The sequence below is a fragment of the Lampris incognitus genome, chromosome 1 (assembly GCF_029633865.1).
Source record: "Lampris incognitus isolate fLamInc1 chromosome 1, fLamInc1.hap2, whole genome shotgun sequence".
Lineage (NCBI taxonomy): Eukaryota > Metazoa > Chordata > Actinopteri > Lampriformes > Lampridae > Lampris > Lampris incognitus.
In genome coordinates this window covers 130,006,679-130,261,880 of record NC_079211.1, presented here as the reverse complement: position 1 = coordinate 130,261,880, position 255,202 = coordinate 130,006,679, and the positions used below count along the sequence as shown (strand labels likewise).

Sequence of the window (255,202 nt, the reverse complement as noted above, 5' to 3'; positions counted from 1 at the left end):
CTAATAAACATCCAGTTTACATCCTTTCTTATGAAACTTTGAAAATATGATTTTGAGAGACTTTTAAAAAATTTATTCAAGAGGCAAAAATGAATTTTGATTATGACTGAGGATTATATTAGTTTAATCTTCGTCTTTTTGAGTTCCGTCGTTTTCTAATGCAGGTCACTCGGGCAGCAGCGACCCCCTGTGGACATTCCTGTACCTGCACCTAAAACACGTTTTGATATGAATAAAGGTGACGCACAAGAGATAAAATATACATATTTCTTCGAAACCTATGGTAGGAGAGCCCATAGATGCAGGTATAGGTATTTAAGTGATCAACAAATCAGTTTACATAAATTAATAATTAGGGTTTATGTACTTCGGTAGCCTATGGGATTAGGCTACCCAGGGTAATTTGTTTTTTTTTTAATTTCATTAGACAGAAAAAAACAAAAAACAAAAACAAAACACGAAACTGCGTTTGGCGCCACGTGTGTTAGAATTTCAAACTAGTCTTGAACTAACTGAACACGTGGAGCCATTTTCGATTAAGTCACACAAGCGTATTAGTAAATGGCACAAAAACCATCAAAAATATGAATTTTTCACAGTTAATAATGTCATCCCTGAACTCTATTTTCTTTCTTTGCTATTTCTTCGGACAGGACCTACGTTTCTCTTGCGTCATTTGCGGAAGGATTTTTTTTTAACTCACCTGAGCGACCTCATTTTGAAACAACGCCAACATCCAAGGCTGTGGGCATTGTCTCCAATTAAGGATGCGATTTCATCCCAGGTAAAGCGCGATCTATGAACAAGAACAACATGTAAAGAAACAAAACAAAAACGAAAAAAATTTAGCTTGGTGATTTTGAATAGACGCCGAAAGTTTCCTTGATATCGTTAAAAGAGGGATACAGGTGATGCTCTCCATCACCTGTTGGGGCGTGTTAACTGACGCTGCGCATCTTTAAGCTAATGCGTTTCTAACATGGACGGCGATGGGAGCATGCTGGATTGCGTTTGTTATGTTTTCAGGTCTGATTAATGTAATGGAAAGCGAACAACGGGATGCTAAGAAGGAGAAAGTGCCTCGACACTGGAAAAACTACAAATTGATTATAGACCCCTTGTTGACAAATGGACGCTACAAGTTGTATCGTTACGACGGGCAGCATTTCAATATACCCGTGAGTCGTATTAACAATTTACACGTTTCATTGTCAGGAGCAGCATGTCATTGTTTAAAACACAGTAGAGAAGGGCGCGTGTTTATGATCCCTCAGCCCTATTTCATCGAATTTACCTAAACTTAACCTAAGCTACCTTGACCTGATTTAACCTCGACCTAACCCTAACCTTACGCTATCTGTAACCGATAGCTAACTTATTGCGTAGCTAACCCACGGGGCTGAGGGAACATAGGGCTGACCCCTTAGAAAGACCATAGACCAGGCTACGTAGCCATATGTCGTCTAAAATATACAAAGGCAGCAATCTTTAATTATCTCCAAAGGTTCAGGATTTAGGAGTGTTTCCTGTGGACAAAGTCCAAGATCCCAGAATTTGTCGCCTGTGGAGCAAATCTAAAAGGATTGACCTTTCACTTCCTAAATTTAAGGTTAGATATTCAACCCCAACTGTTGTCTGGTAAGCAACTTAGGAAGCACTTAGTATCACATTCCAGTTTAATCAATAAACAACCTGCTATTGTTACCATTTTGTTTCAGATTGATGACTATTTTGTTGGCCCCATTCCTCCCAAAGAGCTGACAATCGCAAGGTTGAATGACAATGTCAAAGAGGGGTTCTTGACTGATATGTGCCAGAAGTTTGGACAAATTGACGAAATAGAAATATTTTACAACCCTAACAACAGGAAGCATTTAGGGATTGCTAAAGTCATTTTTGACACAGTCAAGGCTGCAAAGGACGCTGTTCAACACCTCCATGAAACTTCAGTGATGGGGAATAATATTCATGTGGAAATTGATCCAAAAGGTAAGGCTGATTTAACAAAGGGTCATTCTGACCCCTTTGACCTTTGTCATATTTTGGCTCATCAGCACACTCATACATACTTACACTTGGGTCATATTTATCCTATACACACACACACACACACACACATGATATGCTGCCAGCTTATGCTTTGGTAAATGCTTACCGCCTTTTACATTACTCGAGGGGAAAGTGTATTGAGTTGCATTTCACCATAAATGAAGCTGTATTGGTACTGGTCATCGCCCTGATTTATCAACCTGTCTTTTGTCTAACCATTACATAACATGCAACTCTCCTCAGGTCAAAACAGGATGCGATATATCCAGCTCCTTTTAAGTGGGCTTTATACCCCTTGGACACTGCCAGTGGGTAGCAATGAGGAAACTCTTCAAACTCTACTTGACAGTTTGCAGGTACACTTAACAATGCATTTACTTTTACAATACATAAAACGTTTATTAAAGCTGTGTGTTATGGTTTAAACACTGAAAAGGATCTTACCATCAGATTTATTAACAGACCAATTCTCTGGTGAGTATATTAGTTTGATTTTTCTTAAGTTAAATACTATTTCCTTTTATCTCATAGTAGCTACAATAAAAGGATAAATGGATTTGAACCATTTATTTACTTCCATCAGACATCTTTTGTCTCCTGCAGGACAGCAAATCAATAGAGAGACAGGCGAACATTTCCAGCCCCACCAGCATCGCTACACCTCTCTCTATGGACACAGCTTACTCGAGTATTTGGCAGGATACGCCTCGTAGTTTTGGGCTGACACCACTTTCTCAGGGAAGCCCTCGAACTCCTTGCCAGTCAGGAACTCCTCTCTCCCAAGACTCCTGCTACTCCAGTCGCCAAACCACTCCCATCCTCCAGGGGGAGCCATCCACCTGCAGTGTTCCCAAACCATGGAAACGTGAGGACTGCTGTCATAAATTGACGAGATATCATGGGAGATGCTGCAAAAACTCCAACTTCTGTTCCATTTTTAAGCGTCTTCAATCACAGCCTCTGCCTTCCCCCTTTACCCAGACACAAACTTCAAAAAGCAGGATGTGGCCTCCCTTGTTGGGCCAGAACATACAATCCTCTGCTTGTAATAACTCAAAGCCTCCATTTCACCTTCCTTCACCTGGTCACGAGTCCAGGGAGGTGGCCATTGTCACCTCCAAAACTTTACATCTGAGCTGTAAATCTCTTGGTGACTCGGGTGTCAATTCTGCAGCAGAGCGACAGGAAGTGGCATCCTCCTCATCTGACTACCGTACATGTGTAAATGTGTGCCCTCCACCTAGTGATGCATCTCCTGGAAGTTCCCATAGAGAGATGGAGAGCTTGGACTCCCGCATTGAAATTTTGCTGAGGAAAAGACAAAGCTCTGACACCTCCTATGCTGATAAGAGTCTGGACACTTCTTTCCACTCTCAGGATCATCCAGATTCACCTTGCCCACATAAATACTCACCTGCCTCAGATTCCTCTCTTTACTTTATTCCAGCAGTCAGTGGAGGCCCCACAAGCAGCCAGCAGATCTCCCACAATAGTCAAGTTGATGTCAGTCCTACTCCTCTCCCTGTAAACGAGGAGGACAAGACAGTCCAAGCTGTTGTTTTACTTCTGAGAAGCTCACAGTTTCCCGCCTCTCTTCACACGGCTATAGAAAAGGGGATTAATACAGAACAACCTTCCTCAGACAAGGATCTGAAAAGACCCTGTTTAACTGTTCCCAAGGTAGTACAAATCCAAACATAGCAGCTGTATATACACATACATACATAATGAATTAAATGTGTGATATATGTGGTAGTAGTATGCTTTAACTATTAAACAATATTTGAAGTTTGAAGTACGGATAAAGACTTCTACTTGGCACTGAGCCATAATAAGTAAGTCATGATTGCTCTCTACTCACAGGAACATCATGTATCAAATGAGGAGGAGAGCCCCAATAACAAACTGTCTGCACCTTTGACCACAGAGGAGATCTCCTCCTTGCCTCTGCCTTCGCCTTTTGCTGCTGTCAATGGCACTTCTCAACATCTTCCCTCCCAACCTCCCACTGCCACTGTGTCTGGACTCACTTGGCCTCCAAACACTCCTTTCACCTTCCCAATTCCTTCTGACATGCCTGCCATTCCACCTTTCCCAATTCGTCTGCCAAATGGCATTATTCCCTTTCCGCCTCCAGGCTGGATCATGTCTGCCAGCCATGTCCCCAGTACCCTCATCCCTCCTCCTCCGCCTTTTCCTCCTCTTCCCACATGTCCCGGACCCCCTCTGCCTCTGATAGCCCCGCCCACTGTTAGACACCTTGTGCACCCCTACCCTTCACATGTGCCACCTGCTGAGCATTTCCACAAGGAGAATTCCCCAAGCTTTGGCAGTGCATCCTTATTGGACAGTGGGCCACTGTTGCCCAGTTTACCTTTACCCCAGCTCAACCCTTTTGTGCCACCACCAGGGTACGTGCCCGTTGAGGAGAATCCTCAAAAGGTCACAGTGAAGAAGGTTTTAGAAGTCATCACAGAGGAGCTGAAGTCCATCATTAAGAGAGACATCACACGTCGATTGGTTGAAGGAGTTGCTTTCATGGCATTTGATGAGTGGTGTGACTGTCAGGAGCGTAAAACCAAAGTGAGTTCACCAAATCCTCCAAAGTAATTGTACTTCTGAAATGGTAAATAAAAAAATAATATGTGAATGTTAGGAAAGATAGATAAATTGTTCACTGCTCTTTGCCCTTTTTTGATCACAATGCATTTTTGAACCCAGTACTCAGTGATATTTGTGTCTTTTCTAAGATTTCAGTGGCTCCCTCAAAATCTGGGTTTGGAGGAGTTGGAGAAAAGGTCAAACAAATGAATCCTCTCAGCCAGATTATTAGCCAACACAAAAAGACTCCATTGGCATCCTTTAAGGTTGCACCACAACCATTTAGCCTCTCATGATAGACAACTGATTTTGACCCGTGAACTATACCACAAATTACTAATGTGTTGGCTGACCTTCTCATTCAGTTAAAAAGGAATGGAGTCCAAGAACCTGTTGCCTCAGATGATCCGGAGGTGGTGTTGTCTTCCCAAGAAAATAATAATAATCTTGAAAATTCCGGTCAGTAGTCTTTATGCTAATCAGGTAACATACACTTTTATTCGCTTCAGTGATCCTATGGATTGTAGTTTGTTCCAATATATATGCTCTCTCCCTGCAAGTTTCAGAACTGGATCAGGGAAGCGATAAAGTACAAGTTACGTGTGAGGAGGCTAAATCAGTTGAAGATACTCGTCCAGCTCTGAAACACAGATATGCAAGACCGCTTGAGTTTGACAGTGATGAGGAGGAGGAGGGGAGCACCCTTGAAGATCAAGAAATGACATCAGACAAAGAAGAGGATACCGAGGTGGGGAATTTTAACCAAATTAAGATTTGTAAATGCTTTGGAGCCCTAAATCATTATTGTAATGTGGTTCCAACAGCATATGTTCCCCCTGTGAACAGGGTATTTGTGTTTTCTTGAGTTGTTAAAATCGGAAACTGACATTACTTGTTGAGCTGAGAACTGACAGCTTCCAAGTCTCACATTTCTTTTCAGACATAATAGCCGACATACTTGAGGTTGACATATACAAGTCAAGTTCTTCAAGAAACTATGCAAATACACTTAATATTCTTATGGATAGATAATTCTGGATTAAATATATACATGAAAATAATAATGAATAAATAAATCAAATACTTCAGCTTATCATAACTGGTTATTTTGGTGCTTCCAGCTGTGTGATATAAATGATGGAAGAGAGAATGCACAAACTGAGGAGCAAATGGAGGATAAAGTCTTCACCATTTCCAGGACTACTGGCATGGGTCGGGTCTTGGATTGTGGTATGTTCAAAGTCATGTCATCATACCCTTATAACTAAACAAAGCACACAAAAAAAAGAAAGAAAAAAAAAGTCTGAACACTTAAATCAACACTGCATATCAATCTTTTTTTTTCTCTCCCCCAAATCAGAGATCCTTTCAGAGGCAGAGAAGAGCTCCTTGGGAGAAAGAGAAGACCTGCCAGACTTCGAAACTTCCGAATTCTACTCCACAGAGAGTACCGAGGACATCTCTTATGATGACCTCAGCTCAGAAGAGGACAAATGCTATTTAGTGATCTCGTCAGAGGAGGAGTTGATGGAGACAGAGGTGTCTGCGTATCCCCTGATCCCCCTCACCCCGGGCACACAGCTGGACCTGGACTCACAAGAGTGGGCTGTGGGGAACTTCTGGGAGGATTGGGACACAACCTTTCAACATGACCCTGGTGATCTGGACCCAGTCTTAGACCCCCTAACCAGCAGACACTGGGACCAACTCCAGCCTCCGTCACCCATGGGTCTTCCAGGTTACATGTCCAGCATCATACATGCCAGACTTGGGTCAATCAAATTTATGTTGTTGGTTTTAGAGCCAGATGAGTAGGTTTAACTGTATCAGATCCTTCCCAATAGTGTCAGGTTAACCTGTAAGTCACAGAGAAGTACATTTTCAGTTGACTTTAAAATACTTTAATTTCTGTCGTTGCCCAAACTCTTATTTGCTAATTGCCGTTTGCCACTCACATTGACCCAGGCCACCTATAGATTTTATAGTGAAACTATCAATTAACATATTTGAAAATACTCAGTATAATGTATCTAAATTATTAATGATATTACTAACAGCTAAGGTTAATAGCCATTAACCAACCTTAACCCTGATGGACCATATTGATCCAAGCAGAACACAAGGATCAAATTTCCAAAATCTAGTTTGGGGGGGGGAGAAATCATGAAAAATATTTGCAAATGCTTTTTGCCCCAATCTGTTGAGAACTTTAAGTGATATGGTATGTGATATGTGTGGGTCTATCTATCGGTCTGTCTGTGGCGGTGGTTGTAATCTTGTGAACATATTGCTGACCATAATTATTATTAATGTATAAAAAGATGCATTTTTAACACATGATTTATAAGGTTTTCTTGTGGTTTGTCACTATATTAGTGGAGCCTGGCTCTGACGTGGACATGGACAGCCTTGAGTGGCAAGTCGGATCCCTGGAGCACACAGAGAATTTAAGGCCCCTCACTCCTACTGGCTTGTTAGCGCACAGCTACTCTGACCTGGTGATAAGAAGCAGACCATCGCCCCCTGCTGCAGAAGAGGTGGAATGGCCACGCACGCAAAGCCAGGAAGGTGTGGCCCAACAGGAGAATGAGGACTATATGGACAAGCTCATGTGCCTCTCTCCAAAAAGCTGCGATTTTGTCCTGCCCTGTGATGAACCCCAAACTTCAGGTCCGGTGTACCAGGATGTGATCAGAGCACCTGCCAAAGAGGAGTCAATTGAATTGGCTCCAGACAGTTCTGTGAATGTTCTGACACCTGGCAGAGACATACTTCTGATAGAGGGATGTACAGCCGTGAGTTCCTCTCCCGCTTGCCCCGTCCCTTGTCCGTCCTGCAGTCTCTACATCAAGACCCCACAGATGCCAAGGAGAGATATTGTCCTCCCTCGGACAACTGGATTTTGTAGGAGGAAGGTACGAACGATGACCGGCTCACAGGGAAGGAACTCTGTCTTCACCCTGCTGTGTGACTGCTTCCTCGGAGGCTCTCCTGATGTTGTGGCCTCCCCCACCAGCCTCTCTGAGTCTTCAACAGAGACTGCGGATGGTAAGGCTGTGAGGGTCAGTACAGGCACAAGAACCAAGCCTTTGCCAGTACAAGAGAATGTCCTGGGTCTCCTGGATGAGGAGAATCAGGGATGGATGAAGAGGTCCTTGTTGAGAAGAGAACAGCGGCGATGGCAGAGAAGGAAGAGGAAGGGGGCACACCAGCGTTCTCAGCATCTGAGATCACCAAGAGGAGCCACTGCTTCCTCCTCTTCTCCTGGTCTTTACAGACATAGATCACCCTGTGAGGAGATGGAAGTCCTCCATTGCATTTGGAAGGAGGGCCTTGATGAGGAAGACGCAAGGCTCCTCCAGCAGGTTACCTCTGAAAGACTGCTACAGCAGGACCACTGTTCTGACTGGTTCAGTGACATCCCCTGGATTCCTCACCCTCATATCGTTTTATATTGACACAATACATTATAAGAGCCAAACACTTTGATTAACAGTATCAGTGAATTGGGTCAGTAATACCCGATGGAGAAGGTATGGCATTGCTACCTGACTGGCTATTTTGTTAGTTGTTTCTTGGTTTATACTTTACTTAATCTTAGAAAATATCATAATGGATATCTAATTTCTGAATGAAACTCTTTAAAATCCTAGCAAAAGCAATTTATTTCCCAGTTTTCATGCTATTTTTGGTCTTATATTAGTTTCTTTATGTTGGGAAACCTTATCAAACCTTATTAATAAATGGTAAAGCAATTGAGAGTTAAATCATGAATGGACTGGCTAAATCATCAGTCAGATTGTGTGTTGGCTTCCTTAACTCCTTATCACTGACCAAAGTCTTGCCAGAGACAAATGAGAGACTTGACACCTGGCAGCAGAGCCATAAGACTGGATCTGCCCGCACTGAGGGTTTCTACAGAATCAGCAGGTGGGATAAGACGCAATACCTCAGCGAATCACGACTGGCTGCAGAGCTTGCATCAACAAGCACTCAGGTATTAAAGGGCTGTGTGGGGATTTTTCTACCCGTTTCAGCATTTAATATGGGATCTTTGTTTCAGCAGGGAATGTGCATCCTAGCATCCCAGATGCTGACCTCTTATCGTGCTGGGTCTGACTTCAGGTCTGAACAGCGCCGCCTCCTGTCCTCATTTAGCTGTGATAGTGACATGGTCAAGTTGAACCAACTCAAGGTAAATTAGCATAGGATTCTTGTTGATGGTATGCACAACAATGTTCTTTATCAATAAGTATTAAGTGCTTTATTCTGAAACTATCTGTAGCAAACTAGGAAAAAATATACATTTGTTTTTATCACCTTAAAGGTAGTGGTGGGGTGACTGGGTTGATCAGTGTTCCAATGCTGAGGTTCATGGTTCAAACCTCGGTGTTGCCTCCGGCTTGTATCGGAGGAGACATGTTGTAGTCTGCAGCCCTCTCCTTGTCGGCAGAGGTGGTGGAACAGCGACCGGAACAGATCAGAAGAGTTGGATAATTGGCCAGATACAATTGGGGAGAAAAAGGGGGAAAATTCAAAACAAAACAAAGAATGCAGATTTTCAAAAAAAATTTTTTTTTGTTTAGTTATTGTTAAATAAGAGGAGTAGCCCATTTTTCCTATTGCCAAATGTTCGATTCTACAATTATGCTGTTCATTTATATTCATGCTTTAGTTTCGCAAGAAGAGGCTCCGATTCTGCCGTAGCCACATCCATGACTGGGGCCTGTTTGCCATGGAGCCAATTGCAGCCGATGAGATGGTGATTGAATATGTGGGCCAGACCATCAGACAGGTGACATGTGGACAAACTTGCACTGAATGACATGATCCTACATGGGCCAGGCAAAGCGAATGTAAATTACCCCACCCTCGCTTAACAAGGGCAAAGCATCTCCTAATTACTCCATTGGAGGTATTCAGTTGCCAACTGCACCAGGCACCTCTCAGATGTATTATCATGCGAATGTGTTGCGGGGTGCCATTGAAAAATGCGAACCACTTTAAAACTGGATAAACTTTTCCAGAAGTAATGTTCACTGCTTGCAGATATGCTTGACTGGATGAAAAAGAAGAAGAAGAAGAAATCGCTCGCAAGAATGCATCTGTCTTTTCTTTTCCACCCCAGGTCATCGCAGACATGCGGGAGAAGCGTTATGAGGATGAAGGCATTGGGAGCAGCTATTTGTTCCGGATCGATCAGGATATAATCATCGATGCTACCAAGTGTGGGAATTTAGCCAGATTTATCAACCACAGCTGCAGTGTAAGTTGGAAACCATTACAGACTGCTGTCTTCAACACCGTTCTCACTATAGACATTAGGTCATTGACAGATGAACTATATTGTAGTCTAGTCTAATCTTTAAGGTATTTCTTCTACTGTCCATTTGCTGTATGTTATTGGTTTACATTTTTAGTAAATGGAATGTATTATAGATTTAAGTTTTCATTATTTCTCAGGTAATGTCTTCAAGATAAATTATTGTACCTCTGGTTTATTTGGGTGGCACGGTGGTGCAGTGGTTAGCGCGCTTGCCTCACAGCAAGTGGGTCCTGGGTTCGAACCCCGGGGTTTTCCAACATTGGGGGTCATCCTGGGTCATCATGTGTGGAGTTTGCATGTTCTCCCTGTGTCTGCGTGGGTTTCCTCCGAGTGCTCCGGTTTCCTCCCACAGTCCAAAGACATGTAGGTCAGGTGAATGGGCCTTACTAAATTGTCCCTAGGTGTGAATATGTGTGTGTGTCGGCCCTATGATGGACTGGCAGCCTGTCCAGGGTGTCTCCCCACCTGCAGCTCAATGACTGCTGGGATAGGCTCCAGCATCCTGGGATCCGAATTCAGATGAGCGGCTTGATGGATGGTTTAATTGGAGACTGAAGCTGAAGGTTTCAGTTTTCCTCACGACAATTAAGTGAATGCGTTTGTTTTGTTTTTCAGCCTAATTGCTATGCAAAGATCATCACCGTGGAGTCCCAGAAAAAGATAGTGATCTACTCCCGGCAGCCAATAAGTGTCAATGAAGAAATCACATATGACTACAAGTTTCCTTTTGAAGATGAGAAGATCCCCTGTTTTTGCGGCGCAGACAGCTGCCGAGGCTCTCTGAACTGAACTCTGGGAAGTGCCATGTTCCGACAACCAGAAAACAAGATGAAGATGACAGTTGCCACAAATTATGAGACAGAAATTTAAAATGTGGTGTGAAGAGTGATTTGTTAATACTGTCTCATGAGCAGTAACTCACGGATGCTCTTTCATGTCAATTTGATGTCCTGGTTCATTAGTGGGATGATGATTTTCAATAAACCAGGTCTGTGATAAACTGTCCTACCAAATCACCTACTCTAGGGACTGGATCAAGCACTAGGAAACTCATCTTGATAACCAAAGGATGATGTATTGTAAATGAGAGCCAAAATGTTTTGCTTGTGTCAAGCTTTTTCCCCCCAGGACATAAATTATTTGCATTGTTAGAAAAAATAAATTGATTTTGAATATGACCGTGTGATGAATTTACTGGCTTTTTTTCACTCGCGCACACACACACACACACACACACACACACACACACACACACACACACACACACACACAGGGAAACATAATATTTAATCACATGCACTTGGATAAAATGCTAAACTGACGTAAGTTACAAAAAATGAAGCATAGAACTGTCAAATAATACAATACAAAAGCAATACCCTTTTTCTGTGGCATCATATCGATATTTTGTTCGTCATTAGTTTTTACTGCTCAAGACAAAAAAGCCTGAACATGACCTGAACTAGTTTTGACTTTGTGGTGTATGCTGCAACAGGTAACCACTCGGGCCTCTCATAAACAATGTCTTTCCAGAACAGAATAATGACTCGTCTGCAACAAAAACACCCGCAATGATCCCTGTTGAGGTGTCTGGAAGGGTCCAAGCTGACGTATCACAATGCTGGATTTACAAGATCTTTGACTCTCCGTTTGGTGTCAGGATAGTCAAATTCCCCCGGGCCTTCTGGTCAACTTCGATGGCTTCAAAAAGGGACTTGAAGTTTCCTGCACCGAAGCCCTGGAGAAAACAACACACTACTAACTACCGGAAACATTGACATACCAGCTTGTTTTTGTTTTCATTTGTTTAAAAAATTTCACATTAAGACATTAACAGTTTCAATATCGTATCTCTATGGCTTTTGTCACCTGGTGGTTGTGTCTCTGAATGATTTCCAAGAACACCGTGGGGCGATCCTGAACCGGCTTGGTGAAGATCTGGAGTAAATAGCCATTGTCATCAAAGTCAACCAAAATCTTCAGCTCCTGGATTTGAGTGGAACGCAGCATCAATAAGACAATATTCAGGTAAAATGATGAGTTCCTGCTGTAAACAATTATCAAGTGTTGCAAGACTTCATGTTTGTTGAATGGCTAAAACAGAATATTAATTCTGAATGCTCATTGTTAGGTTAGATGACATCATCAGTAGTGCAATGGAGCACAGGATTATTTTCAACCTTAATCTCGATGTCTTTATACATCCATGCCCTTTTTTTGGTACTGTAAAGACTGCTGTCCTCCTTTACACTGCCTTGTGATTCTTATTTCCACATCCCCCCTCCCCATTTTCTCCCCAATTTTACCCGGTCAAGTACCCCACTCTTCCGAGCTGTCCCGGTCGCTGCTCCACCCCCTCTGCCGATCCGGGGAGGGCTGCAGACTACCACATGCCTCCTCCAATACATGTGGAGGCGCCAGAGCTTCTTTTCACCTGACAGTGAGGAGTTTCGCCAGAGGGACGTAGCGCGTGGGAGGATCCCACTATTCCCCCAGTTCCCCTTCCCCCCTGAGCCAGGACACATACCCATCCAGCTTCCCACCCGCAGACACGGCCAATTGTGTCTGTAGGAACGCTCGACCAATCCGGAGTTAACACTGGATTTGAATAGGCGCCCCCCGTGTTGATAGGGGCAATGGACTAAACCGCCACGCTACCCGGACGACCTGTGAGTCTTGTTTTTATTCACCCCCCCCCCCCATATTTAGTCGTGATTTTTGTATTGTTGGGGCATTGTACTTGTCACTGTGTCACTTTTTGTCACTTTACTGAGCTGCTTTTAAGGACCAAGATTCCGTTATACGAGCTACAATAACAAGTATCCTATCATATGAATGTATATGATGTTTGTAATGTTCTTGTTTCGTGTTCTCATAGCTCAATAAACATCATCAACGACACAGTCACTGATCTACAGTTCTGTTATGTAACAGATCAAGCTGAAAAGTGTATTTAATCACGTCTTCTCACCTGCAGGACATCCAGGTCCTCCGTTATGTTGACCTTTGAGTGTTTCAGCTTCTCTCTCAGCTGCTCATAGTAGGTGTCTGGCACGCACATGAACTCCATCCCGCGCTCTTTTAGGTTCCGGATCTGCGACAGACGGCATGTCAGATCGGTGTCCGTTTGCTATGTTAACAATGTCTCACCATGAAACGGGAAACTCTGTGGACGTACTGCAGTGATGATATCGGATGTGTTCATGGCAATGTGCTGGACGCCTGGACCGCCGTAGTACTCCACATATTCCTGTTGGTAAAAGAAGTGAGGGCTTCAGGATACCTTTCCTAACATGAAGAAGGTTTGATTTGCCCCAAGCGTGAGTTCATTCAAATTATTCATTCAAATGTTTTGTATGCCTTTATGTAAAGCATTTAGAACTGCCTTTGTGTATGAAATGTGCTATTGTGGTGACCCACATCTATATAACTAGAGACATTCACCTAAGAGGACAGTGTACCTTTAAGGGAAGAGGCGAGGGGTCAGATAATGCACTTCCGCTTCCGGTACACAGAGTTCAGTGTCGTTGTCGAACGTATGACATGCAAAGTTGGAGCTAGTAAACTACCTCGACTACGTCTACTCTCACGTCTCCTGTCTCGTTGTTTTCGAACTCCACACTATATAAATAAACGTGCGTTCCCTTGCCCTGCTTATCCGTTCTCCGTTCATAACGAATGATGCCTTCCGGTGTGGGACTATGGCGGCGTGAACTCACGTTTGCAGCGGCCTCACCCAGTACCGACTATGCAGCGTCTTTGTCCACGTCTGCGTCTAAGTTTGTGTCATCGTGTGAAATTGTTATTTTGATCGCCAATTTTTTTCCATTCACTGGCTAGGAGAGCTGGCGTTGGCTCGGTTGAGGGAGCCTGGTCTGCTGCATCCGGCCCAAGGACCGCGGCCACTGCCCGGAGCTGCGTCCGAACAGGAAACACCGAGGGCTTTCTGACAGGACGCGGAAGCGGGGTAGGCTAAGCTAACTGCTAGCCCATGCAGACCGGCACTTCTGACAGCCATCCCGGCTGGCATTCGTTCTCTGGACGGTGGAGTTTTTGGACTGTGTTGCACTGAATGGACTGTGTTGTTAACTGTTTGTGTTTTTTTTAACTTTTTTTTTGTTGCTTTGTTCTCTCTGTTTTTGTACGTTTTGGTGGTGTCGTTTTAGGAAATTTTGGATATGTGTTTTTATCTTTCATGTTGCACTGCTGTAGGCTGGGAGAAATTAAATTTCGTTTCTTTTGTGTACGCAAGTACATGATTGAAATGACAATAAATTGTTCCTGATTCCTTATAATTCCCTAAATATTAACTGCATTGACAGCTTCTACTCAATATGCCTAGGTATGAACTATTTACAATAAGTACATTGTAAAAAGGCCTTTATTAATTCACAATGAAGCTCGTTGATGATATTGTAAGTAGCAGAGCTTGGCCTTGTTGAAAGTGAACACAAAAATGAACATACCTTGATCTGAGACTTGCGTTTCCCAATGGCCGGCTCATTGATGGGCATTTTCACCGTCTCCTCATAGTTTGCCACTACAATGGAGCGCAGGGCACTGAACTCAGTCTGCATCTGCTTGTCATCCACCGACCAGAAGCGATGGAAAAGAAGGTTCCTCTGGTACCTGTGATGTCAGGAACCAGAGGTCAACAGCTGGAATCGGAGTTAAGTCAAAAAACAAAAATTCTATAATTGTTACAAAAAACAAGGTCTAAATAACCTGTTGTAGTGTTAGCATGGATGTTGCATTTAAACTTTTCACTTAAATCTGGCTGGTTTCCAGGTTGGTTAAGTTCAGTTCAACTATGGTGTTGATTTGAACTTAACTTACTGATTCACTGAAATGCTGTTTAATTGTTTCCATGCCTGGAGATACCTTGACTGGAATCTCACAATTAAATTTGCTCAATTGTATGTCTTTCAAAATATGAGCTGATCTGAGCTACAACCCTCTCCCCTTGATCACCCAATGAACTGGCTCATTTGAGTTACGGCCTTGCTCCGCCTTTCTTGCCTGCCTATACCAGATCCAGATGTGCAAGGCCCTTGGAATCTCAATGGTAAAAATGCAAAGTCATTGGGGTACCTGACTCATGCCATAATGTCTGAGTTACACAACAGCCAAACACCCCCTAACCCTTCCCCCAAATAACCCACTCCCCACAAATTCGGTCTGTCTTGAGCAATGCGGTTACAGTGACGTGTCTGTTAACGCTTGTCAGTGAGGACATTGTTCAAGGAATGCTCATTTTTTTTTGGCCGGACTTTTATGTAGAAATGCAGAGGTGTGTTACCATTCGACCACAGGAACCATCTCATCATCTGATTGGTTCCCCACAATATGGTCAATAAAGTTTAGTTTTCCACTTGGCCTGCAAAGAAATTATAATGCAAAATCCTGAAAAGGCAAAACCCACTAGTGTAACATCTATAGCCATTGTAATGCTAGACATCAGCTTGGGTTGAAATAACAGGAATTTTTCATTGCCACCACAATTTGTATAACTGCACCAAAATAAATTTTCTACACTCACAGCTTGGCCAAGAAAGGGTCCCGGTAGAGGGGAGGATGGAAACCTGGGAGAAACAGCCCGTTGTATTCTGTCCTCTCTACAAATGTATGCGTGGTGTCCCCATACTGTGGCAAGCAGAATGAAAACATACATTAAAAAAAAAAAACTTTTCTGCTCAGACACTTGGTTGTACATTTCCAACATTAGCTCACTCTGAGCAGCATGAACATTCCCTGTGTAAGTAAAAGTATTTTGCAAACTTGGGATTCACATTCACATCCTACCGTTTGAAGAACAGCCAGTTTGAGGCGACCATATTTGTCCTCCATCGTGTATGGCTCCTTTATAATAACAGCACCTCTCTCAAGGGCTTTCTGCAGAGTGGATAAATGTGCATGAACTCTGGACATATACTGTTATAGTAAACAATCAATTTATGCCAACTAAGGAAAACCTAAAAGGTAATATGCACTTCAAAAAATATCTGACAACACCTTGGAATTAAGTCTGGTTGGTTACCTGCACTAGGAAATCACAGTCCTCCACTGTAAACGCAATGTCCTTCACCCCATCTCCATGTTTGATCAAATGTTCCCCCATTTCTGATGACAAGACATTATTGACTCATTATTGGAATCAATGATGAATAAATTCACTGCCTTGCCAAAAAAAAAGTAACCTTATATATTCCCGTTCCTGTGGCTGGAAATGTTTCATATGACAACTGTATTTCTCAGATTTTTCAGAGAAAAAAGGGGATATTGGCTGTTTTTTGTTTTTTGTTTTTTACAGTGGAAAAGAGTTTTGAAAGAAACCTCCAAGTCAGTGTCTATGGTGCCATACCTTTGTTTCCAGGATTCAGGGCAGATGAGAAAACATAAATTATCTGCAAAAGACAAAAGTTATTCACATTAATTTCATTGCAACTTACTATCATCATTATTATTGCAGCATTTCAACGTTAACTGAGATGTAATAGACTCACATTACATAGTATAGAGATGAACTAGTGGCCCCATATACCCGTTCTTTGACAGCCTCCTTTAAAGTTCCCCTTATAGTGACTGCTAAACACCAGTACAGAATTCTTTTATTCATGTTTAAATGCACCGAGAACTCACTGAAGTTTATTTACCTTCCCTTGTTTGACCGCATGAGACACGACGTCTCGACTACCTGTCTCCAAGCCTTGATACGCTAAAGGCTCGAACCCCAGCTTGTTACAGTAGTATGATGCAGCCTGTCCAGGTGAAAGACAGTGTGTTTTAGTGGGGATGTTAGAGCAACGTATCTCATCAGTCTACTGTACAACATGGCTTGTTACATCTTCACATTGCGATGAAAATAGTGAGAACAGCACAAGATGGGGTCGAGTTGTACGGTAGCTTTCCCTGCTGGTGATGAAATGTGAGAATGGGGTCGGATGGAGGTGAATTTAGATTTCCATAAGGAGGAGGGTGGTGTTGGTCTGGGGGTTTACATCATAATCAGAATCATGTTTATTGGCCATGTAGGTTTGCACTACATGAAATTTGACTCCGGTTTCATGGCTCTCTCTGTGTACATAACATAGAATAACAACACTACAACACAACAATCTTCAGATACATACACAAGGATTAACTATACACAGGCGAAATAAGAGGTGATAAAGTGCAATGGTGCAGAGAATATATCAGAGATGCTGAAAATAGATGTTAGCAGGTTACTTACATACATGCCTGAGGTAGATGTACATGATAGAGTGTACCAGTATACATACAATGTACAGTATATGCAAAATGGTTGGATTTATTTGACAATGTTAAGCATTTACATGCTAATTGGGGAACCAATAGCCACCCTGATGCAAAAATAGCTAACTCCTCCATCTAGAAGAATGTGCTGGACATATGCTCCAGTGTGCCCTGAATGGAGGACAGAGCATGGTTATCGATTATCATACCTGTTTAGCGTTTCCAACCCAGAAGGTGACGTGATCAAAGCAGATGAACCTGCCCTGCTCATGCTTAATACAGAAAAAAAAGAAAAAGGGGGAAAAAAGTTTGGGGTGCGTCAAACTCGGATGATTGATGGAATCTCAGGGCATTTCATCTGTGCAGTACTTGAATTCAGGACATGTTGGTGAAAAAGAAAACATTTAAACTGCGATCCATATAAAAGCTGTACTAGTTCAGACAATAGGACATGTCTTAGCATTGTGGTGTCCCCCCCCCCACTCAATATCCATCCCTTAACTAATTGCAATATCACTTGGAAACCACTTTCACATATTAAGTAGCACAAGCCTTACCTTTTCCCCCTTGTCAGTGTATGTTGTCTGGAAAAACAAAAAACAACAGAATAATTACATGACACATGCCGGTGTTACAGTTTTGCATATGCACCACAATAAGTAATGTGGGAAGTGTGACCGCCTCTGCAGGGTATTAGTAACTTGCAATGGAAAGTAATTTATTAATCAGTATTTACTCACCATCTTGCTCCTATTGACTGCTTGCTCCTGTTGACTGCTTGCTCCTGTTGACGCTGTTTGAATGGAGTCTGCAAGTCCAGAATTTAAACCATCAGGGTGAAAGTTTCAACTCCACGCCTACCGGTGTGGCCCTGATGGATGTGGAGTGGGTGGAACTTTGGGGGATACTTGTGTTACTTAAGGATTACTTACTATAAACATGTCAAAATAATATGACCACTTTGATCATGTTCCCTGTGAAGGGATCAGTTCAGTCTCATACATATGCTTTGTAGGGCATGTTGTCATGTCTTTATGATAATAGCAAACAATTGAGAGGAGAGAAAAACATCCTGCATTTTTTTTTTTAGAAAAATGCCATATGTTAGCATTTAGTCTCGAGAGGAGGCTCACTCATGCAAGATTCTCATTGGTTGATGGCCGTGGGCAAAGTCAACCCTGACTTACCTCCTCCCCTCAACCCAACAAATCCCCATGTTGTTCAAAATTGTTATAACTCATCGTTATTAATGCAATTATAGCCATTGCTATTTAAACATTTGCAGCAGCGCGTGTGTGTGTGGTGGTGGTGGGGGGGGGGTTGATATCATACAGTGCATCCAGAACGTATTCACACCCCTTCACTTTCCCCACATTTTGTTATGTTACAGCCTTATTCCAAAATGGATTAAATTCCTTTTTTTTCCTCATCAATCTTCACACAATACCCCATAATGACAAAGTGAAAAAGGTTTTGTAGAAATTTTTGCAAATTTATTAAAAATAAAAAACTGAAATATTGCATGTACATAAGTATTCACACCCTTTACTCAGTACTTGGTTGAGGCACCCTTGGCAGTGATTACATCCTCAAGTCTTCTCGGGTATGAAGCTATTAGCTTGGCACACCTATATTTGGGGTATTTCTCCCATTCTTCTCTGCAGATCCTCTCAAGCTCTGTAAGGTTAGATGGGGAGCGTCGCTGCACGGCTATTTTCAGGTCTTTCCAGAGATGTTCAATGGGGTTCAAGTCTGGGCTCTGGCTGGACCACTCAAGGACATTCACAGACTTGTCCCGAAGCCACTCCTTCGTTGTCTTGTCTGTGTGCGTAGGGTCGTTGTCGTGTTGAAAGGTAAACCTATGCCCCAGTCTGAGGTCCTGAGCGCTCTGGAGCAGGTTTTCATCAAGGATCTCTCTGTACTTTGCTCCATTCATCTTTCCCTCGATCCTGACTAGTCTCCCAGTTCCTGTCGCTGAAGAACATCCCCACAGCATGATGCTGTCACCACCATGCTTCACTGTGGGGATGGTATTAGCAAGGTGATGAGAGGTGCCTGGTTTCCTCCAGACGTGACGTTTGGCATTCAGGCCAAAGAGTTCAATCTTGGTTTCATCTGACCAGCGAATCTTGTTTCTCATGGTCTGAGAGTCCTTTAGGTGCTTTCTGGCAAACTCCAAGCGGACTGTCATGTGCCTTTTACTGAGCAGAGGCTTCTATCTGGCCACTCTACCATAAAGGTCTGATTGGTGGAGTGCTGCAGAGATGGTTGTCCTTCTTGAAGGTTCTCCCATCTCCACAGAGGAACGCTGGAGCTCTGTCAGAGTGACCATCGGGTTCTTGGTCACCTCCCTGACCAAGGCCCTCCTCCCCCGATTGCTCAGTTTGGCTGGGTGGCCAGCTCTAGGAAGAGTCCTGGTGGATCCAAACTTCTTCCATTTACGAATGATGGAAACCACCGTGCTCTTCGGGACCTTCAAAGCTGTAGACATTTTTTTGTACCCTTCCACAGATCTGTGCATCTATACAATCCTGTCTCGGAGGTCCACAGACAATTCCTTTGACTTCATGGCTTGGTTTCTGCTCTGACATGCACTGTCAACAGTGGGACCTTATATATACAGGTGTGTGCCTTTCCAAATCATGTCCAATCAATTGAATTTACTACAGGTGGACTCCAATCAAGATGTAGAAACATCTCAAGGATGATCAGTGGAAACAGGATGAACCTGAGCTCCATTTTGAGTGCCATAGCAAAGGGTGTGAATACTTATGTACATGCAATATTTCAGTTTTTTATTTTTAATAAATTCACAAAAATTTCTACAAAACCTTTTTCACTTTGTCATTATGGGGTATTGTGTGTAGACTGATGAGAAAAAAAAGGAATTTAATCCATTTTGGAATAAGGCTGTAACATAACAAAATGTGGGGAATGTGAAGGGGTGTGAATACTTTCCGGATGCACTGTATATTTGCAGACGGTTCTCAATTTATACAATAAATGTAATGAAGGCTGGAATGGGAGGATTGAGAAGGTGGTCGAATTTTTCAATATCATATTGTAAGTCTGTCAACGTATTAAAAGTTTAAGAAATGTTGGAAAAATTGTTTTCACTCAGGTTAAACAACAAGAAAATAATTTTGTAAATGCAGCCGACGTGCAGCATCTTCAAACATCCTCCGTTTTAAGAATACAGAGTTGATTTTATTTGTCATAGCTTCATTAAGGCTGCTCCCTATTGTGCATTTAGTTTCATGTCTGGAGAACACGAGCCTCAAAATTTCAAACTGAAAGCGCTGCTAACATCTCATGTAATGTCAAAGATGTTTTCTTTTTTTTAATCTTTCTATGGAAAGCGACCAATCACTTGTAGAGCATGGCACAGCTCTTGCTAGGTTTGGGTAAGGTTTTAACTGGGGCCACCAAAATTAAAATATGTGAACTCGTGGTACCATAAGGTTTTTGAAAAGAAAACCTTCACTCAGTGTTGGATGATGTAGAATATACAGTGGCTTGCAAAAGTATTCATGCCCCTTGAACTTTTCCACATTTTGTCACGTTACGACCACAAACATAATTATATTTTATTGGAATTTTATGTGAAAGACCAACACAAAGTGGCACACAATTGTGAAGTACAAAGAAAATTATACATGATTTTAAATTTTTTTACAAATAAAAAACTGAAAAGTGTGGTGTGTAAAAGTATTCAGCCCCCTTTTCTCTGAGTGCAACCAATTGCCTTCAGAAGTTGCCTGATGATTGCTGAATGATCGAATGTTGACCTACTGACTAAATAGAGTCAACCTGTGTGTAATCTAATCTCAGTACAAATACAGCTGTTCTGTGACGGCCTCAGAGGTTTGTTAAGAGAATTTTGGGGAGCAAACAGCATCATGAAGTCCAAGGAACACACCAGACAGGTCAGGGATAAAGTTGTGGAGAAGTTTAAAGCAGGGTTAGGCTATAAAAAGATTTCCCAAGCTTTGAACATCTCACAGAGCACTGTTCAATCCATCATCCGGAAATGGAAAGAGTATGGCACAACTGCAAACCTACCAAGACACGGCCATCCACCTAAACTTACAGGCTGAACAAGGAGAGCACTGATCAGAGATGCAGCCAAGAGGCCCATGGTGACTCTGGACGAACTGCAGAGATCCACAGCTTAGGTGGGGGAATCTGTCCACAGGACAACTATTGGTCGTGCACTGCACAAATCTGGCCTTTATGGAAGAGTGACAAGAAGAAAGCCATTGTTAAAAGAAAACCATAAGAAGTCCCGTTTGCAGTTTGCCAGAAGCCATGTGGGAGACACAGCCAACATGTGGAAGAAGGTGCTCTGGTCATATGAGACCAAAATTGAACTTTTTGGCCTAAATGCAAAACGCTATGTGTGGCGGAAAACTAACACTGCACATCACTCTGAACACACCATCCCCATTGTCAAACATGGTGGTGGCAGCATTATGCTCTGGGGATGCGTCTCTTCAGCAGGGACAGGGAAGATGGTCAGAGTTGATGGGAAGATAGATGGAGCCAAATACAGGGCAATCTTGGAAGAAAACCTGTTGGAGTCTGCAAAAGACTTGAGACTGGGGCGGAGGTTCACCTTCCAGCAGGACAATGACCCTAAACATAAAGCCAGGGCTACAATGGATTGGTTTAAAACAAAACATATTCATGTGTTAGAATGGCCCAGTCAAAGTCCAGACCTAAAACCAATTGAGAATCTGTGGCAAGATCTGAAAACTGCCGTTCACAAACGTTCTCCATCTAATCTGACTGAGCTTGAGCTGTTTTGCAAAGAAGAATGGGCAAACATTTCAGTCTCTAGATGTGCAAAGCTGGTAGAGACATACCCCAAAAGACTTGCAGCTGTAGTTGCAGCAAAAGGCAGTTCCACAAAGTATTGACTCAGGGGGGCTGAATACTTTTGCACACTGCACTTTTCAGTTTTTTATTTGTAAAAAAATTTTAAAATCATGTATAATTGTCTTTGTACTTCACAATTGTGTGCCACTTTGTGTTGGTCTTTCACATAAAATTCCAATAAAATATATTTATGTTTGTGGTCGAAACGTGACAAAATGTGGAAAAGTTCAAGGGGTATGAATACTTTTGCAAGCACTGTACCTGACAACAATTATCTGCATCAAACAGTGTTGTAGTCAAGTCACTAAACCTCGAGTCCGAGTCCCCAAAGAAGAGTCTGAGTCGAGTCCGAATCAAGTCCCCATTACCTGAGTCCGAGCCCGAGTCATCAAGGTTGAGTCTGAGCCGAGTTCCAAGATGGGCTCCAGTGCTCCATTCTGGCACCGTAAAAAAGCTGACATACAAATAATTATTATAATCAAAAATTAATATAGCTATCAACATCTTATGTCAAATTATTAGGGCCTATTAAAAAAAACTAACAAAGAAACAAAAAAGGTCTATCAATTAACAAGTCCGAGTCCTCATCTCCAACTTCCGAGTCCGAATGCAGTCAATGCTCGAGTCCAAGTCCAAGTCCGAGTCATCAGTGCTCAAGTCCAAGTCGAGTCACGAGTCCTGAAAATCAGGTCTTGAGTCGGACTCGAGTTCGAGTCCTGGACTCGAGTACTACAACACTGGCATCAAACAGATAGAAACGGAGCTTATTCCAAAATAAATTGACTTTAACAAAATTGAAAAATACAATCGTTATGTATGTACGCATGGGTGACATTTGGGTCCCAAAACTGGGGGCGCAAAGATTTTTTTTAATCACGTAATTTACGAATGTAAAAAGTACAACTAGTGTCTAATAAACAAAACGTGCGGTTTCAATGTAAACATTTTTATTTTAAATAAGTGACAAAACTTAAACATATTTAAGCTTTCAGAGCGCCCATGTCGTTCTCCTTGAATCGGTCTTTGATTTCACTTATTGTCTTGTCCAAGCCTTTGTTGTGCATTTCTTTGTAATGCACAACATGCCACAACTGCGGGGGGGGGGGGGGGAGTGGTCGTTGGGGTCTCATGGCCTGCACCGTTTCAGTCGTGGAAGACACCAGGTCCTTAACAGTTGCAGAGTTAAGGCTGGGTGACTGCAGTGCTTTGGACAGCACATTGCATGGCGTGCGAGCTCATCGCATCAGCAGGCAGGGGAACAGCAAGTGGAAGCTTGTGATTGCTGTCATCAGTGTGTTTGCTTGGCCACCCACGCGCACGTCATTCTCCGAAATGTCATTCAAAGTGTCCACAATTGCCTCAAAATGATCCCTCTGAGTGCTTCGGCACGGCAGCGCCATCTGGTGTCACTGAGAGATTTCTACATTTTAGCTTGGCCAAAAAAAAAGTCTGTCCCGCTGCATAGACTCAAAAATGGCATGACTTTTAGCTGACCCTTTGATAAAGGTTGTGGAGTGAAGACACGTTTGTCAACACGTGTCTGACTACCGGAACACTGCGACACACACCAACAACGCAGAGATGTAGGATATGCGCATGTCAGTGAATGGACATGGCAAGAGGGGGATCCTTCTGAATACGCAAGCCCCTCACATGTTTGCCGCACTGGGCCCTCAGATCGTCTAAATCGAGACCAAAGCTCTCCACTGTGTTTTTCAAGAGCAATGCCAATGTCTCACCGTGTGTTTTGTCTGTGTGGTAGAAACCGACAAACGATTCATGCACTGCAAAGTCACTGTCGACATGCCTCAGTACAACTGCCACCTGCTCATGTCGGCTGACGTCCTGTGTTTCATCCGCCATCACGGCAAAACTGCCCGCATCTCGCACACGTTGTGTGATGTCACTTTTGATCTGGTTAGACATTATGGAGATTAACCCACTCTGGTGTGTGCAATGCACATAATTGTAGGGCCTCTCCCGGTTTTTGAAAAAATGCTGGATGAGAGGACAGTCACTCGCTCTTAGTTCCATCAGCTCTAAAAAAGTCCCCCATTGGAGGAGCCCTCTGCTTCATCATGGCCACGGAGACCGATACCGGCGCGACAACAGAACAGCAAACACTCGCACACTTTTTTCAGGTACTGTCTTATTTTCATCCACTTGCTTGCTATGTTCTGTACTGATTTGGGAAGCAACGCTGCCAGTTTTTAATGAATTTATGTAAGCGGTCAGCTTCGTAGCTGCTGAAATGTGTGCATTGAATTTTTAATGGTCGCCGAATTTTTCCAACGCCTTCTTCCATTTCCAAATCCTACCGTTCGAGGCGTTTCTTCTATGTTGTGGCCAGCAGTGCTAAATGCGCGGCATGAGTAACAGGATGCCCGATCAGCGGCGGGGCTGTGCTCAAGCCACGGGTAGGTAATATACCATTCTTTTCGAAATCGTCTCCCTCCTGTTGCTGGGAATAACAGAATAGGTTGGTGGGGCCGTTCTCCATCATCGTCCTGACACGATTCTTCATTTTCGTTCTCTTCAGCCCTATTGATTTTTGTTCTCTTCGTAAAATAACTTAATAACGTGTTCACGCGTTTGGATATTTTCAATTACCCTCCCATAGCTAGCTAACATGGTTCGCTTCAGATCGTTACATTGCCCCCAGCGGCTCGTAGGAGTAATTACAGCAAATTGTATTTGTATATTTTTCAATAACGTTATGTGATATGTTATTTTAATTATTTTTTTGTGAGTTGCCCCCCGTAATGTCGCCCATGTATGTATGTATGTATGTATGTATGTATGTATGTATGTATGTATGTATGTATTGTTGCGAATTCGGGGGGGGGGGGGGACCACAGGAACTGCCGCAGCCGGGACGCGAACCCGTAGCGGTTAGCGTCGACTGGTTAGCCTATTCGCCCGCGGTGCGGGACCTACGGGTTCGCGTCCCGGCTGCGGTAGTTCCGGTGGTTGCCCCCCGATTTCTCTACTGTATGTATGTATGTATGTATGTATGCATGCATGCATGCATGCATGCATGCATGTATAATAATAATAAATCAAACTTATATAGCGCTTTTCTAACCCTCAAAGTCACTTTACAATAAACGGCGGTGGAAAAAAGACAACATATAAACATAACACAGACATACAGGGGTGGATAGGAAGGGGGGCTACGAGAAGTATGTGTGCGTGCGTGCGTCCGTGGGCGCATGTATATGTATGCGTGTGTGTGTGTGCATGTATGTGTACGTATATGTACATATTGTAACGTGCATGGATAAGAAGACACGCTGGCCGCTGGCTCGACGGTCTGACCCTTTAGTCTAGCGGTTAGCGATGTCTCCTGCGGTGCGGGCGATACGGATTCGCTTCCCGGCCGCGGCAGTTCCTGTGGTTGCGTTGTTCCCCGAATTCGCTACAGTTTGTTTGTATTTATACATGCATGTCTGCAGTCTTATGTCTCTTAGTCGTTTTCTGGCTTGGAGCATTTGACAGTATTAGGTCACACATATCTCTAAAGGCCTCATGGCACTTTTAAACTGTTATATCGACATAGTGGCAATCAAATAGATAATTTTTGTTCAGGTTTTATGTTTGATTTGTGGTTTTTCGTTCTAGTGTAACCTGTTTTCAGTGAAGGGTGGCAACACAGATTTAGAAGAAAGCTTATATCACCATTCACATTGCAGGGACAGGGTGATACCTCTAATGAGTATTTCACACCTGCCCCTCAATGCTCCCTTTGTGGCCATCCCAGAAGGTCTTTGTTGTTCTTACTGTTGCTATGAGGCTTTCTGTTGTCAGTAGCTGCAAAGTGCACCCGTATTCAGATGAAGCCACGCAGCAGGCTGACTAGATAACTGCAATGAACATAAAAGGAAAACAGTTAATAGGGTGGAACTGGTGGGCTTCATCTTTCAGTCATTTCATAACCCCATATCAGTCAATGGATATTATTTAGGTAAAGTGCTTTACCAACAGTACCAGTAAATAATACGCTTTTTCTTTATCTATACAGCACCTCTCATGCATGAAATGCATCTCTGGGCGCTTTTACATGAGAAAGCAGCAAATTAAAACAATCAGACAAATAAATATAACAAAGTCAGTTTAAATCTCAGCAAAGAATCAGCAATTCTTTCCTACTTTTGAACAGGAAAAATACCGCCTGCAAAAAAAAAATCAGATTTATGTTTCAACGGCTTTCAACAACTGGTTTGAGGTTTCAAGCGCTAGTTTGCATTGTTGTTATCATACCAGAATGTTTTTAAATGCCCCCCTTGTGAATCACCTGGGTAAGCTGAATCTCACCAAATACATTGCACAATACCCCTGTTAGCAAGCATCCTTGGAGAGGAACACCTCAGAGAACTGTGTCCCTCCCACACAACAGTCCCTCACATAATCACACAGGCTCAGTTCAAGGAAACAGGACCATAGCAAAGACGTGAGGGGAAAATGAGTAAATTGTCCTCTGACACGCAGACAGAAATAATGGTGAACGGTGTCAGGCAGGAAGGACCGGACGAGGGAACGGAGACCGCTGTCGAGACATCAGAATTATCCCAGTCAGCAGAAGAGCCGATCCCCTCCATCAGGCTTAATGACAACAGTACTGAGGACAGAAATCCTGCAGACAGTAGGACACAAGCAAAGATGCAGTCCATTTTTCAACAGGTTCGCAACCAGATCAGATCACAGGTGGACACGAATGCCCCGAAGAGCAGCATGCTGGACTTGGTGCAGAAGGTCGTCAAAGGCCGAGAATTGGAGGCAGCATCTGTAAGCAGTGAACCGGACGGCAGCTGCAGTGGCCATGAAGCGATGAAAGCAGCGGACTCGCTGATGACTGCGTGCAATGGTGAGACGGATCCGCGGAGGGAGGAAAAGGAGTTTGCGGCCAGGGAAAAGGCGTTAAGGGATGAGTTTAAAGAGCAAATTTCTCAACTGCGCAAAGAGATGCAGGCTTACACTGACCAGGCTCTGAGGGATATGGAATCTAGGATGCAGTCTCACAGCCTACGACAGGCACAACCCAGAGAGCACCTGCAGAGCAAAGGACCAGATAAGAAACAGAAGGCATCAGCTGCTCCCCCGCTGTCTTCCAGAAAAAACAGAACTCTGACCCAAACCATGACGACTATCATTCCAAAGAGGTGCACCCCGGTCATCATCAGCCCCCGGGCCAAATCAGAGACACTGAGCTCCTCAAAGGTCGGCAGCTCTCAACTTTTGCTAAAGGGACCAGATTTCTCCGTGTTCACCTCCTCGACAAACAAGCAGAGACGCACGTATCTCCCCCCAGCTTGCCCCCCACTCCATCACCACCAAAAGCTTGTCCGGACAAAGGCCCATTGAGGAGTCGATTTTTTTGGGGGGGGTCTCCCCCCCCTTTTTTCTCCCCAATTGTACCCGTCCAATTACCCCACTCTTCTGAGCCGTCCCGATTTCTGCTTTACCTACTCTGCCGATCCAGGGAGGGCTGCAGACTACTGTCGCCAGCAACTTCTTTTCACCTGACAGTGAGGAGCTTCGCCAGGGGGACGCAGCGCATGGGAGGATCACGCTATTTCCGCCAGTCCCCCCCGAACAGACGCCCCGACCGACCAGAGGGGGCGCTAGTGCAGCGACCAGGACACATACCCACATCCGGCTTCCCACCCGCAGACACGGCCAATTGTGTCTGTAGGGACGCCCGACCAAGCCAGCGGTAACACGGGGATTCAAACCTGCGATCTCTGTGTTGGTAGGCAACGGAATACACCGCTACGCTACCCGGACGCCCGAGGAGTTGAACTTTTGGACCTGGAAAACAACCCAGCGGGAAATGTCGGTAATTATTGACAAAGAGAAAAAACTGACGAAAAAAAAGAACAATTGACAAAAAACTGTTATCATTAACCTTCATTTAAATTTGCACGTGCATAATTTTGTATTTGCGGTGGAACAAGATGTCACTCTCGCTGGTAGTCCATGTATGCATGGAGCATAGTGTATAAAATAGTTCTCATTTCCTTGGCAAGTTAAAACAAAGCGAGAGCCTACTTGCTAACAGTTAAACAGTACACTCATCGTTAAAAGGTCTGTAACCAGAGAATAATCATCAAAACTTCATTAACCGGGGGACCTTTAGGGAAGTTTAAGAAAAAGGGAGAAAAGAGGTATTTACAAGATGAAGTCAGATGTGCTAAAAAAAAAGCACTGTTATGTTTGATACTTGGCACTGCAGCATCTCTCTCTCTCTCTCTCTCTCTCTCTCTCTCTCTCTCTCTCTCTCTCTCTCTCTCTCTCTCTCTCTCTCTCTCTCTCTCACACACACACACACACACACACACACACAATGAAGGGTGAATACAAGTCATTATTAGAATGTACTACTGCTAGCATTTTGAAGCATTTTTACACTATGATGATGCCATTGATCCTTGGTCCCAGTGAAAAAACGGTTTTTTGGGGGTAATTGTGCATACTGACCTCTAGATGGCAGCAGTTAGCTCACTGCTGCCATCTGCGAGTCCACAGCAAACCATTTTGTTATCAATCCATAAATGCTTTTAACCTCAACGTGAAATTATGTTTGCTCGGGATTTTACCATTTCACCGTGTAAGTAGAAAAACGTTATTCATGGATATGTGTTTAGCTGAGCTTTGTCATAAATAAATCACTATATTGACATTAGTTACCTCCATTTCATATCCTGTATGTGTGCAAATATGTGAAGCCATTATACATTTTATTAATGTTGCGGTTACAGTAAAGAATGCACCTCTCAAAAGTGTCTGAAATCTTTCTTTATTTTCTTTTTTTCAACACTGAAAAATCTGGGATAGGTGCCCTTTTTGACCCCCATGGAAAATGAAGTTTGTAAGCAAAATGCTACTCCACCATTTATTCATATTTTGTAAATTATGCATAAATTGTATGCAAAGAACCTTAAGTCCTCGTTTACACAGAGTTTTTTTTTATATTGTATGTTTGTGTACCAAGGTTAGATGATAATGTGTTGAGTAACAAAACCAAGGCAAAGGTGACATTCCAGTTACAATAATAATTAGTCAGTTATTGAGTAAAACAAATTTATTCGTTGTATTGTAGTGAGAAGACACAGGCAAAGTTAATGAGAGAATTCATGAAGTCGCCTTTTCATTGACCAGCTTGAACACAACCCTGCGTGCACACACACACACACACACACACACACACACACACACACACACACACACACACACACACACACACACACACACACACACACACACACACACACATATACACCCACACACACACACAGAATAGTTGGATAAAAGTGTGGTGACTGTGGCTTGGTTCCCTTATCTCAGTATCAGTACACATACCTTGGTTTACAAACACATGTTTGTTGCCTCCTTCTAAACTGAGGGAAAAAAATTCCACACCCACAGAAAAGATATTCAAATTATCCAGAGAGCATGAGACTGACTGAAAGAACAATACCTCCATGTTTCGGTAGTCTGATGTTAGAGAAGCATGTTTGACCTGGGAGGTCAACGGTTCAAATCCCCATACCAGCTGGGCAAGTGTGTGTGTGTGTTTGTGTGTGTGTGTAGTTAACCTGACTCTCTCCCTATTCCCAAAAACTACGTAGCAATGCCCATGAGAGAGTTACTGAACTCCCATTTGCTCCAGCAGAGCTGCTTGGTGGCGTACTGTAGAGGATCTGAGATCCTTCAGTGCAGCTAGCTCCCACCTGTGAGTGTGTGTAACTGTATGAGCACGAATCAGGGCAGTGATGAAAGAGGACATGCGTCTGCAAAGTGCCTCCATGGTTAAAACATGTGTCAGACATACATGCGTTCAATGACATTTCACAGACCCTTAACACCAGAAATCTCTCCAAGGATTCAAGATTTAAATTGTAAAACTTTATTGCCCTTTTACGTGAGTAAACTCCAATTACTTAGCCATTGTGCTAACACGGTGCAGCCCCAAACAGACTTACCTACCGGATCTCGTGATGGTGTCACAGCAAACATTTACAGATTTGGACATTTTCAGAGAGACTTATAATCAGAGGCTTATAGACAGCAGTGTTTGAAAAAATGTCCTCCTACTATACCCCCCCCCTCAAACTTGCAGAGCTTTTCAGGTTTATGACATTGTTTAGGTTATATATTAGTTTGCATGTGCATGCATTGGTTTGGGTTTTTCTTATTTGCTAAGTTAATATAGCTCTCTGATTTTTATCTGTCAAGATGGCAGCACCTGAGTGTATTCAGCAGCTGAATTGGCACGGGGAACAGGCAGTGACAGGAGATGCATTTAGTTCTGTGGCAGGCGTAGTAGCCCTGCGCCGAGAAGCAACCCTTTCACGATAGATGGGATGGAGCAGGTCCTGAAGAGGATCTTTGTGTCTTGGGGTTGATGAGCCCTGAGCGCACATATCCGGATGGGACACGAGGCCAGGGCATTCAGGTCTGGCCAAGCCACGCTGTCATCGGAAGCAACTTCTCTCGCCTAACGAAATCCACCAACAGCGCTGCTAATTGCTATGCAGCAGGTCCCCAGTCTTCCCTTATACTGGGAGGTTGAGAGATGATACAGTGTCGTGCTCCCGCAATGTTCTTCACTATGTCAGTGTTTCTTCTGTGCATGGCTCTCCACGGTGAACAAATGAAGGCTTGAGGAGTCTTTAGGTGGGGTTTTCTGCGATGAAGTCCTAAATAACAGGTTCTGCAGTCAAAACGCTTTTAGATGGCAACCAAAAAAAAAGAGAAGGACATCTGCCTGCCCCACCTCACTGCCATGTACTTGTCACCTGAAAGAAAGAAAGAAAGAAAGAAAGAAAGAAAGAAAGAAAGAAAGAAAGAAAGAAAGAAAGAAAGAAAGAAAGAAAGAAACCGTGCAAGGAGCTTAATTCTAGTATGTTATATATCTTTAAGGACATTTGGCCTGTTAGCTAAAATGCTAAAATGCTGTCATTTGTTCCAGAACATCTAATTTGTGCTTAAATGGCTCGAGTGAGATGTGGCCAGGACAATGAATAACGATAACAAAGGGGGAAGAAGAGTACACTTGGGCATTTAGAGGCCAATTTGCAGTCCTAAACACTTGTTAAAATAACATCACCCACCATCAAACTGCTGCGCTCGTGTAAACACTTTTCTTCTGAGCTGCTATCTTCTGTGCTTCCCTTTGGACAATTCCGGTAAGAGGCCACTTCCAGGTTAAGCCCAAGAGCTGATGTACGACAAGCCCAGCAGAGTCGATGTGGTTGTTGTGTCGCTGCGGCGTCCATCTAAAAAGGCATAATTAGGGGGAAAATGGGCTTTCGTGGCCTGCTAGACACTGGCATCATAATTATGTATTGTACAGGTTTGCGCTGTGAAATGAATACACTTGAGGAAGACACCGAAGCAAAACGCATTATACCCTCAGGTGGGAAAATATAAAAATGAATTCATGATGTGCAAATTCCCTCACCTAGTGCATAATGAACCCAGAGCTGGTACTGGTAGTTTGCTTAAATGAACAGTCCCATGTATTACTTTATTATAGAACTTGTTGTTAATTTACTTGCTATTATCTCAGTGTACTGCAGGGAAAAACCAGTATTTAAAGTATCTATGAAGATCATACTTGGGGGGGGGGTGCATCAGTGGGGGAAAATACACACATATGAAGAAAAGCTGTAAATTAAAGGCGTGCATGCTGTAAACCTTGGCATTATAGGATGGGAGGGGGCTGAATAAGCAAAGGGGTGAAGTGCTGCTACTTTCAAAGTTTCTGTTTCAGTTGTTATGGTGGGTTGGTGGGGGGGGCGCTTGTTTTGATGGTTCAGGAGCTCTACTGTCTAGACTGGTGAGGGGCTCATGCACAGACACATTATGTTACCAACAGCCCGATGTGGACCTTAATCCTCCAGCCAGATAAAAATGTCCTTCACTGCATCCTCAGCCCATGGACAGGGTCAGAAGAAGTTCACCTTTATCATCCCTTTGTGTTTGGCATCCGACTCAATAACGGCTATTCTGTTGCATCAGTTTCAGATGCAGGAGTAACCCCCCCTCCCCAATATCTCCACATCCATGCACAAAATGTCTTGACTCACTTGACTGCACTCAGTTGAGACTGACGAAGTCACTGGTGAGTGGTGAAACGTTTCTCCCACTAAACAGTTTGTCCAAGATGAACTGATTCAACTTTCTGTGATATACTAACTATTGTACCTCCACACACATCACACATCAGCAAACTTTTTTTTAGAGGTAAAAGAATCTCACATACACACACACACACACACACACACACACACACACAAGCTCACAAATAGGAACAACCTGACCACACCGACAGTGCAAGCACTTCTTGTTGATATCCTGGGCTGCAGCAGCTCCTTTGTACTGCAGCAGCTTCCCAGGTAAGAAAGGCTCCAATAAGCAGGATGACACCTAAGGCCTCTTTGATCTTGCAGAGGAAGAGAAGGAGAAGTAATCCCGTCAGCCTGTCCTCACAGCCCACTGCTGCTGGGGGTTGTGTAAACCTGACAAATGGGTGGATAGTATGTATGGGTAGATACCGGCCCTCACTTGGTCTTTTGTGTTACCTGCTCACCAGCTAATATTGTTCTGTGAGTAGTTATAGGAATGAAGAATGCACCATGTGTGTGTGTGTGGGGGGGGGTGCATATGTGTGTGTGTGGGGGGGGGGGGTTGCATATGTGTGTGTGTGTGTTGTATTGCTGCGACAGGTGGATGAAAGTTGGGGAGAATGTGGCGTTAGTGTTGACAGGCTGTGGAATTTGTCAGATCTCTGTTTACATCTGTGCATGAGCACGTAAACACACACACACACACACACACACACACACACACACACACCACACACACACACACACACACACACACACACACACACACACACACACACACACACACACACACACACACACACAGTGTCGTGCATTTGTTGCTACTTGGGTGGGACTGAACAGCAGGGAGATCTGAGGAGAGGTGCAGGGTAGAGGCTAGCTGTTGGGTTTTAGTTCAGCTGTGGTGTTCAGATGTCCCATTTGGGTGAGGCAGCTCACACTCATGACAACGCTCCAAAATAAGCACCTGTATGTCTTGGGTTAATGTTTCTCATTTGGAAAAGTGGCTTGAGTGTAGATGTGAATCGGAGCGAGGGTAGTGATAGCACAAAGGCGAAGATGTAAGGATGAACTTGGAGAACTTGGTCGGTGATGACAGTATGACCCTGTTGAAGCACTATCAGACCATGTCCATCATACATTATCCTTTTGGGTTGGAAACAGTTTCTGAAACTGATTTTTTTTTGGACATCTGCGATCTATGTAAACAGCAGGGGAATGAAGAACAGTGTTTCAACAGGGTCATTGTGAGTTATGCTATGATCGATTAAGGAAATCAAAATACGCCTCTTCTTCCATCTACAATTTTGGAGTTCTCGGCATCTTGTGGGAATGCATGAGAGACTTCCATGATTAGATAACTTCCAGACTGTGATTTTAAAGTTCAGACGGTAACCTTCTGCGGGGTGTTTTCGGCCTTGACAAGAGGTGGCAGCTGTGGGGCATTTGATGACAGTTCCCAGTGATCAAAACCAAAGCTGGAAACCCACACAGGGACATTAACGGTCTATTCCTAAAAATGATTTTAAGGGGCCGAGGGATTAACTTGCATGATTTCCCTGTAAGAATACATGAGGACTGTTGCAACCTTCCATCACACACACACACACACACACACACACACACACACACACACACACACACACACACACACACACACACACACACACACACACGGCTCTCATATACGCCCAGTGCATTGTTTAGCTGAGACTCTGGGTGAGTCCTCCTGAACTGGCCTTACTGGCTAACATCATCAGACAAGCTGTCAGCCCAGCTCATCTCAATAGAAAATACAAGTCTGGCCGGTCCGCCATGCATTGTTTGTGCCACTTTATTCTTATCTCTCTTTTTATTGATCTGCTGTCTGTTGTTTTGCATTAGTATCCTAGTAGCCTGGGTAGTTCCACGGTGCCAAATTGTCGGTCATACAGAGAAACGTGAAGCTTGCAGACAGTGTCAGAGGTTTACTTTTCTAAATACAAATATCAACCACGTCAGAATGACGTTTTGCTCCTGTATAGCTCACTGGGTGGTGCATGATGCTAATGCTGTTTGTGTTATAGGGATGTGAATCCATCTGTAATGCTCCATATTACACAAGTATTATCCGGTCATATTGTAAGGAGCTTTGACTGAAATAGGTAAATATCATATAACTGCAGCATTTTAGAAATGATCTCAATCATAACAATAAAGAAGTCTGTTATTTTTCTTGCGTTGGTGTAACAAGAGTTTCCACTCTGATGTGATTTATTTCAAAACCCGCTGCCGTCAGATCTGCTCCATCTTGCATGATTGCCAATGAGTAACACACGATCTCTCATACGTAGAGAAGAAGGTGAACCTCGCAGCCTCACATTTTTGCTGTCCCATGTGTGCTGTTAGTTTTGGATCTGCCTCGGGACAATCTTGCAGAGCTGCGATGGACTCCAGTCTCCTTCCATCTCATCACCTCGTGCTCTGCTGTCTGTTTCCCCTTTTGCCTCCGACGCCGACGTCCGCGGGCAAAAGCTGTCCACTCTATCATCAGTGTTTTTGAGCATCTGCAGACTGTCTCCCCCCCGCTCCCTGCCCACACCCCCCCCCCTCACCCCACAGCCGCTCTAACTGCAATCTCTTGTCAGCAGGGACAAATATTGACTTGTTCAGTAGCTCAACTTCTGCCAGGATTAGAGCCTCCCCTCCCCACCTCCCACCCACGCCACCCCCCCATCACTGCCACCTCAAAACAGTGATTATGTCCAACAGAGCTCATTACTGTCAAATCAAAGGATCCCTCAGAAGAGTCACTCATTGGTAATGACCCCATTATTCATTGAACATGCAGGGAGGGGCGGGGTGGGGAGGTGCATCCAACTCGCCTCCTGTGGATAGAAAGAGCAGTGAAGAAGAAATGGTCGGGCAACGCGCTCGGATGCCGTTGTTGACACAGGACTTGACGGTAATACACACATTGTTGTTCATGAGCACAAGCCATACTCCCCCCCCCATAAATTTGAATTGGACATGGCTTTGGCAAAGCACCCTGAGACAACTCAGCTGTTTGAAGGCGTACGGGAAGAAATCGTTCAAGTGTCTCACCTGCAGCTCAAGTCAGCTCTGATTATATCAGTCTCACATTTCGTTGTGTGTTTGTGTTTTGTTTTTTGTTTTTTGTTTTTTTGTCAAGCAAGGGCCTTGTTTTGGGTATAGTTAAAGCCGCTGATTCATATTCAGAACAGCATTGGTCATAACCCCTGAGTGATCATCGTCAAATTGACCCCTCAGAATATTAAGATACACTCTTTGTCGGTTAGTTTTTGCATAATCCACACACAGTCTGGGTACTGGCTGTGACTGAATCTAGATTAGAGATCCGCTAGTCTGAAGGTGTGAGCCAAATTACAGGGCATTCATACTGAAGCTGCAGGCCTCTGGGTGTGCTTATCATAGAAACAGCAGGATGGCGCAACGCATCCTGTCCAGTGAAACTAATGTGAAACTTCAGGCTTTGAATAGGTAGGGTGACACATTGTGACTTCTCTTGATGGTCCAAAAGCTTCTGATCTAGAATTAGAAGTGAATTAATCTACATAACATTCCAGTATAATTCTGTTATCCTCTTTCAATGTTGTATTCTGTAAATTGTGTAAACACAGCATCCTTTGCATGTAGTCCGTCTTGGGAGAGAGGTCCCTCCTCTGTTGCTCTCCCTGAGGTCTCTTCCTAATTTTTCTCCGATAAAGAGTTTTTTTTAGGGAGTTGTTCCATATCTGATGCGAGGGTCTAAGGACAGGATCTTGTGTTGCTGTAAAGCCCCTTGAGGCAAATTTGTAATTTGTGATATTGGGCTATACAAATAAAATTGACTTGACTTGACTTAACTTTTGTTTTTTGTTTTTTTAACCAACGGCACTTTACCTTTTTCACTCCATACTGGTGAAAAGTCTGTTTTTAGCAGGATACCTAACATGAAAAAAATCAATTATTAAAGTTATAGTGCTTTGATTCGCTCATACACACACACAGACACCCATGCACGCACAACTGTATGGGCCCAAGAACTGTAAGAGACGTGGTTTCATAGAGCACATCTTTAATACAGTAGTTAGTTACAAGGAGGTCAAAAAAATAAAGCATATACATGAGAATGAAACTTTTTTCTTTGAAATTCGCCCCCCCCTTCAGCGCCGAAGCCACATTACGACCACCCACCCCCACCCCCACCACCACCACTCCTCCTCCACCCCGTTCCTGTTCCCGACAACATTTGTCAACTGCCATCTGCCTGTCTGCCCTCGTCTCCTCCACAAACTATATAATTAAACTGCAACACCTTTTCTCCTCTTACACCAACCTACCCCCCCATCCACCCCCCCCCAGACTTCTACCTTCACAAACAATAAGCTTAAGAGGGCTCCGCTGTTTCATAATTTCCCTGCACACAGACAACAGTTGTTTTTTTTTACACTGCTGATTTTCAACAAGTGCTTCTAAAACAAAACATCAATACATCTAGAAAAAAATGGCTACAGTATGAAAATACTATACATCTTTATGATTTACCCAGTGTAAACAGATGTAATAGAGAAACCAGCATGTCAACTCACACTGCTATATATGTGAGTGTGCATTGTTAAAGTCGTATTTCTAGTCTCTCATAGTACAAAGGAGAGCTTTTGCAGAGCAACAGAGACAAAAAATATATATTTGTTTTGATGGAAAAAGCAGCTAAGGAGCTCAGCCAGCTGGCTCCGACTCTGGAGTCCAGGGGTTCGTCCAAAGTCACAGAGCATCTAGCCCTCTCATAGTAGCATCAGCAAAGAGGAAAAACAGACAGAAATTCATGACTGCGGGCAGTGACAATTCAAAGTTCACCATCTTATCCACATCTTACCAGCTTTGAAACAATGGACACGTATAGTCTGTAATCTTGCAAGTGTTCCAGCAGTTGGAGCGAGGACCAGCCAGCAGCCCTCACTCCAACAGCTCCTCTCCTCTCTACACCTTGGTGGCCAGAGACTGGACCTCTGACTTCTGAGTCTGGGCACTGAGTGTAGAGGACATGGAGCTGATCTGGCCATGCATGGCCTTCTTCAGGTTGAGAAGGCACAGACATTGGGAACGAAAGCGCAAGTCAAAGAAGGCATAAAGGAACGGGTTGAGGCAGCTGTTGACGTAGGCCAGGCAGGTGGCGTAGGGATGGGCCAGCAGGAGGACACGCACGAACCCGCAGGAGCTCGGAGCCAGGTTGAGGTAGGTGAGAGCATCCATGCTCTTCAACACGTGGAAAGGCGTCCAACAGATGGCGAACACCACCACCAGTGTGGTGATAATTTTCAGCAGCCTCTTCTTCCTCTGGTCCTCCTTGCGCAGGTTATTGAAGTGGCGTGTGACGGTGCAGCCGATGAAGCAGTAGAAGATGGTCATCGCCAGGAAGGGCAACAGGAAGCCCAGGGCAGATGAAGAGAGACTGAGCCCAGCAATCCATAGAGACTCATGCCTCCGGCTTAGTGTCACCAGGCTGAAGTCCATGGCACATGTGGTGCGGTTGCTGTTGAAGTCATTCAAGGTGGTGCGAAAAAGGAGTGTGGGCACAGCCAGCAGGCAAGAGAGGAGCCAAATTGCACCCAGGGAGACTAGCATGGTTCCCCTTGAACGCAGCCTGCTGCTAGACAGAGAATGCACAATAGCCAGGTAGCGGTCAAAACTCAGGCAGGTGAGGCAGAAAACACTGGCATACATGTTGACAAGTACGACATAGCTGCTGATCTTGCAGAGAGCCACACCAAAGGGCCAGTGGTAGCCCAGTGCCGTGTACACGGCCCAGAGAGGTAGAGTGATGACAAAGGTGAGGTCTGCCAGGGCCAGGTTTCCTATGTAGACATCTGCCGCACGGCGCTTGGATTTTGATCTCCAGACGGTGAAGATGACCACCCCATTGCCCGACAGGCCGAGGATGAAGATGAGCATGTAGAGGACAGGGATGAGGGAGTAGGAGGGTTCCCACTCCGAGAAATCGCAAGTCACAGTCTCATTGTCATCATAATAATCATAGCCATCTCCATATTCCGGAGTGGTGGCCTCCATGATCTGCGTCTGTTGTGGTACAAAAATGAAGAATCCTTGGTTAAAAAAAAGAGAGCGAGAGAGAGAGAGAGAGAGAGAGAGAGAGAGAGAGAGAGAGAGAGAGAGAGAGAGAGAGAGAGAGAGAGAGAGAGAGAGAGAGAGAGAGAGAGAGAGTCCTGTCTGTAAAGTTCCTTGTCTTCAGGGTTGTAGCTGAGCAAATCAAGGCAAATATCAAGGACAGCAGAGCCTACAGAGATGCAGAAGCTGTGGGTTTTTCAGAGATGAGGGTGGGAGTTGGAAAAGAGGGCAGACTACATGTGAGAGTGAGGGCCGGCGTTGTCTGCCTTTTTAAACTAGACCCTCCACACCCCTGGTTCCCTCCCAGGACGAACCCCCTCCCCCATTAAAACACTTGGTCTCACACCCCCCCCCCCTCCTTCCCCCTCCTCCTCCTCCTCCTCTCACCTCCTGTAACGCAGACCATCTCTCTGCTGGGATGCATTATTGCCTCGCAAATAAAACGGCTCCCTATGTGAACTGTCAGCTTTTTCCTTTTTCCTGCGTTCAGCTATAAGACGCTGACTCTGCTGGTGCGGGATGCTGTGTTGACTAACTAAACTGCACTCAAGACTCCCATTCGCCATTTCTTTACTTCTTTTTTCATAAATTTTGATGTCATGTAAATATATTGGCTGAATTTGACTTTTGAACGGCTCTCTCAGCAGAGAAGGTTAGGTCTGGATTTGTTCGTAACAGGCTTGGACAGGCATGCTTCTGTCGTGCTGCATTACAGTCACCGAGTGAAAGCCTGTGAAAGGTGCGCGCCGCCCGGATCCATCGCGTTTTGCCTGCTGTTGTTGTCGCCGATGGAATTTTGAACACAGTCAACACGTGACTAACTCACGAGCTGAGGCTTGTATCGGACGCGGTGCGCCGAGCTGCGGCTCGAGAGCGGGACGTCCCTAATTAGATCGGCCGCGAGCTGTTTGATGACGAGCTGTAATGTAAACGGCCATGTGTGAATTCAATTCTCAAGTCTGGAGATTGATTTGCATGATAAAGGGGCAGGTAAACAAACTGGTAGAAAGAAAAACAAATGGAGATTTGGCGTTGGTGCTATCTGCACCAGAGACGCATTCTTCGGTAGGAAAAAAAGAAGCGTATTCGTAGTAAAAGCACAGGACCCATCAGTAGCTGTAGGTAGACTGACAGGAGGTTTTTCCCCATACAAGAGATTGAGTCGTTTATTTAACTTTACGACAGATATTTTACACGGAGAAATGGATGAATGCACGTGCTTGGCAGTCAACCCGTTTGCTGCCCACATCGTATAATTTCGTTTTTTAGTTGCGTTTCTAGCACTTGCTGTTTCTTGGTCCAGGACTTTTTTAGTACCTGCACGTCTTTGCTATAACAACACAGAGTATATTTGGTATTATGTATAATGACACTGAGGGAAAGTGGTTGGAAATAATTACATGTATACACATTTTTGACACCACTGGGTCAGATGACAAAACGAAAAAAAAAAGTAGTCTATTTTTACTGCGATGCCAGCGACAACCTTATTTACTCCCCTGACGCTCGTTATATTCACGGAGACGTCGTGGGGCCAGGTCTGAATATGCAGAGTCAATGGTAATCCAAGTCTACATTCATCAACGGTCCCATTTGAATATGAACGAACCAGCATTGCCTTCTGTGAGTCACGCCTCCTAGTGGTGATAATAGAGAGGTGCTAAAATGATTTCCTGCAGTGACTTGCTGATAACAGACCAGTCAACATGGACCATAAAAAATAATATACTAGTTTCTGGGTGCTGTGCTGTACTGGGATTTTACTGTGCATCTCAGAATATGATAAGTATTCAAAATTCAGGTTACGTTCACAAGTAACAGACACATTGTTATTGCATACTTGAGAAAGAGAAAAAAAATAGGAAGAGAAAAAGAGAGGGAGAGAGAAGGGTAGCTGGAGCCAGTCAGGGGACTCTAACAAGGCAAACAGTGCTTCATCCTTCTGTCAACACCAAGGAGAAGTTGGTAGCCATTCTCAACCGTGGAGACATAATTATCACTCAGCATCAGTGGGTCATTGTGTAGGTGACATTATTGAAAGTCTAAAAGTGGTGTTGCACACAAGTGACCCTTTCCTGTATATTGTTACCAGAGCCAGCTTTCTCTTAAATGTGTGACAAAATAAATTATAAATGTGCTTACTGACCCTACTTACGAGATGCAAGACTAACACACACACACACACACACACACACACACACACACACACACACACACACACACACACACACACACACACACACACACACACACACACACACACACAGCGGACTCTTGTCCACTGAGTTGTTAGAGTAAAGGGATTCTACTACTTGACCCTTCTCTCAACAACTAGAAGTCAGCACCCATCTTCAACCGTGGAGACATAATTATCACTCAGCAGCAGTGTATGTGCATTGTGCATGCAGCATTACTGAAGTTTAAAAGTGTTGTTGCATACAACTGACCTTGCCTACATTTGTGTTAAAAACATGTAACATACACATGTGTAATGCATACACACACACACACACACACACACACACACACACACACACACACACACACACACACACACACACACACACACACACACACACACACACACACCAGGTGGGTCATACCTCTATCTCATTGCCCTGGGAAGAGGACTGGATGCCTGCTGCTTGCAGGCCCAGTATCCGTAAGACAAATAAATTCAAAAATTTGAAAAATAAAAGGGAGAAGATTAGAAACAGATGGTCAGATTAGAGAATTGTCCGGGATATCTTTCACACTCCCTCCCCACTCTCTGAACTATCATCTTTACAGTTGCTAAGCTAAAATACAGCTACAGAGGTCCAAAGTGAGTTGGGTTCAAATCGGGTTGATTGGGTCAAATTGGTCCAAGTTGGGTTGATTCTTGCTGAAATTCACCAATGTAACAGAGGGTTTATTTTAATTATTTGATACCTGAATGGGAGAAAATGGTGAAATGTTTGGATTTGATTGATAGGACTTACAGGGGCTGGCTTTATTAGCTGTGTGGATACAGTAAAGGAACAGTTAAAGGAGGTCATTGGTCACAGGGTTTTGTTTTGCTATTTCAGGCTCGGCCCTGGTGGGTCAGTAGTGTGGGGGTGTATTGAGGTTTAGGTGTCCCTGACACAGCTGTGACTACTTTTGATCTGGTGTTGAAATGACCCTGTTGTTCTAATGGGACTGCCACTGTCTCGCTTGGACCCTGGGACTGGCACTTCAGACAGACTCGTCACGCAATGACATCAAAGAATATGCAATGTTTAGTTCTTCTGATAATGTCAACTATTTGATGGATATCATCATGAAGGCTACATCTGTGAGTGGGCCCTCCAATAAAAGAATCTGAAATGCAATTGCACTGGTGTTAAAAGTATATCCTATGAATGCTTATAGGCTTTACTAAAACAGCGCCCTTTCATTCGATGGCATCTCTTTCACACATTGTGCACAACTCCAGTTTTTCAAATGCAGCGGGGACCAGTTTGAACTTGTTGGGTGACTGCGTATCACGGAGTTCACTGGAGTCAATGAAAGGTGACGGGGGTGGGGGGAGGGGGACATTTGTAATGGACACACGGCAGCCCGTCTGGCCAGGACTGACTGGAGGAGGCGAGATAAGTGATTGAGGGTGTAATATGGAATCCGAGGCTTGTTTGAAGTGTAAAACTGTCGGCTGCGCGCAGATTTCACCTCTTGATTTGTGGCTCGACACAGCAGACCCCAGGACCCACAAATCACGCCCTGGCGTCCAGGTTCCAGGGCCTCGGGGGGCCGAGGTCACAGCCTGGTGTCACCTGAGTCAGCCTTGAGGATGAGGTTAGCAACCCCAGGTACAGCCTGTCTGCTGTTGTTTTGCGAGCCTTGGAGCCCTACCCTCCATTTTGAAGATGTAAGACTCTCTTCTTGACTAAAAAAAGGTGTTAATGTTGTGTAGAATAACAATGTCAGTGGTTACTACCAGCTCTATATTGTATATCTATACATGCTGATGACATGTGTGTTTGTGTGTGTATGTGTCACCTTTGTCCTTGCAGCCATGAGCCTCAGCCTCTGACCTCCCACATCAGCCTGCTAAGGACTGACACTGCTGGGTCAGACGATGTCACACCCCTGTGCCACATGAGCGATGCCCCCCCCCCAAAAAAATCTGCCATTGAGATTGTGAATTGGCAGAGCATCTTTACCCACTTTAAACTGAGTGTATCTAAGCATCATTCATTCTCGTGTATCTGCCTCTCATGCATGTCTGCCTTTGCTCCTTTGCAGATATAAACATGAACAACTGAAGTGTGAGAGTTGGAAAAACAGAAATCTAGCATAAACTCTCGTGTACACAGATGCCTCTTTACACAGACACTTACCAACATAAGACATAAAATGATGTGTTACACATCTGTCTCTCTTTGACCCAAAGCTTTCCTGTCTCGATATCAGCAAAGGAGTGAATGGGTAACACCGCCCAGTGATAACAAATGTCCAGGCTGACGAAGTTAAGAGTTTGTCTCATTTTTCAGTCTTTAGCACTTCACTGTTTACAAGCAATTGACCTGTTATTCACCTTCATTTAAAAACATGTCCACATCTCCGAGACAATGGATGCACACACATTTTCAGCTTACAGGAAGAATTGAGAATGTTATGTAGCATTGCTGACTAAAACATTTTTTTTGTCAGTGAAGTATTTATTCACAAGAGAATACAAACAGTACTTAAAAGCCACATCCCCTTACCTTTCACATCATTCTACTGAGAAAAGGCAGCCAATCGAGACATTTGCATTATGATAATTTGTAATGACTAAGTGAGATGCAAGACCTTTCTCATTTCTCTTTGCTCAGTTGTTGTACAACTGACCCTCTGATATGGTCCCAGACCTGATTAAATCTTCCTTCAAGATTATTCAGAGTATTCAGAAATAGTTATTTTTCATCATAGTCATTTTTCATCATAAATATGATCCATTCTGTATTTTCTGGCTCGTTTGGGCCTGTTCACCTGTGTAGAATTGGTCTTACTGCTGTGATTGAGCCTACCAGCGCTGCTTCTTCATGTGGAGTTGAGGCAGAATGCATTATAGCGGGTGGGCTGAAGACGTTCTGCACCATGTTCTCCTCATTTTAATCTCCAGCTGAGTTCAAAAACTGTTTCCATACTGCTCCTGAAGCTGTCTTTACAGAAATCCTCCTCCCCGTTGAGATTAAGCTGATCTACTGATTCTTGAAATCACCTGAATGTCATGGCACAATAAAGATCGCTGTAACCTGTTCATTCTGTTGCTCTGCCAGTGGGAACGCAGTTCATCCCTATGCAAGCTGAAGTGTTATTATATAGTAAAGAGCAACTCCGCTTATACTGAGACACACTGAACAGCTCATGCAGCTTCTGATGTAACGGGAGTGAAGTATTGTAGAGTTCCTCAGCCTGTCCCTAGACGTCAAGTCTTCATCTCTATGGGTATGAATGGGGTGGTAATTGAATCCTCTGTTCTTACACAGCCTTGAGGAGACCCATATCTTGTCCAGTGCCTATCTAATTTGGCCGTTTCAAATGCTAAAGTAAATAGTTTCTTATGTAGGAGTGCCGACCCCTGCCTTTTCTTTAGGGGCATGAATATTTTTTTTTAGTTTGGTCCTTGGCTTTTTCCCCTTTCATTATCTATTACTGTTTGATTGCGCTGTTTAAATATCCTGTCTGGTATATTCGGCAGTAACGTCAGTGCTGGGCCGAGATGTTTATTTTGAACTCAATGTTAGGCCAAAGAAGGAGGATATCAACCAGTTTAAGCAAGACTGTATGATCTAGAGGTTTTTTTTGGATTAAGCATCCTCTTATTTGCTATTTTGGGGCTAACAAAAAAATATTTTTTTTCAACATATTAACCATATTTGCATGTCCAAAACAAAACTTTTAAACTTTATCTGGGCTTGTGAGTGCCTCAAAGTAAAGTTGACATCGGATGAGTACAGATGGAAGGGTCCATTTATCTCCTGCAGAAGGCCCACCGTCTGTCTGTGTCTGGCAGGACACGGTAGCTAACCACCATGTCAAAACCCAAACAAGACACAGCCACACCAAAACAAGTTTATTTTTGCTGTTGCCATGGGAAACAAAATTCCGGTGGCTTATTTATCACTCGTCTACCTTCCTTGCTGCATCACTGCCAAGAATGAAGACCCACACAATGGACAGAGGAGCAGAAAGTTGGCTCCCACTGGTTTCAGGGGGCCATTCGGTTCATTTGATTGTATTTCTGCTCAGACCGGTTCTACAGCATTTTGGAGGATGTTGCACATATGCTTCCTTTATATATATATATATATAAAAAACATGTTTCCATATTGGGATGGACAATATATTGCTTCAGAATAGATATTTCGATATATGCACGTGCATTAGCCACACTGCACAGGATGCAATATAAGGCAAATGGATCCATTAGCCATGCTAGGTAAAAATGTGCAATGCTTGATAGATAACAAAATCTCTTGAAAAATATTCTACCACGTTTGACAAATATCAATCAATCAACTTTATTTCACACAAATATGAAAAAATACAATTTATACATACATTTTATCACCAGATTTAAAGACTGAAACAATTCTAGCAATCTTTGCCATATTAGGCACAACCCCACAAAGTAATGAGTGGTTAATAGAGTAGACAAGTGGCTCCACAATTTCGCTCACAATGGCTTTCAGAATTTTGCTAGAGATTTCGTCTGCGCCAGCTGTATGTGAACTTTTCATAATCATGATGATTTTAGAAACTTAATTTTTGTTACTTGGCTTCAAGTAAAATGAATTTAAATGATTTTTTTTGTAGATATTTGCTGAAATTGGCACCCTGCGGTTGGCTAATTTTGTTGGAAAGATTTTCACCTATGGAGATAGAATGATTGTTAAAAGTTATTAGCAAGATCAATATTGCTAATATCAGCATAACCGGTGCTACTGGCCGGTGCTATTGGCATTTTGTATAATCTAGGTGTCAGGAAGCACAGTGTTTTTGCAACTCCGGCTTAGGACTTTGTTTAAAACTTTCCAAGATTTCTGTGAATCCCCCTGTGATGCTATGATGAGTTCTGTGTAATAATTTCTCTTACTAGTTCGTATATGTGTAAGTTTATTTCTGTATTTGGTATACTGTTCCTTATTAGTATCACTAGGGGTTTTAATGTAGCGTTTATAAAGTTTGCTCTTATGTTTGATTGATTTTAGGATTCCCTTTGTAAGCCAGAAATTGTGAGTCGGGTGATAATCTTCAATGATAATATCATCGCAGACATTCACTGAGTGTCCAGAATTCACATACAGACATACTCCACCACCTGTTCTGCCAGTTCTATTTTTATTACATAATTTATAACCATCTAGGTTTAAGATATCTACATAAGACCTATCATTGAGTCAAGTTTCACTGCAGCCAGTTACATCAAAACTATGGCCTGTACCGGACAGAAAATAGACTAATTCGTCATGATGTTATTTAGAACTACTATTTAGGGGTAGTGAATAGTTATTGTTGGTGCGCTTTAGTTGGTCAATTGAATAACGCTTGCAATTTAGCCTCTCTTAAATTTTAGCACTGCTGTTCGTAGCTTTCATTAATGTCATCAAAAAAACCCATACAAAGTCAGGTGGTGGTGTAGTATCAAAATGACCAATGTAGGAATTGGGGGGCAGGAAAACAACAATATTAACAAATAAGAACAAAAATAAATAAATAAAACACAAAACAAACCTTCAGCGAATACTCGAGCACAGGCATCTCCCCAATGGAGATGCGTGCAAAGACTCCTATAGACACAATAAAGATTATCTTCAAGATTGCCTTCAAACAGTGTAAGTATAAGAACATGTACTCACTACTCAACAAACTCACCTCAAACAAACGTGTCACTACTGACAGAGTAAAAATAGTCCTCATGAAAACCAATGGTTCCTTGTGTCTGGGAGGAAACGACACGCGTTGTGAGCGCAAGCAAATTAGCAAATGTAGCCGACGTGTCATTCACTCGCTCCCGGCCCAAACCTTCCGAACATAAAGTCATTATAAGAACGTTCATCTTGAGAAGGCAAATTATCGACTCCCGTATTTTCATAATGTGTGTCTGGTGTGTGTCTGTGTGGGAGTCTATAAACGGCCAAACTAAAGCACTTGGGGCCTTGATTCTTTTTGTAGGTTATTGGGGATGATCAGGGATGATCAGGGGCACCTATAAAAAATAGCAGAACATTAAAATTAGGCATAATATGCGGAATATGCATGAAATATGTGGAATCCATAGTCGAGCGCACTTCCGCGTCGTAGTTTCCTGTAAAACTGTCCGTGAAACACTACATTACCCGCAATGCTTGCGTATTGTTTACACTCTTCTGTCATGGCGTCCGACACTGACGACGAGGAAGAGATGCTCTTGCCTGCTGGCTCTACAAGAAAATAAACTGAAGAGACGGTGGTATGTATCCTCTCTGTGACGTGTCGTACAGGTGTGGGTACTTTCGCAGCTTCTACTCATATATTTTCGGAATGTGTGTGTGTGTGTGTGGTGTTAGTGTGTGTGTGTGTTAGTGTAGATAGCGGGACCGAAAACTAAAGCATTTATGATCCTAATTTCTTTTGGAGGTGGTAGGTATTGTTCCAGAGAGGAGCAGAAAAATAGCAGAAAATTAAAATATAATTGTAATAATTATGCATAATTTTGCAAAATATGCATTTTCTAAAAATGGCCAAAAACCACTTTTCTCGGCATTTCAAGTGATTCTGAGCATTTGGGGGGAGGGAGTTGGAGTGGGGGGGGGGGTTAGGGGCAGGGGGAAGGCGGTTAGCTGGCAGGATGAAGAGGAGGGAGATTTAGACGGGTGGATAGCTAATACACGTCATGATCACCGCAACTTGGTTGCGGGTCACTTACTAGACCTCTATACTTTTATAAACTTAATCCAGCCTTTTCAGCATACACCCACTCTTTCCAGTTAACTATCTGCTAACAGTTTATTTACTCACGGGATCGCGTCCAATGCCTCCACGATGGGCGTAGCTGTGTGTCAAACGAAAAACGCTTGTAAAGCGGGGAGTCGCCGGGTACTGCACCCTGAACCTGGTGTTTCTGGTAACCAGTTTCTGACGTACCGCACTGAAGTTCCTCCGCTGCTGTAGGACATTTTGTCGGATGGTGATCTTAGCTCCTTTGTATTCAAGCTTCTGTTTCCCAGTGAGTGCCACTATTTTGTTTTGTCTGCCAGGTACTAAAGCTTCAAAATGACGGCGCGGGGCACACCTGGTTCAGGGCGGCCGAGACCTCTGTGGCACCTGTCTAGATGAATCCTGCCTTTTTTGCTTTACATTTTAAGAATCATAGGCAGCCAAGTTTCGAAAAAGGACAGCATATTCTTCCCTTCGATTCATTTGTTGAAACCAGATATCCGAATATTATCCCTGCGGGACTGCGCCTCGCCCCCTGATCATCCAGCCGGTTAATGGAGGTAGCTAGCTTGGTTTCTGTATCCGTTAGCCTTGTCTCTAAGTCGGCTATGGTGTCCTCAGCATTGGAGATGCGATTTCCAGCTTTCTCCAAACGCCGTGAATTGCTTGGAGAACATGGACGTCTTCTCTTCCATGATGGTTGTATCTCCGTTACTAAAGTAGGTACATCCACTGGAAAGCTAGGATTAGCCTCCAATGTGTCGCCATCTTTGTTAGCCTCGTTGTTCGCATTGCTTTGGCGGACGTTTCTGTGGGATCTTTGCTTTTCTGTGTCGTTAGTCAACATTTCTTTGCTGGATATGTTCACCCACCACTCTCTGCGTTGTGTATCAAACTTAATTACAGATCTAGCTCTTAAATCATAAGTTTGGGGAAGTTTGGTCGGGAGCTTTCTGGTCTCAAGCCTTTCAGTATGACGTCATCACCAGACCTAATGTACTTTAGTCAGATTTAAGTAGTTCTTGGACAACTGCCTTATTTCTCCCTCTAAAATCACAAATCACCATCACCATAGTGACAAATTCTTTGCACACATGAAGCTTTTAAAGCTAGAAGCTGCATGCATATATATCTGGTGAAATTAAATAATTCCTCTTTATTCATTAATATTGCAAAATTGATCCCATTTTCATGCACAATATAACCGGGACAGCTCCTTTCTGTACATTGCTCTGAATGAATGACATCTTGGTGGAGGACCCTTGTAAGCCCACCAGGGTTTCTCTTCTCTCCCATGCAATTATTTAGCTTTTTATGTAATTGGCACTCTTCTGTTTTTCTGTTTGCATTGTGCGAACAAATCTAAATCTAAATCTAAAATAGTGCCTCTCATACCCAACTAGATAGTTTTATGTGAAGGTTGTCCAGAGTAGGTAAGGACAGTATGTTAGCACCAAATGAGTGGCGTGCTTTCCCATTCTTGTTGTTTCCTCACCTTCAGTAGCGGTGTCAGGACCAGGGGGGTCACAAGGTGTTTCCCCTCTCTGGACCACCCCCCACACTCATCCTCGCACCACCACACTCTCTGTCAATGGACAAAACAGCAGGCAACACAGGATGTGCTATAAAAAGACAGTTTGTCCTCTCCAGCTGAGATGCTTCTGTTAAACTTTGTTTTTTTTTATAGTTTCATAATGTAAGCTATTCATTTGAAAGATATGGCGATTGACTGATAATATAAATACTTTTTCTTCTCACACGACAACATCAATTCCTGGTCAGTTGTTTTAGCCGGGTTGTGAAAGTAGGTCAGAGATGTGTGTATGTGATAAAATATGACATAAAAGCTTTTGCCATTATTTCGTCTTTGCAAATGAAAAACGCATGGAAATAGCTGCAGGTAGACTCGGCGGAGAGAAGATCAGGAAGAAGACGTGAAACGAGAAAGTAGGAGGAAAACCAGAGAAGGCCAATCAAAGAAAACAGTGTTAAATTTGTCCCATAGAAAAGAAAGAAGGAGACAAAGGAAGGGACTGATGAGAGGGTCGAGGATGGCAGCCCAGTCTTCCCAGTATAACGGGGTTAATGACAGGGATTAGTAGCTGGAGACCGCTGGGATAAAGGAGCACTGCCAGACACTCGGCCCTCCCATCCCATGAGACCTGTGGGAATCTGACTCCATTTGGTTCAAAATCTCCCGACAATACAAACCATGTGACTCAATTAGAGGAAAATGAGTCTGTCCTGCCACACACACACACACACACACACACACACATCTCCGCTGATTGTGCTTGTGACCAACAGGTGTGCTCCAGGCTTGGCGTACCTCTGAGAGGAACGCTGTGGGTGTTCACGGTGGTCAGGTATCAGATGACTGGCAGTGTAGATCCGTAAAGAGTAGCTCCAGATCTGTGCCCACAACACGCCATGTTGAAATTCAGAAATGATTTCAAATGGGAAAATCCTCAAAACAAGCAAAAATAATCTTACTGCCAGTGCAGCAAGATATCTCACTTAGGTAAATTTCTTGAAACGAGATAAAATTACCCGACTGAAGACTCGGAAATCTTGAAACAAGTTAAATTCAAGGTAAAATAATCTATCTAGTCTTGAAGATTAACTTGTTCTGTTTAATCATGCACTGAATCCCACTTGAAGCAGTTCTCTGCAAAAAAACAAAACGGAAACCTTTGCGTCTCAAAATTCTGTTGTTAACATGAAATAATTATAAGTCAAGACAATTAAACGCTCTTAAACCATGATGAACTAATCTTATGTAGTCGGTTGTTGATGAGTAAATGATTCTTGAATCATGAGATCGTGGTGTGGATAAGGAATGTGAAGAGACGTCCGGGTAGCGTAGCGGTCTATTCCGTTGCCTGCCAACACGGGGATTGCCGGTTCGAGTCCCCGTGTTACCTCCAGCGTGGTCGGGCCGACCAAGACACAGTTGGCCGTGTCTGCGGCTGTGAAGCCGGATGTGGGTGTGTCCTGGTCGCTGCACTAGCGCCTCCTCTGGTCAGTGGGGGCACCTGTTAAGGGGGGAGGGGGGACTGGGGGAAAAAGCGTGAGCCTCCCATGCGATATGTCCCCCTGGCGAAACTCCTCACTGTCAGGTGAAAAGAAGCGGCTGGTGACTCCATATGTATCGGAGGAGGCATGTGGTAGTCCGGTCTGCAGCCCTCCCCGGATCGGCAGAGGGGGTGGAGCAGCGACCGGGACAGCTCGGAAGAAAGGGGTAATTGGCCAAGCACAGTTGGGAGAAAAGGGGGGGGTGAAGAGAAAACGAGCCGTTACAGGAGGAAAATACTGTCGAGATCAGCAGACGAGTTAATTCTTATAGTGACTTGTGATGTACTAGTTCCGTGTATAGCTGTCACAGTGATTAGAGGGTTGAAAAACGACCCTCCCCCCTTAGCATAAGTAGTCAAACTGTTAAGAAAAAAGTAAAGACTTATTCTTAACATTTGGACCGGCACCACACAGTATGAGGTGACAGGAAATGTCTGCAGATCCCATTATATGTGTGTTATGCCCTTTAAGATGGGCCCAAGTGTGACCCTCTCTTTTTTTCTTTCCCACTGAAGACATTGAGACCCACAGGGTGTTCCCCATTATAAGGAGTCCAACTGCAAAAACCAAACAGTTGCCCATGTAAAAAAAAAAAAAACAGGCGCTCGTCAGACTTTCTGCTCATAGCCAGCATCCGACTGGAACCTCTGTCTGTCACATGATACTTTACTTTTTAATGGGAATGAAAAGCCCGTCCGAGACTTGTATGGCTCTGAGAAAGAACAGTGGGGTATTCAAAAAATTTTAAACCAAACCAAACGAATCTGAGACAACCTGCTGACTACGTTTCAATTAGGGCACGAAATGTTATTACGTTGTTACAAACGATTTGTGGAAACTTGAGAAATTCGACGAGGGCCGAGTAACAGCATAAGCGAATTTATGGCGCTTGCACAACTGCAAGTCCAATGCAAAAACTGGAGCATTGCCAGTGAAAATCTAAAAGACCCCCTTTTACCAAATCTGCCAAAGTGAGTAGTGTCCCACACTATAAGCATGCCACAAATACCATAGGCTATTTATGTCTTTGCAGACTTCTTTTTCAAAATGCCATCCACTGCTACTGTTTCTGTAAGGCGGCGGGGCTGCATAACATTCCGATTTTATTTTAGTGCAATGAGCGACAATGTTTTTAAAAGCGATAAAAAAGCCCTTTCACACTCGAGCAACCAATGTTTATTCACCCTCTGGTCAGTTTATGTCCCAACTGCTCCTGAATGCAGTTAAATTTAGAGGAGATCTGCACAGAGCTCTAACTGGTGGATGATATTCTAGCTATTTGGATGACAGGTGGTTTGGTGGTTAACACAGGTACACTACTGTGCTGTTTGCATTCTACTATTAGAAATTTATTGTTGCTGTTAACCATCCCACCAATCTCAAGGAGCGACCCTTAGCATTCCAGCTAGCAGCAAGATGTCCCACAGTACTGACGCCACAGTCAAGGATGTATGGTTAGCTCCATCTGTCAGCTGTTTGACAGACAGCAAACTGTAAATCATTCAGTTCTGAGACAGGGCCAGCCCTCTTTCAGCTTAGAGCAAACAAACCACAGGGAGTGTGTATTCTCCATCGTAGTGCATCACTCCATCTCCATTTGTTATGTCATTTGGTGCTGACGGTACATCACCGTCAGGTTGCTCTTGTCAAGTCCAGTTACGGTGAGAAATACTTCTGACAAAATAAGTCAATGACAAAGAGGTTGAAAGAATACCAAAGAGATAAATACAGATAAAGATAGTAATTTATGAGGTTAAACCTTGAGAGAGAGACAGAGAATCTGCACACATCTGTATGTAGGTACCCTGAAGGTCTGCACGTCAGTGCCCAGAGTACAACGCCACCTTAAACCAACCGTAACACCAGTGGCTGGTCATATTCTGGAGCTGTCTGGGTTCTCACCTTAGTCTGCAGCCAGGGGCCATTCAATAAATGAGAACTGCTTTAAAGAGTCAAACAATAAAATCAATTACAGGCACTTTTACACTCAGTCGTCAACTTTGATGTGAAATCACAAGGTAAGTTGTGTGTGTGGTGGGGGTGGGCGTGGGCGTCGGGGGGGGGGGTGAAAACAACCCCAGACGTGCTCTAATTGTTTCTGCATCTGTTTTGCTGCTGCCTTTGCCCAGAAACTTGAAAAACAGAACAAGGACTAACTATTGTGTACTCCCATGTAAGGCACTCTCACAACATCAACACACACACATATACACAGAGTACCCACCTGGTCCGTTTCCTCTAATCAAGCGGCCTGCTCAGTGACTGATTGCAAGACAACATCTTGGCCTCCTCCCACCAGGTCTCTCCAATGTGTCTCTGTATTTTTTGTACATCACAGTCAGCACTGCAAGCCTCTCATCTCAGGAACACTATTTCTTTTCCTCCTCATCATGCAACTGGTAAGCATATTAACCTCATAACAACTTCTGATTATTATCGTTGAACTTGGCTGAGCCCTCTCAGCCAGACTCCTTCTGGAAGAAGAAAGAAAACATACTTACATGCTAGAGCCGGGCCTGTTGGGAGAGGCCCTTGTGTTTTAGTAAGAGTTCCTGGCCAGAGTGTCAGTGAAAATGAGACCAACTGGCTGTGGAACGTGGCCTTCCCATTAAGCGTGTACTTTAGGGTTTCTAAAGAGGAAGCGGGACACTGTTAAAACACAAATGACCCAGATGTGGGGCCCCTTGAAACACATCCCTCTGCCTGTCTCCTGCTGAATGCTGACAAATTAGCCTTTGGCAGTGCTAAAACAGGCTGAAAGTCAATGTCAAAGCCATGTGCCACTCTTCGCAGCCCTGTTTGGGAAGATCAGCGGCCTCCAATAAGGAGCAGGGACTCTGAGAAAATATTTGGACAAAGCGCTACACTCTTTCAGATTTCCAAATGGGCTCCCCTGCATACTTTGCCCTCACCACGTGTTGTAGCACTTCATCCATTCAGAACAATTCAGAGCAAAACCCTGTGATGGTGCTCCTCATTGCAGCAATTCTCAAAAAGCATCAAGTCCCTTTAGAAGATGGAGAGACAAAGGAAAATGTTATGAAAGGACACATTTCACCCATGCATTCCCCAATGCCATGCCTAGGAGCTCTCCTCCAGCAAGTCAAAATATCCCACCGTATTCAAAATAACATTCAAAACAGATCACAGGGTTGTAAAATTGCCCTGGTCACCATAATGCATTAATGCACTCTATGGAATATAATATAGTTTCTGGTAGACCTGAGTGTGAAGAAATCACTACACACATTTCAGGGCTCATTGTCTTGACTTTCTAGACAAAGTGAGTGCTATTCTGTCAGTGTTTGGCTTGCTGCACTGGAAGTAAGTAAAAAAAAAAAACCCACAGCAATGATATATTGTATGGCGAATATGAATTTGGCAAATGTATTTGGGAATTTGGTCTTTTCAAAGCATTTGTTAACAATAAAAAAAAACATAAAATTACATCAGCGTTACACTTTACGACAAAATTCCTTGTTTGGATCCAAACTCGTGATGTAGCATGCACTTTACCCACTGAGCTACCTGGACTTCCCATGGCAGGCCCTCTCAAAGAGACGGCGCTTTCCTTTCAAGGGGACCATGAATCATAGATAATGGCTGGCCAGGCCAATGCAGTATCCTACCACCATCCACTTATGATTTAGTTGATCCAGACAGCTGCAGAACATACTCTGCCCGCCCCGAGACCATCTTTACTTTTTTGATCTACCTCCCACAAGAACATTCCCTTGTCATTTCCCTGCGTCATTATCCAGGGAAGGCAGTAATATATATAGCGTTTTTTTCTGAAACCGTCAATGGCGTTATAAGTGCTCAACTAATGAGCAGTGGAATATCAACACAGATACAGGAAAAAAAGTTCTATGCATTGCAGTACAGGCCTGTTTCATGCGTTGTGCATGAGAGTAGGATAAGTGGTTTGGATAATGGATATATATATATATATGCACTATGCGGTAATGTATATGAGGTGATGATTTGCTCTGTGTAGTACTATATGGGCTGAGGGTTGTGCTTGGAGCCTGGCTATTGGCTGGATTCTCCTCGTTTTGAAAACAGACCCCTTTCCTCCTCAAATATCTTTGTGGCTGAATCACTTTGCATGACTTCCATATGTCTATGAGCAATATGGAAGAGCCATCACGAAATAGGATCTCATCTGTCCAACTGTGACAGCAAGCCACTATTGTGAAACAGATGAAGCGCAAGACCTGGTTTAATGCTCTGTCTTGAGTTTCATTTGCCTCTATCAAGATCTGATCACAAATGCTTAAAACATTATTTGTGGCACGGCGGTTAAAACCACTTCCACTTGCATCCAGGATCAAGTCACACTAAACTAAAACCAGCCTTCAATGTCTGTACTATGTCTCCAGCCTCCTCCTCCCATTTGCTGTCTCCATACATTCAGAACAGGACTCCATGCACCCAAACCAAAAGGTAGTCTGCCTCAAAAGCAGACCAGTTTCCAATTTGATTTATTTTTTTACCACAAATGAAGAGAGCACGTAACTGAATATCCACCCTGCCGTCTGCTCTTTGCATGTGATTTCCTTTATCTCATTGCAATTTCATGGTGTCTGATTTTGTCCCATGTGAAGAGGAACACAACGAGGCTAAGCTCTGAAGCTTTATTGTGTCTTTATCTTGGGTGATTTTAATGTGTGTAATGGCTGTGGTGCAGTGTTATGTGCATTTAAATCACCAAACAAATTCATTCATTCATTCACTGTAAGAAAGGCACTTACCATGTTATTTGATGTTGCTTTAAGCCTCATAATGCTTATTTCAAGATATTGCTAGTACAACTTTCTCAGCCCACTGGCAGATATTATTGCTTGTTTCAAGAAAGAGTACTTGTTTCATGATTACTAAGACTTGTTATGAGAATCTTTCACCAAACACGAAAAGGAATCGCAAAACAAGCAACTGGATTATGAGATAATCTTTCTTCTTTTGGAGCAAATGTCTTGAAATGTCTTGTTATAATCATGAAACAACTGCACTTTCTTGAGATGAGCAATGCATTCTGCCAGTGGGGTAATAAAATTTTATTTGCAATATCTAGAAATAAGCATCATGAGACTTAAACAAGATAAAATACCTTGATAAGCTTGTCTTTTTTTTCCTTTTTTTTTTACATTCAAAATAGCAAAATAACTCTTGCTCTCACTATACGCACATACACATATATAATATTGTGGAAATTGCAGGAAAGTAGAGACGGACAATTTCTCTCATTGACTACACGAACGCATGTGTCATTTTTATTCTTCCGTACAAAAACCACAATCCCAGCAATATGGCGCTGCTCCCACAATCCTCCTAGGTTTTTTTTAACATATTTTATTTATTCATCTTTTATCATGTACAACTGTTTTTTTACATTGCAACAATAGTGTCAGAGTTTCAGTATAGGAGAGCATCAAAACATAAAAAGTAATAATTATAGTCTAAATATAATACAATGCAAAAAAGAGAAAATAATAGAAATAAAATAAAATACATAAACAATGAAAGGTTGACACAAAAATAAACTTAGGAGGTCGATGATCACATGATGATAGTAAGAGCCACTATTAGCAGTCTTTCATAAAAAAACAAGACAAAAAAAAACAATGTAAATCTAAGCTATTCATTTATCTAATGTGTTCAATATTTTTTCCAAGATGAGAGATTTTTTCATTGCCTTTTTGTTAGAGGTTATTTTGGTAAGGGACTTGAAAAAGAATATCAGATCAATGTAAAATAAACGAATATTGGGCTTGGAACTCATCACCTTGAATTTGTGAATGTGAAATTTACCAAACAAAAATAATTTTGAGAGCATTATCTACAGGAGATGAGCCAGTATTGCAATCAAGGAACAAGACCATGCCTTCTTTTATACTAGGTAGTTTGTTAAATGTATGAAAAATGATTAATGCAATATCTGTCCATAGCTTAAAGGAATAAGGACAATTAAAGAATAAATAGTTTCTTCTCCTGTGTTACTGAATGAACATTTCTCTGAGATTTCTGCTTTAAATTTGCATAAAACTGTTGCATGGGTAATATTTATTTAGTATCGTCAAGTGAATTTCTTTGACTTTATTGAGTATGAAGACCTTGTTAGACTCAGACCATATAATTTCGCTGACAGACATTAGGAAAGATAGCTTCCAAATATATAACACTTTAGGAACACAGCTCTCGTCTGACCTAAGTGTTCTCCTGATGTGCATATTATTACATTTGCAATCAAGCAGGTTTATGCCTGCTATTTTAATTTTGGGGAGTTCTCCAGAAAAAGGGCCATAAAGTAAAGGAGCCTTTACAAGATGCATCAGTCCTGTAGATATACCCGACAATTTTTCCATATTCCTTCTTAAAAAGGTCTGCACCAGCTTTTTGGATAACATCCTCATAACTGTAAAGTTCACGCTGGGAATTTATCAAATCCAATACAAATATTATATCATTGTCCATCCAGTTCTTAGAAAATGTAGTCTTGTTTCTAAATAGCACATACTGGTAGTTCCAAATAGTACAGGTATGGGGGGGGAGAAATGATGTTTGAATGCTAATTTCTAGGCTTCAAGAGCTTGTTTGTGGAAGTTTGCTAGTTTAATGGGCAATTTACTGCATTTATAATTACAGGACAGTAAAAATTTTAATTCACCACATTTCTCAAACCCTGTTAACCCAAAACCCTTTCTTAAAGGGCCGTTGGTCTACCTAACCCAGAACGTCAACCGATTATGGTGAATTCTGCCCATATAGTCCGCTACAGTATATACAATGTTTGAATATTCGCATCAGAGACCTGACGCAAGTGTGCTATTTTCATTTCATTATTCCGTTCATGGTAATGCACAGCTCCAGAGAGAAACAAGCAATTCATGATCAAACACAACTTAATTTACACATTCCATGATTGAAAAGGAGCAGGGAGAAGAAAATCTTATTTTGCTGCCCCTTACTCAAACCTAAATAAACAACAGAATAGATGGTCTGTCAGTCAGTTACTCAACAACTAATACTTACAGCAACATGATAAATGAAAAAAAAATCAAAAAGCCATACACAATAATTCACCATCAACTGAAAACCCGTTACCTGACAACTCCATATTGTCTAATTATTCTTTCCTTCTACGTTTTCTTAAACTGAAAGATATTTATACAACCCTTTAGGTCGTTCTCTAAAGAATTCCATAGTTTGACGCCACATACCAAAATACACATATGCTTTAAAGTAGTACGTGCATACTGATGTTTAAAATTAAATTTCCTTCTATGGTCCTCATCCTGTGAACTAAAAACAAATAATTTTTGTAAATCTTCTGGTAATACTCTGCTTTTTGCCCTGTACATAACTAACAATGTCTGTAACACAACAAAATCTTTAAGTTTAATTAATCCTGACTTAATAAACAGCCCATTGGTGTGTTCTCTTGGATCCACTTTATGACTAATTCTTACTGCTCTTTTCTGTAATATAACCAATGGCTTTATGTTGCTCATGTATGTGTTGCCCCACACTTCCACACAGTAACTAAAATATGGCAAAATAAGTGAACAGTACAGAATTCGCATTACCTTGTAATCTAACATGTAATTTGCTTTGTTCAAAACAGAAATATTCTTAGACACCTTTGTTTTTTCATATGCTATATGAGATTTCCAAGTCAGTTTGTCATCCATTATTACACCCAAAAGTTAAACCCAGATACTCATTCCATATCAACTCCATCTATACACAGTAAAACATTTTCATTCTTTTTCTGTTTAGCAAAAACCATAAACTTAGTTTTGTTCAAATTTAATGATAACTTATTTTCATCAAATCATCTTTTTAGTTTGACCATTTCATTTACAATGCTTTCTGCTAAACTTTTTAAGTCATCTCCTGAACTAAAAACATTAGTGTCATCTGCAAACAAAACAAACTGCAATATTTTTGACACATTTATATATCAATGACATATGTCATTGATATATAAAATGAAACGTTTCAGCCCCAACACCGAGCCTTGTGGGACTCCACATTCAATCTTCATGCACTCAGATGTATTGCCAGCAAACTGTACAGTTTTTTTCTGGTACCTAAATAACTGCTTAACCAATTTAAAACTACTCCTCTCATACCATATGTATGTAATTTAGCAATTAATATGTTATGATCTATTGTACTGCATGCTTTTTTTAAATCAATAAATACACATATTGTGTATTTCTTAAATTATATTGCTGTTGTAATCTCTTCCATTATTTTCATTAATGCTAAAGATGTTGATCGATTTGTCCGAAAGCGATACTGACTCTCACTCAGGAATTTGCTATTTTCAAGAAAAGCATCTAATTTTTGCACAAACCGTTTTTCAGGCACTTTGGAGAATTTTGAAAGCAAAAACACCGGTCTATAGTTAGTAAAGCTGTGTTTATCTCCCGTTTTAAAAAGTGGAATAAACCTTTGCTGTTTTCATTCTCTCTGGAAAAATACATGTGCGAAAAGAAAGATTGAAAATATATAGCTTAGAGGTTTGATTATGCAGTCAATAGTCTTTTTCCTATAATCATGTCAATCTCTTCACTGTCAGTTGATTTCTTGTTTTTGGATTTTGCTACAATGGATCTAATTTCATTTTCACTCTCCTCTCCTGGAAACATACACTGTACAACTTTACTTCCCCCATTCCAGCCACCTTCTACTTGCCCATCATTATATTTGTTTAATGGAATTTGCAAGATTAGGCCAGACATTAACAAAAAAGGAATTAAATTCATTTACCGCTTCATTCATGTTTTTTATAACTTTATTTAACAGTAGACATTTAATAGTAGACCCCCTAGTGGGTCGTCCTTTGCTGTCTGCGAGGGATCCTCTGATAGACAATGTTAAAACAGGGGAAACAATCTCCAGGGCCCACGGATGTGTCCCACCAACACACCATGCTTGCAATGGCCATGGGCGTGTGGGTCAGAGTGTAGTTTAGGGTTCAGCTGCTCAGCCCTTCCTGCCTTTGTTGGTCATTGTTTAGGGTGGTATGCCCTCGTCAACAAGTGCATGACCCTCACTCCACAGGTTCCTCCTGACAGATATGACAACACATCAGGCTATATGGTCAGTTGCTGTTGCGGGTATTTCATTTGTAAATGAAGCTAGAGCCGACATACCTACCAGTTTTAAGGTAGCATAGAAACTAAGTGTTTTATCTTCAAGTTGAAGGTGTATACATCCTGGGGGCATGCAGGATGATGAGTGAGAGGGCAAGCTGAAACCTGCTCCCCCTCCTGCTTCTCACATTTATGAGCCACTTAAAGACCATTATTTTTACCACACATGACCAGAAGAAATATCTTTTTAAAACTCGCACATACCTTCAGAGTTACTTATGTTGCAATATAAGTAAAATATTACTGAGTAAACCACTGTTTTATGAAAAGTCCATGCTGACTTTACATATTGGCAGGGTCAAATTACCGGGGACCCAATTGGGGTGGGGGATGGGGGGCTCCTCATGGAAAGACAGGAGCTCCCCTGATATCATGATCCAAGAAATTTTAATTTTGTTACAATTACGCTAAGCCCATTTGTACATTTTTTTCTATAGCATTAAATTAAGTTGTTTAAGCATTCTTGAATTAAAAAACTTGCAGGCAGGCATAATGGGGGTGATTCATCATGCGTTATAAAAAATGCAACTTGATTGATTGATTGATGCATTCACTATGACGATCCAGCTGTGCAATCGCCATCCAAATGCGGTGACGCAATAGTAAACTGATGAATTTCGTTATTGGTATGTAACTTTGGCGTTTGAGCTTTCCATTTCTTATTCACCTAGAAATTATTGTGCTCTATTCTATTTGGCTCGATGGTGATGATTTGTATCCAGAGATGGGCAAGGATGTCTAGATATACTGAATGAAAATTGTATAGAATATATTGAATGCATGAATTGTCGTGTATGAAACACTAATATTGTTCTAAACTGTTTAAGTAGATAACTGGAAAGTGCACACGGCAGACTTATGACAGTAACGTAGTATATTTATTATTACGCTGTAACAACCTAGCTATCCCGAGTAGAGCGGAGTACCAAGAGAGCACCCTGGTGGCGATTCTGCCTTATATACTCTTCAGGAACAACCAATAGCTGACCTCCACCTCATTCAGCACCAATCACATTGGTCTGTGCACATTCAAAACCAACCAACCCACACTGGTTAATATTCTGTGTTGGGAACACCACAGCTCCTCCCCTGTAAATTCAAACTTCATTTTTTTTCCAGGATTCTAACATATCCTTTTTTGTCTTAAGCTCATAACCATGTACAGTATTTCTTCAACAGTAACCATACATTACATTACAGATTTCCTTTTTTTTTTCAATAACCAATCTGCATGTCAGTCACAAGTTCAGTCTATCAGGAGGACGTCTGTCTCTCACAGGACGAGTGTTCCTTTCCACAACTGGCGGTGGTGGTTCTACAGGTCGTTCTTCCACAACCTGTGGTTCAGGATGTTCTGACACATCAGTGTCTGCATTGAAATCATCAATCTCCCAAGAAGCTCCATCACAAGAGTCCATTTGAGTCTGATCTGGATTTCCCTTGACACCCAACATCTGGTTCACATGTCTTTTCACACAATTTCCATTTACTTCAACACTGTATGTGACAGGACCCAACACTTCACTTATAACTCCATTCAACCATTTCTCCCCTCCCCTGTAATTTTTTACCAATACGTGTTGACCAACCTTAAAAGACCTAACACGGGGAAGATTTGGTTCAGACTCGGTCTGCATTCTCTGAGAGAACTTTGGTTTGATAAGACACAACCTGGTTCGCACCTGTCTTCTCAGAAATAGCTCAGCTGGGGTCTTTCCTGTCTTAGTATGGGGTGTGTTTCTGTACCCAATCAGAAAATTTGCTACACAGTGCTCAAGCGTCATACCACCAATGGCTCTATTCTTTGCAAGGGATTTCTTAAGATTTTGGACCAATCTTTCAGCTAAACCATTAATTGCAGGGTGGTATGCAGGTGACTTGATGTGTTTTACTCCATTTTTAGTCAAAAATGACTCAAAGTCTTGCGATACGAACTGATGTCCGTTATCAGTTACAACCTCTTTAGGCAACCCATAAGCTGCAAATAAATTTCTCATTGCTTCAATTGTCTTAGATGAAGTAGTAGTGGTCATGGGAACTATCTCTGGCCATCTAGCATAGGCATCCATCACTACTAAAAACATCTGCTTGTGGTCCTCAGCAAAATCAAGATGTACTCTTTCCCATGGACTCGAAGACCATTTCCATGTATGTATCGGTGTGGTAGCAGGCATACTACGCTGCTGCTGACAAATAGTACACTGATTCACTTCACGTTCAATACTGTCATCTAATGTAGGCCACCAGAATAAACTTCTGGCGAGGGACTTCATTTTAACTATTCCCCAGTGGTGCTCATGTAATTCCGACAATAGCCTGTCTCTTAGTTTATCAGGCACTACCACACGGTAACCCCATAATAAACAATCATCCTCAATGCTAAGCTCTAATTTTCTCTGAAAATAAGGCTTCAGTGACTCATCCTGTACATGTTTAGGCCATCCAGTTAACACCAACTGTTTAACCACTCTTAACACAGGATCTCTGTCTGTTTCTTTGGCTATTTCTCTAGCAGTAAGAGGTACGTCTTCCAGGTAAGACACTTGGTAAATTGGGTTTGACACCACATCTACATCAGGCTTCACAGGTAATCTTGATAAAGCATCAGCATTGCTATGCTGCTCTGACTTCTTGTACTGGATTTCATATGTATACGCTGCCAAAATTAGAGCCCACCTTTGTAATCTAGCGGCGGCCAGTGTTGGCACACCTGTTTTAGGCCCCAGAATTTTCAACAGTGGCTTGTGGTCTGTCAATAACAAGAATTTCCTTCCATAAAGATACTCATGGAATTTCATAACTCCAAAAACAAGACCCAGTGCCTCTTTTTCCAGTTGAGAGTAATTCTGTTCTGTTTTAGTTAACATTCTGGATGCAAATGCGATAGGTCTCTCACTTCCATCTTTCATTTTGTGGCTGATTACAGCACCAACTCCATAAGGAGAAGCATCACATGCTAGTATGATATGTAACTCTGCATCAAAATGTCCTAACAATTTATCTGACTGAAGAGACTTCTTTGCACTATCAAATGCACTTTGACATTTCTCTGACCATTCCCAGGTTGCATCTTTATGCAGCAATGCTGTCATTGGCTGAATCAGAGTAGATAGATTAGGGATAAACTTTCCATAGTAGTTTAACAGAGCTAAGAATGACCTGAGTTCAGTTACATTTTTCGGAACTGGAGCCCTCTGAATAGCATCTGTCTTTTCCTTCATTGGATGTATGCTCATGGCATCAATGACATGCCCTAAGTATGAAACGCTGTTCTGCATGAATGCACACTTCTCTCTTTTAACCCTGAGATTGTAAGTTTCAAGTCTGCTAAGCACCTCTTCCAAGTTAGTCTGGTGCCTTTCTGTATCTTTTCCAGTAATTAAGATGTCATCTAAATAACAGATGACCCCTTCCATGCCCTGAAGAACCTGATCCATAATCTTTTGAAAAATAGCAGGGGTGCTAGCAACACCGTAGGGTAACCTATTGTAGTGATACAACCCTCTGTGTGTGTTGATAGTTAGGTAATGTCTTGAATTGTCCTCTAACAGAACTTGCTGATAAGCCTGCGACAAGTCTAATTTGGTAAACTGCTGACCTCCTGCTAGTTTAGCAAATAAATCTTGGGTTTTGGGTAGTGGATACTGTTCCACATTCAACCATGGATTGATGGTGACCTTGTAGTCTCCACATATTCTCACACTGTCATCCTTTTTAGGCACACAAACTATTGGAGCTGCCCACTCACTGTAATTAATGGGTGAGATGACACCTTCAGCTTCCAATTTTGCCAGTTCTCTCTCTACGGCTTCTCTTAATGCATTAGGCACGTTTCTAGGCTTACAGAACTTGGGTACTGCATCTGGAACTACATGTAGTCTGGCTTCAATACCTTTTAACTTACCTAGCTCAGGTTTGAACACTGATGCATGTCTGGCACACACATCATCCACTGTATCAGGAGCCACTCTGTTGACTCTTGACCAGTTTAGCTTTAATTGACTTATCCAGTCTCTGCCCATTAATGCAGGACCTCTTCCTTTCACGACTAGTAGTTCTAGCTTTTCTGAGCATTCCTTGCATTTCACCTTTGCTGCGAATTTTCCTATCAACGGCAATGATTCCTCACTGTAGGTTTTCAGCACACAATTTGCAGGACTAAGTTTCACATCTTTAAACCTGCATTTAAGTAGAGTTTCAGATATCACTGACACGGCTGCACCAGTGTCTACCTCCATTTCCATCCTTGTACCATTTACACTGACATACACATAGTAGGGTTTCACAATGTCACCTTTACCCGTGTCCATTGCAAAAAGTTCAGCCCCTCCACTGTCCAATGTCTGACCAGTGTCAATGTTCTGTACAGCATCCACCATGCACCTTGTCGGCACACAGCAGTCGTCTCTGGCACTGCAGAGCTGAGGCTGGATAGGATCTCCATCTGCCCGAAGACTGTGAGCGTTGCTCTGGTCCACGTGCTTGAGAGCGTGGCAACATTCCAAATGCCTGGTCCCTTTTGATGCCTTGCCATAGCTTCCTTCTTTAGGTGAACGGCATGCTTTTGCGATGTGTCCCTTTTTCTTGCACTGGTGACACTCTGCGTCCTTGAACCTGCATTCATCCAGTCTGTGGCCTTTTCCATTGCAACGATAGCAGGGCTTTCCATTAGCTGTAGACTTTACCATAGCCTCTCTATGCTTTAGGTTAGCTTTCTTTTCTACCACATTAGCTTTATAGCCTTTCTGTGCAAACTGTTGCGCACTGTTGCCTTTTGTTACCCCAAAGAAAGCGCCATTTCAACTGCGAGCTGTAACGTTAAGTCGTTTGTGTGAGCAGCATTGAGTAACCGATCTCTTAGCTCACTGCTCTTAACAGACAAACCTATCACGCAGTGCTTCATCTAAAAATGTTCCAAATTTGCATGTGGCTGCTAACTTTCTCAAACTTGCAATGTACTCACTTATTGTTTCATTTTCCTTTTGGTTTCTTCCGTTTCTTCCGGCAATAAAGTTGGTTTTCGGGATGTAGTGCTTTTCTACCATTCCCACCAGTACTTCATATGTTTTACCCGATGGCTTATCTGGCGCGCACAAATCCATCAGCAAGCTATGCGCCCTTTTTCCTAACACCGTAAGAAATACCGCTTTGGTTTTCTCATCTCGAGTGTCCAATCCATTTGCTGCGAAGTACTGCTCTAACCGCTGGCGATAACTATCAAAACTTTCCTCACTTTCCTCGAAGTGGAAATCTTCTGGCTTACCGAATGCCATCTTCTGTTCGACGGTCCTTTCACTCACCGAACGTCTCCCTGGTTGTTCGTCGTTTACTTCTGCCTCGCTGGAGCTGCTTGACATGCTAACTCTGTGACTTCCAACTTAAACATCCCATCCTCGTCGCCGAACTGTCGTGTATGAAACACTAATATTGTTCTAAACTGTTTAAGTAGATAACTGGAAAGTGCACACGGCATACTTATGACAGTAACGTAGTATATTTATTATTACGCTGTAACAACCTAGCTATCCCGAGTAGAGCGGAGTACCAAGAGAGCGTCCTGGTGGCGATTCTGCCTTATATACTCTTCAGGAACAACCAATAGCTGACCTCCACCTCATTCAGCACCAATCACATTGGTCTGTGCACATTCAAAACCAACCAACCCACACTGGTTAATATTCTGTGTTGGGAACACCACATGAATAAATGACAGACGCGTGCCAAGCTCAGAATGAGTAATCTCGAGAAGCATGTAACAACCCTACTACCTCCAGGGTCATGTATGAAACAAAAAACATGTGCATTGCCAATGGCATCGATCTCACTAGACCCTGTAACATCCTCTTCCAAAGTAAACACCAACACATTAGAGCGTAGTGCAAGTACATAGTGCAACATGTCACAATATAACTTGTAAATAAAATAAATCTTTCCCTGTATCAGAACATTACAGCAGTCTCTGTTAACTACTTAACTACTTTTCTTTTTTAATGGCAACAGCCATACACAGTCCATTTTATAAGTTGAGTTTCTCAGGTGGTTTAGACAGCCGTCTGGCCCTCGTATATCTGTGTCCCTCTGAGGTTCCAGCTCCAACTGAACTGGGAGAGGTCCTTGGTGTGGGCCTGATGGGGCTTGGCTCAGCCACAATTGGGGGAGCCTCTGCAGCACTATTCTCTGGAACACGTGTAGGCTCTGGCTCATTCTCTTCACAGGCCCGAGTAGGAGTTGGCTCTGCAACTCAGGTCAACCCTGTTGCATCAATAGACTGAGCCGTCGACATCCACCAGGTAAGATCTCAGTGCAACCTTGCGGAGGCAGGTCCCAACCTTCCAGAGATCAGTGTTATCACCAGGCAGGGGTTTCATACGGACAGTTTCCCCAACCTCCAGCTCCGGCAGGTCCCGGGCAGACTGGTCATAGAAAAACTTGGCAAGCCACTTCCTGTGATGCAGTTTCTCAGTGACCCATACCACAATGACTGGTTCAAGGAGTTTGTCACTGGAATGGAGATTTACAGCCGATGAGACATTGCGCTGTGCTGGGCTGCTGTTCATGTTTTCGGTGGGAGTATCCCTCCGGTGTACTATGGCCTTCCAAGGGTCAGCACTGTCATGCATGGCCTTACGCAGTAGATTCTTTGCAATCTTGATGGTTGACACTGCCTCGCCATTTGCTTTCGGGTGCCTTGGAGAGGAGGTCACGTGCTCAAACTCCCATTCAGAGGCAAAATGTGCAAACTGTGAAGTAAATTGTGGGCCATTGTCTGTGATGATCTTGTCTGACTGGCCATATCATGCAAACTGTGCCTTACAATGCTTACTGACTGTCTCTGCGGATAAATCAGGGAGGAGCTCAACCTCCCAAAAATCTGAATAGTGGTCGACTATGATTAGATAGTCCTTCTGCCTGTGGCCAAACAGGTCCATGCTCACAATCTGCCATGGCCTGGTGGGCAGTTCATGTGAGAGCATGGTCTCTTTTTGTTGTTTGTGAGCATACTCATTGCAGGATGAGCTCACAAAGTCATTTATTTCTGCCTGCATGTTGGGCCAGCACACCGTCTCTCAAGCTTGCTGGTACCATGCATCTCCTCCTATGTATTCTCATGATGATACTTTACCCGATGACCTTCGACCCCTGTGGGAACTTTGGCTCCAAGACCTGCAAAACTTGGCTGGTGTGAAGATCAAGAGATGCTACATTCCATCAAGCTTCAAAGGCCAGTACTATGAGCTCCACCATTTCTCCGATGCCAGAGTGTCAGGCTATGGCGAGTCCTCGTACCTCAGAGCAGTCAGTGCATCTAATGAAGTCCACTACTCCTTAGTCATGGGAAAGTCAAGAGTCGCCCCTACTAAGGTTACAACCATACCAAGACTCGAGTTTTCAGCAGCAGTGGTAGCTGTCCGCACCAGTGACATGCTGAAGAAAGAACTGGAAGTGGATTGCCTACAGTAGTTCTTCTGGACTGATTCAAGGGTTGCCCTTGGATACATCAATAATGAAGTCAGAAGATTTCATGTGTTTGTTGCAAACCATGTGGAATGCATCACACAAAGCACAGAGTCTGCACAATGTGGCTTCTGAAGAGAATCCAGCATATCATGCCTCAAGAGGTCTCATAGCAGAGCAACTTGTAGCTTCTAACTGGTTCACAGGCCCAGACTTTCTTTGGCAGAAAGAGCTACCAAGTGGAGTAGTCAAGGTGGGAGAGATTGCAAGTAGTAACCCAGAGCTCAAGAAGGCCCATGTTCATGACACCCAGGCAACGGAAGTGAGGTCGCTGTTAGATCCCCTACACAAGTTCTCTGGCTGGTCAAGAATGGTGAAAGATATCGCCAAACTCAAGCACTGTGCAAGGGAAACCAAAGGCGTCAAGCCAAGGTCAGGTGAAGCCACCAGTTTAGAGGAAAGGAGGGAAGCATAGCTGACCATAATCAAGATGGTTCAACAAGCAACCGTCTCAAGAAATGCAGTGCCTCCAGCCTCATAAGATCTTATACGCTCTCTCTCTCTCTCTCTCTCTGCCAGTTCATCAGTTGGCCCCAAGTTATAGTTAGTATTTTTAAATTAATGTTTTTATAATGCAGTATGTTTGTCTTTCTAAGTTGTTTTATGAAATCAGTTGTGATTTGGTGGGAGTGTAACTTCCTCACATTGTCAGTTGGGTTTCTAATTTGACACCTTTTGGGCTATTTTTTTGGCTCCTACCTATAATATAGTAGTACTAGAGGCGGAGCTGATTTCTGCCGCTCCAGTGTTCCGCACGTAATTAATAAAACGAAATGTCTTTCAAGCAAAACGCCAAAACAAGCCAAAATTACACTAGCAAGACCTTAGACAAGAACAAGGATGAAGCAAGCAAGATTTACCCCCTCTTAAATAGTAAGCAGCCTACGGGTTCTCACGGATTGGTCCGATAGAGGAATAAAGCCCCGTTTTTTTAACCATGATCTCGTGCCTCATGTTTATTACTGGAAGGAGCTATAGTCACTTTACTGATCTGCTTTTAAGGACTGAGATTCCAATAAATGAGCTACAATAACAAGTATCCTATCTTATGAACGTGAATGTCCCTGGTGTTTGGTTGAATTTCCACCACTACAATGATTCGGAAAACACAGGATTTCGCCAGTAAGTGTTATTATATGAGGAAATCTGTTTTCAGGATACAATATTAAAGAATATCAGAAATAAGTCACCCCTGAGAATGGACACAAATATGCTAAGCATACTTAATAATTGTCTCTGACCATTCGATGGTAAATCGGATCCCGCCATTCTTGCAATCCGCTCGTCATGTGGCTGGGAGGTTCGTATCCCAGACTCACCGTAACCGGTCACGGCCAGAGCGTCCACGGGGTAAGGCATTCATTAGGCCACCCTTACCCGAGGGATAGTGGGTGTAGATCGGTGTAGTGTTCGGGGACTCGTTGTTCTCTAGCGACCCCTCTGGACCATCTGGGCGCCTGCGGCCAAGCAACCAAAAGCATTCTCCCTACGTCTCCTTCACGGCCTGAAGGTAATGCAATCCATGCGAGGATTCAGCGTGTAAATAGCGAGAGCAGCTGACACGAGTTTGAAGGAAGCTGGTGTTACGACTATCTCCTTCCTGTGGAAACGTGAGCCAGGGGAGTTATTCGACAAGAGTTCCGGCCATATGCTATTGGGTTAATCAGGTGGGATAAGGGGAAAAGGTAGAAATAAATTAAAAAATCGGATGAAGACAAAGTTAGTTGTGACCTGCAGCCAATGCAGGTCACAACTAGAACTACTGTCTTACTCACCTGCAGGACATCCTGGTCCTCTTTTATCTTGACCTTTGAGTGTTTCAGCTTCTCTGCTCAGCTGCTATAACACTAGTTATTGCAGTTCAGAACTTGATTACGGAAATGCTGTGAGTAGTTCATCCATTATCCAAGCTGCTTATCTCAGCTGGAGTCATGGAATGCTGGAGCCTATCCCAGCAGTCATTGGGCAGCAGAGGCGGGGAGACTCCCTGTACAGGCCCCCAGTTAATCACAGGGCCGAGACACACAGACACAGACACACAGACACAGACACACACACACACACACACACACACACACACATTCACACCTAGGGACTATTTAGTATGGCCGATTCACCTGACCTACATGTCTTTGGACTGTGGGGGGAAACCGGAGCACCTGGGGGAAAACCATTGTGAGTTGCATGGACTTACAAAATCACTGTGTGAGTGTATTGTTCTTCATTTTAAGATGTATTTTACATGATTTTTTTTATGAATCACAGAGGAAGTATTTTGAGTGTTTTGAAAATTACTTCACTTTAAAGTATCTTGTTACACATTACATTTGAAAATTTTCAGCCCTGTTAAATAACAATTGCAAAATTTTGAGCTTTTACCTTCAGGTCGTCGGTTGAGGATGCCCTGTATTAGAACTAAGAGATACAGGGCTTCCTTTGTCCCCACTGCCACCAATTGTTAAGAAGTAGATAGTATGCATCTGTTGTCTGCAGTTCGCTTGTCTCCTTGGTCTGTATATTTTATATTCGAACTACATTACATTACAGTCATTTAGCTGACGCTTTTATCCAAAGCGACTTACAATAAGTGCATTTAACGTAGGAAATCAGGAGAACTACTAGTCATCAGAGGTCATAAGAGCATCTAAACAAGCACCTAAGAGCAAAACCAGTGCTAAAGTAAAAGTGCAAGAAAGAGATTTTTTTTTAATGAGTGAATACAATAAGTGCTAAGAACAAGTAACAGGGTAGTAGTTCTTAAAGAGGTGAGTTTTCAACCTGTGCCGAAAGATGGGCAGCGACTCCGCTGTCCTGACATCAGTGGGGAGTTCATTCCACCACTGTGGGGCCAGGACAGAAAAGAGCCATGACTGGGTCGATCGGTAGCAAGGGCCCTCTGAGCGATGGGGCAACCAGGCGTCCCGAGGCAGCAGAACGAAGTGGTCGGGCGGAGGTGTAGGGCTTGACAATGGCCTGGAGATAGGAAGGTGCTGTTCCTTTCACTGCCCTGTAGGCTACCACCAGAGTCTTAAACTGGATGCGAGTAGCTACTGGGAGCCAGTGGAGGGACATGAGAAGGGGAGTTGTGTGGGAGAACTTAGGGCGGTTGAACACCAGACAAGCTGCAGCTTTCTGAACAAGCTCCAGAGGCCTGATGGCCAACACCGGGGCGCCAGCAAGGAGGAAGTTGCCGTTGTCCAGCCGGGAGATGACCAGAGCCTGGATGAGCACCTGTGCCATCTCGTCGGTGAGGAATGGGCGAATCCTCCTGATGTTATAGAGGAGAAATCTGCAGGAGCGAGCAACCGATGCAACGTTTTCAGCAAATGACAGTTGGTCGTCCAGGATCACACCCAGATTCCTCACAGTCCGATTTGGCGTCACCACGGTGTTGTCAAAGGTGATGGCCAGGTCTCGGTATGGGCAACCTTTCCCCGGGAGGAACATCAGCTCTGTCTTGTCCAGATTGAGCTTCAGGTGGTGTGTCGCCATCAACTCCGAGATGTCAGTCAAGCATGCAGCAATGAGTGTCTCTACTTGTTTGTCAGAGGGAGGAAAGGACAAGATCAGCTGGGTGTCATTGGCATAACAATGGTAAGAGAAGTCATGCGAGCAAATAACAGAACCCAGGGATGTTGTGTACAGGGAGAAAAGGAGAGGACCCAGAACCGAACCTTGTGGAACGCCATTTGTCAGTCTGCGAGGCTCCGACACAGATCCCCTCCATGTCACCTGGTAGGAGCAACCCGTCAGGTAGGTTGCAAACATTGAGAGTGCAGAGCCTGTGACACCCAGCCCCTCGAGGGTAGAGAGGATGAACTGGTGGTTCACTGTGTCGAACACAGCTGACAGGTCCAGGAGTATCAGGACAGAGGAGAGAGAGTTTGCTCTCGCAGAGTGCAGCGATTCTGTCACTGCAAGGAGGGCCGTCTCTGTCGAGTGACCCACCCTGAACCCAGACTGGTCAGGGTCCAGGAGGTTGTTCTGGTGGAGGTACAAAGAAAGTTGGTTAAAGACAGCACGTTCGAAAGTTTTGGATAGAAAGGGTAGAAGGGAAACTGGTCTGTAGTTTTTGACATCAGATGGGTTAAGTGATGGTTTCTTGAGAAGGGGGGTGAGTCTAGCAGTCTTGAAGGCAGATGGAAAGCATCCTGCCTGGAGGGAGGTGTTGGTGAGGTGGGTTAGATAGGGAAGGAGTTCAGGTGCTATAGACTGAAGAAGAGGGGAGGGGACCGGGTGAAGGGAGCATGTGGTGGGGCGACTGGATGTGATGAGGCTTAGAACCTCGTCGGGGGAGAGGGGAGCGAGCTGGGATAGGGTGGGACGTGGAGAGATGAAGGAGGGTGCAGAGGGTGGGATAGTGTAAGCAGCACTAACTGGGTGGTGACAAAAGGAGGATCTGATGTCATTTACCTTCTTGTCAAAGAAGTTAGCGAAGTCATCGGGGAGAAGGGAGGGAGTAGGAGGAGGAGGTGGGGGTTGAAGAAGTCTAGAGAAGGTTTCAAAGAATTTCTTAGGATTAGAGGCAGAGGATATGATTTTAGCGCGATAGAAGGCAGCCTTAGCAGCAGAAAGGGAGGAGGAGAAAGTGGACAGAAGAGACTGGAAGTTGCGAAGGTCCTCTGGGAGCTTGCCTTTTCTCCATTTGCGCTCTGCCACTCTCAGGCTCCGTCTGTCAGTACGTACTGAGTCGGTTAGCCAAGGGGCAGCTGGAGTTGGGCGTGCATGCCTGGAGGTGAGGGGACAGATATTGTCCAGAGAAGAGGAGAGGGTAGAGAGAAGAAGATCAGTAGCAGTGTCAGGGGGTAGGAGAGAGAAAGGTTCAGGTGTAGGGAGGATAGAGGTAACAGAGGAAGAAAGATCAGTGGCGGAGAGAGAGCGGAGGTGTCTAAGGGTGGAAACCATGTGGGTAAGGGAAGGGGCTGAGGGGGGTGAAGAGAGGAAGAGTAGGACATGAAATAGTGGTCAGAGAGCTGGAGGGGAGTAACAAAGAGATTGGAAATAGGACAGTGTCTAGTAAAGATAAGGTCCAGCTGGTTGCCGGCCTTGTGGGTAGGAGGAGAGGGTGAGAGGTGAAGGTCAAAGGAGGAGAGGAAAGAGAGAAGAGGATCTAGCTTATTAGTGTGGATGTTGAAGTCACCGAGATGGATAAGTGGAGAGTCATCAACAGGGAAGTGCGAGACAAGTGTGTCAAGCTCCTCCAGAAACTCACCAAGGGGGCCTGGTGGGCAGTACACAACCATGATGGTGAGTTTGACTGGATAAGAGACAGTAACAGCATGAAATTCAAAAGAGGGCAGAGAAAATTGTGGAATGGAAACAAGAAAGTATTTCCATTTCAGGGAGATCAGCAGGTCAGTACCACCACCCCGCCTCCCAGCTCTGGGAGTGTGAGAAAAAGAGTACACATCCGACAGAGCTGCGGGTGTGGTAGTGTTTTCTGGCATGATCCAGGTCTCAGTTAGAGCAAGAAAGTTGAGGGAGAGCAAGGATGCGTAGCCTGAGATAAACTCAGCTTTCGGCACCACAGACTGGCAATTCCAGAGCCCTCCCGTCACCACTTGCTCAACGTGAGTGGAGAGAGTGGGATAGATGAGATTGGTAGGGTCACAGCACCCAGGAGTGACCCAACGTCTATGCCAGCCCCGGGAAGAGGAAAGGACAGGAATGCGAAGGAAACACATAGTCTATACTAGGTCCACAAAATACAGATGACTGACCGGATCTAAAAAGAGCAGTCCATGCTTGACGAAGTCTTGGCTTAAAAAAGCCGCGCTTGCGTTTGTTTACTCTAGCCTTCGTGCAATCTAGGCTTGTTTGCCTGAGGCTTGGAAGTAGCAGCAGTGATTTAAAGAACACTGATTGCTAATTGTCTACCATGAGTGCAGGCCACACCCTGGCCACTTAACACCCAATTGGCCAAAGAGGTACACTGAAAAGAGGCCTATTGCCCAGAAACTGGTCACTTACGTAAAACTCTATCAAACCTCACAAAATACTATTAAAACTGCAAACAGCAAGTTACCAAGGAATATATTTATAAGCTAAAAGGATAACTAAGTCAAAACAGCTAGGCAACAAGACATATTTAAGGGCACACTGGGTGAAAAACAGCTACAGCTAGAATAAGTAAATAAGACAAGTAAGTAAATAGAATAAGACAGCTACAACTAGAATAAGATCCCACTAGGAACCAGCAGCAGATGTATAGACAAAAGGACTAATACTCAAGCAGCTGGAATAAGACTAGTAGCAACTTGTTAAGCAAGAAAGATGATACTTACTCTATTCTAGATGACCCAGCAATTCAGAATCACTCCAGAAATTAAAATGCACACTACTTTGGTTCTCCTTGCCCACTATGTCCTGTTGTCAATTTCACCTTGGTGTTTGTATGTTTTGTCTTTGTGTCAGAGTTTTTATACTGGCTGCAAACTAATTTCCCTGCAAGGGACAATGAAGATACTTTGACTTTGACTTTGAAATACTCAAAAGTAATTGAAATATGTATTTCAAATACAAGCAACAGAAATACTGTCCATCTCTGTATCATTGGTGTTTTGTTGGCATTTGTTTCTGCGGCAGATACATAGCAAATATTTATATGCTTGCATCATGGATGTTTCATCATGATACATTGTAAGTAAATCCTCTCTGAGCCACAACCCCCCCCCCCCCCAACACAAAATATCAGCTCCCCCCAAATGCCGCAGTATAATCCCACCCTGCATACGTGAAACCTGTCAACCATAGTTGTAATGAAACCTCCACGATCAGAGGACAAGAAGATTCTTCCCTCCACACCTGTGCAAGTGTGACACTGAGGGTTTTGGCAGAGGGCAGGAGGATGTGTGACTTCAGGATCAAGGTCAGAGAGTTTGAGAAGAGGAGAGAGACATGAGGAGGACACCCGGGCTCTTTTCAGGGATAATCTCTGTTACCACCATACAGAGGGACAAGCTTTTACGGGCCCAAAGTCAAACAGCTCTCTGCATTCCAACATGGCAGGCCGCGGGGGCAGACAGATTGGTCTATTCATGAGCAGAGAGAATGGCGGCGCGTTGCCTTCCTCATCACAACATGCCGATGGATTCCGCGAGGATTTGTCTCACAGCAGACAAGTCTCACCTGTCAGAGGTAGAAAAGCCCTTCGGCCAGGATACAAAGTGCAAAACACAATATGAAAGTGCAAAACATAACATGCTTCCTATGGATATACAAAGAGAGGCAGGGCCAAGTGGGGGTAAAAAATGCCAGCAGGCAAACATTCATCACTTATGCAAAGATTCCCAACCAAACCAGATCTCTATGATCATCTCCCTCAAATTCATTCATCCATACTTTTTTTTTTATCAGCCCTGTCATAATGGTAGCCTAGTAATCTTTTCCACTTATTGATTCTCCACTGTCAACATGTTTTAAAATGGTGAGACTTAATAATTTCACAATGACTGATAGAACTGCAAATAAGTCAACTGTAAGTGCAAAGGTCCACATGGCTTGTGTTTATCTGCAGCAAATGCCGTTTCAGTCTCGATCGCAGTGCCAAAATCATCCCTGCATATGTATAACACATGTTACTGTGACTTCTTCTTGATAGGAAAGCTTTTAAGTACGTGTCAGCGAGACTTAAGTATTACTTGGTGGAAACTATGTGGCTTTATCTCTGAATTATGTACCAGGGCTGTTGTGTAAATCATATTCTAGTTAATGAATTGTGGACAGTCTGCTGTCTTGTTTGTTGTTGAAATGAGGGAGAATCCAATTGTATTGCCCCCCGCCCCTTCTCCTGCCCATTGGGGCTATCAGTGGGTCTCTGGAGAAGTCTGTGTTTCCGTAGACGTGATGGGGATAAGCTTCCTGTGGCAGGTCTGTCTGCTGCTGATTACAGCCCATCCATCAGCCAGACCTCCACTGAGCGGACAGGAGGATAGTGGTGGAGGTGGTGGTGAGTGGTCAGAGCTCCCTCCTAGTCTGGTCCGGGCCATCCATAGACACAAGGGCGCAGTTGGTCTGCACACAGTGCCTCTCCAAGCTGGCCAGAAAAGATCAACAACAATCTTGATGAGTGCTTACGTGCAACAATATGATTCACTGATTCAAATTTGGATATGGGACTGAGTGCAGACAATTAACAATGTGGAAATCTCAGCCAACTTTTATTTTCAAACTTGACAAGTCATCATGTTATTTTTAAGTCTCACCTCTCATGTAGGTGTACGCTTTCAGTATTTAGCTCCAGTTAATCAAGGTTGTGCATGTGTGTCCACAAACTCCCTTCACACATGCATGGTTACATATGTCCATGTTTTGGGCACATGCATGCATGCATGCATGCATGCATATATATACACAGGCACATACAGGTACACACACACACGCACATACGCACACTCTGTGGGACATAAATGTCTCAGGTAACCACAGCTGTCTTGGATATTTTAAGTCATGTAATAAATTAACTTTTCTAAATAAATGAAAATAATAGCATTGAAAATGGGGAATACATTTGTCCTTTGACTAAAGCATCTGTGTATCTATGTATCTATCTGCTTAAAAAAAATTGCATTTGTCTTGTCAAAATATCAAAATGAATTTTGATAATGATTAAATGAACTTCCATTTTTCTTACAATTTATTATCTATTTATATTTTTCATATATATCTGATGATAGATGCATAAATCTAACATTTTGCTGAAAAAATATGCAAATTCATAATCAGAATCAGAATTTGTGTTATTTGCCATGAAAGTTGCTATGACTTTATATAAGGCTGTAAAAATGTTGTTTCTGAAAACCTTAAAAATCTTCAAGCCATTCAATTTTAGCCTCTCCGGTCAGTGAGTTGATTTGAAAAATGAATAAACATAATGTAGAAAAACTGCCTCCATTGTCACTGAGTACACTTGCCTTTGTTTCTCAGTGGAGACACCACCCACCATCAGCTCATGCTTGCAGAAACTAATATTCCCTGTAAAAGTAGTGGGGTTCTCCCACTGGGGACCTCTATGCCACCTCTGGGTGTAGCACTCACAATGACAGGAAGACCCCGGTCTTAAACCCCCCCCCCCCATGCATGCCCATTTTTACAGTCTTACTGCATTTTTCTCTCCAGTCCGTCTCACTTTCCTTGGCCTCCAGCGGCATTGTAAACAGGAGATAGTGAAGTATCCTCCCTGCCCGCGGAGAGGAAACCACACCGGGCCTGGAGGCTGAACTCTCCTGTGGTTAGCTGGTCAGCAGGTCACACAGAGAACTATTGAGTCTGAGACACCCTGTTATGGCTCCTGTCTATTGTGTGAGACGGTGTTTGTGCGAAGATGTCAGAGATGTTTGAACTCACATGCGCATAGAAAAGTGCTCCTTGTGTTGGCACTTGGCGAGTCGAGTTAAGTCAAATCTATTTGTATAGCCCTAAATTGGTGGTTGCCAAACCGTGGGTTGCAACCTACAAGTGGGGTCACAGCAGGGAGTCAGCTGGGTTGCGCGATGTCCATTATGAACACGTCTTGTTTTGGAGATTGAGGGGGAAAAAAACAAACATGCAGACTACAACGCATTTCCCATACATGTGACTTCATAATGAAAGTAGTTAGTGTCCGTGTAGCCTCATCTGTCTTAGTTTTCATTATATGTTTAAGCTTAAACTAAACAGTGTCTAGGGGAAACTAAAATAATGTCTTATCTTGACATGCCTTGTCTGTTTTATTTGATCATTAGGAGGTCATGACTAAAGACTGAAAAGGGGAATACTGCACTGATGACCAATATACAAGACAGCATTGTTAATTATCTCACTTTCTAAAGGGCAATGGGAATTTATTGCTCATTTTACTGCACAGACATTTTTTGCGTGTCACAGGGCAGAAAGTGTCTCCACAGGTGGGTCACGGCATGAAAACGTTTAGGAGCGCCTGCCCTAAATCACATTATATTCCCAGGGGGCTTTTACAATCACATTACTCTCTGTGTCATGTATGGCACCCTCGATCTTTAGACTCAAGACTCAGATGAGGAAAAACTCCATGGAAAAAAAAACCTTGCAATGAAAGAAGAATGGGAGAACCTTTGGATGAGCATCAGAGGAGAGATTCCTCTTACAGGAGGACAGATTCACATGTAATAGGTGTCGAGTGGGTGGCATAGACATACGGTAACAGATTTATAATAATCACTCAATGAGGCACTTAAGGATTACACAAGTACTGGAGGAACCTGCATGCTGGGCAGTTTAGGGCATCAAGCCACAAAATAAGAATAGCAGAAGGCAGCTTACACAGCAAAAAATAGACAGTTGAGTTTCCCACAGTGTAAAAAAGTGTATAGGTCAGTAAAAAAAGAAGGGCAGAAAGAAGATGAATAAGTGAAGCCAAGTATAGAAAAGGTTTCAGTCTATTAGCCTCTCATCAGCGCTGCACTCTCACTATGTGGGGGAGCTCCAAAACCCCCCATGGTGATAAAAACCAGAGAAATGCTGGGAAGAAATTCTCTTTGTGCGCCAAAAAAATCCGCATAAATTGCGTTTCTGTTTTCTTTTCTAGAGGTGTGGACTCGAGTCACATGACTTGGACTCAAGTCAGACTCAAGTCACAGATTTGATGACTTAAGACTTGACTTGACCAAAGTGAAAATGACCCGAAACTAGACTGACTTTAACACCAGTGACTCATGGCTTCACTTGGTCTTGAGCCTTTTGACTTACAAGACTTGATAACTTCTCCACGCCCAAAGATACAAAGATTTTAATTAGTGTGCAGCCAATCAACTTATCATTTCCATAATTACAAATCCACTTTGAATCAATTTGTAATGAATACAAATTCTAAATAGCATTTGCAATTTGCATACATTTTGTATATTAACTATTACTCTGTTGTTAAAATTTCGAACACATAATATTTATTTATTTTGTTTATTGAGACTATACTGTATATGAGTACCTGGTGCAACATTTAATGTAGCTTCTATTGTGTTTTTATGTAAATGTGTTTCCTGTCTAGGAGTGATATGATGTGCCCTTCTTAATAACAATTGTTTGTACATGCAAGCCAAAGACAAATGTCTGCCTTTTGCATGCAAAAAGTAGACAAAGTATTTTCTAACTTTTACTGTTCATTTTATTTTTTTTTCTTGTTTTGTTTTCTTGCATGTTCGAAACAAAATCTATTCAAATTCAAATTCAAAATTGAGAAATTGCATTAAGTTTGATGAAAAGTGCATGATGACTTGTCCCGTACTCGAAACTCAAAAGTTTAGGGCGTTGGGACTTGACCTGATTTGAATTCCTTGTGACTTGGAAAACAATGACTTGGTCCCACTTTTGCTCTTTTCTTTTGATACTTTCAACACTATCCACAGTTCATTGTCACAGGAGTGTTTAATCATTGGGTTTTACTGCTTTAATCTCTTTGAGGCCCGGAACCTAACTTGACTGAGAGAAAATTCTGGTCGAAAGCCACACCACCACCCTTGTCTCACTTTGTTTTCGGGATCCTTTCTTTGCAGTTTTATGCATATTGCATTCCTTAGAGAGTAGTAGGTGACTGAACACTACTGACCATGGTCACCTCAACCTGTCAGGCAAGTGAACCTAAGGTGGACTGAGACAATGCCTGGGTCAACTGGTCCACACTGCAAACACCACAGACAATGCACACCATTAGACAGAGTTAACTGTTGACCTCTTAGGGGTCTTTAGATTAGACCAATCATGGAGCTTTAGACAAGTTAAAAGAGCACTAATCTTTTCAGTGAAAACTGGAAAAAAAAAAGGAGTGAGGGTCTGTAGCATAATTTCCCTAACATTTTGTGAGAATTATTTCTGAGATGCTCTTTCACATATGGTGCACTCAGCTCTAATCTACCTTTGATCTGCTGGAAGACGATAAATCATCATCTCCTTATGCAGCACAGCTAAAATCGGACCATCTTCCATCAACCTCTTTATTAGCATTTACCCTCCAGCAGGAATCCAAGAAGAATATGGGACAGCTAAGAGCGCAGGGCAAGAGAGTGATCCCACACACTGAACAAACGTGGTCCATAAGTTATCGAGGAGCAGAGGAGGCGATGGGCATCAGAGAAAACATTTTGCCGGTCTGGCAAAGGAAGAAGGGAAGAGGAACAGAGACCTTCCCAGCTGCATTGAAAAGCCAACAGCGGGGGGAAATGAGAGGCGGCTTGGGAAAGATTTATGCCTCTCATGATACATTTTAGAGGAAGGATTACACCATAACAATGTAAGTGGGGATATGGTACAGGAACAAGCAGCACTTGGCCCAGCCAGGGACAATGCTGTTAATAGCCTGGCTACTGCTGCCAGTATTGTTTTTTGGGGGGGGACGCAACGCCAGACAGGCTCCTCTTTGGATCACGTACAGTAAGTCTCAGAGCCAGGAGCCGAGACTTCCCTCTGTCATCCAGCTGTTGTCTGTCCACCGTTATTAGTGGGAGCCTCTGAAGTCTCGGGCAGCTGCCCCTGCAGATCAACCCTTATATTCTCACTAATACGTTATGCAACACACAAAGGGCACAAAATGAGTGCAATTTATGAAACACCAGTGTATAGTCAAGGCCATGGGTCTGTTTCACTTTTCTTCATTTCTCACTTTGAAGCAGTGACTGTGGCTTTAGCTTGCAGGGCTCCTCCTCAGCCTCTCTCCATTTCACCCTAAGGAGAATTTCACAATGTCTCCCGTTACGGTTCCTGTCTGACCTGAAATGTCCATAGATCCGTCAAATTCCACAGCTAACAAGGACCATGGGGCTGCCAAGGAGGCGAGATGCACAGAGTTACTATAGAGAAAAGCCTTATCAGAGAAAGAACGACAGCAGGCCAGAGCCGAGCTTATCGGCCAAAGTCAGGTCAGTTCATCATCCAAATGCCAATGGGGTGTTATTAATTTACTGTGATAAAACATCACATACCCTAAGGGAACATTCGGTGACCCACCAATAACCCTGAGAGGCACAAGGGGTATTACTACAGTTCACCGCTTCAGATTCAAGAAATCATCTCATCTTCTCCAAAAAAGAAATCCTATGCTTAAAAAGGATCATTCAAAATAAAGTCTGAAAAGATCTGACTGAAATTTCTGCAGGGGCGCCATCGGTGGAGAATGGCCTAAGACTCGACCTTCCTCAATTCTTTTGTCACTTGGGCGTGGGTTGTCACATCACATGTATGCTGGCCGCTGCACATTGTGTGAGGGGAAGGGGCACCGAGTGCTCAGTGAAAGTGCTGGAAGCCGGTGGTGAGACCCGATGCTGGCCCCTGACTCACACCCAGTGGGAGTGAGGCTCAGCGGCAGGACACCCCGGTCAACATGACAGCTCCTGCTGGCAGGGAATGGCAGTGGACAGTTCACCTCCAATCCCCTGCAGACCCAGCTCCACCCGGCTAGTGCACCGCCCACCTGTTGTACTCACATTCCCGCACATTACAGCTCTACAGAAGCCCTTGCTAGGCAAGAGGAAGATCCCCACTGAGCCAGCTAGACAGGGAGAGTGAGAGTGATAGAGAGAGACTGAGAGAGTGGGTGTGACAAAAAGAAATATGCAAAGGACAGACGCGGGGGGTCATCAGTGTTGTCGTCTATCAAAGAATGCAAATGAATTTGAAATTGAAAATTCTTCTTTTATTTGACTGTGGTCAACATCTTCATGCAGACAATTTCCCCACACTTTGCACATGTACCAGTAATAATATAGTGATGTGTAAGAGCCAATGAAAACAAGAAAAATATAGTTTGCACATTTGCTTAAATGTTCCCAATCAGGTTTATTCTGTTGACGTTTCGACCGCTACATGTCTTGTTCACGTCTCGACAAAGACCTGTTGTGGTCGAATCGTCAACAGAATGAATTTGATTGGGAGCATTTAAGCAAGTGTGCAGACTCTATTTACCTTTTTTTATTGGCTGTTACACACAGCCATATCATTACTGTCATATGTGCAAAGTGTGAGGAAATTGTTTGCATGGTATTATTGGCCACGGTCAGAAATGTGTGCGGACTCGTTTTTTCTTGTTTTCATTGTCTTTTTCCGTGTTCAGTGCCTTACTGGAGATTTTTTTTTTGTGGATGCAGCCAATCAAACACTTTAAAATATTATGCATAAAAGCAAAAACATGCAGTGATTTGTCTTGGATGGTGCACAGCAGTGTGCAAGACTGGAGATGTTGCTTTTGGGGTTCAATGCCTAAGGTGCACAGTATGGCGCTCCGAGAAGGCGAAAAAATGTGAGTAAGCCATTCAGGGGTTCCCTGAAAGTAATTATCCTGGCATGGTACCACACACACACACACACACACACACACACACACACACACACACACACACACACACACACACACACACACACACACACACACACACACACACACACACACACACACACACAATGGTCAGTGAGTGGTGGAGAGCCTCACTCCTTGACTTCTAGTTCTGCAAACACACCCTCTTCCTGTTTTCATAAGGAGCACAAGGGAGAAGCAATGGAGAGGAAAGGAGCCGTGCTTTAGGGCTGAGGTGTCCAGACACACTGATAAAGAGCCAGACCGGTTCGGTGGTTGGCTCTGTTCATTACAGTTCTTCAGACATCCAAACACTTGGATACCTCAGCAATACCCCAGATCTTTCACTTTGCTTGTAAATACCACAAAGTTACAGATTCCCACTGTTCTGGTCTGTGTATATCGTCATCCTGCCAGTTTATTTTCTGCTTCTAGATTTTCCCTCCATTTTCTTTTTTCGAGAAAAGAAATTTTTCTGTGGAGTTGTTTTGCTATCCAAACCCGAGAGTATGGGCAGGGGGTGCTGTATGTGTCATTTATTCTTATTACCTCTTGTAAGAATGAGAAAGTAATGTGATTGTAAAGGACAAGGACACGTGGTAAAATACAGTTTGAAACATAGATTATGATGTGAAGTAACAGTTCATGTGAGTGGCTAAAAATAAAGCACCCATACAAGTGAGATATCCGTCTCCAAAATTCAGTTTTAAAGTATAATTCCCTCATCATGGACAAGTTCATGAATGCCACTATGGAAAGTATTTTAACCATTCTGAGAAGTCCCCTGTGTAAACACTTGTATAAATGCTCCGATGTTCTTATCAGCTCAGGACACAGCGAGTAAGATTTGACTCATTACGATCGCAGGCCATTACATCATACGTTTTTTTTATACCTTCCTGCGCTAAAAGACACTGATGGACCTTGGTCACAACAGAAATCGGCCTAAACACACTTAAATTAAGGAACCATCCTGCTTCACTGCTGACCGCAAGCCATTCTGCATATTTTCTGTGCTGAAATTTACATTTTGGCAGATGGCACTTGTATGAATTTTAATGATATGACACTGCTAAAATGAAAGGGCCCTCCATTTCTGACCTTGCAGAAATCAAAGCAGTTTTGCTATTGGTAGATGGCACAATGTGGGCGTCAGAGGTACCAAAGCTGAACTCTATGTGAATGCATCACAGGACTCTGCTACTGGAAATGAATCCACTGATGAAGAAACAAGAAAAGAGAAAAAAACCCACTTTATTTTGTCATTGTGCAGGTTACAATGAAATTTGTCTTCTGCATTTAACCCACCCTATTGTAGAGGAGCAGCGGCCAGCTGCAGCACCCGGGGACCAACTCCAGTTCTCCTCTCATTGCCTTGCTCAGGGGCACAGACAGGAGTATTAAACCCTAACATGCATGTCTTTTTGATGGGGGGAGGAAACCGGAGCACTCGGAGGAAACCTACACAGACACGGGGAGAACATGCAAACTCTACACAGAGAGGACCTGGGACGGCCTGAGGTTCGAACCCAGGACCCTCTTGCTGTGAGGCCACAGTGTTAACCACTGGGCCACTGTGCCAACCTGATCACAACGATTCCATTCAAATTAACTGAGCTCGGCGCAAAACATCTCTGACATGAATGCCCATGTGACCGGGGCCTTAGTTTAATTCATACTCACTTTCTTGCGGGTCACTTTCTGCCATCTTATCTAAGGATGCTGATTTCGATTTTTGTGTTTTGTGTCCTTCTGTATTTGAAGACGGACACCAGTGAGCTTCTCAGCATGGATCTCACGTGACAGCCTGCATGGTGCCAGTAGAAAAGCGAAATCACTCAACTTTTTCAGAAATGGTCAGACAAGTCACAAACTTTTTTATTTACTGGCTCTAAGTGCTCTAACTACCAACCCAAATATATAGTTATGTTACATTTCCTATCCTTATAAAGCCATCTGGGATGTCACTGTGATTTAGCACAATACAAATAAACGCAGCAGTTAATTTTTTCTTTGTGTAACATTAAGGTGATAGAAATGATGTGCATGCACACAGCACAGCGGCTGTCTTGTGATCCTCACCCATTAAAGACAAAGGATGACTTAGTGTGTTACTTTCCCACGTATAAGCCGCGAGACAAACACATCCCCAGGAGAGAAACTACCAACTCGTATTCTTCAGACTGAGCATCCAACAAAACATCAAAGCTTCTCCCAGGCAGGATAGGGGACCAGGCAGAAATGAGAGGCGGCACCTGCGCTAGAGGTTTCCGTAAGTCTATAAGTACATGTATGTGTTATGAGAGGGATGTGTATGTATGTGTGTGTGTGTGTGTGTGTGTGTGTGTGTGTGTGTGTGTGTGTGTGTGTGTGTGTGTGTGTGTGTGTGTGTGTCTCCATGTGGGAAATGAGACAAGAGAGCGTCAACGGACACGTCCGAAGACTTTCCTGTGAGACCCTTCTCTGTGTTGCATCTTCTCTGGGAAAAAAAAAAATCAAACACACAAACACACACACACACACACACACGCACACACACTTAGTCGAAGGTTATTAGTTACTCACCTCAGCACATAGGATTAGTCAGGCTGTGAATCAGAACATCGCGGTCGTTTCTGTGTGTATGTGTGTGTGTGTGTGTGTGTGTCTGTGTGCGTGCGTGCGCAAGTGTGTGTGTGCAACTGTGTGTATGTGTGTGTGTGTGTGTGTGTGTGTGTGTGTGTGTGTGTGTGTGTGTGTGCATGCGCACACGTGAGTGTGATAAATGCAAAGAACTGTTGTGTGACTTTGTTGTGAACAAGCTGATACAGGATCATTGTCTTAAATTGTAATTGGAAGTAGGCCTCTGTAGTATTGACTGCACATGTTCAACTAAGTGGCTAACGTTACGTATTATTTACACGGGTTCCAGATGGACACTGAACACTGAAGTTGTAAAAGAGATGTTTCTGCAGCAGTTATTAGCTTGTGTGAGTCATGTTTTTAGCTCACCAACAAACCAGAAAAAGCAAGCTGGTGCATTAGAAACGCTTAAAAACTTTTATCAAAAGATTGAGTTGTTACCTCCGGGTGGCATGGCGGTCTATTCCGTTGCCTACCAACATGGGGATCGCCGGTTCGAATCCCCGCATTACCCCCGGCTTGGTCGGGCATCCCTACAGACACAATTGGCCATGTCTGTGAGTGGGAAGCCGGATCTGGGTATGTGTCCCGGTCGCTGCACTAGCACCTCCTCTGGTCGGTCGGGGCGCCTGTTCGGGGGGGGGGGGACTGGGGGAAATAGCGTGATTCTCCTCTCACACTCTACGTTCCCCTGGCAAAACTCATCAGTATCAGGTGAAAAGAAGAGGCTGGCGACTCCATGTGTATTGGAGAAGACATGTGGTAGTCTGCAGCCCTCCCCTGATCAGCAGAGGGGGTGGAGCAGCGACCGGGATGACTCGGAAGAGTGGGGTAATTAATTGGCCAAGTACAATTGGGAGAAAAAGGGAGGGGGGGATTGAGTTGCTTGAGCATGTTAGAGTTTATAGAGCAGGTTTTAGTTGCATCTCTTTTGATGACGTTTCAGTGAAATCTACCATGAATGAAACAGCATGGCCAATACCAGCTGATAGAATATCAAGGAGAGGCTAAGAGGGAATAGTGGTGGGGGTGCAGAGAAAATAGATTTGGCTAATTTTCTTTACCAATGAGAATTTACTAACTAACTAACTAACTAACTAACTAACTAACTAACTAACTAACTAACTAACTAACTAACTAACTAACAACTAAATAAATAAAGCAAATTATTTAATGTCTTACAACAGCATGCACTCGCTAGAAAATGTTTTGGAGGGGTTGCAGAGGGGGTTTGGGGTGGGGGGCTGTCTGTACAACCAGCCATGTATACATGAACACACCCTCAAGCCTGAGAGCTCTGCTGCACGTATCAAAGCTCACCAAATGGATATAGCGTGATGCAATTCATGTGCAGACATTATGTCATCACATGTCTGTGAATGTTCTCATTCATCCAGTTCATGGTTATCCAAAGGAGTTGAATCAAACAAATGCAAATCAATAGCTCCGATAGCAACGGGCCTGGCTGGACATCGGAGCACAGGAGAGCCACGCATATCAATAGCTCTGACAACGACTCCTAGAGGATAAATTCTGAGTCTCATCACCAGCCAGTCAGACTAGCTTGGTCTAGTCAGAAAGGCACGAACTGAGGAAGCCTCTTGGATGAGAGGCGAAACGTCTTCACGGATATATACCAAGTCCAGTTGCACTTGATTCAACTCCTTTGGATATGTCATCACAGTTCATCTTTCATCAGGGAACAAGAAGAAATTCATTCATTTATTCATTATCCAAACCGCTTATCCTTACTCAGGGTCGCGGGGATGCTGGAGCCTATCCCAGCAGTCACTGGGCAGCAGGCGGGGAAACACCCTGGACAGGCCACCAGACCATCACAAGGTGACATGAATAACAATGTTGCTGAAGGTGGTACTGTGTTCTTGGGTTCCCTGACTCTCCCTCCGTTATGCCAGCACCCTAGGATTATCCTCTATCTCTGATGCTCTGTCCCTAGGTAAACAGTGAACCAAGGCTGGCGAAGCTAATCTAATATTGCGGGTAATGTAGTCTCCTATCGCTAGCGTGCATTGCTTTACTCTGTCGACAGGAGCGGGAGAAGCACGCTGGCCAGTAGGACTGCCAACAGGGCTGGTGAGTGGCAAAAACTGGTTTACAGTCGGGAGAGGTGACTGCAGACCAGGCCACACGACCAGTGGCTTGCTCTTGTGAGCCTTCCCACTCCGGTAAACAGAGACAAACTCCGCCGCATCTGCCAACGAGGCTGAGCTCGTGCTAACAATAGCAGGTCTGCTGTCAGGCCTGGGGCTAATGCTATGTATCTGGAGTGCCCATCACATCTAACGTAATCCTAGCTGAAAGAAGCTGCTTCAACTCACGGACACATCTCTCTAATAGAGACAACCTATCTGTAACTACGGAGCAGTAACCACAAACCATCGTTTTAACCGTCGTTTGTTGTAGAAGAAATTCAACAATCCTCAAAAGGATCACAATATGACATGATGAAGAGACGATTTTGCTCATCCACCCCGGATATCTGTATAAGCATGTTGTTATTCCATTGCAGTTGTCATTCTTCTGGGCCATCTATCTGCACCGGGAAAGTGGGAAAGGGTGATTGGTAAGTTTCCCTTTTATTGGACACACAGGAAGAAGAGGACAAGGACTCCCCTTTCTGCTGTTCTCATATATCTACATCTTTGGTGCTCTGGTGACGTCACCAAATGGCATTTTGAAACACTCCCTTTCTTATGAAACCTTTGACTTTTCGCCTCCGCTTGGAGGTGAGGAGGGCCTCCTGGTTCGACGGGAGGCTCCCATGACATCAGAGGGATAGCTGAGAGGGGCCAGTGGGGAGGAGCGGGGTGGAGTCCCAGCTGGACCACTTCCATCACACCATCTGCATCACCCAACACAGCACACGTGTGCAGCAGCCACCCCTGCATCCATCCGGCCAAGACTGGATTATTAACACTGGAATAAGCTACCGTATTCTATACAACCTGGCCTGAGTATGGCTGTGTAACAAGTGTCATTACTAACTGATGAACCGACGATTCAGTTTCACTAAAAAGGTCAGGGGTCATGTTGATGTAACTATAAGCGAGGTTTATAATGGTTAAAACCTACTTAACTGTGACTAATTTAGTTAATCCCAGCCAGTGTCGGATAACATCTTAGCTAAATATAATCATAGATGATTTTCCTTCCTCTGAACTGAGCCTGTTGTGTAAGGTAAGTTTCTTAGTAAGTTATACTTTATACAGGTCTGAAAATAAGACACGCAGGAAAACTATTCAAAATACCCGTCTTTTGTTGCTTACATTCATTATCGGTGCTGCGTAGTACACTATGATGGAGGTGTAATGACCATTTGCACCTTAACATTAGACAGCTTTTCTCTTAGCAGCAGCAGAGTGGGTCCTGGGTGGCAAATTCTCACAATTATATAATCATTTACAGCAGGCCAGGATTAGAGCCTATAAGATGTCTGTCACCTGTTGTTCACAAAACCCGAACATGCAGCCCAGGCCTCCTGCTCCCCCCACTCTTCCTGTGTGCTTATATCTTCCTCCTCCAACATCTTTGATCAATAATTTTGTGGTCAGCCAATATGTGCACCAGAAAGGGGCACATTGTTATCTAATTACAGGCCAGCTCTCTTTGATTCAGCCAGAGGCTGAGGGACTGTGATTAAGAGTCAGCTGGGCTCTGCTTTGGCTCCTATATGTTCTTTCAACTGGAACCAACAGCTTGCAAACCGGTGCACCAAACAAAGCTCTCTCTCCTGTACATCTTAGTCAGAGTACTTTCTCTGAAAATTTAAACGTTATTGGTCATGATGCCTTTGTTTGATGGGGTTTCAGAAAAACCCAAGGCAGCATGAGTGAGCATCTAATTGCTGATCAAATTGAGAGCACCTGTGACATCTGGAGAGACTGAGGCTGCGTGACTCCATCTTCGGAGGAGAGGAGCTATATGTCCGCACAATAGCGAACATTATCACAACACGGACACTATGACGATCTGAGTCAGTCAGGCCATGTGTTGTATGCCAACACCATTGTTTGATCTGACTGAAGTGAAGGATAGTACAAGACCACTACCCCCTTTTTTTCTCCCCAATTGTATCCGGCCAATTACCCCACTCTTCCAAACTGTCCCGGTCGCTGCTCCACCCCCTCTGCTGATCCGGGGAGGGCTGCAGACTATCACATGCTTCCTCCGATACATGTGGAGTTGCCAGCCGCTTCTTTTCACCTGACAGTGAGGAGTTTTGCCAGGGGGACATAGCGCATGGGAGGATCACGCTATTCCCCCCAGTTTCCCCCTCCCCCCGAACAGGCGCCCTGACCGACCAGAAGAGGCACTAGTGCAGCGACCAGGACACATACCTACATCTGGCTTCCCACCCGCAGACACGGCCAATTGTGTCTGTAGGGACACCCGACCAAGCCGGAGGTAACACAGGGATTCGAACTGGTGAGCCCCGCGTTGGTAGGCAACGGAACAGACCGCCACTGACCATAGATTGTTTATTCCCCAACCATAACAAAACTGTATAGTAACGACAAACCTGTTGTGCATACATGCTTGCCTCCAATGTCCTGTTGTTGTATCATGTATTTCTTCTGTTTTTTTCTTTTTTGTTTTTTTTTTTGTTTCCTTTTTTCGTTTTTGTGTGTGAGTGATGTCTGCAAGTGCTAGAAGCTGCTATGAACCGGAGTCAAATTCCTCGTGTGCACAGGCACACTTGGCCAATAAACTTGATTCTGAGTCTGATTTTTCTGATTTGCAACCCTAAACCAGTTTCAAGATGGCAGCCCAGCCTTGAGCCAGCATGGATGGAGGAGTGTCCTGTTGGGAGCACTTTCTATCTTTTCTGCTGTTATCACTGGCAGTGTCTGCTTGCTCTCTCCTCTTCTTACTAATCTTCTCGGCAGGCGCGGTCTGCACGCCATCACCAGCATAGCTTGGCTTGACACCTGCCTGCCCACCAAGGCAAGGTTCCTCATGTAACCTCACAACGTAAGTCTTGTGCACAGATACAGTTAGATGGCGGAAATGAGAAAACTTGATAACGTGCAGTCCCACGTAACCCTATTCAAATGTCCAGCTAATAAAAAGCTATTTATTCCATCCTATTGTTGACATCCCTTTTAATCAGGAATAAATGAAAGGTAAAGGTCAATAAGATACATTTCCTGATGGCTCCTCCATTTGTTCACATGTTTTCAGTTATTAAGGATGAGTGTATTCCTCTCATTTATAACAATCAGGGTCTTGTGTCTATCTGAGGCAAGGTCTGAAGGGAAACTGGGCCAGATGACAAACTGTGGTGGAGTTCGGGTGACAATTGCAATCATGGTTACACATGGGATAACGCAGAATTAATGATATGGCATAATGGATGAATCTGAATGCATGAACAACAACACCTCATCTAAAGCTCCAGATGTGCTTTTTTCCCTTTTTTTTTTTAATGCTGTGGCCTCACTGACCAATGACTCCAATTACAGTTGAGAGGTTCTGTCCTACAGAGCGGCCGATTTTTTTACGCTGTAGAAAAGTTCAAATTTCAAGGCATGTTAACATGCTTTTTTAAACCTTAGTCCTTTCTGAAATATCATCTCTACAGCTCTCTTTTTTGAGTTCTGGATCATAAAGAAAATTGTGCTGTTTTTACAATGAACATATAAACTTTGCATGCTAGACCCTTGCACATACATAGAATTATGATTCTAAGGAGTTGAGAAATGTCCGGCAGCTGAACCCTGTGCAAAGGCTAGATCCACATGGTAAAGCACAACCTGAATGAGTAGGCATAACTGAGCTAATCAAGAATCACAATTCTTGTGAGTGGTAATCCAACATAAACCACCAATGTTTTGTGATCATATCCAGCCTTCGGATGAGTGAAAACTGAAACCTTCGGCCATCGGTGTTCTGCATCACATGTGTTAAACAGTCCCACTGCTGTGCCCCAAACCTCCTCAATCAAGCCTCAGCCTGGAGATGGAGAGGCTTTGTCTGCAGAGCTCTGAAGACACAACACCCTCTGTGCTGACACATGAGCTGCCCTCGCATCCCATCAGCTCACTGTTAATAACAGGAGAGACAAACTCAGCCTCTTTCCATGGGAAACAACCTGGCTTTGTGTTCCTTCAGTCTGTGCATCCATCCTACTCAAGTCGCCGCGATTTCCTCACATTACTGTGCTCCAGGGTCAGCCCCTTAAGAGAGAGAGAGGGGGGGGGGGGAGTCCATCAATACTGCTGAGCATCAAAACTGCTGGTTAGTTTTATGGGTCCCGCGCTACAGAAGGAGCACCCTGCATTGCTCAAGTTTCCCCTCTTCTGGTTGCCATAACAACTGGCTGGAGGAGTGGTGAGGGGGTGTTCAGTATCTCCAGCTTCAGCTAAGGAATCTGATTTAGGAGGAGCCCCAGGCATGACACGCAAGACTCTGGAGAGACTTCCCCAACACGATAACTGAAATTATATGGACATTTTGCATTTTAAGCGTTTTCCTCCTGGGAGCTCGTAGAGTGAATGTGAACCTGTATGCTGGATTTTTCACATGCAGAATGGATTCACACGCAGAAGTGAGTGCATGCAAAATCTGCATTTTGTGGTGCGCAAGATGACACTTGTGAAGTTGGAATGACACATTCAAGAGGTGGTAGACACAGATTTGAGGTTTTGCTGGAAAAAAATGAATTGAGCAACAAAGAGAAATACGGGCAAACATTGTATTATAAAGTTCATATTCATTCTTACAAGTTCTCACTATTTTTTTTTCTGACTACAAACTTAAATTATGACATGTGAATCTATTCTGCAAGTGAAAGGTTCCAAGGTTATGAGTTCCAGGTTACAAGTTGACATTCATTTTACAAGCCCTCAGGTGTTTTGCAAAGCAATATAACTTAATATCTATAGAGGGTTTTAGACTGAGTGAGCAGGCAAAGGTTAATGTCTCACTGAAGGACCCTCTGCAAGGGCACATAGGTATTGGTTGAGGATTTGGCTGTCGCAGAGTGGAATAGATGATCTTTTTGAAACGTGGCAGTCTTAATAATTTCTCATCTTCATCTCATCATGCCGTAATCTGCCACCGAATGAGCAACAGTAATGTGCTGACTCTTAAACAGAATGCCTCAGCAAAACGATTTAATACTGCTTGCTACGACAAGAGCAAGTAGTGAGCACACACACACGTGTATGTACTTGGCTCTCTGTGAAAGTGTTACTGCAGTAGACTTGTAAGCAGCATTGCAGTGATCCGGCACAGTTGTAAAATTAATTTGTCTGACAGCTTCTCTGTCTGGACCATCTTGGAGCAGCCAGCCAAGATGGGTTTTATCACGCAGCTTAGCTGCAAGGATGGTAAATCATCCAAATGGGGTGCTGAAATCCATTCGTTTATGAAATCCTGCAAGAATCACAGAAGAAAAATGGTTTGGTATGGATTGAATTAGAGATGAGTGGCCCTCTATACCTCATTGGGTCAAATACTAACAACATCACAGGTTTGATTTCCACTGGGGACAACCTGGTACTGAAAGATGTTTTGGATAAGCATGTACACTTTATGTATGTTTTCAATTTAAAACCTCATCCTGCAGTTTACTGTTTAAATCTGAGGCAATGATGAGAGAGACCCATCAGTCCACGAGAGATGCTGACATCTGGAGTCATCGACACGATTCTACTGCAACTGCAAGTCACAAAAAAACCAAACAATGGCAGGAAAGGATCACCAGTCAGCAGGAGATGAGCCACAGACAAACATCTTCAAGCAGGATTCATTAGACTGGCGCTGAGGTTCTGGTGGGGGTGGGGTAGGTTGGGGGATGGTGGGGTGTTTCATTTCCTGTTTTTATCACCCAGCTAGGCAATGACCTGGGCCTGTGAGTGCCAATGCTAAAAATGACTCAAAATTTGTCTGGCATTACTTCACACAATCATTCAGTGCTCTATTATGCTAAAAAGGGAGTGATGCTGCACATCCATCTCTGAGTCTGAATTAGATTACTGGCAACAACATCATCTCATCGTCAGTGGTAACCAGAAATAATGTCAGTAACTGTGTGGCTCCAGCTTTGAACACAATGGTTTGTTAAGTGCCTCCGAACACAGAGGACATCCTCCCCATATGGTTGGGGGAGCCTGGCTCCAGTACTAATCTGTTCCCACTGTTTATAAAATAAACAGGCCCCGAACACCAACCCACTGGCTGCCCAACTGCCCCCCTCCTCTGCCCCTATAATGCATCTGGCTGACCTTTAACCTGGACTGTTTGAACTACACATCCTGTCCAGTGCAACGTGGGTATGAGATGAGAGCAAATTCTGCACGGTAAGCCATTTTCACGCAGAGGAAGAGGGGATTACAGACATATCCCCATTGAGGTGGCATGCGTGGCAGCAGGAAAACCCACCCCAAACAGCCAATGGTCCAAAACTTTGATTATGAAGCAAACAAACTCACAAGCATGGGCTTAAATGGTTGATAGACAAAACAAAAGAGGGGAGGTGGCACCGTGTTGATCTGAATGTGTGCTCTCGCCAACAGAGAGAAGTGCACATTCAGATAAGGCTGTATATAGAGGGGAAAGTCCCTTGTAATGGCAAAATCTGTGCCAATTAAATGCAAATGCCGTTACCTTTTCAAAAACAAAGGTTGTTTCACACAGACTTAGCTGCCGGCGCCCCTTCACCCCCGCCTCTTCTCTTTGGGAACCTCCAACCGATGGTGGAATGAGACGAGATAAGCCCTTGGTCAGCCTCCATCAACACATGAGGCTTGGCAAAGCGAATAGAGTTACAGACAGGGCCTCCTCTGAGGCTCAGTGGGAGTGGGAGTGGGCTGGGACCGGCCTATTCAGACATGGGAGGCTGCTAATCTGCCCCCGGCCTGCCTGATGATGCCCACCATCTGTGTCTGTAACTCATCACCCACTGACCAGGAGCCTCCACAGGCACACACACGAGTAAACAAACACCCAGGCAGAACCATTTAGCAGCTTATTCTGGCTCCTTTAATTACTGATTATCTGTGCCACCTTAAAGGCTGACTGACTGACTGCTGGAGCGAGGTAAGCCCTTGGAAGAAAGGGTGGTGAGAAGTCAGGCAATGAATATGAATGTGAATGACAGAGAACAACCCCCGAGATCGTCTCATGGGCCTCGCGATGGTAGGACAATATGCGAGAACAATTGGGTAGAGACCAGACGTGATTGGGTGAATGGATAAACTAATCTGATCAGTTTAATAACCACCTGCAGGGGATCGGGACACAGTCAAGTCAACCTTTCTTTGACAGACTTCACAAGTGTCGGGAGAATGAGGGTGTTGCTTATGGTTCATTTACTTGACGAGTCTTCACAGCCGTAATCGCGCATGCCTCTGGCATGGCTGGGAGAGGGGCCGTAGCAGGTTAGGAGGTCAGGAAGATGGGTGCGTATGGGGGAGGGGGGGGGCAACTATGTGAGATTACAAAAAATGCCTCCACACTCCTCCAGGAGGATGATGGCCTAGTCAGGGCCCACAGGTGTGCAGCACTTACCCGCACACAGACCCCACACACCCTTTTCCTTTTGCTAAGAAATATCCTGTGGGCTTAACGGCAAACAGGTGATTAGCAGACACGATTACTATGCCTCACCGCCCTCTTCGCTCTTCACCCACGTCGCTTCATGTAAAATAAGCCTGCAGAGTGGCAAGCGGAGCTGAGAATACACTTCAATAGTGGCACTTTTTAAAAAAAAAATGTTTTTTACATCTGGTAGTTTTGGCCTGGGAGTAACCGGAGGGAGAAATGTGATGACATTCAAATTACTTTGCTAAATGCACCCCTGAGAACTTTTGCTTGTTATTCCAAGTTAAATTTATCAGCTTAGTATTAACCATATAACTAGACCATGTATGGAAACAAAGTGACTCCATGGAAACATAGTATAGGAGCCAAGACTACTGCTCCAACTTCCACAACAGCCTCTGCGTTATATGGTAGAAAAACTCAGCCTTCAGGCGGATCTAAAAACATTAACAGGCATAATAATAACATCTTTAAACAGCAGTCTCTGTTTGGAGTGGTTAGGAAAAGCTTACATGAGCAAGACCTGGGGGAGTGTTTACAAGATCATGGGAGAGACGACGGCAAGACGAAGCTGACACGTTCACACACGAGGGAACTTGTATGCACAAAGAATAGATTGCATAATGTGCACATAATTATAATGTCCATTAAGTGTGCAGCATTAGCAGTTCGGGACATCTTAATTTAACTAAATCACATATTTAAATTCAAATCCAAGCAATGTGAAGATCACCAGTACAAAGAGTCATTACCCGAAAAGCAATGTTGTCCAAAATAACACCAAGCGAGATAAGAATCAAAGCAAGGGGATTACTTTTGACACATGAAGATGAGTGCTTGCTGAGGGAAAAGCAGAGGGCTGATTCAATTATCAATCCTGGTCATGACATAGGGATACCCCCCCCCCCACACTTCTGATGTGTCTTAAAACAAAGACGTATGTTTTCCTTCGGTGCAATAAATAAGCTTTTTATTCCCCCTGCCACGAGAGGCTCACCTGTGTGCACCATTACAAGGCCTGGCCCTCATATTCATTACTGCGGCCTTTTAATTTGACCTGAGCCAACCTGTCATGCTCCATCAAACGTGGGAATCGGATACCTCAGAAACACAGGCGCCTTTGCTTTGCATTATGCCAACCCCCACTCCCACCCCCACCCCCACCCCCCACCCCCATGCCTTAACACACTGAGCCTGGGAGCAGAGGGAAAGTCACCCGCATCACATGAATCAACCACTGTGACAGGACTCCGTTGGGTCGGGGATCACATGGAGGATCACAAGTCTCTCTTTTACTGCCCCCTTCTCCCATCTCTATTAGCTGGGGACGAGAAAGGCGGGACGGCGCTCTAAAGGCATGTATTTCCGTTGATGAAGAGATAAATCAGATCATTTCTGGAGTAAGGGAAGAGAGCACAGAGAGCGCCTTTCTGGTGCCCTCCTTTTGAGATGTAAATGGCACGATGGCACTGAAATAGGGCCAGGTGTCCACTGCAAAGAGGGAAAGCGTGACGGTGCATGCATTCCTCAGGGACCTAGACCGTTAACTGTTGCTGTGCCTCGTGTGGACAAACATCAACAGATAACATAGTCCACAAAGGACACAAAATTAAACTAATCCCTTTAACTCTGTACACACAGCTAAACCAACATAATTTTTTATCATATCTCCACTGGACCCAACTCCAGTTGTGATGCGTTCAATGTAAATGCAAACTGGTCATTGCATGCATCACATGCAAGTCAATGATGATTCCTCATGACAGTTAAACCTCAGCTGCAGAAACCAAATTGCTCTCTGCCCTTACCTGTGTTTTTCTCCCCTTCCAACCCCCCACCCCCACCCCAACCTCAGCAGCCGATGACCAGAGGCCAACAGTTGGAGCACACACCCTGCCAGGTAACTTCAAATGAAGGCGGCAATTTGCACTAAATGCATAAGCCCAAGGCAAGCTGTTGGTATCCACTTCAATTATCTCACACCTTCAGGTGAGGGAAAGGGGTATTAGGTAATTCAAAGAAATGAGAGAAAAAAAGACAACAAATCAATTTAAAGTTTAGATGGCATGATTGTGGATAGCCCTGGCTGGTTTGGCTCATGCTGAGCCCTGAGGTTAGAGGTGAAAAGGTGAGGTATCTGTCAGGAGTGACCGCTTCGCTGTCCAGATAATTAAGTGATGACTGGTGCGTCACCTGCTGTTCAAAATGAGTCATTGCACATAGACTGAGCCCATGAGAGTGGCAGGGTGGTTTCTCTGCATTCAACCTGTATCATACACAAATTGTGTTAATTTGATGTGTAGTGGCCGTTTTTGGTTTACAGTGTTTCCTCACGAAGGGTCTTGGGTTCAATTCCAGCACATCTGTAAGGAGTTTTCCCCCGGTACTTCAGTTTCCTCCCACAGTCGAAAGACACGCATGTTGGGTGAACTGGAGTCTCTAAAGTCCCCATAAATATGACTGTTGAGTATGTGATATGGGCCCGCTGATGGACTGGTGATCTATCCAGGGTGCCTCCCTGCCCTCCACCCAGTGCCTGCTGGGATACTCCGCGGGTATAAATCATGTATGGATGGATAACAGATTTGTATCCGTAAAAGGAAAAGACATTTAATGTTCAACAATATCAAAATTTTATTTTTAAGTCACACCAGTAATTAATACATTGTCTTTTTTCATATCTATTTTTTCTGTAACTGTTATCTGGAAATTGTTATTCGCACATAGCAAAAGAATACTAATCTTGACCCCAGAGTAAAAAATTTAACTGGCACGCAGTTACTACAAAGAACCCCTGTTATCTAGGAACAAAACACTTTTTCTAGTGTTAAAACTTTCCATGCTGGTCGGCAATGCAAATAATTAAGAATTGTTCCCTCTGTAGTATAGCTGCTGAACAAAATAGACCGCTTTTGACAGAAAAATACATTTCATTTGAAACAAAGTGTTATTTTATAAATGTCATATCTACACATTGAGCATTAAATTAGAGCATTGCCACAAATGAAGGTGTGTAACAAAGCAACTGGGGAAAAAAAACAACCCTAAGTCAAAGAGACCATCTGAAAATTGTTATCCATTCAAACATTATTGCTTTTCTGGTACATTAACCTGTACACTGATTTTGCAGCAGATAATATGGAATGAATGCACACAAACACATTTTACTTAATGTTTGTTTGTCAATAGGTCAAAAATCCCACCAATATACCGTTGTGACAAATTGCATAAAATAGCCTCCCAGAAGTCAGTTGTCCAATTAACACCGCATTGGGCTGTGATCAAAAAGATTGTCTGCCATGTTCTGAGGACAACAGCCTTGTAATCCCAACAGTTCTCCCAATTTTCCAGATGAATGTGCCATCTTTTCAAACCAGAAAAGCTACAGATCCCAAAAATGGTTTGACAAATAAAATTGGAAAAAATAAAATAAAACGGAGACAAAGAGTGTATGTAGGGTCACAGGTGTTGATCATTAATCACCACAATATGGCACTGAATTGAATTGCTTTGGGATTTCTAGCCAAAACAAAAATGAAAACAAAACCCTGCAGTAACATAGTACAAAGACTTGGCTTTGACTAGGTACTCGAGCAATAAAAGGAGTATGGTCAGTCCCAAAAATTATTCTCCTTGCATTCACTTTCCAAGATGTCAAATTACTCAACAAATGCATATATAATACAGATTTACATTTGGCAAAAGGCAGTTTTTAGATAGATTAGCTTAGAAAGAAGGCAGGAATGTGTCATACAGTGAGGAATGTCCAGTGTTCTCTTTTCCATTGCCAACCCAACGTGAGTTATCACTGCTCATAAGTGTCTGAAAGTGCCTTGCACTGGGAGGATTAGCATTTCTACGGACTTAAGACACATCCCAAAACAGAAAAGCCCCATGCGCCACGGCATCCTGATGATTTGTGCACAAAACGTGCAAGGCACGTAAAATCATCCAGGATGTCATATTCTGTATTTTGTTGGTAAATAATGTTGAAAAAAATGTGCAGAATTGTACAAATGCAGCACGACGAAGCACAAAACTTAAGACAGATTCTGGGTTAATTACATTTAAACTCAAAACAACACACTGTATTTGAATAAAGTGAATCCAAATCATTCTGAGTCATTTTTCATGCAAAGAATAACTGATAATTCAACTGCAAAATGAAAGGCCGCCCTCTAGTGGGTGAAAGGAGCTTTTTAAATCTAGTGAACAGACGCAAGACACAATGAACAGTACTGGTTAACAACAACAAAAAAAATCAACAGTCGAGGAGTTTGTAGCAGATGTTAACATTCACTGCAGCTTAGCACTATCTGACTGAATTCAACCGTGTGGAGTTTGCATGAAGACTTATAAGCTTGTGACACCTCAGTGTTCATCTATTCATCAACCTCTAAACCAAACAAATAAGATATTCAAATGATGATGGAGATTACTCCCAGTTATTCTGTAACATTTCTCCCTTGCATATAGATTTATTTTCTATAATAGTGATGGTCTAAATGAAGGATGAAGATGAGGTAACATCAGCAACATGTGGGGCAAAGTTGTAGGCATCAAAGCAGTTTCACATTTTGCAGCGAAGTTTAGTGTGTAGAGAAAAGCATCCTAGGGAAAATGGTGTCTAAAACAGCATGCAGAATAAGAGAGCTGACTCTTGCTCATAACTGAATGGTGATCCTGGCCATGAGAAAGCATGGCATAATTGGCTGGTTTTGGGTGAGCTGTGCTGTTGCGCCTTGCAAACATGCATTTCCACACTCTACCTGGTGAGGGTGCTACAGGTATGTATCCTGCTCTGTGCTGCTGATGCTTTGAGTAGATAGCTGGAGGGGAGACTCTTTGGCGAGAGGGAGGTCGATAGGCGGTTGCTCCTGCTGGTGAGCTGTGTCTGTCACAGTCTGTGACACTGTCTGGGGCATCTCACTGACGACTGGAGGCTGGTCTGGTGGATCTCTGGGCTGGTGCTGAGGGACGTTAGGAAGAGGGTAAGGATTAGGGATCTCCGCAACCGGCTGGGAGGATTTCTTTATGCTCTTTTTCTTTTTGCTCTTCTTCTGCTCCTTGCTCGTCTCTTCCTTCTTCAACTGAGGGTTGGATAACGGCGGGGGCATGGGGACTTCAGCTATGATGGTGGGTTTCTGTTGGAGGTCCTGGCGCCTGAGTGGCTCAGCCAACAAGATGACCCGTGCACCATGCATTCTGGGAGGCGACCTGAAATTCAGCTCCCCTCGATTTTTCTTCCAGCGCTTCAGCTGGGTGTGATGCTCCCTTTCGATGTCTCGTGCAGTCACTGGTACCTCCAGAATCTACCAAAATACAAACGACATGAGCACAAGCTTAGAAGCTACTTTGCTGACAGAGCCAACTGACATACAACTTGATTTAACAGGAAATGTGGGGTATATTGATCAGACCTTGCAAGAAAATAAGTTCCTGCTGCATCTGTCCATTCGGACCCACAATGAACTTTGTCAGTAAATGTCAAAGGGCCTGGGGCTACTGTGGAATTGTGGTCACCCACAGTAAAGATGGTATTACCAATAAGAGAGGCTATTGTCCGCCTGGAAAGACTCTCACACAAGGCCTGGCATAGGAACCAGACAGTGGCCAACCAGCACTCTGGTCAATTTGTCTCTGTATCATTTTAAGCACTCTCCTCTCCTCCCTCCTCTACATTTCTGAACAGCCATTGTCCTCTGTAAACGCCATGTCTTCCATGACTGATAAAGGGCACCATTACATCACTATATATGAGCCCATTAGAGGCCTTTCTACAACTAGCAAGAAGCTGATACCAGTTGAATTGGTGACAGTTAATTCGGTTCTTTGTGGACACTTTTCTGCAAATCATTTGTAATGGAAAATGTTTAGTCAGCAATTTTCTTGCTATTTGTGTTTCAAATTATTGCTCTGCCTATTACCTCTCGGACAAGGAATCCTTCTTGCATGTAGCGTGGCTCTATAGCCCTGAGAAGCTCCATGGTTTCGTACTGGCCCTGGCAGACCTTCAGCTTTTCACGGGTCCCCAGCATGCACTTGAGCAGCACCAGACCCACACGGAATATGATCTTTACTCCTGAGGGACAGAAAGGAGCCAGGTCAGTTTGCATGAATTTGTTAAGGTCTTTGATGAGAAAGAACCAAACAATGGGTTGTTTGTAAATCCAGATTTAATCCTTAAAAAAAGATAAGAACCATTTCAATAAATCTTTTGGCATCCACCAATTTTGTCATATTTTGGATTTATTTGTGGGCAAGTTAAAAATTCAAGAACACTACAGATTTGCTGTATGCGCAAATTCAAAATACCATTGCTCAACCATGTCTTTAAAACTGCGAAAGTTCACAAATCATTAGCCTAATGCATAGAAATATTGGTATTAAAGGTTAGGATATAAAAAATAAACTCACATAGGTGTAAATTAATAGAAACATAATGGACCTACTTACTGCAAAAAATACTTCATGACTATCCATCCATCCATTATCCAAGCCGCTTATTCTAAGTAGGGTCGCGGGATGCTGGAGCCTAACCCAGCAGTCATTGGGCGGCAGGCGGGGAGACACCCTGGACAGGCCGCCAGTCCATCACAGGGCCGACACATTCACACCTAGGGACTATTTAGTATGGCCGATTCACCTGACCTACATATCTTTGGACTGTGGGAGGAAACTGCAGCAGCCGGAGGAAACCCACGCAGAGGATGACCTGGGAATACCCCCAAGGTTGGATAACCCCAGGGTTCGAACCCAGCACCTTTTTGCTGTGAGGCGACCACGCTAACCACTGCGCCACCATGCTGCCCTGCATGACTATATTTGGGTTACTTTGATATAAGAAAAATAGAAAAGAAAAATATAAATTCTAAAAAACTGACACAAAAATGCAAATGATGGCTCAGATGAGACCAGACACCAATACGAACCGATTCTGGAAAAGTTCTTTTTTCTTAGGTCAGTACTGACAGCAGTACTTTCATTTTTAAATGTATAAAGTTCTTTTTCTTCTCGATCCTTTTGACAGTGGCATGTCCCAATGCAATGGTAGGACTTGATCAGCTGTTTAGGTTCCTCCTTATTGTTTTTTGTTTTTTTTTTGCACTGAGCTTGTCCTATGGTGTTTCTGAGTCATTAATTATTGCAGCAGAGTTTACTGATGCACATGTTCAATTTACATACAGGTGGCAAAAACATCCAAGGCCAAAATACATAAGGGCAAATTTGGGGGGTTTAAAATGTTTCATGAATCAGACATTGATTTCTCCTATGCACTTCTCTCAGAAACAAATTTAAGAGAAATTCTGGAGAATATTTTTGCATGAGGCTCAACATATCTGTCAGTGATATCCATCTACTTGGGTGATAGTGAATTGTTTTAGATTTATCCTCAAAAATCCTTATTTACAATACTCAGTACCAGTAAAATAGATATAAGAGTAAAGAACTAGGAATAATAAATGTATCTGTGTGTTTGTGTGTGTGTTTTACCATCACAGAGGAACATGTCCCAGACACGCAGCACAGAGGCCCAGGGCAGGGTTCTGGAGAAGGCACACATGAACCACTCAGTCATATAGAGGATGGGGTCTATTTTGTGTTTCTCCAAGTGACGGTAGGAGAGGGGAGAGACACGACGCAAAAGCGCAAACAGGATTTCTCCATCCAGCTGTATTGCCTCCTGCAAAACGCAAAAGTAGAAGGAAATTAACCATTATAGTATTTTAGGGCTGAAAACACTAATGCATTGAATATAAGAAACCCTAGTGAAAAGGGATTTATTTAAAATGGGAGAACTGTTTTATCACCCTTTAATTTTGTCATAGGTGAAACATCCTTAATATAGTTAACATGCATATACAAACTAGACCCTAGATTTTAAATGACCCTACTTGTTCACCATGATTTTTTTCTTAATGAAACAATATTTTATCAGACTTAGACATGATAGAAATTCCTATTCTATCGCACCCAAGCAAACATTTTCGAGGCTTGGTGCATTGTAATGGGTAATATGCAGAATAGGTTTTACCATTCAAGCCATCTCTGCAACTTGTTGCAAGGACTGCACGATCATGGCAAAAATGGTAACCAAAAGTATGTTGCTAAATATTATGATCACCTTTATCATTATTATCATCATGATTATAAGTCTTTGTTGAATGAAACAAGATAACTTTATTGTACATTTGCAACTGATAACATTGGGGCTGTCCGTAATTTTTCACTTTACTCTTCATCACCTTTTTAAAAAAACCCACTATTTTAGGCATATCTTTCTTTCTCTATGATTAACGCCCATTTCTTTTGTTTTGGTCACATAAGAGCACATTGTGCAATTAAAGAACGTGATTGGGCAGGTGTAATGGAAACGTTTCATTTAACACATTATGCACTGAAAATATCTTTCAGACTCTTTAGTTTTGCTAAATGACACCATTAGTACAGAGCCTTGCAAAAGTGTTCAACCCCCTTCAATCAATCAATCAAGCTGCATTTTATACAGCGCTTTTCTAGCTGCAACGGCCACTCAAAGCGCTTTACATTTCTGGTCAAATCTGAATTTCAGACACCTGTTATAATAGAACACAAGCTGTTTTCTCTACAATCGCTACCTATTTTGAATTCGTAAGGCCACCGAAATGTGATTTACAACGATTAACTTGTTCACACGTGTATTACAAAAAAGATTTGACATGGGCCGTTTGAGACAATTGACATTAAGCAGGCCAGTGACAGACCTTACTCGGTATGCAGATAATGGATTGTCGACAGCAGTGGAATGGTCACCAGAAACTACAAAGTTATTTTCCTGCACCTAACATTGCCATTTCCATTATTACGATGTGGGAATGAATCAGAGCCTCTGAAGCACACAGGCTTTGCATAGCAACACGGCCAAATGGGTCTCCATGTTAACTGTTCAAATAGATTTAATCATTTCAGCGTATGCCAGGCTAACCACATGCATAAAAATTGGTTATCATCACTATTTTCTGGATTATAAAAGATACTCGCACGTCTGTTCCTGAACAATATTATTTTTGTGAACCCATAAGCTCTAACAGCATGTTTCCAAAGCCAAAATAAGTTATGTTTCACTGACTTTTTATTAATAAATTAAAAACTAAACTATAGTGCTTGCATAAGTATTCAACCAACCCCTTGTGTTCTGAAAGCTTTAAATTTACACAAATGACAAATTAACCCTAAAACAAACTCAGGTAAACACAATTGGATATAAATAGCGGGCGCCTGTAAGATATTAAAGTAATGGTCTTATTTATGGGTATAAAAAGCACTCTGTGTAAACTTCATTGGCCGGACATGAACTCCATCAAAAAAATGAAGACAAAGGAGCATAATACTGAAGTAAGAGACGAAGTGATTAAAATGCAGAAGGCGGGAAAGGGACACAAAACAATATCAAAGTGTTTGGATGTCCCACGGAACACAGTTGGATCCATTGTCAGAAAGTGGAAGCTGTATCACACAACCCAGACACTTTGTAGGACAGGCCGTCCCTCAAAGCTAAGTGTCCAAGCAAGACGTGGGCTGGTGAGGAAAGTCACAGATGATCCTGCAATCACTTTGAAGGAGCTCCAGAGATCAGTGGCTGAAACTGGAGTAAATGTGCATGGGTCAGCCCTATCACGGGCTCTCCATAAATCTGGTCTGTATGGGAGGGTGGCAAGAAAGAAGCCGTTGCTCAAAACTATGCATATAAAAGCACACTTGGAGTCTGCTACCAAGCATGAGAGACAGTTAGGATGTGGGTAAAGGTTTTGTGGTCAGATGAGATGAAAGCTGAGCTTTCGGGCCAAAACTGAAAGCGTTATGTGTGGTACAAACCTAACACTGCTCATGCCCTAAAAAACACCCTCCCTACAGTGAAGCATGGTGGCGGCAGCATAATGCTATCGGGTTGCTTTTCATCTGCAGGCACTGGGAACCTTGTTCAAATTGAGGGAAGAATGGATGGAGCTAAATACAGGGAAATATTGGAAGAAAACCTACCGCAGTCTGCCATAAAACTTAAGCTTGGGAGAAGGTTCACCTTCCAGCAGGACACTGATCCTAAGCACAAGGCTAAAGCAACAAAGGCATGGCTCAGCAACAAAAAGGTGAACATTTTGGAGTGGCCAAGTCAAAGTCCGGACCTAGACCCCATTGAAAATCTGTGGCACAGACTGAAAATCGCAGTTCAGAGGTGCCATCCCACCAACCTGCAAGACCTGTACAAATTCTGCCGAGAAGAATGGGCAAAAATTACCCCAGAACAATGTGCAAAGCTTGTACATATGTACCCCAAGAGAATCATGGCTGTTATTGCAGCAAAAGGGTACTCTACAAAGTACTGATATGTGGGGATTGAATACTTATGCAAGCACTGTATTTTAGTCTTCAATTTATTCAACAAAAGTCAGCGAAACAAATTATTTTGGCTTTGGGAACATGCTGTTAGAGCTTATGTGTTCACAAAAATAATACTGTTCAGGAACAGATGTGCATCTTTTATAATCCAAGTGATGACTGTCAAGGGGGTTGAATAGTTTTGCAAGGCACTGTAATTGCAGGGCTCCAAGCAACAACAAAAAAAATCTAGGAGCCTGCTCCTAAACCCAAAATATTAAGGAGCCAAATCAAATTTTCAGGAGCCAAAATAAAGTGATGTCATATGCTACATTGTTAAAGGGCTGCATCACACTGCCTTTTCGTTCCCCTCTGTACTGTCTGCCTTTGTTTGCTCTGCCTTCCATAGTCTACACCAGTGTTTCCCAAACCTCTCTTGGAGGACCACTTGTCCTGCATGTTTTAGATCTCCCCCTGCTCCAACATGGCTGATTTAAATGATCAGTTTGTTATTAAGCAGCTTCAGGAGTTCATAACGAGTTGATCATTTGAATCAACTGTGTTGGAACAGGAGAGATCTAAAACATGTAGGACAAGTGGTCCTCCAGGAGAGGTTTGAGAAACACTGGTCTACACAATGTATTCTTTACATAAACAATATGTGCAATGTTGAACATACTGCAATCATAACCATAAATACTTAAAATGTCCACTCTTCTTTTTTTCACTTTTTATTCAACTGTGTACAGTTAGTCGTTTCCTGCTTATTCAAGCTACAAGTCCATATCTCCCACCACCACCGTGTCAGTGTCACTTGGCCAGCCAGTGTAGTCTAACCCTAAACTATAATAAGCCCCTAGCCCCCTGTTGCACCCATGTTAACGCTTGCACCATCTGCTCCAAAAGCACTCATTTTGTGTACCCACCAGTTTGGACTGGGTGGATCTGCATTTTCAAGCAGCGACTTGATAGTATTTAGGGTTCCTTCTGCATGACTGTGATCAAGTTCGGCCAACCCCACTAGACGGGTCACAGCTGTTCCATCAGATAAGTGCCTACAGTATACAATAACATTGTCTTTTCCTCAGGCATCTGTCCCACAATCAGTTATAACAGAGATGTAATTTGCCTTTAAAGCCCCCTCAAGCACACTGCTTTTCAATTCATCTGCAATGCAACCAACAAACTCTGTATATGCTGTATCATTATAAGTCTTTGACACACCTATGCCATTCTTCTTCATCAATAGAATCCGAGAGCTTACTTTGTGAATAGTATTTCTTTCACTGCAATCACGTAGGCTGCGCTGAATTATATTTTCAATTCCCTCATCTCTTTTTCTGCGACTTTATCACTAGCACATTGCACTGCTTTCACTATTGGGGTGGCGTGAGGGGCAGACTGAGCAGTGACACAATCTCTGGCATGCTTATGTTTTTTACTGTCACCATGCTTCTTCGTGGTTTCCTTTTTAAAATGACTTGAACCGGCAATGAACTCTGTTTTACCAGCAATCTCTTGTCCTACTTGAGCACAAAACGTGCAGTACATTTTCCCCTTGTCATAACGTAACCAGGCGAACTCTTATAGCCAAGCTGATTTAAACTGTCTTGTAGGGATGGGAGCCACGGGGATGGGAGAGGAAGACTCCACTTGTGGCACTTGGTTATCATCATCTGTAAAGGACTGCACACTGATTGAATCGGGCTGGGATGACTCAAATGTCACTTGAGAACCTTCCCCAGTCAAATTGGTCTCAACATTGTTGGCATCTGGTGTAGAGGAGGCTGGGTTTGGACAGCCAGGGAATTTGAGTCTGATAGTTTTCATTTGCGCATTTCGTTTTCTTGGTAGCTGGCTAACGTTAGCTAACTACGCAGTTGGCTACATCTAACTTCTAAATTCAAACTCCATCAAACTAAATTAAACACCGTTCATAAAGTTAACGCTTCACATTTTTAACCTGATAAATGTGATTTTAAACCATCTTCAACCACTGTTTCTGTTCATCTGTGCAGCCGACGCTTCAACCACCGTAAGACAGGAGTACAGACAAGTTCACATATTGGAAAACGTACAGGAGTTCATGCGATAGGTCAGGTAGACGCAGGCGCGAGAGGAGATGAGAGTTCAGTACACAAACAAAACGTATGGCCATTTCTTTTTCTTTTTTTGCTTGTGGGTAATGGTGGCCACTGGCAACTGGCAGGAAAAAAAAAGGTCGCAAAATTAAAGTTAGTCGCATTGGCGACCATTTTAGTCACCATCTGGAGCCCTGAATTGTGGAAACAAAATTCCAATATCTGATTATTTACAATTAATTGCACTAATAGTATCAACACAAAATTATGGTTTATCAAGACGAACAATCCATTTGTTAACTGTCCTACCAATACGAATCAGTTGAGAGCGAAGTAACTCTTGACTGCAGTAAAGGCCAATTCTATCCTATGCTTTTAATATCTTTCAATACCCAACATAAATGCTTTCAGAAGGAAACATATTCCAGTCTCACCAGGCCAGGACTATAGTATCCGGGAAGATACTTCTCACAAATTTGGACCAGCCCCCAGAAGGCATCCTGTGGAAAAAAATACAGATGAAGTCAGTAAACTAAATAGAACTATTCCTCTGAAGGGATGTTTCTCCTGTGTTAAGATGGAAATCACTAACATGCAAAATGTGGACATGGAAAACCTGACTTAAAAGTTGGGGGAAAAAATACAATATCACTCCCCCACGTTGAAGTATGTTTTATACACACTGAAGTAACTTTTTGGCACCAAATGTCACATTTTCATGCTAGGAAAAATCTAAGAGCAGACCTTTTGCACACCTGTAGATCGACAGGTGCATAGGACAAAATCATGGGTCAACAAAGGCAGAACAAAAAACTCCTGCACACTGTCCTTTATACTTGCAGTCAGAGATCTTTAATAATTGATAACACAACATTTCGGTACACAAGATCTCTGACTGCAAGTGTAGAGAACAGTGTACGGAAGTTTTTTGTTATGCAAGTGAAAATTAAATTTTATGAGAAATTTGTGGAAGGATGAAATGGGCACGCAGACACTATTCTTTGGAAATGTTTAGCTTCTTCTCCAGCATATTATTGAAGATTGAGATGTGTGCAATCAATTTTGTTTTTATTTTTCGAGATGAGACGCAAATATAAAGTCCTGGCCTTTTTTTCCTCGCAAGGCCTCTAAGGGTTCACTATCAAAACTTGATCATATATCAACAATTAGAATGAGAATAACTTTGCGGGCTGTGAATAACAAAATATAGAGATTTTGTCATTGTAGCAGGGACATATTGATAACTTACACAAGACCTATTGACACACAGGGTGAGAACACATTTCCGTAATGAGGGAAACAGCTCTCGAGCAGTAGGATTCACAAGGTCATTCTAGCAGACCAAAGCATACCTCAGCAGGCATGTGCATTAGCAACACAGCAGCAATGGGAGCCTGAGCCTGACAGTAGCCCTCCTCTGGCCTGTATAGAGTATAAGCCTTGAGAACACGGAACAGGTCCTGCTGCCTGTGGTGCAGACAGACACAGATGCACACACACACACACACACACACACACACACACACACACACACACACACACACACACACACACACACACACACATAAAAAGACACAGCAGTCATATCAAATGTCAAATACAACTGTCATTGATTATGTGTTGAGGTCAGAGCACAGCTTACCCATGTCCTCCCCGTGACACAAACATTTCATGGAAGGGAAACTGTCGATGAAGGTCCTTCTCAATCACATCCAGCCACTTTGGGTCCCCCGGCAGGCTGTCCAGCTCCTAAGAAAACCCACAGAGGACCATCAATTCCTATTCTAATACAGTACAATAGTTCGACTAAAGCCTCGAGTAAAAAAATAAAAACTGCTTCGGTGAATTTTCTTAAAATGAAATGATCCAATTCTTCCGGCTAACACATCCTCAGTGGAAGAGGCAGAGTCTGAAGACTTGGGGGAAACCCCACCCATATCCCTGGCAGAGGTCTCTGAGGTAGTTAAAAAGCTCCTCGGTGGCAAGGTGACGGGTATGGATGAGATTCGCTCTGAGATGCTGAAGGCTCTGGACATTGTTGGACTGTCTTGGCTGACATGCCGCTTCAGTATTGTGTGAAGGTCGGGGACAGTACCTGTGGAGTGACAGACTGGGGTGGTGGCTCCCATATTTAAAAAGGGGGACCGGAGGGTGTGCTACAATTATTGGGGCATCACATTACTCAGCCTACCTGGGAAAGTATACTCGTGCTGGAAAGGAGGCTCCGACCGACTGTCGAACCTCAGATCCAGGAGGAACAATGTGGATTCCGTCCTGGCCATGGAACAACGGACCAACTCTTTACCCTTGCAGAAGTGCTGAGGAGGCCATGGGAGTTTGACCAGCCTGTCTACATGTGTTTTGTGGACTTGGAGAATGCTTACAACCATGTACCCCGGGGCCCTCTGTGGGGGGTACTGCGGGAATATGGGGTACCGGGGCAATTGTTACAAGCCATCCGGTCCTTGTATAACCAAAGTGAGAGCTGTGTCTGCATTCTCGACACAACGTCAAACACATTTTTGGTGGGTGTCAGACTCTGCCAAGGTTGTCCCTTGTCTCCGATTCTGTTTGTGATATTCATGGACAGGATCTCAAGGCACAGCCAAGGTGAGGAGTGTGTCCATTTTGGGAACATCAGAACTCCATCTCTGCTCTTCACAGATGATGTAGTTTTGTTGGCTTCATCAGAATGCGACCTCCAGCGCACAGTGGGGTGGTTTGCAGCCGAATATGAAATGGCCGGGATGAGAGTCAGCACCTCCAAGTCTGAGGCCATGGTTCTCTACTGGAATATGGTGGATTGCGCCCTCCGGGTTGGGGATGAGTTGTTGTCTCAAGTCAAGGAGTTCAAGTACCTCGGGGTCTTGTTCATGAGTGAGGGTAGGGTGGAGCGGGAGATTGACAGGCAGATTGGTATAGCATCAGCAGTAATGCGGACGTTGTACCGGACTGTTGTGGTGAAGAGAGAGCTGAGCCGGAAGGCACAGCTCTCAATTTACCAGTCAATCTTCGTTCCAACCCTCACCTATGGTCATGAGCATTAGGTAGTGACCGAAAGGGTGAGATTGCGGATACAAGCAGCTGAAATGAGTTTTCTCCGTAGGGTGTCTGGGCTCAGCCTTTGAGATAGGGTGAGGAGCTCGCACATCCGGAGGGAGCTTGGAATAGAGCCACTGCTCCTTCGTGTCAAAAGGAGCAAGTTGAGGTTGTTCGAGCATCTGATTAGGATGCATCCTGGGTGCCTTCCTTTGGAGGCTTTCCGGGCACGGCCAACTGGGGGGAGACCCTGGGGTAGACCCAGAACTCGCTGGAGGGACTAAATGTCCAATCTGGCCTGAGAACACCTTGGGATCCCTCAGGATGAGCTAGAGGGTGTTGCTGGGAAGAGGGACATCTGGAGTGCCCTACTTAGCTTGCTGCCACCACGACCCAATCCCGGAGAAGCAGCTGAAGATGAACGAATGAATGAACAATTTATTTCGAAGGGTTGCATTTGTGTGGGAGGGACTTGAGTTGGAAGATTGGGGGTGGCCTGCTCATTTGTGCATGTGTTATCCATATGTTATAATTTCTACATTCACAATTACAGATATTTATTTAACTAAGGACTTCTAAAGCCTTCAACAACATTGAACATAATCCAAATATTACCAACAACCATCACTTTTAGAAAATAAAATATATATTTACAAAGAAAACAATGGACCTTATTTCACCATAAAAATGCTTAAACACCAGATGCCTTGAATGAACATGTATAGACTATTTACAATGTGATTGTTTTAATTCTGATTACCATCCATATTGGGAAAAATCATGGACGGTAATCTGTTTGTCTACAATCATTTGTTCCTTGCTTGTGTGGAAACCCCCCCCCCATACTAAACAACTACTTTCTCTGACTGAGCAGCAAATGCATTGTTGATTGGTTTTGGATGAAAAATTACAGACATTTAGACATCTGGGTAACCAGACTGTCTGATTGAAAACCAATGTCTCAGAAATATGTAGTGTTTGGCTGCCGAGCAGTAAATAAAGGTTTATGTTCCTTCATAAAGGAGGCTTGGATCTCCTTCGTTGCGGATGTACGGTGAGCATAAACAAACATACCCTTTTGAAGTCAAACAATTTCTGCAGAAAACTGAAAACTATAATTCAGTCATACAGTACTCATAGGCACCCACAGTTTCAATAATGTTTTCAGATGAAACAGAGATTTAAAAAAGGGGAAAAAAAAGCTGTGAGGTAGAAGTGAAAGAGGATGCTGCCAGACCTGAAACTTTCCTTGGTTCTGCTCCCTCTTCACCTTTCCACCTGACAGATAGAGCCATGCACGGCCTCGGAGGGCAGGAGGGATCCCTTTTTGGCACCGCAGTCGCACCTGGACCACAGATGCAGACACAAAGTCAAGAGTACACCCAACAAAACAGCAGAGAAATGGAAAATATTGTTAATGTGCTCCCAAATGGACAGAAATATTCTAGCCATTAGATACATCCAGTAACCACTGCTGCAAACGTTTTTCCTCAAACAAAAATAATGTTTTTCTAATATAGCTGCAACAGTCCGGGTAGCGTAGCAGTCTATTCCGTTGCCTACCAACACAGGGATCACAAGTTTGAATCCCTGTGTTACCTCCGGCTTGGTCAGGTGTTCCTACAGATAAAATTGGTCGTGTCTGTGGGTGGGAAGCTGGATGTGGGTATGTGTCCCGGTTGCTGCACTAGTGCCTCCTCTGGTCGGCCGGAGTGCCTGTTCAGGGGGGAGGGGAAACTGGGGGGAATAGCGTGATCCTCCCACGCGCTACATCCCCTGGTGAAACTCCTCACTGTCAGGTGAAAAGAATTGGCTGGTGACTCCACATGTATCAGAGGAGGCACGTGGTAGTCTGCAGCCCTCCCCAGATGAGCAGAGGGAGCGCAGCAGCGACCAGGACTTGGAAGAGTGGGGTAATTGGCCAAGTACAATTGGGAGAAGGGGGTCCAAAAAATAAAAGATAAAACATGGCTGCAACAGATGCTATTAATTTAACAGATCATACGTATAAAATAATGAAAATATATCAGATTTGGTCACAAACTCCTTACATACAAAAGCTGTGAAATCTGTGGCCAATCAAAGAACGCTACACTACTAATTTCTGCTTTAAGACTCGTATTAGCTTTCAGAGCAATCTCGCACAGCGAAATGAATCCCAGCAAAGTTCTTATGATGGGATGTGCCATCTCTTTGAGTACTTTGTTTAAGTCGCAGACAAAAGTGCAATCCTTATCTCATCAATGTCTGGAGCTAGCAAGGTAGGCAGAAAACATGAACTTCCCACTGCTATGTCTCAGGTTATGCATTATCCCTTTATAGCTGGCAATACATGAGCTCCACAAATGTTGTAAACTGCAGGACACATTCTGCTGAGGTGTACTATGATTAACAGCACTTGTTTTAGTCTTGAGGATCTGAACTCTGATGAATTACATAAATCAATATGCAAACTATGATACTAAAACATTTTGGACATGTGTGGTGAAAAAATCCCATATTCTAGCATACCAAGATGAATCTGTGTTGCATGCTAAAACCAGCACAGATCATCTGCTGTTCTTTCAAATCAGCAACAGTCTCTGCACCATATGCTGCAGTCTTTTAACAGGAGAAAACAAGCACAAAGGGAGCTTCACTGAAATGACAACTTGCCAAGACCTTTAGGGTTGTGACTTTTACCTCACCCATGACCAGACTTTATTGGATGAAAATCCACAGCAAAAATTGTTTAGAGAAAGTTATATATTTAAGTGGATAAATATGCATAAAGATTATTTCAACCAAAAAAAGTAGTTGATGAGCTGCTAATACTCTTCAAAAAAAAAAACTAAAAAAAAAAAGTTTATGAGTCATGCCAAAAGAAATATAGTTCAGAATGAGCTAATTTTTTCCATTTTAGATGGTTAAACAATGCATTTTTTTCTAATTGGGTCATTTTTCTGAGTGACTACTGAATATTAGGCTCCATAAAAATCCAGCTAATCTCATCAGATAAATATTTAGCATTCATACAATCAATTCATTTTGACTCTTCCATTGGAAGGCAATTATTTGGAGGGATTTTCAAGTATGCTTCATGTAACCACAGCTATGAACTCGTTCGTGTGTCCCACACTGGAAGCTAGACTACATCACTGAGCTGAAAATCAGATAAGGTGTTCTGTCACACAGGGGATTTGACCCTCTGCTTGACCGGGCATCTGAAGGCTGGATTTCAAGATTTTAGTGCTCTTGATGGGTCTTCTTTTATTGATCTTCCATATATAGGGAGTATGTAGCTAAATATGAATTTTGAATAATTAGGCATAATTCTTATGATTTTATAAACTTTCAAATTATTCTCAGCTGACATCAAAATGACACAACCCAACAGCTATCATCTCTTTTTTGGGGTTTGACAATGGGTGAAATTACAAGTCTAAACCTACTGCTGACACACTGACATTTAGTTTCACATCACACTTTCATACATTATCTCACAAGAGTTTGATTATGTTTGCCACTGTGCTTAATGGTCTATAGGACCAGGTCAAAATTAAACCGATCATATAACCTTGCACTCCCTAGAATGTGATTTCTAGAAATGCATGTTTGTTTTCTGATATAATGTTGGCACTCTTTCCCAAGGAGAGTGCAACACACTAGGGCCACACAATTAATCGAATAGTAATCGCGATCATGATTTTAGCTTCCCACAATTAAATGAACATGATCAACTGCGATATTGACATTTAAAACGTGTGCTCCGCTCATGGAATGCTCCGCTGCACATCAAATCAAGTGCTTCCTTAACTAACTGCCTGACCAATCACAGCTGTTCCCTTAAAGCACCAACCCTGCAGTGGCAGCCAGTGCAAAAATTTTCTGGTTGTTGTGGTTGCAGTCCAGAGTAGATGAGTAAGAGCAAAATAAATATTAAATGTCTGGAGCAGAAGGTGAAGAGCTAGCCCCGCAAAACAGATCATCATCCCTTGTTTGGAAATATTTTGGATTTAGGGCAAGTGATGTCAACCGGGGAAGAGGAAAAGAGGAAGGCCAAAGAGGAGGTTTATGGATGTGGTGAGGGAGGACATGCAGGTGGCTGGTGTGACAGAGGAAGATGCAGAGGACAGGAAGAAATGGAAATGGATGATCTGCTGTGGCAACCGCTAACGGGAACAGCCGAAAGTAGTAGTAGTACTAGATATCAACCAAGAACAAGTCATATGCAAAGAGTGCTGCCGTAGAATTGTGTGTGCACCACAAAGCAACACAACTAATCTTTTCAACCGCCTGAAAAAAAACACCACAAACTGCAGTACGATGAATGCATGAAGGCCAAGAAGAATAACGTTGCTAACGTTAGCTCACTGAATCCCTGTCCTTGTCCAGCATCAACTCAGACATCCATAACAGCAACACTGTACAGCTCACATCACCATATCCATCCAGCTCCCAAAGATAGACTGAAATAACCGATGCAGTTGCATTCCTTTTAGGTCAAAGTTATGTGTCCAATAAACACTGAGCAATGAAGGCTTCAGGAAAATGGTCAACACACCAGACAAAAGATATGTGAGCCCCTCACATACTTATTTTTCCAAAGTGGCATTACCTGCGCTGTATGCAAAACGTCAAGGGGAAATAAAGAGGGATGTCACAGCTGTCAAGTACTTTGCGACTACCACTGACCTATGGTCAAGCAGAACAATGGAGCCGTACTTGAGCCTGACAATTCATTACATCGACGGTGATTTTAAAATGAATAGTCGATGTTTGCACATCATTTTTCCCACAAGACCACACAGGAGAATCAATTGCCCAGGGACTGAGGGAAGCGATGGCCTCTTGGAGCTTGCAGGAGGAGACTTGTCTGCATTACAACAGACAATGACTCTACGTTGTGAAGGCAGCTTCTCTGAATAAATGGATGAGGCTCCAGTGCTTTGGCCACAGGCTCCACCTAGCAATAGGTGAATAGCAGGATATATTTGAAAAAAAGAAAAGAAAGAAAGAAAAAAGTGCATGTAATTAATTGAAATATGTTGTGTAATCCGTGAAGATTAATTGTATGTAATCTGTGCTGATTGTGTTAATATGTGAGTGAATACTTTGTTAATAACAATAGTAATATATCAATAATATGATGGGGATTGTTTATCAAATGTGTATCAAAGCAGGTAAAGTTTTATTTTGTGCTTTAATTTTATATATAAATCTCTTGTTCTTTTTAGAGAATGCAATGACAGCTCCTTGGATTGACCACGCAGTCGGTCTTTGCAAAAAGCTGGTGAGCAGTGTCTCCTAAAGCTGGAGGCGTAAAAAGGAGCTAGCAGAGGCACAAAGGCACCTGAAGCTTCCAGAGCATGCACTGAAGATGGAGTGCCCCACAAGGTGGGGATTCGAGGCAGGCCATGATACAAAGAATCCTGGAGGGCATCCAGGTAGTGTAGCGGTCTATTCCGTTGCCTACCAACACGGGGATCTCCGGATCGAATCCCTGTGTTACCTCCAGCTGGGTTGGGCGTCTCTACAGACACAATTGGCCATGTCTGCAGGAAGGGAAGCCGGATGTGGGTATGTGTCCTGGTCACTGTGCTAGCGCCTCCTCTGGTCGATCAGGACGTCTGTTCAGGGGGGAGGGGAACTGGGGGGAATAGCATAATCCTCCCACGTGCCACGTCCCCTTGGTGAAACTCCTCACTGACAGGTGAAAAGAAGCGGCTGGCAACTCCACATGTATCGAAGTAGACGTGGTAGGCTGCAGCCCTCCCCGGATCGGCAGAGGAGGTGGATCAGCAACCGGGACGGCTTGGAAGAGTGGGGTAATTGGCCGGATACAATTGGGGAGAAAATTGCCCCCCCCCCCAAAAAAAAGTCCTGGAGCAGCAAGCCATTGCTTATGTCTTGTCCACTGACAGAGACCTCATCCCCACACGACAGCACACTGATGTCCTGGAAGCCATCAACAAATCCCTCCAACCTCTGACTGAGTTTACAGATGCGCTTTCCAATGAAAAGTATGTCAATGTTTCCTTTATAAAGCTAGTCCTCCACCTTTTCAGCTCCTCTATCCTGAAAGTGAAGGATGATGATCCAGATCTAACATGCATCATCAAGACCAAAATCCTTAGCTACCTGGATGAAAAATACAAGTATCCTCTGACACAAGAGCTGCTTGGCCTCTGCTCTTGATCCACGGTTCAAGCTGCGATACATCAGTGAGGACAATGTTGCACTAATCCAAGCCAGACTGACTTCTGAGATGGCAAGGACTGCGCAGTGCCTGCAGGCATGATAGTAGTAATTATTGTGATTACATACAAATACAGAATTTATTATAAATGAAATGAAGTGGATTAAAATGTGCTATGAAATCAACTGCTGTAATGTGCTGTTATCTACTTTCTGGATATGGATGTTAAATATGTTTTATTAGATTGAATTGGGTATTCATTATTTTATTTACCATACTCTTTTCAAGGAGATGGGCCCAACTTATCCCCGCATTGCGACTGCTGAGGATGCACCCACTTCAAAGAAAAAGAAGACCTTGGGGGGCTTCTTCAAGACCACTGAGGGAACCACACCAAGACCCCACCAGTAACAACAAGCTATAGCCTCTGAACTACAGTCTTACTTACAATTAGGCAACCTTGACAGTGAGGAGGACTCGCTGGGATGGTGGAAGGAACACCAGAGACTCTACCCACTACTCTCAAAACTGGCAAAATAGTACTTGTGCATTCTGGCCACAAGTTCCCCTTCAGAGAGGGTTTTTAGCACTGGGGGAAATGTGACCTGCCTTCGCTCATCTCTCAAGCCAGAAAGTCATGTACCAACAGAACAGAATGAAGAAATAAAAATGACAACTTTCACTGTCTGACCTTTGAACCTACTGGCACAGCAGGCACAGTGAAATTATTTGGCATGCACTCTTGTGTCATGGTTTTCTGAGGGGGCTGTTGGCAAGCACAGTAAATGTTACTACAGTGAGAACAGGCTACCAACAACACCTCAGCCATTGTGTGTTTAGCCTATGACTTTGAATTACTTTATTACAGTGTTTGGTCATGTGCTGTCAGTGCAGCTCCACCCCAACTCTCAGACTGTTGTTTGTCACGTGGCACATTGGGTGACTTGAGATCTAGGGATGGGTCGTGTCCTGCCCTGCTGCTGATTCATGGAAATGAGGTTAAGCTGCAGCTCAGCATTTGCAAAACGAGGATATTTCACACGGGAAGAACCCGCTAGACTAGTGAAGATGAAACACAAAGTCCTTATGTAATAAAACAGTGAGACCTTGACTACTGCCATTGCCTTGCCTCTTGTTTTGTAGGCTTTACAAAAAGTACTTGTTACTATAAACCATTACTATAAACTACTTTGGATAGGGAAGCAGTTGCTCGGACACTCAAAAACAAATAGTACTAAAATACCAGTATACAGGTCCCTTCGGGCAGATCATTAAATACTGTGAAATATCAATAAATATTGTAAAATGCTTTTGGAATCTTTTCTAACTGTTTGTGAGTGGCAACCAAGTGGCAACTTGCAATTTCATGAGTTAAGGCTTTGGTCTGACCTTATTGTGTCTCTTGACCATCCACTTGTCCCAGTGGCTAAGCATGTCAAGCCATTTCACCTCCCTTTGCCTCAGCACTTCTGGAGGCACCTCCTGAGCCCTGGGGAGACAAGGGAGAGAGAGAGGAGTGAGAACAGCTGCCACTACTTTATCAATGTTTGATCACACCAGATAACTTATAACTTGACTTACACTTATTTCTTTGGTGAGAGAGCAGGGCCAGCTAAAAGAAACAATTCTCTAATTTGACCAGTTTGAGATCATACTTAGGCCTATATCCTAAGGCTATTAAAAAGAATCTGCAACATAAAATGGTAGACACTGGGGGACAGGTACAGATAGAGTAAATGAGCGTAGTTGCATCAGTCTCAATAAATGTGACACAACTAGCCTTACTTTGAGGAATACAGAGAGAAACGCCAATGCAGCCAACATATAGTTATGTCTGTTAAATGTCCACGACCTAAAGTCATGGTGGACCTGTCACATGATGTAGTCCTAATTTAAGTATGAAACATTCAGATCTAAGAAAAGGGCCAGAGCAATGAAGATTCTCAAACTGAAAAAGTAAAATACAGGCTAGCCTAACCTACATTATGATGGAGGGCTGATGCCTAACAAAGCCATGTAATTATCTGATCGGCCCAAGCCTGTAATTGGAGGGTATGAAAAATCTTCAAAAAGAGCTTTTTTCTTTTTTTTTTCTTTTTAAGCTTGAGACAGCCCTCTCCCTTTTAAAAGAAGGTAGTCTCTTTTATGGATCTGTCCAATACTCTTAAGACTCTGGCTTCATCTTCACAAGAACTTAAGCACCCTGAATTTTTGACTACCTATAAAAGTCTGTGCCAGATGAGGCCCTCTAGTAATAAGGAACCAGAGCTGTGGCCTGCCAAAACTCCAGAAAACAGGAAGGTCCCAGCCAGCCAGTGCTTGGCACAACATTCACTCATTCCTTCCACTCATTCAGTGTTTGTAGGCCTGAAGCCCTGAGTGCAAGAGAAGGAGGAAACCGTGTTCTTCATAATCTTAGTGTAGTCCGTTTCTATGTTGAATACAAAAATCTAAACAAAAATAATAATAATGTAACTTGGGTACCCAAACTCCGACAAATTTTGACTACTTTCGAAGAAAGTTATGATGTAATGTTTCGAGAACATGAGTCAGGTAAGAAGTCATCAGAATATGTAATTAATTTCAAAAGGAGGACAAAACAATGTAACATGTTTGAGTGCATTTTGGTTAAGTCAACGAAGACCCTGCTGACTTCAAAATGAGCCCACTGTCATCCACAAACATGCATTGAGGCAAGGTGTAAACACAAATGGATAAAAAATAGACACACACACACACACACACACACACACACACACACACACACACACACACACACACACACACACACACAGCTAAACCTTTCCAGGCTTTCGGATGTCTGGGGGGGGGGGGGACAATCATATGTAGAGAAACAAATAAAGATAACGCCTGTCATACAGCTATCCTTACACCCTGCAAGGGTTCAGTATTTTGTTATGGCTTACTTAGAAACAGGGCAAAGACGGGCATCAACAAGACGCTATGTGCCACGCAGCTCGTTGGGCAGGGAGAATAAATCTCTGTTGTGGAGAAGCAGAATTTATGCTAACTTTTGCAACTGGGACAGTAAATCAACTGCATCATAATCATATCTCGGCGCAAATATTCAAGTCTATCCCAGTAGAAATGGATTTTGATCGTTTGAGTAGTCAACAGAACGACTTGATCGCAGTTTAATGGAAACCAAGGCATAGCATAGTTTGCAAACAAACTCACGTCTCCTCCGAGTACTGCTGAGCCCCACCAATAAATCCATATTTATCGGTTTGTCTGTCACTGGTGAAGCCGTTGATCTCAGAGTCGGATCCCAAAGAACTCTCATCGTCGATATGACTGCTGCTAATTGTCCTGATACTTCTTGTGTCTAACTGACGGCCGTTTTCTATTTTGGCCATTGTAGCTTAGCTAGTTAGCAGGCTAGCTTGGCTAGCGTCAACGAGCTTGATGACAGCTAGCTTAAAAGTCGAAACTATTTTCTGGCAGCATCATCCAATGAACATCGATGCCATAGTTGTTTTCGGCACTAGTCAAGCTGCAGGCTAAATCGCTAAAAAATTAGTTGTCAAGGAAAATATAACCAATTTTCCTCCCAGTATAAAGTGAGGCCAGAACAAATGGAGACCTAATTTGGAACACACCAGATTGATTTGTTTCGCTAGCTCGCATTAACGTTCGACTAAACGGCGTTAGCTAATGTAACGTTAGCCAGATGTCAAGACAATCCTAGACTGATCGTCTTTACTTTCAGCTAACTAGCAACCGCTTCATAACATAACGTTTCCCCCAAAAAGGTTCAGTAAGCAGGCTAACGCAACATTTTCTTTTCTAGCGACGATCTACTTCGTTAGGTTAACGTAGTCCTGATTCCGTGTATATCACTCCCGAGTCTGCTTGGTCTCGTCTGTCCCGAGTCGTTCAACCGAGACTGTCACATTTTTGTGATGAGGCGTTAGCCCCCTTGCGCCCGATTTAAGGGATGCAACCCATTTCTCAAGCAGGACCGTCTTATCTACACTTGCAGGATCAGCATTTATATGCGAGTTATTCACATTGCCCAGTTTTGCAGCAAGATATGATTTAGAAACAAAACGACACAAAACTAGTTATATCCACTATTAATTTATTCAACTGATAAATGGTGCTATACATGCTCTTTACAGAATGACACAAGCACAGCATAGAACATTGCCAGGCTACAAATTATTTAATCCATGCACTTGAATTGATGTTAAGAAATAAAGTTTCAGATTTTTTTTTTTGCCCTGTTGCAGGACTTCTGACTAGAGGTTGTAGACATACAAATGAAAATTATGTAAAGACAGAAAGATAATATTGAGAAATAAGCTCAAACTTAAACATTGATTGGCAAAAAACCCAACAACATATGGAACTTCATTAAAAAAAGAAAAGAAAATGTCCTTCTTGTTGCATGGCTTATTTCTTTCTCCCACCTCTCTCTTTCAATGCCAAGTGAATGACTGAACCGTTAGTCATGTTGTAATATGCCAGTGAGTTGGAATCTTTGATAAAAATGCCCTAGAAATGGAGAAAAGTTCATAAAAGTCATTTTGCATCCATCTTGAATTCAAAGCAGAGAAGACACTTTATACTATTCACAAAAAGGTTAGGAGAAAAATATTTACCTCATACTGCAACTTCTGTTTCCCAGCTGGCATACCTGTGGCTTCGTGAATTTTGACTTTTATGACAGAAACCTGTAGAGAAATTACATAAACACATAAAAATCTGGTGCATTAACCTACACTGAGCAACAGCACATGAACAAAGGAAAAATCAGCTGAGTTTCATACCTGATCTGTAAGGGGGACAGTGAAATTGAGCACTTGTCCACTCAACTTCCATTCGGTCTTGTCCTGCATGTTGGGTACTTGTACTTTGACTGCAACAGGACCCTTGAAAGTAAAACAGACAGTTGAAGTGCAACCAGGGGACACCCTACAGCTACAGTATGGTATAATACCTTGGTTTCACATTTTCAAGATGGCTGAGTGGAAACACTAGCAAACCTTGTTTCTGCGTAGGAACTCTTCCTCTGGCATGAGGTTGTCCTCTGTTTTCATCTTCTTATTGACAGGCTCGTCCTCATGAGGTGGGGGTGGATGGGAAGGTGGAGCGGGGGTAGAGCTCGGGGGCTGTGGTACTGGAGGAGCAGGGACAAATGCTGGGAAAAAAAGGACAGGGTAAAAGCATTTAATGGAGAAATAAAGAGATGGATTTAAAGAACAGCTTAGCTACACAGCTGTTTACCACTGATCAAATGTTCTTTTATGAACATTGCACAATCACATCCATTTTAGAAGAATATTGCCTGTACTTCATGCCTATAAAACGTGTATCTTAAAGTCATACTGTTGTGACACAGAACCTCAATTATTTCATATGGCTTAAAATGCAGTTTTGTTTTGGGTTTTTTTGCCATTATATCATTTTGTAGAAATAGCCATCATTGTTTTAAATGGTTGACATATAATTTGAGAAAAAAAAAACCTGATTATTCATGTGTTTTGAAAAGGAATTCCAAGTTATATAGAAATAAAACTTACCAGCTGGGACCACCATGGGGGGTGGTCTAGGAGTCATGATGTGGGGTGCTGATGGTGGCATTGGCACCACATTAATGCGGGGAGCATGAATCATAGGAGGCATGGGTGTCAAAACTTGCCCAGGGGCAAGACGCACAACAGGGGCCATTGGCCTTGGGATCACAGGTACAGCAGATAGGAGAGTGGTGCGCACTGGAGGTGGCATCTGTTACCAGAGCATAAAGATAGATATTAGATTCAGTATGTGTACAGAAAACCTTTTTTAAAGACATTAACTTGTTTAATTGATTTACAGCTTTTACAGGGACTTACAGAGGGAGGTGGGCGAGGCACAGTTGTGATAGGAGGGTTAGGTTTAGGAAGATTGGGGGCAGAGGAGGGAATGGGAGGCTGGTGATGAATTTCACTGGGCTTGCTTGGGCCAATTTTCTCTTTAGTATCATCCTCCCCCACGAGCCCTTTGGCTTTGTGGATGGCCTCAATTTGCTCCTGCAAGGTTATGTTGGCCTGTGCAGCCTGCTGGGTACGTGCCATGCTTCCGGAGTGACCATCCCAAGTGACCTAAGGAGAGACGGGAGAAGCAAAATTGTTCGATAAACCACAATGTTGATGGAACCAAACAAGTTACTTGTAATTTATAAAAAAATGAAAATAAAAAAAAATGAACCATAATCCAATTTTGCACTCACCTTCTCCTCGGGCTTCTGGATTTCCTCTTCACCAATCTTCTTACCAATGGCTGTCTCCTCCACACCAAAGATATCAGTACGCCTCTCAGCCAGTTGTTTCAGACTGCTCTCAATATCCAGACCAGGGGCATAAACTTCATCCTCGATCTGTCTCTCTCTGATGCTGCGGTCTCTTTGCTCCAGCCAGCGGGGGTCCAGCAGACCGATACGCATGTGCTCTTGCATCTTACTTGCTGGGATCTTCTCACCAGTAATAGGCGAGATGAGGTATTCATCTGGAGTTGCAGCTGAAGGCTGGGGCTTGGAAGCTAAGGTGAACAGGTAATAATTAAGCCTACTGGCCTCAAGAATACAAGGTATTGTACATTCTACAAATGATAGTTGTTCTCAGCTTTCCCCCTTGGTGCCAACTATGTTTTACCTTTTGGGTCGTAGTCTTTGCGAATGATAACCTGGTCTGGAGTAGGAGGCAGTGGGGGTGGCATGGGGTTGTCTGGTGGCAAAGGTGCCTTCAGACCCTCATCCTCTTCATCAGAGCCCTAGGGAAAACAGAGAAGAAAGGACAACCTGATATCTTATGACACTACAATTGGAATAAATGGCTCATAAAGTGTTTCTGACAAACAACAGTGTTTTTCTTGGTCTACATACCTCGTCCATGTCCTGCACCTGTGTGTCTTGATCAGGTTGCGAAGGCTGGCCTTCATCCCGATCCTCATGCTCATCGTCTTCATCTTCGCTTTCAACTTCCATCTCTACTTCCTCGCTCTCGCCAAACTTCTCATAGCGCTCCTGGATCAGGATGCGAGCACCAAGTTCTTCCGGTGTGGTGGGTGGGGGGAAGTGGCCTGCAGATACATCAATCAAACAGAGATGATTTATTCTAAATTTGGTTTTGCCTTCTCATGGCTGTCATTTGTTAAAACCCAGTTTTAACATAAAAGATTAGATAAATATTATCATTGTGTATATACTTGTTTTCTTCTTATGTGCTTTTCTGTTACGCCATGCCTGGTGTTTGTTTTTTTTTAGAATTACAATTTCAATTTTTAAATAAATCTGTAGACCAAATTTTGCTCGTGTTAAGTTATGTTAATTTTACTACCTTGCTCATTGGGCTGGAAATCCACTGTCTCCACTACTACAAAGTCATGCCAGTCAATTTGGGCATATGCCACTCGTTCCTTCTCTTTTTCTTCTTCCTCCTTCTTCCTCTCACGCTCCTGGAACTTTGCCCACTCAACACGGTACCTCACCTGGTGGTTGTGCAGCAAGACATGTGATTAACATGAACAATTCAAAGAACTGCTACTATTAAGATTTTTGAATAAATTTCACAGATTAAAGGGATTACCTGGTCCATCACCTCTCTTGGATTCTCAGCTTCTCGCTTCAGCTTCAACAACAGACCTTTGGGTGGGATCAGAATCTATAATGTGGGCAGCAAGATCAAAAACCACAGGTTAGGATAAAAACAAAAATGGATTATGAAATTATATTGTTAAGGCAAATCACTTCAGTTTACCTTGGTATACTGTTCCACCAGTTTAGTGAAGTAGTTGAAAAGGCTGTGCTGTGGCCTCAGGAAGTCAAACTGGTAGTTCCTTTGTTCTTTTTGCATTAGCTGAGTGAGAAACTGGCGGCCGTTGCGAGCAACAAATTGGGCTGTCAGTTTCACAACATCAAGATCAAATGCAGAGATTGACGGGGGATCAGCAATGAACTCAAACTCAGGCGGCGGTTCTTTGGGAACCACTGTCTCATGGATCACTTGGGACTGCACCTATTGGTAGAAGGGACAGCTGCTATGAACCAACAACAAACTAAAAATCATTACAGAATGGAAATGGAAGTGTACAAAAATCCAGTTTCATTTGAGTAGCACCTTGGTATAGAGATTGGGGTGTGCAGTAGAATGGGAGGACACTAACACACAAATCCCCTGTATGAGCAAACATTTGCTTAACCCTTGCTTGAATTAGTAAGAAGAAAATTTGTGTACAAGAACCAATAAAGCGTCATAATACATTGATTAATTGATTTTACCTTTTGTGGAAGCTGCTGGGACTGTTGCATAGCCTGCTGCATAACCTTAGGTACTGCTGCAGACGGTTCCTGTGCTTTGCCCTCCTTGAATTCATTGACCTTATGACGGTAGTAGGCGTGATAAGGGTCATTTGGGTTGAGGAAATTAAATTTTGGATTATTAATTTCATTTTGACGGATTCTTGCTTCAAACTCAGGCCCATTCCTGTTGAAAGACAAGTGTATTAGTAGTTTCACATTCACATAAAAGTAGAACAGGCTCACGTTGCACAAAATCCAAAACAATTTGTTGAGATGAAGAAATCAACCTGGCAACAAAACTGGCTGTCTTGTCAACAATGTTTCGGACTTCAGGAGGTGGATAGATGATACCAACAATGGGCTTGATGGCTGGAGTTTCTTCTATTGGTTCATCAGCCTGATTGAAAAAAATATATATACATTATTGAAAATAGACTGAAACAGCTTCCAAGTGTTGATTTATACCTGAATGTCAACACAAACTGACCAGCGTCAGTCAATAATGTAGCTTCTGCTCATCGCAGAACATTATTGTAAATGTATATGTCAAAATGATTTAAATAACAAATTTGTCTCGCAACATGGATTTAGCTGTTATTCAATTAGATGATGAGAGGACGTTTAGAAATCCCAATCGAAAGGACGCCACAAATTTGCAAAACTTAAGTATCCGGTGTCTGTAACCCATGTCGCCGCGCGTCGACTCTGCTCATTCCAGCAGACAGCAATTCCAGTTAGCGTGCTAATTTGACAGTCTTTCCTCCCACTTATATAAATCTACCAATTTTCAATTTGTGCATTTTACGATATATTGTAAACTAGCGGTTAATTGTACTTTTAGATAGTGGGTGCAGTTACAAACGAATACATCCAACCAACAGAATTTCAATCGAGACAATGATGGCGAAAGTCTCGCCAGGCTGCTAGCCTTTTCCAAATCCTTAGCCAAGTCAACATTTCTTCATTTTGGTCCCTACATGATTAGGTCCACCGGGATTAAAATCCAATACATATATTCAATACTTGTCACTCCATAACAACAATACTGCGAAAAAATGAGATTGCAGGCGCTAGCTTGTTACCTTGCCGTTGGAGTCCGGCTGGACAATTTGAACAGGCCCAGGCGGCATGGTGGTTCTCTCTTTGAGTCTATCTAAAAATTACCCTTAATGACAAACGGTGATAAGAATCAGGGAACTTTATATGAATACCATATAGCGTTGTATTATCGGAAACTACAAAAGACAAATACCTAAATTTGTTAGGATTTCGTAAATTTTCCACGCAGCGCTTTCGCCGACCGGCCTTCTTCTATGGAGGTGTATTACTTCCGAAAACAAGCTGCAAAGCATTATGGAACTTGCTGTTCTTTCTTGGGGTTACCATGGAGATATAGCGTCAACTGCAACCCCCCATACATAAACACACACTGCTGGAAACAGATATAACGTTACGAATGACCAACCTTTTTTTTTCCTCTCGAAATGAGTCAGTTCTTAGGCCGTCAAGATTGTATTGAAAGTCTCCGAAGAGATATCATCGACCTGCAGGGCGTTGTTCTGGAGGTCTTCTCCAGAACCGGACCCGTCCGCTGTCACTCCTGGAAGTACCCGGACAAACTCTCCTGTAATCTCGATTTAGTGTCGCTTCTGGACCGATACGACTTTGTGGACGGGGAGGATGAATTCAATCAGCATTCCCACATTGTCCTGCTGGAGTTGGTGATAGACAGGTGAGGAATTAATCTTGCATCAAATTAAGAAATCGTTTTACAAAATCATAAAGTTTTTGGATTTTTTTACACCCCCCCCCCGATTTGAAATAGACTGCTGCTTCTTCTGCAAAGTTTCAACTTTCATGCCGAGCAATTCAGTGATAGACACAGGAGAGAAGACGCCCAGGGAAAAGGATGTGTCTCTCTTGGTCTTGTGGCCAGACACTATTGGAATAATCTAGTTCATTTTGGTAACCTAAAGGTATGCCTACGAGTTTCCGACAATTTGGATAATAAAGAAAACAACTAATATTAAAGTAAAACATCAGCACTTAGCCAAATGCCACTATGCACTTATTACCATGTTCTCTTTATTCTATCAGGGGACCTGCAAAAACATTCTAAAGGAGACAAAAACAAAATTCAACTGTGACGAGACAGCAACACTATCATCAACATTGTCCCTCACAAGCTCAGGGAGTAATCTTGGCACACAGTGCTCATCTGTATTATCCTCATCAAGCACTTTTAATTTTGTTCCGCAGGATCATGTCAGTTTTGTGTCAGACTGCCATAACCACAAATTCTCCTCTTGCGCCGCTATTACTTCCACTGATACTCATAATGTGAGTTGCCAAACAAAGGAGTCGTCCCTTATCCCCTGTGATGCTTGTGCTCAGGTACAGTCTGTTCTGAGACAGACAGGGGATGCTTTGGTAGAACTGTGTCGGAGTGAGGGACTCCCCTCTTCTCTGCAACACTTCCTAGTGGCTGTGGAAGAAAATCTGGAGCCAGGCCATCTGACTGCAAGTGATGTTACCCAGTGGGCCAAAGAACAGCACAAAGATACAAGCCGGCTGGGGAAATATCTTCAAGAGGTGCGGGCGACAGTGCAACCTCTAAGAGATAGACTAACCAAGGCAGAAACACAGTGTCAGAGATTCAGGTCTCAGCTGGAGGGAGCACAAGAGGAGTTGAAGCGGGAAATTGCTAAACACCAAACCAGCATACTACAGATGGAGCATTCACTGCAGGATTCACAACGATCCTCAAAAGAAATAGAGAGAGGGTTACAAGAGGAACAACAACAACTGAAGAAAGGTACAATGAACTTGCAAATAAATATGAAAGGAACTTTTGACTGTTTTTGGTATAAACTATTTTTATGATATACTCAGTGGCCACTTTATTGTTTTTGTTGCAGAAATATTGTCATTGGAGGACAACAACTCCAGACTGAAAGAAGAACTAGCCTTACAACTGAAAACATTAAATGCTTTTGGTAAGGAGATCGAGGATGGAGTTTACCATCCGTTCAACCTCTGTAAGACATGTAACACTTACACTACAGAGATTGCTTTGAATTGTATTCATTCATGTCCCTTAATTCATATAGTGTAGTATACAGGACAACAAAATACATGAGTGTACTGTTTGGTGTAGGAACATTGTTTTCTAGTAGATTCTGATCATTTCTGTTTTTTGGTAGTGTGTGAGAAAAATGAGCTTCAGGACAAAATAAGTACCTTGCAGGTAGCAGAAGAAACCCATCTTAAACTGGAAGAAAGGACACAACTATTAGAGCATCAAGTCTCTGAAACTCAACTCCTTCTTGACAAAGAAAGTGCCAAGTACAGCAGTGCTTGTCATCAACAAGAGGTCGGCGCCACAGCCACATTTCCAATTGTTTTGTTGTATTTAGTGGAATGCCTCGACAGTCAGACCCATGTATAGTTGCTCTGTTTGTGGAGTGTCTTGAAAAGGATCAATGGAAGTACTGTGATCACACTCTTTTTTTTTGCCCAGTCAATGCAGGCAAAGCAGAAATCTTTGTTAGAGAGAGTGGGTGCTCTCGACCAGGAGTGTGAAGAGTTACAGACACAGCTGGGAGAAAGCGAGGAGAGACAGACTGAGCTACAGGATCAACTGAAATGTGTGTCAGAGGAGAAGGAACAACTGCTGGCACAGTTCAACCAAAAACAGGTATATTTTAGTACCCAGTGACTAATACACATCTTGAGATGCTGAACAACTCACTTTCCAATGCTGTATTCCAACAGGCTTTGCATTCAGAACTTCAGCAGGAAAAGCAGAGACAAGAGGCTCATGTAGATGAGCTGAAACACAGTATAGCTCTGCTCAGGGAAGAAGTGGAGAATTTCACCCAAAGGGAGCGACTGCTTGTTGCTTTCCCAGAGCTCACCCTACTCCCGGAGGCACAACCACAGAGTAGGGACTTGTTAGCAGTGCAAACGATCCACCGATCTTACCCAAATCTATACAAATGAAGCATTAGTTTTCCATCACTATTTTTCCCACATGAATAGTGCATGATGTTCTCACTTTTTTGAGCTTGAAATAAGGCTTTTCACTAAGGTAAGTCTTTTTGGCCATAAATTTGCATGTTTTAGATTAACCTAATATATACTAAGCACTTTTGATTCATCCCCATTATTTGTAAAGCAGGTCTACTTTACATGTCTAACAATGTTTGCCTTAGTGTTGCTAGATAGATGGATGCTCAATAATCCAGGTAAGAAAATCAAAGAGGGTTGAATCAGTTCCCTCTGGATACAACGTTTATTGATAGATAAGTTTCATCATTCAACTAAGTGACATCTTCAGTCTAAACTGACTGCAGGTATTCCCACCCCTTATAAACAATACAGTACAGTGAATAGTACACAGGGCCTTTGACACTTTATTTACAATAATATTTAATACAGAATCAATAAAAACACACCACAGTCAAAATCATTAAAAGTATAGATACTACCAATATTTTAAACACATTCATACTGCATTGCTTCTGGTATCAGAAGCAATGCGACCTTTGAAACTCTAGTTAAAGGTCAAACCCATATTTGCATATGAAATTGGTCGATGGTTTCGGTCATTAGGCACTGTATTGTACTGTATTGTTTATAAGGGGTGAGGATACCTGCAGTCAGTTTAGACCGAAGATGTCACTTAGTTGAGTGATGAAACATATCTGTCAATAAACGTTGTATCCAGATGAACTGATTCAACCTTCTTTGAGATACTTATCGTTATTTTTTGTTATGTCTCACCAACGTTCTTTCCAAAGTTCTCAAAAGTGGATTAATCAGTTTAAAGTATATGCAAAACAATATGTTTGAAACATGTTTTTTGGATTTACTTTATATATTCATTCATTACCAAAACTGCTCATCCTTACTCAGGGTCGCGGGGATGCTGGAGCCTACCCCAGCAATCATAGGGCGGCAGGCGGGGAGACACCCTGGACAAGCCGCCAATTCATCACAGCCCCCCCCCCCCAACACACAAACACACCTATGGACAATTTTAGTACAGCCGATTCACCTGACCTACATGTCTTTGGACTGTGGGAGGAAACCGGAGCACCTGGAAAAAACCCAAACATGCCTTAATGCAGCAAAATTGAGATGAATATTCAATCCAACTTAATCTTACTGAATTGCTAATTCAGCAAGGGATTATGAGTACTTTGGAATCAAACTGATGTTGAGCACTGGTAATATGTGGAGGCAGTGCAGGCGAGCCAGATGGGTAGGGAACGGAGGCAAAATAAACATCAGTAATTAAGGGCAAAACTATTTATAAAATAATGTTGCCCTTAATTACTGATGTTTATTTAGACTGTGATAAACAGTTCCATCGAAAACCAAACTTCAACTGTAGTGACAGTACATGAGTTTGACGGGCGGATTTTAGAGTTTATATTCAAAGACAGCAGTGGCTGTGGCAGCGGTGTAAACCCGCACAGAACTTTACTTATTGTCGTATTTATTTCTACAAGGTACCGGGAATGTCCTGTTTGATATGGAGCAGCAATTACAGGCAAACAACGTTCGCATCAGGGTTCTGGAGCAAGAGAACGTTAACCTGCACAGCACTCTTTCCAAACTGAGGGAAAGAGCTCAACATAATGCTGCTAAGGTATGGTGGGTGATTACAATGAGTAGAATTTGGATCTCAATATGTTGTAAAAGTGTTATTACAAAGATGCATTTGCAGCACAATATGAATTAATGGATCAATTATAATGCCTGTGTATAATGCCTTTTGACTTAGTCATGGCCTGTCAGATATTGCGCAACTTGAACTTGTTCAAACTGAAAAGCAAGCCATATTTTTTCTTCAGGGAACCTCCACTGAACAAATATGTAACCAGCACCTGTCTAACATGTCAGCTGAGGAAAATGACGTGGCACCAATACGGAAGAGTCAACTGTAAGTCCAAAGACATTAATTTGACAAAAATATCACATTTCCATATGAAAATTCAACAGATGTGGGTTTTTTTGTTTTTGTTTTTTTGGAATGTTTAAGCGATACATTATATTTCTGCTATCTCTTTATTTTCTTTTTCATAAACCAGGGGGAGTAGTAGTGCAGAAGAGCTGCAATTTGGTATGCAGAGGAAGCGAGCAGATGGAGGAGAAAGTGGTCCGGGGGGTATTAGGCCAGAGGGTCATGTGCTCACTGCGGCCTCCGCTCCCTCGGCTGCCTCTTGCCCACCTTTTTTTGTCAGCCGAGGCAGGAGCGCTGCTAAAACCAACGGCAAAACACGGCGTGCTAACATTATCCGCGCTAACGGTATGAACCAAAGCAAGAAATTAATCTTGAAGACATGGTCAAGTTAGAAATCATTTTTGGAGTGTCCGGGTGGCATAGCGGTTCCTATTCCGTTGCCTACCAACACAGGGATTGTCGGTTCGAATCCCCGTGTTACCTCCGGTTTGGTCGGGCTGGATGTGAGCATGTGTCCTGGTCGCTGCACTAGTGCCTCCTCTGGTTGGTTGGGGCGCCTGTTCGGGAGGGAGGGGGGACTGGGGGGAATAGCGTGATCCTCTCATGCGCTCCGTCCCCCTGGTGAAACTCCTCAATGTCAGGTGAAAAGAAGCGGCTGACGACTCCACATGTATCGGAGGAGGCATGTGGTAGTCTGCAGCCCTCCCCGGATTGGCAGAGGGGGTTGAGCAGTGACCGGGACAGCTCGGAAGAGCGGGGTAATTGGCCAAGTACAATTGGGAGAAAAGGGGGGGTGCCAAAAAATTGGCCTCTAAAGATAAGTTTACCCTTTTAAGGCTCACATTATTATGTCAATTCATCATACATTCCTCGTATCCTCGTACTGAATGTTCAATTTTTTATTGCCTTTTTCCCACGCCATTAAGTTTAGTATTTCCATTATTCATCAAACCATTCTCAAGTGTGTCTTTAAATGTGCAGTTCCAATGAAGATGGACTATGCAAAGATTGTAAATTACCACTGTGGATGCACTGTCTACACATACTCCAAACCTCTTGTTGTATAAAGTTGCAATGTCCCAAACTGCTGTGTGTGATGGATGTAACGTGAACACATTATCAAGAAAGTAGATTAAATCCTCTTTTGTTTTCTGTTATTGAAAATGGGCCGCTATAAAATGGGCCATTATATTAATGTTTAATACTGGGATGCTGGAAAGGCAATAAGCACATCTCCATCATTTACGACATGAATAGGTATCATTCAGGGCAGGTGAGTCACACGGATCTGGCTGAGCAGGTGGTTAGCCCGACCTTCCTCTACCATGCAAACAATACCTCCGAACCCTGTAAGTTGTGTGTCTTCCAGATGAGGGAGGGTCCTGTGGCAACATCAGAACATTCATGCTCCGCGGATTATCTTCTCCCCTTTGTTTTTCATCAGATTGACAGAAATCTGCTTTTTCAACATTGTGTCAAGACCAAGACCGCATGGTTTGTTGTAGGTTATGCTTGTTTTTTTGCTATTTTTTGCTGTTTCTTAACACCAAACACTGCAGTTAATACTCTTCAGTGATCATGTGAGATGCCATGAGCCAGGTGGTGTAATCTGAATCCAACAGGGAGCCTGGCTCGCAAATTGTATAGAAACACCCTTTGACAAATGCACATTTTTATTCTTGTATATGTGCTTTAGTTTAACCATGAATTCAAATGATGCTAAATTCAGTGTATTTACCATACTATCTGCCAACAGCTGATCAACTGGGACGTAATAAATCTTCCCCCAATATTAAGTGACTGACCATCTGATTTATCAGGATGATTTCATCCAGTGAATGACAATTTGTGAGCTAAGGTTAATCCTTCAATTGCTTTCACTTTAACAAAGGGATTTATTTGCTTGGAATATTAAAATATGTACTTTATTCATGGTTATCGCATTGAAGACACCTTATTCAGAATGATTAATAATATATAACAATTAAGTGGGACTGAAATATGTTTAACTGTATCTGGTGAAAAGTGCTGTTTAATCAACAGAAAGATCACGTTTGTTATTTTGAGATCTTGTGGAGAGTGAAGCAGGTCTTATATCTTGTATCTTGTGTGTATATATTTTTTTCTTTCATTTTCCCTTTGACAGCATTATAGGTGCCATCGTAACTCAAGGGGGAATTAGTTAAAATGCATATACTACATATACATGTAGGTAGTTCAGAGCAAATAGCTGCAATCACTAAAACAGGACAGTATTAATAGTTATGTGCTTACCCATTCAGCTTATCTCAATTCGGTTTGATCATTTCTATAAAGTTTCACTTAGTTTCAGTGAGTTCTGCTTCAAAACATTTATTCTTAACTGACAACATAGGCATTTGCAGTTTATACAACAGAAAGACTGAAGTTTTTAATGTGCAGGTTCAGCATACAACACTATATAGAAGTAAGAAAACAGTCAGTGAACCTAAATAACTGTGCTTCCTGTCAAAAAAAGAAAGAGATGGTAATTCAAAGAAGTGAGATGATGCTTAGCTTCCTAAAAACACCCCCATGCCAAGACCCGTCGCCGGCTCCCATCTCAAAAACATTGCTGAGACACAAAATTATAGACACATATAAGAGTTATCAGTGTGCAAAGTTATATAAAAGTCCACTGGATCCTTTTTGCAATTACTATGTCCCCATTCCTCCTACATTCTGTTCTGAGTTTTTACAGCAATTTCATCTATTCTCTGTCATGGTATTTTATATAAACACTGAAATACATGAAAATTTGTGCTACACTAACTGAAAACCATCATACAAATCACAAAAGCTTTGGAAATCACTATGCATTGATTAAGGCCATTGGTTTCCAATGTATATCATACAAATACACACACTGTGAAATAAATACATATTGTAAAATACTGGCGTCCCCCCCCCCCAAGTTAAAGAAATGTAAGCCACAGAAAGTGAATGGCTGAATTGGAAATAAAAGAATTTGAGAGCCTCGTGTGCAGTTTTCACCATTTTGGCTGTGAGTGTAATCTTAAAAAGCGGTGACAGTACTCCAGTACAGTGAGTTAGAGTAGTGGTAAATGTGCTCATCTATAATCTGGGTCAAACTGCAGGGCCAGCAGCAATATCTGTTGGATTACATAGACCGCAGAGGGATGAGACATAATCCCTCCTGACAAACAACTGATCCTGGTCTGCCACCATCATACCCTGTACATATAGTATATGTTAAGTGTGTGTGTGTGTGTGTGTGTGTGTGTGTGTATGTGTGTGTGTATGTATGTATGTATATATATATATACGTGTATATATATACGTGTATATATATGTGTATATACATACGTGTATATACATATGTGTATATACATACGTGTATATACATACGTGTATATACGTGTATATATATACATACACACACATATATATATACACATATACATATATATACACACATATATATACATGTGTGTATATATATACGTGTATATATATATATGTGTGTGTATATATATATGCACGTATATATATACATATATATATACGTATATATACCTGTGTAGTAGATTTGTGCTTGCTTTATTTACCTATTCATCCGTTCACCCAGCAATCTAATTAGCTCTAGGGTTACCTTTGGAATGTAGACAAAATGACAAACAAGAGCTCATTAATCCATTCATTTCAATACCTAATCATATGCAAGAGAGGGAAACTGGAAAAGGGGCTGCTGTTTTGGAAGTGTGTGTGGGAAAACCCTGTGAAACTGAAGATCTGTGACAAAAAAAAAGAAAAAGAAAAAAAGAAGAGGTCATGGGATGCAAGTTAAGGGATTAAGTGAAGGACTGAAAGGTCTGCTCACCCATCTAATAGGCGATGCCGAACCAGTGATGACCAAGGCGGAGCCAGGGCCTACTGCCCATTCATATAACAGAGTTACTTAGGCACACATAGACAACAATGGTAGGCACTAAGACAAACCACACTAAGATGAGTAATGACAACATGTAAAAACAAAACACTGAACATTATAGAAAAATGAATAAATTATCTTGTTAGATTAAACAATTAGTCAGAAACCACTGTAGAAACGACAGCCTGTGGGAACCAAAAGAACAAGATGGTCTGAGAGTCTAAGAGCATCCACATGACTAGAGCCTGTAGTTTCTCCTGAGGCTTCGGGCTAAAGCAAGAGGTTGAGAAAAGGAGAGAAGGCAAAGAACTTGCATACATTTTGTACAGACTAAATCTATGCATTCCTGTGCTCGAAAAACATGCAACAGATGGAATGCTACTATACTTAGGGTGATTTTACCGCAATGAAGTGGGACATCCTCCCCATTGTTAACGTGAGAAAATAGTAAAATTTGCGGCAATTGTTGCTTTGTTTTCTGCCCATCTTCCTTGTAATATTTTTAAAAAATTATCCGCTGAGTATACTTGACTGAAAATACAGTTTGTCACAAAGAAAGCCCCTAGGGATCAGAGTTGGTTATATGTATAACTGGCAAGGATGCAAGAAAAGCGCTGGTTTCAAAGGATATGCCACTATTTTGCTGGGAGATAAAGGACAGTAATAAAGCTCTCTATGTTCCAATATTACAAGATATACAAATATACTTCACAACAAGACAGTGTGCATCCCACCTTGTGGTGTGCTTACATATGCAGAGCAAGAAATTGACTTGTGGCAGTAAACATAATGTCAGGCCAGTCACATGATGGAAGGAGTGAGATACATGGAGCAGTAATTTTACAGTATTTGAATGGGAGAAGACAAATAATACTGGCCCACTGTAAGTGACAATATGGCTGATTATACATCATCTCTTTTCCAGATGCTCCTCAGATGTCACGGCGGTAGTCGGGCTGATGTGGTGAGATGAGGTGTCAACTTGTCCATCTGGTTGGACAGACTGCACTGTCTCTACCAGACTGCCACTGGGTAACACCACATACCTGGCAGCCATGTCCTTGGGCTGAAGCTCTCGCAAGCCCTCCTTACTGTGCCAGATCCCATAGCCAAAATACACACACAGACCTAGGGAACATATGAAACAATCAGGGCAAAATCCCATGTCTCTTAATTGGAGCAGCTGTCAAACTGAAAAGACAATAAATTCCACACAAGAGGCTTTAGTATAAGACTTTTCACTCAGCTGTGATATCTCGGTTAGGCTTTCACTGGGGTCTCCAAGAGCTTGACCAAAGGCCCTCTCAAGTATAGTAATCCATAAGCATGCAGCTTGCTATATTAGACAGGTATATTTAAATGGTTTACTGGTGCAGAGGTGATGGAGGCAGGGAATAACGTTAACTGTACTTTACACAATGGTCCTCTTTACTTCCAAGGAATCAGCAATGTTTACATTGTCTGGGTCTGCTTGGAATACAGGCTTCTCTCTCTTTTCAGTGCACACAGCTTATATAAATTGATGATGTAAAAAAATTACACCTCATACATTTGATATTATGATCCCAGGCAAACACAAGTATTACATACTATTCGAACTTCTTCCAAAGAGTATGTTCATAACCTATTTCATGTATGCACTGTGAATTAGCTTATTTTTAACAAATATGCCGAGCAGTATGGAGCTACACAGAGAAAGTTGTCTGCTGTTTTGCTGAAAAAATAGAACCTTTTTTTTTAAAGCTAAACATATTTGAACTAATCACTTTTCTGTTGGCAAGACACAATTTTCCTAACTGTAGAGAAGAAGCATAAATTCTTTGTGGCTCCATATTCTGCATCAGTTCTGGTGCCTCCTTACCTATGGCAATCCATATGGCAAAACGGACCCAGGTGAGGGAACTAAGTTTCAGCATCAAGAACACATTAAGGAGGATACTTGTACCTGGAATCAATGGAACCAGGGGCACCTAGAAAAGAAAAACAAAAAACAGTCACACTGCTGACATATGTTGTTGCTGTCAACAACAGTGTTTTCCTTTAACTTAATTTGTGCCATAAGACAGCAATTGAGCATACATAAAGACACAGCACAAAATAGTTTGGCTTGGAGAGATATTGTGTGACTAATTATTACAGCCAGGGAACATAATATGGGTCATGCCTAAGCATCTGACTCTAATAGAAATCACTGTAACAGCTTTCATTTTCTCTGAAGCGCTGACCACATCTCTTCGGGAAAAAGGGAGACTCAGCTACCATTGTGCATACCCTTAAAATGTGGTAAACTAGACAAGGAGCTTACCTGGAAGGTTTTCTTTTTGGTTTGGGGCTCATGAATCCATATGAGTGCTAGACTGATGACAAAAGCGAGGCTAAAAATCACCAGTAGCATTGTGAAGCTCCAGACTGGCAGCTGAAGCTGGTTGTTCCCAAACTCCAGAACAGCACAGAGGGATACTGAGCTCACCATCAGAGCCAGCACACAGAAAGCCACCACCTCCCCTGGCTCAAAGTCCCCCAGCAGCCACCCCAGGTAGGGTTCCCAGTAGGCCCTCAGCTGCCCCACTCCACGGCGCTCCCTTTTCTTCTCTCGCTCCACCAACTGAAGCTTGTCAGAAAAGGACTCATACTCCTCCATTTCCCCACTGTTCTCAGTTATAGTTTGAGATTCAGTGGCTGCAGGGGAGGGCTCAGCATTAGTGTTGGGAGATGTGGTGGCAGTCTCCTTGGAGCAAGTTTTCTCAGGCTGGAAGCGCAGCACAATTATGCTGGCGGCTACAAAGGTGTAGGCCAGGAGAGTGCCAATGGATAGGAACTGGACCAGGGCTTCCAGGTCAAAGATGAGAGCCATGATGGCCATGAAAATACCAAACACCAGAATAGCATTGACAGGGACCTTGGTGACAGGATTGACTCTAGCAAAAAAGGAGAAGAACAGTCCATCTTCCGCCATGGCATAAACAATCCGGGGGAGTGAGAAGAGGTTGCAGAGCAGCACAGTGTTCATGGCTGGATATGGGGAACAGAGTGTCATTATTAGGATGTGTAAAGAAAAACACAGTACTCTGCAGACTGCAGTCAACACATACCTCATCAACTCTTTCAACTCTCTATACGTACCCAAATAGTCTTGTCCCTAAGAAAATAATGACAGGCCAGTGGTTTTAACCTCCAATGTTATGAAATCATTGGAGAGGCTCATAACAGAGGAACTATGTAGGGAGGTGGAACCAGCCCTAGATCAGTACCAATTTGCCTATATAAGAAATTGCAGCACAAATGATGCCATCTCCACAATACTGCACCTTGTCTTGAAACACTTAGAAAGTCCTGTTGCATATGCCAGACTGCTTTTTATTGATTTTAGTTCTGCCTTTTAACACTATTCATCCACACCCTGCTTAAAACATTTTTGCAGGCCTGGGTGATTGCTCATTGCAAGAGGTAGACAATAGATGTTAGGAGGAAGGAACTACAAATAACCATCATGCTTTGCTACTGACTGTCAGACAATTTGAGGGCTAAAAAATTCCATGGGTGTGTAAGAACAAATTTGCCCATAGTAATGATTGATACATGAGGCCCCAGAGCTCTGTTGCCATACATGGCCATGACATTAGACAGGTCACTTGTTATTAGTAGTTAGGGGTCCACATTGATAGTGAGCTTAACTGGCACACACATGTGGCAAGGGTCTGTGTGAGAATCCATCAGCGCTTCCATTTCCTTCAGAGACTCAGAGTTTTTGGTGTCTGCAAGAACTTTATGTTAATTTTTTTATAGAGCTACTATACAGTCCATCTTATGTTATGGTATTACCAACTGGTTTGGAAACCTAAAAATCAAGTCTAAAACTCAATTATTTAGTCTGGTTAAAACAGCAGGGGAGATTATGGGAAGGCCCACACCCCTCACTTCCCAAGACATTTTTGAGCAGTCCACTATTCGGCAGGCCAAAAAGATTTTATCTGACCTTTCCCATGTGCTGAACTCTGAGTATGTGTTAATGAACTCTGGAAGGAGGTGCAGGGTCACCTTGTGTGAGCACAACTGTTATAAACATTCATTTGTCCTTCTATCATCCATCCACCCATCATCAAACCGCTTATTCTATCAGTTAAACTTATTAATATGCAACTTCTGGAGCATAGAGAGAAGAGCAGCGAGGCTCTAAGATAACTGCAGGTTCCACCAATCACTTGTGCGCTTGTAAGCATGTAAAGAGAGGTGTGTTGTTACTTGTAATTTGTGTACTAAGATGTGAATGTTCTGAGAAGTATGCCTTTGAATCTTTGTGAGTTGTTTTTTTTGAAGGGGGGGGGTTTCTGCCCTTTTTCTCCTCGATTGTATCTGGTCAATTACTCCACTCTTCCGAGCTGTCCTAGTCACTGCTCCACTCCCTCTGCCAGGGAGGGCTGCAGACTACCACATGCCTCTTCCAATACATGTGGAGTCGCCAGCTGCTTCTTTTTACCTTACAGTGAGGAGTTTCACCAAAGAGACATAGTGCATGGGAGGCTCATGCTATTTCCCCGATGTCCCCCTCCCCCCTGAACAGGCGCCCCGACCGACCAGAGGAGGCGCTAGTGCAGCGACCAAGGCACATACCCACATCCGGCTTCCCACCTGCAGACACGACTGATAGACCCCTTTTCTGTTAGTAAACATAGTGACGTTTTTCTGTGGGCGGAGCTTAGCTGGAGGCAAAACATTCCCCTCTGAGACATTTAAGGGAAGCCGTTAGCTAGCTAGCTGCCGGCTAACAAGTTTTATCGGATTGTATATCTACGATGGACGAAGAAACGCGTATTTCTGCATATGTACAGTTGCTTTCTCCCCGGGACCGCAAGTCATAGTTGAAAAGGTTAACATTAACCAACGGGACCAGACTGGCCGACCCATACACGCTCACTCAATGGATGGACGATTTGACAGGATTACCTACCGTGGAGTGGCCAGACATTTACACCTACCCGATAGAGAAACCAAGCGTGTCTACTAGAGAGAAACTGAGGGCGTATAAATCTTTAGATGCCTGTTACTATGTCCTGAATGGTCATGTACAGGACTTGAAGTACAAAGATTTAACAAGTGAGTTTTGTGTTGTGCGATCTGAAGTTCTGCCCAGCCAGCGGCAAGGCCAGAAGACAACCATGTATCAGCCTTGGGTTACTGTAAATAGGACAAATGGCTACGTATAGGCGGCGAACTGCACATGCACGGCTGGGTAAGTAACCTACATCTCATATTTGAAAGTGTTTGCTATGTTATGAGATTAGCAAGTAAGTTAACATTACTACTAACTATACTAACTAGTGCTACTCCAATTGGGCCTAGGCTACTGCAACCACCTCTAATCAATCACTCATTTTCATTTTCCCATCTCACATTCCAGCCTAGGGTCTTGTTGCAGTCATGCAGCAGCAATACTGTTTAAGGTGGAGCTGTATGTTAGGATGGGGAGAACAGAGCAGCCACATCGGGGGAACGCCCCTGGAAACAAACCAGGAGAGAGGTCAAACCAGCAAGAGTTCGGGAGATCAACTTCCAGAGGCCTAAGCTTACAACAAGGTAGTTGACAGCAGTCCCAGCCAAAGTCAGCAGGTTCAGTAGCAGTGCTAAAGGCATGTATCAGTATAGAAAAGGTGTTGTTTCTTTGTCAAGAGAAACAAAGTGAGAGTTAAACTAGAGTTGAGTGAGTAAATAATGATTTAAGATGTCATTACTTCCAGGCTTAGGTTCACTGTCAAGTCAAGTAAAACTATATCTAAAGTGCATTATACCAAGTCTTATTATCATAAGTCTCAGCAGAATGATACAGAACGGGTATCACAACTCTTCTGACTAGTTCATTGGTCTACATCAAATAAAACCAATGGTTGCAATGTTCTTCGTCATATCGCGTTTAACCACACTTGTCGCCGATCTTTTTGACTGGGAGTGGCAGCTGGTATGCGATCAAACTTAAAAGTTTAGTTTACTTCTTTGATTCTGGCCCCCAAAAACACAGCATGAAGACATGTTCGCTAACGTTAGCTAGATGATGTACGCTTGCCTGAGGACGTGATTCGTATTTAACGTTACCGCTTCCGGCTTTGTTTTGCCTCCAGCTGACGCTCTGACGTAATCATTACGTAGGCTCTAAAAGGGTCCATTGTGTCTGTGGGGACGCCCGACCAAGCTGGAGGTAACACGGGGATTCGAACCGGCATTCTCTGTGTTGGTAGGCAACGGAATGGACCACCGCGCCAGCCAGACACCCCCAAGGGAATCTTTGTACATTTTAAAGGTGTGAATGTCTTTGTGACTAAGTTGCTCGGTTGTTTTATCTCAGGTTAATGTTTGCGCGTGTCCTTATTTAATGTGTTTTTATTGTAATGTTTTTATTGTTGATGCAGCAGTTCCCTCAATCCCCAAGACAATTTTCTCCCACCCATGGGTGACAATAAAGTAAGTTTAACCTTACCTCTGTTCACAGTCCTAGCATATCTACAGTAACATTCTAGTTGAGGGAAAGTGACACTCACCACAGATGGAACCGATTGCCACGACAATTCCAGCCCAACTGTAACCACGGCGGAAGAATGCATCTGCGAGTGCTGAGTTGGGGTCCAGTGTGTGCCAGGGTACCATTAGAGTGAGTACTGCAGAAACCAGAATATAGGCTGTTGTTGCCAGGGCCAGTGAGATGGCTGTAGCTATTGGAACCGCTTTCTGTGGGTTTTTTGCCTCCTCACTTGAGGAAGCAATAACATCAAAGCCCACAAATGCGTAGAAACAAGTGGCTGAGCCAGCCAATATTCCAGATAATCCAAAAGGGGCAAAACCTCCTTCTTTCTGGCTCCAATTGGCTGGTTCAGCCAGGACAAAGCCAAATACCAGGATGAAAGCTATGACACCCATGCTTATGGTGGAGAAGATGTGATTGAGGTAAGAAGATACTTGAACTCCAAAGGATATGAAAAAAGAGGCAACCACTAGAATCCCCGCAGCAAGCAGGTCAGGATAATGAGCAAGGAAGGGCACATTCCACTGCATGACGTGTGTCTCAGTGAAGTTCTGAATGGCGTGGTCAAAAATGGAGTCTAGGTAGCCACTCCATGCACGTGCAACAGCAGCACCACCAATCATGTTCTCCAAGACGACATTCCAGCCAATGAGAAAGGCCCAGATCTCTCCCACAGAGACATAGGTGAACATGTAGGCAGATCCTGTTTTGGGAATGCGTGCTCCAAACTCAGCATAACAAAAGGCAGCCAATAAGGAAGCAACACCTGCAAAAAGGAAGGATAAGATAACAGCAGGCCCCACCATGTCTCTGGCCACTGTGCCTGTCAGAACGTAAAGCCCGGAGCCCACCATGCCACCAACACCCATCAGAGTGAGGTCAAAGGTGGACAGGCAGCGCTTAAGCGATGTCGCCATGATGTCATTGTCTAGTGTCTTGAGCCGGTTTACCCTCTGACAAAAACGCACCGCTGGTGCACAGCCTGTCACACACGTTGCCATAGCTACAGAACAGGACACAGCAGCTGGGCAGGATGGTGTTGCAAAAGTCAGACAGGACCCATTCCACTTCTGTTCAGCTAACCTGCAGGACAGAGCACAGAGGCAAATAAGCATTCACATGAAAATAAGAAAACAAGTGAGGGTTTATGCAATCTGGGTCGCTTGACAGACTGGTCCCGCAATGACTGAAAGTATTCTTCTTTGTATTTCTATTTTGGCAATTAACTGAGCATATTACAGAGAATAACGTGTAAGGGCCCAGCCAGCATCTTCCTCGAGAACATTTGAGTGGAAGGCTGTTTGATGGACCATCACAGACCTTTTTGATCACACACACACACACACGCACACACACACACACTTCCCTTAACCTTTCCATCTATAGCGGTGAAATAGATGTTCCTGCGATCCTTACAACAGCAGAGATAAGAGGTTTGTAGGTTGAGATTGAGTTGCACAACGGTACATGTGCGACCACCAAGTAACGAAACGCTAAACTCGGTTAGCCTGTCGTTTTAAAACGCGGATCGGAGGTCTGTCGCGACTTGTACCTGATTCTGAAAGTATCAATGCAGAGCAAACATTTGGGCATTTGAGTCACGCCACGTCATACAGGTTGACAAAAACGTGAGAGAGAAAAAAAAGAGCCAGCCCGCCGCCCCGCGCTAAAGCAATACAACAATCAAAGATAATATTATTTCCTTTTTTTAAGTTGCTGTACATTGTATGCACAAGCTTTTTCATCAGGCAGCAAGCTACGAACATGAACACTCATCATCCTCAGGGACGCAACATCCGATGACTGCGCTCGGCGGGCATATGGCGACTACATGATGTAATTACGTAATGTTTAATTCCCCTTGAGAAATAAGCAGCCGCGGCAAACTAACGGAACATGCAGCCGATATGAATATATTTTAAACATTTCGCCGCATCTTATGATATCAATGTTGGTGTGGTGCAACGGGGAAAAAAAGATGGACGGTGAATTGGATATGAGCTGTTTTATGTTTTATTAATTATTTACACCAACATGGAAACGCAAGCCAACGCGGGGCATAATTCATTATCGTTATCCTGGAAGAGGCTCGATGTAACTGAGTTGTATTTCAGCTTTTAACTATTGAGTCAGGTGTTCTCTATTTTGCCGACTCAGCATGCAACCTTTCAATATATATATATTTTTAAATTATTATTAAAGGCATATGCAAAACGACTACATTGGTTGTACAAAAAAAATTGCTTTACCGTTGTGCTCAATTCACGCCTCCGTACAGCAGGTTGTGTGCTGGAGGACGGGATACACCATCTGATAACGCAGAAGGTGGGACTACACCTCAAACAACACCAACATAAGGGAACTGGTTCTTAAAGACACAGTAGCGCATTCATCCTTTTGATGAAAATCCGGTGTTCAGACGGGCAAGTATTTCGTTGGACATAACGTCTTTACCACTGAATATTTATTTTTAGTCTGCAAAAAATCATCCAATTGCCCTATTGGCAATTAAATGCAGATCACGAGCATCCACTTACATTACATACAACCACATCCTGTGCAGAAACTATTACAGGAATACAGCTGCTAGGTAAGAGTTACAAGAGTTACAGTTTTACAAAACACAAATATTGTGAGTTTAAAGTTAACTTTATTTTATGAAAATAGACATCGAGTAGACAAAGGTTCGCTCCCATTGATATTAAATCACAAATAAAATTATGTCCATACAATACTTGTCTTTATATATGCTCAATAATCCATGTAAGAAAATCAAATAAGGTTGAATCAGTTCATCTGGATACAACTTTTATTAGACATATGTTCATCACTCGTCTAAGTGACCTCTTCAGTCTAAACTGACTGCAGGTATCCCCACCCTTGTTTAAAAGAGGTCACTTAGATGAGCAATGAAACATATCTGTCAATAAACATTGTATCCAGATGAACCGATTAAACCTTCTTTGAGTCCGTACGATACTGTTATTCCTAGGTGGCTCAGTGGTCCAATAAGTTTGTCAATCCAATTAACACACTATTAAAGTACCTGATTGCTCCACAAGCACCCAGATGGCCTGCAGAAGAGCCCATTTCATAACTAGAAAATCACAGCGTTGATACCCCATACTTGCTCCGGGGATGCAGCTCCAGGCTGACCCAGTACTCTAGGTGCTCCGGCTGAAATGAGCTGCAGTCCACATCATGATACAGCTTGCTTTTATCTTATGAATTGAATAGATACCACATCTCCCTGGAAGGCTTTAGCAAGGTAAGGATTCTTTCTTTTTCTTTTTTGATGGAGGGCATTTGCTGAACATGGTGCTTTTCAAAGAACAGTAGAACAAGTGTAACCACACTATGGGTAGGAGAACCACGATTCTCTCAATTACTGGAATAGCCACATGGCATTATTATCTTTGATTTGGTATAATTAGTCCTCTTTCTCATTATTTTCCTGGCTGTGTCAACTTCTGTTGAAGCTTGAGGATCATCTCTAAGAGGTTCATCTGCATTGTCAGCTCCTGAAATGACACAGAGGAACCATAAGACCTGAGAGAAATTGCAGTTAGGGCATTCTTGCCATCTGCTGAACAAATGACAAATGTCGCAAGGTGCAGCTACTTCTATGTGGCGTTGGCATGCATTTAAGAGAAAGTTTAAGTGAGATGGATGTGGCAGTTGACCTGATGATTGGTGGTGATGTAGAACCCAGGGACCCCTGCCTTCTCCAGGGTGTTCTGCTGGTCTAACACCTTTTGGTCCATTTCAGTTACAATCTTCTTGTCCATCATTCTTTGCTCCTCTCGCACACGGATTTCCAGAGCCTGATAGCATGATACACAACCATCTGACGACCAGAGTACTTTGGTAGTAATACCCACAGCAATTCCAGTACAGATTAGTTTCAGTATTGTAGTGCTAGAACATGTAGTGTAAATGTGGCAAGAACATGGGATTTTTTTTAAATTCCCCCCCCCCCTTTCTTCCCAATTGTATCTGGCCAATTACCCCACTCTCCCGAGCCATCCTGGTCACTGCTTCACCCCCTCTGCCGATCCAGGGAGGGCTGCAGACTACCACATGCCTCCTCCGATACATGTGGAGTCACCAGCCGCTTCTTTTCACCTGACAGTGACAAGTTTCGCCAGGGGTACATAGCGCGTGGGAGGATCCCGCTATTCCCCCCAGTTTCCCCTCCCCCCTGAACAGGAACCCCAACCGACCAGAGGAGGCGCTAGTGCAGCGACCAGGACACATACCCACATCCGGCTTCCCACCCACAGACACAGCCAGTGGTGTGTGTAGGGGCGCCCAACCAAGCCGGAGGTAACACGGGGATTCGAACCAGCGATCCCTGTGTTGCCCGTGTTGGTAGGCAATGAAATAGACTGCTACGCTACTCGGATGCCCGAACATGGGATTTTTAACATGAAAAATTATTAGCTAGCGTCTTACTTCTAACTCCACTTGTTGACTAGATTTAAGAAGTGCAAGGTTGTGAGATTTGCAAGTCTGCAGGGCCTCCTTGTGCTTCCGAGTCAAATCCTGCTTGAGCACTAAGCATAAAGAAACAAGAAGAAAACATACAAATACAAAACAAACTGCACATTTGCACACTTTAAAACACATTTTTGACAGGCAAGATGACAAACCTTGGTGTTCAAAATGCAGCTTTTGTCTCTGATTATACAGGTTCCTCTCTGTCAGGTGTTGAATGTCAAGGAGTCCCTGCACTATTTCATACACTGTTCCATCGATGAGTGCCAGGGCCAGGTCACTTAGTGTGTTGTAAGTCAGGCGTTGTTGGGAGGAGCTAATCCAAGTTGCACAAAAAAAAAAAAACAAAAAAAAAACAAACAAACACTTTCAGACGTACAGCATCTTTGACTTGGTTTTTTTTAAATGCATGTTAAGCAGTGCAGCTAAAATGAATCACTCATGCCCAAATCATTTTAGTTAATACTTTCACGGAAACGTGTAGCGTAGACAAGCTACATTGACCAGATTCCAAAATGTCTTGTCACCTGGGCAAATCTTTGGCAAGGGACTGAAGTTCAGATAATAAATGGTATTGTCTCTCTTGTTGTTTGGTTGAATCGTTGTTGATTCCACGGTAAACATCCATTTTCTTCTCTCCTCTGTCTCTTGCTAACGGTAACGTCAACATAAAGTTCAACTGCAAATTCTGCTAGCGAGTTAGGAAACCAATAAAGATTCGGGTAACAATCCTTGACAAAAAAAACACATGGAAAAAAACCCAACTCAACTCGACAAATATTTCCTAGCGATTAATTTACAGACTTACTAAAGTAGCCTGAATGGCAGAAATAATCGCATAAGTAAACACAGAGCCATCTCTCAAGCGAGAAAATTCAATCGTGATTAAAAGACCCCATATCGGTGTCTCTTAAAGTGCCTGTCTGTAATTTTTTTTCCTCCATCCGTATGGGGTGCTTTGTTAATGTGACTCTCCTTTGATGCACTTTTACATCATGGCAAGTAGCTATCAATCTTTCAGCTGTTGTTCTTTTAATGCTGCATTTCTTGATAGTGATTTTTTGCCTGTGAGATTTTGCTAGGTACCAAAACGCAATTGAATCTCAGCGAGGTGCCCCTATAATGCAGTTGCTCAATATATTCGCCAGATGGCGCATACTGCCAAGTGACGCGATGTCCGCTCGCCAGAAACGCGGCGGATGCGACGTATAGCTCGAGTTATAAATCTAAAAAAAATAATAAAAAAAGGAAAATTAGAATAACTGAGCACAGGGAGAGAGAACTTGAGCTAAATAAACTCTTTCGTGCAAAATTAGAGAGGGAGCTTACGATCTACACTGATTCTGCAGATCGTATACCCGAGAGTGTTGTTTTCTCACAATGTAAATGTAGTAGGCTAAAGATCTATTCATTTGGGCCATTTGGAAGACAAGACTGCAATAAAACCAACTCAGCCATAAGTAGATGTCCTCTGAAACTCACTATCCCCCACTGGACCGGCGCCTGTAGTAATGCGCACGATTGGTGGGTTGTGCACCGTCACGCACTGAAGGTGCCATGAAGTGAAGAAAACTCAGTTGCGGAGGGGAAGAGCATTATTTTAAGGACTGTGGATGGAAGAATTGCATTAAAATCTTATCTGAATACAATGGCCAAAAATACATCGCTTTATTTTCGAATTGTCGAGGGCAGGAGCCTCCCAGCGAAAGACGTGTAAGTAATCTGTAATAATCGTCAATTTATCCGCTGAATTATTAGCTTTGACATGGTTTATACCGTCACCTTAAAGAAGTCCGAATTTATCCACCGCTGATCTAGTGAGATAACAACAAAGTTTAGCCCTTCAATTTAGACGTGCGATAGGGGCAAGTCAGGCATGCCAAATTTGTCCGAGCTTGTTAAAGAATATATAGAACGAGTATGTAGTAATGCGAAGTTAATTAATGTGCCGCAATAAGGTAACACGTCACGTGATGCCATCTCCCCCCTCTCCCAATCATTCAAGCTCCGGGACCAGTGATCCATACTGCATTGTAAAAATTGATAATGAAGTTGTGGCCAGGTGAGTTGTACCCCTGCATGAAATGTTAAATATGTCGTGTGTGTAAGGGCAGCTTTGGGTTAAATGTTGCTCACTATAATGTACTGTATTTCTACTGTTTGCAAACCCTAAAAAATCAGGATGCCTTAGTCTACAAGTCTGTTTATGTTCTCAAAGCTGCTTCGGTCATTAATCGGTCTCTAATCGGTTGTTAAAGTCACTCTTCCATAGGTTTGTGTTTTGGCTGTGCCCCCCACTGCTCTGCACATGTCAGGCTAAGGTAAACTGTATGTGATAAGGGTGGTGGTGGTGTTCACAGCGAGTCACCCAAACACAGAACTTGATACTTGGCTGGCCTCTAAGACACCCACAGGTAACCATGGAGAGGTTGCATCAATTATTGCAGGGATCTCCCATGATAAGCAGGGATGGAATTATATATATATACACACACACACACACACACGCACACACATACACATATATATGGCAGCTGATGATATATATATCATCAGCTGCCAAAGCTATTATTTTGCTCCTTACTTGTTGAGCACTTTCCCTACCGTTGAGGGTTTCTTTTAACAAAGTTATATATATATATATATATGGATAAGTAGACACGTTGGCCCTTGACTAACGGGTCGGACCATTTAGTCGACTGGTTAACGTTGTCGCTTGCGGAGTGGGAGACACGGGTTTGCGTCCTGGGCTGCCCCCTTAATTCGCTGCAATATATATATATATATGTATGTATATCTATATTCGGGGGGCCATCTGTGAGACCGTCGCCATAGCCGGGACGCAAACCCGTGTCTCTCACTCCGCAAGCTACAATGTTAACCAGTCGACTAAAGGGTCCGACCCGTTAGTCAGGGGCCAACGTGTCTACTTATCCATGCATGGATACGTTTGCCAGTTTGCCAGAGTTTGCATGTTATAGATGAAACTTAATCTTCGCATTATCCAATTGAAATTAATGTCATATATGAATACCACATGCTCTTTCATTTTGTGTGGACAAAAGCCATGTGGTGTGTGGGCTTGTGTATGTTAATGAACATGGAACTTAATTTTCACATAATGCCAGTGGTGCTCATATTCTGTCGTTCACAGTGACCTCTTAGTGATGGCATTTCCTAACTGGCCCTATTATTACTTCTACATGTGAAAATTAAGCATACATGTGAACTTTAAGGGCTTGTGCGTTAAATTATACTTTCAGAACTGCTACGGTATGGAAGAACCTTAATCCGTTCTGGGGCGAGGAGTACACCCTTCACCTCCCTATGGGATTCCACTCACTCTCCTTTTATGTCATGGATGAGGACACGATTGGGTAATACTGTTGTTTTGTGTCAGAGTTATTTTATCTCCTGATGCTACAGTCATCTCTTGTAAGTCCTCAATGTTCAGTTAAATTGGTGTGTGAATTGATGTATTTGAGTTGAAATGTCACATGCAGTTTGAATGTTTTGGAAAATCCACATCCAGATTGATTAAACAAACACCACTGGGCAGATGTCAGCCCTTTCTGAGTTATTATAGGTTGTTTCTGTTGCTTTTTCTCATGGACCAGCAGCAGTTTTATCAACCTGTCTTTAAACTCACCCCGTTAAAGTTTAGCAGAGACAAACAGCTTTGGTGATCTTCTGAATGACCTTTATCTGTAAAAGATAATTGCAGTCTTTTTCTTTATCTTTTTTCCTGTAGACATGATGACATCATAGGAAAGATATCTTTAAGCAAAGAAGCCATTGGATCTCAAGCAAAAGGTATGATAAATGAAAACTACATGGTCATGTGGGGCGGCATGACTCAGCAGTTAGAGTGGGTCGTCTAGTGATTGGAAGATCACTGGTTCGATCCCTGGCTCCTCCAGAGAGCGTGCCGAAGTGTCCTTGAGCAAGACACTGAACCCCTAACTGCTCTTGATTAGCAGGTTAGTGCCTTGCATGGCAACCCCCGCCATCAATGTGTGTGTGTGTGTGAATGTGAGGCATACATTGAAAAGCACTTTGAGTGGTCGGTAGACTAGAAAAGCACTATATAAATGCAGTCCATTTGCCATTTATGTACGTAATGAGATGGGGGCATGACTGGAGATCAGAGTTGAAATACAGATGGATTCCCATGACCAAGTAAACAGAGAGGTCTCTGTGATTTAGGAGGCATGGCCTTTTTAAGGTTGACTTTCTGGGAATGTTTCCTGGTGTACACTACCGTTCAAAAGTTTGGGATCACCCAAACAATTTCGTGTTTTCCATGAAAAGTCATACTTATTCACCACCATATGTTGTGAAATGAATAGAAAATAGAGTCAAGACATTGACAAGGTTAGAAATAATGATTTGTATTTGAAATAAGATTTTTTTTACATCAAACTTTGCTTTCGTCAAAGAATCCTCCATTTGCAGCAATTACAGCATTGCAGACCTTTGGCATTCTAGCTGTTAATTTGTTGAGGTAATCTGGAGAAATTGCACCCCACGCTTCCAGAAGCAGCTCCCACAAGTTGGATTGGTTGGATGGGCATTTCTTTGAGCAGATTGAGTTTCTGGAGCATCACATTTGTGGGGTCAATTAAACGCTCAAAATGGCCAGAAAAAGAGAACTTTCATCTGAAACTCGACAGTCTATTCTTGTTCTTAGAAATGAAGGCTATTCCATGCGAGAAATTGCTAAGAAATTGAAGATTTCCTACACCGGTGTGTACTACTCCCTTCAGAGGACAGCACAAACAGGCTCTAACAGGTACTATTTAATGAAGATGCCAGTTGGGGACCTGTGAGGCGTCTGTTTCTCAAACTAGAGACTCTAATGTACTTATCTTCTTGCTCAGTTGTGCAACGCGGCCTCCCACTTCTTTTTCTACTCTGGTTAGAGCCTGTTTGTGCTGTCCTCTGAAGGGAGTAGTACACACCGGTGTAGGAAATCTTCAATTTCTTAGCAATTTCTCGCATGGAATAGCCTTCATTTCTAAGAACAAGAATAGACTGTCGAGTTTCAGATGAAAGTTCTCTTTTTCTGGCCATTTTGAGCGTTTAATTGACCCCACAAATGTGATGCTCCAGAAACTCAATCTGCTCAAAGAAATGCCCATCCAACCAATCCAACTTGTGGGAGCTGCTTCTGGAAGCGTGGGGTGCAATTTCTCCAGATTACCTCAACAAATTAACCGCTAGAATGCCAAAGGTCTGCAATGCTGTAATTGCTGCAAATGGAGGATTCTTTGACGAAAGCAAAGTTTGATGTAAAAAAAATCTTATTTCAAATACAAATCATTATTTCTAACCTTGTCAATGTCTTGACTCTATTTTCTATTCATTTCACAACATATGGTGGTGAATAAGTGTGACTTTTCATGGAAAACACAAAATTGCTTGGGTGATCCCAAACTTTTGAACGGTAGTGTACTTTGATAGATTTAATGCCACAAATGATTTTTGGATTTGATGCTCTGATTTGTTGATGTATCTGCTTTGGAATCCAGCTCAGATTTTTTTTCTCACATTGAAAATGCAAGGGAATCAAACTAGCACATATATTGTGATATCGTGGTGTTACAACCTTTTTTTGAACCAAACAAGTTGTAAGTACTGTATCACATTATGTTTGTACATAATTGACAATTGTTGCACAGCCTTCAGAGTGGTGATTCATTTCAACGTGTTGCCTCTGAGTCAGTTAAGCCTTTGCTGGAATCTTCTCACAGCTCTTACTGATTACTCCTCACTTTCTCTTTTCATTTTGGACTTAACTGCAGTTTTGACAGCTAAAGTCTCGTTCTGCTCTCAAACCCACAAGTTTTCCTCTTGTAGTATGACAAGTAGCTGTGGCAGCAATGTGAGTTGGTCCAGAGGTGCGTACTTATTGCATACTCTGTGATTCCTTTCTACAAGAGAGGTATATATATTTTACTGATCTTATTTAACTCAGGTAAAGCTCTCCATTTGCCACTTCAGTGACAGATTGATTCATCTATTGTCCTCCTTTCTGAATAGCTGCAGCGTCATAGTTGACACTTTCGTCATTTTACCTACTTTATACATTTTTTGCTGTGTGTTGTGGCCAGGGCTGGATAGCTGGCTTAATCTGACGAGGGTGAACCCAGATGAGGAGGTCCAGGGGGAGATCCACTTGGGTCTGGAGCTGCTGAAGGATGTAGAGAGGAGCAGTCTGCGATGTCAGGCCATAGAAGCCAGGTAAAAGTGATCGGTGTTCAGGAGAATCTGAGAAACCTCTGCTGAATGAGGGAATACAGTAGGCTACAGTATGTAAATTGGTGTGTGTGTGTGTTTGTGTGTGTGTGTGTGTGTGTGTGTGTGTGGGTGGGGAGTGGTGGTGGGGGGTAAACATTATCTTAAACATTAAAGAAGTGGGCTTTCAACCAGACGGTCACCGGTTAGAATCTGCAGAAGAGCTGGAAAAAAATGTTGGGCGGAGAGAGTAAAGCTCCACGTTTGAGCAAACCACTTAAGTTAAAGAGAAATGTAATTTTAAAGTCAAATTTCTGAATCTCTTCCAGTGAAGGTGGACAGTGTCATCACTATTTCTGTGCTCGCTTTGTCACTGTCACACTGCAGGCCCCCATTCTCAGTGCTTTCTCAGTTCCTGAGTAATAATGCCACTATCACACCACTCACTGCCCCATCTGTGCAGCCCCGCCTGGACTCCCTGACAGTCTGCCTGCGGGCTAATGAGCTCGTCAATCTCGTCTCTGTGTTATTCAGTTATCCTTGAGTCAGAGAGGAGAGAAAAGTTTAAAATAAATTAGGTCAAGTGTGGTGTTGTAGTTTTATTTTCACTTCACTGCACCTAATTCCTTTAATTAATTCTGGTTTTCAGAGCAGGTAACCGAGGGTCGTCATGCTGTTGAGTATATTGATCAGTGTTGTTTTTTGGTTTCACGACACCACAGAGATTTGGCTCCAAGAGACATTTCTGGGACCTCCGACCCATTTGCCAGAATAATTTTCAACAACCACAGTGCAGAGACCTCGGTGAGCTTTTTGTGCATGCATACATCTATGCCTAATGTATACAGATAAGTGTTGTGTTATGGTGTTGATAATAGTAATAAACCTTATTTAATAGCACTTTTCATACGTGAAATAAAAATCAGTGTGCTTTACATCAGAGAGAAGTAAATTAAAACAATTACAAGCAGAAAAAGTACAATGAAGTCAGCTTCAAAGTGCTTTAGAATCAAAAACAGATCATGAAAATTTTAAAAGAATTAAAAGCATATTAGAGAAAAAAGTAAATAAAAAGAATATAACAACAAATAAATGAATATTTGAAAAATAATGATCAAGTAAAAGTTAGTGGTAATGCAAACATAAAAAGCAGTTTCAATTAGGAGCTAAGTTAAAAAGATATGTTTTATGTTGTTTTTCCCTCTTCTTCTTCAGAATCAGAATCAGAATCATGTTTATTGGCCATGTAGGTTTGCACATACACGGAATTTGACTCTGGTTGTGTGGGTCTGTCAGTGTACTTAACAACACAACAACACAACAAACTACAACTTCTTTTTTTTATTCTCCCTCTTCTTCATCTTGTTATTACTATTTATTTTGCCCAAATGTGAGATCAGTGAGAGCTTCTGGAAAGTTAAATGACAACATAATGTACCACCTCTCCTGTTGGTTTTCAGATTATTAAGAAGACACGTTTCCCTCACTGGGGAGAGATGCTGGACCTGGAGCTAGGCTCACAGGAGCTGACCGAGGAAGGAACGGTCACTGTGGAGGTCTGGGACTGGGATATGGTGGGAAAAAATGACTTCCTGGGAAAGGTGAAGACCACTATGATCCATTCTGTCTGACTTTACCAGCTAAACTATAGACTGTGAGAAATATGTGAGAATTCAGATGAGTGAAAGAACACGTACTGAGTTGAGTAGTCCAGTGATGCACAATGTCATTCGGAAGTACTGCTGTTCTACAGGTAGTGAACGGACCAGTTCAACAGATATGGTAAATGTGGAATGCTAATATTTACCTAGGATAACCATATTTTGGTTTTCAAAAAAAGAGGACACTAGTTAGTAGACACTAAATTGCTACTCACTATTGGTAGGCTGTTGTTCTTATCCTTCCGACTACCAGATGTGACAGATACACGGTATCTTATCCCTGAGGAATAAGTTCTAACTGGCTGAAATATGTCTTATTTGGCGGCTTGATATGACCATAGGGCCTACAGTGAATTTGCTCAGATTTCTTGACTGTTCTGCTTAGGCTATGTTCTAACATTAGCGTAATAGATGTGTCAGCAAGGGGATTTATAGTGATGTCATAACACAAAATAAAATCATGTTCATTCACACACACATAATGCAAAACGTCAGCCTGAGAGGAAATGTTTTTTTACTGAGGCCCAGGCCTCATAGCTGACTACAGGGGTGGCCAGGGAATAATCAATTTTTGGGTATTTTCCCTTGAAATATTGCTTCTAACTCATTGTTATAGTCTGATATTGTAGACTTGATTCTTATTTCCTGCCACAGGTGGAAATTCCTTTTGCCTGTTTGCACAAGACACCTCTGTTGCAGGGTTGGTTTCGTTTGCTACCCTTAGGAAACAATGAAGAGGATGCTGGGTGAGGATTATGTGTGTGTGTGTGTGTGTGTGTGTGTGTGTGTGTGTGTGTGTGTGTGTGTGTGTGTGTGTGTGTGTGTGTGTGTGTGTGTGTGTGTGTGTGTGTGTGTGTGTGTGTGTGTGTGTGAAGTGGGTGAAGTGTTTTACCCAGTGCTTTTTGAATCTTAAGATTTGCCAGAACATCTACATCAGCTTAGAAACATAATCAAGAGAAGAGTTATTGTTTTATCCTGTTTCCTTTCCTGTTTCTTTTTCTATCCATACGTAGATATGTAACAAGGTCTATGTTTCAACATCTTTTGTTTGAGATAATTTTAGAACAATGGAGATGAGATAACTGTGATCGCAATCGTGAACATGAAGCAAAGCTCAGAGGAATGACTCGAAGCTGTAGGGATGATTATTGAGAGTATCAGGAAAATAGGCCAACCAATAGAAATTTGGAGCAGGGGCAAGTGCCTTTGTCTTTAACCCATCACTTTCTTTAATTTCTCTGCAGAAAATATGACCATGACTGTTATATTGACACTGTTCCCCTGATTGAGGCTATGCCTGCTGATTTTGCATATTTTCATATTCCCAGGCCCTCTGGTTGAGGGGGTGGCCTAGCTGTTTTTTATAAGTTAGGTCTTAAGTGCCATCCTGTTACTTTCTGCAATTTTATCTCCTTTGAGGTTTTATCATTTTTAATCACTGACCCTCCCCCTATACTCTGCATCTTAATTTATAGGCCCCCTAATTCAGTTAGTTTTTTTTTCTGAGTTTTCTGACCTTCTATTTCTTGTCATGCCAAAATATGACAGGGTGCTTATTCTTGGCGATTTTAATATTCATGTGTGTTGTCCTTCCCATTCCCTGACTTCACATTTTTTGGATCGTACTGACTCTTTTAACCTCATTCAATCTGCTAAAGGGACCACACATTCCAAAGGTCACATTTTAGACCTTGTACCCTTATCTGGTTTCTCTCTCGAGTGTCTTAATCTGGTGGATATGCTTGTAACTGACCATAAAGATGTTGTTTTCAAAGGTTCACTACAACTCTCTATTCCTAGTTGCTATCCTAAAACATGCTCTCACATTCTCAACACTGGTTCCGCAGTTAAATTCTGTGATGCTTTTAATTCATCATCCTTTAATCCCTCTGTATCCCCTCTCAATCCAGATGCACTGTTAAATTTATTCAGTGATCAGTGCCTATCCATCATTGACCAAACTGTATCCTTTAAAACTAGCAAACAAAAATAAATAACCTCCCCTGGCTGAATGATCACACTCGTGCCCTTAGAAAACTCTGTAGAAAATCTGAATGACAATGGATGTTCAACAAGTCCGAATTAACACATAACACCCTTAAAACCAAGTGTTAATTTACCAGAAGGCAGATAAGGATGTGAGATCAGTGTACTTCTCCGAATTGATAACTAGAAATAGCCACAATCCTAAAGTTCTCTTTTGTGCAGGGGTGGTCAATCTGATCCAGAAAGGGCCGGTGTGGGTGCAGGTTTTTGTTCCAACCAAACAGTTACACACCTGATCCACTAATCAACCAGTAGAGTAATTGCTGAGGAACTTAATTAGGAGACACAGGTGTGTAATTGCTTGGTTGGAACAAAAACCTTCACCCACACCAGCCCTTTCTGGTTAAGATTGCCCACCCCTGCTTTAGGGTAATTGATTCTGTTATTAATGGTCCCTCCACCTTTCTTTTTTTTTAACCTGATGCTGAGCTGTCCAAAAAATGTCCCACTCATTTTATAAATAAGGTGGAGACTATCAGATACCAAATCCAGCCTGGCCCTTGCATTCTTTCCATTTCCCATGTTAATTCTGCCTTTTATCTAGTTTCAACCAATTACTATTTCCATTGTCAGTCTCCAATATGAACTCCTCCTCCTGTATCTTAGACATCATACCCACTAAGCTGCTCAAGGAGATGTTTTCAACTGTTAGCCCCGTTATTCGGCAAGTTCTCAATAATTCTCTGGCCTCTGGTTCTTTTCCAAGCATGCCATTGTTCACCCATTGCTGGAGAAACCTAATTTAGATCCCTTGTCCTTAAGTAACTACAGACCAATCTCCAAGTTTCTTTTTTATCTAAGGTTCTAGAGAGAGAAATTTCATCTCAATCGATTTCTTTTATGAACACTAATAGTGTTTTTAGCAGTTTCCAGTCTGGTTTTAGGGCACTTCATAGTACCGAGACAGCTCTAGTTAAGGTTATTAATGACCCACTGCTAACTGCAGACAGAGGTGACTGCTCGATTTTAATTCTTTTAGATTTAAGTGCTGCCTTTGACACAGTTGATCACAGTATCCTTTAACATCACTTAGAGACTTGGGTAGGTATCAGGGGCTCGGCTCTTAGTTTATTACGCTCTTACCTGACCAAAAGAACTTTTTCTGTTGTTCTGGGTAACTACGTCGTTGATGACTCAGCTGAGTTGTGGTGTCCCTCAAGGCTCAGTTCTTTACCCCCTTCTGTTTTCTATGTACATGCTGCCCTTTGGCCAGGTCATTCAAAATCATGATGTGTTTTACCATTTTTATGCTGATGACACTCAGTTATACATGCCACTAAAACCCACAGATCCTAGCAGCCTAGCAAATCTCACAACTTGCCTCTCTGACATTAAATCCTGGATGTCTGAAACTTTTCTTAAATTTAATGATGATAAGTCTGAGGTCTTTTCTGTTCGGTCCCCCAAAAATTCCATCAACCCTTTTGGTACTAATCTTGGTGGTCTGTCGGGTAGTCATAAGCAAGCTGCTAGGAATCTTGGGGTAAAATTCGATGCTAAATTCAGTTTGGATAATAAAATCAAACATGTTCAGTCATGCTTTCTCCAGCTCAAGATAATCCCTAAAATTAGGTCATTTTTATCAGTTGCCAATCTGCAAAATGTTGTACATGCTTTTATCGATTCTTGGCTTGATTATTGCAATGCAGTTTACTTGGGTATCAGCAAGGGCTCCCTCCATCACCTGCAGTTGGTACAAAATGCTGCTGCTCAGCTCATTACCAGGACAAAAAGGCATGGCCATATCACTCCTGTGCTTGCCTCCCTACATTGGCTCCCTGTTATATTTCGGATTGATTTTAAAATTTTATTGCCCACTTTTAAGGCCATAATGGTCTTGCTTCTGCTTACATTTCCAATTTATTGACCTGGTATATGCCCTCTTGACCATTATGATCCACAGATGGAGCCCTGCTGGTTATTCCTAGGTCTCGGTTTGTTACAAAGGGTGATTGGGCTTTTGCTGTTAGAGCCCCCACACTATGGAACTCTCTTGCTATTCAACTAAGAAAAACCAAGTCTCTAGTTTCTTTTAAATCTCATCTTAAAACTTTTCTTTTTATGAAAGCTTTTACAAATGTTTGATATTTGTTTTGATTTAGTTATACTTTTTTTAATTTTTACTCTTAATTACACATACTGGAGTATTTTTGCACATTCAGCTACCCATGGCTCCCATATAGACATTAATGAACAGACATCTGCCATACTAGCCTACATTAACTTTTGCCCTGAGAATGTCACAACAAAAAAATCAGTCCGCACTTTTCCAAACCAGAAACCCTGGATGACCAGTGAGGTCCAGCAGCTGCTGAAAGTCTGGGATGCAGCGTTCAAGTCAGGTAACTTTGAGGCCTACAGCGCAGCTAGATCCAACCTCAAAAAGGGCATCAGAACAGCCAAACATAAATATTCCCTACGAATAGAGGACCACTTTCACAATAATTCCGATCCACAGCGAATGTGGCCAGGCATTCAGTCTATCACAGACTACAAAAGCTCCAATCGCGGTCCCACTATCCATGATGCATCCCTGCCAGACAAGCTAAATCATTTCTATGCCCGCTTCGACAAGGATAATACTGACCCAGCCACAAAAATCCCCAGCCACCCAGAAAACCAGGTGCTCACTCTATCGATCACAGAGGTCAGGGAATCACTGTGCAGAGTGAACACACGGAAGGCCACCGGACCGGAGGCATACTGGGTCGGGTCCTCCGGGAATGTGCTGATCAGCTGGCTGAGGTCTTCACAACTATATTTAACCTGTCACTGTCCTAATCTATAGTCTCGGAGTGCTTTAAGACCACCTCTATCATTCCTGTCTCCAAGAAATCAACATCCACATGTCTGAATGACTGCCGACCCATAGCACTCACCCCCATTGCCATGAGGTGCTTTGAGAGACTGGTTCTGGCTCACATCAGCTCTGCAGCGGGTCATCAAGGCGGCCCCGCATATCACCAGTACCCAGCTCCCAGCCATAAAAGACATTTATCACAAACTCGGCCTTTGAAGGGGTCTTAGCATCAGCAGAGATCCCACCCACCCCAACCATGGACTTTTCTCCCCCCTGCACTCTGGGAGGCGCTACAGGAGCCTCAGAGCCCGCACTACCAGGCTCAAAAACAGCTTGTTTCCCCAAGCTGTTGCCCACCTGAACCTGGCTACCCACTGAATGTCTGTGGATATTTTTAAATATTTTGTACTCTTGCTCTTTTTTTAACTTGTTTTTATCTTTTGGTCTTCACATGTGTATATCTTATACTGTGCTTGCTGTGTTTGTCTATGTCTGTCTTGCACTGTTTGGTGAAGCTGCAGCCCTTATTTAATTTTTAACGTGGGCCTGCACATTGTTTTTAATGACAATAAATTGAATTGAATTGGATTGAATACTTGTTTTTGTAACGGTTTTGATTAACAAATTACTCTCTTCCCTTTTGCTCTTATTTTATGGTTTTATTTGTTAGTGCTTTTTTATTTTACTCTCTATTTTTTTTTGTATGTGTGTCATTTTTAACAATTTTATCCTGTTCTATGAGCACTTTGTAGTCTTGTTTAGAAAAGTGCTTTATAAATAAAGTTTATTATTATTATTATTAACATATTGAAAGGCAACAACAGAAAATCAAAGGCTTTTGTTTGCAGTTGACTTGGCAGTTGTCTTGGTTACTGCCATAATCGCCTTTTTCCATCTTTTTAATTTTTGTTCATAATGAAGTTAGACATAAATGTCACATGGTATATGAACTGATGCCATAACCCATTCTTGCCAATCTTCATCCTGTTTTTTTCTCTACACAGTGGCAAACTTGGAGCACTGCGTCTGAAAGTGCGTTTGGTGGAGGATTGCATCTTGCCCTCAATGTACTATCAGCCTCTCATTGACCTGCTGGTGGAGTCGGTCATCTCCCCTGCAGAGGTCGGCATCACATCATTTTTGTTTTTAATTTTGTCTTTACAACCTGTCACTTATTTAGGTTTTTATGAAATTCAATGTTTTAATCCTGTCAGAAAAGCACAGTAAGTACCTGCATTGTATCTTCTCAGTTTAAAAGAATTTTCCTTAACTCAATGTACAGGTCTCCTTTTTAACTGATGTTCATTTATTCCATTTTTGGTCTCCTCCAGAGGAAAGACAAATATTTTTGCACATGTCATCCGCTGACCAAAGTCTTCTTACCACCCTTCCAGGTAGAGGACAGCAGCCCTTTGACCATGCTGGAAGAGGTAACTACTGTTGAGAGCCGCCAGGATGTGGCCATGACGTTGGTGAAGATCTACCTGGGACAGGGCCTGGTCGTACCCTTCCTTGACTACCTTAATACCCGTGAAGTTAACCACACCTGTAAGGCTAAGCAAAGGAACATCTTATGTAGACAAACAGGAACCAATTCTATTAGGACACAATTCACCAGAACTATTATAGACCAGGGGTGTATTAGGAGAGTGAGATATTTAGAAATTCTATGAAATTCATTAGAAAAATAAGAATATGTGCTTGGTTTTAAAAACGTCATGCAGTCTAACTTGCAGTTGAGGTGTTTGTAATTACCCGGGTCAACAAAGAATCAAAAAGAAAGCACACATTCCCATCCAGATCCATTTTTTTACCCAGTTGTATGTAATGGGAGAACCGGTTAGAATAGAAGTCTTATTTTTAGACCAATTGAATTTTACTGCAATATTTGTTTCATCAATACCCAAGCATCCTACCTTAAAAGTCCTTACATGAGACAACAGCAATTACACAATGCACAATGCGTAAGATCTAAGTTTATCTGCATGAGTCACTATTAGTCAGCGTGGGGGAGACCCCATCTGTTTAATCTGCACATGTTTCTCAACACTCCAGAGACCCTCAAAGGTTGGCTCGTGTGTTACTATGAGATGGCATTTGTGATCTGTCAGTCCATGTGGGCAGGCCAAGCTTTACCATGACATTACATGCTATAGAATGCCCTATGCCAATTATTTATGTGGCTCAATCAGTCATTCCATGAGTTCTGTTTGTTTGTTAGTCACGTTTTTGCCTCCAAGCCAAACCCTGGGAATGATTCACATGGACTTATTGTAGGGTCTTTGGGTTTTGCCAGGGTAGTTTGAGATAATGCCTATGTTTCCATGGCAACTGCACATGATCCAAATGGGAGCTGGCTGATCATAAGATCAGAGAAGATGCTGGGAACAGCCAGATTATGAAGTAAAGCAGCACGGACACACACACACACACACACACACACACACACACACACACACACACACACACACACACACACACACACACACACACACACACACACACACACACACGCACACACACACAAAACTTGTGAATTGTGGGTTCTGGTATCCTTTAACATATAGATATCTTACGGGGTTGTCATGACTGCCCCTCCTTCCCCACGTATTCTCTGACCTTTACAGCCATAACCAAAAACGGTTTGCTTAGCAACTAGGTCCCATCACCATGGATATATCAACATCTCTGCCCAGAAGGATTAAGCTAACATGACAGCAAAGTTGGGTCATTGAAGGTCAGTTTACCTTCAGATGCAACACTGAGGTCTGATTTTCAAAAGAGGTGGAAAACCAATACATCTGTAGATTCGAAACCTACAGAATGTTAGCTGTTTGTTGTTGGATAGAAGTCACAATGCACCACATCATAAAGCTTTATTTTTTCTGTCTTTTCTCGATTCCACCTCTAACAGCTGACCCAAACACTCTATTCCGGTCCAACTCCCTTGCCTCAAAAGCCATGGAGCAGTTCATGAAGGTGCGTTGGTGAATCTAGCATTCCATTTTTATCAAGGCCTCATTGGTATTTCTTTCTTTACTGAGATTTAATTCACAATATGAAGTTATTGATTATTCATAGTTCATTATTTTGACCTGTTTGCTGAATCAGCACATCTCGCTCTCCCTTCTTCCATCCGTTAATGTGTGCAGAGGGATGAGTTAGCTGGTTCGGTTCATGTCCTTCTGTCCCTGCCCTTACTCTGTCCCCCATCCATCACTTTGTGACACAGCCCATGCTTTCAGGCTCCAGAGATGATTCTCCTGTGGGTGAATATTGATGTGATATGCAGATATAGAATTACGATCAAGTCATATGGTGTTGTGTTACCACCAGGCTGTTGGCATGCTTTATCTGCATGAGGTGCTGAAGCCGATCATCAACCGCATCTTTGAGGAGAAGAAGTACATTGAATTGGACCCATGTAAGATCGACCTGAATCGTTCTCGGTAAATTCTACTTATTAAACATGTATTTATTGATTTTCTTCATATTACAGTATTGATTCAGTATGTGTACTCAGAAACGTTCTGAACCTGGTTCAAACACATATATAAACCAATGCTAATAAAGTGCAGAAATAACAATAGAAAAAAAATCCGTCAGAGTTGCACAAACAAAATACAAAACACAATCCTCTCGATGGATCCTCATGATGCAACACATTTACAGTAAAGGAGCTGTGCAAAAGGTTACACAGCATCAGTTTACACAACCACAGCAGCTTCGCGACTCCGTTGCATCCTCCGTGTCACCACTCTTCAAAATATCCAAAACATCTCTCAAATATCATAAAACTCCCAACTTTTTTTCCCCCTCACAAAGCAAATAACCTTCTCAAAAGTCAAGGTAGATGTTAATTTTTACAATCAATGGCCAAGTGAGTGGCAGTCATAAATATGCAACAATTAAGTTCTTAGCCTGTAATAGACTGAGGTCAACCTTTTTTTTTCTTTTTACTGCATGAAAGAAAGAGTTCTGGATAAAGGCTTAACATACATGGTTTAGGACTTATTCGTATTGGAGAAGAGGTAATTTGAGAAATACAGTGTACCACCAAACTCCAAAATTTGTGAAACTCCTCAAATTCCCACAAGCAGTGATATAAAATACATGCAGTAGATGCAAAGTACACTTGCAGAACTGGTCAGGGATATTAGGATCAAATTTATTCAATTCAGTAGGGGAGATGTAAGGGTCTCATTATCCCTGTTGTATTAGTCTCATCTGGGTGTTAATGGTTTGAGTTTGTGCCTTTGAGCATACTTCACTCCGCTCATCCAGGTAAATTCGACTTAATTCTGACTCATAACAATGTTCTGCTGGACCTCTAATATTGTGATCACCATTTCCTCATCTAGAGAGCAGATTAACTGCAAATAACCAGGAGGAAATTAGGACAATCGATTATATAGCACTGTACATCCCCAGTGTACCTCCTATATAACACATGTTAAAATGGACTAAAGGAAAGCTGTCATAGGAGACTGCCCGTTTCCTCACACCTCTGTCTTCAGAGGAGGACGTCAATGTGAGGAAATGGAGAAGGAATGTATAAAGGGGGGAGGCAGTTGCTTGGCAACTGTCATGGGCCTCAGGAGATGCCAATCTCTGACACAGAGTGATATACAGAATTTAACATCCACCATTTCTATGAGGCATTCACCTGCCAAGACTTGATCTGTCGATTGCATGCTCCTTGTTTATGTGTCTTCCCGGACATCCCCACTTGACATTCAATTATTATCCGCATTAAAGGAGTTATTGCACCAGACTAACGCATTGAAAGAGAAAGTTCTTGTGAATTTTAAGCCCAGTGTGTTCTGAATATTATACATTGAAAGTGCCATACAGCATCTTGGAAGCCTCAACTTTTGTGCATTATATTACATTGTATACGGTATGGTTAGTATGGTTGGAAAGAGAAGACATGGTAATAGTATAGACTGTTATAATGGTAAATCTATATCTGGGTGATTTACATACAAACAAATGTTATTTCTGATACTTTTATTGTGGCACATTTTAGTTTGTTGCCGATTTGCAAGTATCGAAATCATGGACACTTTCGTAGTTGCTTATTTTAATGGTTGCTGTCGAGATGGACTTTCAGGAAAAATAATATGGTGCATAGCAGTTTATGTTCTCACCATAACAGTCAAATGCAGAAGCATAGAGCAGGTAGCTATGAGTCTGAAGAGGAAGTGAAGTTGTGAGTAACAAGTAATGATTGCGGAGTATACTCATAGAAGACCTTTACCGACAGATACTACAGCATAAATAGCTCCAACCCAGATTCAACTATGTTCCTTTGTTTAACTGGAGAGAAGGTGCTGACACAACAGCACAAGCAGCACTTTCATTTTGAATGGATCTCTGGGGTTTAGACTGGTCAGACACCATTGCAATTACCAGTATCACAGTAGGTGGTAGCAAGTTAAATAAAATTGAAGATCTCCAGCGTTGCCGCTTCAAGAATTTGTACATGTGTGCGAAGTGAAGTAATTTCAGACTTGGGAGCCTTTCACATTTCTTCTGTGTGTATGTGTGTGTGAAGGCGTATCTCTTTCAAAGGTGCAGTTTCAGAGGCTGAAGTACGGGACAGCAGTGTGGAGATGCTGCAGGGATACCTGTCCAGTATCATTGAGTCTATAGTGGGCTCAGTCGACCAGTGTCCTCCTGTCATGAGACTGGCCTTCAAGCAGCTGCACAAAAGAGTGGAGGAACAATTTGCTGAACCTGAATATGAGGTCAGTCCAGAGTGTAGTGAAAAGCCAAACTCCAGCAATAAGGAAAATGGAAGGTATTGTATTTCTATTTTTCTACATTTTTGGGAATGTAATGTAAACAGAGTCATTAGAAATTCATATGCACAGTTACGATATTTAGATTAAGCTTTTATTTTGTGAGTCTTCCTATGAATGCAAGGGTAAGAGAAAAGTGAAACTTGAAGGAAAACGTAGTTAATAAGCCAGAGTGTACAACAGCACGCGCGACTCAATAGAGCCAAGCCTGCCACTGTGCAGGCATGGTCAAGCATAGCTGTGTCCATAAGGGACTGCCTTAAAAGAAGGGATCTCCCCCCTTCCACACCCAGTAACATCAGACCTGGAGCAGGCCAGCTTTGGAAGTTAGTAGAAATGGATGGTTGTATATACAATGTATAGTTATATTTTATTGTTTTTTCCTTTCTTTTCAGTCCACTATTATTTGTTTTTCCCTTGGGAATGTCTGTCTCTTATGCTCAGCTACTGTGAATACGGGTTTTTTATTCTGTAAAATGTTTTCCCTTTATTTCGATCCTTAAACATTGTTACTAATGTGCTGCCCTGTTGTTGTTGTTTGTGTGTTTGTTGTGTCCTGTTTTTTTAAAAATTGTTGATCACAAAAAAAATAAAAAATAAGCAAGAGTGCAGAGATGAAGACTGCAGACATTACTGCCAACAATAATCCTGGATCCCCTGAATATCAGCAAATAACTGAGAGATACCAGGTGGAAGAATGAAAGATAGTCTGACATTTCTCTAATAAACGCACCATTTATTCACTATCCCATTGATTTCACCTGTTCCTAAAGGATGTGAAGTATCTGGCCATCAGTGGATTCTTTTTTCTGCGTTTCTTTGCTCCTGCAATTCTGACACCTAAACTGTTCAACCTGAGGGACCAGCATGCAGATACACGCACCAGCAGAACATTGTTACTTCTGGCCAAGGTACAGTGTGCAGCACACACACACACACACACACACACACACACACACACACACACACACACAGATATGGGTTCTATGAATGATTTATTCATGTTCACGCATCAAAAATCAACATTAATAAACAGCAAAAATGCAGCCACATGGGACTGGAAGGGTACACGGCCTGTGCCATCAGGCAGCAGTTTTAATTTGCCGTTGTAACACAAATGAATGTTTCAGCCACCAGCAGCAGAGCCTTTTGTGGCGTGACAGCCAGTAATAATAGTGCTGTTTTACAGGACAGACAGTACTAAGCAGTGCTTTGCTTGCTGCTTGTCCCTTCTCCCACAATGCTGTCTTCTGTGTAGGCCCTTCAAAAGTAACTTGTGTACACTGAAGAGGCTATTTTATGGAAAAAAATATATTCTTAGGGCGTGCAGTTTAGTTTTAATTTGATACCAAACTGTTGGGTAAGAGGGACATCTATCGGAGTCTAGTTAGAATTTGAGTCTGTTCACCCATCTGAAATCATTATGAGTGACATGAACAGCTGAGGTTTCAGTGACAGTATTTTATGTCACAGTCACAAATATTAATTAGAAGAAAAACTTAATTCCCATATATCAGTCCATACAGCTGTGCAACAGTGATACAATCACTGTCCTTGGTGCTGAAGTCCTTTTGCCATACGTCCTACATATATACTTTTTTCATTTTATTTTCATTTTTTTTTACAACTTTTGTGTGTTCTGTGGCCAGGCTGCAGTTCAAAGCAGTGCATCAGAGATGCATGAAGAGAGGGACTTCCTCCTCGCCTGAGGCCATGTGTGGGCTGGAAAAAAGGCCTCACAGCATGCCTGGTCTGAGGGGACTCTTTTTATCTGAGACTTTGAGATGCACAGAAGCAGGCAGTCAACTAGCACTCAGATACTGAGATCACACACACATAGCATAATTATTCTTTCATTTGCCATCAGGTTAGGAATTCTAACACCTTCCTCCGTGATGAAATACTTTTAATGCAATAAAAACGTGAGTGTTGTGGGAAAACGGTTGTGCCTTTGTGGTTGCCAGGCATTGCAGAGTGTGGGGAACCTGGGCCTGCAGCTGGGCCATGGAAAGGAGCAGTGGATGACACCGCTCCACCCCATCATCCTTTGCAGTGTGATGTCTGTCAAAGACTTCCTGGACAAATTGATTGACATAGATCATGACACCGGTAAGGGTGATACTGATGACGCCCCACTCAAGTGATAACCAACAAGAATGTTTTTCAATTCCCTGCTTTAGAGCCTAGCATGTGGCTCGCTGATTAGCTATTCGCAAGGCAGTAGCATAGCACGTTTCAGTTATTATTTGGATAAAGAGAAACAATTCCTTGTTTATGAAATATTCATTATTTGCTGAAAGCTTAGACAAGGGCAGACAAGAGTACAGAGCTGGCAGGGCGTTGTAGTGAGTCGCCACTGGCACTTGTACATGTCAAATTAGTTACCCAGCATGCCTTGGTTTCTTTCTTACTGTCTTGTGTCAGTGAGTCTGTTGTGTTGAAGTATATTACTTCTGACATATCATATTCCAGTCGCCTTGTACCATCACATCCACTGCTGTCTCTCTTAAAGGCCAGTTTGACATTTAATGCTCTTCAGGTAGATTTGTTGTTCAGGAGTAGACACTTGTTAAGTCTCTTTAAAGACGTCCTTGTCAGGATGTAGAATGAAGGTTGAGTTGCCGTCCTTCACACATTGCAAAAAAAATTGTTCAACCGCATGGCTGATCTCATAGCGGCACTGTTAGAGCTCCATCTTGTGTCTGCTTTGATAAACATGTCATTACACATGTTGGTGTTTTTAATGTGCACCCTCTGTAATGACACTATTTTCCCTTCCTTGTTTAGTGTCAGAGGCGCCCCAGAGGGTCATATTTTTGCCAAAAGTCACACTGAAGGAGGGTTACCTCCAAAAGCACAAGGCAGAGGGTTCCCAACTCCTGACCCGCTTTGCCTTCAAGAAACGTTACTTCTGGCTGACCAGCGAGACCCTGTCCTATGCCAAGACCGCTGACTGGCAGGTAGGGCCATTGACAAGGCAAGCTGTTACCACATTCCCTGCTGAATAGGATTGGAAATTAAAACCAGCTGATAGATGTTTTTCTGTGGCTAGTAAGTTTGTCTGCTCTAGCAGCCAGTTTGACAGGTGATGAGCCCTTGTGCAGAGGTACTTGCCCATTGGAAAAGACCTATTGTGCAGAGTAAATAGTGAAAGTGGGTAGCCTACTGTGAAGTCACCTACTTTGACTGCAGGATACAATGATACAGTTCCTGTCTACCAGGTAAACACCAATTTCGTCACTCTCTCTTGTGTAAAGCTGAATGAGGAAACTTTAAATTAACGTCGTGCAAAAGTAACTCATCGGTTATTGAACTGTGCTGTGCCACTAGATGACAAATTAGTTTCTGCGTGTACCCTACAAAGGGCATTTGATCATGTTGTCGCATAAAGATGGAGAATTTAATCATCTTGAGCTCATTCTAATGTGTTTGTTTCTCGTTCCTGGTGAGAATATCATTAGAGGAGACGTTATTACAATATAGTTCTCAACCTTGTGATAATGATCTCCTCTCATCTGCCAGCCAGAGACAGATACAGAGCAAGAGCAAGAGTGAGAGATAGAGAGAGAGATAGAGAGAGACAGACAGAGAGAGACAGACAGACAGAGTGAGCGAGAGAGAGAGAAAGAGAGAGAGGGAAAGGGGTTCATGCTCTAGCCCGCTAAAAGCTTCCTCTTTGTGCCAGCCCCTGCTTTGTGTGCCTGCAATAAAGGCTAGGTTAATTGAAGGCTGTGGATATCCATACTAACATTGCAAATCAGATTACAGACAATATCCCGGCCCCCTTCCTCCCTGTTCTAGTACCCCAGTCTCAGTGAAGCGAGTTCCCATTGGAGGTGGCTGATTTACACTTTAAAGTGGCCCTTTTCTGCCATGTTGCTCCTACCTCCACTTTCTCTCTCTCCTTTCCTCCAACCTGCCCTTTTACAAAAACATCATAGGCTGCTCCATTAATTAGCTGTGTGCGAACAGTATGATAAGAATAAAGCAGTGACTTCAGTTAAACCTCAGTCTAAATGGCCAATGGCGGTAGAATGATCTGCCGTTGCCAGTCAGCGTGCTTGTATTAATTGGTTCTGTGGTTTGTGGTTGAATTGTTGCAGGTGCGCTCCTCAATCCCTATTCAGTGTGTGTGCGCGGTGGAGAGGGTGGATGAGAATGCCTTTCAGCAGCAGAATGTAATGCAGGTCATCACGCAGGACAATGATGGCCAGCTGCACACCACGTACATCCAATGCAAGGTATTGGAACAGACACCAATCAGTCAGAAAATCTGCCACGTTTTTGGCACAAATATACACTTTTCAATTTGGTGTAGAAATACCCCGAGGTTTTTTCTGCTGACGGTATAGAGTTTTGCAAATGTGCAGTATTTTTGCATTGATAAATGCACTGATAAGAGTTTAAATGGGATTTTGAAAATTGATCAAAGGTTATGTGCTTATTAAGAATATTTACATTATTGTTGGTTTAATCCATGTTTTATCTGCACTAAGTTTGATCAGAAGTGTTCTCATTTAATAAGAATATTGATGTAAGGAAGACATAAGTGATTTTATTCAGTAGGTACTTTTTAACTATTGAGAATTAGCTTTGTTAGATTGAGGTGATTCAGTGACATTTTTTGTATAGTAATTTGTAATATCCAGGTTTCATGTATGAATTATAATATTCAAATAATAATTTATGGTGCTGACTTTTGGATGCGAACATTTTTTCTGTTTTGCTTTCAATCTACCTACCATTGTATCCCAGGCTGCCAGCCACTTTTCTAGTTAAGAGCACAATCTCTTTTTCATGGAGACTGCTTTGATGCCTGTGTCTATGTGTAGAATGTGAATGAACTGAACCAGTGGCTGTCGGCCATCAGGAAAGCCAGTATCTACAATGAGCGTATGCTGCCCTCTTTCCACCCCGGGGCTCATCGCAGTGGCAAGTGGACCTGCTGCCTGCAATCTGACCGCAATAGTAATACTGCATTTCCTATTTTTTATTCTGCACAAAACTTCCAAGACTGTTATGTTCCTAACAGTTGGGGAGTTCTCAGCTATGCACATTTAATGACCCAGTTTTATAACTATGACTGCCATGTTTTTATTGCGTCAGCAGAGTTGATTTTTTTTCCAAACCAGTTACATTTTGCTGTCAGTGAGTCCCTACCTCAAGATAAAAAGAAAAGAAAAGTTTTGTGTTGTGCACCTGTCAGTTTGATGCTATTCTGACCCACATTCTCATCATTTGCCTTTTAATGTCTATGAGAATCATTGAAGTTTGATCTAACTTGATGTAATATGACGTGACTGACCCTAACTTGCTTAACTGGTAACTGCGCTAACAGTACAACGGGTATGATTTGAGGCCGCTCATAAAATGTATGCACTTTTACTACTATAATTCACTTTATATAAATGCTTCTGTCAAACTGATTATTTGAAATTTGTGTTAGTCTTCATAAGTCCACATGTGATGCAGCGCTGTTCAGTAAAGCATTGGCACTCAGTTTCAGGCTGCAGTAAAACCCACTCGGCTGTAACTCTGGGGGACTGGAGTGACCCATTGGATCCTGATGTAGAGACTCAAACCATATACAAACAACTCCTCCAGGGCAGGGACAAACTCAGGTCAGTGGAGAGAAGAAATATGATGTTGAATTTAATTGTCCAATTAGGACGCAGTTCCCTTACTGGACACTAGAGGTCTATGTTGCAACATTGGCACGCTCTGCTGTTCCGCTGCAGATGCACTTGAGGTTGCTGAAGTAGCGCTATTTAAATGTAGTGTCATTGCCATCTTCTTGCAAATATGTTTTCAGAGGATTAAACAGGTTGCATAGAACATTTGATAATGTAGCTTACTGATACCACAGGAAAAAATACCTTGAGACACCAGAGAATGAGATGACTGTTGGAGAGGAAAAGAAAATCAGCCCTGCCGTTCATCCAGGTGAGGCCTCAGCTGCCGTAGCCACAGAGTAAAGCAATTAAATCATTTGGATGCTGAATGTGTACAAATTTTTACACTGGGATTTTTATTCTGATCCTGCCTATACATACATTCTATCAGTATATAAAAAAAAAGTCAGACATGATTGTGTGTAATTGCTCTACTGTGGTATTTGAGAGACACTTGACTAATGATAGGGCCTTGAAACGACCGATCAATCAATCAATCAATCAATCAATCAGTCCTCATGGGCTATGGTTCCAGTCTAACCATGTTTTACTCACACCGGTCAATAACAGCTCTCTTTCTCCCTTCCAGATGGTGCACAGTGCAGTGTGCAGCTGCTGAAGCCCAGTCAGGCGGTTGCTGCACGGCTGATAGGTGTGATCAGGGACCTGGAGAAGGCTCATGCCACCTTTCAACCCAGGGAAGAAGAGGAAGCCTCTGGTCTCATTCTGACCCCCAAGGTGTAGACGGGTTAGCACTGGGACGTAAATCAGGGCCTGAGTAGGGCCAGCCTTCCGTATCAACAAGAGTGACCTTGACGTGTTCATTCCCTCGATTGTGTTGAAAGTAAAAGTGGCCATAGGAAGCAACCTCTCCCATTCCCTTGGTGTGTTTCCTGTTGTGGCGTCTGAGGTGATCCTGCCGCTTTTCCGGCTTTTGGTGTTTCTTTTGGTGCCTCCATCCAATGGGACTTGAGCGATAATGGACCGAATGATTTCTGAAGCATCATCTGATTTGATCGATGTTGTTACATAGGCAACAAGCAATGTGTCACATGTCGTGCATCTACTTGTTGTAAAATGAGAAAAAAAGAAAAAAAAAGCTTTTATATTTGAGATACCAATCTTGGTCACAATTTTTTTATGCAAGCCGCTTATTGTAGTGTAATCTATAGCACTTGAGTATAAACTGTTTTGATATTGCTTTTATTGACGTTTTGTATTTCTACAGCAGTTTCGGGAAATTAAATCGACAGGGCAGCTACAATTTAGCAATGATTTTCTCGGTCATGCAGCTGTCATTAATAGCCTGAGTGATAACAGTACAATTTTTACAGCACCAGGGGACATATCCTGATAATTGTGCTTGTAAAGGAAGTTATGTTTTCTATAAGAATACTTGTTTAATTATTGCCATGGGCACTTAATATAAAGATTTGTGATGCTTTTGTTAGGTGCTGTTGGTGGGTCAAGTTGAAGTTTTGGTTTTGATACCTAATCTCATTCTTGTAGTTGAAAATCTGTTGTTCCAGCCATTCCCAAAGAAATTTGGGTAATATTTACCTGCTACAAATATAATACCCCCTCCCACTAATTACTATGAAATGATAGAGACCAAATACTTAATAGATGATCCTGTTTGCCCAGTTTACATTTCTGTTCATGTTAAGATTTTGGTGCCACGTGTGTGTGTCTGTGTGGGGAGGGGGGGCAAGCTTCAGATGCCAAACTATAAAAATTTAAACGTCAAAATCTGGAGTTTCGGGGCAGTCTATCGCCATAGCAAAGTTAGGACTTCTTTTGCATATCCCTGAGACATGCATGTCGTAAATGAGCAAGTTTTATAAGTTAGCCGTTTGCAGCGCCCTATTTCAGTTAACTGCAACTGTAGTTAAGATTCCCAGTCATTCAGATGAGCTCTCCAACCTGCCTGCACCGTTCAGCTAGTGTTTATAGACTTTATTCAGGTACAGATGCGGTAGTATCTTCAATTACTTGTGAGGAATAAACATCCCCATTCCCTAGGATCTACTATTAAAGTAGAGGCCAGACATGACAATCGGTGTATTTATATTGTTATTCCTACACTGCATTTGGTATTTTCTGTACACTACAATTTTTCTTGGTTGATTTGCCATCTTCTTAAAACATATCAGGCTGTATCCACTTCACAAGTCATTCAAAACTAGATTGGACATTGTTGTTCTGTATTCACATGATTGTTATTGGGGGAAAAATGTCTGTATTTTATTTTGCTGTATTTTATACAAAGCGATGGTTTGCTCAGCATGGCTCATTACTGTGAACAAACTGGAGCTGTATAAAGCTGTGATTTCTTGTTTTAAATCAAAACTTTGGTGTGATTGTTTTTACACTTAATAACAAAACAAAATGTGCAATTAAGACACATTGTTAAACGAGGTTTAAAGATAACAGTATTACTGTCACATCTGCAAACTCATCCTTTTTTTCTCCATGCAAGCTTCAAAGCGGGAGTAACAGTTCACCGTGACCCGTGACATTAATTGGAAATTAATTGAACTGTCAATTGTTCCACTGATCCCATAACAGCCCTGTGCTGTCAGGTTTGCCATGAAGTTCACCTCTGTGGATGCATCACATAAAATCTATGATGCCAGACATGACAATCCAACAGGACTTGGCCCTTACAAATCGTGTTAAATAAAGCAGAGGACATGATCTGCATCCCTTGTATTCATATTAGAAGAATAATCACAAAAATGATCAAAACATATTTACAGCTTTTCCCCCTCTCTTGCTTTATCAAAATGCAAATGAGAGACACGTGTCATGATGCAAGAAGGGTCTTAGTAAGGTGTTGGAGCCTCCAGAATATCTTCAATCCTTCTTGTCATAGATTCTACAAGTCCCTACTGGAGGGATGAACTCCATTCTTCCAAAGGATATTCCCTCATTTGGTGTTTTGATGGTGGTGGTGGAGAGCGCTGTGTAACACGTTGGTCTAGTCCAAAATCTCCCATAGGTGTTCAGTTGGGTTGAGATCTGGTGACTGTGAAGGCCATAGCATATGATTTACATCATTTTCATATTCATCAAACCATTCAGTGACCCCTAGTGCCCTGTGGATGGGGGGATTGTCATCCTGGAAGAGACCCCTCCCATCAGGATAGAGATGTCTCATCATAGGATAAAGGTGATCACTCAGAATAACTTTGTATTGATTTGCAGTGACCCTTTCCTCCAAGGGGACAAGTGGACCCAAACCATGCCAGGAAACTGCTCCCCACAGCATAACAGAGCCCCTGGACCCCCTCACAGTAGGGGGCAATTATTCAGGTTTTTCCTTTCATTTGTCACCCGTCTGTACAAGACGTTCATCCCTGTCTGTGACTGGTCAACGAGCTGTCCCCCTGCAGACTTTGGAGGGGGAGGCAGGTGGCCCCATTGAAGTATTCACCCCTGACGTCTTGACAGGATCCCAGCCACAGCTCTCTAACACAGCACCAATATTCAGCAGCCAGTGACAGAAGAGGATCATAAGGCAAAATTACTGCCAGTGTGAACGGTTTCTGCTGCACTCTTCAGCAAAGCTCATTCCTATCCATATAACAAGGAGCAGAGTAGCAGAGCCGCAGAGGGGGGGGGGGGGGAAGGAAACGCTGGAGCCGAAGGGAAACAGGAAGAACCAAGGAGACAAAAGGTCAAACAATCCACCCCTGTTGAGGGCACATTTATTATTCCACATGAAACACAAACATGCAACAAGGTCATCACAATTCAATAAAGACTGATAGATTAAGAAGCCCTTTATAATTTTATCGTCTCTCTCTATACCTTGCTTTTAGTTTGACTCATTTATCTCGGTTTTTCCCTCGGTGAACCACTTCCCAATAGCGATACGTGGATATTGCCGGAGATAAACGAAAGCTGAATCTCAAAACCGTGATAACAAATTGTCAATGAAAATGGGCACGTAAAATGCAGACGCATTCAGATGCTCTACATGAAAAAGCCAAAAGACCGAGGAGAGCTGCAAAACGCTATCTCATCCTAATCTCTGTAAAACTCAGACCCTATATGAAGAGAGGGATCTTTCGAACTCACTGGAGTATGAAGCATACCACAGTGCTAGTCAAGCCAGAGAACCTGAATCATAGGCCTACGGAAGCAATGGCGTTTTGGCATCCACAAAAGCTACTACGCACTGTCAACAGACTTGCACACATTTGTTTTTGTTTTTTTTTGTTGTTTTTTTTGGTCAACGTGCACCTCTAGGGGACCGTCACTGTGTCTTCAAAGGACATGAACCTAAGAGATGTTTGCACCGGACACACACACTCTGCACACATGCACGCTCGCTCGCACGGAGAAACACATACCAACGTCAGTCCACACAAAAAAAATGTAAGGTATCATAGAAAGACTTTATGCAGAGGACACTAGGAAACTCCTTAAATAGAAGGGCATCAATTTTATCCCACATCCCACCGCTAATCAAAAATATGCTGTGGAAAATACTATGGAATGTATCTTAATAAGTATATGTTGAAAGTTCAGTTGAAGACAATCTTTTTTTTTTAAACTGACATCAAAAATATATGTCTTCCAATGCAGAGCCTTCCAACCACCTCGGATCACGCCCCCTTTATTTATAAACCTGGAGATAGACACCCCACGAAGAAAACACAACCGATATCATTTCGCTTAAAAGGAAGGGACATTAATTAGCACGAGCTAACGCAGTGATAAGCATCAACCAACAGCTAGCTAACAGTTAACTAATCCTATTAACATTAGTTAACGCAGTATCAAGCATTAATAAGCGTCAAGTAACCGTTAACCAATTTCTCTCGTTAACATTTATTAAGGGTTTACAGGTTCATTAAGGTGCTAACTAATATTAGTAAACGATGAACACCGTCAGTAAATGATTATTAGATAACCGTTCGTTGATGCTTCTTACCGGTTAATTGATGTTCCCATATTGTAAAGTGTAACCAATTATATATTAATTCTGACGTACAATAAATTGCATAAACACAGTCCTTTCTTCTCAAACCCAGGCAAAGAACAAATAAGTTCGTCAACATCGTTCTTTCTCCACCACGTTCCTCTGTTCAACCTGAAAAGTCTAAAGGGCGTGCACCACACAAGTTCTCCATTCATACTACTGGACCCAAACACAGAGAAAAAGCAAAGCTGATGAAGAATACACTTGCATTTGTACAGCTCTACTGAACAAAACTACTTCAAATGACAATTCCCTGATAGATTGGGCGCATTCTGTTCTGCTATCCCGTAGAAATGGTGTCAAAAAGCTGTGAAGGAGAAAACTTGGTATGGAACAGGCAAAATACACAACTACCGTATTTCCCGGACTACGACTCGCTTCGGTGTATTAGTCGCATTTGAATGGGTTGGTACAGTATTTTCAATTGAGTCACAAGATTAAACAGTGCCATCTAGTGGCCTTAGTTGAAATCAGCGTATTCGTCCGACAAAAAATTGCGTTGTATAAGTCGCAGGACCGGGCGGCACGGTGGCCCGTGGTTAGCGCGGTCGCCTCACAGCAAGAAGCTCCTGGGTTCGAGCCCCGGGGTAATGCAACATTAGGGGTCGTCCCGGGTCTTCCTCTGTGTGGAGTTTGCATGTTCACCCCGTGTCTGCGTGGGTTTCCTCCGGGGGGCTCCGGTTTCCTCCCACAGTCCAAAGACATGTAGGTCAGGTGAATCGGCCATACTAAATTGTCCCTAGGTGTGAATGTGTGTATGTGGGTGGGGAGTGTATGTGTGTGGGCGGGCCGTGTGATGGCCTGGCGGCCTGTCCAGGGTGTCTCCCCACCTGCCGCCCAATGACTGCTGAGATAGGCTCCAGCATCCCCGTGACCCTGAGAGCAGGATTGGATAATGGAGTGGAATGGAAGTCGCAGGACCAGCCAGACGAGCAAAAAAAAAAAACGTCCGGGAAATACGGTATGGCCAGACCTGGACCAAATAGGAGTTATGAATAATTTTCACTGAATTATTTTATCCTACCCAGCTGACTGACGGGTAGGGTTCGAGGCCTAGGGCAACACAAGAAGTGGCAGACCTTTTAGAAAATCACATGCTAGCTCTGTGAAGTGATCTAGTTCAGCGGAGTCGTCCCCGGTCGAGACCCCCCCCCCTATCCACGCTGCCCCCATAAGGTAAACCCCCACCATCCAGTTCTCCAAGGCGGGTTAAAATAAACAGAGAATTATTTGCAAATTCTCTTGGACCCAGGTCTGCTGTTCACTCTCAAGATGGGTAAAGAATGCTGACTGTATCCATTCCTCGATGTGAAGAAGTTAAAAAAAATAAAAAAAATGGCCCATCCGGGGGACGGCCATCGTCATGCTGCTAAAGCTCCCCCACCAATAATAAAGACACATTTACTGTATTTATTGGAATCCCTCAGAGGATCGACTACACAGGTTCTACATTAAGGTAATGACAGCAGCATACGCTAAGACTACTGGTAATATAAGACGTCCATAACATGTCATACATATTTCAACAGTCCCTGACGCACTGACAATTTCATCATTGCCAGTTTTTTTTATGTATTCATGTCAATATGTGCCTGGATATAGATATGTGGGCAAGTCAATGTCTTCACTTTTTCTATATAGAAGAGTATAAAAATAAATTAAACTTACACCATAGACTCAAATTGAGCTTGAATTAAAAGGTATAGCACATCTTCAAATGTATATTATATGTATATTTTTCTCAAAGCATTACACGCCCGTTTATAAACATCAACTTAAAAAAAAATATTGTTGCCAGTACAATTCAGAACATTTTCCTAAAAATGAAAGGACTGACTAAAGGAAATTTGTTGCCTCAAAGTGCCATGGAAGACTATGATTCACTCCCAAATATTCAGCACATTAAAGCCACAAGTGGGCGTCCACCCCATCAACGCTAACATTTCTGCTCATTAAAATTGATCATACACATTTATGAAGAATTATGCAACACCTGGTTGACTTTTATCTTAGGGGAAAGATTTTCAGTGAGGGCCTTCAAAGTTGTTTTTTTTAGCTGGCAGGCATAGAGTCTGGCGGGGAAGGAAAGAGTAGAGAAAGTGGTAATTCCCAGTTAAACACCAACTTCCAACTCCAATCTAGAACGACATTCAGATTGCCCCTTGAAGACGTCGTTTCTACCGCTGAGGAGGAGGTGGTGGAGTAGGTGAAAGAAGAGGAGGAGGAGGAGAGGAAGTGGGCCCATACATCAGACTTAGATCTAACAAGCCTCGGTGAGATCAGAGAAGGAAAGGTCCACTGCTGCACAAACAAACAGCAGGGACCACTCCACAGCCCAATGCCAAAACACGCCCACAGGAGGCTTGTAGATCACAGGCCAGTGTGACAGCAGCTTTGCCAAAGATGGATCCTCAAGGGGAATTGGTTGGTCTCGGAGAGGCCTATTCCTCTCCACCAAACATGTTCAGCTTTTGACTTAGGAGACTTACACCCAGCATAACGCCGCAGAGCATGCATATACATGCTCAACCCCGTGTACGGTGAGTGTGATGGATTGTGCCAACGCCTCAGTTTCCTCCGCTGGGAGAATAATAATGCAGACTTTATCCACAGAGGTCACCGTCATCACCGTGTCAACAAAACAAACGACTCTAACCTTGGAAGGTAGCGGACCCTATTGCACTAACTCAGCCTTTCAAGTTGGACCAGTTCTGCACAAGCATCGAAGTGATTGGTAAGATGCTTGTTTAACCTATGCCATGTCTTCTTTCAAAGACAGTTTACTATGTTATCACTAAAATATGCATTTACCGTGACACACTGGTATTTCTTTGCCTTCAGCTCGCCTTGTACATGCACTTACACAATATACCCTGACTTTACAGAGTGACCTACCAGATCCATCAGAACCAGACAATACCGCCATGGTGGGTCGGAGATCCCCACTGCCACCTTAAAGCCGCTTCTGTCCATTCAAACCTGCTGACTAATAGTCATTGAAATCTGAGGAAATATCTTTCAAAAACTCAAGACCAAGTCTCGAGCCTCAACAAAACAGTTATTACCTCATTATGACATTTAGAAAAAAGGGTAAAGCGACAAACTTTTAATTTTAGTTAATTTTTGTACAAAATCCAGCTATAACTGTGACCGTCAACACATTGCCCTATGTTTGAATAGATACGTATGTCACTGAAAATCTAGTTCTCTTTGCAGAAGTCGCAGATATGTGGTCAACATTCATTATGCAGCGTTAGTCTGGGCCATGCAAGTGGGAGAAGAGCATTTACAGATATACCTCTTTATGCCTCGGACCCCCCTCGTTGCTTTGCCTCAAGTGCAGAGGAAATGTTTTGGTATGTCATCTAAAAGGGATTTGCAGACCATTTACCTGCAGCTAATAACAGGGAACCCATAACTCACCAAGCCTTTACGGTCCCTTATCCTATTAGAGAATTTGGCAAGAACACACATGCTCCAAGGCATGGATCAATGGACAGCAGAGAGGGAGATCTTGAGTTGTGGGTGATGTAAAGTAAGTAACAGTAACAGTGTTACTGAATCAAAACACTGATTAATTTGCTTTATTTCGTTTGCCTAATTTCCATCGCTCCACTGCCCACAAATCTGCAGGAGCTGTTGGGTGTGGTCGGCTGCATGGCGGTCGGCCCTCTGGGAGACGGGGGTACCGGGTGTTGGTTCTCTACCTCGACTCAGCCGACTCCTAGTCCTTCAGGTTATCTTCACCGACCCCTTGGGCTGACAGCTCAGTCAGGACGTTGTCCAGATAGTTGGGGTCGGGGTAGCCGTGACCTGTCAGGTTGGAGCCGAATTCCGTCTTGTGGTGGATCTCGTTCCACACCACCGTGTCCGACTCGCCCGTGGTGCTGGACGTGCCGATGGTGAAGATGAGGCGGCGGTCCCAGGCCATGATCAGAAGCTTGAGGACCTGGAAATACCGAAAGAAAATGGATGAAGGGTTGTCGCCAACTTTCGACAGCAGGCGAGACAGAACATTCTGTTATGGTGGTCCTCAACAACAAAACTTAAAGGCAATGACAATTTAGACAGTGCTTGAAAATGTTACACAAGCGGCACCCGGGTAGCGTAGCGGTCTATTCCGTTGCCTACCAACACGGGAATCGCTGGTTCGAATCCTCGTGTTACCCCCGGCTTGGTCGGACGTCTCTAAAGACACAATTGGCTTTGTCTGCGGGTGGCAAGCCGGATGTGTGTATGTGTCCTGGTCGCTGCACTAGCGCCTCCTCTGGTTAGTCGGGGACCCCCCCCCCAAAAAAAATAAGAAAATGTTGCACAAAAAGCTTTGTGTGATCCTAGGGAGGTTTAGCAGACACAAATAGCTGCTGAACAATTTATTCTACCGATGATAAACGAGTTGAATTATAAATCCATGAACAGTGGTCGATTTGTAAAAGATTTCTAAGGGGGATAGCGGGGTCTGGTGGATAGTGTGCCGAATGTGGTGAGGCTTAGAAAATAAAAATCATTTTTAAAAGGTAGCCACACACTTACATCATCTTAACCATAATGGATTTTCTTACCCTGAGTGTAAGAACATGTGTCTTGTGTGCAAATCTCGAATATGGATACGATTTACTTATGTATGCTAAAGTTCCTTGATTAAGATATATCACAGAGCGGGATAGGGCATAGATAGGAGGGATGGCAGTTTTACAAAGTGTTGGTTTTTGTCAATTTGTTATACTGACATCCCCATACACCCACCCTCAACACGATGAAATAATAACAAAATAAATACAATTCAGTTTGACCTTTCAGCAAAAGATAAATACATTTTTGCATTTGAGCAAAGTCTCAAAGCATGACTGGGCCTGGCGGTGTGCTTCAGAATCCAACAGTGTGACATATGGATGAAGTACTAGCATAAATATGCCATTTATTATGCACACAATGGACATTGTGATTCAAACCACAAACAATCTACATTTCATTACACTATGTTTGAGTATTTTCATTTCACACCGTCACTTGTTGGATCAGTGTCACAGCTTACCTTCCTGCCTTTTTCATTGTCGGGGAGGTAGCAGTGCCGAGGGAATCCTCTAGCACTGAACTTCTTCCCTGGGTTTGGGTGTTCATTGGTCTGGAGAAAATGCCAAGAACAGAAACATTCAAGACTACTTGTCCCTTTTCAATTAGAACTTAATTGTAGAGAAAATGTCAACAGCACCCACAAGACTAGCTTGCACCAATAACATTGCTTGCATGCTTGCACTGGCCCTTGCATTAAATCATGTCACTTCAGGGATGTGCCACTTATTACAGTATTTAAAGACCTTGCCTTTAAAGCTAGAATTAAAAATATTCTCCACCTTAACCTCAATCTCTTCATATTTTATACTATACTATACTATACAGTACATATTGTATATACACTATAACAGTGCATAAGAAACTCCACAATATTACCACTAAAGTGCACAGTACTTATCTTCATCATATAATACTGGAACAGTAAACTCTACACATCTCCTCTATAATTGCAGTCATACTGGATGACAAGTCTCTTTAATGTAGCAAGCAAAAACAAAAAAAAACGCTAAATTCATATGCAGTAGAGTGATATATACTTTCCAACATCCAATTCCTAGCACAATGTTCATAATTTATACAGTTTGTGAGGACCTGTAGCACGTACACTACACCGGTATGCATTGTGAAACTCAGTGCTTTGTCACTGAACCAGTGCAATAACATCACAATGTTAAACGTATGTCCATTTATGGAGATTTGGCAACGTGTTGGATCTTTCTTTATCTTGCTACTCTGCTGCACACCTTTAGAGTCTTAGGACTATGGTGTGGAATAATTTCCTTCCCTCAGTCAGAGAGGATGTTTATAGAGTGGTTTCAGTAAATGAGTGAGCATGAGGAAGAGGAAGTGTGTGTGTGTGTGTGTGTGTGTGTGTGTGTGTGTGTGTGTGTGTGTGTGTGTGTGTGTGTGTGTGTGTGTGTGGGTGTGGGTGTGGGTGTGGGTGTGTGTGTGTACTAGGTTCTTCTATCCTAACAGCGACCGAATGTCCCCATTAGGATATAAAAATCTGAAACCACCTACACTGGGGGCATTTTATGGGTCGCCATGAGGAAAAGGGTCTATTTTAGGGTTAGGACTTGGGTTTAGGGTTAAGAGAATTAGGATTAGGTTGAGGTTTGGGTAAGGGTTAAGGTTAGGCATGTAGTTATGATGGATGAGGTTAGGTTTAAGAGTGGCAGAGGGAAAATGGCATAAAACCAGAGAGTCCACTGACCTCAGTGACTATCAGTGTCACCTAGCATCACTCTCCTCCAGCTTAAAAACAGCTAAGATCACTTACTATCAGAACAAGATCTGTGGTGCCACTGATGCTCCAAAAATGTTTTGTGCTTTTAGCTCACTCCTCAATCTGCCTCCTCCTCCAACTTCCACTCTGCTCACTCCAGACATGTTCACCTCATACTTTACTGATAAGGTTTCTACCATCAGTAACCAGTTCTCTGAGCCTGACCAACTCTGTCTACTGCTGCCAGCTAACAGTGCCTCACTCATTTCATTCTCCCCCTCTGACCGAGGAGGAAGTCTCCAAGCTTCTGCTGGATTCTCGTCCCACTACCTGTCCACTGGACCCAATATCATCCAACCTTCAACATACCATTTCCTCTGCACTTAATCCCACAGTCACACACATCGTCAACTCCTCGCTTACAATGGGTGTGTTCCCCACTGCATTTAAGCAAACTCGGGTCACCCCACTGCTCAAAAAACCTACACTCAACCCAGCCCAGGTTGAAAACTACAGAGTGGTTTCACATCTACCCTTTTACTTGAGCGCACGGTCTTTAATCAAGTCTCTGAATTCCTTTCTGAAAAAAATCTATGTGATCCAAATCAGTCTGGCTTTCAGCAGGGTCACTCTACCGAGACTGCACTCCTGTCACTAATGGAATCGCTGTGTTTGGCTAGAGCTGCTAGTCAGTCCTCAGCTTTATTGCTGCTAGATCTGTCAGTTGCCTTTGACACGGTTAACCACCAAATCATCCTTTCCACACTCACTGAGCTTGGTATCTCAGGATCTGCCCTCCACTGGTTCATGTCTTACCTACCTCTCAGGGAGATCTTTTAGAGTATCTTTGAGAGGGGAGAAGTCTCCAAACTACATGGCTTAGCCACAGGGATGCCTCAAGGGTCAGTGCTCGGTCCCCTTCTCTTCTCAATATACACCACCTCACTTGGTGCAATAATCCACTCCCATGGTTTCTCATACCATTGTTATGCTGATGATACCCAGCTCTTCCTATCATTCCTGCCAGAGGACCTCACAGTCTCGGCACGGATATCGCCATGCCTTGCTGATATCACTGCATGGATGAAAGAACACCATATTCAGCTTAACCTATCTAAGACTGAGCTCCTTGTCATCCCAGCCAGTCCATCCTTACAACACCTGGGTTTCATGATGACCAACTAACCTTTAAGGTTCATGTGGCCTCGATTGCTCAGTCGTGCCAATTTGCCCTGTACAACGACAGGAAAATTAGACCCTACCTGTCTGAGCATGCAGCACAACTCCTGGTACAGACTCTTGTAATATCATGCACTGACTACTGCAACTTCTTACTGGCAGGTCTCCCTGCATGCACTTTCAAATCTCTACAAATGATCCAGAATGCGTCTGGTCTTCAACCAACCCAAAACAGCACATGTCACCCCGCTGTTCATATCCCTCCGCTGGCTCCCAGTAGCTGACCGCATCAAATTCAAAACCTCAATACTCGCTTACAAAACAGCAACTAAAACGGCTCCCACTTACCTGAACTTCCTCATTCAGGTCTACACTCAGTCCTGCTCACTACACTCTGCCAATGGAAGGTACCTAGCACTTCCGCCACAACGGGGCCCTAACTCACTAGCCAGACTCTTCTCTTCTGTAGTTCTGCGGTGGTGGAACAAGTTACCAAACTCCATTCGATCCGCTGAGTCCTTCTCTATCTTTATGATGAAGCTAAAGACCCAGCTCTTTCACGAAAACCTCCACACCTGATGGTATTAATAGAAATACAAAAAAATCACTTCTATGCACTGCCTTTGTGCACTGCCTGTTGACACCTATGTCCTATCGGACTTGAACCTCTTTTTTTTTGGCAGTTACTTGCATTGTTGTCCCCTGACTAGATCCTTGCTTGTGTTGTATTAATGCTCAGATGTACATCGCTTTGGATAAAAGCATCTGCTAAATGAAATTGTAACATTGTTTAAGGGCTAGGGAATGAATGAATGTAGTCAATGAGGGGTCCCCACAATTAAGGTGACATGGTGTGTGTGTGTGTGTGAGAGAGAGAGAGAGAGAGAGAGAGAGAGAGAGAGAGAGAGAGAGAGAGAGAGAGAGAGAGAGAGAGAGAGAGAGAGAGAGAGAGAGAGAGAGAGAGAGAGAGAGAGAGAGAGATAGCGAGCGAGAGAAAGCGAGAGATCAGTGAGTCCGCTGATAGGTCCCATGGCGTGCTGTGCTGAGCTGCAGAATTGAGTGGTCAGACAGTCCCAGCAGGCTCCCTCCCCTGGGACACAAAGCCCACTCCTCTGGTGTGAAAGGCCAGTTTATTGTATTCTGTATGAAATCTCAGCTTCATAGCCAAAGTGAGATGTGCAGCTCAATTCTCCACTCTCCTCCCCTCCGCAACTTCATGCCTCCTGACTGAGGGCGTATGATGCAAGGTATGATGTTCTTTGTCAGGGAGTGAAATCACCTTTCGAGTATTAATGTTAACTTGTTCAGCCCTCTGTAGTGTCATTATGTTACCATGGTAACAAAACACCGATTAGTAGTCAAATTTAGTGTTCATCTCTAATTGGTTGCCCCAGTAGTTTTGTAATGTCATCTGATATGTTGATATTGTCGCCGTTACTGCAGTGCTTGTATAACTGTTTGCAAATCTATAGTGAAAATGATGATCGAGTATGATAAAAGGGCATTGATTAAGAAAGGAGTGACAGTAGGTTGGTCAAATGAAGACACTTGTATTTTGGAGCATTAAATCCCGACCTGGATGCCAGCAGGAATGTCGTAAACAATGCGGATGGTCTTGGAGTCTGTGTATCCAGGAAGGCAATGAGGGATGACATGGTACTCCATTTTCCCAGGGGGCTGAGTGCCTGTTTTTTCCCCATAAATAGCCTTGCATGTCGGGCACTGAAGACTGCCATCCTGGATTTAAATGCATAAAAAATAATCCAGGTAAAAGTACATCTAAGTTTGTATAGTATGACATCAATAACATTCAAAATTGCATAATAAAAATGATTAAGTCTTTGGCTGGCAGGACTTACTGGTACATTACTATGGTTTGTGAGATATAAAAAGAAAAATCTCCATCTTCACAGAACAATATATAGGTCTGATAACGAGTCAGTGCAATGTAATCCAATCAAACAGTAAGTGCATTTCTCTCGAGGAAATTCAATCCATTGCAATCTAATCCAATTCAAGTCACACAAGGGTATGATTTCATCCTAGAATGACACCATAATGTCTGTCTCACAAGATTTTACTCACCTTATTGCCATTGTTGTACATGGCCACCAAGCACAGCAGATGGTACATGTGCCCACACTTGCCAAGCTTGCCTACCAACTCTGGCTTAATGCCTTTGTGCTGCAGCACACCTTCATAGCCTGATGACATCACCAGCCTCTCCATGCAGATGGTACAGTCCTGGAGGAGTGTACAAAACACATTAAGATGCCATTCTGCATTACTGAGCATTTCAGGTGCTACAATGCTTTGTAAGGGTTTGAATATAATCCAGACTCTCACTCACTCACACACTCACACACTCTCTCTCTCTCTCTCTCTCACTCTCTCTCTCTCTCTTAAATTCAAATTCCTTTATTGGCATGAACATTACAAGATACAGTATTGCCAAAGCGTTGTACAAATAACAAATGTTAACAAATATACACACAGAAAGTAGACAATAATATATACACATACTACATAAATAAAAAGAAGGTAACTTAAAACTGAGGGCTGATGTAGATCAGCAGGTCATTCTGATTCCCTCATGTGGTGGCACACAGAGATAAACTGTCCTGCGAGAATGCAACTGTCTTTCATTTCCCCCAGTATAATTTTTAGTTTGTCATTATCTGATTTAATAAATTGTGGGTGTTTATTGCTGAATTTTGGGAAAATCTGTTCCCTGATAAGTTTAAATGTTGGGCACTGTGTGAGGAAGTGCTGCTCTGTCTCTACAGCAGTTCCTCCACACTGTTGGCACAGTCACTCCTCTTTTGGCAGCCATGTTTTCTTATATCTGCCTGTTTCAATGGCCAGGCTATGAGCACTCAGTCTGTACCTTGTTAACATGTTTCTGTGTTTAACATCAGTCACTTTGGTCAGGTAGGTTGCCACAGTGTACTGTCTTTTTATGGCCAGATAGCATTGCATTATGCTTTGTGTGTGTGATTTTGTGTTCCAATAGGTGAGATACTTTTGTTTCTGTTGTGTTATAATTTGGTTGACTCTGATAGTCCTGGTGTCAGACTGGTCCTGAGGCAGAATACTGCTTGGACTGGAACAGAGTGTCGAGACCAGCTGAGTGAGGTGACAGCTGAATGACAAAGCCCTGCAGAGCCAAGAGTCTTTGCTCATCTCTTGGCTCTGTGGGGCTTTGTGGTGGTAGGAGTGGAGTCACTTTCTTTTAGATGAAGCCAACATTTAATTGATCATTTTTGGATTTTCAATAATAATGGAAATTGGCCCAATTCAGCTCTGCAGGCATTATTAGTTGTTGTCCTGTGCACCTGCAGGATGCTTTTACAAAATTCAGTGTGTGCATTTTCAATTGGATGTTTTTCCCATTGTTCAAAGTTTAGGTTTGTTTAAGGGCCCCACATTTCACTTCAATAGAGCAGAATGGGTTTGATAATTGATTGAAGTAATTTGAGCCAAGTTAAAATTGGAATCTGAATGTGAATTTGTATTTTGATTGCATAAAATGCCTTGCATGCTTTCTCTCTCAGTTCCTTGACTGCTGGGTGAAATTTCCTGTAGAACTTATTTTCAAGCCTAAATAATTATATTCCAAAGTTTTCTATTATGTGTTCCAGTTGTAAAATGATAATTGTTTCTCTGACATCTGGCTCTTGAAATATCATTGTTTGGATTTTTTGATATTAACTGCCAGGGCCCAGGTCTGACAGTAACATTGAAGTATGTTCAAACTCTGTTGAAGTTCATCTTTCGTTGGAGTTAACAATATTAAATTGTTTGCGTACAGCAGGAATTTGATCTCCGAGTTTTGAAGTGTAAGACCAGTTGCTGTGGACTGTTCCAACATGGTGGCCAATTCATTAATATAAATGTTGAACAGGGCAGGTGATAAACAACAGCCTTATCTCCCCCCACGTCTTTAGAAATAAATGATGTTCTCTTGTGTCCAGTCTTGATGCTGCACATGTTGTTTGTATACATGGATTTTATTAAGTTATATGTTTTACCCCCTTCACCACTTTCAAGTAGTTTGTAAAATAAAACATTGTGCCTTATTGAATCAAATGCTTTTCTGAAGTCAATTAAACATGCAAATATTTTGTTCTTATTTTGATAAACATATTTGTCAAACAGGGTGTGTAGGGTTTAAATATGGTCTGATGTGCGGTGATTTGATAATGAATCCAATTTGACTTTTGCTCAGGACATTGCGTTTCGTAAGGAAGTATATGAGCCGAGAATTTATAATGTTGCAGAAAACTTCCCCAGATTACTGTTCACACAAATGCCTCTGTAATTATCAGGGTTTGATTTACCTCCGTTTTTAAAAATCGGCGTAATGAGACCACGATTCCAGATGTCTGGGAAATAACCTACATTCAAGATCTCTCTCTCTCGCTCTTTCTCTCGGTATGATTGTGACTGGGTGAATGGATAGGACACAACAGGTGTGTGTGTGTGTGTGTGTGTGTGTGTGTGTGTGTGTGTGTGTTTGTCTTTTCTTACCTCGTCTGGGACCACTTTAATCTTCTCTGTGTATCTCCGCACCACGTCCTCTGGGTTTTTTCCTTGTGATAAAACAACATTACATCTATCAATGCAACATTGGATGGATGAGATGATCACTAAAGACAGATTAAAGTGTCTCTTACACATATCCACGCATACATAGTATATAAACACACATACGCATGCTCAGATATACTCAAACACTCTTGGAAGAAAGTAGGCAATATAATGTGGGTGTCCTGTGCTGGAATAGATAAATCGCAACATGAAGCACTAGATGATCTCTGTTTGTAATAGTGACTGTATATCTGTAGATGAGGAATGGCCATCATAACGGGTTAATCAAATCACTCCTCAGAGTAAACAAGGTTTGATGTCCACTATACGTGATTGGGATGAGTTCCAAGTACATATAGCGCACATGTGGCTGGAAGTGTGAGTGTTTGTGGGTACGGTATGGGAGTGTTTGATGTTGAAGAGGAGGTCACCTTCAAACCGTCACAAAACAATGAGCCATCACCACACATAGATAATCCCCTGTGTGCAGCCAGGGTAGCATGGCTGAGAACACACCCACAGTTTACAGCCTTAATACGCTTACAGGCAACCTCTTTTCCCCCGACGTTTTGTGTTTGTGCATTTGAGGAATGGCTGGAGAACAGAGGAGGGAAGTGTGGGAGGGAGGGAGATAGAGATACGGCGAGAAAGAGCGTGCGAAAGAGGGAGAGAGAGCGAGAGAGGGAGGGAGAGAGAGAGCGATAGAGCGAGAGGGAGGGAGAGCGAGAGAGAGAGCCGAGGAGCGAGAGAGAGAAAAGGACTAAGTGAAATGAAGGGGAGAGAAGAACCAAGGAAGACAGTGTAGCCTGAGGAAAGATAGAATAATAGAAAGGGGTAAGGGGAAAGAGGAGGTGGCGAAAAGGAGAGAGTGAGGAGACTCATTTATGCATTTTCCTGTCGCGCTTTGATGGCTTCATTAGCCGGATCAAGAGCCAGTCTGGCCTATTTTTTCCTTCTGAGCAGCAACCAGAGCATGATAAACCTAAATCTCACCCTTCTGTCTGTAGAACCCCATTCCTGTCATAGACCTATGTCATATTCTTCTCTCTCTCTCTCTCTCTCTCTCTCTCTCTCTCTCTCTCTCTCTCTCTCTCTCTCTCTCTCTCTCTCTCTCTCTCTCTCTCTCTCTCTCTCTCTCTCTCTCTCTCTCTCTCTCTCTCTGAGCGGAAGTGCGAGTGTGTGTACGGAGTAGCAGCGTGTTGCTTCGGTGTGAGCGAGTTTCTAAAACTTTGACTTTTTTTGTCCTTTTGCACGTGCTTTCTGTGGGTTTGTTGTTGTTTGTTTTTAGTTAGTTTTTTTCGGTGGTCGGTTTAAGTGGAGTTGTTTTATTTTCGCTAGCGGTGCTACCGGCCTAGCGGGGCAATATGGCCGCTGTGGGAGGTGGAGGGACGGCGTTTGGGAAGTTGACACGTCGGCATGCAATTAAAGTGGCTCCGGTGGTCAGATATTCGGTGGAGGAGGGCTGCCTCGCGGTGGGTGATATGGGAAGCATAAAATCAGCATCCAGAATGTACAGTGCCGTAGTTAAGTTTCTTGATAGTGTAACGTGCATGGATAAGTAGACACGCTGGCCGCTGGCTCGCGGGTCTGAGCCTTTAGTCGAGCGGTTAGCGATGTCTCCTGCGTTTCGGGCGATGCGGGTTCGCTTCCCGGCCGCGGCAGCTCCTGTGGTTGCGTTGTCCCCCGAATTCGCTACATTGGTGTCAGAAGTGGGATGGAGCGACCGTACGGCCATCAGAAATGTATGCGCCCTGAGGCGTGAAGGAGCTAATATGCTCAAACGCGGTGCCGTCATTACTCTCTTGCCAAAGAAAGGGGATTTGCAGGTTATTAGGAACTGGTGACCAGTTTCCCTGCTCTGCACTGATTACAAGATCTTTTCTAGGATGTTAGCAAACAGACTGAGAAAAGTGATGAAGAAGATTATCCATGTTGACCAGACTTACTGTGTGTCCGGTAGGCTGATCACTGATATTACTTTAATTAGGGATGTTTTGGATGTCTCTAATTCAATGGGAGTTGAAACTGGTCTTATTTCCATAGATCAGGAAAAGGCTTTTGACCAGGTTGAACACCAACACTTGTTGCAAACCGTGAAGGCTTTCGGTTTCAGCCCAGGTTATATAGCTAAGATCAAGGTTTTGTACAGTGACATTGAGAGTGTACTTAAAATGAATGGTGGTTTGAGTGCTCCTTTTAAGATTCAAAGGGGAATTAGGCAGGGATGTTCTTTGTCTGGAATATTGTACTCTCTGGGGCCATCGAGGCCCTGTTGCATAAATTGAGGTGTGAGTTGTCTGGAGTCACTTTTGCTGGTTGCAGCGCAACCTTTAAGCTCTCTGCCTATGCAGATGATGTAGCTGTGTTTGTAAAGGACCAAAGAGACGTTGATGTCTTAGTAAAAAATTTTAACAAGTTTGGTCAGATATCATCAGCTAGGGTAAAATGGGGGAAAAGTCAGGCACTAGTGGTAGGAGAGGGACTGAATGGTAAACTCATGTTACCTGGGGGGTTGACATAATAATAATAATAATAAATCAAACTTATATAGCGCTTTTCTTACACTCAAAGTCGCTTTACAATAAACGGGGTGCAACAAGAACAGATAAACAAAACATACAGGGGTGGATGGGAAGGGGAGCTACAAGAGGGAGAACCGGCAGCCACACACGATGCAAGCTGTACTCTCCTACTTAAACACATACAAAAGGACAAGAAAAACAATAAACAACAGCACTGTGGACGTTGATTTTCTGTAGGGGTTTACTCCCATAGCCTATTCCTCTCCCGAGGTATCCACTAGGCAGTAGCACTATTTAAACCATAGCTGGGGGAAATGGAAAAGGGGAGGGATGAAAAGCTGGGAGTGTTTGTGGGGAATGAAACTTTTTCAAATAAGAATTTGGAGAATGTTTTGGAAAAAGTAGAAGCGCATCTTAAGAAGTGGAAATGGATTCTACCAAAACTGTCATATAGGGGTTGCATGTTGGTAATCAACAACCTGATGTCATCAAATCTATGGCATCGGTTAACATGTGTTGATCCTCCAACCAATCTCCTGGCCAAGATTCAGGCTGTGCTGGTGAACTTTTTCTGGGACAACTTGCGCTGGATTCCTCAGCATGTGCTGTACCTTCCTAAAGATGAAGGGGGTCAAGGGCTGATCCATTTGGCCACTAGGGGTGCAGCCTTCCGCCTTCAGTTCATTCAGAGATTGCTCACTGGGCCTAGAGATTTAGTGTGGAGACCAGCAGCCTGTGCAATACTTCAACGTTGCTGTGGACTCGGAATGGACTTGCCTTTTTTTTTTTAATGGATCTTGATAAGTCAAACCTCAACGGATTACCTGGTTTTTATTGTGGGCTCATAAGAGTGTGGAATATGTTTAAGAAGGGGAAAATGGGCTATTCTGACTCTCTGAGCTGGCTTCTAAAAGGCAAAGGTCCTCACGTTGGGTCAGGTGGTGGTGCTGGCTGGGCCCAATCTTGACAATGCTGCTGCACTAGCACCTCACCTGGGAGTGAAATCTGCATGCCTCATTAGTCGGGTGCTATGTAAGTGGAATGGTCAACTCACAGAAGAAGAATGGGAACTTTTGACATCATACTGTAGTGATTTTATTCATCCCAATTTTGAAGATCCATTAAAAATTGTTCCTGATCTGACAAATTGCACGGGGCCCTTTTTAGATTTGGGAAATGTTCTCTATGTGAGTCTGAATGTGTGGCCATGTATAGTATGATGGTAAAAATCCTGAATAAAGAAAAACTGAGTGGTCGGACTGATACAACCCGGAGAGCCCAGCTGGACTAGGGAGAGAATGTGAAGCCAGTCTGGAGGGTTTTATAGAAAACACCATTAATTAAAAAAGCTGGTGATCTTCAGTGGAGGGTCTTGCATGGCATAGTGGTGGTCAATGCTTTTGTTTCTTTGCTAAACCCTAATGTAAATTACAACTGTCCCTATTGTGCCCAGAGAGAAACAGTTTTTCATTGTTTTTTAGAATGTGTGAGGCTTACACCCCTGTTTCTGCTATTAGAAAATTTATTTAGATCATCTGGGGAAAGTTTTTGCAAGCAGAATTTTATTTTTGGTTTCAAATATAGCCTGTTCAACTATAGAGGATGAGCTGGTTTTTGCTGCAGGGCTCAGATAAAAGGGGTCTTACCTGATTTTTATTTTTTTTAATTTATTTATTTTTTATGTTTTGAGTTGTTGTTGAATGATTATTTTGGGGATTGTTAAAAGATGCATGTTGAGTGTTAGTAAATGGGCAAATATTGTTTTTGTTGTTAAAAAGATTTCAAGCCTGTTTTCTGATCATTTTTTTGTTAAATAAAGACTTGTTTTAAAAATTCAAAAATTTTCTCCTTCTCTCGCTCCCTTTCTCTCTCTCTCTCTTTCTCTCTCTCTCTTGCTCTCTCTTCCCCACAAGCTGGCATTTTGGCCATTTTGGCCTCAATCATCAGTCTATGGTGTCTTCTTCCCGTTCAGGTTTGCACTGAGGTTTTGTGTGTGTAGTGGTGAGCTCGGGGAGGAGGGTTGAGTGAGAGGACAGGCGCAGTGCAGGGCTGAAAACTCGACAGCCTCAGTGATCAATTAGGACAACGACCCTCTTGGGAGCCCCGTAGTTTCCACAGTATCCATCGACCTGGACTTATTCAAGCCCAAAGCCATGCAAGCTAACAAACACCAGATCTTTTAGCAAATCAGTCCGGTACAATAGTCCTCTGTTAATTACATTTCTTTCCATGTGACTCTGTCAATCTTAATGCAGTGTAACATCCACAGAACTGTTAGAGTAACACATTTTTTGCCCCATTTAATCAAAATTCAGTGCTAGCAGCCGTTATCCTTTAACACTACCCTCTTGACAAGGACAGAAGGGCACTCCTGAATCATCATGGTTGGCAGATTTGGGCAAAGGTTATTGTGACAGTTTTATAGAAACTCAACTAAACTGAGAATAACAGGGGTATTTAGAAGAGCATTTCTTGCCCTTTGATCATCACTGCAAAAGGTTTAAGCCGATTTGTGTCCTATAATGGTTGTGCTCTGGTGCTTAACAATAGATTGACAGGCCGCCTGGCTGATACCATTCTTTATTATCCAGACAGAGAAATCCAGTGACTCTCAGTGGCTGGTCACTGTCTCTCCTCAATGCATTTATAAGCTTTTATTCTTTTATTCTGTGAAGTGCTATCACAATTTCCTTGATCCTACCTCTCCGCAGGTGCTTCTTCTTGGTTTTGCGTCGAATGCCATTGACCCCTGGCACAGGCTTCATATCACTCTTATTAATGGGAGGCGGGTGCAGTATGGGCTTTGGGGCCCGGGTCAGACACACCGGCAATCCTGCCGCACACATTAAGATACCTGTCATACCTGACACACACGCACGCGCACACACATACACACACACACACCCACACCCACACACACACACACACACACACACACACACACACACCATACACAGAGAGAGAGACAGAGCGAGAGCAAGAGGGGCATGCAAGCACACAAACTCACACAAAGAGAGAGAGCGAGAGAGAGAGAGAATTTGACATTTTAAAACAAGTCTTTATTTAACAAAAAAAACAGACTTGATATCTTTTTAACAATGTAAACAACATTTGTCAAATTGCAAACTCTCAACATGCATCTTTTAGCAATCCCAAAAATAATCATTTGACAAAAACTCAAAACATAAAAAAGAGAGCAAGAGAGCGAGAGACAGACAAAAAGCGAGAGAGGGAAGGAGAGAGAGGCATGTGAGCACACAAACTCACATGCATACGCACATACAGTTACACACAGAGGCATATAAAAACACACACACAGGCATGTAAACACACAGACACACATAGACATAAATAGAGAAAGAGGGAGAGCAGGGTGTGTACACAAATGTATACACACCCACACCCACCCACCCAACACACACACATCCAAACACACATGCACACAGAGTCACACAAAGAAAAAGCAGGAAAATGATACGGAAATAAGGAAAAAGGCTTAAGATAATGATAAGCAACAAACTGCTAAACACTATGTGTACAGGAATGAAAGCAGGTGTTGTCTAACCTGCTAACGCCGGGTGCACCGGTCCAGATCCAGTCAGGTTCTTTACAGGGAGTGCGGGAACCCTATGAGGTGAAGCACAGGAATATTATTCATATCATTTAGCCGTTGAATATGCTACAGTAAGAAGGGATAATACATCAACAAGTCATAAACAAGTCATTAAACAACATCTATTAAAATGAAATTATTATGACATCATAATACTCTCATGACTATTTTAGCAGTGTTGAGCAGATTGCTTAGAAAATCTGTAAAAAAAATTCTAATTAATCTAAATAAAACAAATTAGTTGCTAATGATCCGCCACTGGTTTGTAATTGTACCTCAAATCATTTTAGCTCATTACTGTGAAGAACGTGTGTGCATATCTTTGTGTGTGTGTGTGTGTGTGTGTGTGTGTGTGTGTGTGTTTGGAACAATGAAACTGACTGTAATTAAATCAGAAAGGTTTAGAAAAGGATTAAGTGACCATTTTCCCTGTAGTTAAGGTGGTCATGTACAGCTTATGCATGGTGCAATTTATATTGTAAGAAAGTGAGCAATTCTTTGTGCTCTTACTCTGCTGTTTGAATTTGCGACATCACCTTTTTCGGCTACAATGAGACAGGACAGCTTGACTCATGTACAAAGCACAGCAGCAGGGTTTGATTCAGAGTGACATTTGTTGGGTCTGGCGCACACATCCCACACAGAGGACAAAGAAGCTTGTTTACCCTTCAAGACCTCTAATGCAAGAAGCCAGAGAGCTGCAGAGCTGCAGTTAAAAGAACTTCTATCATTAGAATGAGCATGTGAGTCACTGAGTACTCTTTTCCAAGACTGAAGCCTCAGTCCGACTCACACCTCTGAAGAATCACAGAGAGGCAGAGGTGGCACTATGAGTTACCCTCTGTCAAGTCATAAGTCATCAGGTCCCATTGTAACAGTCCTGTCAAGTCACTGCCGGAGAGTGAGACAAGTTAATTGATGGAAAATTGGCTGCATTATACTTCCATTTGGAGAATGTAAACTCTCTCTCAAATCAAATTGTGTGAATCATTGAAATGCATTTTACATGATACAACAAAGAAATGGTAATAACCCATCAGATAGCAGCCATTCAGGCAGAAACATACTGTAATTTTCAAGTCTCAACTGAGTCTGAGGAACACTCTCTTACTTGCTGGCCCACTCACTCCCTCGCTTCCTCACTCACTCACTTGCGCACTCACTCACTCATTCACTCACTTGCTCACTCACTCGCTCACTCACTTGCTCACTCGCTCACCTGCTTGCTCACTCACTCGCTTACTGACTTGCTCACTCACTCACTCGCTCAATCACTTGCTCACTCGTGCACTCACTCACTCACTCACTTGCTCACTCGCTCACTTGCTCATTCACCCACTCACTCACTCACTCGCTCACTCACTCACTTGCTCACCCACTTGCTCACTCACTCGCTCACTCACTCACTTACTCGCTCGCTACTTCACTCGCTCACTCGCTTGCTTACTCACTCGCTTGCTTGCTCACTCACTCACTCACTTGCTAGCTCGCTCACTCACTCACTTGCTCACTCGCTCACTCGGTCACTCACTCACTTACTTGCTCACTCTCTCACTCACTCACTTGCTCACTTGCTCGCTTGCTCACCCACTTGCTCACTCACTCACTCGCTTACTGACTTGCTCACTCACTCACGCACTCGCTCACTTGCTCACTCACTCGCTCACCCACTCGCTCACTCACTCGCTCACCGACTTGCTCACTCACTCACTCAGTTGCTCACTCACTCACTCACTTCATTTCTATCTCTGTCTCTCAAACACACAGCTTCCAACAGGAAAACACACACACACACACACACACACACACACACACACACACACACACACACACACACACACACACACACACACACACACACACACACTTTCTTGAATCCCCCTTTTGTCTGACCATGAAGTGAAGAGGCCCTCAGCCATGTAGCTTCACAGATATTAGTGAGGCCTTCTGTTCCTGTGCCAGGACAGCCCTTTAATAAGCTGTGCATAATAGCAAATGGCCACAACCACGAGGCCTGGCTGTGCTCGATTTTGCCTGATCATCTCTCTCATAGGAACTGGTGCTACACATGGCCTTGGAGCAGTGAACCACAGATACCAGGCTCAGGGGCAGCACACTACCATTGTGTGTGTCAGACATGAGTAGCATGTTAATGGCTATGAAAAAAGATAGAACAGTGCGACGCCAAGAAATAACAAACACCTTATGTCAGATACACTTTAAGAAGTATCTACTAAACAAAGTCTACCATCTCAAATTCCCAACATCAGTGGTAATGACAAGGCCATAAAAGCAGTGAAACAGAACTACTGGTAGGTTGCGAGAGAAGTCAGTTTGTCTTTCAAGCATGTGTGTGTGTGTGTGTGTGTGTGTGCGTGCGTGCGTACGTGTGTGTGGGTCTGTCCCTTTGTCTACACACTGCACACATGTACAAAGCACATACACAGAACTGCCTCTCGCATAGACATTAGCTAAGATTGCTTTGATCTTCATTGCTATTCATGGGCTGTGTGGGTTAATATATTCGAACAGCGTATCTTATTATTCCAGCGATAATTACATAATAAATATGCAATCTAGATGAAACAGCTGCACAATGTACAATTTCACAACCACCCAAATCAAGATGGGACATCAGGACGATCACTAACTGCAAGACCAAGAGGAGTAATCTCAGGTGTCGTCAGGTCGCAGCATTGACACTAACAACGTTGGAATTGGGGATACATTCCACCACAAGAATACAAAAATTGATTTATACATGCAAATTGTGCATACTGCATTGCTGTATTTTTTTTCCTCGTAGTGTGCTGCCTGGAGAATGCCACTTTTCAAGCCCTTGGAGGGTTTTTAGGCAATTCTCCGTCCCATTCCTTTTCAAATTATGTATTGTATCTTTTTTTATATTTTCTGTACGTGTAAATTAGGAAAAAAAACTGCATGCTTGAATAATCATGACATGAGTGTAACGCCCTCCATCCTACCCCCCCTTCCTCCATGTGCCCACAGTCAGCGTTGTCAATTAGATTACAAAAGTGGAATCACGAGGATATATATATATATATATATATATATTGTAGCGAATTCGGGGGACAACGCAACCACCGGAACTGCCGCGGCCGGGAAGCGAACCCGTATCGCCCGCACCGCAGGAGACATCGCTAACCGCTCGACTTAAGAGTTAGATTTGCCAGGCAGCGGCCAGCGTGTCTTCTTATCCATGCACGTTACATATATATATATATATATATATATATATATATATGTTAAAGTGTGTTGTTACCTTCTACTAATGAGACGTTACAACTCGTTTCAACCCCACGGGGCTATAAACTTTAATAATAACTTCGGCACGTAAGGTTATGCATCATGCTCGGTCCGTTATTCCAGGTGCAACCCCCTAAACGACCCCTGTGTAAACAAGGAACTAAACAATGGTTCCTAACAATAGTTCCCATTGTTACATCCTTTCTCTTTTCAGTTTCTTCTTTTTTTTTAGAACCTTTAATACATTTGCACAACATTTGTGATTCACTTTTTTTTCTTTTTCATTCATGCCCCCCCCCAAAGTCCATTAGTGCTACAGATCCATTCATCTATGTGAGGTCACAAAGTCTTTGTATCGCTGCGGCTGCACAACAGAGCAGCCTGATCTGGTGGTAACAGGGTTGGCCCTGTCACCAGTGTCCTTGGTTTTGTTTCCTGCTAAGACACTGCGAGAAGGAACACTCTCTGAATGTCCGGGTTCAACACTCTCTGGCTGACTGGGGCTGCTGAGCTCCATGTCCATAGTGTCAGTGAAGATTGCCCCTGGTGCATGCCTGAGGTGTCTGCGATTTCTCCTGATGACACCACCCATGTGCAGCTGGACCTCATAGGATCTCCTATCGACCGGCCTCAGCACCTTGCCCACTCTCCAGCCAGTGTGGGGTGCGAGAGGCTGAACTCTCACACATTCACCTGGGGCAAGCGTGTCCAAGTCTTTAGCCGACCTGTCGTAGTATGCCCTCTGCCGTTGTTGGTTATTTTGTAAATCCTGTTTCACCTGCACAACTTTCGGCTGTAACAGGCTTGCCTTGGTTGGCAGTAGTGTTTTGGTATGGCGACTGAGCAGCCGCTGTGCTGGTGTGGTATCAGTACCCTGTGATGGTGTGTTGCGGTGGTCCAGAAGGGCGAGATAAGGATCCCGTCCAGCAGCCTTGGCTTTGAGCAAGAGTCTTTTTGCTGTCTTAACAGCTGACTCAGCTTTGCGGGTAACCTGGTGATGAGGTTTTATGTTGAAATCCCCACAGTCGACTGAACTTCTGGAATTCTTGTGACGAATACTGTGGGCCATTGTCCGAGATTACAATATCTGGGATACCTTGGCAGGCAAAATGAGCTTTCAGCTTCCGTATCACTGTGGTTGACTTGGTATCTGCCAGGTAATCTATTTCCCAAAAATTTGAGAAAAAATCAACAATTATGAGGTAGTCTTTGTTTCAAACATGAACAGATCCGTGCCCACCTTTGCCCACGGCCTGCTTGGCACATCATGTGACATTAGTGTTTCTTTTTGTTGTTTAATGTCCATTGATCTGCAGATGTCACACTTTGCTATATATGATTTTATTTGGTCGTTCATGCCCTGCCAATAGACACACTCCCTAGCCCTCCGTAGGCATCCTTCCACACCCAGATGTGATGCGTGTGGGCGGCAAGTGATGTCTTTCCTCAATGCATCAGGGATGACAGCGCGCTCACTCCTGAACACTATTCCATCTTGGTGGCTTAACTCCTCTTGGAATGAGAAGTAGGGCTTGATTTCCCTTGGTGTTTTTGACTTATCGTCAGGCCATCCTTGCTGCATCATTTTGATGAGAAGCTGCAGTGTTTCATCCTCTTTTGTGGCAGATCGTATATCATGTAGCCTGTCTGCTGCGATAGGTAAGTGTTGTGCCATGTTGACAGTCTCTAGTTCTGCATCCGGTGCACTCTCAGGAAGATAAGCTCTGCTCAGAGTGTCTGCTAGCACCATGTCTCTACCTGGCACATATACTACATCTAGATCATACTTTTGTATGCGCAGCATCATTCCCTGCAGCCTTTTGGGTGCACTTAGTAGAGGTTTTCTCACTATTGTTTCCAACGGCTTGTGATCACTTTGCACCGTCACTTTTCGGCCGTATGTGTACTGGTGAAATCTTTCCATGCTAAAAACCATTGCTAAGAACTCCTTTTCTATTTGTGCATACCCACGCTCTGTTTGAGTGAGTGCTCTGCTTGCAAATGCTATTGGCTTACCCATCTGCATGAGCGCTGCGCCTAAACCTGTGTCTGAAGCGTCACACTGCACTGTGAGTTCCTCATCTGGGTTGTAATATTTCAGTACTGGGACCTTTGCTATAGTCTCTTTCAATTTGAGGAAAGCCTCCTCATGCTGTGCTGTCCAGTTCCACTCCCTGTTTTTGTGTGTCAAATCTCTCAACACTACGCACTGGTCTGAGAGGTGGGGACAAAACTTGGCTAGATAATTTACCATACCTAGCAGCCTTTGCACTCCTTTCACATCAGTCGGTGCCGGCATCTTCTCAACGGCAAGCACTTTCTCTGGATCCGCCCTGAGTCCATCAGCCGTCAGGCGGTGTCCAATGTATGTGGTCTCCTTTTGTCTCAGCTTGAATTTGTCTTTGTTCAGCTTGATGTTCTTTTGTCTGCATCTTTCAAGAAACAGTCTCAGTTTTCCATCATGGTCACGCTCAGCTTCCTCCTGTGTTTCCCCTTGGCCTGTGATCAGTACATCGTCAGCTATAATGTACAAGCCCGGTACACCGTCGAGCGCTTGTGTGAGCTTTCTCTGAAAGATTTCTGGGGCCGGACTTATCCCCATTGGCATCCTCAGCCACCTGTAACGTCCGAATGGAGTGGCAAATGTTGTTAAATAGCTGGACTCCTCCTCCAGCTGCACATGCCAGAATCCACTCTTGACATCACACACTGTGAACACTTTTGCTTTTGACAAGTCCGGTAAAATGTCCTCAATGGTTGGCAGTGGGAAGTGACTGCGCTTTAGAGCTTTGTTCAAAGGCTTGGGATCGATACACACTCTTGGTTTCCCACTTGGTTTCTGTACCACCACCATTGCACTGATCCAATCTGTACTGCATTCCACAGGTGTTATGATCCCTCTTTGCTGTAGGTCCTGTAGCTCGTCCTTCAGTGGTTTCATCATGGCGACAGGGACCCGCCTCTTTGGCAGCTGTACTGGTTTCACTGTGCTGTCCACCTCTATTTTGTATTTTCCCTCGAGGCAGCCATCGCCAATGAACACATCAGCATACTCATCTTTAATTTGTCCCATTATCCACTGGCCTGTTGTTGTTTCTGTTGTGACAATACTGTCTATTGTCATGATGTTTTCATATTGCACTTTTATCAATTTCATGGCCTCACTGGCTCTCCTACCCAGCAGAGGCACTGTACCAGCTGCATTCACCACCTGGAACTCTAAGCGATATAGCTTGTTGTTTCTCGGGTTTCTTATTTTCACTTTACATTTTCCCAGTGGTTTTAATTGGTTTTATTGTACATTACTAGTACACTCTTCGTGTGTTCTAATTTGGCATCTGGATTCAGCAGGTTAATTGGGATGATATTGCAACTGGCACCACAGTCTATTTGGAATTTGATCATGTCCTTGCCTAGAAGCATGCCAGCATAGAGAAGCTGAGTTTTCTTCCTTTTCTCAGTTTCTTTTACACAGGTGATAATATCTTCATATTCATCACTCTCAGATTCAGTTGTTATTTTACTCACATATTTATTTTTCCTTAGTTCCGGTTTTACTCTGCATTTTGCTGCAAAGTGGTTCTCTCTTCCACACTTTGTGCACTTCTTCCCAAACGCTGGGCACTTTTTTTTACTTTTCTCATGCATTTTTCCACAATATCTGCACTCCACAGTGTTGCGCGTCTGTTTCCGATACTGTGCTCCTTGCACTGCATGTACCTCTTCCACCATCGATCCCGAGATGGTTTTCACATTGTCCTTTGAGAGCTCAGCGGCTCTGCACAGCTGCAAACATGTGTCCAGTGTCAAGTTTTTCTGTCGGAGCAGTCTTTCTCTTACGATTGTGTTGTTACCTCCACACACAATCCGATCCCGAATGAGCGAGTCTCTCACTGTCCCAAAGTTGCATGTTCTTGCCAACACTCTCAGTTCCATGACATAATGGTCTATATTTTCACTGGTGCCCTGGTTTTTTGTAAAAAAAAAAAACGATAACGTTCCACAGTCTCGTTAACGCTGGGGTCGCAGTGATCATCAAACTTCTCGATAACGTCATCTAACGTCCATGCATCCTTCGGTGTGTCGCCCAGTAACGTGTCCATAAGTTCCCTGCCGCTCTCCCCGACAAGATAGCTGAACAGTTTCACCTTCTGTTTGTCATCGGCGTCAGCCATGGCTAAATCCACATACAGAGCAAACTCGTCCCTCCAGGTCTTCCATGTCCTCGAAAGGTTGCTTAAGTCCAGACATAACGTTTGCGGTGGTTTAAGCCCATCCATGTCACACGGCAGTCTCACGCTAGCAGCTAATGCTAACATATACTGAACGTTGCTTAGGAACACTAACCGCTCTCCCGCTCCTAGAAACTTTTCCGCACCAAACCTCAAACCGAGTCGTCCGCCGCTGCCACCATGTTAAAGTGTGTTGTTACCTTCTACTAATGAGACGTTACAACTCGTTTCAACCCCACGGGGCTATAAACTTTAATAATAACTTCGGCACGTAAGGTTATGCATCATGCTCGGTCCGTTATTCCAGGTGCAACTCCCTAAACGACCCCTGTGTAAACAAGGAACTAAACAATGGTTCCTAACAATATTTCCTATTGTTACTATATATATATATATATATATATATATATATATATATATATATATATATATATATATATATATATATATATGTTATTCGTCCGTCGCAGCGACGAGAACCATCTACTTCATAGTGATGGATGACTGATGACTTGCGCGATGATGAAAGTGAGGAAGAGTTGCGCATTATCAACCCCACTCTCTCGTCCGAGACCACCTACTACCAGTGGCAAGACTAAGCGAGAGGACTGGCAATGGAGACGGATGCAGATTTTTTCCTCAGGGTTTCTTCCCGAAGCCTTTCCTCTATACGAGTATACCCGCAAGGCAGCGGAGGTTTAAATCAGAGTTTGCCTTCTAGATGAACTGCTTGACAAGGCTAACGAGCTTCATCTACCCGGGTTTGAAATCAGAGTTGTCCTTCTCCTAGATGGGCTGCCAACCAACGCTAACGAGTCCAATCGACCCACCCGGTTATACCGCCGGGAACCTGGTCGCCCCCGCAGCAGACTTAGTGAAAACAGCAGGTACGACGAGAAGGTGCTGCTGCGGAACATTTGCGTAGGAGCGGCCATATGCTAAGGTCCTGATGGACCCGCGGCGATCACTACTCACTAACTCACTACACCCGGAAGCAAGAGGCCACCACACCGCTCCCCATTCCTTTTGGCAAGCAGGATAAGCGGTTTGGATAATGGAATGTTTAGGTAATGGAATGGATAATATATTGTAGCGAATTCGGGGGGACAACGCAACCACAGGAACTGCCGCGGCCAGGAAGCGAACCTGTATCGCCCGCACCACAGGAGACATCGCTAACCGCTGGACTAAAGGGTCAGACCCGCCAGCCAGCGGCCAACGTGTCTACTTATCCATGCACGTTACAATATATATATATATATATATATATATATATATATATATATATATATATATATATATATATATATATATATATATATATATATATATATATATAATGCACACACACACACGCACGCACACACACACATATATAAAACTTTGTTAAAAGAAGCACTCAATGGTAGGGAAAGTGCTCAACAAATAAGGAGCAAAATAATCCAGTGAGTCAAATAAATATTTATGAGACAGTACAAGCCTGTTTCATGCCATAAGCAATCATCAGCTGTCAATACTGATATAGATAGATAGATAGATAGATAGATAGATAGATAGATAGATAGATAGATGTACGGAAGTGAGTTACACTTAATCGCCGGCAGAGGGTAATTTTGCATTGTCAGCACTTATTTTTCTTTCTTGAGTTTTTCCGAATTCTGTGTTTTGTCCCTCCGTGGCTACTGTAGAGCCACATCCGTTTTGTGTTGCAAGGTAATTGCTGGTATCTATCGTTCGCCCGCATAAATGGGTATTTTAAAATATGTCAAAGGCCCATCATTGTTAGATCTTATATGAGGTGGCTGTTATACATGCTTTTTATACAACAGACTTGATTTTTGTTTAAAAATGGAAGTTGGAAAAGTGCCATTTGACATTTTATTGCATCGTACGGGTGAGCTAGCTAAACTATTGGTTAACATGATAAAATGTTAGCAGGCTAAGTAGGCTATTACTTTGTTGATTGATGACGTTTTTTCATATGGATTGATCAGTTCTTTGAATATTTTATTTATTTTTGTGGTCTCAGAAACTGACGAGTTCCGTTTTGTGTTACAAGCTGCCTGTATGCTACGAGTGGTGATGTACCTATGTGGGAAAGCTACCAGCTCTGCCTCAACCGCTATCAGGACTCCTGTCTACCGTATGTACAACTGTCTTCTCCCTCCGTCCGCCCCGGAGTCAATATACATGAAAAAATAACACAACGCAGAGACTGTTCAAGAGGTGTTCGGGCCGACAGACAGAAAATATATATATATATATATATATATATATATATATATATATATATACATACACACACATATATATACACATATATACACATATATATATAGTAACGTGCATGGATAAGTAGACACGTTAGTATTAAGTTTAGAAATCACGTCAGGGCACAGCGCTGTCGCTCGACACAACCTCTCCGTGGCATTCTTTATTTAGACTGACACAGCATCAAAGGCAGACCCGATCAAACAACTCAGAGCCCGCAGGCATCACCAATCGATCCCAGCACAATAGAACAGCACCAAATCAAATGCAGCACTGTCGATGTGTGCATACATAACATTTCCCCCCCCCCCCGGCAGGATTTCAAACATGAAAGGTTGACACAAAGTCCTCTAGGTGGCCAGGGCGTAAACGTGTGCGAACAGGTCGCGGGGCGGCCTGAGGCTGGGCAGGCCGAGGTGGGGAGGGAGATGGCAGGGGGAGCTGAGGCCCAGAAATGTCTGGGGCCCGTGTAGGAGCTGCATGAAGCCCCGGGGCGTCTCGCCATGCTGAGGGAATGGCTATGGTTGTGTCACCAGCTGTGTGTGGCGGAGCTGACACCTTCCGTAGACGACTGGAGTGCCACCGAGTGCCATCGCTGAGGAGGTAAGTGGCTGGGCCCAACTGACGGGTGACTTGGAGAGGAGAGGACCAGTATGAAGCCATTTTATTGTCCCTGTGGGGCCTGCGGACCCTGACCCAGTCTGACACATTGATGTCTGGCACCCTGGTTCGTTTTGACTGGTCAAACCGTTGCTTCATCCGCGTCTGCTGACGAGTGACTGAGGCTCTGACCCCAGAGGGAGGTGCCTGAGGTGTGGAGGGGCGGAGCCTGTCAAGGGGCATGCACAGTTCCCGGCCTAGCATGAGAGAGGCTGGGGGGACGCCTGTGGTCGAGTGCTGTGTGGCCCGATAGTGTAGCAGAGTGTGACGGATGGCCTGCGTGAAAGAGCACCCTTGGGCCATGTGTGCTCTGAGGCCGTTCTTCAGTGACTGGTGAAAACGTTCAATGCCGCCATTGGCCTGGGGGTGGTAGTACGCAGTGCGTATATGACGGATGCCCTTGCTTTCGAGATAAGCAGTGAACTCAGCAGAGACCAGCTGAGGGCCGTTGTCAGTGGTGATGGCCTTTGGGAGGCCCCAGCGAGAGAAAAGAGAGTCCAGGAAGTCGATGATGATCTGTGAGGTCACAGTGCCGGAAGTGGTGAGTTCAGGCCATTTTGAGTGTAGATCGTAGGCGACCACCATGAAGCGTTGGTGGTGGGGAACTCCATGGATCTCACCACAAATGTCCAACTGCAGGTGTTCCCAGGGCTGAGAGGGCCAGGCGAGAGGTTGCAGGGGTGGGGGAGCCTGGTGGCCAGTCTTGCCACTCACAAGGCAGGCAGAACAGTCCTTCACCAGAGCCTCAATATCTCTGTCTATCCCCGGCCACCACACCAGGTCTCGGCAGCGCTGTTTCAGTTTCACAATGCCCAGGTGGCCTTCATGCGCCGTATTCAAAACACGTGCATGGAGAGCAGCTGGGACCACTGTGCAAAACCCACGTGCCACGCAGGTGTCGTTCCAGCAGGAGAGCTCCTGTCTGACTCGGGCGAACGCAGCCAGCTCCTCTGGGACCTTGTGAGGCCAGCCGTTCTGGATGTAGGTGCGGAGCTGGGAGAGGACAGGGTCCTGTTCGGAGGCTGCCCTCAGCTCCTGCAGAGAGACAGTGGCCTGGAAGGGTGTGTGTAGCATTTGGACAATGTCCTTTTCTACACAGTCAGTGTCCGTCTGTGGAGCTGGGGTGGAGACAGAGCGAGAGAGCAGGTCGGCGACAACATTGTCTCTGCCTGGGGTGAACTGCAGGCTGAAGTTGTACTGGCGGAGGCGGTCAGACCAGCGGTGCAGCCTCAGGGGTTTGTGGCCTGTCCCAGATGTGGACAGCAGCGCTGTCAGGGCCTGGTGATCTGTCCTGAAGGTGAAGGAGCGGCCATAGAGGTAGAGGTGCCACCTTTCACAAGCCCAGATACAGGCTAATGCCTCACGCTCACCCACGGAGTACCGCTGCTCGGTCAGGATGAGGGCACGGTAGGCGAAGGCAATGGGCTTCTCCACACCGTTCTGGGTTTGAGACAGCATGGCCCCTATCGCTGTGGCTGATGCGTCACAGGTCACAAAGGTGGAGCTGGAGATGTTGAAGTGAGCCAACACTGGTGGTGAAGTCAGTTGAGTCTTGAGATCACGCACAGCGTCACTGCATGCCTTTGACCACACCCATGGCTCGTCCTTACTCAGCAGCTGGCGCAGGGGGGCTGTGGTCGCAGAGTACTGGGGAAGAAACCTCAGGTAGTAACTTGTCATACCCAGGAAGGAGGCGACCTGGGCGGCCGAGCTGGGCTCAGGGATGGCCTGAATGGCGTCCACGTTGGATTGTAGTGGAGTTACACCGCTCGCTGACAGCCGGAACCCCACGAAGTCGATGGCTGGCACAGAGAGGACACATTTCTCAGCATTGAGAGTTAGCTTGTGCTTGGACAGGGCTGCGAAGACCATGTTAAGGCGCTTGTCGTGGATTTCACTGGTGGGCCCGTGTACCACTATATCGTCCAGATAAATGGCCACGCCCAGTATGCCAGCCAGCACGGAGACCATGATTTTCTGGAAGCAGCTAGGGGCGGAGCTGAGACCGAAAGGCATCCTGGTGTAGCGAAACACTCCTGCGTGTGTCACAAAGGCTGTGAGGTTTCGGCTGCTGGGATGGAGGGGCACCTGTAAGTACCCCTGTCTGAGGTCGAGTTTGGAGAACACCTCAGAGCCATAGAACTGAGCAGTGAGTTCTTCTGAGGTGGGCAGTGGATACTTATCAGGGACCACTGCCTTATTTACTGCACGTAGATCGACGCAGACACGCAGGCCCCCCGACTTCTTCTTAGCCACCACGAGGTTTGAGACCCAAGGTGACGCGTCCACCGGTTCAATGATGCCAGTTTCCAGCAGTTGTTGCAGCTCGGCGGAGACCCCATCACGGAGAGCCAACGGGATGCGGCGCAGTGGTTGGATGACAGATTTCACAGCAGGGTTGAGGAGAGGTTGATGGGTGAAGGCGGAGAGGCAGCCCAGCCCCATAAACAGCGATGGCCACTTCTGCTGCCAAGGTGTGGCGACAGTCAGGATTGCTGCCCCCCTTGTGTCTAAGAGGGAGAACCCCAGAGCGGAGAACAGGTCCAGGCCCATCAGGTTGGCCCCACGGCGTGCCACATGAAAAACTGCATTAGGCACCAGCTTGGTTCCATAGCGGACAGTCAGTTGGAGAGAGCCAACCAGATCGATTTTGGAGTCACCATACCCACAGAGGACAGCTGAGGGTGCGGACAGTGGCAGTGAACCGAAAAATTGACTGTAGGTATCAACATTCAGGAGAGACACACTTGCACCGGTGTCCAACAGCAGGGGAATGCACACATCATTAATGTTGACTGTGCATGATTTGAATGACACTGGCGCAGAGCTCACCTTGTGAATGACGGCGGTTGAAGACTGGGGGATGTGGCCCTCTGACCCAGCCGGGGAAGATCGACAGACGTTGGCAAAGTGATTGTGCTTACCGCAGCTACGGCATGTCTGGCCACGGGCAGGGCAGTTCTGAGCCCTTGAAACATGAGACCGAGATCCACAGTTACCACAGGACTGTTGAGGGCGGGGCCGAGAACGCCGTCGTTGCAGTTGCAAGACGTCCCCAGTGGAGTCGGCGCCCGCCTCGCTCTGGCTGGGTTGCGTCCCGAGGGGCAGCCGTGAGTAGAGGGAGGAGTCGTTGGCAGCTTGACTGGAGGTGGCCACTTGCTGTGTATTTAGCATAGCAGCACACTCAGCTGCTCCCTCAACCTGTAGTGCGATGGTAATTGCTGTGGACAGCAGCAGACCGTCTTTTTCCAGCAGGAGAGTCTCACGCAACTTTGCGTTGTTGGTGTGTTCGATTAGCTGGTCGCGAACCATCTCGTCCTGAAGCGCGCCAAACTTGCATGAGCTAGCTAGCCCTCGCAAATTAGCTACGTACTGCCGCACAGACTCACCAGGCAGTTGGTGTCGCTGACGGAATATAAATCGCCGAAGGAGGGCACTCTGTGGAGCAGCGAAATGGGTGCTCATAAGTCCCACAGCTTCGGCAAAGCTTGTGACGTTCCCCAGAGACCCGAGCACACGATGACCCTCTGTTCCCAAGCAGTGTAGCAACAGAGCCGTCTTCCTAGCCTGGCTCACGTCGTCGAGCCCTGAGGCGATGATGTAATTTTCAAAACTATGTAGCCAGCGAGTCCATGGTACCGGAGGCTCGCCAGGTAATGCCAGGAAGGGGGCAGGTGGTGGGAGGGAGATATCAGCCATCCTCGTCGCCAATATTAAGTTTAGAAATCACGTCAGGACACAGCGCTGTCGCTCGACACAACCTCTCCGTGGCATTCTTTATTTAGACTGACACACCATCAAAGGCAGACCCGATCAAACAACCCAGAGCCCGCAGGCATCACCAATCGATCCCAGCACAATAGAACAGCACCAAATCAAATGCAGCACTGTCGATGTGTGCATACATAACAGTTAGCCCTTGGCTAACGGGTCGGACCCTTTAGTCCACTGGTTAACGTTGTCGCCCGCGGTGCGGAATGTGAGTTCGCGTCCTAGCTGTGGCGGTTCTCGGGCTGCCCCCCTAATTCGCTACATTTGGTGTCAGAAGTGGGATGGTGAGACCGTGAGGTTATCGGAAGCGCGTGCTTCCAGAGGCGTGAGGGAGCCGATATGCTGAAGCTTCCCGAAAGAGGGGGGGTAGTGTAACGTGCATGGATAAGTGTCTGTATCGAAAACGTCTATATCCAAAAATAGTAATGGAAAAAATGTAATAAATATCTATAAACACGAATACATACTGAAAACAACAAAAACAAACCTACATAAGTAAATAAGACTTAGCGTATTAATAGACTTTCACAACCAATTTAAGAAAATACATGACAGTTATATCTCATAATCATTTTCAAAGTTACACGTGTTTCCCTTTCTCGGCCAGTGCATCTGTCAACAGTCACAAGAATAAAATAATTCATGTTAGAGATATGTTTTCGACATGGGTAGTAAAGTATGACTAAGTTTTATTATATTTCTCCTCTGATCCACATACGAAGTACCAAACTTTCTCCAAATTCAGTAGTAGCATCACCTCCTGGATCCACTGAACGTAGTGGGTAGGAAGACTCCTTCCCTTTCAATTAAGCCATATAAGATGGCGAGCAAGCACTGATGCCAATGCAATTGCATTTTTATGGAGGCGAGAAAGCCCGTTCCCGTTCTTGACTACGCCAAAAATTGCAGTTGGGGGGGTTAGGAGTTACTGTTTCACCACCTATTGCTGAAAGTGATTTAGAAACAGTAGTCAAAACATTGGATAGAGACTGGCACGACCAAAACATATGACCTAGGGAAACATTGACATGTAGGGCATTGTGGGGCGACATTAGCGTACCCGAGCATATTTCCACCCGCTGCGGGATTCGATCCGGGGTTGTACTGCACTACAGATGAGTCGACATCGCTAACAGCTGGACTTAAGGGGTCCGGCCCCCTAGCGATCAGTCAGTGAGTCTATTTGTAGGTTACAGTAGTCACCCTCTCCCGGAAGTGCGACCTTGCGCTTCGTTATTCCCGCGCTCCGAAGAGATTTATGAGGATCTGCACGCTTCTGCTGCCACCAACGTAACCGGGCATATTTCCGCCTGCTGTGGGATTCGATCCGGGGTTGTACTGCACTACGAACGAGGCGACATCGCTAACCGCTCAACTAAAGGGGATCAACCCCCTGACGATCTGCCAGTGAGTCTTTTTGTAGGTTACATTAGAATATATCTTGGCTAATTTGTCACTGGAATGATTTAATCAATGTGGGATGCATGCATGATTGGAGGTGTGTAACACCATGTGGATGTAAGAGCTGTCCCACAGCTGCTACATGCTCTTTACTCTTGCATTGGCTTGCAGAAATTTCTACCTCTGCAGGAAGTGATCCCAGTCAGCTTGCTGCTGAGTACACAGGCAGATTTTAGGGGCTACTGTGGCACCCACTGACCCACATCCTCTGCACATTCTGACCGGAGGTCTGCAAAAAAAAACATCTAGCAAGATGTTTTGTAGAGAATGTCAGTAGGACTGCGACAACAGGGTCTTTAAGTGGTGTATATTTTCATCTATCTATCTATCTGTCTATCTATCTACCTATCTATCTATCTGTCTGTCTGTCTGTCTATTTATCTGTCATCTATCTGTCTATCATGTCGGCCGGCGCTCAGATCTAATTGGCAATTATATCTTATTGCCAGTAGAAACAACCAGAGCTCTTTTGCTTGTTAGTTATGACAGCAGTATTTCAGCATTTTAGTTTTAAAAAGGCAGAGTCAGTGTGCCTGACTGGACCCACGCATATCTGTATTCCTTTTACCCTGTCAACTCTCATCATTCTCTTCTTCCTCCAAACATGTTCACTTCATCATGCTCCTCCATCCCTCCCCTTCCTCCTATAGTTTGACATGGCATGAAAATTTGAGCTCTGACTTGAACGTAGCAAAGTAGTATCAGTGCCTGAAACAAGTCTTGGGAATATGGCTTTTTAAGAGCCTAAACGTAACCTGAACTTGCACTTTACCTCCTAGTACAATTTTTCTCAATTGCTTAAATACGATCCTCAAAAGATTATTTACATTCTTGAAACAGTGTAAAACCCCCACACCATTAACCCATTTGCTCATAACACTGTACAATTTCTGAATGCTTGCACACAAAATGCAAATGTAAAGCACATTTTTTGCAACCCTTTAGACACAAATGTCACACAATTTACACAAAAATCAATGAAGCCTTGCTAATCAAAATGGGTATTTTTTTAAATTGAATTCTTTCGCTCTCACATGAATAGGAGGGGCCATACAAGCCGTAGTTCATTCTGGCCCTCATATGCATACATTCTCTTTTCACATATATTTTCACTCTGACACAAATATATTCTCCTTTCACATACATATGTTTTCACTCTCACACACATACATTCTCCTTTCTCGTACATATATTTTCCCTCTCACACACATACATTCTCCTTATACATACCTCATACATACCCCCTCATATCATATATGCATGTATACATATTTTCATTGCACAAATGCTTACATACAAAAAAAAAGTCAATACACTGACGTTCATATATGTGAAACTTCAGTGAGAAAACACACAGATTAGTTCATTTTACCACAGATGAAAGCAGTCAATCACACATGCAACCTCAGTTCAGAGGTTCAAAATATTGCAATCACTTCTCATAAGCACGTTGCCAGTGGTTTGTGCTGCTGAATGGAGCAAGAACAAGCTCTTATCATAGAGCATCAAGAATCTGGTCTGCAAGTGGTGTCTGAATATATGGTGGTATGGCAGGGGGCAGCGGAGAGCACAGGTCAGAGGTTTATCATGTTGAGATAGTTGCAGCATGAAAGGAGGTTTTCCCTCTGTGCACTGCAAGGCACAGTATCCACTGTGATGTAGATGAAATATTGTCAGCAAACAGAGAAGAGAGACTGGATGGCTAAAGAGATGCTGAAGTCAGATTTATAGTATCTTTTCTGTATTTTCTTTAATGTTGTAGTATGGAACATTGCTTAGAATATTGTAATTAATATTTTTGTAGGATTTCTTTTTTTGGAGAATTTATGAGAATCTTTAGTGCTTATGAGCAATCTTTAGTGGCAGCAACACTAGACACTGTGGTACATAGTCTAATTACAGTGTTTTGGTGCTCACCAGGTTTTAGTTTACTATAACACTAAGCAAGCTGCCTTCAGGGCTGACCATGACATGTTTTTTCCATACTCTTTTTATTAGTGTATGATAACATTGTAAACAATAGTTTCTACAATTGTTTCAACATGTTTAAAACATACATAAAAAATAAAATAAAAACAATTGCATATAAACATTATGTATATGGCAAAAACAGTAGTTAGAAAAATATACATACATACAAAATTTTGCAGTACAAGAAAAAATATACCTCTCCGCAAAGACTAAAAAAAAAAAACCAACACAGTCTTCATGGTAAATTGCAACATACGTACTGTTAGTGCTACAGATTAGTCCTGAGTAATCAAAGGAGCAAAATTACAAGGAAAAATAATAACCAACAGCCAGCTTCACTGAGGTACACTCTGGAACTGCAATGTCTCTATATGGTCAAACAGGGGTTGCCATATTTTGAAAAATTTAGCTGTAGACCCACATAGTGTGTATTTGATCTTTTCTAATTTACTAAAATGAAGAACCTCTCTGATCCAAGCCTGATGGGATGGAGGAGAGGAGGATTTCCAACGAAGTAATATCAGTCTTCTAGCCAATAGGGTCAAGAAGGCCACAAGTTCTGCTTTAATTTTTGGCAGGACCACTGTATCCGGTATTACCCCAAAGAGTGCTGTTAATGCAAGTGCATCAAAGGGCACTTGAAGTACCCCCAATAATGTTTCAAAAATATTGGACCAATAGTTATAAAGAGATGGGCAAGACCAAAACATGTGAATCAGTGAGGCAGGAGCTTGGTGACAGCTGTCACAGATGGGATTAATATCAGGGTAAATCTGAGAAAGTCCGACTTTTGTCCAGTGAGTGCGGTGTATAATTTTACCATGTTTGGCACATATAGCTGAAGAGTGGACCCGGGGAAGAATATCATCCCATAGGTCATTGTTAATTTCTCCACCTATATCCTGCTCCCAAGATGCTTTTTTTTAATTTGGACCCCCCCCTTTATCTCCCCAATTGTACTTGGCCAATTACCCCACTCTTCCCAGCCGTCCAGGTCGCTGCTCTACCCCCTCTGCCGATCTGGGGAGGGCTGCAGACTACCGCATGCCTCCTCCGATACATGTGGAGTCACCAGACACTTCTTTTCACCTGACAGTGAAGAGTTTCACCAGGGGGACATAGTGCATGGGAGGATCACGCTACCCCCCCCCCCCCGAACAGGCACCCCCAGCTGACCAGAGGAGATGCTAATGCAGCGACCAGGACACACAACCACATCCGGCTTCCCACCCACAGACACGGCCAATTGTGTCCGCTGTGCTGCCTGACCAAGCCGGGGGTAACACGGGGATTCAAACCAGCAGTCCCCGTGTTGGTAGGCAACGGAATAAGCCACCATGCTACCCATACACCTCCCAAGATGTTTTGACAGCTAACAATGAGGAGCTCTGAAGAGAGAAAATTCTGTCATATCCACATGAGATAATTCCTTTTTGATGGGGGGGGGGGGTGATAAAAAAAATCACCAATGGAAGGGCTTATGGGCTGAGAGGGAAATTGGGAGCTTGTGACACAGACAAAACTACGAAACTGTAGATTTCTAAAAAAGTTACTTTTTTGTTATATTAAATTTAGCCAAAATCTGTTGGAAGGATGCAAAGGTTACAAATCATTAAATGACTTTATGCCAAGATCAGACCACATGAAAAAGCTCCCATCTTCTAGAGAGGGTAGGAAGGCGTGATTTCAAAATATAGGAGCCTGTATTGAAAAGGTTTGTAATCTAAAATGGCTTCTAAATTAATTCCAAATTTTGAGAGTTGTCGACTAAAATGTTGTTGCAGTATTCTGAGCAGGCTGAACCACTGGAGGTGTAAACCAAAGCAGCCAGTGAAGATGGCATACAGGAAGATGTGACCATGACATATTGATGACGATACGGAGCACATTTTTTGTTTTTGCACTCAAAGACAGATTTCCATTTCATGATATAATTGTACTCATTGACAAATCTATTTAACTCTTAGGGTAATTGCACTTACAGTTTTGAGAATGTAGATGTTTCATGTATTGCATTTAGGCAGTTAAGAAAAACTGTAATAAAAGTACCCAGATCAGTTTATTCTAGCAATCTTTTTAACCCCAGTGTAGCTCAATACCCATGCAATTGCATAAAAAATTCAGCTTCGCTTAAGCCGAACGCATTACACACAGTCAGATACTGTGGATTTTATGACATACATGTCAAGCTGTACTTCCTCTTCACTGTCCCTTCTTCTGTCTTTTGCTCAGTTCCATCCCTCCATTCCCAACTGAGTTTAAAGCCTGCCTTGAGGATGTTTAGATTGAGAGCAATGCGATTCCCTAAATAGAGAAACCACCTTAGGCCTAGTTAGGAAAGTGCTGACAGAAACTAATATCTCATCTGTTTATCATGCACTATAAAGGCATGGGAGGGGGTTTCCAGGAGTGCCTAATCGCATATTGATATGGGAAGAGGAAGGCTGAGGCAAACTCTATCCCCTGCCTGTTCACAGTGGGGTAAAAACAGCGGTAATGAACTCTAAAATGCACCTGAAAAACCTCTAAAATAAGCAATAATGACACCAAGCATTTCCAAACTGCATCAGTTTGGTCCAGATGATTTATTCAGTAATTTTCTTGATTAATTCAATCTAATGGAGGGCTCGGGAGCAGAGCAGTCGAGCAGCCCACATGGGGATAATGATCTCTGCGTTCATTAAAGAGACCTCCAGTAAAGACTCAGGCTAGCAGGCTTAATGCAAGGAGACAGGAGCACGTAAACATGGCCAAAAGCAGTGTGCATGCGCAATAGCATACCATACCATTCACCCACTCATTATTGTCATCTGAAGAAGAAAGGATATCTCTTACCCCCCATCTTCCTCCTCTATCTCCATGTCTATTGGCTATGCACAGAACGTTAAACTACCATTTGCTTTCTGAAATTTTGCAGGGTTGTGCAAATCATGGGTCTTGTGTCAGTTGAATAAGGAAGTGCTTGGAGGAAATGCAAAACCGGAAATGATTTGATTGTTACTAAAAATACTTGTTACTAAAAAAACAACAAAAAACCCCAAAATGAATCTGTTTTCAAATGTTCAGCACATCAGTGTGACTGTTTGCATTTCATGCTCTGCGAGAGGAAATACTCAGATGAGGATCAGCGTGCCTGGCATATGCAACAGTCTGAAGAGTAGAGACTAATGTGAGCCATAAAAGCAGCAGATGTGCAGCATGTTGCATCAAATATTATGAAACATGGCCTTGTTTCACAAGCAACAGCTCCTCAGCTTATATCAGATGAAATATAAAGGCTGGTGGCGATACAGTAGGCTGTGACACCTTGGTAATAAGATAAACTTATGTGTTGACACAAACCAGCAGATGGTGCCACTTCTAATATAAATCCATGTGAGACCGTGCTTGAGCAGCTAAGCCTCCACTGCCGAGCTGCCTTACCTGCGGTGCTTACCACAACCAGTGGTTTCTTAGTACACCGGGGCCCATTTTTGACTCCCAGCCTTCATCGTCAACAATATGTGTGTAAGCACTGCTTGAGAAAAAGGTTATTTTAAGGCTGTGCTTTGATAAGTAGATATCCGTGGTACTGTGGCTCACTCACCATGGCAGTATCTCTTCTCTGTAAATAACGGACTAACAGCACCAACTGCTCCTAGGGTCAGCGCTCCAATTTTCCAGGATTTACTGTTACTGATTTACTGTTACAAAACAGCATCTAGTTATTTACAGCAATATAGACAATGGCAATTAATTCTAATAACATTTGGAGGTGTCCATTCTGTTGCCTACCAACACAAGGATCGCCGGTTCGAATCCCTGTGTTACGTCCGGCTCGGTCGGGCGTCCCTACAGACACAATTGGCCATGTCTGCAAGTGGGAAGCCGGATGTGGGTGTGTGTCCTGGTCGCTGCACTAGTGCCTCCTATGGTCGGTCGCAGTGCCTGTTCGGGGGGAGGGGGAACTGGGGGGAATAGCTACGCGCTATGTAACCCTGGCGAAACTCCTCACTGTCAGGTGAAAAGAAGCGGCTGGCAACGCCACATGTCTCCGAGGAGGCATGTGGTAGTCTGCAGCCCGCCCCGGATCAGCAGAGGTGGTGGAGCAGTGACCGGGAAGCTCGGAAAATGGGGTAATTGGCCAAGTACAATTGGGAAGAAAAGGGGGAAAAAACACTTTGGAGAAAACGACAGAAACCGTTTTGTAAAAGCACTGCATGTCAAGCAAATAACACATCTGAACTGAGATACAACTTCAACGAACCACGGCCTGTCAGAGTTTGCCTACTACACCGTAATGTCTGGTGCATGTGCATGAAGTGGTTAAGTAATATGTCTCATTTTCTACTATTTTCACACAACACAGTATACATGAATAATTCTCAAATGGAAAACAGACAGTATATTCAAATATAGTGTTTGTGTGCACGCACTTGAATCTGCTTGTACAGTACGTGCATGTTTTTTTTCACGTGGATAAGTGCTGACCAGCAATCATGATCTCTTCTGTGCAAAACTCTTAATTTGCGCGTAAACATAAGCAGAAGTAAGGTGTGGGCATGGAAAACACCAGACACTAGAGATCTGATGTTCCATGTTATGTGTGGCTCTCTCTGTTATCTGTTGGCTCTGTGCTTGTGGGAATGGGCAAGCGAGTTCACGTCTCAGCGTGTGAATGTTTGTTTGCTTTGCTGTTATGCAGAGTAAGTTAACCACAGTCATCCTGTACATCAAGCCACTCGCCTGGGAACTTGTCTGCTGCTTCACCTTCTCTCGCTCTCTCGTTCTCTCTCTCTCTCGCTGCCTCTCTCCCTCTCTCTCTCTCTCGCTTGCTCGCTCCCTCTCGTTCGCTCTCATTCTCTCTCTCCCTCTCTGTCTGTCTCTCTCCCCTGCTCTCAACCTTTGTCTCTATATGTCTTTGAGTGTCTGTGTCTTCTCTCCGTCTTGTAGCACCTTGCCCATTGACTGCTTAGGTGAAAAACAGAGATTCATATACACAAAATCCTGTGTATCCCCTTGTGCTTTCACATAATTCTAAATACACTATATCTCTGAAACTTTCACTTTCTATTCTCTCATTCTTCTACACACACACACACACACACACACACACACACACACACACACACACACACACACACACACACACACACACACACACACACACACACACACACACACACACACAGGCCTGTGACATATATCAAGGTGAGCTCAATTCCCCATCGGTGAAACAAGGTCATGCCCTACAGTGATGAGCACTCACTACTATATATTTCCTTCCAGTGATACAGAATTAGGCCAGCAAAAAGGAAAGTGTGTGTGCCTGGGTGAAGGACAGTGTTATTCAAACATACAGTAACTGTGTCTGTCCCCATGAGCAGCAAGAGCAAAATGGAATCAAATTAGATCAGCGGGGGTTTTATTTTAGTAAAGAAAGCAGGATAGGGACTGAGGTATCAGTTTCAGCACTAGACACACACCAGACACACTACATCTCCACGGTTCCCCTCACTGAATCGCTCTCAGGTCAGCGTGCTCTGTTGAAGCTCCCATTTTTCCTTGATCCATTATTCATTCCCGCCCTCAGTAGAGCTCTGCCTCCATGGCAAATAGGTTTCCACAGCTATACCAGAGCGCAGCTTTACACATACAGCACACCCCTCCTCTAAGCAGGCACACACACACACACACACACACAATAATTTAATGCACTTTTACACACATTGCAATTTTTCACATCATTGGTACAAGATGACAGAAGGACCACAGCTACTGAATGCGTTGGTAATGAATAAGTTGAAAGCAGAGGCACAAGACCGAACCAGAAGGGCTGCAGTATTTCACGCCTATTGGGGCCAAATTAAGCTCATTATCTAGTAACACCATGGCAGACACATATGGGAGAGAGGGCCAGGGCCCCGCAATATACTCTGGTATGGGGGAGCAGTAGTAAACCTACAGATTTCTCTGCAGATCCATTGATCGACTCTGCAGATCCATTGATCGACACGTTAACAAGAGTAGTAGATCCATAAATCAACAGACAGCAGATTGAGAAAGAGAAAGAAAGAGAGACAGAAAGATGAGAAGTTAGAGAGAGAAAAAGAGAGAGATGGTACGCAATACACCAGACACGTACATACTAAGGCTTTGAGGAGCAAGCAGACAAGTAGAAGGAGATTGGCTCCTTTCTTTTTATGTCTTCTTCCTACTGTTCACTGTTACCTCAGTTGAACTGCAAATTTAACTGAATGGCTTATACGAGCAACGAGCAATAGGAGAGCTACCAGGCAATTGCAGAATTGGTAAGAGAAAAAAAAACGGTAGAAATGAATTTGATTGTGCTTGCAAACATCCTTACCCTGGTGGGATGGTTCCTCTGGCAGCCCCCATAGAAATGCGCTGGGTGCCTGGCCGGTTCAAGTTGTTCTGTCCATTGATGGTGAGAGCCTGGTAGCCATGGGCGGATGAAAGAGATGGCATCACAGGGGAACAAGTGAAATTGGCACCAGACAGTGATGACTGCACCTGTTCAGCTTTGGTTTGTCCTCCTCCAACACTTATGTTATTGTTGTTGGTGCGAGAGGAGGTGGTGGACGGGGACCAGAGTGAGGTTCCAGCGAAGGTGTTGCTTTGGCGCACTACCGTCAGGGTGCCTGTAGCCCCTGGGTTGCCTGCTGCCCCTCCATAAAGCTTACGCCGTTGAGAGGCCAGGATGGCATTCGAGGCAGCCCTCGTGCTGTTAACCAGGATGCACTGCTGACAGGAGCAGGGCTGTCCGGAGCTGGCTCCCACAGGCCAGGACTGCGACTTGGGGATGGAACCCATGATGAGGGGGTAGGCCAGGTCCATGCGTCTGCGCAGGCGCCGTTTGCGCTGGCTCTGCCTGTTGGTCTGGGCCATGCTGTTGAAGTCAATGAGGTAGCAGAAGCCCAGTGAGGTCAGGTCCAACCATGGGTGTTGCTTCTCGTAGGCATTTTGAATGGTCACACAGATCTCCATGTCATATGGCGTCCATGAGCCATTGTCATTCTCCCACTCCCACACCACTCCCTTCCCTGGAGCCGATGACGGGTCGTAAAAGTTCCTCTGCACTGGCCGCATAGTGCCTGAGGAGAAAGGATTGGAGAGGGAGGACAGGAATACACAACACATGTTAAAAAGAGGACAGAAAAATCATGTTCAAACGTCATATTACTATCACATAATTTGTACAACATATAAGAAATAGACCACATTAAAGGGAAACAGTCTCTGATTTCAAATATCGTCTGTCTCTAAATATTTTGTAGGGATAACAATCCATCAGCAACTGAACAGTATACCAACAAGTGTCTGCTGGTAAAGGATAAGAAAATGTGAATACAACAATAAATTCATACAGCTTCATAATGTAGTGATGTTATTTGCATTTTCTTATACAATACAGCCTATAGCCAAACTTGGGAGTAAGTTTTCACATTATCGGATGGTCTGCTAGTGATGCCACCTGTGGACACAGTTGTATTGGTATTTTAGAGACACTTAGAAGACTGCTCAGTCTCATGGCCGCTAATGGAGTGTTATCTCTACATGTAGTACAACATGTAGAGATAAAAATCAAAATTGAGTTGAAAGTTGGGATTGTTTCCCTTTAAGTAGATAAATTACATATAGTCATATTACGTGTGATATGTGTAATTTATACAATCTATATAATTTGTAATTTAAACAATTTGTATAGTGTTGTGTAGTAATTTGCTAATTTAATTCGATGTGGGGCAGAAACTTGTCATGACAATTCAGTCTCAGCCTGCAGAGGAGTATGTGTTGGTGGAATCACCATCTTACCCATGTTTGTATATTGTGTGTTATCTATATATAGTGTGTTACAACTATAGGGTGATCTAGTTCCACATGCATCTCATCCACCGCATTTCATTCCTGTCTCTCCATTCTGTGGGGAGAGTGTGTGTGAGGAGCCAGTGGCTGTGTACCTCTGCCCTGCTGCTGATGGCCACTCAGCTCCCACCTCCATTATAACACAATTACTTTGGTCACATGGGAAATCAGGACACCTTAGCCCATCCATCTCCCTACAGCACGTCAGCAAGGGTACACAGGCTCTCCGGCAAGGGCCGTCCTTCCCCCTTCCCCTACTTAATTTAACGGGTAAATGCACACTCCCCGTGCCTGGGAGTACCAGGGTGATAATGGAGGGGTGAGAGCGTGTCCGAGGGATGGATGGGTGTGGAATTGAGTACGGGGGGTTGGTGGGAAGTGGTAACCCTTTAGTTGAATAGTCCCGGCGCTGGCACCAGAAACTGATATGCATCAGCAGAATCAGCAAGGCTGACCTTGAGTTTCTGCTGCAGACTCTGCTGAAGGACTTGGCTTGAGAACTAATTTTCATCTACAGCTGCTGCTGAGGACCAGAGACTCACAAAAGAGCCGGCTGCCCACCCCGCTCACTTCTTCAGTCAGTTCCCCATTCACAAAGTTCACCCACAGACCTCCTCAGATCACACACTTCACTTTGTTCTGTCTTATTTTGAGAAAGCTTGGTAAACCGACACCTTGCTAGTTGAAGGCACAATTAACTGCAGACAACTTTAATTATATAAACTCGATATTTGTTGTCGCATCTCTACCTTGATTTTCTGCACCAATTGTCCAAGTCTTCTAAAATTGCTTATTATCTTCTTGACTTCATAAGTGATTAAAGCTGCTATTATCAATTAAACTAATAATGTGTAGGTGTCAACAGGTTCAACAGAACAAATAACAGGTCTAACTGTAATAATAAAGCTTGCAGCAACTGAAAGCTTTATTAGTTCCCTCTAGGGGCACCCTATTTAGTGTTTCATTCAAAAACGACATAAAGGAAAAAGTGACATATAATCGTCTTGCAAAGTAATCCACAGCTCAATTTAAAACAGAAAAAAACATTTGATGATAGTTCTCAAAGGACAATGGCTAATTCTGGTCATGTTACAGTTGAAATCCAGGGTTTTTCTCCATGAATAAGTAGTTATGCATATGGACCATGGAGTCGGGTTACATAATGCTAACTGGCAGCTTTACCATGGTTGGAGTCACTCTGCATTTTGGCTGGGTAGTACGAACACTGGTGGAGCGGCAAGCACGTTGCTACTCAAAAAGGAAAAAGGATTGAAACCTGATTATGTGGTGGCGATTTTGGACCGTAATCCACCAATTCTATCATCAATATTACAGTAGAACAGTGTTTCCATATACTTTGATGTAGTTTGAAATCCAATAGATTGACTGTTTTAGCTTTTGGTTGAGGATGCTATTTTTACAAGGGTGGGAATTGTTTACTGCTGTGCTAATGGCACACAAACTGCAATGGCTGTTACACCTTGTTTGTAGTTCTTGCTGCCAGTGGGAGAGACAGATTGGGGAAGTCACAGAGTTCGGCTTTAACAAAACAAGATTTTTATTTTTTCAGATGTATGAAGTTATTTTGTTTGTTTGTTTTTTGTTTTGTTTTTTTGTCCCCTTGAAAATCGAAAAATGTCATCCTAGAGGTACTACGTACTGTGTTTTTTTTGATGGAGGACTCTGCTTCTCCTGTGGGAAGCATTACCTTGTTAACTCTCTCTCTTGTAAAGCTACTTGGATCTGGCTCAATCAATAGTGGTTTAGCATCACACAGTCTTGCTGAATGGTAGGTTTAACACAAGCCTTATAAATATTTGAGCAAGTGGAGATGTTTTATTCCCAGGCATCAATTTAAGTCTCTCAACTTGGTTAAGGAAAAGTAAACAGTGTCTTCCTTTGAAAGCCTATTAGTCTTTTTAATTGTTCACATGAGTTTGGATGGAGCCTAATGTACGGCTTGCTCAGCTAAAAGACAGTTTGTAAAAAGTTCAATAGGTTTTAACTGCTGACTGTTTGTTAAGTTTAGTCCATGTAGCAAGTAAAAGCAGTTGTGTGCTCAGGGCTAAGCAGTCTGCAGATACTAAACAGAAAGGTAAACGAAATGCAACAACCCGGAGGAATGAGAATATTTCTAGTCATAAATCCGGCCAGGTATTTACATTCCTATGGAGGTACTGGAAGGGGTTAACCAGCTTTAGACCTCAAGTGCAGAGCTGAGGTTAAAAAGGCACAGGAATCACATGCCTTCATGTGGGAAGTCTTGTTCACAAACAGCCTGGAGAATTGCCTCGCTACTTCTCATTCTGCTATCTTCTGCTCCAATTTACTTGTGTATTTATAACACCTTCAGCCAAAAGGCTGAGCCTGAGTTGTTGATGTTCTCGTTGTGACCCACTACACTCTTTCTGACAAGAAGCTGAGAGAGAATGTCCACTTCCTGTCTGACTCTGTGTGTGAACTACTATGCACCTTTAGCAGCCATCTCTCCTGCCTGCCCGTAAAATCCTTGTCATGCACACAACGTTCTGTGAGTGTCCTTGCCTAACATGTGAGTTGTCCCTTTTGTGGTGGATTTTTTTTTAATGTATTCCCAAATCAGGAATCACAGTGGGACTCTAACCCTAATATCACACAGGCTTAAGTTGGTTCAGGGTGTGCTTGGCTGCTCTGTCACATCATTGCTGGGGGGGAGGGCACAGACAGTACAGTTCACTCTATCAGTTTAGAATAGCACAAGTTGAAATACTAAGATGGTAGCATAGACAACATAAGACCAATCAAAGTCATGCTGTCAGCAAAACTAGCCAATCAAAGCAGCTTTGTCTGCATCTCAAAGAAAATCTGCAAATCATATGAACAGATTCACACAGCCACAGCACTGTTATTTACGATACGTCACACACTCTACTTAAATGCATGGATGACGTGATTGTTTGTATAGTTTGTGTAGTTTGATTGATTGTGCATAGGACTTCCATCTGTCAAACGACTGTGTGGTGCAAGTGCAACTAGTGCATTGGTAAAGTGTGTCACTTTGTGCCCTCGTTGCTGGCTAGCACCACTGTTCTCAGCACCGGGAAAGGACAGCCGAATGCGTCAGTCTCTCCCGCTAGTATATAGCCTTTCCACAGCAAGCCCCATGCATAGCCTCCTTGTGGTGATAGATGGAAACTGGGTACCGTGTGGCCCCGGGCTAGATATGCTGGAATTCAGAGGAGGTCTGTCCCCCAGACATGTGGCATGCAGGCCTCTAGTGTGTAGATAAGCCCTGGTGCCCACAAACCAGCCCCCAGCTATGGGCAAATAACAGGACAGTTGGAGCCCTTCAGCCTTGTAAGGTGGTCCATCTAAAAGAAGACTACTCTAACAAAAAAAACCTACAGCTTGGCAGTCACCTTAGCCATCTCAGCTCGCTGAACTACAGAGGAAGGACACGAAGCCTAAAAAGTGAACTCGGTGTGCACAAGCTGATCTCCACTTTAAAACAACCAGTGCAGGTGGGGGGAGAGAAATCAAAGACCTGTAGCAACGGGAAAGAGGTGAAAACAGTAGGTGCAAGATGGCATTGGGAGCTGCAGTTTCGATCCTGCATACAGGTGGCTCAGGAATATGGGTCTTTTGGTTGTTAACCTGAGGCAACAACACCATTCGTCAGCGCCCTGAGCATCCAAACAGCCCCCTTTAGGCATAGCTCTGCTTGCACCACATGGAGGAGGGTCTAGAAAAGGAGGCCTAAACCCAGGTTGTCTCACCCAAATCCGGTTGAATAGCCACTGTCAATGGGCATCTATAGATGTGGTCTGAAAAATTGTGTCCTCCTGAACAGGCTTACCCCCACGCTTGCCAATGAAAACACACCAGAGAGCCAGTGTGACTTACGTGCAAATGGGAACCAAAGACATGATCTTTGTGCTGAGGCAGTTGCAGGAGAAATGCGGAGAGCAGAAATGAGTCTCTACACCGCCTTCATAGATATGACCTAAGCTTTCAACACAGTGAGCCGTGAGGGTCTGTGGAAAATCCTAGCATGCCTTGACTGTCCATCCAAGCTTCTCACCATCCTCTGCCAGCTCCATGAGGGTTAATTAGGGCAGGTCAAGCTAGCCGACTCCCTGTCAGACAGCTTCCCCCATCTCCAGTGGCATCAAGCAGGGATGTGTACTTGCTCCAACATTATTCTTCAGCTTCTTCAGTATGATGCTTCGTGAAGCCAAGGATAACATAGCAAACAGCACCTACATCCGCTTCACAACCAATGGCAGCATCTCCTTGCCAAGATGAAGACCCTGGAGCAGCTGGTCCTGGAACTCGTGTTCATGGATGATTGTGCCTTGATTGCTCATACAGAGGATGCACTACAATGCATATGCATAGTCAACTGCTTTGCAAAGGCAGCAAAGACCTTTGGCCTCACAATCAGCCTGAAGAAGACAGATTTGATATACCAGCCTCCACCTGGTGAACCCTATAGTGTGTTGCACATTACCATCGACAGCACCGAGCTCAACACAGTGGAGCACTTCACGTACCTGGGCAGTGTCATATCCAATGATGCTTCAACCAGCAAGGACTTAGACAATCGCCTATCCAAAGCCAACATCTCCTTTGGGTGCCTTGCTAAGAGAGTGTGGCAAGAACACTCTCTGTGCCGCTCCATGAAGCTAAATGTATACAGAGCAGTTGCAGTTCCCATCCTCCTATATGGAGCAGAGACATGGATCTTGTACAGGAAGTAGGTGTGTCTGCTAGAGCGCTTCCACCAGTGCTGCCTACATACCATCCTCAACATCAGGTTGCAGGAGTACATCGCCAATGAAGAGGTGCTAGAAAAAGCACATCTGCCGAACATCAACGCCATGATACTGACACACCAGCTGCAATGGGTGGTACAGGTCACAAGGATGGAGCGCTTGTGACTGTGAAAGGCTGTCTTCTTTGGCAAACTCCATGAAGGAAAGCACAGTCGAGGGGCCCCCAGAAAGTGCTTCAAAGACCAGCTCAAGAAGCAGCTTCAACTAGCCGGCATCCATGACCACTTATTGCACCAGGAAAAAAGTGATAGAAAAGGCTGGTGCTGCTGCATCAACGCAGCCAGCCTTAAGTCTGAAGCTGACAGATGAGCAGCTGCTGAGGACAAGAGGAAAAGATGGAAGGAGCGTGCTATCCTTCAGACATCACAAGCCCAGGGCTTCCTTTGTCCTAAGTGCAGAAAGGTCTATGCCACATGGATTGGGCTCCACAGCCACCTAATTTCAATGATTCTTGAGGCAGTGGATAGCGCATATGTACAAGCATCATAAGTGGACCTTCTTTTGTGAAAATAGCATCCTTTTGGAAAAAACTTTAACACCGTTGTTTATAATTTTATAGTGTTCCTATATATGAAAAGCAAATGATAAATGTGTCTCAGAACGCGAGCTATAGACAACTTTCTACTGAAAAGATGGGGGTCAGATCTTGTTGGTCAAGAAGTTGCTGTCTGGCAGTGTTTACAAAATGGCACCCGAGTGAAACAGTCTCTCCAGAGAGGCTTTGGGGAAACAGCCTTCTGTCCCTTCTCTGTATAATGAACCAAGTGTGCGCACATCCAGAAAAACATATTTAGGTGCAAGACAAAAAGAATAAAACAGAACAAAGGAGTGGGGTCTGCACACTGAAATATTCCCAATACTTATTTTATTCGGCAGTGTTTCAATCAGAACGTTAATAAACTAAAATAAGTATTGGGAGCATTTCAGTGTGCAGACCTCACTCCTTCCTTCTCTGTATGAGGCCATGTGTGCCTTTACTCTTAATAGCTTTGTTTTCCTCTGGAAATGGAGGAAGGTCTGGCTGAATCACTCTTTTATGAGCTCAAATGGCAGGTCATGCAATCTAATGTCACCGCATCCATGACTGCCCAGCAGGGCAGCCTGCTGTTGAGAGTAAAGGCAGATTCACATTATATTGCATATAATCCATTTGGTGGATGCTTATACCAAAAGTGCCTAATAGCACAACAAGTGCATTTATCTAATTCAATTATCATTAAGGGTTTGTGCCTCGAGTGGGAACTTTATCCCTAACACTGGCTAATGCCATGCTCTATCGATTGAGATGAAAGGGATTTAGCATTATAAAATTAAGGTTTGTTATGTTTTGTCACAAGCCTAGTGTATTGCAAGCCAAAGTATTAATATTGTCTGCCTTGAAGTCAAATAATTAAATATTTGTAAGGCATCAAAGGCCTGCTTTGGAAAGTTAAACGTGAGGATCTCGGCACATAAAAAAACATGGCAGGATTTTTTTGTTTTGTTTTGTTTTGTTTTTACTTTCAAAGCCATTATCAAATCTTTCGATATAACGTGGTAACATTGTAATCTAAAGCTACTATTTGTCCTCATGTCTAGTTTTGAATGTACAATAGCAGTGCTTTCTCTATGCTGTAAAGCTAGGCTATAAATGGGGGAAATTGGACTAAGAAGTCATGCAGTTCTTCTTTTCTTTCTCTTTAATCAAACTTTTCAAAGAAAAACACTGAGGAATTGAATACCACTTAACAATAACAAGCGATGTTCCCTCGATAAATTGCCTCGGGTAAAACCACTTCACACCACACAGGAAGCTGTAAATTCTGTCCACAACTGTTGATGTATTGTCCTCTTTACAGTGTCACTGCAGTGCACTTTACATAAGCATGCTCGTCTGTCAATGACATACGCCTCATGTGCTCTTGTTTGCAGGTGATACCTGGCTTCATCCAGACCGGCCACTGAAAAATGCATGAGATTCAAGCTTTGTTGTCACAGAAACACAAAGGAATAGTTTTGTTGTCATGGAAGCCAGCCCTCAGGGGGTTGTCCATATGTGAATGTTTCTTCTATCCCTTTCCCTGAGCAACGTGCCAACAGACTCCAGTCCGTCCCAACTCGCTCATCTCCTTTTGCTGCTGACGGCGGCTTTCCCCTTTTCCTTTGCTGTCTCTCGTGTGGATGGATGTCTCTCCTGGCTTTTTACCAACACTATCTAACTGAGCCATTCCTCACATTTTCCACTCTGTCACTCATTGGCTCCCATCCTGGTCTCACAAAACATTCAACTCTTGGACAAAGAGTGGAAATTGGTGTCATTGAATTAGGGCCCACATCACCTACAACAGAGACTATAAGGGCTCTTCCTCATGCCGGTGCTGCAGGAGGCAGGCGGCTGAGAACAGCCTGGATCGAGCTCTATAATGTATCCCGATAATTGACAAGCCTCTCTGACTTCCCTGGGGCCATGCTATGCTTATTAAAACATAGCGCCATGCATTTCCTTTTAACTACAGAAGGAGACAGGCCACTTACAGGTTCAGTGTCAGACTGCTCCGTGCTGCCTGAGAGTTGCTTAATGCCATTTAATATGTGGTCTCTGCTGGCTAATGCCTAGACTTCTGCCACAGAACAGACGGTGGACACGAGTACAGATAAATACCGGGGAGGCCGGCAATGATGACATAGAAAGTTAATGCTACTTGAATTATTTTTTTACAGCTATAAGAGATAGGCTAGTTGATTAGTTCTGGATTTCCAATAGCACCAATAAACAGTGCCCTGACTCAGACTGGGTCAACCATGCCTCCCAGGAAAGACATGCTCTAATAGAGATGTGTTTTAAAGTTTTATGTGCCTAGTGCTGGGAAATATATATGATAATACTGATAGTGGCTTGTTGGAGGCTCACAGCTGAGGTTACAAATCAAAATGTGTTGTTATACTTCAAATGTCACAGTTTGTGTTACATATATAACAAAACACAGGCACTTGGCATGCCCCTGATTTGAAGGTAAACAATTTGCTGTAACCAAACATAGGCTTCAGTGTTTTACCTTGTTTTACTGAAAACACGATGCAGCGTACAAGCTTCTGGCTTTATTTTCAGAGGAAGTAGATTTACATTCATCACGGTTCATTGACTTTTGTTCTAACAAAAAGCTTAGTGAGCTGTAAGCTACCGAAAATCAGTGCAGCCATAACAGATTATTCAACGCAAAAATTATTATGATATTGCCTTTATGAAGTGGTGTGCATGAATTGAGTAGATGAATAATAACTATTCTAATGAATGCTAGGGTATGGGGCTGTAAGATAATTGAAGTGCGTTTGATGTTGTCCAGTAAACCCCAGAACACAGCTTGAAAGAATATTTCACTTTCATCCTCAGAAAAAGGCCTTCACAAACAATAAACCCAACCAGGTGATTAGAGATGATGAACAGGCAGAATACTGTAGATGGGATGGAAATGCACGATAAACATAGTTTTAGATAAGACATCTGGGTCAGAGAGCTCTGCTGAATTTGATGGGTCTTGAAGATTTCATTTCTAGCTAGCACCATTGAAGCTTAAGATACAGCAAATCCTGCTCGTTCAAAAGGCCATGCCATACCTGTACATCAAAGTTTGAAGATCTTTTCATATCTGTAAGAGCATTATCTGCTTATTAATGACTACCCAGAGATCAGAGACCATAATAATGAGGATGACAAGCTGGTTTTAAGCTGGTTTCACAGTATTATAAGTTACAATATCCCTGCTCCCTTGCCCCTCTCCCACCAAATCACACATTAAAGCTAATTTCTATTCCAAGATGATTCTTCAGTTTTACAAGAAAGCAGTTCTTTGAAATGAGCCACACTGCTGAATAGCAACTTTGATTCCCTTAAGAACTCTCATCTCTTCAGAGCCATTATGATGGATGAACAACAGCTATGAAGGCACTGGTGGTTAGGAAGAAAAGAGCGGGCGGGGGGGGTATAAAGAATGGAGGGAGTATGCTGGGAAGGAAAGGGAGCAAGAGAGGAAGTAGATGAGAAAGCGAGGGAGGGATGGGGAGGAGGGTGGGGGTTGGAGGGGACTGTTATTGGGGGAGGCATGTGACAAGAAGAGTTTTTTTCTGCCAAAGAACAATAAACAAAGGATGTCTCACTCTTGCCCAAGCCTAGAATGTGAATACTGCAGTAAAGCACAGCCCAGTGAATTAGTTTTCCTTCCAGAAAGACAAAGTGATCAGTGAAAGTGGCTGAACACCCGCTGCAACCATCCACATCCCCTTCAACATTCTCCCACACCCTGCCTCGGGGAGTTAGCCACTTACCATGAACTTATGCAGAGCTTGCAGTTATGGTGGCAGAAAAAAAAAGACAGCAGGTTTTTTTTTTTCAAGAAAATGAAGTTAGTCTTCTCTACCTGCCAGCTCTTGTACCGCAGTGATGCAACAGTCCCTGAAACAACCTTCTGACTTTGGAGATGTCGTGACTGTCCTCAGCTGAGGAGCCTCAGATCTGCCAAGGATGCTCACTGACTCACCACGTGTGTCTGTGTGTTAAAGTATAAACTAAGTGTGTGTGTGTGTGTGTGTGTGTGTGTGTGTGTGTGTGTGTGTGTGTGTGTGTGTGTGTGTGTGCAAGTAATTGTATCATGCATGTTTGTCTGAAAGTGTGTATTTGCCTAAGTTGACCACAGTCGCTTCTACTTCACACCACCGTAGCTCCTCATCACATCAAGCTGGAGCCTCGTTAGCATGCCAGTGCTGTGCCGTCACACCATTAGGGGAGGAATAGGAGGCATAGCTCCAGGACGGACTGTACCATACACACTAACACAGCCTTTGTCTCCACATGACACAGACAAGGCTACAGCGAGCAGGCTTTCTTGTCAGCAGACACTAGTGTGGAATGATATTTGGGGGAAAAACAGCAACAATGTGAAATTTTTGTTTTGTTTTTTTTGCCATATGTATCGCAATATTACAGAACAAAAAAGAAGTACATAATTCATCAGATATATTCAGTTTTCAACTTCCAAGGCTCCATTTGCAAAATATGTATCACCCTAGCAATGATTAGTCATTAAATTAGTCTTTAGTCATTAAATCAGACTAAATTGTTATTTGTGAGATGTGCTACAATATTTTTCTTCCAATAGTAGTCATGAAAATGCAGGCCTTCCCAGATTTCATTTCCTATTGAGCAATAAGAGTTTTTGCCTAACATGATTGATGGGCTCAATTTGCCTTCCATTGCATCCTGTGTAATGTGACTATTACACACGTGTATATTGTGATGTTGATACAAGATATTTCTCAGCCCTGGCACACACAAGTCATTTTTACATGCGGAATGTGAAGTGTTGCTACATTAACATTCCCAGGACAGGAAGTGTGTCTGGCTTGCAAACACAATTCCCAGATTGAGTGTCAGAATTTTCGAGTAGGACCAGCTTGCACAGCTGTTGCAGCTTTTGCTTTGATGTATTTTTTCTTGTTTTGCAGTTTTTAAGGAATGAAATTTGCTGATTATCTGGAATTTTTCCTCCTGGGCTAAAAGAGATTAGTTATTTTATAATAACATGTCACATTTTCACCTGTCCCTGATTACTGACATTAAACTTAATATTATGCCTACATGCTGAGGAACTCTTCCTGTTTCTGCAATTGTCCAATTAAAACACAACATCGCCGTTTAGCGCAACATATGAAATGCCCAAACGCCGCAGGCTTAATCTGTTAATGTAATGGCTTTTTATTGCGCAAGTTGATGCAGAAGCTTTACTGGAACATAAATGATCTCGTGTTATATAACGAGAGAATTTGAACCGCATTTTGTCACATCACACCTAAATGGTGGGGGGGGGACCCCAACACACTGGCAGAGCAGGTTGCATGTGTGAATGAAGCAGTCAAGCTCGAGGGTTTGCGAGGCCTCGCCAGACACCTGCATGGGACTCAGTCAAAAGTGAACTGACAGCTGACCTTGCATCTGAGCAGACCACATCTCTCCTCCCTCCCCTTGATAAGGAGAGAGTGACATGCCTCCTCTCTCCACCAACAAACACACACTTAGTGTAGTATTTATCTGTGACAAAACAATATTTCATGTCAGCCATCACCCCAGAAGGGAACTGGTACAGCAGCTTGACATTCTGCTTACTCTGCAGAAAAATGATTGAGGGATGTGCTGTACTAGGTCAGTGTAAACTTTGAGGAATACATTTTATACGATGATGAAACGCAATTTGCCACACGACTTGGAATATTAGTTAAGTCTACTTCATGACCAATGTGCACAAAATGTTGATGTTAGGACAAATAACACAAGGACTAGTACAATATTCTCAGTAGGGAATCAAACTCCTTGAAATCACCTTGGCAGATTTTTGTGTGGTCAGTGGTTTGAGACAAAATATGATGATTATGACACATTTGTAAGACATTTCCATATCCATACTCATGATATAAAGAAATGTTACATAAGAGTCATTTATGTCTACGCTAGGATCAAATTTGCCCCATTTGGAAGTGCATTGACAATGTAATGGAAGACTCATTTTTGCGCCATTTGCAGCAGTCTTGACGGGTTGGGCAAAGTTTCCTGACCAAACTTTTATCAATCTGATAACCTTTCTGAAATCCTTGAACCCTTTTCTCTTACCCAAGTAAAACATAATATTTGAAAATATTAAACAATAAAGAATAAAATCTCCCATTTGTGTGGCTTGTCAAAGTCTGCTTTCAGATGCATCTGTCAATATGGATGCTCCTGTTCTTTTATGCCTTGTTTACTGTAGGGAAAACATTCCCCTGAGCTCACTGGCTGAAATAAAAACATTTCCTTTAAAAAGAAACAAAGGGAAATAATAACAGATTCTCTACGGAGAGGAATGCATTCGTTATTCTTCCTACAGATTTAACAACATGAATTTATTATGGATCAGTGGAGTTTGTACTCTCAAGTTCAGCTGAAATCTCCGTTTTATTTGAAGAGAGAAATAAAGCTTGGGCTCTTGCCAGATGTACTGGGGACCCTGGTCACTTAGCTTGTTTTTAGGCAGCTTAGAAACAAATGCACATCTGCAATTAGAAAGGCTAAATCTAATTATAATTCGTTTTTAATTCCCAAAGCGTACTCAAATCCAGCAAAATTCTGAAAGGCAATAAATTCTCTTAACCATAAGTATTTCCCTTCATTTCCTACTCTCACCACAGCTGATGGGTATTCAATTTCAGACCATGAGCTATTTGTGTAGCTTTTAATAAACATTTTGCATCTGCTGGTAACCTACTTGATGAAACTTATAGAGGACCCCCTCTGTCTGTTATGACCCTTACACCCAGGTAATGCCAAGGCCTGGTTTTACACTACATCTGTTCTCTCCTGGTGACGTGGCCAATGCACTAGCTGTAGACATGAAGACATTGGTTGGTGAGGATAAACTCAACTAATACTTTTTAAAGCTTGCTGCTTCAATTGTAGTCAGCAACATAGCATATATTTTAACCTTTCAATTTTAACTGGAACAGTTCCTGAAGTCTGGAAGGCTGCTTATGTAATTTCCTTTCGTATATCTAAACTATCTTGCCTATCAAAATTACTAGAATCCCTAGTAAAAATCAGCTTAACTCATTTCTCTCATCAAATTCTATTCTAATCACACGCTAATCGGGTTTTAGAGAAACACTCAGCACTGTTACTGCCACCACTCTTGTTTTAAATGACATTATTTTAGCTTTGGATAGAAAGAAACACAGTGCAGCTCCTTTCATTGATCTTTCAAAGGCATTCAATGTAGTTGACCATGCATTGCTTTTAAAAAGGCTTCATAGCATCGGATTTGACAACATTGGTAATAAATGCTTTCAGCGTTACCTCATGGACAGACCACAGTGTGTGGCTATTGGAAATGTTAAATCTGAATTTGTGCATATTACAAAAAGTGTACCTCAAGGCTAAATCCTGGAACCTGTTTTGTTCACTCTGTATATAGATGTTATTGTTTCTTCTTTAACTGGTTGTAATAGTCATCTTTATGCTGACGATACAATTTTGCACTGCAATGCCGATACTGGGCAGCACGGTGGCTTAGTGATTAGCGCGGTCACCTCATAGCAAGAAGGTCCTGGGTTCGAGCCCCGGGGTAGTCCAACCTTGGTGGGTTATCCCGGGTCATCCTTTGTGTGGTGTTTGCATGTTCTCCCCGTGTCTGCGTGGGTTTCCTGTGGGGTCTCTGGTTTCCTCCCACAGTCCAAAGACATGTAAATTAATCAGCCGTACTAAAATTGTCTCTAGGTATGAATTTGTGTGTGTGTGTGTGTGTGTGTGTGTGTGTGTGTGTGTGTGTGTGTGTGTGTGTGTGTGTTGGTCAGCCGGCCGGCCCTGTGATGTCCTGACGGCCTGTCCAGGGTGTCTCCCCGCCTGCCGCCTAGTGACTGCTGGAATAGGCTCCAGCATCCCCGCGAGCAGGATAAGCGGTTCAGATAATAGATGGATGGATGGATGCCGATACTGTACCTTCTGCCGCTAAATCCCTTCAGCACTGATTTACAAGTTGCACCCAATCAATAACCATAAATTAGTTCTTCATGCTGATAAAACTAAATTCATGCTTTTCACCAGAGCCAAAAATATTGATTGCGATAATCTCATCATCTCTATTAAAAATGGTAAAAACATTGAAAGAGTCAAAGACAAGTGTCTTGGGATTTGGATTGACGAGAAGATAACTTTTAAATATCATGTGACTAGTCCAGTGGGCAAATTAAGGGAGGAAATGTGTTTTCTCCTGCATTGTAGAAGAACGCTTATTGAGGCAGCTTTTCTGTCAGTATCCGACTATGGGGACATTTTATACATGCATGCATCAGCTGCAACCCTGAAGCCTTTAGACACTGTTTATCACTCTGCACTAAGATTTATTACCGGTGATGATTATAATACTCGTCATTGTGAGCTGTATGCTAAGGCTGGGTGGCTCTCTCTGTAAGGCGTGATAAACTCTGGGTTTTATTTATTTATAAGGCCGTTACTGGGTTTTTTACCCCTTACATGATTTCGTTGTTGTCTTTTAATGCGGGTCCCTATCAAACATGATGAAATGATTGTATTATGTTGCAGGTGCCAGCTGTTTTTACTGAGCTTGGAAAATCCAGTTTTTCCACACTGTGCACCTGCAAACTGGAATAACATGCAGAATATTCCAAAACATCGCATTTTTATCCTCAGGGCAATTTCAATTTGTAATTTCATCTTATTTCATTTCCAACTGCTCCTGCTTTTAGCTGACTCATTTGCTGTAAATTGTTTTATTTTATTTGATAAGGTTTTTATATGTTAGTTTTTTACCAATTTGTTTTTTTTCTTATTACTTTGTAGCGGACTATATGGGCACAATTCACCATATTTGGTAGACACGGGCCCTTTAAGAAAGGGTTTCTGAATTGTCCGTCTCTACTTTCCTGCAATTTCCACAACTTCTACTTTTTTGTCACCATTTTTATCTAAGTATCTTATCTGTGTTTCTTGGGGGTCTAGGATGTGTTGTTTTGTTTTTTGTTTTTTTGAATTTTTCCTCATTTTTCTCCCCAATTGTACTTGGCCAATTACCCCACTCTTCCCAGCCGTCCCAGTCACTGCTCCACCCCCTCTGCCGATCCGGGGAGGGTTGCAGACTACCACATGTCCCCTCTGATACATGTGGAGTCGCCAGCTGCTTCTTTTCACCTGACAGTGAGGAGTTTTACCAGGGGGACGTAGCGCGTGGGAGGATCACACTATTCCCTCCAGTCCCCCCCCCGAACAGGCTCCTCGACCGACCAGAGGAGGCGCTAGTGCAGCGACCAGGACACACCCACATCTGGCTTCCCACATGCAGACACGGCCAATTGTGTCTGTAGAGACAACCGACCAAGCCGGGCATAATACGGGGATTTGAACCGCTGATCCCCGTGTTGGTAGGCAACGGAATAGACTGCTACACCACCCGGACGCCGTTTGTGTTGTTGTTGTTGTTGTTTTGTTTTTGTTTTTTTGTCTGTTTTTGTTTTTGTTTATTGTTTTTTGCTCGGTTATATTGTAAATGAGGTCTCTAATGCAATATATCTCTGAGTCTAAATAAAGGTCAGATGAATGAATGAATGAATGAATGAAAGTTCAACCTGAAAAGCACAGACTCATGAGAGTATGCACTCGATATTGAGAAATGCCCGGCAGTCTGAGAAGTGAGCCAAACCAAATCCCGAACATTTTTAGGACTCTTATCAATCCTGACCGGACCGACCTTTTAAGTCTCAAAAGGAGGACATGTTTGGGGAAAAGAGGACATGTGGTCAGTCTGTCTATTTAGCAATGCCAAAGTTGAGCATTCATTTGGGATGAGATGTAAATAATGTGTCATGTGTAGCGACTCGGATGACAAATGTGCAGTCACTCGGCCTACATTTCTACCACTACACATGTGAGGCCATGATTCTCCATCGTGCTGTTCACAACGAAGCCACACAGCAGTTGGGCTTTGCATCCATGGCGCTGCATGTCCTTGTTTGTGAATTAATAAAGTACAAGTAGTTGTGAATACTAATTGATTCACTGTTAAGTGTTTGCCTTCCCTCCTCTGTTTTTACTCACACGTGGGTTTGATATAACCTCTTCCTAAATTAGACCAAAAAAAACCTTCCCCCATTTCAGAGCTAATAATAAATTGGCTAAAGCTGTCCCTCTGACCTCACAGTGTGTTAAGAGAAACGGGGAGTCTGAGCCGGCTCCCCCGAGGAACAACTCGTGCTTGTCAAGGCTAAATGTCAGAGGCAGCCATGAAATCAGGGTCACGTCCACGGTGAGAAGTTGCTGTTGGAGCGCTCAAATCCTTCATCCCAACTTCAGCCTGAACACAAGACTGGAGGGCTTTATCAAAGGCCGGGGAGGTGTAAAGGTGTTACAGATCAAAGCCCGTGGAAAAACTCATTTCGCAAATCCAAAACTGCACAACAAGCTCAGCGCACAAAGGCGGCGGCCTCTTCCTCAGCCCTGTCTGGGTGAAGAGGGGTGTGAAGAGGGGGGTGCGGGGTACAGATGGCTGCTGGAGTGATAGCGATGGTGCGAACAGGAAACAATGGGAGTGCTGCACGTCCCTTGTAGCACACTGATATCGTATCATTGTGAAATGCTGTTTACAGGTTGGTATCAGTCTGTACAGGCTGCGTACATCATCCGGAGGCTCTTGATATAATAGCTGCAAGAAATGTACATAATTTATATGGAACCGCATGAATAAATCTTTTATGATTATGTGGAGGCTTGTCATTCTCTAACAAACCAGGGTCAACTCGGAAAATCAATTTATTTCGGTCACTTTTATTTGATTGACTTGAGTTCTCTAAACAAAATAGCAACAAAACAAAAAAATCTCAAAAATAACATTACTGAGAATAAGTACTCAGAATATCTGTTGGTGTGTGAGCCGGATATATGTGTCATTTCGCTTCATTGGCTCAGGCTTCCTTGTTAACTAATAAACTATCTACACTCTTCGACCAGGAAGACACCATTGCAGCGATTTTCATTCCTTTGCACAGTATGTTGACAAATGTCTCTCTGACTAAAAGGCATCCATGCAAGAGACAGAACAGAGTACAGGCAATTGCCATTTCTGGGTCTGATGAAAATTCACCTTCAGGCACCAGTAAAATAAATCCTTAGAAAGTATGGGCGCTGTCATTATTAATGAGACGTCTCCAGAGTGAAGGTGTGAGCTGCTCCATTGAGGAGCGACAGCACGGCGAGGTGGCGGGGCAGTGGGGGGGGGGGGCGCTGCCAAGAGCACCTGGCCAATATTATTCACCTCACAGGCTGTTACAGGACGCTCCACCTGCTGAACCAATCACAGCGGTTGGAGTCTCACCGAACACAGCGACTCAGAAGCACGTACAGGTGAAACGAGAGAGAGAGAGAGAGAGAGAGAGAGAGAGAAGGAGGGAGGGAGGAATGGGTTGAAGGGGAGAAATCCACATTGATATTCTGCTGCACACCGAGGCAGCACGCAATCAAAATAAGTGATCGTTGTCCTGTGTGTGTGTGTGTGTGTGTGTGTGTGTGTGTGCGTGTATGTTTGTGAATGGACGCTAGTACTTTAGCGTCGCAGTAATGGTGCTCAAATTCATTAGTCCGTGGAGCAGCCAGTGGCCAAGCCTTCAGAACGTTAGCAGCTCAAGCGACTCGCTTTGGGAGCTGACCATCATCATCCGTCTGCACCCCGCCACCAGTTGTGTTATGTGTCCCGCTTGTTTGCTGCAACACCATCAGCACTAGAGCGTCAGTCAACCTGCATTTGCATTTATTTGCTTGGTGACAGTAGGCCTGTCAGCATGTCTGGAAGTGTGCAGGGCCAGGCTGAGAGTAGGCTGTTTCAGTGTGCTGGAATGTGTGTGCCTTCACAGGAAAAGATAGGGTGCATTTTACTCTAGGTAGAGTAAGATACAACCCATTATGCTGCATGACATGAGTCGTGGGATGGGTGGTGTTTGACTAGTTACCAAAATGACAACAACAATGGTAACCAGGTACCATCAAGTGCTACACGTAGGCAGGTTTTCCATCCAAATAAAACCTAATGTACGGTAATTACTAACATTCACTCACACATACACACACACACACATACATTGGACATGTGCTAATTTATGTGAAACTGGCAGCTGCAATATTTGGCCCACACACGTGAGTGTTTGTGCAGTATGGTCTGAACACAATATGAGGCAAATCTGATAAAAACATGCTACCTTTCCCCATGCTTCAGGCTGTCCTGTATGTTATGCTGAGCAGCGCTGTCTGTTAGGATTGTGTAAGTACTGAACAGAATTCAAGCACAGCAGGTGACATAGTTTGAATACACAGTCCGAATACACAATGAGTGCTTGAGGACAGGTTCGGCCCATGAGAAGGAATATGACTCCTGCTTCAGTGACAGCTCTGGTTTAATTAAGTCCATCCATTACAGTTGCCTAACACTGCGAACAATGGCAACAATTTTATAACGAAGATGCTTTCAAGAAACCCACACCGGGATGGGGTTTAGATGTTTTTCATTCTCCCTGTCCTGGTGAAGTAGGCAAGAAGTGCATTGTTTCTGTAAAATGACAGAAAATGCTGAGCCCACAACAACACATCCCCATTTCGATTCACACTGAGAGATGAAGGGGAGCCCTGAGCTCGGCTAGAAGGGACTGGTTCTTTTGATACAGGTTGGTTTAACTCAAAGGATGCCTCCTGCAAACATGAGCCCACAGACTCTCGTAGATCAAAGGAAAGCCCATTAGCCAAGACAGGATCACTCTGTCCCTTTTCCACACGACAGCCACCAAACATCTGGCTGGTAGAGTACAGGCGGTTAGCTACGAAGTCAAGTAAAGTCAGCCCTTTCCGAGGAACAGCTGGACTCATATATTTACCTCATCAATCAAACTGTGTGACTGGTCTGTTGGCTCAAACGACAATGACATTTTAATGAATAAACACATTTTCTCCAATAAATCAAGTGGATGGGAGGCCATGGTCACCGTGCATGAATGACAAGCTTACCATTCCAGTAAAACCTACATGACCTACAGCACATACAATCAGAAACAATGTTCCTCCTTGGGCTCCTATCTATCTATCTATCTATCTATCTATCTATCTATCTATCTATCTATCTATCTATCTATCTATCTATCTATCTATCTATCTATCTATCTATCCATCCATCCATCCATCCATCCATCCATCCATCCATCCATCCATCTATCCATCTATCCATCTATCTATCTATCTATCTATCTATCTATCTATCTATCTATCTATCTATCTATCTATCTATCTATCTATCTATCTATCTATCTATCTATCTATCTATCTATCTATCTATCTATCTATCTATCTATCTATCTATCTATCTATCCGTCCCTCCATACATCCCTCTGTCCATCTGTCTGTCTGTCTCTATATCTATGTATCTGATAAGAGCAATGATTGAGATGAGGTCTACATGACGAGGGGAGGGCTCCATATACTGATCCCAATAGCAGCCTGATGGACTGTGGCAGCAGACAGCGTGTGATCTGTGTGATCTGCCAGACCCGCCCTGATAAGGAGGAATTGCAGAGAGGGGCTTTAAAGTTATTTTCCCTGATAAAAGAGAAAGGCATCATCTAATTCAGATGTTGAAAAGCTGTGCCCCACTGGGTTAGCTGTCAAAAAGGAGATGGAGAGAGGGGTGGTGCCCTGAGTGTCTGCTTGGCCATGTGTGCCAACCAGAGCTCTGGACAGGTTTCCCATCACTCATGCACTGAGGATGGGCAAGAAAAAACCAAAACCAAAACAACAAGCAGGACAGGACAACTTTCATTCCAAAAGCAGGAGACTATTTTACACGCTGACCGAGAGAGTCTCAAAATAAACTATCTGATAGGTGGTTGTTTTTTTTTTTGCATAAATAAATTATTAGAAAAAAACAGTAGAGACTTGAAAACATGTAACCAATATTTTGTCACTAAATTCTAAATGATTGAGACACACCATGACAGACAGATAGACAGACAGACAGACAGACAGACAGATAGATAGATAGATAGATAGATAGATAGATAGATAGATAGATAGATAGATAGATAGATAGATAGATAGATAGATAGATAGATAGATAGATAGATAGATAGATAGATAGATAGATAGATAGATAGATAGATAGATAGATAGATAGATAGATAGATAGATAGATAGATAGATAGATAGATAGATAGATAGATAGATAGATTCTTTATTGTCCTACCTGAGGAAATTTGTTGCCACAGCCTGTAGATCAAAAATACAAGTTCACCTCCAAACATCAAAATACAAGTTCATCACACCAATACTAATTCACCTTCGCACTTCCAATATACCTCCATACAGTTAGACACGAGTACAAAGGTACTGTTCCATACCACATACATGACATACAGGTATGTGCATTACATTTGATGGGACATCAAAGTAATGGGTAAGGAAGTGTCATTGAAGTAGAATATGCACCGACAATAAAGAGGAAAACAAGTGTGTGTGTGTGTGTGTGTGTGTCTATAGATAGATAGATCGATCGATTTATCGATTGATAGCATTTTTTTTTCTGGAAACCATCAATGGTGTTGATAAAAGTGCTCAACTAATAAGGAGCAGAATATCAATATAGATGTAGGAAAAAAATTAAAAGTTTTTTCCTACATATATATATATGTGGGTGTGGGTGTGTGTGTGTGTGTGTGTGTGTACACAGCCCCCCTGACTGTCACCTTCCATCAGGAAAACACTCCACCTCACCCTGTGTTCCTGCTCTGTCCTCACCTCTCTCAGCCCACCCCTGCTCGTATCCTTTTTCCTATGTCCAAATGGAGTTCGTCCAGCCGTGGTTATAACTGACCTTTGAATACAGTGGCATCTCAGCTGAGACTTGACAAGGGGACTCTTTTAGAATACCAGAATGGAAAACCATGTGTATGTTCCCTGTGTTACGTCTGTTTTGTTTTTAGCTGACCAATAACAGAAAATCTGTTGTAGAAGAGCTCACACAGCCTTCATGCAGAAATAACACACCATGCACAAGTACAGACCAACACGTGCATACTGCTTAGGCCTGCATTGCGTCAAAGTTTGTATTCCATATGTAAAATTCAGCTAGAATACTTGTTTTTTTTCCTGACATAAGTTATATTTCAACCATCAGGCCTGGTCCACACCGCTTACCTGTTACCTGTGCGTTATGGCTAACTCGCTGAACTGCTGTGGCTAGCATGCATGTGGTGTCCACACAGACCGCACTGCTGCTGCGGCGCTGCTACTGCCAGCCCAAGCTAGCTACACTGGTTTTGCCTTTGCTAATGGCCAACTATAATCAAATGTTTCATTTAATTTCACTATAAATTTCATTTTTATTTAGTTTAGACATATTTACCCTCCGCTTTCTCCTAACGTGCCATTGTAAAATGCTTAAATATATATATATATTTATATATATTTATATATAAATATATATATAAATATATTTATTTATTTATTCAATCTGTGACACATTCTAAGGATATAGACGTGATTGAAACGACTGTGAAAGGTGTCAGTTATGTAATGTTGCTGGTATGATGTCGCTATGACTACTAACAGATGATTTTCACTGTCTATTTTCCTGAGAACTGCGTCCGTCATGCAGAGGAAATAGGCTTGACGCCAAAACCAGATGACGTGTGGCTGCAGCGTGGCTTGAGACATAACGCTCACGCGGGCTGTGTGTGTGGCTGCTCAAACCTGTTAACATGGGCGCCCAAATTAAAAGCGAGAGGTTTCATGGAAAGCACCTGACTTATCAAGAACATAGTGGGAATCCTTTTTAGAATTTTCTCTCACACATCACCAAAAAAACACCTCCCCACCCTCACAACTTATATAGTACACCAGAAAGGAAACCCCCACATGTTGCAATTAGCACAGATGCTGGTTACAGGAGGCATCTAGACCACAACCACAAGCTGCTGATATTTGTCAACTCAACAAAAACAGAAAGCCGAATCACTTTCTCTTCAGGCTTTTCCTCCCATAATTAGTCATAGAGGACCTTTGTCGGGGGAACAGAGGGTCAGAGGAGAGAGGGTTCTCACGTCTGTGCAACCAAAACAAAGAGGAGAAACAAAGCTCTGCTCTGCCAATGTGACAGCCTCAGGGCCGCTGACAGAGTTTATCTCTGCAGTCACACACGGTCCCCTCAAACTGCTGAACGCCCAAGCAACACTAATGGTGCTTTTGTGTAACTCTATCGGGGGATGAGCTACAGCACAGACCTGTATATTCAATGCACATGACATACTGGCTCCTGTGTTTTTATGTGTTCATATGCATGCACTTGTAATGCTCTTTCCACTGCGTTTGACCTGGTGTCAACTAAATTCCCCCTTCTGGCTTTACTGCTCACTTTACTACACTGGAATATGGAAACAATACGGTTCATCCATGTTGAATTGAAATGCATTTTTTTTTTATTAAAACGATGTGGCTCTGTACATGGTCTGTCTCGTGTCCTCTATACATTATATGTATTCTATTTTTTTTTTGGTTCTCATTAGGCACCACCTATCTCATCTTCTACTGGTAGGCGTGTATTTGGTTAGCCATCTAAGTAGATGGATGATATCCACTCACCACATTTTATTTCGACTGTCCATACCGACTTTCCCAAACAGAGCACAGGTAAGTACTTAAATGCATGTTTGTTTGTTGTTTTGTTTTGTTTTTTTGGTACGTAATGTTAACCCTCACGCATCTAAAGGTCCAGATTAACGACCATGGTATCAATTCATATTGTTTTTTTAGCAAGGCTAATATTAATGGCTTTGTCTAGCTAAACACTAGCTAGTTCAAGTCAACCGCATTCATCAACTGGGGCAAGAAACAGAGCGGCTTCGGGTTGCTGCTGGCTGTTGAAGCCAGGGGATATCCATAATAATGCCGATACTGCACAAGTACGTTTTTTGAAAATGTTACTGATTAATATCCCCATGAAACATAGTACTGACTAAAGTTAAAACGTTTTGGGTGCAGTTTTGGGTGAGCAGCACACAAATGTACCACCAAATCTCACAGTCAGTCCTTCCAGGTGTTGAATGGTGTAATTTGAGAGACAATTTTCCATGTGAAATATCAGATAATAAGTGTTAGATAATAAAAAGTGTTCTATCTATGTCCCCATAACATCGTTGGTAGCTGTATGACCAGGGAAGCTGACGGAGCGTCGCCTAGCAACAAGGGCTTTCAGTTGTCACTCAAATTATATCATTGGAACACCCACTCAGCCAGCATACATCTCCAAAAATATGCTTCAACTTCTTTTTGAAAATAAAAAATCGTCAATAAATTCAGTATCACTGATTTACATTTTTTTCCAGTGCAAGTGAGCTGATTTGGTTGGACTTTAAATGGTAGTGAATGACCTTTCAGGAGCATGAAACCGTGGGCCCGCAAGCCTCTCTCCTCTATAGCTTCACAAGAACATGGAAAAGGTAAAGCCAGAAAAGAAGAAGAAGTAATAGTTGCTGTGTGAAATCCATCACACAGACCACAAGTGTTTCTGTATATGATGGAGATGGTAGATAAGCCCATGGGTTTTACAATGGATATGGATGGTGTGAAAAGGGATCAGTCCACAGCAGTATTTAGAGGCCGAAACACCCCTCTGGGGAGGTGAATGGATTGATCTGCCTTGGCAAGAAGTCAGCTAGATACTCCTCACTTAATACTTCAGACCACTATTTTTTACCAGAAGGTGTGTTGAGATGAAGTCCATCGTTTGTGTTTTGAATGGCAGGAAAACACAGAGGTGCCTGGAACCACTTTGCACAGAGAGAAGTCTTGCTGCATGGGCTGTGGTGCATGATGCCGTCATGATACACTGATTAGAGGGAGCAGTGGAGCTAAACCAGAGCTAGTGTCTCATTAAACAGAATGGCCCTGCTCCGTTTGGGCCCAATTCCCACCCACAGGAGCACCTCCCAATCCCACAGGAGAGCAGGGCACTCCCTCAGCGGCTCCAAAGGACACAAACACCACCACTACTGAAGCTAACAGAGAGCTCTGTTACGCACATATGCCAAATTACACACACCCATGCACAACAAAAAAAGAGATAAAATGCACATGCAAACAGCATAGACACACAAATGTGCATGCATGCACTTGCCCCCCCCCACTCACACACACACACACAAAAATAGAAAAACATGCACACACACACGCATAGAAAAACATGCACGCACACACACACACACACACACACACACACACACACACACACACACACACACACACACACACAAATAAAACCACATGCATACACACCATTAATGTGTTCATAGCAGGGAACAACAACCTAGTCCCATAGATATGGCTGGGACAGTGTAACATAAAGCACAGTGTTCAAACAAACAAACAAACAAACACACACACACACAGGGGACACCAAGCATGCAAAAGTACAACACAACTCCCTATTTCCAGCTCATGCAAGCAAACAGCTTCAAAGGGATGCGAGCATTGGCTCACAGACAAAATGTTATTTCCCCAAAGGGGCAATTCATACGCCTGCAGCAGAGTAAGTGGTTGAAGTTGACCAGCTGTCCTACAAATAGCAAACATCCCCTGCAAAACAGATGCATGAAAATCCACATAAAACTAAAGCCCTTGATGCATCAAAGTCCTGTTGCCTGTGGCATGGGCCTCATATTGGTTTGAATTGATGGTTAAGGCATGGCTCCGGCTTGCCTGTGTTTGGGGACAGGAACAGAGCTTGCGGAGGAGGCAAATGAGGAGGAGTAGAGACACTGGGTGTCCAGGCTGCCATTCATCAGGCCCTGTTGTGACAGTTTTATCCCGACCAAAGGGGGAAGGTAACACACTGAACAGTACAATGAGGAGTGATAAACGTCAGGCTTTGCCCCAGCTCCATGGTAATGGCTGACAAACTGCTCGCTGGCTCATCTCAGAGCCAGTCAACCCCAGACACATGTGCTACTCTGTGTTTTATTCCATCAGAGGGGAAGAAGGCGGCAGGAATGAGAGAAATCTTGCAGTGCAGCTCTTTATGCTTCAGCCAAACTGACAGCCATGCAAAGATACTGCCAGTCTCATGTGCACACAAAACAAAACGTTATCCCCACCAAGAGCCGCTGAGAGTGGAGGGAAAAGTCAATACATTTGAAGGACTATCCATCTATGTGCACTCAATGTAAAGGACTATACAACCTTCACACCTTCCTCCTATTTATTTCACTGGAATTTATCTACTATACATGACTATAACCATCTAGGTAGTGAGAGACATTTTTTACTTTGAGACAGAGATGTTTTTTACGTAACACTCTTTTTCATTGCGACTGGTAATATGGGCCTTTGCGGAATTTAGTGTTATGCCACCGTTGCACTTGTTTTAAATCTCAATAAGTGAGTTAAGAAAATGCAGGTGTTGATAAAAGCGTCAGTTAAGTGTGTGAGATGTAAATGCATAGTAAGGACTCTTAGCCAGTCTATGGTGATTCACATGTAAAATGAGGCCGCCTACAACGACAAGTATTACCTGTGATGTTTTGATGTTACCCAGTGCTTTCGAATAAGAGACTTAATTCATCAGTGTGAGTGAGGTTCCATTCATCCATCACCGCTGATAGAATAGAATAGAATAGAATTTTGTTTTCCCCACCAGACATATCATATGCCCCGAAGACGGTGAGTTTCTAATAAAACATGGTTTTATAAATCACTGCGCCACTTTGATACGTTGGTTATGTACTGGAATAAGACACTAAGAAGACTCCCAGCAGCCGAGGGTTTGTCCAGAGCAGGCTCCAACAGATGTCCGAACCCAATCATATGTCTCATTCAAACACTGAAGAGACATCGAACGCCCTTCTGTATAGTGAGAGAAAGAGACTTTTGAGCTTTGGCAAAAGAAGGAAAAACATCTGTTTGTGCTAAATGACTGTAACGTGAGACAACTGATTAATCTGGAGAGAGCGTCCATGGGGGTTTGCTCCTGCACATAGTATTCAAAATCTGACTACCAACCCCGACTACCATTTTGGCACTTTTGCACTTATCACTTTTATAATTTGTGTTCTATTTTGTCTCTGTGTTGAATTTCCCGTCTCTCTGTAACTTTGTGTCGTATTGCTGCTGTTGTCTGTTGTCTAAATAAAGGTTGAATAAAAAAACAATTAAAATTAAGGAAGCCCTGTGATGGCCTGGCGGCCTGTCCAGGTTGTGTCCCCGCCTGCTGCCCAATGACTGCTGGGATAGGCTCCAGCATCCTCGCGACCCTGAGAGCAGGATAAGCGGTTTGGAAGATGGAGGAATGGATGGAAAATTAAGGAAACGATGGCCGTAGCCAGCGGATATTAACTAGGGCTGGGTATTGGCAAGGACCTCACGATACGACACTCATCACGATACATGGGTCACGATACGATACATTGCAATACTCTACATAATTTACTGAAAATTTAAAAATATAGCTGAAAATGCAACTTGCTGTGTACCACCTGGGTTGTCTAATGTTTACATCACGTTCTGTTTTGATAACTCAGCTGACAAATTGAGTAAAAACTATTTAATTCAAAATTTCCATTCCGATTTATTGCACAGTGTCACTGAACACAATGAACTGAAATGGAGATATCATAACATCATATGAAAATAACGTGTGCATATTAAGTATTCGTATTATGTCACTGAACACATTGAACTGAAATCTGTTTAAAACATTAACATTTCTTAATGTATCGATATGAGGGGCTGGAAAATCGACAAAGTATTGTGAAAAAAGATGCAATACTGAGCTGTATCAAAAAAAAAAATTTTTTTTTTGCACAGCCCTGCTATTAACCATGTGCTATTTGGTGGACATTTTAGCCAAAGAACTCAAATGCGTGTCGGTATTTTAGGGTATGTATGGCCTACGAGGGAATCAACCCTGCTGGACTCTACCCACTGCACTGTGCAGGACCACCACAAAACACGAGACATATAAACTAAGCCCACACCTCGACTTGATAACACACTGCATACAATATATAGCATCTACAAAGTATATTTTTCAGTATTGCTGCCCTGCAGAATGAAGTGCCATCTTAAGGTAACACAAATGACTGGAAAATTTGTGCGACGGGGGATGACTTGGCAGAACCTGGGGTGATATATATTATGATATTGGGATGCACTAAAACTTTATATGAGCCACAAATAAATGTCCGATCCCAACAATTCGATTATGAATGTATTCAGTGTAAACAAAATGCTGAGAAGACCACTGAGCGGTGGCCTATCCGAGAGCAGTAATCTGTTTGATATATGCACAGCCCCCCTTGATCATGGTGACCTTTGGCAAGGTCACGGCACTCCTGCAGCAGCATAAAGAGACGGGTGAATGATTAAATTATGCCTACATGTGTTTTGTTTTTGTTTTTTTGTCTTTGAGTGCATACAGTAATCTGAGTGCGTTGTTTCCTGATGTAGCAACGCCTCTCATCCCAACCTGTGGCTCATCTGAGTAAGTCCCAAAGCAGCTTTAACCCATTCTCACTTATTCCTTTGGTAGTTACATAAGATTCATGTAGCAAAACACAGAGATGTTTGCTCCATTTTAATTGGCTCTACGGGGAGATAATGTGTGATGATATCACTTGAGATACACAGGTTAGACACGTTTTCTCGGTTTCCACATGTTCTATAAGTATAAACAGTCTATTCATAGAGCCATGCCTTGGCATCACCAGTGGTAGTAAATGCAGCCTAACTATAGCACTTGTACTAAGAAACCGCTCTTATCTCTTACCTGTGTCCTGTCTGAACTGGTGCATGGACTGTAGATCAATGATGTAAGGAGCAAGCTGGGCTTCAACCTGACCCAGAACAACTGTTCCCCGAGCATCTCCCTTCAGTACGTTCTCAATGTGGTGGCAAACCGCTGCACTGTAAGGCCTCCAGCGCCCATGCTCATTCAACCATTCCCAGACCACCACCCTTGCCAGGTTCTGAGGGGGATACCCCAGTCCATTGACGGGCACCAGCACTCCAGAGCCCGGTCGAGCCATCTCCTTACTGGAGTCTGTAGTTGACCTTCTAGCTACGCACTGGGCTGGCCAGAAAACCACCAAGACCCAGCAAGTCAGCTGACGGACCAAAACATGTTCGACGGCACCAAACACAAAAGCTTGAATCAGCAAATCCTCGTGACAGTCTTCAATCATCCGCCGCTGCCTCAGGTTAGCATCACGGGGGAGTCATCATCTACAGGTACTTTCTGGCTGCTTGCTTTTTGACCAGCCAAAAAAAACAAAAAACAAAAAAACAAAAACGAAAACACAGTCCTTCTCCTCTTACGTCTCGTCCTGTGTGAAGTGTTGGATAACGTTGACGGTGAGGATGAGCCTTGCAGCCGAGGCAGTCTCAGACCTCCACAGCAAATCACAGCCGATCACTCCTGGGTCGACAGGGTGTCCTCTCTAAACAAGACAACGAGAAGAACATCGGACAGAACAAGCAAAAAAAAAATGTTGTCTGACGGGGTATTTCTCAGTAGAAATTCGATCAATCAGATCCCCACTCGTATTTCAGGGGAGAAAATAAGGACAGACAAGACCAGTGTTGTCCTATTGTCATCTTTGTGCAGGCTACGTCTGTCTGTTGACAGTAAAAGTATACCCACACAAAGGATGACAGCCTGTGTGCTGTTTCAGCAGCCAAGCAAACATGCGATCTGAAGGAGGTGCACGGAGGAATAACAATGCAATACCATACAATAAGACATGTATAACATCACAGCAGCAGAGGGGGTGTCGATAGATGAGATATGACAGAGACAGTATTCGGTCAAGCAGCATTTCACGTATGCAGGATCCAAAGGAAGAGTCCTTGTCTTTGTTGCTTCTATATTTTAGTAAAACCGCGTTATCTTTAAAGCACGTTCACCGGTGCGCATATCAAACGCCGCCACCACGAAACCTCATCGACTGTGGACGTACAGACCTGTAGGCTGCGGAGCTGTCAGGTAAAGGTGGTCCAGCATTTCACAGGCTCTGGTCGGGGATCTTATTGCAAACGAGATGCAAATCTGGAAAATCAACGTTGGCATTCGCATCACTGATGTGTGTGCATTTTCGCCATGCAGCTCCTCAAAACTAAACAATTTCTTCCAGCCCACTCTTTATAGATCCGAGATGGTGTGACAAGATCAAATGTTATTGCAGGGGGGGAGAAGAAAAAAACAACCCCCAACAACAACAGCAACAACAACAACGACAACGACAAACATGACCGCCGTTTTATGTGCATGTATTTACCAGTGACTGGTGCCCCGGTGCTGCGCTGTGTTAGAGTAAATGCATGCCCCAGTTACAGTCTGCAGAGTGTGTGAGGTGCAGAGCCATCTTGCTATATCGCCCGGAATGTACCTCCCCTGTGTCACGATCATATCGCCTGGGTTCATACAGTAAACATGGGTCTCCAAACAAGCCGGTCCAGAAACTACGCGCACGCGGTCCGGGCGCGCTTGTGCGGACGGACACCGCAAATCACACGAGCGCGTGAGACGAAAAGGATGTTGCGTCGCTCGAGACTGGGTACCGTTTATCCCAATAGGCACGTTATACACCATTTCAACCCTCAGAGTTGTGATTAATCGCCTAGATATCTATGCTGGGGCATGCTGTTGCAGTTCAGCGGGTGTCATGTCGTCGCTGGGCTCAACTACTTCTTACCAACACCTCCTTTATGCTTCACCAGCGGAGAACTGTGTGTGGAGAAATTATGCAAACATCCAAATCCGTTTGGGATGTTGTCCCAGGAAACACACAATGGGTTATTCTGGGCAAGGTTTGTTTCATCTAGGTTACTGCAATCTATCTGTTAAACGCAATCTATTTGTTATCAAATATATCGAAAATAAATATTTTTTTTGCAAGAATGTGAAGTTATATCCGGGCTGTTTATACTCAAGAGTTGTATTGCAACCTCAGTATACGTACAGCTTTCCATATTATACAAAATGAACACATTTTTTTAAAGGCACGAATCTCATAAAGACCACAAATGGGAGGTAGATAAGACCTTTTTAACTACGTTCATATCAAGGATTAATATGCAATCTTATGGGGCAGTGACAGGTAGCTACTGCAGGATTTCGTTTGGGATTATGTAATTATTAACGTTATACAAACTGTATATGATGGTCAACTGGATTATAATCTGTAACTTGCCTTGCTTTCTCGCGACATAGGTTTGGCTTTACATCAACGACTCTTTCAGATTAAGAGAAACCTGACATAATTTAACTTGCTATACATATCATAAGCAAAATTTAATTTCTCAAACATGTTGCAGTTTAACAAGCAAGCGACGTGTGTTCAAATTTAAAAGCATTATTTTTATTCAGTTTGAAGGCAGCTGGCTACCAATCGGATTACTCGGTGTACCCTCGCAGCCATGCTCAGTAGATCTGTGTGTGTACTATATATAGTGACTACTTGGTGCTGATCGTCACAGAAACTTCGTCTTACCTTTACGCATATATAGGAGTTGAGTGTTCATCAGTTACAGTTACAAAAATATAGAATATTTCACTCCAGAAATCTGATGACAGCTTCAGCTGCACTGTTTAAAACCTAGCAAGGGAGAATTGGAGTCCAGTCCGCAGGTTCCGTACAGTATATGCCTGGTTTTACTATTTATGATGATCTCTGCTGTTTGTGATGGCCTCACTTCGGATTTCTGTCTCGTGCCGCCAACAACTGAAATGCAGTTCAAGAGCGACACCTAGTGGCTATTTATTGTAACTTCTTAACTGTTGTTTTAGGGGCGTCACCAATTCAAATGTACTCTTGTCTCCCTCCCACGTGCTTTGAAAGAGTTCTTCGTTATCAGGGAGGATCGGAGGGATTTGTGTTGTGGTGAACATGTTTGAGTAGAGTAGTTTACTGATGCGGACTATCATCGGAAATGAGTGGGAATGACCACGTGGGCCACGTGGATGGTGACGTCACGCTGTCCTCTTCTTTTTTTTAACTCATAAACTAACTTGTCATAAGCCCATGCAGGCACACTTGAATCTGGAACTGCAGAATTATTCATAAAGGTCGAGCTACCACTTTATAACTGTAATGTATTGGGACTTATGTTAATGCGCATGCTCTCTGGTTAGTCTTTGATGGGGGGCTCTCGCGAGACGAGACCAGGAAGTAATGTTAAGTATGAGCCGAACTTGAAGAAACGAAGATGTAGCCTGATGGCTGAGTATCCTAAATTTGCTAAGTTCTAAGTAAAGAGTTCGTTTACAACCGATGTCTCTCTCGTCTCTAAGTCGAATCTTACACTGGCGACGAAGCGGATCCGAACTCCAACAGTTCTGAACAGTTGATTGATGGAAATCAGCAACCTCCGATATTCTAATACAGCTTCGAGGAATCTGTGAGTAACCTAACGACATCACCATGACCACCCTGGGTCGCGCAGGAGAGTTTGATGAAGGCTCCGGCACTGCCATTGAGGAATATATTGAGAGACTCGAATGTTTTTTCCTGGCAAATGGAGTAGATGGGGAGGAGAAGAAACGCGCTATTTTGCTTAGCGTCTGTGGGGCTGCAACGTATTCTACACTACGTTCGGTGGTCGCTCCCGTCCTTCCTCCGGCCGTCACCTATGAAAACGTAGTATTGGCCTTGAAGCGCCACTACAGTCCTTCTCCATCACAAATTGTTCAGCGTTTTCAGTTTCACAATTGCAAACAAAAGCAAGGCCAAGGAATCTCCAGCTACATTGCTGAACTCCGTAAACTCTCAGTGCATTGCGCTTTTGGTGACCAACTGGAAGCCATGCTGCGTGACAGAATTGTCTGTGGGGTGCTAGATGAAGCGCTGCAGCGCCACCTGCTGGCTGAAAAGGAACTCACATTCAAAGCAGCAGAGGAGAAAGCCCTTGCAGCGGAAACAGCCACGTTAAATGCGCGAATACTACAACCAAACCAGCTGGGACCACCACAGCCAGCAGAAGTTCATCAAACTGTACAGTCAAACCGTTTTGAAAGTGAAACAAACAGTAGCAGAAGGTGGTGCAAAGCCATGTTTTCGTTGTGGAGGCACACACAACCAACTACATTGCAAATTTACCTCTGCTGTATGCCACTATTGCAAAAAAAGGGGGCACGTTTCTCGTGTTTGTTTTAAAAAGAGCAGGGATGTCGTATCAGCGGATTCTTCTGACACAGTTCCTCAAGCCGAACAACACACACACACACTGTTAGGCAACAAGAAGAGGAATATGACATTTACACCATGGGCGGGCAGCTGTATGCTCACGTAAAAAGCCATATCAAGCCACTGTGATCCTGAATAACAAAACACATGTAATGGAGGTGGACTCTGGAGCCACATGCTCCTTGATCAGTGAGGGCAGTTACAACACCTTGTGGCCTGACCAGCCGCCTTTACTGCACAAAGACAGTAGTGTGCTTAGACAATGGTCACAAGCAGAACTACAAGTTAATGGGAAGATTTTTGTGGATGTGCAGTATCAAGGCAATCACAAGACCTTGCCACTGATTATTGTTCGAGGTCAGGGGGCAAGTCTACTGGGCAGGGACTGGTTTGAGGCACTGGGCATTTCTGTAATGGGGGTGCGCCGAGTATGCTTACAATCTGTGGAGTCCATCTTAATGGAATATGCAGAAGTCTTCCAGGACCTCGGGGCTTCACGAACCCCTCCAATTGCTATTGATATTAATACGACAGCATCACCCAAGTTTTTTAAAGCACATTCAGCGCCCTTTGCCCTTCGACCGAAGCTAGATGAGGAGCTTGACAAGCTAGTAGCTCAGGGTATTTTTGAACCCGTGAGACACTCAAGGTGGGCCACACCCATCGTACCAGTAGTTAAAAAGGATGGCAGCTTAAGAATTTGCGGTGACTATCGCTGCACTGTGAATACAGTTGTGAAACCTGATGTATACCCCATTCCTACGGTGGCTGAACTGTTTTCGAGACTGGCAGGGGGGGTGCTTTTCAGTAAATTGGACCTCAAACAAGCTTACCAGCAGCTGGTGCTGGACGACGAGGCTGCAGAGCTTCTCACTATAAACACCCATTGCGGGCTGTTTCGGGCCCGCCGCCTGCAGTTTGGAGTATCGACAGCTGTGGCCATATTTCAGCGTTTCATGGATACACTCCTCACCGGTATACCAGGTGTGCAACCGTACCTGGATGATGTCTTAATAGCGAGAAAGACTGTTGACCAGCACAATGACCGTCTTCGTGCAGTGCTGGAATGATTCGCAGAAGCAGGATTGCGGCTACAGAAGGAGAAGAGTGTGTTTGCTGCTGACCAAGTTGAATTTTTAGGTTTTCGTGTGGACAAGGATGGCGTGCGGCCGACTATGGAGAAAGTTGAGGCTATTCAGAAGGCGCCTTCACCCCGGAACAAAACGGAGCTTCAGTCATTCCTAGGCCTACTCAATTTTTACAGCTGTTTTTTGCCAAACAAGGCCACCATCTTAGAACCGCTGCACCGCCTCCTGGATCAGTCTGCACCCTGGCAGTGGACTGACGCACATGAAAAAGCTTACACTGCTGCAAAACAACTGCTTCAGGCTGATGGCGTGCTCACGCACTATGACGAAACAAAGCCATTAGCCGTTGTTTGTGACGCTTCGCCTTATGGCTTGGGGGCGCTGCTCTTCCATATGGAGTCTGATGGCCGGGAGGCTCCCATCGTCTTTGCCTCGAGGACACTATCCTCCACTGAAATAAATTATGTTCAAATAGATAAGGAGGCCTTGGCGGTCATTTTTGCAGTCAAAAAATTTCACCAGTACCTTGCTGGTCGCCACTTTGTGGTTTTTACTGACCACAAACCTCTTTTGGGCCTGCTACACCACTCTAAGCCCATGCCACCTGTCCTGTCCCCACGCATGCTACGCTGGAGTGTTCTTCTTGGGGCCTATGATTACGAATTGTGCTACCGCCCTTGCAAACAGCTAGCAAATGCTGATGCCCTCAGTCGCTTACTGCTACCCACTGGCATGCGTGAGACCCCTCCACCCATGGAGGTGCTCTTACTGGAAATGGCGCCTGAAGCCCCACTGAATGCAAAACACATTGCCGCCCTTACTCGGAAGGATCCAGTACTGTCTCGGGTGCTGCGCTGGGTCCTGCATGGCTGGCCAGTGGATACACCCGACAGCCGTTTCAAGCCGTTTTTCACCCGGCGCCATGAACTGTCCGCACACAAGGACTGCCTATTATGGGAGAGTCGTGTAGTTATTCCTAACCTGGCGAGGGAGGAGGTACTAGCCATGCTGCATGATGCACACCCAGGCATTGTGCATATGAAGGGCCTGGGGAGGAGTTATGCCTGGTGGCCACGTATGGATTTAGCAATAGAACAGACAGTAAAATCCTGTGAAACCTGTCAGTGAACTCGTCATGCACCACCAACAGCACAGCTGCACCCTTGGGAGTGGACAACTGAGAAATGGTCCCGGCTACACATTGACTTTGCTGGTCCATTCCAGGGGAAGACATTTCTCATAATTGTGGACCCACACTCTAAGTGGTTAGAGGTTGCCATGGTGAGTTCAATGTCCTCCTCTGCAGCGATCAGCACACTGAGGCTCCTCTTTGCAACTCACGGGTTACCAGATGTCATTGTTTCTGACAACGGCGCAGCCTTCACATCGGAAGAATTCAAAGAGTTTGCCAGACGGAATGGCATCAGAGCAGTGACTACGGCCCCTTACCATCCTCGTTCAAATGGCCAAGCAGAACGTATGGTCCAGACAACCAAGGAGGCCCTGTCTAGGATCACTATCGGTGACTGGCAGACACGCCTGGCTAGGTTTCTGCTGTCACAGCATGTGACTCCCAATTCAGCAACAGGAAAGAGCCCTGCCGAGCTTCTCATGAACCGGCGTCTTACCACGGCCTTTGATCGCCTTCATCCTGACTATGAAAATGAGATGCACCTCAAGCAGGAAGTGAGTGCAGAAAAGCTGCAAGGCCCAAACAGATGTTTTAGGCCACAGGACACTGTGTACATGAGGAGCTACACTGGGGAACCCAAATGGGTCACTGGTGTGATAGCCGATACTACTGGCCCAGTTACATATAGAGTGCAGACTCCTGATGGGCAAATGCATCGACGCCACGTGGATCAGCTGTGTGGTAGAGGGACTGCACGCACGGATGTGGTCGCTGGAGAATCCATTGTTCCTGGTGAGCTGTCACCTGAAGATGGGCCGCTCGAGTCTACCTCGTCGGAAACGCCACGACCAGAGACCAGCGGGTCTGTTGAAGATCCCTCTGGTCCTGTGTCCATTCCTGTGCCCACTACCCCTCTACAGCGTCCGGCAAGAGACCGGCACCCTCCACGCCACTTGGCGGATTTTGTTGACTGGGGGAAAGGGGTGTAATGTATTGGGACTTATGTTAATGCGCATGCTCTCTGGTTAGTCTTTGATGGGGGGCTCTCGTGAGACGAGACCAGGAAGTAATGTTAAGTATGAGCCGAACTGGAAGAAACGCAGATGTAGCCTGATGGCTGAGTATCCTAAATTTGCTAAGTTCTAAGTAAAGAGTTCATTGACAACCGATGTCTCTCTCGTCTCTAAGTCGAATCTTACAATAACCAACAACAATCAACTACAGTTTTAAATGAGTCATATCAGCCCACTGACATCTGTGTGGGTGTGTGTGTGTGTGGATGTGTGTGTGTGTGTATATATATATATATATATATATATATATATATATATATATATACACTACCGTTCAAAAGTTTGGGATCACATTGAAATGTCCATATTTTTGAAGGAAAAGCACTGTACTTTTCAATGAAGATAACTTTAAACTAGTCTTAACTTTAAAGAAATACACTCTATACATTGCTAATGTGGTAAATGACTATTCTAGCTGCAAATGTCTGGTTTTTGGTGCAATATCTACATAGGTGTATAGAGGCCCATTTCAAGCAACTATCACTCCAGTGTTCTAATGGTACAATGTGTTTGCTCATTGGCTCAGAAGGCTAATTGATGATTAGAAAACCCTTGTGCAATCATGTTCACACATCTGAAAACAGTTTAGCTCGTTACAGAAGCTACAAAACTGACCTTCCTTTGAGCAGATTGAGTTTCTGGAGCATCACATTTGTGGGGTCAATTAAACGCTCAAAATGGCCAGAAAAAGAGAACTTTCATCTGAAACTCGACAGTCTATTCTTGTTCTTAGAAATGAAGGCTATTCCATGCAAGAAATTGCTAAGAAATTGAAGATTTCCTACACCGGTGTGTACTACTCCCTTCAGAGGACAGTACAAACAGGCTCTAACCAGAGTAGAAAAAGAAGTGGGAGGCCGCGTTGCACAACTGAGCAAGAAGATAAGTACATTAGAGTCTCTAGTTTGAGAAACAGACGCCTCACAGGTCCCCAACTGGCATCTTCATTAAATAGTACCCGCAAAACACCAGTGTCAACATCTACAGTGAAGAGGCGGCTGCGGGATTCTGGGCTTCAGGGCAGAGTGGCAAAGAAAAAGCCATATCTGAGACTGACCAATAAAAGAAAAAGATTAAGATGGGCAAAAGAACACAGACATTGGACAGAGGAAGACTGGAAAAAAGTGTTGTGGACGGATGAATCCAAGTTTGAGGTGTTTGGATCACAAAGAAGAACGTTTGTGAGACGCAGAACAAATGAAAAGATGCTGGAAGAATGCCTGATGCCATCTGTTAAGCATGGTGGAGGTAATGTGATGGTCTGGGGTTGCTTTGGTGCTGGTAAGGTGGGAGATTTGTACAGGGTAAAAGGGATTCTGAATAAGGAAGGCTATCACTCCATTTTGCAACGCCATGCCATACCCAGTGGACAGCGCTTGATTGGAGCCAATTTCATCCTACAACAGGACAATGACCCTAAACACACCTCCAAATTGTGCAAGAACTATTTAGAGCAGAAGCAGGCAGCTGGTATTCTATCGGTAATGGAGTGGCCAGCGCAGTCACCAGATCTGAACCCCATTGAGCTGTTGTGGGAGCAGCTTGACCGTATGGTACGCAAGAAGTGCCCATCCAACCAATCCAACTTGTGGGAGCTGCTTCTGGAAGCGTGGGGTGCAATTTCTCCAGATTACCTCAACAAATTAACAGCTAGAATGCCAAAGGTCTGCAATGCTGTAATTGCTGCAAATGGAGGATTCTTTGACGAAAGCAAAGTTTGATGTAAAAAAAATCTTATTTCAAATACAAATCATTATTTCTAACCTTGTCAATGTCTTGACTCTATTTTCTATTCATTTCACACCATATGGTGGTGAATAAGTGTGACTTTTCATGGAAAACACAAAATTGTTTGGGTGATCCCAAACTTTTGAACGGTAGTGTATATACACTCACTGGCCACTTTATTAGGTACACCTTGCTAGTACCGGGTTGGACCCCCTTTTGCCTTCAGAACTGCCTTAATCCTTCGTGGCATAGATTCAACAAGGTACTGGAAACATTCCTCAGAGAGTTTGGTCCATATTGACATGATAGCATCACGCAGTTGCTGCAGATTTGTTGGCTGCACATCCATGATGCGAATCTCCCGGTCCACCACATCCCAAAGGTGCTCTATTGGATTGAGATCTGGTGACTGTGGAGGCCATTTGAGTACAGTGAACTCATTGTCATGTTCAAGAAACCAGTCTGAGATGATTCGAGCTTTATGACATGGCGCGTTATCCTGCTGGAAGTAGCCATCAGAAGATGGGAACACTGTGGTCATAAAGGGATGGACATGGTCATTGACATGGTCGTTGACACGATGCTCAATTGGTACTAAGGGGCCCAAAGTGTGCCAAGAAAATATCCCCCACACCATTGCACCACCACCAGCCTGAACCGTTGATACAAGGCAGGATGGATCCATGCTTTCATGTTGTTGACGCCAAATTCTGACCCTACCATCCGAATGTCGCAGCAGAAATCGAGACTCATCAGACCAGGCAACGTTTTTCCAATCTTCTATTGTCCAATTTTGGTGAGCCTGTGCGAATTGTAGCCTCAGTTTCCTGTTCTTAGCTGACAGGAGTGGCACCCGGTGTGGTCTTCTGCTGCTGTAGCCCATCTGCCTCAAGGTTCGACGTGTTGTGCATTCAGAGATGCTCTTCTGCATACCTCGGTTGTAATGAGTGGTTATTTGAGTTACTGTTGCCTTTCTATCAGCTCGAACCAGTCTGGCCATTCTCCTCTGACCTCTGGCATCAACAAGGCATTTTCGCCCACAGAACTGCCGCTCACTGGATATTTTCTCTTTTTCGGACCATTCTCTGTAAACCCTAGAGATGGTTGTGCGTGAAAATCCCAGTAGATCAGCAGTTTCTGAAATACTCAGACCAGCCCATCTGGCACCAACAACCATGCCACGTTCAAAGTCACTTAAATCACCTTTCTTCCCCATTCTGATGCTCGGTTTGAACTGCAGCAGATCGTCTTGACCATGTCTACATGCCTAAATGCATTGAGTTGCTGCCATGTGATTGGCTGATT

The 255,202-nt window shown here is 43.3% G+C and overlaps 9 protein-coding genes and 1 pseudogene across 10 annotated transcripts; 3 read left to right on the top strand and 7 right to left on the bottom strand.

Moving 5' to 3' along the window:
• Nucleotides 1-11,603: 11,603 nt before the first annotated feature.
• On the bottom strand, nucleotides 11,604-23,508 carry hpdb (4-hydroxyphenylpyruvate dioxygenase b). The gene is made up of 14 exons (XM_056279640.1): nucleotides 23,422-23,508; nucleotides 17,788-17,814; nucleotides 17,440-17,502; nucleotides 16,630-16,734; nucleotides 16,338-16,380; nucleotides 16,014-16,096; nucleotides 15,779-15,868; nucleotides 15,516-15,619; nucleotides 15,276-15,353; nucleotides 14,443-14,605; nucleotides 13,155-13,226; nucleotides 12,948-13,070; nucleotides 11,846-11,962; nucleotides 11,604-11,714 (listed from the first exon to the last, which is right to left on the bottom strand). The coding sequence occupies exons 1-14, from the start codon at nucleotides 23,506-23,508 to the stop codon at nucleotides 11,604-11,606; spliced, it is 1,266 nt and encodes a 421-aa protein (XP_056135615.1).
• A 13,713-nt stretch (nucleotides 23,509-37,221) lies between these two features.
• Nucleotides 37,222-38,310, bottom strand: aplnra (apelin receptor a). Its single transcript, XM_056292930.1, has one exon. It carries the CDS (start codon nucleotides 38,308-38,310, stop codon nucleotides 37,222-37,224), a length of 1,089 nt encoding a protein of 362 aa, XP_056148905.1.
• Nucleotides 38,311-96,155: 57,845 nt separating this feature from the next.
• tbc1d10aa (TBC1 domain family, member 10Aa) lies at nucleotides 96,156-119,075 on the bottom strand. The gene is made up of 9 exons (XM_056280723.1): nucleotides 118,387-119,075; nucleotides 116,578-116,677; nucleotides 110,248-110,355; nucleotides 107,614-107,720; nucleotides 107,324-107,438; nucleotides 106,406-106,471; nucleotides 101,029-101,218; nucleotides 99,462-99,616; nucleotides 96,156-98,846 (listed from the first exon to the last, which is right to left on the bottom strand). The coding sequence occupies exons 1-9, from the start codon at nucleotides 118,563-118,565 to the stop codon at nucleotides 98,316-98,318; spliced, it is 1,551 nt and encodes a 516-aa protein (XP_056136698.1). The 5' UTR covers nucleotides 118,566-119,075; the 3' UTR covers nucleotides 96,156-98,315.
• A 208-nt stretch (nucleotides 119,076-119,283) lies between these two features.
• sf3a1 (splicing factor 3a, subunit 1) lies at nucleotides 119,284-124,816 on the bottom strand. 2 transcript variants are annotated; one of them, XM_056280712.1, is made up of 16 exons: nucleotides 124,743-124,800; nucleotides 124,573-124,655; nucleotides 123,778-123,887; nucleotides 123,470-123,674; nucleotides 122,949-123,206; nucleotides 122,778-122,852; nucleotides 122,529-122,679; nucleotides 122,075-122,271; nucleotides 121,845-121,962; nucleotides 121,424-121,731; nucleotides 121,047-121,295; nucleotides 120,735-120,939; nucleotides 120,198-120,352; nucleotides 119,982-120,083; nucleotides 119,814-119,885; nucleotides 119,284-119,706 (listed from the first exon to the last, which is right to left on the bottom strand). In XM_056280712.1, the coding sequence occupies exons 2-16, from the start codon at nucleotides 124,618-124,620 to the stop codon at nucleotides 119,605-119,607; spliced, it is 2,355 nt and encodes a 784-aa protein (XP_056136687.1). In that variant the 5' UTR covers nucleotides 124,621-124,655; nucleotides 124,743-124,800; the 3' UTR covers nucleotides 119,284-119,604. The 2 variants fall into 2 exon arrangements, with proteins under 2 accessions (XP_056136687.1, XP_056136678.1); XM_056280703.1 differs by having other exon boundaries at nucleotides 124,573-124,816.
• Nucleotides 124,817-124,974: 158 nt separating this feature from the next.
• Nucleotides 124,975-125,226, top strand: ccdc157 (coiled-coil domain containing 157). Its single transcript, XM_056295312.1, has one exon. The coding sequence runs from the start codon at nucleotides 124,975-124,977 to the stop codon at nucleotides 125,224-125,226; it is 252 nt and encodes an 83-aa protein (XP_056151287.1).
• Nucleotides 125,227-134,281: 9,055 nt separating this feature from the next.
• Nucleotides 134,282-140,883, bottom strand: slc7a4 (solute carrier family 7 member 4). Its single transcript, XM_056279629.1, has 4 exons — nucleotides 139,902-140,883; nucleotides 135,677-136,383; nucleotides 135,233-135,341; nucleotides 134,282-134,499 (listed from the first exon to the last, which is right to left on the bottom strand). The coding sequence occupies exons 1-4, from the start codon at nucleotides 140,881-140,883 to the stop codon at nucleotides 134,282-134,284; spliced, it is 2,016 nt and encodes a 671-aa protein (XP_056135604.1).
• Nucleotides 140,884-142,496: 1,613 nt separating this feature from the next.
• On the bottom strand, nucleotides 142,497-145,265 carry dgcr6 (DiGeorge syndrome critical region gene 6). Its single transcript, XM_056292358.1, has 5 exons — nucleotides 144,907-145,265; nucleotides 144,535-144,695; nucleotides 144,338-144,438; nucleotides 143,566-143,706; nucleotides 142,497-143,403 (listed from the first exon to the last, which is right to left on the bottom strand). The coding sequence occupies exons 1-5, from the start codon at nucleotides 145,047-145,049 to the stop codon at nucleotides 143,329-143,331; spliced, it is 621 nt and encodes a 206-aa protein (XP_056148333.1). The 5' UTR covers nucleotides 145,050-145,265; the 3' UTR covers nucleotides 142,497-143,328.
• A 747-nt stretch (nucleotides 145,266-146,012) lies between these two features.
• LOC130112292 (rasGAP-activating-like protein 1) lies at nucleotides 146,013-169,343 on the top strand. Its single transcript, XM_056279620.1, has 21 exons — nucleotides 146,013-146,092; nucleotides 146,385-146,441; nucleotides 147,643-147,756; nucleotides 148,131-148,192; nucleotides 150,493-150,622; nucleotides 151,339-151,420; nucleotides 152,077-152,217; nucleotides 152,932-153,023; nucleotides 158,128-158,245; nucleotides 158,518-158,671; nucleotides 160,038-160,102; nucleotides 160,460-160,572; nucleotides 162,681-162,873; nucleotides 163,701-163,838; nucleotides 164,892-165,036; nucleotides 165,715-165,887; nucleotides 167,031-167,168; nucleotides 167,760-167,895; nucleotides 168,428-168,548; nucleotides 168,794-168,870; nucleotides 169,189-169,343. Exons 1-21 carry the CDS (start codon nucleotides 146,028-146,030, stop codon nucleotides 169,341-169,343), a joined length of 2,469 nt encoding a protein of 822 aa, XP_056135595.1. The 5' UTR covers nucleotides 146,013-146,027.
• Nucleotides 169,344-177,224: 7,881 nt separating this feature from the next.
• Nucleotides 177,225-244,721, bottom strand: dtx1 (deltex 1, E3 ubiquitin ligase). The gene is made up of 10 exons (XM_056290547.1): nucleotides 244,463-244,721; nucleotides 215,941-216,521; nucleotides 215,774-215,841; nucleotides 191,747-191,808; nucleotides 190,883-191,044; nucleotides 185,600-185,661; nucleotides 183,155-183,313; nucleotides 182,645-182,806; nucleotides 178,625-178,714; nucleotides 177,225-177,538 (listed from the first exon to the last, which is right to left on the bottom strand). The coding sequence occupies exons 1-10, from the start codon at nucleotides 244,719-244,721 to the stop codon at nucleotides 177,314-177,316; spliced, it is 1,830 nt and encodes a 609-aa protein (XP_056146522.1). The 3' UTR covers nucleotides 177,225-177,313.
• Nucleotides 244,722-250,357: 5,636 nt separating this feature from the next.
• Nucleotides 250,358-251,614, top strand: LOC130112286 (uncharacterized protein K02A2.6-like; annotated as a pseudogene).
• The last annotated feature ends 3,588 nt before the right edge of the window (nucleotides 251,615-255,202 follow it).

What these genes read in the sequence shown, in the direction of transcription:
- sf3a1 (XM_056280703.1), bottom strand. Translation starts at nt 124,620, where the DNA reads ATGCCGCCTGGGCCTGTTCAAATTGTCCAGCCGGACTCCAACGGCAAG. An exon ending in AGGTGCAGGACATGGACGAG is followed by an intron (nt 121,963 to 122,074) that starts GTATGTAGACCA and finishes TGTTTTCCCTAG; the next exon opens with GGCTCTGATGAAGAGGATGA. An exon ending in CAAAGACTACGACCCAAAAG is followed by an intron (nt 121,732 to 121,844) that starts GTAAAACATAGT and finishes TGTTCACCTTAG; the next exon opens with CTTCCAAGCCCCAGCCTTCA.
- dgcr6 (XM_056292358.1), bottom strand. Translation starts at nt 145,049, where the DNA reads ATGTTGACGTTACCGTTAGCAAGAGACAGAGGAGAGAAGAAAATGGAT. An exon ending in GCTGCATTTTGAACACCAAG is followed by an intron (nt 144,439 to 144,534) that starts GTTTGTCATCTT and finishes CTTTATGCTTAG; the next exon opens with TGCTCAAGCAGGATTTGACT. An exon ending in GTCAACAAGTGGAGTTAGAA is followed by an intron (nt 143,707 to 144,337) that starts GTAAGACGCTAG and finishes TCATGCTATCAG; the next exon opens with GCTCTGGAAATCCGTGTGCG.
- aplnra (XM_056292930.1), bottom strand. Translation starts at nt 38,310, where the DNA reads ATGGAGGCCACCACTCCGGAATATGGAGATGGCTATGATTATTATGAT.
- ccdc157 (XM_056295312.1), top strand. Translation starts at nt 124,975, where the DNA reads ATGAGTCAGTTCTTAGGCCGTCAAGATTGTATTGAAAGTCTCCGAAGA.
- hpdb (XM_056279640.1), bottom strand. Translation starts at nt 23,508, where the DNA reads ATGGCGCTGCCGTGCCGAAGCACTCAGAGGGATCATTTTGAGGCAATT. An exon ending in TTTCGGAGAATGACGTGCGC is followed by an intron (nt 17,815 to 23,421) that starts GTGGGTGGCCAA and finishes TTGTTTTTCCAG; the next exon opens with ACAACATACACTGACAAGGG. An exon ending in GGGTTGGAAACGCTAAACAG is followed by an intron (nt 16,735 to 17,439) that starts GTATGATAATCG and finishes TCACCTGGACAG; the next exon opens with GCTGCATCATACTACTGTAA.
- LOC130112292 (XM_056279620.1), top strand. Translation starts at nt 146,028, where the DNA reads ATGGCCAAAAATACATCGCTTTATTTTCGAATTGTCGAGGGCAGGAGC. An exon ending in AAAATGACTTCCTGGGAAAG is followed by an intron (nt 152,218 to 152,931) that starts GTGAAGACCACT and finishes TTCCTGCCACAG; the next exon opens with GTGGAAATTCCTTTTGCCTG. An exon ending in AACAATGAAGAGGATGCTGG is followed by an intron (nt 153,024 to 158,127) that starts GTGAGGATTATG and finishes TTCTCTACACAG; the next exon opens with TGGCAAACTTGGAGCACTGC.
- dtx1 (XM_056290547.1), bottom strand. Translation starts at nt 244,721, where the DNA reads ATGGCTCGACCGGGCTCTGGAGTGCTGGTGCCCGTCAATGGACTGGGG. An exon ending in GACAAACCAAAGCTGAACAG is followed by an intron (nt 215,842 to 215,940) that starts GTGCAGTCATCA and finishes ATCAATGGACAG; the next exon opens with AACAACTTGAACCGGCCAGG. An exon ending in TGTACAACAATGGCAATAAG is followed by an intron (nt 182,807 to 183,154) that starts GTGAGTAAAATC and finishes ATTTAAATCCAG; the next exon opens with GATGGCAGTCTTCAGTGCCC.
- tbc1d10aa (XM_056280723.1), bottom strand. Translation starts at nt 118,565, where the DNA reads ATGGCCAAAATAGAAAACGGCCGTCAGTTAGACACAAGAAGTATCAGG. An exon ending in TAATGCACATGCCTGCTGAG is followed by an intron (nt 106,472 to 107,323) that starts GTATGCTTTGGT and finishes TTTTTTCCACAG; the next exon opens with GATGCCTTCTGGGGGCTGGT. An exon ending in GATACTATAGTCCTGGCCTG is followed by an intron (nt 101,219 to 106,405) that starts GTGAGACTGGAA and finishes TGCGTTTTGCAG; the next exon opens with GAGGCAATACAGCTGGATGG.
- slc7a4 (XM_056279629.1), bottom strand. Translation starts at nt 140,883, where the DNA reads ATGGCAACGTGTGTGACAGGCTGTGCACCAGCGGTGCGTTTTTGTCAG. An exon ending in GGCAATCGGTTCCATCTGTG is followed by an intron (nt 136,384 to 139,901) that starts GTGAGTGTCACT and finishes CCCCATATCCAG; the next exon opens with CCATGAACACTGTGCTGCTC. An exon ending in CCAAAAAGAAAACCTTCCAG is followed by an intron (nt 135,342 to 135,676) that starts GTAAGCTCCTTG and finishes TTTCTTTTCTAG; the next exon opens with GTGCCCCTGGTTCCATTGAT.